Genomic DNA, 247,939 nt, shown 5'->3' with positions numbered 1-247,939 from the left:
CAGCGTCTTGCAAGCCAAGCCAGACGAAACAGCAGCTCTCATGGCATGCGCGACGGTCCGAAGATGTTGGTTAGGCATCTATACACGTGATCTACCTATTTACTATATATTTACTTACTAGCGTTACCTCTCTACTATATATACTAGAGGTTCCTTTCTCTATATAAAATATTAATATATTATATACTTCTCTCTATTTTATAAGTTATAAGCTTATTAATACTTTTAAGTATAACTTAGCTACTTATATTACTTCTCTCTACTAACTATATAGCGCTTAACTATATTATTATCTATACTTTTAACTATACTACTTTTTAAATATCTTTTACTTTCTATTAAATATAACTACTTTCTATAGTATTACTACTATTCTTAGTAAGAACTTTAAAAAGCTTAATAAATTTAATAACTATAATAAGTAGTTTAAAGCTTTTAAAAAGCTTACTTTTTTTAATAGTTATTTTAATATCTATAATAGTTAAGTTATCTCTTTTTTTAAGTCTAAACTTCTAATCTTTACTACTTCTAGACTTTAGTAATCTACTTATTTTTATTTTAATAGTAATATTATTTTATAAATTACTATATTATACTTACTAAATAATACTACTAACTAACTTACTATTTACTAGACTTAGCTAGAAAACTAGAAGAAGTTTAATAAGACTTTTTACTTTACTACTACTTTTCTCTATACTATAGTTAAGTTTTAAGTTTAGAAAGAACTTACTACTAATAAGTTTTTTAATTTATATAATACTTTTATTACTATTACTACTAATAATAAAGTATTTAATACTATTATACTTAATTATACTTTTATTAAGCTTAATTAAATTAAGATATAAAATCTAGCTAATATTTAACTTCTTCTTACTTAGTTTAAAAAACTTTATTATAATATTAGTACTATAAAAGGTATATTATTTTATACTTAGCTTATTAGTAAGATTAAAGCTTCTCTAACTAAATACTATAACTTATTTTTTAACTACTAGAAAATATTTTACTATAATATTAAGATTACTAATACTATATTTAAAAACTTTAAGTCTTTTCTTATTAATTTTTATAATAAGTATAAGAACTTTTAGAATAATACTAAAGATACTAAGCTTTATAAAACTAATAATAAAAGTATTAGAGCTAGAGATAATTAATAATTAGAGATAATTAAGTATATTATAATTTTTCTTTTTATTTTTCTACAAAAGAAAGTTAGAATAAAATCTCTAGTTATATACCTAAGAGCTAAGCAATTACGTACTTATAATTAATTAATTATAACTACTCTCTAACTTTAATATACTCTCTAAAGTAGTAAGAGTATTAATCTACTCTACTAAAACTAATTTTATTAAATCTACTATAATTAGTATACTCTAGTAAAGTCTAGGCTTAAGAATCTAGAGCGTAGTAGTAGGTTACAGCCTAACTAAGCGTTTAATTATACTTAATACTAATAGTAGTAAGCTTATACTTATTTAAATAAAGCCTAATAGCTTAGAAATTAACTCTATTAGTTTAGAAATTACCTTATAATAGCCTAGAATATAGCTAATAGCTATAAAAATCTAGGTATCTAACTAGTAAAAAATAATTCTAATAGTAAGATCTAAACTTCTAATCTCTTTTAGGTAAGGTTTATAGCATAATTAATAGCTTAATAAGCTACGCTAGCTTTCTACGTAAGTGCGCACTTAGGCTAGAATTAAAAACTTTATAATAATAAGTTTTCTAATTCTTCTATTCTCTACTATAATTATCTACTTTTATATTATTAAGACACTAAAGCTATTAAGCTAATAAGATACTTATTTAATTAACTCTTTTACTTAAGATTCTTAGCTCTTAAGCCTTAGCGCTCTTAAGCTTTACGCTTAATTCTCTACTCTACTTAATATACTACTTCTTTTACTTCTCTATTCTCTTTATTACTATAGTAAGTCTTTACTCTTATACTTAAATTAATAGCTAACTATTATAATTTAGTCTAATAACCTAACTTTTAACTCTAATAATAGCTATAAGCGTTAGCGCTCTAGCTTCTACTATAATAGCGTTTTGCGCTCTAATTATAATACCTCTAGTAGTAGTAATTATAATATATAAGCTAGTACTTAGTGTAATAGCGCTTAGCGTAATAGTGCTCTACTTAATAACGCTCTACGCGTAATCTCTATCTATCTTAATTAACTCTAGGCGTCTACTAATTAAGTTCTACCTTTCTCTTCTAGAATAATAGTAGCTAATAGTCTATTCTCTAGTAGTAGCTTTATATAAAGTAATTAGACTTTTAATACTTAACTATCTTAGAGCTTTATAAACTCTAATAATTAACTAGATTTAAGCTTTATAGTGTCTAGTAACTCTAGTAATAATCTTTATAAAAATTATAAGCGCTTAAGTTTATATATTAAGTATACTTATTTAGGTTATAAGAGCTCTTAGTTTAATAATAATAACTTTAATAATAATAATGTTTAAAAAACTATTAAGCTTATTTCTAAGAGTAGTATCTTTATTAAGAATAAGCCTTTCTAGACTTAGAGTTTAGGCTCTTAGTAATTTAACTATGTTAAGAACTAAAGCTTCTAAAATTAAGAGAAGTAAGTATCTCTAAGTAAGAACTATAGTTATAGTTACTCTTCTAAGAAGTTTAAGAGTAAAGCTTCTAAGCCTAAAACTTTTCTAGATTATTTATATTTAGTATACACTAGTTATTAGCGTAAGTAAGTTAGAGTAATACCTAACTATAACGCTTTTTAATATCTCTAGTATAAGCGCTATATCTATTAGTAGCTTCTTAATAATATTCTAGAGCCTAATTACTTTAAGCGCTCTTACTAAGTTATATAGTATTTATTCTATAACTCTTATAATTATTATAGAGCTAATTAAGACCTTTATAATTACTTTATAAGTATAGTAGATTACTATAGTACTTAAGTAAGTTTATAATTCTCTTCTTTAGCTCTTTTTAATTCTTTACTAACTTAATAATAGCGCTAGAGATCTAAGAATACTATTAAGTATTATAAGTAGCTCTATAAGAATCTCTACACTTATAAAAAGTAGAAGAAAGAAGCTAAAAGTAGCTCTAAGACTCTAGCTAAACTATTAGATAGAACTTCTAAGTTCTTAAGTAAGAAGAGCTTAAAGAGTACTCTACCTATAACTTCTTATAAGTCTAATTAATATAGTACTTATAGTAAGTTTATATTACTAAGTAAAAGAATATAAGAAATTAATATAGGTAGTAGCTTAATAGCTCTGCTTATAATTTCTACTTAGAGTTATCTACCTATAGCTTTTAATCTAATACTATAATACTTAGAATATTATTATTAGAGCTTAACCTAGTAGCTACTACTACTAACTTTCTAGCCTTAGCCTTCTTAATTTAGAAATTAGCTACTATAGAATTAGTAGTAGAATTAGTATAGTTATTATTAGTCTTAGTAGTATAACTACTAGTCTTAGTAGTATAATTATTAGTCTTAGCTATATAATAATTATTCTTAGTATTATAATTCTTAGCTACGTAGTTATTAGTCTAATAGCTCTATATCTAGTATTATAAGTAGTAGATTCTACTACTATACTTAGCGTCTACTAGAAGTAGCTAAGTATAATAAGGTAATAATATATACTAAGCTTAAGTAGATATAGCTTAAGATTTATATATAGGCTTAAGCTACTAAGACTACTTATCTATAAGCTTAGGTTAAGAATTTTAAAGATAGCTAGAATAGTAAGCTAGCTCTTAATAAAAATAACTATAAGAGTTATAATTAGAGAGATTACTACTATAGTAGTTAGTAAGTTAGTAGCTATATAGGTTAGTCTAGTAGAAAAGTTTAGTAATTTAGCTACTTTATACTTACGTTAATTATTAGTAATTACTTCTCTATAACTAGGCGCTATTTAGAGTAACTAAGATCTAGCTTAAGTATAATTAATCTTTATAGTAGTAGTCTAAATAAAGATCTTTCTACTCTATTTACTTCTTAAGAATTAAATATTATAAATCTTATAAGTTAAGTAGCTATTTAAACTTCTTAAACTATTATTAGGTAAGTAATTTAGTTAACCTATCTATAGATATAATTATAGTCTCTAAATACTTAACTTTAAATAATTCTTTAGCATATTTCTACTATAGCTATATATTCTAGATATTAATATACCTAAGCTAAGTGTTAATATACTTATTCTTTCTAATAACTAGCTTAATTATTTACTAATTATTATACTAGACTATCTAGAGTTCTCTAAGATTAAGCGCTAGCTTCTTAAGAAAGCGTCTAAGCGCTATAGCTTTCTTAGTTATATACTTAAAAGTAAGTAGCTCTACTTCTATAGTAGAAGTAGTAACTATACTCTACTTTATAGCTTTCTAGAAGATTACGCCTTTATATAGTATAGTAATATATCTATAAGATAATTAGTAAGTTTCTAGATTATTAGTAAAAAATACGTTTCTAGTAATTATTAGATTAGGCCTATTATAGTTACTATACTAGATTATATTAAAGTAGGTATAGTAGAGATATATAATTACTTACTCTATAGCTTTCTTATACTTATTACTTAGGTTTATAAGAAAGTATAAAAGCTTTAAGATAGTATATACTATATCTAGTTAGAGTATAATTACTATATAAAGTATAGAGCTAACTATTTTCTAGTATCTCTTAATCTTAGGCTTAGTTACTTTTTTAGTATTCTTAATTAGCTTCTCTAATAGTAAAGGCGTTAGAGAAAAAGATCTATTTCTAAGCTTAAACTTCTTAAGTATCTTATCTATATATATATTATAAATAAGTATAATTATTTTTAGATATTAGTCTCTAATTATATAAATACCTAGAAACTACTCTATGTCTCTCTAATCTTAGATCTTATACTTACTAGAGATCTTAGCTTATATAGCTATTACTTATTACTTTATATTCTTATAATAGAGTAATAGAATATTATTAATATAGAAGAGAATAAAAATCTTATATTTTTAATTAAAGAAGAGGTAGAGCTTTTCTTAAGAAGCTATTATACTAATAGCTCTTAGCGTTTCTAAGAACTTTTTATACTATAGTAGTAGAGAGTTTTATAATCTATAAAGCGCGTAGTTAAGCTATATATATATTTCTAGCTTCTTAAAGCTATCTAGTATCTTATAGATTACTAGGTTCTTTACTATAATCTTTACGTTAAGAAACACTTTTATAATATTAAACTATTTAATCTCTAGATTACTCTAGATAGTAATTACTATTATAGTGTAAAAGAACTTTATAGTAAGTATTACTATATAAGTAGAGTTAATTAAGTTCTTCTTCTAGAAATTACTATAAACTATAATTTAAGCTTTATATTTAAGAAGATAGCTATTCTAATTATACTTATAAGTCTATACCTATTTTAATAGAAGTAGCTAATCTTAGACTTATAACCTAGAAGTTTCTATCTAGATTCTTTTCTTACTTAGCTAATTAATCTCTCTCTTAGAGGTATCTTTAAAGAGTATACGCATTAAGTACTAAATTAGTTATTTCTATAATCTAGGCAGCTCTTAGAGATTATTATAGTGTTAGTAAGTAGCCTTTAGCTTATACTTACTAAGCGCAGTAGCTATAATAATAGAGTTTATAGTCTTATAGCTAGCTTAATTTTTCTAGTCTTCTTAAAGACTAGAAAAGTAAGTTTTATAAAAGTTAATCTAGGCTTACTTATTAACTAAGTCTATAATTACTATATTTACGCTACCTACGCTATTACTCTCTAATTAATTACTAGACTAAGTAGGCTATTTACTCTTACCTTTAGAGTATCTTAATAGTTAATAGATATTTATAGAAAAAGAGCGCTTAGGCTATTTACTTATAATTCTCTTACTATAGCGTATTCTAAAGAATTTAGCTATTAGCTAATTCTATAGCTATATTAATTATTAAGAAAAAGCTACTAATTTAGATAGCTTACCTCTTAGTCTCTTTAGCGCTTACTCTAATTAAGCTAGTCTTTTATCTATTTCTATAGAACTAGAGTCTATTATAATAAGCTTAATAGATAGAGTTAGATCTTCTAATCTATATATAGAAAGCTCTCTACCTCTAGACTCTAATAAATTAGCTCTCTTAGGCGTGTACACTACTCTTTAACTATTAGAAACTCTATAATTACTTTAATTATCTATCTCTAAAATTTTACGCTTAGACGTAAGTTCTAGAGTAGTAAGTCTAGTAGAAAGCTACTAATTATTAGAAATTTCTAATAGAACACTAGCCTTATATTCTATCTCTATTAAATTAATAAAGCTTTAATTATATTTAATAAGTAGGCTAATCTTATTACTTTAATTATAGCCTATATTATCTCTAAAATCTTACTTAGTAGTTAATAGCTCTACTATACTTACTATTTAATTAATAGAAAAAATATTAAACTTCTCTATAAAATTAATAAGCTTACTATTATTAAGTATTTTAACTTACTCTAGTACTTAATCTTTAGTTAGCTTCTCTTTATGTTTGCCTTAATAGAACTTCTACTTATTAAAGGTAATATTATAAGTTGTAATTACCTAATTAATTACTAGTACCTATATATAATATATATTAGAAGCTTAATAGCTAATAAGATATTCTATATAGCTATAAGGCTTAACTTTAAAGTCTTAATAGTGCTTTCTAGCTACGCAATTACTATTAAGTAGATACGCTTAATAGCTATAAGTATAAATTCTACTCTAATCTAGGTAAAGATTAGTAGCCTAGTACCTAATCTTAGATAGCTAATAATATTAGAAATACTTTCTAAACTATTTATATAATACCTAATCTAGAGATTAATAGCTATAGAGCTATAATAAACTTATTCTATAGAGTTAAGCTACTATATCTATAATTACTAGCTAGAGTCTAGCTAGAAGATTAGCGCTTATATATATCTTAATTAACTTAGTAATAAGCTCTTAGCTAGCTCTCTCTACTAAGCTATTAGGCTTATAGATATATAGTAGAGACGTTATAATTATAATTCTCTTCTCTTTAGTCTATTTCTTATATCTTAAGTACTCTCTCTAAAGTAATATTATAGTATTATTATTCTAATAGATTTTTATAATCTTCTACTAATAGCAGCGCTTAACTACAGCTATAAAGCTTATAATAACTTCTATTATAGAGTCTAGCGTCTTATTCTTTAGGTTATAATTATATAGCTTACCTAAATAATTTTTTTTAATAATTAGAGCCTATTTATTAAGCGCGTAGCTTATAGAGAAGTTAAATAGGTTCTATAATATTTTAAAGAATAGACGTAGTAATAGCTTATAAAGCTAATAAGAAATTCTCTAAGATATATAGATAGTAGTATAATTATTACATTTACTATACTATATATTTATAATCTCTATATTTTAGGCTACTTTAATAAGAGCCTTAAGAGCTTACTTATCTAAGTAGCTAGATCTTTAGTGCTAAAGATTAGCGTTACTAGTACGTAATTATAGAACTTATAAGTAGGTAATAGTATTTATAATAATAGAATTAGAAGAATAGATAAAAGAGTTATATTTAATAAATAAGAGGTTAAATCTACACTTAAGAGTTATAAGAATAATAAACGCCTTTAGCGTGCCTATTCTAATTATATAATTATAGCCTATATACTATATACTACTATTTCTAAGAAGCTTCTCTAAGATAATATTAGTATAAAAACTAGAGATAATCTTAACGCCTATAAGTATAAGATTAGCTTTTCTAAGTTCTTTAGAGGTACTAAGAATAAGATAAAGTATATAGTTACTAATACTAATTACTAGAAAAATCTAGCTACCTATCTTAACTATTTCTCTATTAGTCTTAATAAAGAAATTAGGCTTAATTAAAGCTTTATTATTAACTAAGTAAACTATAGCTCTACTATTAAGAATTATACTAGCTAAGAGCGCGTAAGGCTTAAATTCTGTACTAAAGATAGAAGGCCTAAACTTAGTAATTAGCTTCTTTAGGTAAATAATTATTAAGACTATATTACTTAGGTACTTAGAAGCTAGAGCGCTTATCTTCTAGCTAGATTACTTAACCTTCTTATATAAGCTACTCTACTTTCTTTTATAATAGTACTTCTAGATCTTTTACTTATCTTAAGTAGAGAGTTTTATTAGTAGAATACTTAGTAGCCTAAATCTAGTAATTATAGTCTATAATTAAAAATACAAGATAGGCTTCTACTTATACTTTATATTAGGTTTATAGAGGTAAGACTTAAGTAGTAAGCTTAACTACTTCTTACCTAACTTAGTAGAAGTAGAGAGTTAATCTATAACTATATTAAAGATTGTATTAGCTTTTCTCTTTTTAGTAGTAATTAATATCTTCTAGAGAATAACGCTAAATATCTTACTAAGATTGCTAAGGCTTAACGTATTCTTTCTAAGAGCTATAGTAAATAATTAATTATATTACTACTAGCGTGCCTACTTAGAGTTAAACTTTTTAATTATAGTAAGAAAGTTAGTAATTATAAAAGATTCTTTAACCTTTAAGAGCTTAAAGATCTTTACTTTCTAGTAAATTATTAGCTAGTTATTAAACTACTTCTTAGTAGTTTCTCTCTAAGTTTTCTTAAGATAAGTATAATACTTTACATAAACTATATATTATATAGTTTAATTAGTAGAAGTAAGTATAGTTTTAAGAGTTTTTATAAGAGACTAGACTATTCTTCTATTATTATTTATAGTTATAAGTAATAAGTACTTAGGCGTAATAGTGCGTATAATCTAGTTCTTAACATTATTAATCTTCTTACTCTTTCTTAACTATTACTTAGAATTATAGTTCTAGTAGGCTATAAGCGTAGCACTATTCTTAGTCTTATAGTTATAATTTTATAAGAGAGCATTATACTTAAGAGTAGCTTTATTATACTTATTCTTTTAATCTTTAGTTAGTTCTAAGTCTATAGAAAGAGAAGCTAGAGCTGTAGGCTCTAGAACTAGAAGATTAGAAAAGATAGGCTTCTAAGTATCTATATATATAATATCTAGAAGATTAGAATTAATCTTTTTCTAGATACTCTTCTTATTATAGTGTTATTTAAGAAGCGTAAACTAGATATTCTAGTTAGATTACTTCTTAAGAAGTATATCTATAGCTATAATAGCTATATTATAATTACTTATATCTATAGAGTTAGAGCGTAGAATTAATATAGAGATATAGAGAATAATAAAAAAGTAGATAGTAAGTAAGTAATTATACGCAAGAAGAGAAATTCTAATTATAGAATGTTTAGAGAAAGTAGAGTAGAAATAAGATTAATTAATTTATCTTCTAGTAAGCTTTAATACGTAGTAGAAATTAGTTCTATAATTAAGTAGCTAGGCTTATAACTATTAGAGCTAGAGATAATTAATAATTAGAGATAATTAAGTATATTATAATTCTTCTTCTTATTTTTCTATAAAAGAAAGTTAGAATAAAATCTCTAGTTATATACCTAAGAGCTAAGCGATTACGTGCCTGCAATTAACTAATTATAACTACTCTCTAACTTTAACAAAAAGTAATAATAGAAATAAGTCTATTACTAAGATCTTTTTTAGTAAGTATATTATATACTTTTATTATAAAAGTAATAGTTACTCTATTAATATATATAAATATATTAGTAAACTAAATATCTCTAAGTATACTTATAAAAACTATAGTAAGCTTAGTTATATAAAGAATAACTACTATATAAAGGCTTACGCTCTTAATAAAACTTCTAAAAACTTTACTATAACTTCTACTAACACTAATATTACTATTTCTAATTTTAACTTTAACTTTAGTATAGCTTATATTATTACTTCTACTAATAATATATACCTTTATAACTTTATAAACTATATATTTTTATTTCTCTCTATACTTTATACTACTAATATATTATAAAACTATAATTATAGTAATAGAATAGGCTTAAAAGAGGCTACCTAAAGTAGCTAGAACTATAGTTCTAGGTGTATATATATAGTTAATAGAATAATAATATCTTCTACTTTTATAGCTATTACTACTACTTTACTATCTAATCTCTAGATCTATAACTTTAGTATAGTATATTATATTATAAATAACTTTTTTCTCTTTACTTATCTTAATTCTATTACTAAAGCTATTAGTAGGTATAAAAAAGAATCTAAACTTACTATATATAGAAAGAGCACTATTAATATTATTATTACTAATTCTAATAGTAATTACTCTATTCTTAAGCTCTATAATATTTACTATATACTAGATATATATTATAACTTACTCTCTATCTCTATATTATTAATATCTAGATAAGATTTTAAAATTCTAATTAATAGATAAGATATACTTATCTATAGTAAGAGCGCTAACTATAATATTATACTTATATTTTTATATTTAAGCGCTAATATTTATATATTTTATATAAAATAATCTTTTATATTATCTACTACTACTATAGTAGTTAATTTTAATAACTCTATTTAGTTAAAGTATTACTATTTTAGATATCTAAGTCTAAATAGTATACACTATTTTCTTAAGATTAGTAATAGTATTAAAGTTACTAATAAGTAGATTTAGGCTAAGATAAATAATTTTTATTCTATCTATTATACTACTTAAGCACTTTATAAAATCTTTTATAGACTTACTTAATAATATTATAATACTTTTAGATAGCTTATTACTATTAATATATAAAGTCTTTACTTAATACTAAAGCTTAATAGTAAGTATTATACTCTTTACCTAATTAATAATACTACTTATTTTACTTAGATTAAACTATTTCTAACTAAGAACTAGATCTCTACACTTTTTATAAGCCTTTTTACTTATTTAGTAAATAAATATAGTTATCTAATAGTTTAAATATAATATAATAATAAGTTTATTATCTATAGTATCTAGACTTACTATATATCTAAGAGTATTACTATTACTAATTATTACTTAAAATATAGAATTATAATAGAATAGTAATATACTCTAATAAGTAAAAGCTTAAGACTCTAAAAAAAAAAAAAAAAAAAAAAAATAGAATACTAGTAGTAAAGTAGTTTTCTCTCTAGGTAAGATTGCGATAGTTAAGCTCTATAGTACTAGTAAGGTTAATAAAATACTTATAATATTAAGAAAACGTATATACTTATATATTACTAATATAATATTCTATCTAGTACTACTAAATATATAGCTCTTATTAGCTACTTATTCTACTATATTACTATATTAATAAATAGTCTAGAAGGTATATATATTAATATTAGATATATATAGGTTAAGGCTAGATATAATAACTAAAATTAATTTATATCTAGTCTAAAAGAAAAGAGTAGGTTTACTAGAGTTTATAACTTAGTTAATAGGTATAAGTTTAGAAATTAATATACTAACTTATTAGTGCGTAATATATAGATTTATATTTCTCTCTACTTTTAACTATATATAGACTAAATATTAATATATATACTTTTTCTCTTATCTTTTTATCTTAAATAGAATATAATACTCTTTTAATATAATAAGTAAAGTAAACGCTATAAAATATTATAATTTACTTTAGCTACTATTACTAAATATAATACTTTAGGTTAATATCTAATAGATATACTCTAAGATCTTACGTAATATATTAGTATAGTATTAGATAGTAGTAGCTTTACTATATATCTACTATTTACTTACTATTTATATTAGTAACTATAGTCTAGAAAGCTATAGCTCTTTACTTATAGAGATAGCGCTAGCGTAGTGTACGCTTAGTATAATTCTATATAGCTTAGAAAAACTAATAGAAATACTTATAGTATTCTTTAGTTAAATTATATAATATAATAATCTAACTAAATATTTTAACTTTACGCTACTATAGATAATAATAAGTAAAGATAACTTTATTTATATTAGAGTTATATACGCACTTAAAGAATATATCTACTTTAAATAAAAATTAGAGAAGAAAGTTATCTACTTATTCTTTAAAGAAGTAAATTATAGAGTAGTTATCTTCTTTAGCTTTAATAGTTTAAATATAGCACTACTATAGTATTAGTAGAGTTAGTTAACTATATAACTATACTAGTATACTTATATCTAGTTTTATCTTATAATACTAGTTAAACTTCTACTATAGTCTCTATAAACTATTATCTATTAGATTTACTATATACTTAGCTATATAAAAGTAGCGCGTAAAGTAATTAGTATTAGTAAATACTATATATAATTTACTAAGTATCTTTACTCTATACTCTTTAAGAAGTTTATAAAGTTATAATAATTATTAGAACTATACTAGATAATATATTAATAATAATTTAGTTATTAGCTAGAGCGTCTATACTATAGGTTATTAAGAGTATTATTACTATAATTATAATAGTAATAAGTTACTCTATATAAGTAGAAGATAGTTATTTAGAAAGTAGAAACGTATAGTTATAAATGCCTTTAGCTATAATAATAACTTAGAGGTAGATAGTAATATTAAGAGATATAATAAACTAGAAGATATAAGAGTATTTTATAGCTTTATTATTATTTAAATAAATTTTTTTTTTTTTTATAGATAATTAATACCTAACACCTTTAGTAAAATATTTACTAGTAGTTATAGAATACCTTACTATATAATCTTTTCTTACTACTATAAATATTCTTAATAATACTATATATACTAGACTTAATAGAAGCTTAAGCGCTAATAAGTTTAATAAAGTATAGAATATTAATATCTAATATAGCGTTAAGAATCTTAATCTTATAATAGTAAGTACTCTTTTAAGCCTCTATTATATAGCTATAGTATATATATTTACGTAAGAGATAATCTAGTCTATTAGTTTTCTCTTTTTAAATAGTAATATAGTAGTCTAGTATTTATCTTATATAAAGCTTTTTCTACTTAAGTAGTTTTTTCTAGATAATATAAAAACTATAATATATTAATAATAGAGTAGCTATACTTTATAAAATCTATCTATAAATTAGCTTTAGATATTATAGAATCTAGGTTCTTATTCTTAACTATAATATAGTAGAATATTATCTTCTTTTATAAATCTTTTATTATCTTAGAGTAGTAAAGGTTTCTAAGCTTAAGTACTAGATACTTATAGTACTTTATAGATAAGTAGTTAAATTAGTAAATATTAACTTAAGTCTCTAGGTAGTTATAGTATATATTAGATATAGTTCTACTAGCTCTATATATACTATATTAAATATACTTTACTAAATAAGCTTAGTTTATATAGCTAGTAGATATATATATATATAGTAAAGAAAGCTATTACTTAATCTCTAGTCTTTCTAGTAATATTAATAATATAAGTAAAGCTATTTATAGCTATTATAGTAAAGTGTTAATATAGAGTAGAGTAATAAAACGTAGTTAGTAACTCTATATAGTAATCTTATTATAAGTGTATTTTCTAAATACCTTATACTTGCTGTATATAACTATAGAATTTAATAAAACTCTCTCTCTAACGTTTACTATAGATATAGTGCTTTAATAATAATAATAACGTACTTATAGAGAGTAATAGTAATAGAGGCTTCTCTAGTAGACTTAGAGGTAGACTTAGAGGTAGTAATAGGTAAGCTATAGAGCTGTTAGGCTGTAGAATTATTAAAATATTCTTAATTCTAGAATTTAACGTAGAAATAAGCTTTCTAGAGTGTAGATACTAATAGTAATAATAGAAAGAGTAGAAAGCAGAGTAGAAGTTAGAGCGCAGTATAATATAGCCTTTCTCTTAGCTATAGAGCTAGGTAGGCAGAGGCGCTACGTAGGTAAACTCTAGGTCTAGAGTAATATTAAATTATAGTACTATACTACTATAAAATATAAAATAATATTCGCGTAGGTAAACTATAGTATAGAGAATAGTAGCCTAGAGGAAATTATAAAACACGTATATAGAGAATACTTCTTTTCTTCTTCTTTTTTTCTCTATCTAATAACTTTCTATCTTAAAAAACTTCTTATATTTCTAAGAACTCTATACACTAAGGTACTACTCTAACTAAACTTAATACTAACACTAATATTCTCTTAAAGATGTCTCTCTCTATAATAAATAATATTATAATTAGTACTTCTAATAACCTCTTTAAGAAGTATCTTGTTATTAAGTATATAATAGCTTTTACTATACTAATTATAGTAGTAAGTAACTATAAAAATAGTTTAAGTACTATTCTAAGTAAGACTCTTCTTCTTATTAAGAGCGTAATAACGTTTACTATTAGAAATATATAAGAGAACCTAGGTACTAGGTTTAACCTAGAAGTATAGAGTATACTAGAGATGCTTAATACTACTTTTAGAGTATTAGTTATTCTTCTTATACTAGGTAGGCTATTTATAAAGTAGAGACTAGACCTCTTACGCGCTAAATAGAGATTTATAGATATATAGTATATATAGCTCTAGTAAGTAGAAGCTAAGTTTTTTAGAGTGCTACTAGTAGCTCTAATAGTAGAAGAACGTAACTTTATTAAGGCTGCATTACATAGCGTATATAATAAGTAGAAAGTAGAGATTCTTTATTATCTTTATTAAGTATATAATTATTAGGCTAAAGTGTAGATAGCATGTCTTAAAGAAAACTATATTAGGTAGATATAGTATACTATTATAAATAATCTAAGCGTTATTATAAAGTTTAGACTATAGCTATAAGAGCTTAGAAGTTATTAGTATAGATAGAGAATAGATAGGTAGGTAGGTAAGCAAGAGTAAATATAGATAGTAAGTAGTAGTTACGTAATATAGCTAATGTAGCTAGCTTATAGATAATTATATATAAAATATAGGTTACTAGTATTTATATAGGTATTATATAGGTATTATATAGGTATTTTAGGTTAGTTTAGAGGCTTTATACTAGTAGTAGACTTGCTTAGTTTCTTTTTAGTGTTACGCAATTATATAAAGCTAGTGCTAGTGCTACTAGTTAATAGTCTAGATAGCTATTAGTAATATATAATAAATATAAAGTAGTTAGCCTATTATAATTACGTGCGTAGTAACTATTATATTAGTAGTAATAGTAGTAGTAGTGTAGGTGTAAGTGTTGTAAGTTACAAATCTAGGCTTACGTTAGAGATTTTTTAAGTTTACTTTTAGAGTCTAATATAGTAACGCGTTATTGCGTAATTACGTAATTATGTAATTACGTAATTACTTAATTTAAATAAGTACGCTATAGGCTCTATCTCTTAGGCCTAGAGAGGCTATTTATAGCTATACTAGAGTACTTATTATAATAGTTAATATACTAAAGGCGTTTAGTATATATTATATAACTTTGTAGATTAGCGCGTTAGTAACTATTTAGTTAACTAAAGTATATTAAATATAGTAATAGAGGCTCTTAAATAAAGTAATACTAATATAATTTTAATATATTATAGTATTACTATTAATATTTTACTAACTTTATAAGTATATAATTTTTTTATATCTTCTTAAAAAAGCTAATAGTTTTCTAGTTTAAGAAGACTACTATTATAGAGATTATAATAAATATATAGTAAATATATATAGCTATAGAATATTATTAATATAGATTTAGTATTAAGTTAAAATAAAAAACTAGTATTAGCTAGAAAATAAATATCTGCTAGTAGGCGCTTAAAAACACTATTATAGTATTAGATTTTAAAAGCTTTATATTATACTTTATTTAGAGCTTTTAGCTTATTTTAATTATATAACTATAGTATTTTAATAGTATATATATTAACGTAAAGATATAAGTAGTATAATAAAGTTATAAATATATATTTATAAAGTATTATATTATTAATATATTATAATAGTGTAAAATAAGTAATATATAAAGTAAGTAGCTAAGTATTATAAATTACGCATAACTATACTATAACTTAAAGTTAGCTTAGTAGTATAAAGTAGAAAGTTTATAGTATTAGTAAAAGTATTATATAGGCTATGTAGCAAGAGTAGAGAGTATAGTTTGCTTTAGCGCTGCGCTGCTTTACTGCAGGCTAGTATAAGGCTACTCTAGCTAGCACAGCGTGTCTTCGGCGACTTCGGGGGTTTGCGAGATTCTCGGAGAAGGCGCAGGCATCTGATCCCTCAAAGCTTTGCTAGTTCACCCCGGGCCGCAGCCGTTACACATGGCCTGACATATCGCACCAGCTAACATGTCCCTCTATCGGCGTCTTCGGCATGCTGAGTCGAGGCTCGGCCTGCTTACAGAACGGTCCCAGACCATCTGATGACTGACAACTGCGAGCCGCTAAAGTTCTTCCACCCAATAATCTCAAGTCATAACCACCCAACTGTTGCAGTGCAGGTCATTTGTGAGCAAACCCTTGCATAGTTTGATCCTTCTTTGAGCAGTCTGAGACATGTACTGCGGCGCAAACGTACCTGCATGCGCTCCAGACGGCGTGGCTTACACTGGTGCATCAGGCCACCCACTATTGGCCGATCAGCACGCCTGGTCACGGGAGAACGCGCGAGCGCGGCACATACGTGCGCAAGCGGCTTGGAGACGGATTGTTGCCATATTTCTGGGTCCAAAAGTTTTTTATCAGCAGCCTATAGCCGCGCAATGTGCCTTCATCTAAATTCAAGCTTTGCATCTATATCGTACACTTCGTAGGTCATCTACCTATCCAGCGATCCTCCATGCCCTTAGCGGCAACGCCTGTATGCGCATAACGGCAGGTTTGATGTAGCCCCAGAACGTCACTACACCAATCACAATACACAGAATATTCACAATATAGTATCCGTCACTCGTGACGTTGCAGACACCCCCGCCTGCCTGGCAGCGATGCTTCTCTGCCTCTACGGAGCAAGAGAAGGCCTGTGTGATAAGTGGCCCCTTCAAAAGATCTGCCTTGGGAACATCCGTAGGTGGTATGCAGGTTGCCGAAGTGAACATGTCGACGGCTTTGAGGACAAAGTAGCGTGGGAATGTACCGCCGAGGTTTGAGACGCTATAATGTTGTTAGTAATACGTAGAGAGAGAGAGCAGGGGAATGGAACTTACGTAGCGAGCAGCGTCATGTAGGTACCACCGATGAGCGGATCAGAGATCTTTGCGTGGAACGCGCTGACTGCGACGAACATGACCGTATTCATAAAGGTCGACAGCACATGCTCAGCGATGACCAGCATCAGGAAACCAGATGATGCTCCTCCAGCCGGGAAGATGGACACTACAAACTGCGCGAATCCAGCAGCCACCAGGCGGCCGATGAAGGACCAACACCAGATGTGCATCGGCGGGTAGGTCTGGCACCATTTTCCGATGTAGTAGCCCAGGAAGACCTCGACGGGAAAGTCTACGAGAATGACGAGAGACAGCTGCTCCTGCTTGAGGCCCTTGTCTAGGAGCTTCAGACTTGTGACAGCATCGTTGGCCTGGAACCCGATCTTGGCGATGAGGTGGATGATGATGAAGCTTTGAATGTTCTTCAACTTCAAGATGCCCCACATGGTACGGTAAACCTCGCTGATGCCATCGCCGTTCTTATCGCGGTCTTCGCGTTTCATGACTGCCAGTCCAAGAGTGACTATCAGGTATGCCCACCCCCAGAAGCTCAAGTAGCCATCAAGCTCCATGATGCCGGTGTCTGCAGGAGTGCTGCGGAACCACTTGTTCGCAAAGTCTTTGGAATTGAAGGCCAGGAAGACGGTGTAGGAAAGGAACTGGCCTGCGGTCAGGCCGACGGTTTGCGCAGTCGATGCGTATGCGAGGTTCTCCTTGGAGAGAAGGGTCAGCGCCCAGCCTATTCGCAATTAGCTTTGCGCATATCAGTTTTGGGAGTTGCAATGCCTTACCATCCACAGCGATGTCCTGAGTGGCGCAAAGGAATACAAGCGCAAACCACCACCATGTGAAAGTCCAAACCCCGCTGTCGGTCTCGCCCGCCTCCTTCATCATGCGGTTGATGTTCTTGCCCAGCCAGATCATGGAGAAGCCAGAGATGGTCTGAATGGGTAAGATCCAACTCTTCCGGCGTCCGACTTTTGGTGACCATACCGCGTCCACGATTGGACTCCATAGAAGTTTCAGCGAGTACGGGTAGGCTGCGAGCGAGAAGACACCAATGGCAGCGTAGGACACGTTGTGTTTGAGCAGGAATGGCACAGAGCCGTGTGCCAGGCCCATGGGTATGCCCTGCAGGAAGTACAGCAGCACGAGGAGGAGAAAATTGCTCTGGTCCTTCTTGGACAGCTCGAAGAAGCCTTTCGACGTCCCTTCGTCTTCTTGGCCCAGCTTGGGGACATCGTCATCGAGCGAAAAGTTGGAGTTGCCCATGAGGGATGCAGCCTGAGTCGATGGCGAATTGCTGTCAAAGGACGAATGCTTGCGCCGATGTTCCAACATGGCGCTGTTCATGGCCGTGGAATTTGCATTTCCGTTCTTCTTCTCCTGCAGTGAGTCGGTGGAGCTCTGCTCACGTAGTACAGAGCCGCGGTTCTTGGATCGCGAAGCGCGTTTGCTCATTTGGGTGCGTCGGTGGTGTGCGTCCGATGAGGAGGGGTTTTGGTGGTGGAGTTGGACAAGTGGGTAGGTAATAGGAGTCGCGCGGGTGATAGGTGGCTGAAGTCCGGGACTGAGATTGGCGAAGCGTAGGAAAGAAGACGCAGACTCTGGGTTGCGTCCGAAGTTTAGAAAGCGACTAGTGAATGACAAGAAACGTGTTAGCAGCCAGGTAACAGTATGCAGTAACGATGGCCACCGGCTTTGAATTACTGGGCGGATACGGAACCGTGTCCTCTAGTCTCGAGCTCGAGGGCGGAGCACTAGGCGGGTCGCGGGCTTCCATCCCACCTCCGGCCACCCCTGCTCGACGCTTAGTCACGTGTTAGCGCGCTCTACGCGTTTCGACCTGGACATCGATGCGCCTCCGTGATAATCCACTGCTTCACCATGGAGACTACCGAACAGCTCGACGAAGACATTAGCGATCTTCATACCCGACTAGCGACACTCCGTGCCCACCGTGCGAACCTATCCTCCGTCCTGCTGTCGCAACCCCACCTCGCAGCGCGCCTTCAAAGCACCAACACAAACAACAAACCCGCGAATGATGCCAATGATGTCATCACACGGCAGTCAAAACGTAACCTCGAGAACGTCTACCGCGCCTGCGCCGGCGTGACTGCATACAAAGTCAAAGATCCCGACCCGCATGCGCTGAATGACGGCAACATCCTCGGCGTCAGCATAGACGTAGCACTGGGAGGCAGATTTGTCGAGACGTACCATGTCTTGCTGAGCGTCAAACAAAAATACGACAAGAGAATCATGAAGATACACAAGCACACCGTTCCACCATGTATACCTCTGCAGCACCTGTCGGACAAGTGGCTACCTGCGAGCGGCAAAGACGAAGAGAACGACCCAGAGCAAGATCTCGTGCGATTCGGAAGACTGCTGAGGAAGGAACTCGTGAGCTGGCATCTGCGCGTCAACGCGGTGGAAGAACTACGGAAGGATGCTGGTCTGGCACAACCGAGACAGGATAGTGAAAACGACGGTTTCGCATCCACTGGAAAGATTCTGAACGCTTTTGTAAGCGACGACGAGGCCAGTTCGGATATCGAGCAAGACGATGCCGATTTTGGGAGCGCACGCATCCTAGACATCGAGGCCGATGCTGCGATTAGGCAGGTTACCGTTGTCTGGTCTGACAGACGGACAGCAGTCATGGCCATTACTAAAGACGGTAGGGTCGAGAGGGCTGTGTGTAGAACAAGAGATGGGGTGAGAGATGCCGTCTTGAGCAGAAAGGCCGTGGGGCCTCTAAATGGCTTAGTCCGGAGACTACGGGCATGAATAAGAGAGGTTCTCACTAGATATCATGGTCCCTACAAGTGTCTAGTGGTCTCGGATATGCTAAGCACGGCGTTGATTGTTGTTATGATACCCTTTGATAGCAAGTCGTTCATCTTCATCGTTTGCATCAACCCTTTCCCTATGAAGAATGATATACATGCGCATGTCCACTTCTGAAAGCGTGAACCCGCAACCTGATGCTGTCCTAACACTATGCTCTGGGTTCATGACGATTGTGCGGGCAAATAGTGGACGTTTCATTGACCTGGTTCTGTCGCGCTGTCATCTTGAAGTGGTGTGAAGATACTACAGTGCAGTGCTGAACGTGCACTGGCCATGCCACTTGAACGACTGGTCACACGAGCCATCTTTCCGCCTTTTGAACGACCACGCTTCTTTCTCATCGAATATCACCATCTCTACACACTCCACGCTCCAACTCACGCTTTCTATTCGCCGTCACTACATACTCATGTGCGTCGAGCACTCAGCCCTGCCATCCGTGGGGGATCGGATCGGCGGGCAGCGGCCTGGCCATCCTGCTTCCGAGGTTACAGTCGCAGCCATGATACATCGCGACGTGCGTACTGACCCCGGCAGCTCTAACTCGTTATCAAGACATGGGCCGTACTATCGCTATAGCGCTTCTCTGATCTGCAACAACCCCAGCAAAGCACCGCGTGTCTCTAATCACAAGTGCACGAACGTGGGTAAATCCTTCTGATTGCACGCGAAAATGTGTCGAGAAAGGGCTTCTTTGGAGCGCTTGACGCCTATCTCTTCGCAGATTGGCAAACTACAAGGTCGCTGCATCCAGGCCGGGTTTCCTTCTGTATCTGCTCATCCCTCGCGTATGCACCGCGGCTTAATGCGGCCACCCGTCCGTCCCGCATGCCATCCTTCCCGTCAAGCACCCTTTCCTCGTGCGGCTTCAGTCCCCGCTCCGTCTCTACGATACGCTGCGGTCAACTCACCGTCTATTTCTACCTGGCGCTATTGCACTTCTCACAGTATCTTTGCTCGGCCTAAGCGACTACAATGTCCGACGGCTTGACACACGCACGCGCACGCAAGAAGTGGAGACATAATATCACCCACGAGATACTCAAGTTGAGTTGATCATAGTCTCCTACAGCCTGAAGGTCGAGTCCTCCGTCCACACTGTCTGTAGTGCAGACACCTAATTTCCCGTCCCAGCTCAGGTGGTATCTACCGCATGCACCCTACTCGAGTACATCATCATATCTCCTGCGCTCGCTTTCCACCCGGCACTGGAAATATGCATTCATGTGCCAATGCATGGTTTCACCCGTGGGCTTCCCCAAGAAACTATGCTGTCTTAAATGAGGCGCGTAGGAAGCGGTAAGGGGTCGCAAAGCATCCTGATGCTATGTTGTATTTTGACGTTACACATCCATGACACGCCGAGACTGACCAACGAGCAGTACAGGAGTTTCACGCTACACACTCCCAGGGAGCGCTATCACAACAAGACCCTTGAAATCTCTTACCACCCGAGGACCTTCCAAATGTCCTTTCTGAGCGACTAACGAGCTGTAGTTCTGTTCCACATTATCCACTGGATGGGGATGGAGAAGTATCGCCAGTCAGTACTGTGGCTTTCGTTGGAGTCATACGTTCTATGCCCGATGGAGCTACGAAGTGTATTCCTGTACCGAGCGTCCGAGTTCACCTATCGCTCTTGTCTACGACCCGACTAGTCAGAGCTTCAAGCAGTTCGCCCTAGAGGCCTTTAACCGTCGTTCCCAGATCGTAGCCGTCTGTACCTGGTCGATCAAAGGCACACTCCATAAGTCTTCTAGATCTGGGGACTGACGTATCTTGTCAAATATGTATGCGCAAACAGCCTTATTGCCCATGCCGCGCTTGCATCATGGTAGGCGCGCGTGGATGAAGATATGTACCCTTGAGTCCTAGTCTTTACTAGGTCTCATGCCCTCCTTCTTTCTCCCACTGTCACATTCCTTTCAGAGAGCTTCCGTAGCATTCGCTAACTGTTCCTCCCCTACTCCTTGGTTGTTGCGTGGTCGAGTGACCCTCCTTTACGCTCTTTGACGCACACCTTCAGTCAACGCCCCTTCGACAAAGTTGATATCCAGTCATTCTTTCGAATATAAAAACGCGTTCTCTGGCCGTCTATTCACACCGCCAATACTCCTTTTCCTCAGTTTCTATACACATTTGAGCTTTCGGCACTCAACCGAAGCCGCGTTCGTACCTGCACTAGCCCGCGCCACAGCCACGTAGCACAACATAGCGCGCCACTAGCGACATCATAAGGATGCGCGCCGCCAACATGCTCGCGGGAGTAACATCGTTACTCTCCATCTCCACCATTGTACAAGCCAACGCGATCCCGCGTGGTACCAACGACACCATGACTACTAGTTCAAGCGCATCAGGCTACAAGAACGTTGCTTACTTTGTCAATTGGGTTAGTCGGCTGGCTCAAATGCGGAAGATCTACATCTGACATCGCTTGCAGGCTATTTATGGTCGCAACTTCAATCCTCAAGACCTTCCTGCACAAGAGCTCACCCATGTCCTCTATGCCTTTGCCGATGTTCGGGATACCGGCGAAGTCTTTTTGACAGATGCTTGGTCTGACGTTGACAAGCATTATGCGACTGACTCGTGGAACGATGTGGGTACCAACATGTATGGATGCGCCAAGCAGTTGTATCTTCAAAAGAAGAGCAACCCCAAGTTGAAGGTACTCCTATCGATCGGTGGCTGGACTTACTCTGCCCACTTCGCCCAGCCTGCGTCCACCCCCGAAGGTCGGGCCAAATTCGCGAGCAGCGCCGTTCAGATCTTACAGGATGTTGGTTTCGATGGCCTCGACATCGATTGGGAATATCCTACCAATGATGCACAGGCAGAAGACATGGTCCTACTTCTACAGGAGACTCGTCGCGCTCTTACCGAATACTCTAAGAACCATGCGCCTGGCCAGAAATTACTCCTCACGGTTGCTTCACCTGCAGGCCCTACCAATTACAACAAAATGAAGCTGAAGGCAATGGACCAGTATCTTGACTTCTGGAACTTGGTCAGTACTTTCGACTCATCAAGTCACACCGACTGCTAACACCAAGTGCTAGATGGCCTACGACTACGCCGGATCCTGGGACGCCAACGCCGGCCACCAGGCCAACGTGAACCCCTCCTCTTCCAATCCCACCAGTACCCCCTTTAGTACGAAGAAAGCAGTTGACGACTACATCGCCGCGGGTATTAACCCTAACAACATCGTCCTAGGCATGCCCCTTTACGGCCGCTCTTTCGAAAACACTGATGGGCCCGGGAAGCCCTTCTCAGGTATCGGCCCCGGTACCTGGGAAAATGGCGTTTTCGACTACAGCAAGCTTCCCGTTGCTGGCTGTCAAGAAAATTACGACGACAGCGTTATTGCTAGCTGGTGCTACGACCCCACCAAAAGGTTCATGGTTAGCTACGACACACCTCAAGTCATTGCCAAGAAGACCGCGTACATCCGAGAGAGAGGACTGGGTGGTGGTATGTGGTGGGAGAGCTCGAGTGACAAGAAAGGCGACCAGAGTTTGATCTCCACGGTACGTATTTTCGATTTCAGGCTTTCTATCTCGGTGTGGACTGGTGAAAGAGGAAATGGCTGACACGTCGATATAGTTTGTCAAGAATATTGGCGGCATCGGTGCTCTAGATCAAACCAAGAATCTACTCAGCTACCCGGTGAGCAAATATGAGAATCTACGCGCTGGCATGCCGAACAACTAGGCGCATACCTGCGTTGTCTCGTCGATCTTGAGACTGGATGGACGGACGTCTGCGCGTTGTCGGGAGACTGTCAGGCGCTAGGGGACGGCTTAGTGGGAACTGTATTTGTTTTTCTCGGTACTAGTTGCACTTTTTGGTTGGGTGTACACGCAAGGGTTTTCTGTACATATGACGGTCGTTTATTTACTCTTTTGCGCGATGTCTCACCGAACGGCGTCTGGGAGGTTGGAGAGGTGTGGGTTGTTACACAAGAGACCTTTTGTAATGGTCTATACATGTATACGCGTATGAAATCTTCCTTACTTGCCGATCTTTTGTAGTGTTGATCATAAGAAGCGCAAAGACGCGTTGTTTCTCGACGCTTGTTGCGGCGTCGCATGAATTAAATGCTGTCAAACAGTTTATGTGGTCAGAAGAGGTGTTGTACATTGGACAGCCTGGTTGAAGCAGACTTCTACTCGGGATCGAGTTGAGGTAATCCCGAAGTCGCATGAAAGCGATGACTTATTCCCATATATCTACATATTTACAATGTCTTGCTAGTCTCTTCTGCGACACTGAGATCTGCGACTTCGCTCTTTCCTGCATTGCCCATCCTCCGCTTCTTCAGTACGTTCTCGATAAAGGCCTCACCGGCTTTGTAACTTGAGCGTACGAGTGGGCCGGAGGCGCAGTATAGGAAACCCATGTCGAGGGCGCGCTGGCGCCAGAGTTCGAATTTGTCGGGTGTGACGTAGTCGTGGACGGCCATGTGGCGCTTGGTGGGGCGCATGTATTGGCCAAAGGTCACGACGTCGACGTTGTTTGCGCGGAGTTCTGTGCATACGTCAGTTTAGTCTCATGGTACATCAGGTTGTATGAACGTACCCCTCAACGCATGCCAGAGGTCCTCATCCGTCTCGCCCAAGCCCAGCATCATGCTGGTCTTGGTGATGAGCTCAGGGCGCGCCTCCTTGGCTGATCTCAACACATCCAGACTCTGCCTGAACTTGGCTCTCCTGTCGCGGACAAACGGTGTGAGGCGCTCGGTTGTTTCGATATTGTGCGCAAAGACATCGACACCACTCCGTGCGACTACCTTGGCCATCTCCAGATTGCCTCCGTAGTCTCCACCCAGCAGTTCAACAAGCTGCGTCGGGTTCTTTTGCTTGATCTTCATAATGGTTTCGGCAATGTGATGCGCTCCGGAATCCACGAGATCATCGCGATCAACCACGGTGATGACGACGTAGCCCAGCCCCCACCTCCGCAGCGCTTCAGCGGTGTTCTCTGGTTCGTGGGGATCCAGTGGTGGAGGTGCTTTGGACGTCTTTACGGCGCAGAATCGACAGCCTCGTGTACATGTGTCTCCCATGAGCATTATGGTCGCCGTTGCCGCACTCTTGGAACTTCCGCCCCAGCAGTCTGAGATATTGGGACATCTTGCTTCCTCACAAACCGTGGCTAGATTCAGCCCGCGCAAGTCTTTCTTGATCTGCTTGTAGTTTTGGTTTGCGTTTGAGGGTATCGGCGTCCTCAGCCACTCTGGAAGTCGTGTGATGGTCTTCTTGCGGCCTTCCGGGCCCACCTGCACCGTCTTGATCTCATATGCTTCGGCCGGGGAGAGGGGCGCCTCGGGGTTGACGAAATCGCCAAACGATGGACCGGCATTCAATGTATCGCTGAAGGACGTCGGTGGTCGTGACCGCTTTGTGGGGGCTTCTGGTACTGCGGTTTGCGGCGTGTCGGAGGTCGTGGCAAAAGTTCTAAGCGGCGTCCTTGAGCGAGGGACAGCTTTTAATGTGGAGGAAGAGAAGAGACATCGCGATCGTGGGATTGAGGCTGCCATGGTCGTATGTTCAAGTGGGCAAGAAGAGAGGAGGACAGTGAGTGAATGGATTGTTGGGTATATCTTGCGCGGCAGAGCCTTGAATACCCGCACCGCATTGAGTTGCGCATTCCGAGCGCCAAGCCCTGGAACATGCAAGAGCAGCCCACACGCCGACATCCCTGCAGGTGCACTTGCTCGCGCTGGTCGAGGGCATCTTCAACGTCGCCAATTCCAGACGGCCAGGCAAACACCATTGCGACCTCGCCCCGACCCGTCCACGTCTCCTCGCCCACCAATTCCAATTGCAAGGCCGCACTTGGACACGTTTGCACCCCCCGTCGCAAGAGGCCACGTTAGGCGGAGGAAGAGCGGGACCAGTTTATACACACACCGCGAGCTAGCACGCGGAGCTGCACCACGACACCATGGACAAGAAGCACGAGGACGCCGGCGGAGTCGCCCAGATCGACAAGACGTCCGTCTTCCAAGAAGGTAGGGCACCTCCCGCATGCGCCAGAGGTTGGCGGGGGACGCTGACGCTGTCCAGCACGAGTATTCAACCAGAGCCCCATCTCGCCCAGGAAATGTAGAGTGATCCTGACCAAGCTGGCGCTGCTGCTCTTCACCGGCGAGAGCTGGGGGCGCCAGGAAGCCACGACCCTCTTCTTTGGCATCTCCAAGCTGTTCCAGAACAAGGATGCCTCGCTCCGCCAGATGGTCTACCTGGTCATCAAGGAGCTCGCTGGCTCCGCCGACGATGTCATCATGGTCACTTCTTCTATCATGAAGGACACCTCCGTCGGCAGCGACGTCGTATACCGCCCCAACGCCATCCGCGCTCTCTGCCGTGTCATCGACGCCTCCACCGTCCAGGCCATCGAGCGTCTCGTCAAGACGTGCATAGTCGACAAGAACCCCTCAGTCTCCTCCGCCGCCCTCGTCTCCTCGTACCACCTCCTCCCAGTCGCAAAGGATGTCGTCCGAAGATGGCAGTCAGAAGCCGCCGAGGCCGCGTCAGGAAGCAAGTCGGGCGGTGGGTTCTTGGGAGGGTTTGGAGGGGGCTCACATACCACTCTCCAGGCCAGCACAAACTATATGACACAGTACCATGCCATTGGTCTCTTATACCAGATGCGCGCCGGTGACAGGATGAGCTTGGTTAAGATGGTGCAGCAGTACTCTGCTGCTGGTGTCGTCAAGAGCCCTGCTGCTACTGTCTTGCTGGTCAGATTAGCCGCTAAGCTCGCCGAGGAGGACCCAAACCTGCGAAAGGTGAGCTACATCATCTCCTCCGAAGGATATATACTAACAACTTTTACAGCCTATGATGCAACTCCTTGACGGCTGGTTGCGCCACAAGTCGGAGATGGTCAACTTCGAGGCTGCAAAGGCCATCTGCGACATGCGCGACGTTACCGATGCCGAGCTCGTACAAGCCGTCCATGTTCTCCAGCTCTTCCTCACATCCCCTCGCGCCGTCACCAAGTTTGCCGCCCTCCGTATTCTGTCGCAAATGGCTTCCTTCAAGCCCGACGCCGTTCGCTCATGCAACCAGGATATCGAATCGCTCATCACCAACTCGAACCGTAGCATCGCAACCTTCGCCATTACCACACTCCTCAAAACGGGGAACGAGTCTTCAGTTGACAGGTTGATGAAGCAGATCACTGGCTTCATGGCTGAGATCACCGACGAGTTCAAGGTCACCATTGTAGAAGCTGTCCGAACATTGGCACTGAAGTTCAAGGCGAAGCAGTCCGGCTTCCTTGCTTTCCTCAGCGGCATTCTGCGTGACGAAGGCGGCTACGAGTTCAAGCGATCCGTTGTCGAGGCTATTATGGACCTTATTCGCTTCGTACCTGAGGCCAAGGAAGATGCGCTTGCTACACTTTGCGAGTTCATCGAGGATTGTGAATTCACAAAGCTCGCCGTCAGGATTCTATTCGTACTTGGACGTGAAGGTCCTTCAACACCGCACCCCACCAAATACATCCGTTACATCTACAACCGCGTAGTCCTGGAGAATGCGATCGTTCGGGCTGCGGCGACCTCTGCTCTGTCCAAGTTCGGCGTCGGACAAAAGGACCCCGAAATCAAGAAGTCTGTCCACGTCCTCCTCACAAGGTGTCTGGACGATGTTGATGACGAGGTCCGTGATCGCGCTGCGCTCAGTCTTCGTTTGATGGACCAGGAGGACGACGACATGGCTGTTAACTTCATCCGTAACGACTCCATGTTCTCTCTTCCTGTTCTTGAGCATCAGCTGGCTATGTACGTCAGTTCAGATTCCCGCGACACCTTTGAGACAGCCTTCGACATCACCAAGATCCCCACAGTCTCGCGCGAGCAAGCAGATGCGGCAGACCTTACCAAGAAAACTGAAGGCGCCACCCCAACCCTCAAAGCACCCAGTGCAACCAAGGCACCCTCGAAAGCAGGTGCTGATGCCGCCGCAAACGCAGCATCGAACGCGCAGAAATATGCTACGGAACTACAAAAGATTCCAGAACTGGCTGCGCATGGCGGCGTCCTCAAGTCAAGCGATGTCGTCGAGCTCACAGAATCCGAGACCGAATACGTCGTCACTGCCATTAAGCACATCTTCAAGGATCACATTGTCATTCAATACGACATCAAGAACACTCTTGAGGACACGGTATTGATGGATGTCGAGATGGTTGTTACACCGGAAGACGATGGTGACGTGCAATTAGAAGAAGAGTTTGTCATCCCAGCGCCAAAGCTCGTCACCAACGAGCCTGGTACAGTCTACGTATCCTTCAAGCGCCTGGAGACCGAGTCGCAGTTTATCGCCGCCAGCTTTACCAACGTACTCAAGTTCACCAGCAAGGAAATCGACCCGAGCACAAACGAGCCAGAAGAAGGTGATGGGTATCCAGATGAGTACCAGGTTGAGGATCTGTACCTCACTGGTGCTGACTACGTTGTTCCCGCATATGCAGGCAGTTTTGATAATGTCTGGGAACAGTCGAATGGCGATTCGGCGACTGAAACACTGCAGTTGGGTAACATGAAGAGCATAACTGGTACGTCAACAAAGTTGCGAGCTATCACTAATGACGAACGAATGACTGACGCGTTACAGATGCAACCGAACAACTCACCAAAACTCTATCCCTCCAGCCTCTCGAAGGTACGGATGTCGCTTTGTCGACATCAACCCATACTCTCAAGCTTTACGGCAAGACTATCACAGGTGGCAAGGTTGCTGCTACGGTACGGATGGCCTTCAGTGCCAAGACTGGTGTGACCATGAAGATTGATGTAAGGAGCGAGGAAGAGGGTGTTGCAGCATTGGTGGTGGGTAGCGTGGCATAGGTGACAGGTGAACATTTGTTTAGTAGCGTGTCTTGAAAGCGTAAAAGGTCAACAGGCTTCTTAGTAGAACTCTTGGTATCCACAGCTCAATGATTATGACATATATGTTACAGATTGAGGATTGAACCACAAGGGCTCTGAGACACCGAATCTGTGCCACACGTTTCTACGAAGAAAGTGCATCGATGGCTTTGTTGACGATGCCCCGTATCTGTTTCCACCGTCTCACCACCGTCTCCCTCTGGCCTTCCGCAACCTCATCTCCCCCTTCGCCCAAGTCCAGCTGCTCTACCTCTTCCAGCGTATCCACTATCTCCCTCGAATACTTAGTCAACACATCCGCTAGGTACTTATTCAGCCTGGCCTGATCCCTTACTCCATCATCATCCCCCGACACAAACGCCGAATACCTCCTCGAATCTAGCACCAACAGCCGAAGCACAGCTTGCGTCCTATAGCACACAATCTCCTCTTTACCCGCACCGAATAACGTGTAGTCCCCATGAAAGCCATCCTCCTTCAGCGCATCCACCTGCTGCTTATCCAGCAAAGGCAGCAACAAGTGATCCAAAGGCAGCGTATCATGAACGTTTTCCTCAAGGATGAAACCGTACTCCACGAGCAGAAAGTCGCTTGTGTGAGACCCATACGTGACAAAGACTTCCTCGCCCGCAGAATACGATCGGTCGGCTGTCACAGAGTAACCGTGGCTGTTGTGTTCGGGATGGCATCCGTTGTCAGAGTGGTTGAAGTAGTCGATTAGCGGGCACATGCAGTAGCAGTCGTCTGCTGTTAGTTTTGCACGTCGTTTGGGTAGGCTGGGGTGGGCGTTGGGCAGGTCTGGATATTCCCAGTAAAAGGTTCGGGTGTTTACTATCAGCCAGGTGTATGTGTAGAGTGACTTTGTGATGGCGGGGGGAAGGTGCGGTGAGAGTGTTGACCAGTCTTTTTCTAGGTTGGAGCGCTGTTTGGTGAGGAGCGTTTTGCAGGCTGGTGGTAGGAGGGACTGGAGTGATACGGGGTAGTGAAATGGCATGGTTGATGCGAAGTCTTGTTGTGTGGGCCAGACGTCTTGCCAGAGTTGGTAGCCGTGTGGTTCCTGGCCGCTGTACCATAGGGAGAGGGAGGCGGCGAGTTTTCCATGGACGGTGGCGTTTTCGGGGAGTTTGAAGGCTTGGATTGAAGGGAGGGCCACATGGACGAGAGATTTGTTGGAGACGTGGACTAACTTGTCTCCTTTCTTGATGATTTAGTTGAGGGGTTTGAGTGAGGGTGGCTATGGTGGGTTGGACTGACTTTGATATCTTTTGCGGCTACGATGCCCATCCCTCTACCGCTGAAGCGTGCTGGGGCTATTCCATCGATTTCAACGCCGTTGGATGTGGCCCAGTCGACGAATTGGGTATGTTGTTCGCCGGGGTCTAGTGCTGCGGTCATGGCTGCGGTGGATGATGCTGATAGCCTAAAGGCCGAAAGTACTCCTTTGATCCTAAATCTCACATCTGTTAGAACTGTTGATATCTCATTGGTTGAGACAGTCAATCATCGTACCGAAGGTTCCTTCCAGAAGCGGATACACAGTATCTTGATTTGAAGTTGTTCTTTGTAGGGTCAGGATCCGAAGAATTTGGTGAGCTACCTTGAACGGAAGCCTATCCACTGCAAAGTAAAATCTCGTTTATTGAAAAAGCAATCGAAGATGTTGCAGCTGACAAGTCCGGAAGTTGGACAAAGAGTCATCTGCTAATACTTTGGCGTGGCTGGTGCATGTGGCGTATCGATAAGAATCGCGTCATGATATCGGCTCGAACCAGATGAGAACCATCAAACCTACGCTGTCCGCAACCCTCCCCAAAACGCGTAAATGGCGAGAAGAGTGCGAACATGTCGGCTTCAAAAGCTGGCGTCGGACTCAATCTTCCAAGCGTCATCATTCGCGCAATCAACACGCTGTTTTTCCGTCCTCAATCGCCCTCCGCCGAATTATGAGGGTCACATACCATTGACGCGTACGGAAAGGTTAGGGCTGGCAATCGGCTCGGGTCTTGGAAGTTTCCTGGACCCGCGAAGAGGAGGTAGACACGATCCAGAGTCTCAATTTCATGGTTCGCTGCTCACACAAGCCAGACCTCATTGCATCCTTTGGCGAAGCTACCGCGCAACCCTACTTCATCTACAAGCTCCGTGATCGCATGCTTCTAAATCCAACGGGCCGACGAATACTACGCGACCGACCACGCTTAACGTCTACCTCGCTCGACATTCCACGCCTCCGCAAGCTCCCTCCGAACACATTGGGCTATGCATACGCGGCATGGCTTGACCGCGAGGGCGTCTCGCCAGACACACGAGCGCCAGTACAGTACATAGATGACGAGGAGTGTGCATATGTCATGCAGCGGTATCGCGAATGCCACGACTTCTACCATGCCTTGGTTGGACTACCCGTCTTCCGTGAAGGCGAGGTCGCTCTCAAGGCATTCGAATTCGCCAATACCGGCCTACCTATGACTGGCTTGGCTGTTTTTAGCGCTTTCACCCTGAAGAAGGCTGAATGGAGACGTTTCTGGGACGTCTATGGGCCGTGGGCTACACGCAACGGCGCACAAAGTGACGATGTAATCAACATCTACTGGGAGGAAGAGCTGGAGACGGATATCGACGCGCTAAGAGCTAGATTCAGCATTGAGAAGCCGCCGGATCTGCGAGCTATGCGCAAGGCGGAACGTGAAGCGCGCAAGAAAGAAAAGGAGGCTAAAGAGACCATGGCACGGGCTGCCGTATGAGATTTCAACCATGTACATTATCGTGTAATAACCACCTAGCACATGTCTCGACCTTGGCCTGTCATCTGCGTAGGATAAGTCCCATGCAGGTTACTTGCTCAAACCAGCAGGCGACACAAGGATGCGGGGTCTCCACACGGGACGGCACCCGCCAGCCGAATCATCCACTCCAGACGACCATTTCCTATGAAAGCGCGACCCACCCGCACCATGCAGTTTGCTCGCTGACTACATCAATCTCCGATCTTGACTGCTGTCATGGCCGAAAAACGGAAGCATGGCGAATCTCCCGGATCTGACCAATCACGACTTCCACTTGACGAGGGCCGCCCGTCTACCAGCCCAGCGGGCAGTCTGACAGTCGTCGAGAATTACCCCAGAAAACGTATAGCGATAGCTGTGAGCAACACTACCCCTGATTACCGAGATTAGCTACTCATAGCTTGTAGTGCAACGTATGTAGATTTCGGAAGACACGCTGTGACGCCCAGAAGCCGGTTGGTCAGACAAAGTTGCATTCACATATGCTTTTGTTGACATTTGCAGTCTTGTGGTTTCTGTACTGAGCTCGGAATTGAGTGCACCTACCGAAAGCCAACAGTCGGCGACCGCACAAAACCAGTCGGCCCCCCGTCAGAGGCCTGGTCAAGCATTGAAAGACGACTGGCACAGGTTGAAGCCAAGCTAGAATCTACGAATCAATATGCGCCTGGTTCTACAGCACTCTCACCCAACACGTCTACTCATAGCGATATGCACCCTCCTCCAGAGTCCAGATCACGACACTCGAGCGCCAATCGAATGGCAATTGAAACGATCAACAACTCCACCATGTCTGTTCCATCAGTTGGTACACCAGTATCGTATGACTTTGCTTATCGACAGACAAGCACCGAAGGAAAAACTCCGAGGCCTAGCCTCACTACTTTTAACGCACCTTCTTACATCCATGTGGAGAGCTGGGACTACACAGCTGACTTTTACGATGATGAGATCTTAGCCGGTGAACAACTGGCAGATCAGTGTGACGCAGTCATCTCATGCCCAGTGGATCTATCCCGACGAACGTGCCGACGACTCCAACAATCTTTTGTGGAAAACTTCCTTCGGTGGACACCTATCTTCGATCAACGAACCTGCGTCAGTGCGCTTGAACAGGCAGACTCAAGTGGCTTTGAGCACCCTAGTGCATCAACATGCCTAGCATTTCTGATACTGGCCCTTGGTGCAATCTCTGAAGATAGGAATGAGAATACGAATAATCTCACTCCAGGGTTGGAGTACTTTGCACGTGGATGTCGCCTCCTCGAGCACCTATCGCTTCGCATCGGACTAGCTAGCCTTCAGTGTCGGATACTGCAAGCTTCGTACTTCAAGTTCGCTATCAGACCACTGCAGACATGGAACTCCATCACGCAGGCTGCGAGAGACTGCATGCACATCTTGAGCTCCAGAACTATGCAACGATACAGCCCATCGGACCAAGAAGCATTCAACCGAGCGTTCTGGGCTTGCTCCACCGTGCTGCACGAGTAAGTTGTCCAAGCGCGGCTTGCATCGTTAGCCTCGATAGCGAAAGACTTTACTAATGTAACATGTGCTTAGACTTGAGGCGACATGTAAAATGCATCCCATCGGACTACGCCACTTCCATGAATTGGTGCCGCTTCCCCAGTTCGAAGAAGAGGATTCAGGCTTCTACTTCTTTCTGGCGCAGATCAGCCTTAGGAAGTTCCTGACACAGACTCTTGAAGTTGTCGGTTACTGTAAGTGTCCTTGCAGAGTCAATTTTGCTACGTGCACTTACCATGCGACCGCCCCTTCCAGTCACAGGACAGGTCATCTTCGCACCCGTCGTCGTTGGCGAGCTACGTAAACAAGTGCGCGAATGGTATCATCATCTACCTTCTGCCGTTCGGTTTCCCTTGGATTCGACGCCGCTGTTTGACTCTAGGAAGTCTTTCCTAAGGATTCAGTACATGGCTCTACACGTAGTGCTTGGCTGGCCTTCAGTACTTAGGATACTCGAGAATAGCGAAGGGGAGGCCAGTGCTCAGGAAAACGAAACGATTGTAGTCACAAGGGAGCATGCGCGACACTGCATAAAGAGTTCAGCCTTGCTTCTAAGTGTAGCAGACGAGCAACTCATGGGAAGAAAGATGGGAACGCACTTTACACTATACCCGTATGATCATTGCGTTCAAACATCTCCATTTCTAACTAACTCTATCTAGAACATTTGCGTGCTTCGCAACCTTACTCATAGCGTACAACCATGCGGCTCTCGCTTTCATCGAAGAAACCAAGCAGGAGCAGCATATACGCAACGGATATGAATTACTGCGGCCATGGACGCATCTGCCTCTGGTTCGACGAGGGTTGGAAAGGGCACGCATTTTAATGCAGCAGAATGATCTTGCGCATATCTTCCACGCATATGCAGATGAATCACCTCAGCCTGCGTCTGGCGTTAGTCCACCAGTAGCAACGAGTAACGACTGGAGATCTCCACATCCAGGGTTCAGCATCAAACCATGATAGCCGCGCGGACCCTGAGATGGCATCTGAAGTTCCGTAGGAAGACCGATCGCAATGCGGCATGGTTCGATTTAGGGAATCCCACAGGCTTAAACCACGCCACAAAGACATCATGCCAATCGGAAGATATTTGTGACAAACGGTATACACGACCGGCCCGAGGTCTCGTTACGAGCGTCCGATACGAACCTGGTCTTGAGTTCTTTCGCTGTTACGCCAGGGCGCCCTGCGGACAGATCCGTGCGAATGGGATCCTTCCCACACGGAACAACAATCACAATCCGTAGATGCATCTCGATGCAGGACCGTTGATCCACATTTGAAAATCGGTCGGTCATCAGCAGCGTATACTTGGCATTCTTGGACTGCGCACTCATTCCGCGTTTACGAATACACGACGGAGAGGGCTTTTGTGTGGTGATGCGCACACAACCACCACTGGCACCAGCATAATAATTACACGCAGAGAACCCCACGACAGTCTACCAGAATGCAGAAGAAGTTGCGGCAATACCACCGAACACGGCCTGCATGCTATCTCAAGTCTATCGATCAGCATAACTGCCCGCCTGCGGAGCAGAGACCACAATGATCACCAGTGCTCAGACATCAGTCCCTAGGGTCTACGTAGTAAGACCGTGCTGAACACATAGATGTTCGAGCTGCGAAACATCCTGGCTGAACCCCAAGTGTTCGCCTGCCGGCAAACACGAGCCTGGCATCATAGCTCACCTTAAGATCACCTGAATATGCAGTTGGGGATCCTGCAAAGTGACCTGAGCCCGGCAAGATCCACATCAGTCCAAGCCATAACATCGTGCAGCTTCGCGATCTCTGGGGTAGATGCATCCTATCGAGTGCGTTGCGCTTATCAGTCACCAACCGACCGCTCAGGTGGCCGCTGCGGCTGTGATTTGAGTAAGGGCTGTCCTGCCTTGCACGACTGTTACCAGCATCAGCTATGAGGTGCGAGAAGCACTACATCCGCAGACCCGTCATTCATCTCGCCATCTTAATAGGATCTAATTCTCTGAATCAGCTTTGCATGCAGTGTCTTGTTTCATTCATTCTAAAACCAAACATTCTCAGTACAACACCACGCTAGTCCCAAAAGAGCAAGGTTCATCGCTAGTGTACAAACGAGCGTTGTCTCATTATACCTAGATATCAATCGTTGACCTTTTGTGTTATCCTTGTGCGACACATTTTGTGGCCCGCAATGGGACACAACAGACAACCCGAACTCTACGCAGCGGCGCTTGCAACTTATACTGCCGCTGCAGTCGCGCTTGTCTTTCGGTTGGTTGCACGCCGTCAGACCAGCCATCCGTTGGTATGGGAAGATGTTTTGGCCGCGATTGCGTTTGTATGTATACTCGACTTTCTATCGACACAAGACTTACAGTTGTGCAGTCTACCGGAAGTGCTTTCACTTTCATCAGTATATACAGTATGTACCATTCTGCGGTCTTAACAACTAAGCGCTGACGGTGACCAGAGATGCGATGGGGACTCGGAAGGCAACTACACGACATCGACATGGCAGAAGACGAGATTGTGTACCACTATTTCCTAGAACTATGGGTAGATATGTGGTTCTACACGTTTTCCGTCGGGCTATCCAAGTTTGTCATATTAGGCTTCTACTGGAGAACATTTGGTCTTTCCGTCATCCGACAGCCTATCAGGATCTTGTTCGTCTGCTCGGCATGCTGGATCGTTGTCAGAGTAAGCAAGCGATCTAAATCGACTTCTAACGGCGGTACGCTGATCTCACAAGGTTGTCCTCATCACGATGCAATGTCAGCCGATTCAGAAGTTCTGGCACAAAGAAATCCCAGGCAAGTGCACATTGCCGCCGATGATGTCGCTCTTTGCTGCGGCCATTCCTCATTTCATTCTTGAGGTCGCGATATTACTCTGTCCGCTCTATGAGATATCCAGACTGCATATCTCGACAGCACGCAAGGTTGCTGTAGCGGCAATGTTCGCGGCTGGTCTATTGTAAGTCGCACAAAACCAATGTATCGACATCTTACTAATAGAATCGAAGGGTCTGCGGCTCAGCACTCGGTACCATTGCTCACACGGTTGCCCTTGGAAGAAACCCCCATCCAGATCTCACATACGACGGCATCGACGACCAGATATGGGCAGTATGCGATGTGAACCTGGCATCCTTTGCAAGTCAGTCGTGTACGCTGGATCTTTTCCTCGAACCAAGTCGCTGACATTCATCGTCTAGCATCCCTCCCTCTCCTCCGACCCGCCCTGCGCTCCTGCGGCGGTATATTCACCAATCTCCGATCAAAGGGAAGACCCGTTGGTCCCAGTAATTACGGCAATCCAAACTCCGCACCGACCTTTGGTAGTGCTCCTAAGAGGGGATGTAGCCGGACATTGACGTCTACCTGTCCCGATACCGAGTCTACGATTGAGCTTTCTGCGGACTTTTGCACCCCGAGAGGTGAGAATCATGGTAGGGTAGCGGCCTCGCACAAGCATGGGAATGAGTGTGGGAGCGAGTATGGTATGCATCACATCGCAAATCTTGAGTTAGAAGATCGGCGTCTTGTGTAGACACGGAGTGAGATAGAAGTCGCACTTGGGTTTCCTTCAAACCATGAGTATGGACTGAGAGCGATAATCTCTTATACACGAAACCATCGATGAAGCTAACCGTACGATGTTCAAATCACGCTTGGAGATACTTGGTCCGTTCCAACATCTTCTCAAAGAGATATTGACCAGTATTCTCAGCCATTTGATGTAGTTTGCTTCGAGCACTAAGCTACAGCTCATGTGATCCAAAAATCCCTTTTCTTGTAAGAAAAAGAGCTTGAGAGCCATGGTACAAACATGTAAGTGATCACTGGAGGATCTTCAGCACCTGCCTCAGCCTCGAATGGTTGTAACCATAGACCGACTCGCTCCCAATTCCACCCTACTTTGTGTACTAGGAGGAACGCGAAAACTGTGTCCATGGGCTCATTGTACCGATCTTTCATTTCGTAAGCGCGAAATAAATATATAGCGTAGCAAGTTCTGATTTCAGTTGCTCCAGGACCGACATGCGACAGTTCAAGGCACTCGAATGGGATGTCGAGTCGCGCCATTTCGTACCAGCAGACGTCATGTCCACCTCGCACCACCGATGCATCGTGGCCATGTACTACGCGACCAAGATGCCTTCCAACAACGGGTCTCTTACGTAGCATGATCTTGAACGATGGTGCTGAGATGTGCATGCGCTGAGAATAGTGGTGCCGCTGGGTATGATTTGGCCTGGCCTTCTCAAAGTCTTTCAAGGACTGCAGAAGCCCATCCTGTTTCTCAAGTAGAATTGTCAGGTCTTCTGGGACCACCAGGGTGGTGTTCGGTGTTTTTCGTATAGGATACACTGCATCCGGATTGTGCAGCCATCCTGCCCAAGAATAACTTGGGAAGCCTAAACGACGATTGACTTTCTCATCCTGGATATCGTGGCGCCAACACAATCCAATGAGAAGCCCATTGAGATACCCGGATGTATCGAAAGGCAAAGGCATACCCCAGTATGATCTGATAGGTGGCTCTTGTTGTTCGAACTCGCCCAAGATGCCATCGAATGCATTGAGGATGTCAGCATCGTAGGTGAGGACTCTCTCAGTATACGACTCAATCAAATCGTAGATCGTCTCTCCGTTCACGTTTGGCTGCCACTTCTCTAACTCGGAATGATAACGTATCTGAGAATGCTGCAGGTCCTCGCTAATGATGCCTTCATCGCAATCGAACAGGACTTGTTTCTCGGTGAAGATGAGCCTCCGCCTTGAAAAGTAGCCTTCCTGAAGCGTCCAGCCACGTCTGAACCATCCTTCGGTGTAATAAATCAAGGCCCAAGGCCAGGGAGAGAATGTAACCAGATTGAGCTCGTTGTATCGACCTTTTATTTGCACGTTCTCCCGCGGTATTGAAACGCCTAACAGTCCTGAACTGGCATCCGCATTCCCGGCAGCTATTATCGTGATTTGTGCAGAGCGATAAATAAGGTGCATCTGGCGAATTTGGTGCTTGAAATCGTTTTCATCTTTCTGGAGAACGCAATATGCGTCGATCCAAAGATATCGAATGCCGAGACTTTGGGTTACTCGGATAGCATCCTCTACCGTTGAAGGGAGTCTTGTTGGAAGCATGTCTGTTTGCTGGTCCAGAGATTCGCCATTGCTTCTGCCCCACCGATAACTCAACGCGGCATACGGTATATCGCCAGAAGATCTGACGATTGCTCGTGTGTGACAATCGATCACCCTAAGCCGGCTTGGTCGGCTACTGAATGTTTCTTCCCGTTGATTGCAGGAAGTATGATGAGTCAAACAGTTCTGTAGGTGTTGTCTCGTAGCGCTGAAGTCAAGCCAGGTCGGAACTTCATTTACTCGTAGCGGAGACGGTTGAAACTCTGGAGTCTCGATCTCCGCGGACACGCCGAAAGGAACTATCAAGCCAGGATGGCTAGCAACCTGATACTCAGGCTTTCCGTCCTCAAGGTCATAGAATATATTGACATGCGACGATAGCTTCGTTACAGGCCCAGACTTCGTGTATACCCTCATCAGGCTTTTTCCGCGGTCAAGTTGGAGATAGCGTGGCTGTAGCGGATCGATTCGTGGTAATAAGTTGACCTTTGTCGCCGAAATAAACTCACAGAACTCGCAGCCAGACTGCGAGTCCCATGTCCAGATAGTAGTAGGGTCAGAACATCGTGTGACCCACACTTCATGTCCCTTTCTTAGCGGTATGCCTTCGTGATGGCCTTGCAAGATCGCAATAAGATCAACATCTGAACAATTGGTGCATAACATCTTGGCAGGGCCCGAACCATACAGGTTATGTCGTAAGGCATTTGAAAGAAGACGGGTACATAGTTTTAACTGAAGAGCTGTTGCCTAGAGCTATCTAAAAGTACGACCCCATTCGTTATCGAGCCCATGGTGTGCATGCAGGAAGCGGGGTCGTATCCTGCACGTTCGTCTCGTGTCACCACACGCGGCAGGAACCCACAAGCCTACGAAAGGACTCAACACAGCCATTGATTCCAATGCCGCAGAAAACGTAACGTTACATATTGAAATGGATAAACTATCCGTTTCCACCTCACACCTCATAATGAGTGAAAAGCCTAGTTCCCAGATTTGGTATCATCGAAAAGAAAAAACACACAACCACGCTCAAACGCCAAACCCATACAATAAAAGAAGATGATTGCATGTCGATAAGCGTTAAACACTTAGTACGCATTACCGCCCCAACCCGGTGTCTTCCCCTTGCCCTCATGTGGCGAGTAGTATTCGTCTTGCTCCATAACCGGACTGATGGTTATAGAGCCTGGCTGGTGCTGCGGCGGCCCATACCAGCCGTTCCCTCCCGCAGGCACATTACTGTAGTAACCTCCTCCTCCGTGTGCAGCCTCCTCGCCGCCGAGGTTGTTGAATGCTTGTGTGCGTGGGGTCATGGGTGACTTCATGCCGCCAATGGTACCGGGTGTACGGGGTAGTTGTTGGAGTTCCCACATGTGCTGCCATTGTTCGTCGGCAGTCATCTCGTTGTCGTAGGGCGATGAGGCCCACTTCTCCTTCTCGGCTTTCTTTTCGGCTCTGCGGGCGGCGTGCGCTTGTTTCTGGGCGGTGGTTGGGATGAGGGAGTAGGCTGATAGGGCGAAGAAGACGACGTAGATGGTGCTGTTGGGGTAGAGTTAGCGTTTTACTCGAGTGGTTACGGATGGTAGGGGACGTACAGCATGATAATGCTAACGGCGAAACTGCTCTTGGCTTGCATGCAGTAACTCTTGATGTGCTTGTCGTCCACGATATTGCAGTTCTTGGTGAGGTACCAGGGTGCGCCGTTGTTTACGTGCTCTGGGTCAATGGTGTCGGGCGCGGTTTGGATGTGGATGCCGTATGCCCACAGGGCCATGAGTGCGATGTGGAGGAGGAGCGAGAGGATTGGGAAGAAGACCTTGAGAAGCCATAAGGTTGTTTTGACGAGCCAGAAGAACATGCATACTACGCCAATTACGAGGTGGTATTGGGTATTGCTATGATTGTCAGTACACTATTCAGGTTTTGAAGTCGAGTGGAATGATAGCAAGGACATGGACTGCAGTGTTGGTTCGGTGTGTTACTTACAAACTACTCCATACTAGAGGTGTATCTACTGGCCGGTAATTCGCAGCCGCGTACAAAACGGTGCTTGGCTTCGAGTTGAAGCCGAACTCGCCTCCCACTCTCCACAGAATAGTGCGATAGAGGTTTGGCGATGCAATACCGAAGAGCGCAAGATTGGCCACGGTGAATGGCAGTTCAAAAATCATGAGAAAGTAGATGATTTTCGGCAGGCGCCATGTTCGCGAAATGAAAAAACCCATGACGGGCGTTCGAAGCCGTCACGCTCGACGGTGATGTGCGGTGGTGGGCGTTGCCGTATGCGTGATGCTGCGCTTTCAGCTGCGCTCGGACGAATCGCGATTGCGGGATAAGGCTGAAATGCGCCGTCCAGTCTTGTTGCGCAACTGTCGTTAACCGAAAGTCGATAGCTGGAGATGCTACCAAAAGCCTCCGATGGTCGCACACAGTCGTTGTTCGTGCTCGAGGTCCGGACGTACAAGAAAAGCATCAGCATCCAGCTCTCCGGGGCCTTTCACGCTCTTAACAGCCATGTAAGCCCCCATCTTAGCCGACGCCAGTGAGGGAGCTGAGGGGCGAAAGAGCCATCGCAGGCGCTGAGTGGCACGCGCATGCTGCGCGATCACACAGCTTGTGAGGTGTGACGGCGAATCAGACTTGCAGGTCGGCGCTGCAGGCGGGAGCTAGACGGCTTGTTCCTTGCGCCATCCCTGCTCTTGTACCGAGGAATGTGGGTTAATATCGACGAATCGGGTAATTCAATATAGAACTCCAAGCTAAGAGGTCGGATGAAGTGGAAGGCCTTATCGCGGGGTTGCACAACGCAAGCGATCGCTTGCTGTGCCGTACAGTGCCCGCGGGCAGGAAACGGCGTGTGGCGCGAATAACGTTGATGGCCATGGTTCCCAGACTGAGTTTTGAAATGTGGAGCTAGTCTAGTGGAGCAGTCCCTCGACTATCACGAGCCGTCTGGAATTTACCGTCTTTGTGGGCGCGTAAATTCGAGTTAATGGTGTGAGCGTCGTACATACAACAGCGCTTGCCGCAGCGACGGGATCATTGTCGAACGCAAAACCTAGTATTGATCGCCTTGAACTATCCAATGGTAAATTACCTTAACCTTTCCATTACCACCACTTCTCACACAGAACTCTCTCTGGAGCGACATTATCCTGCTCCTTGATAAACTTCACCATGTCGTCGGTCATGTCTGGGGGCCCGCAGACATAGAAGACGGTGGATTGGGCTTCCTTCCTGTTGCCAACTGCGCTAGAGAGGGCAATATCGTCAATGCGATGCGTCCAGGCACACACTGGCACTTCGGTAGCCGAGTCAATTTGCGGCAGCGTCAGAGACATGAGTGGATGTATCAAGTCACCTTCATTTGTGCCCATCTCGGACCCGTCCCACGTGCCTGTAAAGAATAGCTCGAGGCGGTCTTTGGTCACCTTGAATCTGGGTATGCGGAACAGGTCGAGCACGTCTTGCAGGAAGAGGACTTCGCTCGGGTCGGTTTCGCGCGAAGGGACTTTGGTAGAGTATAGGAAGCGTACTTCGAGGTTCGGGTAGTTCTGGTTTATGTAGGTCATCATTGACATCATAGGGCTGTGGGGTGTTAGCGGGCGAGGCGTGCGACTTGGTCACGGCAGAGCTGGACGCACTTAATTCCGACACCTCCAGCGATGAAGATGGCGCGCTTAATCTTTTTCATGTCCAGACACGGGGGAGGCCACACGAAGCTTCCGCCTACACGCACAGTGACCTCCTTGCCTAGTATCTCCTCCGCCGGCTGCCACAGCCATGCGGCCGGCGGGTTATTAGGGCTCTTCTGGACAGCTAGCTCGAAGTAGGGAACAAAATCGGGATCCGACCGCGGCAGGGCTTCGGAGGGCGACGAGGTAATGGTGAAGCCACCGGCCTTGTCTACATCGGGCACAAAGACATCAAGCCATTGGCCGGGGAGGAACTGACTTATCCATCAGCGCATGTCGCGAGCGAGATGGAGATCGTCATACGTTGAAGCCGTCCTTTTCCTTGATTTCGAATTTAAAGCGCTTGATCCGGTCGTTGACGGGCGTGACTTTGGCGACGGTGGCCGTGTGCAGGTCGTTCTCTCGCGGTTCCGTCGCGGTGCGCTCTTGGTGGCTTAGGATCGCTTTTGCTGAGCGAGCTTGTGGCATGCTGCTCAGCATGCTTCTCTGCGAGGAGAGTCGTCGCTGAAATGAGTGATGGGACAAGAGTCGACGGGCAGGAAGGCTCATAGCAAGAAGAAAGTATCTTACCACGAGGAAAATGTAAGTGGGGACACCAGGTAGAGGGGTCCAATGCGTTATGCAGGATGATCCACTGGGCGGGAGCTTGGACGACAGCCGTTAAGGCTAGCTGACTTCACCCTCACCACGGCATCGGCATCATCTCGGGCCTCCAAATATAGCCAAGTGGCATTGGCCATGAGCCTCCGAGAATGGGCTGACTGCCATCGTGTCGCACGCTGAGCTGTCGCGTTTGACATGTGCGAGTGCGTGGTGTACTAAGCAAGCTATGACGCGTGCGGGAGCCGCGGCTGTCACCGGAGAGCTGAACACCATAAGACAGCAATTGCTCTGCATCCTCCTTTGACACGAACTCATCTGCACGTGCACTGCCCAATACACGACCTATCGTCACTGACTCTACTGCTCAGCCGACAAACACCTCCAATATCTCCAACTCTTACCTGATTCAGGCACAATGTCCGTCGAGGAAGGCACCCATGCCTTGGCTGATGGCAAGCAGCTATATACGAAGACATTCAAGGTATGGTGGAGCCATAGCAATAAGATCGACATTAACGCAATGAGCAGACGGACGGTCCGGCCAAAGCCCGACTTGTGTTCATCCACGGATTCTCAGACGTAGGGCTCCCATGGACACAATACTGAATGCATGACTAACATTGCCCCTAGCACGGTGAGATCATCTAGCTACATGAATAACACCCTTCTTACACAGGTCAAGTCAACACGTACGGCGACTTCTTCCCCCATCTAGCGTCTAGAGGTATTGAAGTTTATACGTTCGACCAGAGGTGCGCACGTGCACTGCTTCCAATATTCACTACTGACAAGGCACAGAGGATGGGGCCGATCTGTAGCAAAACACGCCGAGCGAGGAGACACGGGCCCGACTACCCAGGTGCTGGACGACATTACCTCCTTCATCAAGACATTGATCCCGAGCCCTGTCCCGCTCTTCATGATGGGGCATTCCATGGGCGGCGGTGAGACGCTCTGCTATGCCGCACAGGGTCCGGAGGAGGTGCTCAAGCACATTCGCGGCTTCCTCTTGGAGTCGCCCTTTATCGACTTTGACCCCAAGTCCAAGCCATCACCCATCACGGTCTTCTTCGGTAGGGTCGCTGGAAAGCTCATGGCAAAGCGTCAGTTGACCAACAAACTGGATCCAAAACTCATCTCGCGAGACCCGGAGGTCTGCAAGCGATTCGACGAAGACGAGCTCTGCCATGATACCGGCACACTCGAGGGGCTCGCGGGATTACTCGATCGAACCAATGCTTTGTCCAGTGGGAAGATCATCATACCTGACAATGTTGGAGAGGGTGGCGTGACGAGGATCTGGATTGCTCACGGCGAGCAGGACGGCATCACCAGCTACCATGCCTCGAAACGCCTGTTCGATGCCTTGCAAGTCAAGGACAAGGAGTTCAGATCGTACGCCGGACACTTTCATCGCTGTAAGTATATGTCTGACCCAGTCCATGGTATTGGCACTAACCTTGTCAGTACACGACGAGCCTAGTCCTGATAAAGATGTGTTCCGGGACGACGTCGTAAACTGGGTACTGGCTCGCGTGACGGACCCTGTGGGTGACGATAGTGCGAAGCCAAGGCTATGAATCTGTGTAGAAGCTCTCTAGAATAGGAAACAAGCGCGCTGGCAACGTAATCACGATAGGATTATCTTTAGGTGTACATTGCTTGGCCCAACTCGTACGTACACGCGCGGCTCCCGAGGCGCAAGGCGGAGGATCTCCAGGCCCATGTCCCTGCAGGAAATTGACGACGGCACGGGAGTGATGCATGAAGGTTGCAATGACATAGTGTGCGGTTGTTAAATTTGGCAACATTCGTGATCGGTAGCAGTAGAGGTCATCGCAATTGATTAGACTATCCTTTTTTGCACCTGTGGCAGGTAGAGCATGAGATTGCTTGCAGATTGGAAACATACACCGGCATTGTGTTCTCCTGGTTCTGCTAGGTATTAGAAGTGCGATGGTGTGCATCTTGCCTGAGTGGGACGGATGGTGGCGCCCCCACAATTGCCGTGTGTTGACGCAAAAGGCGCCATGAGAGGCCAGGCTCGAGGGCCGATAGCAACCGCGAAAGAGGCTCCAAATTGTCTTGGAAGTGTTCGCAGCGAGTGGCATTGAGGCATCCCGCAGTACTGAGAGGCGCAACGGCTGCCACCACATCCCATGTTACTGCGCACCGCCTGCAGCAATGGACATGGCCTGCGTGTCCAGTTTAGCCAGCGTGCACGCGTCTCACTCCACGACTCCTCTACGCAACCCTCGGTGCGACGACACGTCCTATCACGTCACGCCTACAAACCTCCTACCTGCCGCCCCAAATTGCGCGTCCTGTGCACGCAGACGACGACCAAAGGTGCCCAGTACCTCGCCATCCCGTCGCATACAGCGCCTCTCCGCAACTGGTCGACGACCGTCCACCGCAAACCACTCTTTTCCCCTTCCACCATGACGGGCGCCACGCAGAAAAGAGGCCACGCCGGTCATCACCACCATAACCACGACAACACCTTCCTCTTGTCCAAGAACAAGAATGACGCCGGCGTGCGCATTACCAAGATTGGCCTCTACGTCAACCTGGGCATGGCTGTCAGCAAAGGCTTCGGAGGCTATGTCTTCAATAGTCAGGGTGAGATGGCCCGACGCGTTGATACGAACGTCTACTAACGCCTGCCAGCACTCATTGCCGACGCCATCCATAGTCTTACCGACCTCGTGAGCGACATCATGACACTGGCAACCGTGGGTTGGTCCCTCAAGCCCCCTACAGACCGCTTCCCCAGCGGGTATGGAAAGGTGGAGAGTCTGGGCTCGCTCGGTGTCAGTGGCATATTGCTCGCAGGCGGTTTCTTCATGGGCTGGACCGCGCTGCTGGCCCTCTGCAAGCAATTCTTCCCCGAAGCCGCCGAGGTAGCGGAGCAATGGGGGCTTATACCACACCACCACCACCACGGCATCGACGACCTGGGCCCCAACATCAATGCTATATGGCTTGCTGCTGGCTCAATTGTCATCAAGGAATGGCTCTACAGAGCGAGTAAGGACACCCATAATAACGTAGCAAGTGCCCGCTGACAATCACTCCAGCCCTCAAGATCGCCAAAGAGCGCAAATCGACGGTCCTCGCCTCCAACGCCTACCACCACCGCGTCGACTCCCTTACTGCCTTCGTCGCTCTCCTCCTCATCGCCGGCTCCAACGTCCTCAACAATGCAAAGTGGCTAGACCCTATCGGTGGGCTTGTCATCTCGCTCATGGTTGTCCAAGCTGGTTGGGGAAACACCAAGCAAGCGCTACTCGAATTGGCAGACGTCGGCGTAGACCAGGAGATGAAGGACAATGTGCGGAAAGCAGCGACTGACGCTGTCAAGAATGTCACTACCGCATCAGAGCCCGTCAATGTGCGAGCGATTCAGGGCGTCAAAGCTGGCCAGAACTACCTCATGGATATCGAAATTGGCGTCTCTGGCACCTGGACTGTCGACCAGACACGCGACGTCGAGAACGCAATCCGGGACCGCGTCGGTGTCAATGTGCGCGGCGTGAAAAAGGTGCGCGTGCGCTTTGTAACCAACTCGGCGCAAGCACCAGACTTTCTCGACGAGTTCATCCCTGGCGACTCTACTGCGGCGGCGAGCCAAAAATCTGAGGCAGAACATGACCACGACCATGACCACGACCACGATCACGATCACGAAACTACCGATGGCAACGCAAGGCGAAGGAAATGATTGGTGTACACCTATAGACAAGCATAGCTGGGCGTTCTGGAGTTGGGGCAATGCAACTACCCGGCGGCATATGCGAGACATCGGACACTTGTATATATTCTGAATATCCATCACCTGAATTCAACCCCGGCCCACGCTCTAGACTCGTACTTCCCCACGCTAACGAAATTCCCTAGATGGCATCGGCGTTTGGCCGAGATGCAACTCCAAAAAGTCACAGCTGTACTCACGATGTCTCGGCACGAATTTATCCGCCATCCAATAATCCCGCGCCAAAGTACTGGCGCTTCTGCAGGCACCGCCGGCAAAATTGCCTGTGATGTAGCGCGTCCGTCAATGTGGGTCTTGCGTAAGTGTGCCGTAGCCGTATCGTGGATGTGAGGCAGGGACCTCTAACACTACGAGATATGGTTTGCTTATTTTAGCCATGTCTCGTCAACATAACACCTTAACATTATCCTCACAGCTCGAAACGGCACTGACATACTTCGACCATGGCTGATCAGTTCTTGGGCTTCGATTTGAGCACTCAGCAACTCAAAGGTGCGAATACCCCGCTAGAGCTACCCCACCATCTGGTCTTCCAGCTTGGACTCCAGGGCTGACGCTGCCGTGCTCTAGGTATCATCGTCGGTTCCGATCTCAAACTTATCCACGAAGCCAAAGTCGATTTCGATGCCGATCTCTCCAAATATGGCATTGAGAAGGGTGTCCTCACAAACCCTGCTGAGGGCGAGGTTTTCGCGCCCGTCGCCCTGTGGCTCGAAGCCATTGATCTTGTCCTGCAGCGACTGAAGGAGCAAGGTGCCGACTTCTCCAAGATCCAGGGTATCTCGGGTGCGGGCATGCAACATGGTACCGTGTTCTGGAGCAAAGATGCAGAGACACTACTTGGCAGTATGGATGCTGGCAAGACACTGCTCGAGCAGCTGGAAGGCGGTGCAAAGGGCGAGAGGAAGGGTGCCTTCAGCCACCCTTTCAGCCCAAACTGGCAGGACGCAAGTACACAGAAGCAGTGCGAAGCTTTTGATGCGACACTGCAAGAACCGAGGAACCTGGCCCTAGCTACTGGAAGCAGCGCCCATCATGTAAGTTTCCCGCACTCTCGAAGACTTTGTCCATGCTAACACCATAAAGCGCTTCAGTGGCCCTCAGATCCTTCGCTTCCACGACAAGTACCCCGAAGCCTACAAAGCGACCGCTCGCATCTCTCTCGTATCCTCTTTCCTCGCTTCCGTCTTTCTCGGTAAAGTCGCCCCCATCGATATCGGAGACGTATGCGGAGCCAACCTGTGGGACATAAAGAATGGTCGCTGGCATGAGGATCTTCTTGCGCTCGCAGCTGGAGGGAGTGACGGCGTCGAGGACCTCAAGAAGAAGCTCGGAGGTGTTCCGGAAGACGGTGGCTCAAGCTTCGGTACCGTCTCGCCATACTTCAGCAAGCGTTATGGGTTCCCATCGTCGGCTCAGGTCATTGCGTTCACCGGTGACAACCCATCGACCATCCTCGCCCTTCCTCTACGCGCGTCCGACGCCATCGTCTCGCTAGGGACCTCAACAACATTCCTTATGTCTACACCCCAGTATAGGCCCGACCCAGCATACCACTTCATGAACCACCCCACCACAGCAGGCCTCTATATGTTCATGCTCTGCTACAAGAATGGTGGTCTAGCACGCGAGCACATCCGCGACGCCATCAACAAAGCCTCAGGCTCATCCGACAAGTCCTGGGACAAGTTCAATGAGACAGCCCTCACAACTCCTGCGCTTGGCCAAGCCCAACCCTCCGACCCTATGCGTCTAGGTCTCTTCTTCCCCCGACCAGAAATCGTACCAAACGTCAAGGCAGGAACATGGCGATTTCTTTCCAAAGATAATCAGCTCTCGCCCATAGCACCAGAAGCTGCCCAAGGCAAGACTGAGGACAAATCTTGGCCCGTTCCTCAAGCCGACGCCCGTGCAATCCTCGAATCCCAGTTCCTGTCCTTGAGATTGCGCTCTCAGTCCCTTGTCGAACCCCAAGGCTCTCTCCCCGCGCAACCTCGCAGAATCTACATGGTTGGCGGTGGTGCCGTGAACCCCGCCATCGCCGAACTTGCCGGCCAAGTTCTTGGTGGCTCTGACGGTGTATACAAGCTTGAAATTGGAGGGAATGCTTGCGCTCTCGGAGCCGCGTACAAAGCTGCCTGGGGCGTACAACGTTCGTCTCCACAGGAGAAGTTTGAGGATTTCCTTGAGGCGCGATGGAATGAGGAGGGCTTTGTCAAGAAGATCTGTGAGGGCTACAGGAAGGGTGTCTTTGAACAGTATGGCGATGCACTCAAGGCTTTCGATGAGGTAGAGAAGGTAGCTCTTAGGGAGAAGGGTGAGGCCGAGAAAACAGATGCTACCAAAGAGGCTATGGGGCTGCAGGGTCTGGATAGCCAAAGGTAAGATGACGGTAGTGTGAAATATTCTGGAATGTCACTTGATTGTTTGGGCACAGATCTCTCACAAGCGAGTATCTTGGTTAATCGACCATTGGTTAACACAGTTGTGTTTTTCGTTTGACGGACATGTGACCGCGCGCCAACGCGCCGGAAGGGTCACGCGACACTTCCAAGGTTGACGTAACCTCCAACACTCCAGCTCCACATTATCAAACTTATCACATTTGAATCTTCTCCACCTGTTGCCAACACCACGGTCATTTGCGCATACCGCTTCACGCGTTGAAACATGTCCGAAGGTACCGAGAACCATATTGTATGCGTTGGTGCCGTCTACATCGACACCATATTGACGTATGTTCCAACGCTCTGCAACAAACCCAAGAACCAAAAGCTTACTAAATTTCGAGTGTTCAGAGTCCCACACTTCCCCATAGAAGATGAGAAACTACGCGCCAAAGCTCTCACGCGGAGAAGAGGAGGAAATACGGCAAATAGTCTAGAAGTGTTATCGCAGCTGCAACAACACGACCCTGAAGGAACACGTCTCAACCCCAAAACCCTGCATCTGCTGGCTGTGCTCCCTGAGGAGCAATCTGCGGCTTCTCAATTCATATCTACATCGCTTCCTGGGGTAAACATATCCGAGGTGAGCCTCTTCCGCAAACACCACCAAGAAGCCGCATCGAGCTACATCATCCAAAGCGAAGAAAACCGTTCCCGCACAATCGTCAGCATCAACCAGCTCCCCGAGATGCAAGCCGAAGAATTTATCCACCAAGTCCGCAGATTCAGTACGGAACAAGGACATACGTGGAAGAAAGCGTGGTTCCATTTCGAAGGCCGCGTCCCAGAGATCACACTGCAGTGTGTCCGCTTCCTGCGCGAAACGTTCCCTCATTTCAAGATTAGCGTCGAGTGCGAGAAGCCTGAGCGGACGGGTATGGCTGAGGTGGCGCAGTACGCAGATGTAGTGTTTTACTCGAAATTGTGGGCCGTGAAGAATGGGTATGAAGATGCGAGAAGCTTTCTTGAAGCCAGACGGAGTGAAACGAGAGATGGGGCTCTACTGTGTTGCACATGGGGTTCTGGAGGTGCTACGGCGGTTGAAAAGGGGGACGAGGAGGTTTGGGCGGATGTCGAGGCGTGGCAGGTAGATGGGGAGGAGGCGGCAAAGGTTGTGGATACAATTGGGGCTGGGGATACCTTTATTGCGGGGATGCTTTTTGCGGTTAATGAGCATGGGGAGTGGGGGTTGCAAAGGAAACTAGAGTTTGCGAATGAGTTGGCTGGGCGGAAGGTTGGGCAGGAGGGGTTTGGGGGTCTGGGGAGGAAGATGTGGTAGCTGGTCGGAGTTACTGCGCTACTTGCTTTGCGATTGCTCTGGCCTATAAGGACTAGACACCTGGGTTTGCAAAAAGTAAACCTACATACAGCAATGGACGCTTGACAACGAGTGTTTGCAAGCGTCCGTGCTTCTAGTGTTTCGTGTTCGCAGAAAGCGCCTTGCAGAAGTATTTCGATTCGCTCGAGACAGATCATGACGCTTCCAAATCATGGGCCGGAAAGATGCGTTCGAGACCTGATCTTCAATTCATTTTCAACCATTGGTCAGATGCGGCGGACTAGATCGACGACGCGGACGGGAAAGGGTCTCCCGGAGCAACTTCCGACCATCCATCGCACGCGTACACCTCGAAGAACTGGAATCATTGACGCGCTACCCCGCATGCTCTCGAGCCATCCCGCTCAGACTGCAGCATGGAGAAGAGCAGATGTCGGCGAGGCGGAAGCTAGATGCAGTTGCGGGGTGACCACGGGGACTGTGTTGGTGCCTTAAGAAGGCCGCCGTCCATGTAGCAGCATGCGGCGAAGCAAGGAGTACCTACACACATAACCAGCAATTCATCAGCATGAGTGGAACTAAGATCGAAACATGCCCTATGGGGTACCACCGAATTCAAAATATCCACAATGGCAAAGTACCGAGCGGCACCGTCAAAGCTGGTGGGCAAGACAAGAAGGCTACTGGTGAATACATCAAATGGGATGCGTCAGGTGTTGAGAACATTCCAGACGATGAGCAAGAGAAGATCAAGGAGGTTTCTGCTCAGTTCAATCGTTTCCAGATGATGAACTTCAATGAGCATATGCATTGTTTGAGAGGCACGCATTTGAAGACTCAGGGTGTAAGTATTTCGTGAGGCTTCTTGGGATAAACTTTACTGATAACATGGGTAGTGCGTTATGGGCAAATTCACGGTGCACGACAATCTACCTAAACATCTCGCCCAAGGAATGTTCGCAAAGCCCGGTACCTACGATGTAATCATGCGGTACTCGTCTCTAACGCCCAAGATCTTGCCAGACAACCTGGCAGCGCCACGCGGCATTGGCATGAAGGTCTTTGGTATCGAGGGCGAGAAGCTCTGGGGAGAAGACAAGAAGACGCAAGACTGGACTTTCAACAACTACCCGGTATTGGAGCTGCGTGATCCCCAAACCACATACGATATCGCAGACGCACTGGAGCGAAACTGGAACGACTTGCCTACCTTTGCAGACGAGCAGAGCAAACGCGTTGATGCCGACGTAGCAACACTCGGTGGACAACTGCCGAAACAACACATGGTTGCCATGCCCGAGTACTCACAATCAGCCTACCGCCACGGAGCTTACGTAGCCAAATACGGCGTCTTCCCCAACAGCAAGTTCCAAAAGGACCTTGAGAACACCGAAGTCAAAGACTCAGACCCCATCAATATCCTCTCGCAGACCCTCCGCACACACCACCTCAACAACACTATAACCTACAGCTTCTGCGCACAACTCTTGCAGGACCTCACCGAACAGCCCGTCGACGACATTGGCATCGAATGGGACCCCAAGAAATATCCGTTTGAACAAATCGCTACCATTGAGTTCCCGCCGCAGGACTCGTGGCTACCTGAGTTTAGGACGTGGTGGGATGATCGCATCACGGTGAACAGCTGGCATGGGTTGAAGGAGCATCAACCGCTTGGGAGTACCAACCGAATGCGCAGAGTGGTTTACGCCGAAAGTCGGAAGTTGAGGCTGAAGGTTAATGGGTACAAGGAAGAAGACTATGTGGAGCCCGCGGGGCTTAGTGATATTCCTGGAAAGGGTGTAGAAGCACCGCAGCTGGACTTGAAGTATCAGAGTGCTGTTACCACTGCCGAGGTCGCATGATTGATAAATGCGGGGTAGCTAGACGTAGGTTCTGGAACGGAAGTGCTTTTCTTAGATGTACTTGTGTAAGGTTCCGGATGTATGCGCGTCCGCTTGGTGACGTCTGTCTTATGCGTGAATGAGTCTGAAGTATCATCTAAACTAATGCATCTAGTAATAAGTGCAGTTGGAATACATGCAGCTTACAGGTAGGAAGTGACAAGGCAGGTGCGACTTCCGCAAGTGGCGGCTCCCCGCACATGCGCATGCTAAGTACCTGCAGCTAACTCACTGGGCCAACAGCAACAACAACAACGATTAGTTCACTCTACAAGAATACATGAACCATATTTCGCTTCGTGCTTGCGAGACTGTGAGTGAGCTACAGCTGTCAAATATGCGAATCCCTTCCTTATCTTTACTGACATGTGGAGCAGTCTATATCTCGACTCTAACCACAGCTGCAAGCATCGTCACCATCTTCCCTCATATCAGAATGTCGTCTAGCGAAAGAATGGTGAGTGCTTCAAAGTGGAAGAAGAGTTATCTGGTGCTACAATGCTGTCACTGAACAAGACATACTAACGTGACAAAGGCGTATCCCTACGGCAAGCCATACTCAACGCCCTCGAATGGTACACAACATGACGAGAACAAACTATGGATGCAGATACAATATGAAGCATATAAAGATGGCATCGACCTAACAGTATTACCTTTTGCCAAAGAAGCTATTGCGAGCATCGCTTTGCTAGCGAGTAGCATGGTGAATGTGAAGGAATTTGACTTCTCAACCTCGAAGAGAGTCGATACGCATACACAGTAAGCTCAAATGCTACACAACACAATAACAAAGACGCACGTATGTGTGCCTATGTACTGACAAATCTCATAGCCCCATCCCAGACTGGTTCCGAGCCCTCGAATTGAACGCTGCAGGCCGCGCAACGCCGTCTTGGAACGTATCATCCCACCTCAAATTCATGAGTGAACACCACGTCGCTCATTCTGTACTCTGCGTCTCCACACCCCAGGCTAACGCCTTCTTGACTGAACGAGACGAAGAGCTGAGAAAGAAGAAGACAGTTGCCCTTGCGCGTTTACTCAACTCCTTCACAGCGGAACTTTGCAGGATCTATCCAGAGAAATTTAGTTGGTTGGCCATTATGCCGCTACCCCATGTGGAAGAATCGATCACGGAGTTGAAGCGCGTGTTTGGAATGGTGGGGAAACAGCCAGTGGGTGTTGGTGTGCTAACAAACCACGAGGGCATGTACCCGGGGGACGAGACTTTCGATCCATTGTGGAAGTTTCTACAAGAGAAATCCGGAAAAATGGGAGGCGATGGGAGGGAGGTAGTCTTTGTGCACCCAACGGAGCCCACCATCAAGCTCGACGATGGCCGATTGATAAATTCTCGACCATGTGAGTTCTCTTTTCCCAAACTCAGGCTCACAAACGACCAAGAGCTAGAGCGAGCTGACAACATGCCACAGCACCCCTTCGCTCCGGTCTCGGAGAATTCTACTTCGAAACTGCGCGCGCCATCTCCAGTCTAACAGCCTCATCCACATTCCTAAAGTTCCCGTCCCTCCATTTCCGCATCTCCCACGGCGCAGGCGCTTTCCCCGATATCTCCGAGCGTTTCCTTCTCGGCTTCCCCAACATCTCGACTGCAGCAAGGGAAGCCTACAAAACGCGCTTTTGGTACGATAGTGCAGGACCAGTGTGGCCCAATCAGGTCAAAGGGCTGACGGAAGGAATGGGAATTCCAATTAGTCAGATGGTGTTTGGCACGGATTATCCGTATGGCATCGGGTTTTGGGATGTGGATGCTAATATTGATGGGTTGGCATGGGCGGGAGAATTAAGGTTTGAGGAGAAGGAGAAGGTGTTTTGGGGGAATGCGAAGGAGTTGTGGAGAGGGAAGATTGCCGTGTTGGATGCTATGGAAGAGTAGAGTGATGACAGTCTTCCCCTTTCTATATTCTGCCTCGATAACCAAATAGTGACTGTTTTGTGCTCCAATGAACGTATCAAATGTGGAGCTTGGTCGAGACTGCCTCGACTGGTGTGCGCCTTCCACAACGTCTGTTTGGCAACGACGAAGTCGTCACTGCCGTTCTCAGGTATGTCTGACACATCTCAACCCCGCTTCGTTCTTTCTGCCTTCTCATACCCTCTCACCCTTCTCGCATTCATCATGGCGGCCTCAGAGTACGAGACGGTTGCTAACGTTGCTTAGGATGTTATGAGTGTTGATCTATCCGCCACCCAGCTGCTTCGCTCAATGTACCACAACTCTTCGGTCATCCTCGAAGCTCTCGACTACTTCTCTGTGCAATTCGCACCTTCTCTCCATGGAATTCTTCGGTCACGTACTCCACCTACACCTCAGCAGCTGCAGTTATGCACCCTTCCCGAAATTGCGCGACAGTGTTGAAGCTCACCAGTACATCGTTGCTATCAATCGCATGGTTTCGGCGTACGTTCTCAATCTTCGCGCATCCATGGGAGAAGACCCTTGAATTCGGACATGGTGCTTGCACAAAAATCAAGAACGATTCCACGCCAACCAAGAAAAAAACTGAACAGGCCTGCAGCCTACATGAACTTAAAACCCTACAAGATAGATGACTTGGTGTTAATGTAGGCTCTAGACCTGTTCAGTTTTTTCCTTGTATGAGGTGATTCGTTGATTGCGGTAATAAACTCCATCCAATTGATATAGAGTTGTAGACCATGCCGGTTAGCTGCGGCGATTTAGTGCGACAGACGACCTTCGACCCCGCCGATGACATCCGCCACCATTCACGACAACAACAGCACCGACAACACGACATAAGATTATCACGAAGCGCCCAGGCGGGAATCGCGCGACATGATTGCCCACCAAAAGCAACATGCTTGTTGCAGATGCGGAAATCAGGACGACGGATCTCGCGCCCCACGAGTATAAGGTGCACCGAGTCGTGCAGGAGGCTAGAAAAATTGTTCAGCCTCAAGCATGGACAGCTATAGGTAAATATGCCTGACGTTCCACAACGACTCACACTAACCGATGGTTTAACAGAGAATCCTGATGCGTGTTACAAGTCTTCTGGGCGAGGCCCCGGACGCGATCGCCCGGCGCTTGCCGATGGGCCGGGGCACTCCACCAACTCCATATTGCCAGCAGAGGCAAACATCAAGAGAAAGTCAAGATGAGACGACATGGCATTCCTCAGCCCATGATTAGGCAGTCCGTCCGTCCGTCTAGTCCGTCAGCCAGAGCCAGATCACCATGACTTCAGCCATTCGCATTGTTCGGTAATCGTCCACGGGATGACGTTGATGACAAAACCTCAAACCATCGGGCGATTTCCAACCAACGCACAGCCGCGGAGTGCATGAGCATAGACGTCGTCCGAGCCTCAGAAGTAGCAAAACGTCTACTGCCGCCGGATGATTGGCGAGACTGCCTTACATAAGGCTGGGAGGAAGAGTTTTGCTCCACCATGTACTAGCGCGAATTGCGTGATCGCACGTCTTCACCCCCAGCTATCGCACCTTGCGGAGATGGTTACAAAGCGATCCCGATGGCGGCGCCCAATATATACTCCAGGCCGTGGTCGCTCTCCCTCTTCCCACCTCCAGACTCAAACGATTGATAATAGTAGTTTCTCCTGGGAAACCTCCATTTAGACACCAACCCACAAAGACATACTCCTTCTGGCTTCTCCGCACGTGCCTGCCATACCCCAAACTTCCGCCACACGATCTTGAAGATGTCGTCACCATTGTTCGCAAAGGTTGACACCTACAAGCAGCCTACACTCCGCGAGGAATCTGGCTATGCTTCAGCCGAATCCAGTCAGGAGAGCCTACCTGAGATCTACTTCACGAAGCCTCATTTGAAGTTTATCAACGCGCAGCTCCAGAAGCTTGAGCCTCAAGGTACGTGATGGCACTTTATTCCTGAAAGTTTCTTAAACTAACTTGGAGTAGACATCCTCCGATGGTGCATCACATCTCTGCCTGGACTATTCCAGACCACAGCCTTTGGTCTTACTGGCCTGGTCACAGTAGACATGCTCTCGAAGCTCGATGGACCTTTGAAGCACAACATCGACTTGATCTTCCTCGACACTCTCTACCACTTTGACGAAACCTATGCCCTTGTTGACCGGGTAAGGAGGCGATACGGAACACCGGTACACGTCTACAAGCCTGCTGGCTGCGACAACGTCAACGACTTTACTGCCAAGCACGGTGACAAGCTGTGGGACACCAACGACGAACTTTACGACTACGTTGCCAAGGTGGAGCCTGCTGAGCGTGCCTACTCTGAACTTCAGGTCAAGGCTGTCTTGACTGGTCGCCGACGTAGCCAAGGTGGCAAGCGTGGAGATCTGGACATCATCGAGGTCGACGAGGCCGGGCTCATCAAGATCAACCCTCTCGCCAACTGGAACTTTGCCCAGGTCAAGGAATACGTCGACGCCAACGACGTCCCATACAACGACCTTCTCAACCAGGGTTACAAGAGTGTCGGTGACTGGCACTCTACACAGCCAGTAGCTGCTGGAGAGGACGAGCGAGCAGGACGCTGGAAGGGCAAGAACAAGTCCGAGTGCGGCATCCACAACCCCAAGTCGCGATATGCTCAGTTCCTCCAAGAGCAGGCGATGAAGCAGCAAAACGAGGACCTAGCCAACAAGCTGCAACAAGTCTCTTTAAACGTTTAGGGTGATGTAGGATATCTTGGTTCCTACTTGTTGTACCGCATTAGCATGGGCGTTTGGGTTATTTATGGGACATGGCATAGCATGGGGTTTGGGTCACGAAAGAATGGGGTTTGCGGCAGTCGCATCCGATTATGTATATACGGGGCCGAGATACCACCGACGCAGGAGCCAATGAAGCTCCCGCATGAATCAAACGAATTTCCAGCATTGCGCTAGACCTGTCATATACGTGAGGTGTTCCTGAAAATCGCTAAAGCGCAACACAAACTGCAGGACAAGTTGCTCCTTCTCCGCTCCGCTCACGTCACTGTGGTCGCGTCGCCCAACGAAAAGCCGGGTGAGACAGGCTCTAACTATCGCGTGCAATTGCGCAATCGCTTCCAAGATCTGCCGACCCATACAACAACCCGCTTTGTGCCCTAGTCTCTGCAAGCAGAGAAAATCCAGAGAAGCCTATGGTCAACAATCGGGGACATGGCGCCTGAAGTGTCCGTAGAACCCGGGGAATAAAAAGCCCTTTCCACCCGTCCCGCCTTGTAGTCCTTAGTCGCGCATCTTTCTGTCTGAGTGACCCAAAACCTCCTTCGCGAAGCCAGTCTTGTATAGTCAGGAACGACATCAAGTCTTCGCCGAACTACCTGACCAGATCCACCACCGGATTCTATATTCCTCACATATTCTTTAGACATGGCGAACGCACCCCATGGTGAGTTGATCAACAGAGTCGCTGGAGTTGGTCACGAATGCTGACGGAGGGGACAACAGGCGGCGTCCTCAAGGACCTGATCGCACGCGATGCGCCCCGACGCAAGGAACTGTTCGAAGAAGCTGAGAAGCTTCCGGCTATTGTTCTGTCCGAGAGGCAGCTCTGCGACTTGGAGCTCATCCTGAACGGAGGTTTTTCACCTCTGGAGGGTAAGTCGTCATCCCGCAGCGCTAGGCGAGGGGCAGCGAAGGCGCCCCTCGTGTTTGCGATGTTTGCAGCAGCACGGCCCCTGACAGCATGATGCAGGTTTCATGAACCAGAAGGACTACGACGGCGTAGTGTCCGACAACCGTCTCGCCGACGGCAACCTCTTCTCCATTCCCATCACACTCGACATCTCGAAACAGACCATCGATGAGGTCGGCGTCAAGCAAGGCGCCCGCATCGCCCTGCGCGACTTCCGCGACGACCGCAACCTGGCCATCATCACCGTCGACGATGTCTACCAGCCGGACAAGGAGAAGGAGGCCCGCGAGGTCTTCGACAAGGACAACGACGTAGCACACCCCGCCATCAAGTACCTCTACGAGACGGTCAAGGAGTACTACGTCGGCGGCAAGCTCGAGGCCATCGACCGCCTGGAGCACTACGACTATGTCGGCCTCCGATACACCCCCGCGGAGCTGCGTCTGCACTTCGACAAGCTTGGCTGGTCCAAGGTCGTCGCTTTCCAGACGAGGAACCCCATGCACCGCGCTCACCGTGAGCTCACCGTCCGCGCTGCCCGCGCTCGCCAGGCCAACGTCCTCATCCACCCCGTCGTTGGCCTGACCAAGCCCGGTGACATTGACCACTTCACCCGTGTCCGTGTCTACCAGGCGCTGATGCCCCGCTACCCCAACGGCATGGCTGTCCTTGCTCTTCTGCCTCTGGCTATGCGCATGGCTGGTCCCCGCGAGGCCATCTGGCACGCCATCATCCGCAAGAACCATGGTGCCACCCACTTCATTGTCGGCCGTGACCACGCTGGCCCAGGCAAGAACTCCAAGGGTGTCGACTTCTACGGTCCATACGACGCCCAGGACGCCGTCGAGAAGTACAGGGACGAGCTCGGCATCGAGGTTGTTCCCTTCCTCCAGATGACCTACCTTCCCGACTCGGACGAGTACAAGCCCAAGAACGAGGTTGAGCAGGGCATCAAGACCCTCGACATCTCCGGAACTGGTACGTCAATTGCATTTCCTTCATTTAGGGTTTGGAAACTAACATTGTGAACAGAGCTCCGCAAGCGCCTCCGAACCGGCCAGGAGATCCCCGAATGGTTCTCGTACCCCGAAGTCGTTCGCGTCCTCCGCGAATCCCACCCTCCCCGCAGCCAACAGGGTTTCACTGTCTTCCTGACAGGTTACCAGAACTCCGGCAAGGACGCCATCGCGCGCGCTCTCAACGTCACCCTCAACCAGCAGGGTGGTCGCTCCGTCTCGCTCCTTCTCGGTGACACCATCCGCAGTGAGCTCTCCAGCGAGCTGGGCTTCAGCCGATCCGACCGTGACAAGAACATTGCCCGCATCTCCTTTGTAGCCGCCGAGCTCACCAAGGCTGGTGCAGCAGCCATCGTTGCGCCCATTGCTCCTTTCGAGGACTCAAGAAAGGCAGCCCGCCAAACGGTAGAGCGATACGGATCCTTCTACCTGATCCACGTTTCTACCCCGCTCGAGCATGCGGAGAAGACCGACAAGCGGGGTGTATACGCCAAGGCGCGCGCCGGTGAGATCAAGGGTTTCACTGGTGTCGACGACCCATACGAGGTGCCCGCCAACGCTGACCTGACTGTCGACCTGTCGACTACCAACGTCAGGACGGCCGTTCACCAGATTGTCCTGCTCTTGGAGAGCCAGGGTCTTCTGACACAGTTGTAGACATGAGAAAAAGCGTTTCGAAATGTTTTTGGATTTTAACGATTATGATTTGATGGATATGGAATCGACCTGGCTTAATGGTGCCGGGTTTTGAGATGCGCAGTATAGACGATGGGTTACCTAGACACAAGGTTTAGACCATGGGTTATGAATGGCAACTTTGTTGCTTTCCTGATTTCAAATACATGGCGTGTCACCGTGAAGGCTGTTTGATGTCGATGTGATGACACCATGTCGTACGTACGAAACAAACGCGACATGACGTGTAGTTGATTCCAGAGTGATCAAGCCTTTTCGCCTAGGTGTATGTTGCTAGCGACGTCTCGCTCCCGACTCTGTCTTGTCCTTCTTTCCTTCTCAAACAAACCACCCAGCAGCGACAGCCAACCCCCCAATCACAGCAGCAAACTGCGCATCTACTCAGGCAGATTAGCATATATCCCCGGGCCGTCAATCCTCTCAATCCTCTCAATCAACATCAACACACCTTTCGTAGGCGCCGCAGCACCTTCCGTCGGACTCGCACTCGGACTCTCAGCCACTCTCTCAGAGATGCTACTCGCAGCAGACGACAACGCCGAAGAAAAGGCCTCGGATGCAATTGACGACGCGACTGATTGAGCAGCTGAGGTAGCTTCTGCAGGTGCTTGGGTTGAGGTGTTTAGCGTGTTTCCTGAAGCGGTTGTCTCGGCGTCGGAGATTGGCATTATTTGCTGGGTAGAAGAAGACGATGTTGGACAGTTCAGGCCTTGGAATAAACAACAGCCTTTGTATGCGGCGGTGTACGTAGTGCGAGAGATTGTAGTTGGAATTGAAGATAAAGTACCATGCCATCACTCACTTGTACATGTACATGTATGCAATCTTCTACATGCATCCAAATCGATAATATTGCATGACTTCACCTTATCACATTCTTTCCCCGTCGCCTCCACGTACAGTCAAACAGCACAACCCATCTACATGGCCTCAGCCTCCTATCCCAAATCGTCAGGAATACAAGCTACAATCAACTTCCTCTTCAAGAGTACAATCAATCCTGGACGATAATCTCATTGCAGCGACATGTCACGGTAGTGGGCTGAGAGGAACCGTAGAAGGTGCGGGTACACAGACCACATGCGTTGATGCAGGTCCACAAATTGCCCTCTTTTTGGTCATGTGCCGAGTCCTTCGCATGTGTGTTATTCTGGGTGGGTGACTAGATGGCGCGAGGTGGTGTACGCAACGTCAAGCACCATCGCACGTGAGGTGCATCGCAAGGCAAATTGTAGGCTGAGAAAGCAGGCGGTGGCATGTCGGCGATGGGAGCTGTATGCAGCGTTGGGGGTGGCCTGTTGATAGCTGTCGTCGCTGGCTATCGTTAGCTATTTGCCGTTCCGCCCACACGCTCCGCCCGTACCGCGCTGAGCTGTCAAGGGCTCCACATCACAACAGTGCAGCGCGACAACCCTCCGACGATGCCTGTTCAACGCACGGCCAGATGCAGGCGTGGGTCTCATATTGCCGCTTCAGGGTCGCTCTCAGGATAGCGTCTTTTATCGTACCTCTGTGAGTGATGTGCCATAATACATGATTCATAGGACTAATTGTGCCCTTGTAATTAATACCCACAAAACTCAACACCCCCACAACTCAACATTACAACATCGCTAGAAGAACATGTACAAAAGATGATCTCTTTTCAGAGAAGCTCGATGGACTCTTGGGTTATTCAGTCCCGAGATTCCATTATTACCTGAAAGCATGCTGGGAGTTCTGATTTCTACATTGTGGTGGATGGAGTGGGAAGCCCAAGAGATTCTGATGACGCTCGCCGCCTTTATCTAAGGATCGCCAGTAACCAATAGGCTTTTGATGATTATATGCGGCAATGAAAAGAAACGGAATAGCTTCGGTTTTGCTGTGGACGTTTAAGGAAAGATTGCAAAGGTGATTGAACACGACTATGCTGCTGACGTGGACGTAAGAAGTACCCCTGCTTTACAACAATGGCGCCTGGTTAAGAGGCGTATATGAAGGTATTTATTGTCTGTATTCGCACAAAGACAACGGCCTGAACTCTACTCCCTTCTCTACTCTTGAACGGATCGTCATGATGGAAGCGAAGCAAGACATTGACCTTGGTTAGCTCTACGTGTCGTATACCTTAGATGAAACTAATCTTCCATTAGGGTTGTTCAACTCCAAAGACCACAATGGTTTTGTCTGGCCAGTCAGATACAGTCACGACTACATGCCAACAAATGAAGCGTCCATGCCACCTTTTGTCGACCTGTCCTGCTTCCCTGATCTGAAGGCTGAGACTATCAGTGTTGAGCCAGTCATCAACGCAGTTCAGATTGAAACTGGATACTTGATCAAGGAGTGTGAAAGACTTAGCATGAACAGCATTCCTGTCTTTCCTGTACATGCAAAACTTCCATGGTATTCTTCGATTCACCATGTAAGACAGAACATACACTGGCCAATGGCTGTAGAAGCAACACGAGTGCTGCTACAGCATTTTGCTTCCGACCAAACTGCGACAAGTATATTGAAGAATGGAGGCAAATCGTACTCTGAGATAGCCGCTAAGGAGCTGCCGATGTTACATGATAACTGGACTCGGTTCTGTGCTTATCTGTGGCCGGCTGCAAGCGAGGAGCGACTGAAACTCATCGCTGAGACTATTGTCTACATCTTCATCTTTGATGGTAAGCGGAATCTTACAAGAAATATTACTACTCTAATCACTTCTGGTACAGATGTATGGGAGATGAGTGACGAAAGTACAGTGAGTCGTTCCAAACTGTTGAGGCTCCACATATTTAACAGCTGAATGGCAGATCCAAACATTTCAGAACGAATTCGTATCACGACTAAAGGCTCAAATGCCTTACGGAGACGATGAACCAGTCTCGATCTTGCAGAAGGCCATGCATGCTACTATCCAAGGCCTTCATGATCAAGATGGCATCATCGGTGACGGAGGAGCCGAGGTAGTTGCAAGATTGATGGATTTCATCAATCACCCCCCGCCCCCCACCGAATTCCACAGTCTGAGAGAATTTCTGGACTATAGGATAATCGACGCAGCTGTCCCGTAAGTACGGATCAATAGTCTACACATTACGAAGGAAACTAATCATAAGTTCCAGTTACGTCATAGCGTGCACGAAGTTCTCTCTTTGTTCAACTGTCGACATTTCCAGCCCCAGAATTGCCAAATTTCTCAGGCTATTTGCGGACCATGTATCGATTTCAAACGACCTTGGTTCTTTCGATAAAGAGAAAAGAGCCTACGTAGAGAGAAAGGTGCACTACCTTGTGAACACAGTGGAAGAAGTTCGGAAGACTTATTCCCTTCCCAACGACGAAGCCGCGAAATTCGTCACGTTGGCTATCCAGGTGGAAGTGGAAAGAGAAATGGCAAGAGAACTTTCACAACTCAATGTCGATAGCAGCGTTCCTGAACCTGAGAAGGAATTCGCAAATGCGTTGGTATTCACAGTCAGTGGAAGTGTTTTGAGCTCAGTTGTCATGTCTCGATATGGTGGTAGATATATTGGCGGTTGAGGAGTTAACCGAACTTGTACGAATCTTCTACATCCATCCAAATCCATACTATTGCATCACCCATCTCATCCCATCCTATCCCTATCCCCTCCAAATACAGTCCAGAAACCATGTCCATGACGCCCTGTTCCACCCATCAAACCACTCAAACAGCACAACCCATCTGCATGGCCTCAGCCTCTCGTCCCAAATCGTCAAGAACAAAAGCCACAATCACCTTTCCAAGAGTACAATCGCTCTTGGACGACGATCTCATCGCAGCAAGATGTCACGGCAGTGGGTTGGGAGGAACCATAGAGGTACGAGTACGAAGGCACATGCTTTGATGCAGGGCTGTTCAGTGGCTTGGGAGTGTCTTTGGAGCTAAGGGCGTGTCGAGGAACGTGGATGGTGGCGCGGTTGTAGATCGGGGTAATGATGCGAGCTTGGAAGTGATGACGTTCTAGGGGTCGGTCCGCGGAGGCTGGTGCGCGTGGGAGGCTGGGACGTTGCTTTTCTTGTGGGCTGCGGGCTCGGGTATTTGAGAATCGGAGAGATGGGGTATAGTAAGCCTTTTCTTTTCTTTCGATGAAATTCATGTAATGTGACATTTGTCTTCTGCTCTACGTAGATTGTAGAGTACGCTGTGGCGTTGTTGGTGCGGACGGTGCGACACCTACCTCCAACACCCGATTCTTATCATGTCCAACCATAATTCTACATGAACGCATTCAACGCCGCACCTCCTACACCGAACAAAGCAGCATATTTTACTTCTGCAAAAGGTCAGCTTTCTGATCTACCTAATAGTATCGCCTCCCGCAATCTCTAAACCACGACAAAGACCAGAAGCCAGGGTCACGTACCGTGAGCATTCGCCGCACCCGTGCTAGTCGCTTGAGCCGATGCATCAGATGGCGAAGACGCAGATACAATGGTTGCAGCTGAAGAGTAGACTGTGGGATTGATGCCACCGAGGCTCGTGACACCTGGGGGGACTTCTTGCGTCGCGGCTAGAACGCTGAAGAAGGCGATGAATATGTATAGTGGTGTTTTGAACATGATTGAAATTGTTTAGGCTGACAGAGAGGTGCGATGCAGGAACGACAATGATGACTTGGTTGGCTGCAGGTACGGTCTTGAAGAGATGGAGCGATTGATCATGCGACTTGTTACTGAATCGGGCCCATGTCAGTACTGTATGTATGTACTGGCGTTTACCATGACGACTGCCACGTATGACGCAGACGTCTCAGTCCAGCGACAACTTAGACTTTCCATGGACGATGCTTCTTCTCCTTTGCAACCTTCATACTCCGGATGATGCGGTTAGCGACCTTCTTAGTGCGGGATAGCGCGGAACTAAGGCCATTCCAAGGTGTAAATGACGTGGTCAAGACGGAACTCGGGCCTTGGAAACGGACCCTTTTCAACACAAGTATACAGGCCTTTCAATTTAGTGCGAAGAATATCACATATTCGTTGTACAAGTGCAGCTAAGCCATTAGTTGTGATTTGGACGCGATGTTGTGATATCGCTTGTTTCTAGGAGGTGACACAATCTGATTAGGGAGTTGAAGTAGTTGATTTAGTACTTAGGTTGTCGAACTGTCTTTCTCTACGTACTAAAACCTATCATAGGGCATCAGCATCCTCTCATAATCCCACTAACAACCCATTCCTACACTTCGAGTCGATCATCTTCCCCATCCCCATCCCCAGCGCCCTCTAAGAGGATTCGTAATCCCACTTCCTTGCGCAGCTTTTGCCTGAACCTTCACTGGCTGTGCTTGCTGCGTTTGGGATGACTTCATTGCGGCATCCGTCTCGGATACTTTTGCAGCTGCAGCTGATGCAGGCGCTAAGCCGGTCTTCGTGGCACCCAGTGGGGGTAGTTGCTGTTGCTTCTGTTGGCTTCCATTCCCAGGGCTAGCGCCCTTCTCTCGCCCGAAAAGTTCTGATATCCTTGACGTGGGACTGCGCCGTGGCTTTAGTGAGTCTCTACGAGTGAGCGCCGGGGGTTTGGGATCAGTCTGTTGCGTCGCTGGTGACAGACCTGCGTTGGCATTTGAAGGGGCTAGGGCAGCTGCCTTCCGCGGTGCCTTCTTGGGCAAAGCATACGGATCACTGGAGCTGGACTCATACATTCCGTATGAGGTCACTCGGCGCGGCATTGCTGGCTTAGCATCTCTTGGTTCTGGTCGTGGGCTTGACTGGGTTTGTTGTTTTGAGATCTGGTCTGCGCGCTGGGTTGTACCCAATGAACCTTTCGGTGGTTGTATTCCGGCAGGAGAATTCCCCCTGTCGTAAGCTGGGACTGGCGATGTTGTCCCACGCGACCCTTGTGATGTGGCCGACATAGGTCCGTCTCCCCCTCTCCTTGAGGCTCCAAATTCTGGTAACGCCGCTCTGGAGATTGGCGTACCTGTTCTAGTCGCAGTAGATGACCGTCGACCTGGTTGTACCGCGACAGGCGAGGCCGCACCTCTGGACTCTTGCCGCGGGGTTGACCTTGAGCTGCTTTCCTTTGTTGATCTGGCTTGAATGTCTGGCAAAGCTTCTGGGGAGACTGCTGTACCCCTTCTAGGAGCGGCAGACCCTCGCCGGATGCTGGCTTGTCGAGATATTGAGGGGATCGTTGCCGATCGTGTCGGTGCTCTGGAGACCGTTGGTACTTCTGTGAGGATTGGCGCTGCTCTGTCTTCTCCGACGGCTGATGACTTCCGTCGCGTGTTCGTCCTCTTGACTGACGACGATGGCCTTCGCGTGGCGGTTGTTGAATCTTTTCGTGCAGATTGTGAGGCTGTTGCGGAATCAGGCACTCGTCCTGAGGTTGCACGACGAGTGTTTGCTCGTGCGATTTGCGCTTCTTCTGGGTCTGCACCTGAAAGTCTTCGATCACCTTCATCTCCGGGGGATGTTCTTGGGATGGTCTTTGAGCGCGAGAGGTCAACCGTGCTGTTGATCCAGGCATTGTCATCTTCGAAGGGCCCGCTTGAGTTATCGATGCGTCGGCGGGTGGGTATTTCTTCATCATGTGCACCCTTGGCGTCGGCAGGCGCAGGATCTTCTTCCATAACCACTTCAGTCCGCCTTTGTTCTTCGGTTCGTGCTGTTGGCTCTTGCTCTTGCTCTTGTCCCCTTGGCACTTGAGCACCAGACAGTTCCGGAAACCTGCTCGGCGAATGATCTGACTCTCCTTCGTCTGACGGGCCTTCTTTCTGGGGAACTGGAGAAAACTTTTGCCGCGTCTCAGGCGACTGAGCTCCTTCTTTGGGCGTTGCTTCTGCTTTCGAGGTTGGGCTTCCCATTCCAGTCCGTCTGCGTACGTCTCTCCGGACGGGTTCCTGGAAGTCTTCTTCAAGGCGTTCTTGATTCGTTCGAGAAGTCTCGTCCTCAGTCTCCAGCTTATTCTGGAACGTAGGTGCTCTGGAACTGACTGCAACATCTTTCTGGATGTAGAGAGCTCCTTGAGGTTGCGATTGGCGGCGGGAGGGGCCTGACGAGACGCGACGGAAGTATTGCGCACGCGGTTCGTCCTGAGGCGAATTCTCGGGTATTGAGGCTGACTGTGGGATGGAGTAACTGTTTCTTCGAGATGGTGAAGGCTGGAGCTGCGAACCGTTGTCAATGCGGTCTGGAAGGATCGGACTGACTGGGTAGTAGTCGCCCTTGTTAGCGTAGACGGAGGGTTGTCTTGTTCGAGTGTCGGCCCTTCGGATAGGAGGGGCACTGGAGTCTCGACGATAGGTAGCCTGTCTGGTCTGGTTCGGATAGCTGTTTTGCCTTTTTTGCGTTCCCCCTGGGGCTTCTGGCGACCCAGGTGCCGCGTCCAGAAATGGCTGCACTTCTGATGGGTCTAGGGCAGGCTGGCTTGATTGACGGGATTTGATTCCCTCTAACTCAGAAGACTCCTCTTCTGGCTTGGCCCCGAGATTAAGCCATCCTCTCTTCTTGGGCGGACTCTCAGCTTTCACCTTTGGTGATGGAGTTTGAGTGTCCGGCTTCGTCCATGAGGGAGTCTCCCGTAGGGGATATGCAGGCGCTGGCGGATATTGCTGCTCAGGTGGGTAGTTCGCGCCTTGCTTCGGCTTCTTCGTCTGGCTTTTAGTTTGCGCTCCGACTTCTATGCTCTCAAGGATGGTCTGTGGAGGAGACGCTGTGATACCAGGGGCCGCACTGCTGCGTCGACGATCGGTTGTGCGAGGCTCTGTGGGCGCTACTCTCAATCTTCCCTGTACCTGCGGGGTCTCATCCAGCACAGCTTCGGCGCTGGAGTGTACTGAAGGCTCTGGTCCTCGGGCGGATGGCGTGAACCCTTGAGCAGCGCTACTTCGTCTTCGATTCGATTCGAGAGGTATTGTTGACGCCCGTGGTACATCGACTGAGGGTTCAGGTGAAGCCTGTGTCCTCACTCTTTCGAGAGGGACAGTCTTTGATGGCAGGCCTTCAGGGTCGATATATACCAAAGGCTCCAGTGCTGGAGAGGATCGCATGGTAAGTGCTCTATCGAGTTGGTCAGGAGCAGCACTGCTTTGTTTGCGCTCTACGTCGCGAGCTATTGTTACAGCCCGTGGTATGTTCGCTGAATACCCGGGTGAAGTCTGTGTGGCACGTCTCTCAACGGGGGGCATCGTGCCAGTCGGGCTTCGAGCTTTGACATGTTCCAAGGGCTCTACTGTCCGAGAGACTTGAGTAGTCGGTGCTCTCTCAATTTGACTAGTCATATCCTCAGTGCTGTTGGAGTTCGTCGGCGCAATAGCGTTGGGCTCAGGTTCTTCCCCAAGTGGCTCGTCAGCGATGCGTTGATATACGCGGAGCGCAAAAGAGTTCGGATTCGATAATACATTAGCAGTCGGTGCTCTCTGGATTCGACTACTCGTTGCCTCAATGACGTTGACATTGGTCGACGCGATAGCGCTTTGACTTTCAGCCTCAGAGTCCTCTTCAAGCGGTTCTTCGGCAATCCGTTGATATACGTCAAGTGCGAGTAATTCGGGATCGAATGTAACATTCGCAGTGGATGCTCTTTCGAACTGACCAGCCGGTTCTTCGAGATTGTTGACACCAACTGAAGTAGCGCTTTGGCTCTCGGGCTCAAGTTCTTCTTCAGATGGCTCCTCGGCCATTCGCTGATACATATGGAGCGCGAAAGGTTCCGAGTCAGCCTCGAAAGCGGTCGTGGGCGATCTCCCAACCTGATCAGTGTCCTCATCGCGGCCAGGGACGTGGATTGATGCGGGAACCTCCTGCCTCTCAAGTTCTGTTCGTTCATCAAGCGGCGCTTCAACATCTTGCTCGGCACTTCGGATAATCAGAGATCCAGTACGAGTACGAAGCGGAAGACTGGAAGACAAGGTTCTGTCGGCTATGGTGAGCCGCTCATTGGGCATCGTTTCCCTCCGAATGGTTCTTTGCCGCTCGAAAGAGCGCTGTGTAACTTCTGCGTCTACCGAAGGCTCGGATGCGGCATCATCTGCTTCTCTCGACGGATCCACAGGACTTTTAGATATAGCAAGAATGCTCGCCATGCGCGTAGGCTGGGATGAGATAGAACGCGACAAGATCGCCGGCTCAAGGACGTCCTCTGTGTCCGATGGAGGCTCATGCGAAGGCGCACGATAAATCTCGGCCTCACGGATAGTTACCTTACGCGTTGGCTGACGTGAAACCCGGCGAGATGACATGGGCTGTGCAAGCGTATCCTATTCAGCAGGCGACAGATCGGGAGATGTGACTAGCTCATCTGTCGGAGCAGTGCCTGTCCGACGAACTTCGAGCGCAGTCTGACGTGTATCAGAGTATGCATATAGCTGATCAGGCAACTCGTCCATGGCAAGAGACAGGACTGGAGAGGTTTCGAGGCTTGGAGAGTCATTTGGCTGAGCAGTTGTCGGTACTGAGCTTCTTCGACGGACCTCCACCGTAGACTGGCGTGAATCAAGAGGCGGGAACGTCTGATCATTTACGTCATCCGCAGCGAGAGACAGGACGGGAGAGATTTCGGGCCTTGGAGAGTCGTTCCGCAGTACAACTGATGGTATCGTGCTTGTTCGACGGGACCCCTGTGTAGGCTGTCGCGATGCCACACGAATGATAAGGGGCATCCTAGATGAGATCTCTGCCGCAGGTGAGGGGGTGCGTATAGTCGAAGGCTGCCGCTGAATAGCCGGTGTCACTGTGCTTGTACGTTCAACTCTTTGCGTAGGCTGACGTGATGTTGCACGTAGAAGAACTGGCTGCCTAATCGATTCGTCTGCAACAGGTGATGACGTTGGTACAATGGAGTCCAGTCGCCGGGCAGTCGGTGATGTCGTATTTGTTCTATGGACGGGTAGCGTGGGTTGACGAGAAGCCATACGCAAGAGAGCCGGTTGCTCAAGCGAGGGCTCTGCCACAGGCAACGTGGTGGCTAACATCGACTCTTGCCGCTGAATAGTGGGTGATGTCGTATCTCTTCTATGGACGGGTAGCGTAGGCTGACGAGAAGTCACACGCAAGAGAGCCGGTTGCTCAAGCGAGGGCTCTGCCACAGGCAACGTGGTCGCTGAAATCGACTCTTGCCGTTGAACAGTCGGTGACATCGTACTTGTTCGACGAGCCATTAGCGTACCCTGCCGAGAGGCCACACGCGAGAGGGCCGGCTGCTCAAGCGAGGTCTCTGCCACAGGCAAAGAGGTGGTTAACATCGATTCTTGCCGTCCAATATTCGGCGACATCGTACTTGTTCGACGAACCATTAGCGTATCCTGCCGAGAAGCTGCACGCGAGAAGACGGGCTCTTCTTCCAAATCATCCATAGCAGGTGGTGATGTGGGCCTGGCTGAGTTTTGCCGCTGGACGCTACCTGTTGCAGTACTTGTTCGACGAATCCCTGGCGTGCCCTGTTGCGTGGACGCTCGCGAGATGAGAGGTTGTGCTTCCAAGTCATACGAAACAGATGGAGAAGTGGGTCTGATAGAGTCCTGGCGCTGGACGCTACCTGTTGCGGTACTTGTTCGACGCATCCCTAAAGTGCCCTGTTGTGTAGGCGCACGTGAGATGATTGGCTGTGCTTCCAAGTCATATGCAGCAGACGGAGAAGCGGATCCGATAGAATCTTGCCGCCTGTTGTTGGCTTTTGCACTGCTTGTGCGGCGGGTCTCCAGTGTAGGCTGGCGAAAAGTCGCACGCGAAATCACAGGTTGTGCTTCTGAATCATCCGCACTAGGTGGTGAAGCGGGCCTAACAGAGTCTTGTCGCTGAATCCTGGCTGTTGCTGTACTGGTACGGCGCCTTGCAAGCGTTGGCTGGCGTGAAGCTAGACTCAAGAGAATGGGTTGTTCAGATGCGTTATCAGCGACAGATAGTGGGCTTGAAGGACCTTGTCGTAACTGAGATGGCGACATGGTAGCTGTCCGGCGAGTACTAAGCGTAGGGGAGAACGAAGCTGTGCGTGATAAAACGGGCGATTCCGGCAAATCTTCCACTACGGAAGAATAACTGGAAGGTATCGAGACAGCTATTGAGCCAGGTATGAACGATTCTTGTCGTTGCGCAAGAGGTGGCGCTGTACTTGTTCGGCGAATTCGCTGCACAGGAGGCTGGAACTCAGGTTCTTCTTCAATGACCGGTGATGCAGTGTAGTGGTCGCTGTAAGTATCAGACGTGGCTTCGCCGTATCCTTGGCTCACTTCACTCTGAAGTTGCACCTCGATTTGAGGATCGTCCATCGTATCATACTGCAGGTTATCCTGCGCTTCATATGCCAACTCAACATGCTGATCAGGCTCCATAACGTCACTGCTCTCATCAGTGGGCGCATGTTCAGCAGCTGGCAATGTCTGCAAGACGGCGGTGATCGAAGCAACAGCAGCCGGAAGCTCGTCTCTCGCCACTCGAAGCACCTCCTAGATCTCTTCAGGCGAAACGTCTTCAGCCTTGTATGGCTCTTGACCAGCAGATGGAGGCTCTTTCGGTTGACTGAGGATCCGAGTGAGTGCGCGACTGAGCCGAAGCTCGTCGACACTCTTATCGACAACGCTTTGAACTTCGTCTTCGACGGTGTTGGCGGCGTTGGAACTGGGCCAGGTTGGCCTGCTCGAGATGCCAGTGGACGCTTTACTGAGAACACGCTGCACCGTTGCGGTGACCAGATCGTCCTCCCGGTGATCCGAAATATCAGCCCCGAGGTCTTCGATGTCAACAGTCTTGTTGCCCTGCCATGTGGATGCGCGTGAGAAGCCAGAGGGCACCTTGCTGAGAACACTTTGCACTATCTTGGCCACCAGATCATCATTATGCAGACCCGTAACGTCAGCTCCGGGCTCTTCATAGTCGAAAGATCTGCTACCGTGCCACGTAGATGCTCGCGAGAGGCCACTGTTGGTCTTTTCGAGCGTAGGCTGCGTAAGCTCGCCGAACGGCTCGTCTTCGTCGTCGTGCTGACCAGTCTGAGTAGTATCGAAGTCAGTAGACGTATCCTCCTGCTATTCGGATTCGCGCGAGACGCTGGTAGGAGCCTTGCTGAGTCCACGCTCTACACTTTCAACGGCTTCGTCTACCGGTGCATCATCATCCTTTTGCCATGTAGAGTTGCGCGAGAGACCAATAAGAGCCTTGCTGAGTACACGTTGCACGGGCTCGACGAAGGAACTGTCTGCTGGATCGTCCCCTATACCATGCCAAGTAGTATTGCGCAGGAGACCAGTAAGAGGCTTGCTGAGTACACGTCGCGTTGCGTCGACAGAAGCGTCCCTGATCCACGTAGAGGCCTGCAAGATACCGGGAGGAGATATGCTCAACACACGCTGCACTGGCTCGATGTCGGGGTCTTCGACGGCCTCCTCGTCTTCTGCATGCCATGTAGAGCTGCGTGAGAGGCCGGTAGGAATCTTGCTGAGCACGCGTTGCACGCGCTGCACCGAGTCGACAATGGCATCTGCTTGCGAAGTAGACGTGCGCGAGAAGTCTGCAGGGGTTGGGCTCAGTACACGCTGCACAAGTCCGAGACTGCGATTATCGGCTGCTTCTTTCTCTTCCTCGTTTCCTTCATCTTCTCCATGCCGTGTAGCGCTGCGTGAGAGACCGGTGGGGATCTTACTGAGCACACGTTGCACACGTTGCACACGTTGCACCGAGTCAATCATAGCATCCTTCTGCGAAGTAGACGTGCGTGAGAGACCGGTAGGATTTTTGCTTGATCTGCGCTGTGCCGGGTTGAAATCGAGGTCGTCAGCAGCCTTTCCCTGGCTCTGCTCATGCCACGTAGAGCTGCGTGAGATGCCAGAAGGCGCTTTGCTGAAATCGAGGTCATCAGCAGTCTCTTCTCCCAGATTCTGCTCATGCCATGTAGAGCTGCGTGAGATGCCAGTAGGCGCTTTGCTGAGCATACGCTGTACTGAGTCGATGAGAGCGTCTCTCTGTAATGTGGATGTACGCGAGAGACCTGTGGGAGCTTTGCTGAGTACACGGTGTGCATGCGGTGCATCCGAATCAGTCACCGACTCAACCTCTGGTTGGTCTCGAAATTTGACGTCGAGATCTCCAGCGATGGAATCCAGTTCGTCCATAAGCTGTTCTCGGGCCTCCGAGAGTTCGGTCAAGTGTCTACGCGTTTGCTGTAGCCAGCTGTCTTCGGTAAGCGGCTCGTCCTCCGTAGCCCTGTTCTCTGCTGTTCCGATGGAGAAATCCGTGTGACGTGAGGCAGAACCCATGGGTGTGGTCTCATAAGGGGCGTTGTGGAACATGTCATCATCGGTCGCGGTGGGCCTTCGGTCAAGATCGAAGCCAAGATCGTCAGCTGCAGATTTGACAAGGTCGACAAGATCGGGTATCGACTGCACTTCTTCACGCAGGCTCGATTGAGGATCGTTGAGGTTCGGCTTGACTTGGCCTGTAGCCCCAACGTTGAGTTTCTCTGCCGCTTTGGGTGGGAGATATGGGCAGGGTGGAAGCCAATCATCGTCTCGTCGACAGGATTCATGTGCTGAACGGCAGGATGTCCGGCAGCGATTCCTGTCACATCCGTTGGTATTGCACCGCTGAACAAGGTCTCCAGACACCCTTCGCAGCTGGTCGAGACTGGGTTGGGTGTTCTTGATGTTGCTGATGACATTCTGAAGTGTGTTTGCATGCTCTTCTAGAATATTGTCGATGATGTGACCCAACTCATCAGCGAATCTATCTCCGCATCTGTCATGCGACATGCTTTCAGAGTGACACCGACGACGCCTCTGCCGGCGGCAACAGTCATCTGTGGAGATTTTTGATGAAGGGGTTGTAGAGGTCAACGATTCTGATGAAGCTCGTCTGCGTGTCCGCCGCTTCGTAGACAGTAGCTCTTCAAGCACTGGTACTCGCGTCGAACATTGCCGACATATTTTCTCTTGTGCATGCTCGCGGTGCTCGGTTTTGCCCATGTACGAGAAGTGTCCGCACGCTCGCTTAGTCCAATTGCCAGGGTCTCGTAACGGTCGGCTTGTCTTGTTGATGCCATACGACTTAATTCGTGCGCCTGGGAAGCCGAAATCTTGTGTGACGCGACGTCCGTACCCTTGGCGGTTGTCGACATCGTCCGGGACTTTAGTCTCGCCATACTGCTCCTCGACACCAATGTTGGCAGTTGGTATCGAGCCTGAGATACAGCTTTGTCGGGAGACACTCATGTCGCTTGCACCGTCGTGGCCGAGATTCCTTGCCACGATCTCCTCAGCTCGTCTACGCACACCAATGGACTTCCCAGACTGGTTGCGAGAATTTCCAATATCCGTACTCTGGGTCCACTCCGCGACGCGATCGACGGGTTCCTTTGCTGAAGTACCACTCTCCATCAAAGAAGCAGTGTGTGATCCACTGCGCCTGAGCCGTTTGGGTGAAATCCCGTTGTCTTCCTCGAAAGTCCTTCGAAGATCGCGACCAGACTTCGCACGTCTACCTTCTTGTTGCGACGGAGGGTTCGGATTGTTGGCTTGCTTGGTCTCAGCAGCTGGTATTGAATTGCGGGTAGCGAGACGCCTCACAATCTTGTCGGAAGGATCTATGTGATCAACTGGATTGGCCCCACCAGTGTCAGGAAGCGGCGCCTTGGAGATAGCGTCGCTCGCAAAGCTGTCCTGTCCAGCCTGTTGACCGAGACTTGGAAGCTTTGCACCGTCGGATTTACCTGCAAAGATGTTGGTAGACTTCCGCCGACCAATGGATTCTCGCTCTATGTCGGAAAAGTACTGCTCCTCTCCCTGATCAGATGGTACGGCCGGGGGCGTTGCTTTCTGTGTCGTGATGATGGGAGCACACTCGTCGGCTTCGCCTTGTTTGTAGGAGATCACAGACTGCACAGATTCGCGAGTATCGTAAAATTCCGTGAGAGAAGACAACAGCAGCCCAGTATCGAGGGCTTGCTCGTCAGTAGTAGAAGACAACTTCGGGTTGGGAGCATGGGCAGGAGATTCGAGAGAGGAACTAGGGGGGTAGGTTTGGGGTGCGAGCGCCTTCGCGGCACTGGTACCAGGAACTGAAGGTGGGGGACGGGACGCTGACGGACGTTGAAAGGCTTCCGTCTCGAAGAAGTCCTTGGCAGAGCGAACTGACTTGGGGACCTGTGGCTGTCTTGATGGCGGGTATGTTGTCTGGGTGCCGTGTCGACCCGGTTCTTGGGCCAGAGATTGTTGTTTGGAGTCTGTGACACCCACCGCAGGTGACCGTGAACCGATATTGGAGCCAGCTTGGGAAGGCGGTACAGGTGCTGTTGTCACTGCCTCGGGTTCCCGGTACGGATGCTGGACCTTGTCCAAGACTCGGCCATATGGGTTCCTGCCTTGCAAATAGGCAGGCGATTTGCGTCCGGAAGGAGGCGGTTGAGGTTCGCTCGATGCTTGTGGGAGGGGCAAAGCTGAGGGACTACTAGACTTGCGTCTGGATGTGGTCGGGTATGGTTGCTTCGCCTCTCCGGCTCCCGGTATCGTAGCAGGAGCTTCGAACCGACCCTGTCTAGTTCTTATGTTTGATGGTTGATTGCTCTGCTCGCGTAGTCCCGCATTGGTAGCTCGGGACACAGAACTTGACGTGGGTTGGTCGAAGCCTCGGGGCATGAGACGCTAAACTTTTGGATAATGCGTTGCAGACGTGAGAAGGGTGATGTTGTAGACGCGTGATAACTGTTGATTGTGTGTAAGGAAAACTGCGATCGCTGTGGTGAAGTAAGACAAGCTGTAACGAAGTAAGACAGAGTAAGACTGGGTGCTAACGAAGTAAGACAAACTGATAGAAGGGTAACAATAAAAGTAGTGTAGCTCGTAGGGTTGCTGGTGGGCTAAGGTACGGTCGGTCCGGATTGCAGAGGAATGTGGTCAAGAGGAGCGAGACTGCAAGATGTTTGGAATGTTTTGGTCACCTCAGGGAGCTCCTTCTATTCTTTGACCACGGAAAGCACGCATGCTCTGTGCTTGCTACTATACATACCGCGCATGCCGTACTCAAGGAACGCTATTTACACATTTACTTCAATGCAGCCTGCAGGCTCTCGAGGACCTGGGTCTTGTCAGCGCTTCTTGCTAAGATGGGTTGGCGGTGCGTACCTCAAGCTCGATCTTGGCCTCAGCAATGTCAGCCTCACTGCCGTTTCCGCTGGCAATCTTCTGTGCCTCGCCGATCTGGTTCCTGACAGCCTATCTCCTTGTCAGTCTTTATTCCCCATCTCCGTGCATCCGCTCGTACCTCGGCGCTGAAGTCCTCCAATGGGTAGCCCTCGACGGCGTTGATGCTGAGGACGGAGTTGGGCTGCACAACAGCAAATCCACCAGACAGGAAGAATTGCTTGCTGCCGCCCTGCTCCTCGATGATCTCGACTAGGCCGGGCTTCAGCTGCTCGATGGAGGCAACGTGGTTGGCCAGAACACCCATGTCACCGGTCTCCGCGGGGAGGTTGACCTGGACGCTGTAAAACATCTCATGTCAGTATTCGCGATTTCGCTTTGCGGGATCGGCCGGGGTCTCGAGCGACGTACACATCCTGGGACTTGTAGATAGACTGTTGACCACCAGTTAGCCTCTCAATTCAGATGCCAATTGCAACCTGGGATATGCCCCCGCATGTTGCGACAGCTGGTATGGCGTACCTGATGCGGGAGAGCTAGGGAGAGCTTGATCTTGTCATTGGCGACTTCGGCGTACCCTCTGCGCTGGATGGGGCGGGCAATGGCAGCGGGCCTCGCGCGGAGGGCAGCTCGGGCGATGCGGAGAGAGCTCATGATGGACGGGGTGGTGGGGAAGATGTGGTCGGAGAATGTTCAATGTCGGTGTTCTGCGAGTTCTGCGCTCCCTCAGGTCACGGGGTTAGCCGACGCTAGCGCATCACCCACATCTTGACCATCTGAACTGGGTATCACAACACTGCACGAGAGCGCTTATTCTTCGCTCAACTACGTATCCAAGGCATTCAATGAGCTGTCTTCTACAACCTATCGGGAAACAAGCTGCATTTCATTAGCGTCAACCTAAAGTTCTGATCCTAACTGCCCAGGTGGTGTTGGGAACCTTCATGCACCAGGCGTCAAAGGTCAACTAAAGATTCGCATTTTGTTGCATTCCTCAAAATTACGTGGGAATAATATGGTGTCTGTATTGAACTACTCCGGGGTATCTTATGCCAAAACGCCTGTTCCAAGATTGTGAACTCATGCGGCCCATATCATTGCTGACGGGCCAACTTATGCTTTCTCTGCCCAAATGTAGCAAAACATCAATCATCGTACAACTGCTGCGGTGCGGCCATGCTCATCCGCAACTGCCGCTCCCTCTGCTTCGCCTGCAACTCTAGCGTCTCTACGGCATAGCTTAGCCTATCCTTCTTCGCTTTCAAGGTCTTCATCCTCATTTCTTGTTGCGCGCTGATAGTCTTGCCTCCGCTTCGCTGTGCGGTCCTGCTTGCCGGTCTGGGACCTGAGCTGCCATTGTTGTCGCGTCCGAGTCTGCCGTCATTCAGGTCGCATTTCGCTATCAAGGATTGCTCGCGACGCTCCAGCTTGTCAAGGTAGTTCTCTACGCGCTTGAGAAGGTTATCGACCTCGGGGCGGATTTCTGAAAGGAGTGCGGATTGCGCGGTTTGGAGGTCAGATTCGGAGATGAGCTCGAAATGCTGTTCCAGAGTCAACACGATGAAGATGATCATGTTCTCAACGTGTACACACCCGTGTCGTCTGTAGTACTTTGGCCAGACGGGGGAAGTCGCTCACGCCTTGGTCCAGTATGTTGATAGATGAATCAAGTAATTGCATACTACTGCGTAGCGAGCCTACGCATCCTTCTAGCGCCATGATCGTAAACGGTTCCGCAATCGTAAGTGTGGTCAGTGGGATGTTGCTTCCTCTTAGTACGGTGGCATGAGGGATCCGTGCGCAGACGCCAAGCATCTCCAGGGCTGTTCTTCGAGCGGAGCTCAACCCATCACCGCATCCCTCGCCGCAACCGTCAAATCAGTCCATTGCCCCTCCAACACACGTCACAATGCCTCTTCTCGGAAGGAAGTTCCCGGCGCAAATCGGTACGGCACCCTGCACGCGCAGATAGTGGAAAGTCGAGCTTGAAAAGATTGCTAACGAGGTACTACAGCCAAGCCCATGTGGCCTTTCTACGTCTCCGGTACGTTGCGCGACTTAGATTTGGGCAGAGAATACTTGGAGGAGCCCAATTGATGGATCGGAAGGAGATGGAATTGCCTGGGAGCCGAGGGTTCGCTGTGTGAGACAGGATTAACAAGACTCTACAGGCCTCGTCATCCTCTACGGTGTCAACTCTGCCGCCAACGCCATGGCCCAGTGTACGTAATCCTCATCCCAGAGACCAAGCCATCCAGCTCGATATGTTCCCAGGCTGACCAGCACAGCCGACGAGTACAAGAACGACCCGCGCAACCCGGCCCTCAAGAACCAGGCGCCAAACCACTAAGCCGAATATTTCGCGATACGGGGAGCGGTCTTTGAGCATACGAGTGCAATCAGAGGCAGTGTATAATAGCCGCGGAGGAGGAGGATCATTCAAGGTCTCCGACTGAGATGGCTGTATAGACTTGGCAGAATCAACCCATCACGAACATATCATCTCTCTTGTTCTATGGCTCTGGTCATGAGAGTGCGTGTCAACTGAATTGCAGGCAACTTTCCACGCAGAGATCGCTACCACGTTGCCAGGGAGCGTACTTCGGCTCAATCCAAGAGGATCCGAGATACGGTGGGGTTTAATCCCATCTACCAGGCGGTTTTCGCATGCAGATCACCTGCTGCTAGACTATGTTTGACCTACAGACTGTTCCAAATTCCCTTCGAACCTGTTTGTCACTACATGTTGATGGTGTACGCTGTCAAGATGGTATTCGGATGTTTCCGGTATCGAATGTTTCTGACATAGCTGAGCAGCTCTACAAAGGAGATTATATAACTGTACTCGCTATGAGAGGCGGGATGTGATGCTATATCAGACCATGGGCACATGCTACGCGGTGCTTCATACAGTAAGTATAGCGGGTTCGGTTAGCAGGCATCACCTCATACCAGGGAAAAACTGAACAGGTCTGCAGACTACATTGACCCAAAACCTTGCAAAGGAGGTGACCCAAAGTCAACGTAGGCTCCAGGCTGTTCAGTTTTTCCCTAGGTTAGCGTGGGCATAACTATATAGTCCGAAGAGTTCTGCAGATGTGATGTCACAGCGAGAGAGTCGGGAGATGGTGTTGGGACTGATGCTTTCCTTTGTTCCGAATAAAAAAGCATCTCGCCGAGCGCTATTGTGTTGTTGTTGAAAGGGCTTGTACGGATATGCGGAACACTCTTCATGGGGTGGTTTCTGGCTTTGAACGATGAAACTGTTATACGCAAGTGGTGTTTGCCTAGTCTGAATCATGATGTGTTTGCCGTACCCGACCTTCGTCACGAGACAGTTTCGGGCCGCAGTCTTTCCAGAACATCGGCTACGACGAAATTTCATTCTAGCAGCGGGACGGCGTCTGCAGGAGGTTCTTGGTCAAAGTCAAATATAGCGCAATCGGTTCGCGAACTGCGCGAGATGCATAAAGGGGCAGATCTGTGGCTCAGTCGCATGATGCGGCAGTCAGGCGACGGCATTTGAAACGGGCAGTGGCATCTCGACAGTGACACCCTGGACATGTGCGGACACGCACGACGCAAACGGCGGTGCGATGGGTCGCGATGCCTCCGAGCGGCTCAGGGATGTGATTTGCGGTCCGCATGCTTGATACACGGCGGCGGGCAGCGGGCAGCAGTCCACGGTGAAAGAGCTCGCTAGCGCGCCAAGCACAGTGGCCGAATACAAGGCAGGTGGCTCTCTGCGTCTTGCCATCAGCGTTCCTTTGATACAGCACCACGATCACAGTGTGCTTGTTCCACCAGCCTCTTGTGCTGTCCCGTGCCCTGCAGCTGCCTCTCTGTGTCGTTTTTGCTAGAGTCGCAAACCTCGCCCGCCCGCCAGCCCGCACCTACGCTCGCCGGCATCGTTGATCGTTGGGCTCATTCACGCCCTACAGTAAGTCCTGCCCAGCTCGTCAGTCGGCTCCGCCCTCTGCCCCCCGTGCCCTATTTATCTCTCACCACGACGCACCTGCTCGCTGGCCTTTCCTTTACCTGTCGGTCAACACGCTCGACTGCCTCCCTTAGCGTTTCTCGGCTGCCCGCTCCGCTTACTCACCGCCTTGTTGGCTAAAGCCTCATACTGACCGGTCCACCGCAGCAGGCTGATCCTCAAAACACCACCGCGCCCCCATCGTCACAACACTCGACCCACCCCCCTCAACACCTCCCTCCACCACAGGCCAACCTCCTCAAGGTTGCACCTCTGCAAGCATGACGACAATGGTACGCCCCGACCCCGCTTGCCGTCACCACGGCGGCCAAGCACCTCTCCGCAGGACCTCAGGCTGACAGTAGCAGGACCTCCGCGTCGGCAACAAGTACAGAATCGGCCGCAAGATTGGTAGCGGCAGTTTCGGTGACATCTACCTCGGTACGTAGCCGCCGCCCGTCGCCCAACGCCCCAGCACCGCTGACGTCTACAGGTACCAACATCATCTCTGGTGAGGAGATCGCCATCAAGCTCGAGAGCGTCAAGGCGAAGCACCCCCAGCTCGAATATGAGGCCCGCGTCTACAAGTCGCTCGCTGGCGGTGTCGGCATCCCCTTTGTCCGCTGGTTCGGAACCGAGTGCGACTACAACGCCATGGTCTTGGACCTGCTCGGCCCTTCCCTCGAGGACCTCTTCAACTTCTGCAACCGCAAGTTCTCCCTGAAGACTGTCCTGCTCCTCGCCGATCAGCTCATCTCCCGCATTGAGTACATCCACGCCAAGTCCTTCATCCACCGCGACATCAAGCCCGACAACTTCCTTATGGGCATTGGCAAGCGCGGCAACCAGGTCAATGTCATCGACTTTGGTCTGGCCAAGAAGTACCGCGATCCCAAGACGCACTTCCACATCCCGTACAGAGAGAACAAGAACTTGACTGGTACCGCCCGCTACGCCTCCATCAACACTCACTTGGGTGTCGGTACGTATCTCGCACACCATCCAGCTTGCTAAACTAATGTCAACAGAACAATCCCGCCGTGACGACATGGAGTCTTTGGGCTATGTCATGCTTTACTTCTGCCGTGGATCCCTTCCCTGGCAGGGTCTTAAGGCGGCCACCAAGAAGCAGAAATACGACCGCATCATGGAGAAGAAGATGACGACTCCCACCGAGGTCCTCTGCCGTGGCTTCCCCAACGAGTTCGCCATCTACCTCAACTACACCCGCTCCCTCCGCTTCGATGACAAGCCCGATTACTCGTACCTCCGCAAGATTTTCCGCGACCTCTTCGTCCGTGAAGGCTTCCAGTACGACTACGTGTTCGACTGGACCGTCTACAAGTACCAGAAGAACGCCCAAGCCATCGCCCAGGCTGCCAACCAGGGCCAGGGCGAGGAAGACGACAAGGGTCGCGGACGCCACGTCACCACCACCGCCGCTGCCAACGCGGGCACGGCAGCTGGCACCAAGCGCGGTCCGGTCAACGCGCGCCAGGAGGGCACCGGAATGTGAGTTCGATATATCTGATCCTCGTAAGGGACCCTCTCCTTTGCGTTTGGTGTTGAGAACGCTTAGCGCGGGGGGCGCCAGATCCAGATTTTACTAACCTTCTTCCTTCTTTCAGGCAGCTTCGTTCGGCCAACAAGCGTGGCGGGGACCAGTATGCATCTGGTTACTGATTTGATGCGGCTTTCGATTCGTCATCTCAACTCTTGCGTGACCGCTTCTTCTGACGCGGCTCCGCACACACAACGAATGGGAAATGCGGCATTGCCGTCCTGGCAACATATTGGACGGCGTCGCTCCTTGATCAGTTCATGGGATCCATTCGTCAGACACCTCGTACGGACCTAGGAAGACATTCCACTGTCTTGCGTTTCTCATGGCCATGCGTCTCTGACGACTATCTCACATCTCTGGAAGCTCGACCCACACGGTATCTCCATTTGGCATCACAGTTCGGCTTGTAAACACATCTCAACTCCTTCCGGATTACAGCCAACCGATTATCTTGGTCGTCTTGCACAGCTAGTGCTACTGGGCAGCTCTCCAGCTGATGACTGATCTTTGTTTGACTTTACGGCTTTCACCTCGCATTAATTATCCCCTGCCCCCTCGTCCTTTCATGTGGTTCTTAGTACTTTCCTTGAGTTTCCCCCCTTCGGATATGTCTGCCAGCTTGTGGGGAGGTAAAGCTTAACAAGGGGACGATTTTAAATTGTATCTGGCGAAGAGTGTATGTGACTGAAGCTTGGCTGGTAGACTCGAAGGGTTGCAATGGGGTTGGCGGCTAGTAGCCCGCGTGATTGACGGATCTCTATCAAGGAGGCTGCTTCCAGGGACGGGAAAGGAACATCTAGCTCGCCACGACCATTGCGCTTGGAGATGGGGAAAGGGGACGTGTGGTGCGAGTGATGGTGCTTTTAGTTTTGTTTGCTTTGGAATTATATGCTTTTCTCGCACCGCTGATTGAATGTCTTGTGTGATGCCCGTGACTGGTATACTCCTTGTAACTTGGCTTACTTGATAGGCCAGTAAAGGACTACGGGTGGAGACTCAAGCTAGACTTTGAGCTCTCACGAGAATATGATGCAGCTTTCTTCTTTTATACTCAGTGAATGAACGGATACGTGACTATTGTCTTTTCAAGTAATGCACGTTCTGCGAAATGTGGCTTCAGAGAGTGACTTTGACTGCTTTACGTAGTGTACGCGTGCGTGTCATGCGGCCAGTACGATGTACCATCTTGGATTTCGTATGGCGCTTCCCTGAAAAAGAACAAGCAATCAGGCCACTTCCGCACTTGAGTCCGTCAAGGCTTATGTGCTATGCGTACGATGTTGTGGATGTAGTAGCCCGTGATGACGTGCCTCGTAACCCTGCCGAGGTAAAACGCGAAATCGTTCTTCACAGTATTGTCAGCAACCCATGCACAGGTACGCGACTACACCACCTCGCTGCATCATCTCTCATCACGCAAGCAGCATCAAAGCATAACATCTCATTGCTGTGTTCTTTAGATCGCGTTTATATGGTCTGACTCGTCAATATACAACACGAGACTTCGTTCTGTCGCCCGAACCGAGGCCTGTCGCGTCTTGCGGGGAAAGCTTACTATTCATCTTCCACTTAGTACACTCCGTCTCGAAAGTCTGAAGTTTCCACACCCATCTCACCGTCCACCTACCTAAAACAGAGTGGTGATAGGAGAATCTTCGCGACATTGTAATCGGAGATCTGCTCTACCGCCTCAAAGGACAGCGTGAAAGAGCCAAGAAAATAACTATCATGACTTCTTCATCGGATTACTCGGATATCAAGTTCGAGATCAAGGGCAAAATCGGTATCATCAAGGTAACACTCAAAGACTCCATCATCAATCCGCGTGGCTCACTCCCGAATCCGTCCGGACGATCTTGCCAATTCACCCATGGGTAAACATCACAGTATGCGTCCGCTAACACATCCTTCAGTTCAACCGACCTAAGGCCCTCAACTCTTTTGGCGGAAACCTCATTCCCGACATCATCGCCGGACTACGCGTTCTCAATGAGCACCCAGACACCATCTTCACCGTTCTAACAGGCGAGGGACGCTTCTTCTCTGCCGGCGCTGACGTCAAGGGGATCGCCGGAGGAGGCAGCGAAGCCTTCAAGAACGATGCTGAGAAGAAGCTGAGTTACATGTCAAGGTTCAGCTATGGTATGTCCACCTCTTGATCTTGCCTACGCCGCAACTTTACCTTCATGTTGAAATGTGATGGCACTTCTGAATTGTAGTACTAACTCTGACATGGGCACAGCAACGGAGCTTCTACGTTCGATGATCGAGTAAGTCTACATACACCCATGGATTCTCACACAGCGAAACTGACACCCCACAGCCACCGCAAAGTCCTCATCCTCGCGCTCAACGGCCCCGCCGTCGGCGGCGGCGCAGCCTGGTTCCCAGGCATCGCCGACATCGTCCTCGCCTCCTCAGCCGCATGGCTACAATGCCCCTTCTCCGCCCTCGGTCTCGTCCCCGAAAACGGCTCCGCCCTCTCCTTCGCGCAATCCATCGGCATCCACCGCGCAAATGACTTCCTCATGTTTGGCCGCAAGCTCTCCGCGCAAGAGCTGCTCGATGCCGGTCTGTACAATTACGTGTGGGATGCTACTGGCGACGAGTTCCATGCCAAAGTTGTGGCGTTCTTGGAGGAACAGCTTAAAGTGAATGATGGCAAGAGTATGATTGAGATGAAGAGGTTGCAGAATGCGCCGATCAGGGATGCGAGGTTGGTGGCTGTGGTTAATGCTGTGGATGCGCTGGCGGAGCGATTTGTTGAGGGGGCGCCCATGGAGAGGTTTGAGATTAAGAGGAGGGAGATGGAGGAGAAGAGTAAGGCGAGGTCGAAGATTTGATGGGAAGGTTTAGACGGGAAAGCTTCTCGTCCTCCAAGGATATCTGTATTCTATCACGCCATCCTCGTCAAGAATATGAAGATGCGTGTCGTTTCCTCGGGATCTACAACCAGTGATATCCACGCGACACGATAAGCTGACTCTTTTACGAACAATAGATCCAATACAATCGCCGTCGTCGACTTCTGATTTCGTATTCCAGTCTAAGAAGCCCTAGTGAGGAACCACAACAATTTCTGTACACAAGCTTCAAATCCTAAGTATAGGAATTGTGCAAGACCTTTATGCATTCGAAACATCAAACGGATAGCCCAAAGCACTGTACATACATTCTCGATCAAGATCCCTGTACCACACCCTCAGCCCAATCCCTCAACCCACCCATCCACCTAAGCATACTCCACCGTATTCCTCAACGTCCCAATCTCGGGACTAAGCGTAACCTCGACCACATCCCCCGGTTTCAAAAACTGCGGCTCCTTCATCGCATACCCCACACCCGCACACGTCCCCGTCATGAAAACCGTGCCCTTCTTCAGCGTAGTCCCCTGACTACAATAACTCACCAACGTCGGAATCTTGAAGCACAAATCATCGATCCCAGAACTCTGTCTCAGATCCCCGTTGACCACCGTCTTGAGATGCAATTTCGACGGATCAGGAATCACGCGTGTGGAGACGAGTTGAGGGCCTAACGGCGCGTACGTGTCGAAGCCTTTGGAGAAGTTCCATTGTGGGACTGTGCCGGCGAGGAGGGGATCGCGTTGGAGTTTGCGGGAGGACACGTCGTTGCCGGAGGTGTAGCCGCCGATGTAGTTGAAGGCGTCGGCTTCGGAGACGTTTTTGGCGTCTTGCGAAATTATGAAGCATAGTTCGCCTTCGTAGTCGGCTTGGTTGTCTTGGGCGAGTTTGGGGATGACGATGGGGGCGTTGTGGTCGTTTAGGCAGGTGTTGGCTTTGATGAAGGTTGAGGGGTAAGGAGGGAGGGTGCGGCCGCCTTCTTGGACTGGACGTGGGGAGGTCAATGGTTTGAGAAGAGGGTATGGGGTGTGTGAGAGGTACTTACTGTGTTTGATGAAGTTTAGACCTATGCACCGGATGATGGGTACTTCGTCTGTCGTTACAGGGCCAAGTAGCTTCTTGACGGTGACTTCCTCATCGGTGACCTTGGTAGCGGGGTCAAAGATGTCGTTATTCTTGACATCAATTACCTTGGCCTTTAGTCCCGTCTCTTCTGTTGTCGTACCGACATCGAATTCAGGCGAGGGGAGGATTGGTTGACCCCGCAGCTCACGCCCATCTGTGGCGATGAAGCGGATAAGTCTGTCCCAGTTTGGTGGCATTTTTTACAGTAGATATGAGTTGATGGTGGAAATGTTACTCTTGCTACAAGCAGTGTTCTATGTATTTGAAGGGCCAGGATCTGAGTCTATGGTGGATATATGTTCTACCGGGCCTGCCTGGCGCGATGCCGGAAAGATCCATGGATGTGGGGAGGTTCGGAAATGTCGAGCGGGATGCTAGTGCGGGGCATGCTTTGCGTGAACTTTGTTCAGGAACGCGCGGATTAGGTCTTTTTCGGGGCTTTTTATGAGACCGTAGTAAATGATGGCTTTCAGTAGTCTCCACAGGCTTCGCTAAGTTTGAGAGTAGATGTTCGTGGTATACAGGCAGATGGTGACACGGAACAACTCTTTAACGGGTTCGTGATGCACTTACAAGACTAGGACAACCACTCCCATACAGTCATAATCTATAAAAGGCATTGCTGCTTAGATGAGGGGAATTAAATATATTATACAGCTACTAGCCCTCAAAGACGCCATGTTGAAGATCAACACCAAAGTCCTTTGCCATGACACGCATGTGCGCTTCGATATCATCCTCCATACCTCCGCCGACACCGACCAATTGCTTGAGCTTACTCCAGAGGAACACCGCATCGCTAAGTGTAAGCACGAACCGGAAGCGCAGATGCTGGATCCAGTTCTTCCATCTCTGGCTCACACTGAGATCTTTAGATTCGATCAAAGCCCTACTAGCCCATAGTCCAGTGATCTTGATGCGGTTTACAGGTGAACCGAGGAATTGGTTGTTGCCTTGAACGATACGTAAATTACGTCCGATGAAGAGGAGTTCACGGGGGAACTTTGCGTCGTCGCCGAGAATGAGCTTAATGGCGTCGCGGCCTTTGGCTTGCATTTCAAAGGCTCGCTCCGCTTGGTCTTTTCCTTTCATTTCAGATTTGAGGACACCTGCTACGCTCTTATCGCCACCTTCGTACGGACGCATGAGGGTTGCTGATGCGAATATGTCAGCGTGCTTTACGCCCCAGCTAGTGACGATCTCCTCGATCTTGGCGTTGTCAAAAGCAAGAAGCGACTTCCAGAATTCCGCGTACTGGAGACGGAACTTGGGATCCATGCGGATATACAGGCCGTGGTCGATAAGGACGACTTCTGGCTGTCCACTGGGCAGGCGGCGAACGAATATGTTTCCTGGATGGGGATCGCAGTGAACCGCACCCCAGAGAAACATTTGCGCTGAGAAGAGATCGACGATAGTGTTCATGGTGGTCTTCAGGGAGACGCCGAGGCCGCCTTTTCCGTCGTTACCTCTCCACGAACTACGGTCTGGCTTGAAGAATTCGTGTTGTGTAGCGTCCTCCGGCGCATGTGTATCGATCTTAGCGTCTCGCGGGATTGGTGGTAGCTGGTTACCACCTGCACCGGGGCTGCCTCTGCGCCATCCACCCTTCCAGTTGTTTGTGATGCCCTCCTTGTCCCATAAGCGTACACCTTCGATCCATTCCGCAGTCATGACACGCTTACTTGAAAGCTCGCGGTACACTGCAGGAATGTAGACCCGACCGTTGAGTCGCGGTTCCCCGGCCACAAGTCCCTTCATCTCTACCGCGTTGTCTGCCTCGTTCTCGAAATCTGTTTCCAGCATTAGGCGCTCCGAGATGTATGGAACCAGCGTGTAAACAGGGATCCCGAACCACCAGGTATACACTTTGGAAACGACCTTGAAAGCCCATAGGTCCCATCCCACCTGCTGCGCAATCTCCCTCTTCTGAATCTTGATGGCCACCTCCCTCCCATCTGCCAATCTTGCCCAGTGTACTTGCGCAACACTCGCGCTAGCCCTTGCAGTCTTCTCCATTATACCCCGGCCGTCCTGTCCTTCCCGAGTGAAGCTGACACCGAAGACGTCCTCGACGCTTTTGCCAAAGTCCTCTCGTATGACTTGCTCGACTTCCCACCATTCGTTCTGCGGCGCGTCGTCGAACATTTGCTGGAACATCTTCTGGAACTGTGGTGGCAATATCGCGCTCTGCATAGCAATCGCCTGGCCAATCTTCAAGTATAGTCCGCCGTTGTATCGCAGCAGATCAAATATCCTTTGTGCATTCCGCGCATGCAATTCCTCAATGCTGTTCGCAAGCGGAGGATGCGCACGGAAGTTGATCTTGTAGTCTATGCCTATCAAAAGGCCGGTCTTGAATGTGCGCAAACTGCGTGTGATGGACGAGGCGTAGAATTGCCGGTCAGCTAGCCACCCAGCACCGAGCAGTGCAGAGATGACAGCAAGGCGGCGCACCCATTTCCGGCGGGTAAGCGGAGGCTTGACTTTACGTTGTCGTGGTTTCGGTAGGTCTGCGGGGTTCGGAGGGCGTAGAGGCTCCCATTGCTGTGTTTGAAGGCGGCGCGCGAGTGGTGCCTGGCAGAGTCGCGTGGGGGACAAGGTTGACGTCAGCAATCGTGATGTCGCATGTTGCGCAGGTGCTCTTCGAAGAGCGGACAAGCCATGTATCATGGCTGTCGGAAACAGGGTGAAGACAGCACGGGAAATGTGTAGTATGACATGAGGAGCACGTTGTGAGATTGCATTATCTGTCGCGCTTTGTCGGACTTAAAGTCATGACGGCATTTTCAACGCCGCCAATTGCCCGCCTACAACCGTTATTTCGTCCGTGCACCATCTAGAGGTGTCAGCCTGATGCTCCGGTCTAACCCGAACTTCTGCTTTATCGTAGCTCTATCCACTCGTTCTTTGTAATCTTTGAGAGTTTCGTTATCTAGCCACAACTTTTGACTTTGTGAAGCTGCGGGGGATGGGAAAGGATAGGACGTTGTCCGCGAATATTTGCCTCTCCTTATCCTATCTCAAGATGGTGTAGTTCTGCTTCATCTCCCGTCAACAGGAGGCTACCTCGTCCTCGAGAGAGCTATAGAGCTTTCTGATCGAATACATGGAGAGGCGATTGCTCTGATTGCGTTGACACCACTTCAGCCCTTGCTGATGCAAGTAGAGCTTTGTCGTGATATCGATATGCCAGGGAAGGAGTGGGAACGCGAGAGAGCACCTAGATACCCTTCGGAGTCACTCATGATTGTTCGTCCTGCGGCACTTGACTCTTCTCCACAGCCTTAAGATCAACGTCCCACCTCTTTGCCAGATCCTCAACTACGCCCATCCACTTCTTCACTACAGGATGCTGGTCCGAGACCTCCCTGAATGTAGGGTCGTCGTCATTTCCTACAACACCCCACTTCCATATGCCCTCTTCATCTACCCATTGGCGGCCTAGCAGCTCCTCGATGGCGAGCTCTTTACGCGCAGAATCATAGACTTGTGACACTTCCTTGTGAACTTGCTCATCATGACCCCTCCAGGCCGCGACAAAGCCTTGTAGAACTCCTAGAATGTAGCCGACGCGTAGGCCTAGGTTGGCACCGAGAGAGTAGCCTTCATCGAATCCTTCTTGCACGTATTGGCCTTTGCTGTTTGCCAGACCCTCTCGGTATGCATCTGTGTCGAGTGCTCGTTGACGCGACGGGAGGTCGGATAGTATTTCGTGAGCGCGTACATGAGGGACGTTCGCTGAGAGGGTGGGTGAAGCGGGCGCTGAACCGTAGATGTCGTCGAGTGCGTTTTCGTGCGGAGGCGTGGGTGGAGCGTGTCCAGCAGCGAGCTGAGTCGGGTCCAAGGTAGGTGACATGTCCTCGAATGCGTTCATGGTGGGCGTATTTCCTCTCCGCAAAAGACTGCGCCGAACGTGAATCTAGTCATGTTGCGAAAGGTACTTGGTGGGGTGGAGGGTGAGGATCTGGTGGGACTAGCGCTGTCTTCGGCGGACGCGGAGGATTGAGCCTGTTCGAGTGGGAGCACCAGCTTCCTACCTGTATGCACCCTCAGCAATGCTCTCGAGCATAAAGTCTGAGTACAGAATGCCCCGCTAGAATCAGTCCGGCAGGAAAGTCTTGGATAACTTCACAAACGCTATCTCCGTCGCCACGGACGAATGTTGGGACGCACGGTCAAGCTGGCAGGACTACATTCGTCGGTAACAGATACTATATCAACGATAGCCATCGCGGCTGTTCACGCTTTCTCTTTAGCATTGCATCTTCTTGTAAAACTATCTACTTCATTCATTCCAGTTCTCGTCATCATGGTCGCTCTTGATATTGTTCGCGCTCACAACGCATCGCTAAAAACTCTACCTCCGAATCTAGTCGCAGTATTCGTTGGAGGCACGAGTGGGATAGGCTTCTTCACTGCTCGCGAATTCGTCCGCACGACCACATCCCCACATGTCTACTTGATCGGCCGCAACGCGACAGAAGCCAGCAAGATTATGGATGAGCTCAACTCGATCAACAGCTCATCCCAGGTTAGCTTCATCCAAAAGGACATCTCGCTCTTGAAGAATGTGGACGAGGCATGTAGTGAGATCAAAAGCAAGGAGGAGCAAGTCAATGTGCTGTTTATGACGTGCGGATACCTCACGATGAAAGGAAGAGACGAGACAGCCGAGGGTCTGGACAGGAAGATGGCTGTGCAATACTACGCACGAATGCGATTCATCTCTCAACTTACACCGCTCCTCAACAAGGCCTCTGAGACTGGCAACCTGTCTCGCGTGGTCGCTGTCCTGGACCCGCAGGCTGGTTTGAGACTCGGGGGCCTTGACTATTCCGACCTCTCCCTCAGACATAGCTTCAGTCTCAAGAACGTCCTGCTCCATGCAAGCTCTATGACGTCTCTCTCCATGGCTCACTTGGCAAATCAGAATCCAAAAACAGCATACATCCACGAATACCCATCTGGTGTCGAGACAGGCGTAACGCGAGAACTCTTCGGCCGCTTCAACGACACTGTCATGGCTACGCTGGGTGGACTATTTCGACGCTTTCTCTTCGTTCCACAAGAGGAAAGCGGCGAAAGACATTTGTTCGCTGCCACGGCGCCGCGCTACGCCCCCAAAGCGGATAGCGCCAAGACAGACGTTATTGGAAGTGATGGTGTGAAAAGCAGTGGAAGCTATCTGCTGAACTGGAACGGGGACATCCTGGCAGATACCAAGAAAGCGCAGAAGCTGAGGGAGGAGGGCGGGCTGGACAAGGTCTGGGGGCATACACAAGAGGTTATGGACAAGATCGAGGAGAGTGGAAGGTTTTGACTTGAGCGGCAATCTGTTATTAGAGTTTGATCGCTGGGCTTGACGTAGGATGGAGCGGGCCGGGAGAGCAATCCATGGGACCAGGACGACTGAGTCGCGCTACGGGTGTGGGGCATATCGATAGGCGCACGTCTTCAAGGCTGCGTGATGCTGAGGCAATGTTGCTTGCCATGCACGAGGCGCAGTTTGTTGGCGTTGGTGAAGTTTCTGCTCTATCTGGAATCAGCCAATATCAGACCTTGTTGTGTTTGTTGGAAAAAGAGAGCACGATGACGCCAGATGTGGGCGCATATAGGGCTGCTGTCTTTCTGCGACGCGACATCGTGGGTGTCCCCAGGAGGGTTGTGTCGGATCGGAATGGCATTCATGCGCTCCTTGCCTACCAGAAACACCTGGCTTCTGCGCCCTCAGCGCGGCACTGGGCCCTCGAGATGAGCAAGCTAGCGTGAACCCCTATTCATGTGCGTGACGATCACCAGGGCCCGGGTCCCCAGCTGCATGTCGCCGGCGGACGATAACGATTACACAACACGAAGCTATCGCGTGCCGAATAATGACTGGCGCGCGTGCAAATTGGGCGCTGTCGCCCGTGGTTGTCTGGTTAGGCCAGCTGTTTCGCATTGATCTTTCGGGCGTGCCACCCCCGTCGGCGTCACCATCGTCGTTTCCCGCTGTGCATCCAACCTCGAGAAGCCGCGGCCAATGGCAGGCGCCGTCCAGCCTTCTCCTTCCCGAGACGCGTCACGCCGTGTTGACGTTGGTGTAGTCGTTGTGGCGGTCTGTTCTCCATTCGCCCTCCAGGGCTATCTGCATGCTCTCGTCCTCCTCAACTGCACTCTGTCGCAACGTTGCTACCGCGCATTCCTTTTTGTGCAGAATCCGGGGGTGCCATTGCGCGTATCGTTCCTGCAGTAGTGCCTCGGGCCTTAAGGTTAGTCAGAGGCTCTAACCAGACCCTGGGCCCCCGACCCGCACGCGCCATTTGGATGCGCGTTTGACCAAGTGCTGACCTTGGGATACAGCCGGCTGCTCCTCCTCCAATTTCACTTGCCCTCGCACTAGGACGCCAGACGCTTCCGAATTGCTGTGCCGTGCGCAGGACAGCCCAGCCCAGCAAGACCCAGCAGGACTGCTTACCCACTACGCTGCAGTCCTCGATTGCTAAGATTACACGCGCGCGAAGTGTGAGCCACTGATATTAAGAGCCCTCTGCTGCCCACCATGGCCACCACCACTGACGACCGGTCCCCTAATCCACCTAATACCGACGCCTACAAAGACGGCTCACCTGACCCCTCTGTCCGCCCCTCTGCAGCCCAGTCCCAGTCCCAGTCTTCCGCCGACCAAACAGGACCGCGCCGTTCCAGCTTCAACTTCTTGCGCCGAACCAGCGGAAAAAGCTCCTCTGAAATCCGCGGCAGCAGCACCAATCGAAGCGTCTCCGGCGGCAAGATGAGCAGGAAGCAAAAGGCCCTCGCCCAGGAGGAGGCTCTCCGCAGGCAGCGCGAAGCTACCATGCTGCCTAAGCAGCCGCCGCGCCTGCCTTCCCACTCGGCCCTTCCCCAGCTCGCGACTTTCGGAGGTGAGGACACGCGCCCAGACTCCATTGCCATTGTCTCCAACAAGGCCGGCACCTACAACCCCACTGCCCACAACTTCAGCCGCCCCTCGACCGACACCTACAGGATGGCTCCCGCTCAACCCAGCCCCGCTGTGGCGCCGCCCGTGCCAGGCTCCTCGCCTTCGACCTACATGGATTACGATCCCTACCCGAGGACCGAGAGCATGACCAACCGCGGTCGCTACAGCTACGCCAGCAGCCAGATCAGCACCGTCAATAGCCCCCGTCGCGTGAGGAGGAGGAAGGACCCCACGCCTTTCAAGTATGTTCTGCTGCATCGCCATAGTCACTGAGCTAACCAGTACCTAGCATCCTTGTCATTGGCACCAAAGGCTGCGGCAAATCTTCTTTCATCGAGTTTCTCCGCACTGCGCTCGCGCTCCCGGTTCGAAAGCGCCCAAACACTCCCTCGCCGCCTGCTACCGCCGTAGGTGGTGGAGACTCGCCGTTCACTTCCGAATTCCTCGAGACCGAAGTTGATGGCGAGAGAGTCGGCGTCACGCTCTGGGACTCCGAGGGCCTCGAGAAGAACATTGTCGACTTCCAGCTGCCCATCATCACCTCGTTCCTCGAGTCCAAGTTCGAAGACACTTTCAGCGAGGAGCAGAAGGTCGTGCGCGCGCCAGGTGTTAAGGATACACACATCCACTGTGTCTTCCTCGTTTTGGATCCGATTCGTCTCGACCAGAACATAGCCGAGGCTCGCAAGAAGTCCAACATTGTCAATGCTGGCAGCGCCATCTTCGGTGGTCTAGACGATCGTCTCGATCTCAACATACTTCGCGAGCTGCAAACCAGGACCACCGTCATCCCAGTCATCAGCAAGGCAGACACAATCACCGGCGCGCACATGCGCTATCTGAAGAAGACTGTCTGGGATACCATCAAGCGCGCAAAGTTGGACCCCTTGGAGGCTTTGAACCTGGACCTTGGCGACGATGACGAAGACCCCGACCGACTTGACGAGCGCGACGAGGACGAATACGAGCAGTCGTCTGAGGGCGAAGGCAAATCAGAAGTTCTGAACAAAATCCTCGAGCGATCTTCTTCGGAAGCTGCGCGCTCCATGGCTTCCTCCAGCTCTTCGACCAGGTCGCACTCTCCTCCCACGTCGCCCCCAAGCGCCAGGAAAGGCCACAGCCGTAAGCCGTCCGCCATGTCCGCCTCGATCCACAGCGAGAGTGCAGAGACTCCGTTCCTGCCTCTCAGCATCATCTCGCCCGATCCTTACGACCCCGAGGTTGTTGGTCGCAGATTCCCATGGGGCTTTGCCGATCCTTACAACCCAGAGCACTGTGACTTCGTCAAACTCAGGGAGAGTGTATTCAGCGATTGGCGCTCTGAGCTACGCGAGGCTTCCCGTGAGCAATGGTACGAAGGCTGGAGAACCACTCGACTGGAAAAGGGCAGACGACGGGTCGTTACATCGGATGGACCTGCCTCCAGGCAGCTCTCTGTTCCTGCGACCAATGGCCGGGCAGCCAGCGCTGGCAGCCGCGAGTATCGCCCATATCGCCCTAGCAACGATTTCTAGGTATCTCGACCCTCAGAACCCAGGCATCCTGCCATACCCGCGGCATCATCGAGTTGGATCCACGACAAGCAACATCGCTGCACAACGCGATCATTCAATCTCTACCCCACGAAGCATCTTCTGAACCTTCGTCATCCATCACAACTCACACCGTACATGTTCACACTTGGAGGTCTCATACGCCTTTTCCTATATCAGTCTGCATCTGGAAGCTTGTGTTTTCATCTGATTTTAAAATTGCGCATACCCTTTTTCTTATTGTTTAGTATATTCTAGATTCATGCCGTTCCGACAAAGTTCATTCCGTTTCACAAAGGATCCGGGTGGTCGATACGTTATTCACGCTGAGCGTAGCCTTTGATAGTATTTGGAGCAATGCGGGAACAGCTTCAATGTGTATTTAGCAAGCGATCGAGGGATCGGTGGAGGGATTGTAGCATGCTGATCGTACGTCTTCGGGAGTAGTAAAAAAACTGTATTTTATGAATCATCCGTTGCTTTTGCTTGTTGACCGTGATCATCCAAGCTAGTATTGCTCGATCCATACTCGCAAGAAACAAGCCCGGTGGAGAAATAAGCTAGGATCAAGGTACAAATTGTGAAAACCAGTACGAAGCCCAGGATCAGTGTCGATAATTTTCGTTGTGTCTTATCCCGAGATACCAGTTGGCGGGCCGGACTCGATGTCTCATTGACCAATCGCCATCTCGTACCTCGCATCGTGCATGTCTTGCGCGCAGCGACCATCGTCCGGCTCTCAACGCTCGTCATTAACGACGAGACCTTCTACATCTGCAATGGCTCCCGGTATCGCGCCTTGAGCGATTTATAAATACAAGGCATGCACCATGCTGTCTTTTCTGCTCTGGCAGCATTCGTTCTCGTCAGCACCGCGTTCACGCTCTTCTTTCGGCTGCCTCAGGATACCGATATGACTTACTCACGGAGCTATGCATCGCTACTCTTTGCTTCCATAGCTACTACAGCGGTAGCTCAGAATGCAACAAAGGTAGATTTGGGGTGGTACGCACCTAAGAAGAGCTGGGTTAATGATCTTGATCAAGTATTAAACGGGACGGGCACCAATGGGTTCGTGTTCAACAGCTCGCAGCTGCCTGTCGGTGTGGAATATGGGACGTACAACTGGTGCAATATGCCTCATGTCCGGAAGAATGAGTATGTCAAGGTAGATGACGACTTTGAGCTGGCGTACGTGGAGGTGTAAGTTGTACTACAATCCCAGTCAATCTAGAGCAGCAACTTACATTCTGCTTAGTATTCATCGCCATCACAAGCGCACACCATATGCCTCGAATACCTTCCCCAAAGAGTCATACCCCTGGGATTGTTCTGACCAAGGTCTCTTCTACTACGGCGAGCCTCTCAATCCCGCTGGCAACACGTCGGCGTCAACATACTGGAGCGTCTATACCAATCCCATCAATCCTTTCGCCGTGAGTGGTTTCAACGGGTCGTGCCAATTCCCTCAAATCACTCGCGAGGGGCTCGACGACTCTCTACAGCATGGCAAGGACCTCTTCGGCGTATACCACGACCTGCTCGGTTTCCTCCCCGACAACATCAACGAAAAGACAATCTGGCGCGTCTCCAACAACGTCATCACCAGCCAAGTTGCCGGCATGCTAATCGAAGGCATGTACAGCCCCAAAGAAAACGTGCCCCTACACGTCCAACCCTCCACCATCGACTCCCTCGCCCCATCCTATTCCTGCCCAGCCGCCTCCTCCCTTTACAGTTCCTACGGCGTTGGCAGCACAGCTACAAACTGGACGCGACATCTCACCGCTACAGCACCTCTCTTCGCCTCTCTCGACGCCATAAGTGGCGTGCCCAGTGATTCATCGGAATGGCACACCTGGTTCGACCACTACTACGACAATCTTTCCGCCCGCCAATGTCACGCCAAAGCCCTACCTTGCAACATCACCAACCCCGCTCTCTGCGTCTCCCAGAACCAGGCCGACACCGTGTATCGCTTGGGGCAGTATGAGTACTCGTTCATTTACCGTGACTCTCCGCTTTCCCTACAAGCAGCTGCTGCTTCCTACGGCGTCTACATGGCAGAGTTGGTACAAAACATGCGTTCCGCACTCGCGGGTCAGAGTCCAGTTCTGTACAGACACAACGTTGCGCACGATGGGTCGTTGGCGCGCTTACTCAGTTTCCTGCAGATCGAACAGATGGTCTGGGTAGGCATGGGTTCGGAAGTCGTGTTTGAGGTTTATCAGAGGAAAGGGTATGAGACTACTGGTGGTACTAGTGGGCGTGAGAAGGCGTATCTACGTATTCTCTGGGGAGGACAGGTGATGAGGAGTTCAAATCCTAGTCTGGGTAATAAGGATGGGGAGGTTGATATGATTGATCTGGAAGTGTTTTTGGGGTATGTGGATGGTTTGGTGGGGAGGCGGGCGAGTATGGTTGTTGGGAACTGTGCGGAGGAGTAGGATTGATGGATGATTTTCTGCACGTATACGAGATTATCCGGGTCTTGGATAAAAAACGAAGCAGTGATAACCGGTTTTGTTGTTGAGTCTCTCGTTGATACGGGTTAGGCCTCATGTTCGCACATCTAGTAACTCCAATCGAAGGACTAGACGTGACGAATTCTCTTCTCAAGGCTAAGCTAGGCTTACTAAACGTGAAGGAAGCCGTGTAGGAGTCGTAAGCGAAGGATTTGTTAAGATGCAACATGCATGTAAGCATGCTGTCAGCTCGAAACCCGCCAATAGAACGTGAGGTATTTGTCTAGCGAACGGGGGCAAGGATCTCGTTACTTCTCGAACTTCTGATGAGGTACTTGGTTTGTTGAATGCAGCGATTTGGAATATACGCACTAGGGGTGATTCTGTTTATTCAGCAAAGCAGCATGTTGGTGTTCTGCGGGATGTATATATATAGGGTCGACAAGTCGCTTTGCTGCAAACAGTCTGTATTGTTGCTGACTTTGATCAACGATACTTTAGGTACATCTGGACAAGTACTGCATCGAGGGAGAACTCATAGGTTCATCAATCATGCCACTTTCGACGAATGCCGAGGTGCTGGAGACGAGCAATGGTCTTGTGAGCACTCTTCGCGGCATGGCCGGTGGCGCGCCGCACAGTTTTAGACCAGGTACGTAATTCTTCCTTATTCCTTACCTTCTCCTTGCTTAACCCTTTCTGGGTCCCCGTTCCAAACGTAACCTTTAGCTGACACATACAACCAGCGCACGCAAAAGGACATCTCCTTACCGGAACGTTCACTCCCAGTACCACGGTATCGGACCTCACTACAGCCCCGCACTTCAACACGGCCTCCACACCAATAACCGTTCGCTTCTCTTCCTCCACCGGGTTTCCCAAGATCGCAGACACGGACTCCAATGCCAATCCCCGCGGCATTGCCATTCGCTTTCACCTACCGCCCAAGGAAGACGGGCGAAGGCAACACACAGATATCGTTGCGCACTCAACGCCATACTTCCCCACACGTACCGGCGCCGAGTTTCTAGAGTTCCTCAAAGCGGCAACGGGGCAGAATGCGGGAGAAGCAGTACCTGAGTTCCTTGGCCGCCATCCCGAGACAGCGAGATTTCTACAGGCTGCGAAGCCTAGTCCAGAGAGCTTTGCGACGGAGAAGTTCTTTGGTGTGAATGCGTTCAAGCTTGTCAAAGAGGACAAGGTTACTGTGGTGAGGTACAGGATTGTGCCCATCACCGGAGAAAAACATCTCGACTCCGAGGCACTGAAGGAAAAGTCTGAATCCTACCTGTTCGACGAGTTGAAGCCGCGTTTGCAGTCTGGACCGATTGGCTTCAAGCTCTTGGCTCAAGTCGCCGAGGAAGGGGATGTGACGGATGATGCGACGGAAATATGGCCTGAGGCGAGGAGGATTGTAGAGCTAGGCGAGATACAGATTGAGAAGACGATGGACGACGCGGAGAGCGCGAAGCAGCAGAAGAGCATCATCTTCGATCCTATTCCGCGGATTGATGGGTTACAACCGAGTGACGATCCGTTGTTGGAGGTGCGCGCTAGTATTTATCTCATTTCGGGAAAGCAAAGGAGATCTGCGGAGGAGCCGGCTAAGGCGGAGGATGCGCTTGCTACTGATGCTGCGGTGGCTGCTACGTGAGGAGGTTCTTGAGGGCTGGATAGGCGGAAGGTAGACAGGCATGCGTGAAATAAAACAACTGGAATACACTCCTTCCTGCGCATGGAATCAATCTTTTTTGTGGTTGAACGACATGTTGTTTGGATCAATGTACCCGAAGACCTCGATTGCTGACGTTTACTTCGGCGACCTGAGTCCATTTGGTTATGTGAAAGCGTCCAATGGAGATTGAAATGGAGTCACGTTCCAGTAGGAGTAGTAGTGCCTTACTGTTCTTGGACCCTCAATCTGGCGCAGGGCTGATATGTAAGGGTGCAGCCATAGCCGCAGCAACAACGGCGAAGTCGTGCATCTGTTTTTGTGCCGAAGGTTAACCTAGAACTGAGTGAGTACCGTGCACAGACCCATAGCCAAATAACCGGGACCCTCTAAGAGGGCTGTCCTTCCAGCTGCTACTGGGATGGCAGGGTTTATTGGGAACTTAGTCGAATCCGGCGACACTCAGGGTAACCCTAACAATGCTACTGCCATTTTGAGCAACATCGCAAATCTATTTGCCATACAGCAGCGAGCCTCTCGCCGCATGAACTTTGACTGTTAATCTGGGCAAGTCTGGGATACATCGGATGAGTCTGAATAGTCGGCGCCCTTCGTCGTTGAATATCGGGATGATCCGTCTCACCGGCAGGGTCGCGGTGGCCGAATTGTGTCTCGTTTGCTGATCAAGCGATGATCTAAGACCGCTCTTTGTTCTCTTATCTTTCCAAGAAGAGGCTTGACTACTGTGCTGCATATTTCCAGTCAGCTTCGAGGGTGAAATGCTATTCGCCGGGTAATGGTTAGTGGTGGGTGAAGGAGTTTTGTGATAGGGCATCGTAGGCGAGAATGACCTTCCATCCTAGAGAAAGAGCCACCGCTCTCAGCCTAGTGGAAAATGCTATGTGACCAGACGACTACGTGAGAGGTTGGTGCTGTGTGATGTGTTCCCTAATTGGTTTGCTCAGTAAGCACTCTTTGCGTGTTGAACATCATCATGCTGGAACTGGTGATCGATAGTCCTAACCAACATCTGAATAGTATTGAGCTAGATCTCTGCTACCAGTCAGTTGGAAAGGGTCTTTGCGAGACTGCACATTGCCGATGCCGTAGCATCCGAGGCTGTGCCGTAGCCGTGAGGTGATCCGATGCATCTGAATCTTACATGTCCAGCCTGCGCATACCGTACGCATCTAGCTAGTTGAAATCGAAGGCTCTTTGTTGTGGGGCAGAGGGTGCAGGCGCGACCGCAGTTTTGGAGGACGAGGACGTGCAGTGGGAAAGACTGCCGAATGAGATGAAAGTGGAGCTGCGGGGAAGATGACGGGCTGGCTTGGCACGTCCCACGTCGAGGCCTCGACGGCGTGCCTCCCAGATCGCAGACCTCTATTGGTATTATTTTTCTGCTATCGATTCTCTGGCCTCAGCTTTGTGGACTGCAAACAGCCTGCACGCCACCATACAGGGTTCTATTCTCACGAAAGCCACTACACAGCATTTGTTACCAAAAGCAGCGATGGCTTACGGCGACCATGCTCTCCGCAAAGCTCGAGACAGTAGTAAGCTATATACCAGCCTACTTGAATGTAGGAAAGGATTGAATTGTGTATTATCTTAATCCACTTCACGCTATTATTGACCATTCCTGTACCTCTTGTGCACACCCTGTGGAGCAGATTTACCACGCTGCTGCCGTGCACAAAACTTCATTCGCCGGGAGACCGACTTACGAACCGACATAGTGGCTCAAGTTCATTTCTTGCATCTTTCCTTTCCTCTTGCGGACCCTGTACGACGTTGTGCGTAAGGGTTTCGTTGCGTTCGTAAGCGCGTTGTACACCAAATCTACGAAGCAATCTACATTCTTACAGGCGGAGAGTCCGTCCTCCTAGCTGGGAAGTCAATATTATTTGTCTCGATCACGTTATCCTGCGTTGTCAGTCGATCCGCTTCCAGATTCGAAGGTCTTTCATCCCGTTCATACCGGTTATCCTCCACACTCGACCACGGCCACCCTTGTTGGCCCTTATATCGACTATACTGGCTGTTTGCGCATGGCTCCTCGCTTAAACTGTGCATCTCGTCGGCGAAGTCGTTCGTCGTCATTGCAGGGCCGATACTGTGGCGCTCTCCGGGATATTTCACAAGTACTGCGGCGGTCGGCGGGATCAAATAACTACCAAACACGATTAGTCGCACTCGAGTGAATCCGGGAAATACTTTCAGTATCACTCACACGCTAGAAACGCACCAGATTAAGCCAACCTTGGCGCACACTTCCTTCTCTGCAAAGCACAACACGCTGTCTCGACGACTTCCAGACATGCCTACGCCACTATCACCCCACAAAGACTTTGCGCTTGTCATCGCCACGAGAGCGGCGTCCGGACTTTCCGTCATAGGCTCAACAATCATCATCACTACTTTCGTGTGTTTTCCCTTCTTCAGAAAACGTACGTTGACTTGCTTCGATGCGTTACAAGAGCTGATATAGCGCAGCAATTAACCGTCTGGTATTCTTCGCGACATTCGGGAACATCTTGACGAACATCGCGACTTTGATGTCGATTGCAGTCTTACCAAAGGATTCTGAACCCCCGTCCGGTCTCTGCGAGTTCCAGGGTCTCATGATCCAATGGTTCTTGATCACAGATGCGCTCTTCTGTTTATCGATGGCTACGAATGTATTCCTGGTGTTTTTCTATGGATACGATGCCCAGCAACTTCGCCATTTGGAGAAGTGGTATGTCGCGTGTAGTTATGGGATCCCAGCTTTACCAGTCCTCGTCTACTTCATCTTGGGTAGAACGGGAAACGAGATTATCGGATCAGCAACTCTTTGGTGCTGGGTATCGTCTGACGTCGAGTGGATGCGGATTGCGTTTTTCTACGCTCCTACCTGGTAAGTCCAATCCTCGTCAAGCCAAGCGCACGACTAATCGCGCCAGGATTGTTATCACTACTACTATCAGCATCTACATCATCACCGGTTATCGGATCTGGAGGAAGCGGGCCGAACTACGCTCCGTTTCTCGAAGCTCGCACCAACATATAGCCAGAAACTCCTTCACTGCTGCTACCGAGAACACTACCCCGCATCCTTTTGTGGGTGCAAACAATATCGTGGTGACGACACAGATTAAATGCGACGTTCAGCCAGAGGACGCCATCTCACGCTGTGTCTCTCCCGAGCCGGATCAAAGCTCCATCAATTCGTTTTCGAGCACCCGCTTGCTTTCCACGAGCAAACACGACGATACGGCGACGGAAGCACTACCAGCCTCGGATGCAGCTCGTACGTCCAGGATACAGATCGAGGATGTTGAAGCGCAGCGACATCCACACAATGGTACGAGAGGTCGGAACGGGTACAGGGCGACCGTCATTGCGACAAGCCCTGCAGAAACCTCGGCAACCCCGGCTACATTATTGACAACGCGTCCTGTCGCCAAGCGGACCGCAGAAGGTCATGCTGCAGCCATGGCATACTTCCAAGTCGCCTTCCTCATGTTCGTAGCCTTGCTTGTCGTCTGGCTACCCAGCAGCATCAACCGCATGTACCAATTCACGCACAGAAACCGCTCGAGCTTCGCTCTCAACATCATCTCCGCGATCGTCTTGCCTCTTCAAGGAGCCTGGAACGCAACAATCTACATATTCACAACCCGCTCCGAGTGTAGAAGAGCTTGGGGTACGGTCAAATACAAGCTGACTGGCAGCCCATTACAACATCATCTGCGACGAGATGCCTATCGCAAGGAAACTATGACGAGCTCTCGCGACACGCAGGACTCTGGCGCCGAGATTGCGCTAGATGATTTCCACAAGCACGACGTCCATGTACGTCACGCTGAGGTGTCGAATGGCCAAGCCACTGAAGAAGGCAAAGCTCGGCTTCATCCAGAGCCGTGGTGATGCGTCAATGTTTCTCCACGTCGTCGTACTACTGTGGCGTTTCAACAGTGCTACGTGGCTCGAGTCAGCTCACCGTGTTTCGAGCCATCGTGCTCTGACCTTTTGTATCATCATTTCTTATTTTTATCAATGGTTCTCTATTCTTGGGTTGCGTGCAGCTTACTGTCATTCCCGGTGTTTCTAAATTTCGGCGGATCATGAGTTTTGGAATTTGAGTCTTCCGTCAGTCGTTATCATGATACCCTAAGATTTGTGTACGGCGTTATACTAGATCTGGGGCGATCTATTGGGCTCAGGGCACACAGAAGAGGACGGTACAGCCTCAATGGCTCTGGGGAACTTGATTGTACTTGTGTTGCAGTGAGGAGAACGAAGTATGTGCTTTGTTGAAAGTCCCAATATCATTACATATTACGTGAAAGTAATCGATAAATTCGTGAAATCACCGCCTCGCACTCATCATTCCATGATAACATCGCCATCCTGCGCAACTTCATCCGTACCCCTACTCCTCGGCACGAGGATACTCCTCAAAATACAAAGCTGACCGTTATCCGGACAGATCTTCTCCCTGTTCAACTGCTTATCCACAGGTCCAGTCGGTCCACCCGAGAACTTAGCCTGACCAAACAGCTTGACTTGTCTCGGATCACTCTCGGGATACTCCTCATCGCCCCATCTGCCCTTGAAGTTCAACCACGCCGTCGGCGCCTGACCATCATAAGCCGAGAAAGCCGAGTTCCCAGCGTCGAATTTGTAGAAGTTTGCGGATAGGAGAGGATCCCACATCACACCTCGGTCTGTGTAGTCTTCCAAGACGCCGCCGGGAAGATTGAGGTTGGGGATGGTGTGATCGTGGGTTCCGGAGATGGCGTAGTTGGCATGCGAGCCTTTGGAGGAGTATGCGATGGGTCTGTCGCCGGTCTTCTCGACGGTTCCGTAGCGGAAGGCTTGGCCGTTTGCGTGTTGAGAGTACCAGATTGCCTCGGGAGAACCGTTTGCGAAACGTACCATGACGTGTTCCCAATCGCCTACGTGGTTGCCTTGTCGGCGTGTTAGGACTGAACAGTTTCATAGTATGGATGGGAGAAGGCTGTACCAAAGTTCAGTTTGCTCCATCCTAGTACCTCACCGCCGTAGTTGTAGGCGTAGAAGTACATGTAGAAAGCATCAACGTTGCCGTTGCCCTTGTCGTTCACGATAATGGCCGCTGTGGTAGCTCCTTCGGTCTTGCCCTGCGCGTTGGGTTTTGTGCCCTTGATCCATGTGGGATCTTTGGTCACGTCGTCGTTGGATGTGAGCCAGACGTCGCTGCCCATCTGATCGAGGTTGGAAGTAGTTAGGGGCTTTGAAGGACCAGAAACCTCGTTGAACTCCACTCGCGGAGTCGTATGGTTCAGGAAGGCTTGTATATCGGTGGGATAGTAGGCATCCTGCGAGTGAAGGTAGACGATGGGCGCTAAAGAGCAGTTAGTCGAATTCGATGTACAATTACAGACAGCGAAGCAAGATCGTGTATCACTGCTTACCATATCTGAGTACATACTCGGGAACGCCATTTGGCGCCTGCCTTTCGTCGAGTGCGAGCGGCGCGCAGCTGACCAAAGATACGGCCATGGTAGCCAGCGCAACAAGTGGTCTGAAAGCCATCGTGTCGTCTTGAGATATATAACGAAGGCAGTGGTTGTGAAGGGGATCTGTGTCAGTTTGCGCACAAGAGAAACTCAGCTGCTGAATCACTGCTTCTCTTATACAAACGCCTACGCCCAGCTGACTACCGAGTCACCCCCTTCACAACCGCATCAGACGAACGGTTTACCCACCCATTCTCCTCCACCAAACCCCATGCGCTAGCGACATTCCGTCTATGCATGGCAGACATACTCGTACTAATTCGCCTGTGTCCCCGAGCAATAATCAGCTGCCCACGCCAATAGTCGGGGAGGCCGGCACACGTGCGAACACATTTGATGGGTGACCAAAAGCAAGCGTTCGGTTCGGTTGGAATTGACAGCGGGTGTGGCTTGGATGATTGGTTCTCGAGCGCTAGGGCCCTGATAGCGAGCCGGATGTGGCGATCCGCGCCAGAGGGATGTGCCGACATTGATAGGGTGAAGGCTAAAGTGATCCACGTCTGAAACATGGTGATGTTGAGTATGCACATGCGATAACTTGCACTGGCAGAACTGATGCAGGGGCTGTGAGAGGGCTTTGGGTAAAATTGCCGGTCGCGCTTGGCAAGACTACGCAGGCGTAGGTGTTGTACAGCTCCATGGATCATATCCTACAGCCAGTTGCTAGAATACAAAGGTTCGCGCAAACTTGCGATCCATCTCCTCATACTCCTCCTTGAGCATTTTGCTTCTGAGCTTGTTGAGCCGAAGAATGACGCCCTCTTCTTCACCCTCTAGGTTCTCCACGCCCTCATCCAGGGCCTTGGTGCCCTTGACCTTCCACACCAGCCCCTTCAGACCTCCGCTCTTCGCCTGATCCCGCTTCTCACGGGCCTCAGCAGCCAAGTAAGTCATGATCTTCCCCCACGATTCGAGACCGACCTCCTCGCACTTTTCGCACTTCTTGCGGAGGTCGTCGTTGGCGCGTATGGGTTCGAGCGATTGCGCGAGCTTGGAGGTAGAGACACCATCGCGCACCCATGAGAGGCCCTGTTGGCGTTGACTAGATGAGTCGCCGGCTGTCGCAAAAAGAATCTCGCCAATATAGTTCTTCAGGGCGGCTTCTTCGCAGCGGTCGCTTTCTTTGCGGAGGAGTGGTTCGTCGCCGGAAGGTGGCACCTCTGGATAGTCGGGTTCACGCAGCAAGCTGAACAGAGTACCGACGAGAGAAGAATCTTTTTGTGCCTGCACCACAGGGATATGCGCCTCTTGGGCTTCGATACGAGCACGGAGCAGCGAGACGAAGATTGGGAGTGCGGACGATACTCTTCGTTGTTCCGCTAGAAAAGTAGCCAGGTTTGTCGCCGCGTAGAGAATGTTTGGTGTTACTGCTTCCTTGGGTGCCGTAGACGACAGAATGGCACTGTCTCGGTCGATGACTGTCGAGGGCTCGGGCGTGGGTAGGCCTGCAATGGCAATGTCAAGTGCCCATCTATACATTTCCTCCGCCGAGTCGGGGAGTTTTCTGAAGTTGAGCCAGTCGGCATAGCTCAACGCAGCTGACAGCCGTTGATATGTTGTAAACCCCTTAGAGGTGATGACCTTGAGGTAGAACGTCTCTGGTGCTTCCGCCGCGGGAAAGCGATGCTCCTCATCTGGTGGCTCGGGCATGCCGGGAAGAACAGCTTTCGGTCGTGGATTCGAGGGCGATTGAATGAATTCTGGCGCCCACACGTTTCTCCTCCACTTGTCCGTCACCCATCCATCTAACCTCTCTGCAGCATTACCCATGCCCATCAAGACTTCGTAGTACCCTTGTCGCCACTCCTCGCTTTTGGCCGTCAGATCGAAGCCTGCCTTGCCTACACCGGGCACTAAGATCCCCCCCTCTTCCTGTTCAGACAGACCTGCGCCATCCTTGTTCGGGTGTTCCAATCGGTTCAGCGCATATTCCAGCTCTGAGTAGACGCGCGCCCAGTTGGGGAAACCCTCTTCTTCGTTATTTTCGGGCACCTGCCACCACTTTCCTCGCCGGAACCTGAATCTCGTAATCAGACTCCACTCATGCGGCGACGGAAACGCCCGCTCTTGCTGCTCGCTCAATATGCCTAGACTTGCGATACTGACGCACGATGAGAGGAGGAAGATGAGGATGCTGTATCGCACACTCAGTTTCGCCGTCTCCTTTATGAATTTCTTGTGGTTGGCGCTAATGGAGAACAGACGTTGTAGTTGGCCGTTGGAGAGGTGCTGGCCCGAGGGATATAGGAACGGTAGCTGTGGCCGGGGCGAGCCCTGGTGCGCGACGAGGAATTGGCGGGGATGTTTGTTCGAGAACTGGCGTGGACATGGGCGGTCAGAGGTACGCGATGTCGGAGGCCTCAGCGAGCCGTGTGGGAGCTTTGCTCGATGCGCCGGGGGCCGCATGATGCTTTGCGACTGCAATTCTGTCGCTTGGGGGGTGCATCGATGCCGTAGTTCACGCGCCAAGACAATCTTGCGCGACCGCCCGGCAGAAAAAGTTCAGGATCTCCATTCTCGTTTCGCGACGCTCCTACAGATCTACACCATTTTTGCGCGCCCACCATGTCCAAATCTAAAATTGACACCCCCGAGAAGAAGCGCAAGCGCGACGCCGAGGCAGCAGAGGATGCGCCGAAGAAGTCCAAAAAATCCAAGAAGACAGACAATGTCCAAGATGCGCCTGCAGTCGAAGCGACCGAGGTGAAGAAGGAAAAGAAAGACAAGAAGGATAAGAAGGATAAGAAGTCTAAGAAGTCCAAGGACAATGTCGACACGTCGGCCGTCGAGGATGCCTTAGAAGACGCAAAGAAGGAGAAGAAGGAAAAGAAATCGAAAAAGTCCAAGAAGTCCAAGGATGCGGATGTCTCTGAGGATGCGCAAGAGGCTGATCTTATCGATGAGATGAAGAACTCAGAGAACTTCATCAGCGTTAACGATGACGAACCAATGCCCGATGCCACCGAGGACGCGCCTGCGAAGAAGGAAAAGAAATCCAAGAAAGAGAAGAAGGACAAGAAGTCGAAGAAGAGCAAAGCCGCTGCCGCATCTGAGGACACACCTATGGAAGACGCAGCTGAGGAACAGAACGGCGTAGCTGAGGATACCCCAGCAGAGACAAACGGTGCAGACTCTGACTCCAAGGCTGCTAAGAAGGAAAAGAAGAAAGACAAGAAGGAGAAGAAGGAGAAAAAAGAGAAGAAGGCAAAGAAGGCGGCAGAAACAGAGACGAATGGCGAAACCTCTACTGAAGAGCCCAAGGCCGAGACCAACGGTGAAGCCTCTACAGAAGACGCAGATGTAGACGTTGAGGGTGGCGCCGAAGTCGAGGTAGAGGGAGAGGAAGCTCAAGCCGCAGTCGAGGCTAACAAGGGCCGTTTCATCGTCTTCGTCGGTACGTCCTATGTAAATTCCGATCTATCATACCCATCTAACGTACAATTCCAGGCAACCTTCCTTACAGTGCTACGAAGGAGCAAATCGAGAAGCATTTCGAAAAGATCAAGCCCACCGACATCCGTCTCCGTACATACAAGGGCACTGAGAAGTTCATGGGCACCTGCTTCATCGAATTCGACCGCTACGACCGTATGGTGACGTGCTTGAAGAAGTACCACCACTCCCTCTTCGCCGACCCCAAGAAGAAGGAGGGAAGGAAGATCAACGTGGAGCTGAGGTAAGATTTCAATAATCTGGCTTGTCTACGCGCATCGCTAGCCCCCATCCATCTGGATCCCATTTCAAGTACAAGACGAGAACACATACTAACACCACCCAACAGCGCAGGAGGCGGCGGCAACAGCGAAGCCCGCAAGTCCAAAATCTCCGCCAAGAACGAGAAGCTCCACGACGAGCGTGCCCGCGACCGCGTCAAGAAGACGGAACTCGAAATGAAGCAGAGCGAGCGCAAGGCGAAGAAGGAGGCCAAGTCGGGCAAGAAGGACGGTGATGACGCCGAGGCTGGAGAGGAGGCTGCTGCAGCAGACGAACCCTCTGAGGCCGCTACGTTTGGCATGAACCCTGCGCGTTTGGCTATGATGCAGGGTCCTGAGCGACCGCAGCATAGGTCGAGATATTGAGGACTGGATCTACAGTGAGGATGGGGATAATGTACGAGGCGATTTGCTGCGATTTGTCCGTTGGTTATATGAGTGGACTTGAACGTGATTTGGGGTTCACCATCTAGCCTTATCTCAGAATAACACAGCTTTAGAGCTTTAACGTCATCGAAGTTAGAAGTTTGCAGTTTGTGTGTCTGCTCTCTCTTTTGCCAAAATATGTTCATTGTTATGGATGCAGCTCTATCGCTGGGTAAGATAGTAGTCTAAGGAGTGACTCAAGAATCGAAATGGCTCGTGAATTTACGCGCTTAAAGCATAGTCCTTGCAAGGAGTGTACCGCAGTTGGAGCTTGCGTCGCAATCAGTCAAGTTCATCGGTTCTGCTAGCTGCAGTGCTAGTTTCCTTCATGCGCGAAAGATCAAGGCTTAGTAGCCGTCGCCATAACCGCCCTTGGACGTTGTGCAAATCGTGGTGGTGCCAGTGGTGATGTACGTGGTTGGCTTCTTTGCAGTCTCCGTGACGACAGACCCGGTGGTCTTTGAGCTTGTGATGGTCTCCTTAGCAGTGGAGACGCTGGTCTTGTAGGAAGTTCCGGTGGAGCTGTATGCGTGTTAGCCAGGAGATCACCACGAGCAATCGCGGTCGTATACTTACACAACTGGCACGGTCTCAACCTTGGTAGCAGACTTGACTTCGCTCTCTACCTTGGTGTTGTAGATGGTAGTCACAGTCGAGTAGGTCTTGGTGGTCAGATAGGTAGTGAGTTGCGTGACCGTCTTGGTGCTGGTGCCGGTAGTGGTGTATGGGTAAGGTGCTGTGACGGTCGAGAGCTTCTCAGTAACAGTGGTGACGGGAATGACCACAGTCTTGGTAGACAGGTAGGTGGTCTTGCCCTCCCCGACGCTGGAGCTGACGTATGTGGCTGAGAGAAGTCAATCCAAGATCACGGGAAGCTACACGTAAACACTTACACGGAGTGCAGATTGTTGTCTCTTTGGGAGGAGGCGCAGACGAAGTCTTTGGAGGGGGCACGTATGCGCTGGAAGAAGACTTGGGAGGCACGGCGGAGTAACCGGGGAAAGCAGCAGCGAGAGAAGCTGAAGCAGCGAGCGCGAAGAGATTCTTGAAGAGCATCTTGAGCTAAAGATTTGAGTGATCGAGGGTGAAAGTAAGGCAACTGACGACAGATTTCGACTTGTAGCGAAAGAGTATCAACTAGACTGTTGCAGACTGTGAAAGCTGATGATACTTTCAAAGCGCGCCTATAGGGTTATTTTATACTCGAGCCTAGCTTCTCAACATACAAATAACCGACGCATCGTTGTCATCTTGTGCGGAGAAACGAGGCAGAGTCGTTCTCTGGTGGCCCGGATGATCGACGAAGCGATCCGTAGTACCTTGCACATCTCGCACGATGGCTTAGAAGAAGATACACCGCGGGCCTAGTACAGCAGGTAGAGTATCAAATGACAAAAATAGGTCAAGCATGTCGATGCGGGTCCAGATCAAGTCGTCCCATGGAAGCATGCATGCATGTAGTTGCCACGCTACCAGTATCCACGAGTGCACCAGTCTAATGACTAATGAAGGGAATGCATCTAGTACGTGTACGCAAGCCATGAAAAGCGATGAGTGGGGGAGTAGACTATGAGCCAACCGGATCTTCTGGTGTGGAGAAGAGAATTGGAAGTGCACTTGGCAAGTGTCTTTCTCTCATGGACTTGATGATGACCGAGCAACGTAAATCGTCGGTACCAACGACCCGAATAGCTGACGAGCATCTTTATGACTTGGAAGTACGAAATGATGTTCAGCTGTGTATCAAGGACCTGTACATCGAAGCACGTGTCGAATCAACGTGCTGTACGTCACGCACGTTTGTCCACCGGGTACCCTGGTGGTTCCAAGCAAGAGTCCCAGGAACCCGGAAACATCTGAGGTGGCAAAAAGCCGGGGAAGCGTAAGCTGAGTGTGTTGGTCGGGAACTAATAGTTAGTCGTCGGGTGTACCTGACGGTGATCACTGCATACTGCAGCTTGATATCGAATCTTCTTCTCGCCCGGTTTTAGTGAGGGGAAAGATGGGCAATACGAGGGAGGTGCGGCTGGAGCAATCAGCAGCTCTTACTTGAAGGCGTCATTCGCAATATGCGCGTCTGATCGAGCACTTTGGCATGGCGAAAGCTTGTTTGTACATGACAGGGCATTGATGCGGTGGGTGAAGAGGGGTTCAGCCATTGTGGGGAATCTGGGCGCACGGCCCGAGACCCACCGACGCCGGCTTGCATCGCAACTTTTCTGTGACGGGCGGACGAAGATGTTTGCCCGGCCATTGCCTTCTCACGCCACGCCTTTGGCTAATAACACACTCGCTCCGGGTATTTCCACGACGCCGCCTCGACTGTACGACTCTCGGCAAGCCCAAGTTCCCCTCCTCTGTCAGCAGAGACACGCTCGGGGGTCCGCAACGTCCGCAACGAATTCGGCATGCAACGCTAGTCCTGCAGTCACCCGACCGATTACCCCAGAATACTTGCAGTACGGCTCGAGAGGTTTATGGAAGCTGCTTAGAAGATTCCGATCTTGCGAATGATGTCCCGTCCAACGGCAGCGCCGGTCAACCCCCCTCCACGGCCGGCTGAAAGCACATACGAAGGAACGCCCATTACGTCTTCACGATCATTACGCCAGCTTTCGATATACTTCCTCGGAAGTGCCTGCTTACTGGCCTCGACCGCAATAACGCGCAAGGCCGTATGGAGGCGGCAGCTCCGTGTCATGCCAAAGTTTTACGAAGCGAACACGAACCCGCACGAATACTTCAGTCCCTTCTCAGATGCCTGCCAGGCTTTGAACCTGGCCACGATGAACTGCGCCAGTGTTGGCATCATGGCGCTGGGTGGCGCAATGTGGACCTTTGATATTGCCAATCTGAAAGAAGCTCGCGCAGTTCTACGAGGCCGCCTGAACTACGATCGGATATACCAGTCCGAGGATGATGTACCCAATACCATCAGCGAGATGATAGCAGCATCCGGCCAGATGCGAATAATAGAGGAGGACGAGAAGGACGGTTCTGACAAGAACCAATAACGACCGTTGACGTGTACAAGTACGACTGTAAGATTAGTGTATACAACAGGAAGGCTGAGTGCCCAGTAGCTGCGCACGGTAGCACAAGCACGGCGCGCTCGGAGTGCCTCATCGGAGCGACATTTGCAATCGAGGCACATCATTCTGCGCCCACTGGTACAACCCCGCCTCTATGTCAAGTCGAGACCCTCAACACTGTCGACGTGTCGTAGATTATGTAGGCTACCTGATGCTAATGCACCATGTGCAGAACGCCTCATCAGAATGTTGAGAACGACGGCGTTGTCCTCCGATCGATTGCATCAGAGGCACGCGGTTGACAATTCTGGGGGAAGCCTCGAGCATCGAACTAGTTCGCTATGCGTTCCGGTACGTTCCAAAGTTAGTTGGAACGGCTACGCGGAAGGGTCCCACAACATAAGCTGAGTGCAATGTCTATGATCGGCGTCTCACCGCGACAATGTCCAGTCTCAATCATGTCTCAGCCAAAAACGGGTTGTGATGGGCAGCTACAACACGGTGTTGGGACACATACTATCTAGATGCAGCATGGTGTGACATCACGTTGATGTTCAGAGCCGCACTAGTGGTTAGAATGCTTCTGCCAATGGCATCTCTTCTAGACTAGATGGAACCAGCAATGTAGCTGCAAACAAAGATACAAGTGCAAATATCTAGGGACGTCCCAATGCGGCATATACAGCCAGCGACTTAATCATACTCACCTTCACGACATACGTCGTAAGCTCGAAATGAGGAATAGTACAATAGTACTCTATGCAAGGCGTTTTTACTGTACATACGCAGCATAAGCTTACAAAGCCCACTTTTCACTGCGCTTCATAGCCTTGGCACTAAACATGCTTCGCCTCGAAGTTGGTCCCCGAAATCGGTCTTATGTCACGAACTGGACATATACCGTTCAGCATGTCACACTGCAGTATATCCACGTCGAGGAACCCGGGAGCTCAGCAAACTTCCACATCCGGTGGCCATCTTGCAAATCCTCGTTTACTTTGGCGTTCTCTCCACCCCTACTTCGCGCCATCCTCTACCTTCACACCTTTCTGCCCATCCCTATTCGCCCTCCAAACTCCCTCCCCACCTTCAAACCTCTCTAGCTTCCATATCTCGGCTTTGTCCTTTGTCTCTTCCAATGCCTCCTCACCCGCTCTCCACGCTGCCTGTCGATGTGGTGCCGAAACCGCAATAACAATACTCTCTTCCCCAATCGGGCATTCGCCCAACTTGTGAATGATGGCGATCTTGGTGCATGCGTGTGTTGTGAGGATAGAAGTAGCGATCTTGAACAGGGTTGAGATGGCAAGAGGGGCGTAGGAAGTGTAGGCTAAGGACGAAACTGGCTCGTTGTTGAATGAGTCGCGCGTTGTGCCTATGAATAAGACTGTTGCACCTGCTGATGGGGATCGGACGAATTTGGTTGCTGACAGCGAGTCGAGGTCGTGCGGGGTGAGTTCGACATGGATGGTGTCCGTGGTCTTGGTAACAGGGTCCGAGGGAATGTCTGCATTGTAGGACTGAGGTTCTGTAGTTGCCATGCTGATGAGGACGCGAAAGTTCTATATTTGGCTGCTGTACGATAAGCTGTTGTCCAAGAAATAGTGTGTACACGGATCAGAGCAAGCCCTGGAGGGGTCAGAATAGATAATTCCCGCCGTTTGTTGGTTTACTTTCGCACCGTAAATACATTTTCGGATAGAGCACCTACTTTGATGCAATCGTAAGGGTAGCGGGTTCGAAGAAACCTCTAGTCCTTTGAAGTTTGAGCAATTTCCCTTCTCTTGAGATCGTGTTGGTGAAATGTCGAAGATGCCGTCATAGCAGCGCGGGACAATGCTTTAGCGCCGATCAACGACGTGCACCTCACACGTGGAGCGTTAACTCCGGCCCCGCCCCTACCATAGCTCTAGTTCGCGTCGAGCCACTGACCCTGACCAAGTCCAAGCCAAGTAGTACTCGAGAACACCTCGCTGCCTGACACCTGACTGCCTTATTTCTCCGACCAAACATTCGCGCGACGTACACGACCGACACCCGGACCCTTCGACCAGCGCTAGCATCACTCGCTACATTACTTGCTTCGACGCGCCGTGCCAACCGACTACTCTTCAACCAAACGCCCCCGACGCATACACAGTACCGACCAACTTCTACAATCGAACGTCGATCCGCTCAACGCACATGTACATGGCGAGGGATGGTCTACAACACCGCATAACACGTAACCCAAGATGAGTGGGGACTGGGGGTATGGAGCCGTATTCAAGATATTCCTATGGGGCTACCTCGTCGGAGGGCTGACGCTCCTACCTGCTGTACTCGTAGCCGCATGGTTCTTGGGAACCCGAGCCACAGAACAAGACAGCCACAACATCAACACTGCAGGTGACGGGGCAACTCCAGAACAGCGCAGGAAATCGGACACATCCGCAAACGGGAAGAACGACGACAACGTACAAGTCGGGGTGGGAATAGATGACGAGATACTGGAGAAGCTGAAGGGAAGGACCCACGAGCCAGATGCCTGCGCTGGATACTTTGCGGTGTGCCGGGAGTATGTGCCAGGCGGCGTCAACGGCAAACCTCCGGATCGAACGACGCCGGCCGGTGCTGTGGTGGCTGTGGAGAGCCCGAGCGTGTACCAGTCTATGTACAGGAGCATCTTTGACAGGAACAAGAACGCGAGTCCCACGATAGAAGCATCAAACGCGAAGAACAAGAAGGCCCGGAACGTCTTCTACGTTGTCCTGCGGTAAGTCTATACATCTCGAGTACATGAAGTCAAACTAAGTCCAGACCAGTCTCGGCCACCTTATGCTATACGACAACGAAGACCAGCTCGAAGTACGCCATGTCATATCACTCGCACATTACAAAGTAGACATATATGGGGGCGGAGAACGCATACCGGAGGGCGAGCTTTGGATCAAGAGGAACTGTATGCTAAGACTCAAGCTCCCGTCATGTTATCCTAGTGCTTACAGATACAGGCATTCGACTGGTTCAACAGGTGGACAGCAACAGCAATGTCGAAGCGAAAGGCTTCTATCTCTTCTCAGACAATTGCTCTGAGAAAGAGGACTTCTACCACGCAATGTTGCACGCCCAAGAGAACCAGAAAGACCCCACCGATACAGGCTCGCCGTCCGCTCCGCTCAAGTTCGATACACCTGATCTTGTCAAGCTAGTCCAGCAACTGCATGCTTCGGAGGAGAACCTACATACCCGCTGGATCAATGCGCTGATTGGCAGGGTGTTTCTCGCTCTATACAAGACCTCGCAAATCAAAGACTTCATCGCGAGTAAGATCAACAAGAAAATATCCCGCGTGCCTAAGCCTGCCATCATCAGCAGCGTGCAGCTACGCAAGGTCGACATGGGCACCTCGCCGCCCTTCATCACGAACCCCAAGCTCAAAGAGCTGACTGTCGATGGCGATCTCGTTGTAGAGGCGGATGTCAGCTACAAGGGAAGCTTCCGCATCGAGATATCAGCTACCGTACGAATCGACCTGGGCACTCGATTCAAAGCCCGCGAGGTGACACTTGTGTTGGCTGCCGTGTTGAAGAGGCTTGATGGACATATTCTCATCAGAGTCAAGCCCCCACCTAGCAATAGACTCTGGATGACCTTTGAGACGCCCCCGAAGATGGAGTTCTCGCTCGAGCCAATCGTCAGTTCGCGTCAGATCACATATGGCGTTGTGCTGCGGGCCATCGAGAATCGCATTCGGGAAGTAGTGAACGAAACATTGGTGTTGCCCAACTGGGATGACATGCCGTTTACCGACACTATCGCGCAGGTCATAAGAGGTGGAATATGGGAGGATAGCGCAAAGGACGATGAGGAAGATGCAGACAAGATCAAGCAAGACGAAGCCACACTGGAGAGTGCGATCTCGGACGCCGAGAAGCTTGACGAAAAGGCTGATGCGGCAAGTGCGCACTTCTCCATCGCCTCGAGCGTTGATTCAGAAGAAGTTGGTACTGGTGTTTCTACGTCGACAGACCACAAGTCATCCTCGGCGTCAATAAGACCCCGCGCAATGCGGTCGTCATCATCCGTGGCTCAAGTGAAGATTGACTCGTCGAATGCTTCTGCTGAGATGTCGAACGACCGCACCATGACGCCTACAAGTGTCAAGTCGCTTCCTGTCGCATCGCCGATGCAGTCGCCAATGCGGCCTGGCAACGCACGCCAAATGACGGAATCATCAGACAGCTCGTCGGAAGACACTTCTGCTGCCTCGGTCTACGCAGCGAGCATTGCCTCCGCACCCGTCCCGAACACGGATCACTCACGCACCAAGTCGAGGGAGCTATCTGCACAGGAAATTGCCGCTGCCGCCGCTGCTGCAGCAGGAGCAAGCAACATGGCGACAAAGAAACAGACCATCAACCAATCCCTCAACTCTGCCACAGCAGCAGCCAGGAACTGGCTCGCAGCAAAGCAGAACGCAAAGCCCAACACCAGTACCACCAACAGACCACCAACATCCGAGGGCCCGAGCATAGATCACGACTCATCGTCATCGTCATCTCTGGACCCTCGCCCGCAACTCCACTCCAATCCTTCCATCACGAAATCCCACTCGGAACCCATGGGCAGAGGCCAACCCCTCCCTCCCCCAGGCACACCTCTACCGCACCCCAAAACCGAAAAACGACAAACGTGGGCCATTCCCGCCGCAGCCTCGTCCACATTTGCGAATCTCACGAAACGCAAACCCGTCGTGCCTGGTCCCAGCTCCCCCGCCGTCTCCAGCAAACACTCAGTCGAGGATCTCATCGACAGCCCGAAAACAGCACTAGGCACAGCCTCCCTCTTGCCCGCCGCACACTTCCCAGATCAAGACGCAAGAACAGGAGGTGGCGGAGATGACGACGACGGGGAAGATGTGTTTCGGGAGATGCGGCGGAGGAAAAGCAGTGCTGGCAGTGCTGGTACTGCGCATACTGCGAGTGAGCTCGCGACGCCGCCGCCGCCGTTGCCCAAACGCAGGCAGAGACAGCCGAGTTTGAATCTGAGTGCGCATACGAGGCGGGCGAGTCAGAATCAGAACTTGCCGCAGCTTGGTGGGGAGGGCGAGGGGTTGCTGGTTGTGGAGGCGCCTGTCGTGGAGGGGAGTACGGGGAGGGACGATGGGGGGAGTAGGGAGAGGGGTGTTACGTGAGGAGGGTAGTGTTGAGGTAGTTCATGAATGTCATTCTCGGCACGAAGGCAAAGTCATGCAATGACCCCAACTGCAAGTATGCTAATAGTTTGTGTAATATCTCTTTTGGCCTATCTGTCTGACGACCTTTTCTTGGGGGTATAAATCTTCATCTCAGGATCTCGTTGTCCTCATCCCATTTTCGCGTTTGAAAAGTCCATCTCGGGATGCTGCTTCTTGAACTGCTCCAGGATATCCGCCTTCTTCTGCTCGTCGCTCGTCGGCTTCCCTAGCTCCTTCTGCTTCTGGTCAAACATCATCTTCTCCACCATGCCGCGTGTCTCTCCGTCGAGGTCGCCCAGCTTGCTGTTCTCGGGCTGGATCTTGGAGGTGTCGATCTTGGGCGCTGTGGTGACGACGTGGGCCCACCACTCCATCTGATTAACTTTGTCGAGGTGGATGGAGATCTCTTTCTGGGACCCGACGGAGGTCAGTGTCCAGGTGGAGTCGTCGACGCGTATGGCATGAGGCAGCTCGCCCTGGACAAAGCGTTAGTACATGCTTCTGCTGGGCGGAACAAGCAAGGACGAACGTCGATGAAAGGCTCCTGGCCCTTGATGCCGGCCTTGAGCGCGTTGCGGGTAATCTTGACGTCCAGGTCCTTGCCCTTGTACTTGCCATCAATGGTGATGGCAATGTCGAGGTCCTTGATGGTCTGGTCCCACTTGTAGGGCAGGGCTGCCTGCTCGGCCTGCTCCTTTGCGCGGGCGTCGGCGTCGGCCTTCTCGCGCTCTTCGGGTGGGGGTGAGGCAGACATGGCGGCGTGTTTGGCGGCGTGGTGGGAAAAGTTTCAGTGTTTGGGAGGGGAGCGTGGGCGGGACACGATGACGCTCCTCCGCCGATCCATCGTTCGCAGCAAGCCCGACGCAAGCGCAAGCTCCACCATGCGCCCTGCTTCACTCCTCCTACCCCGGTCCACTCCAATAACGGACATGCTCCTCGGATTGCAATCTACGGGCCACCCTCTCCTCTATTGATAACGCGACGTCTCCTATCCTTCACCCGCGCCGTAATGCTCTCCTAGCACCGCCCGAGCCATTGCGACACCCGGCCACGACACCCGCACCCACCGCCAGCACGACGGCTACACGGCACCACCGAGCCCGCGGCCCAACCGGGCAGCCACCTGTGAACTCATGGCCAGCTCCTTCGAGAAGAGTGTCAAGGGCGGCACCAAGATCAAGGTAGCTATGCGCCCTCGCTCCTTCCGGCTGCTCCCCATGCGCCATCACGCAGGACTAACACACGATACAGCTCGCCGCGCCCAAATCCAAGTATGTCGAGCACATCCTCGTCGCGACGCATGCCGGCGAGGCAGGCGTGGCTGAGATCTTCCGCGCCCTCACGAACCGACTACGCGACTCGACATGGACCATCGTATTCAAGAGCTTAATCATCGTACATCTCATGATAAGAGAGGGCGAGCCCGAGGTCACGCTCAAATACCTGGCGCAGAACCCACACAGAAAGCTGGCCATCAACCATTTTACAGAGGGTACGTCTTGAGATTCACTTCCGGGCCGCCCAGCCAGGGTGATGTGGCTACAACACGGGCATGAATTGGGCAGCAACCGCGTCGCCCAATGCCCTGTATCTTGAGACGGATGTCATTTGGACTGCAACAGAGGGCATACACCAGGCGCTAACATTGCGTGCAATAGTACAGACCCAGGGCCACAACATCCGGACCTATTCCGAATACCTGCTGCGACGTGCGATCGAATATGGCGCCACCAAGGTCGACTACGTGCGCGGCGGCGAGGGGCGGCTTAAGCGGCTGACCGTGGAAAAAGGCCTTCTTCGTGAAGCCGAGAGTGTGCAGGACCAGATCAGATCACTGCTCAAGTGCCAGCCCTTCGACGACGAACCAGAAAACGAGATTACCATGACAGCGTTCCGATTGCTCACGATGGATTTATTGGTACTCTTCCATGTTATGAACGAGGGCACCATCAACATACTCGGTGAGTCCAACATGTCTTCTTGGTTTACAGGGTATTGATAAAGTAGAGCACTATTTCGAGCTGTCAAAGCCAGACGCAACGCGCGCGCTGGCAGTATACCGCACATTCGTCAAGCAGACCGAAGCTGTCGTCCAATACCTTAGTCTTGCAAGAGCGCACGAACACTCGACAAGACTGGAAATCCCCAAGATCAAGCATGCTCCTACCAGTCTGGCAGCATCCCTGGAAGAATATCTCAACGACAAGGACTTCGAGATCAACCGACGACAGTACATCGCCGAGAAGGAGGCGAAGAAGAACGGGGGCAAGCCCACCAATGGCGCTAGCAAACCCTTGGATACGAAGCCTTCCACGGCGAATGCACCCTCAAACAATACGAGCAGTCAGCAGCCAGCAGCAGCCTCGAAACCCTCCTCCAGCGCACCCTTGATTGACCTCTTTGCATCACTCGAGGACAACCAACAGACCATGGCCACGCAGCCCATGATGCAGCAGTATCCCCAACAAACAGGCTTCCAGGTTCCACAACAGACGGGATTTCCTCAACAGCAGCAACAGCCCTTTGCTATGCAGAATGGCCAGAGCACCAATCCATTCCAGATGCAGCAGCCACAGGCGCCGCAGATGCAGGCACCCCCGCTCCAGTCACAATTCACAGGCGCAGGCTTTGGAGGCTACTCGCCTCAACCGTTCGGCGTACAGAATACCATGCCTTCAATACCACAGAATGGTATGCCTGATTATTCACAACAGCAGCAAATGCAGATTCCTACAATTGCCGAACCCTTACAACCACAACAAACGTCAACAAACCCGTTCCGACAGTCAATGCTGCCCAGTGCCGAACCCAAGATGCTCACTAGCCCTACCAGCACAGGATCGCTCAACCGGTCATCCACGAACCCATTCGCAAAACAAAGTACCGGTTTCTCGCAGTCACAATCACCCATCAATTCTCCACCTTACTCCATGTCACCCATCCAAGAATCACCATTTGCTCCGATGCAGCAGCAGCCTTTACAGCCGACTCCAACCGGCACAAATCCATTTGCACGGCAGCCCTCGCCGCAGAGTGCCGCATCCCCACAGGGTGGCCTGACAGTGAACGCTACAGGCAGTACCAATCCTTTCCGACAGAGCGCTTTTGTCAACCAGCAAACGGGCCAGGGTTGGCAGAATACAGGTAGCCAAGGGACGATGGGCGGAATGAGCCTGGATCAGGTACCTACAACGAGTGTCTTTCCACGGCCTGGACAGCAACAGCAGCAAAACTTTCTTGGCTAGGGTCAAGACATGATGGTGGGTCAACGGTAGACTGCGACTGTAAGAAGCTCAAAGAGCAATTCATGCACTCGTAAACGGGCATTTTCATTAGGGATGGCGTTTCTATATCGCTCGCCGCTGTAGTCATTACGTACTCGGTTGGACATAATCATGTTGCACTGCGCAAGGCTAGTTGTGTATATCGGTTTCTTGGAAGGGGCGTCGGGAGCCCGCTCAATGTCGGATGTCCAAGGGCAGATTGGGTTGTTTTGTGATAGATCATGTACCGACGATGTTGTCGTTTGTTGATGAGCTGGGCTGAGGCCAGGAGGGGAAGCCCCTCGCTAATGCATTATAATTACTGTCGCACACCCCGCGTTGTTCTTCCACTGTGCAGAGCGTTGAGCCTTGACTCTGACTTTTGTGTTGGCAATTCTACCTGTGAGGTCGCGTCGAGTGGGGCTAAATAGTAGCCACTGCCTCTTAGGTAAATGCAGGGGTAATACAAGCCACGTGCCGACGCGTTCCGTAGATTTAGCGCGACGGGCACAACCTGCCTATCAAGCCTCACAGTCGGCACAACACGATCCACAATCTCACTCACTCGACGCCGCTTGATATCTACCACAGATGACCACAGTTTCTGCCATCTCTATCTGGACCCGCCTCCCATGACCTTATTGAAAGAGCGGAAATTTGTCGACTGGCGCCGGCAAGCCCGCATCAGCGTTATCAACAATGAAACCTGACGGGTCTCTGGATGCTCCCTTCACTCTGGATGACGACCCGCCTAGTTATGTTCCTGCGCCTACAGTGCGACGGCGCCATCGCCAAACGCTTGACCAAGATGGGCTTGAGGAGATCTCCGACGCGCAGCAAGCTGCAGCTGCATGGAAGGAGGTCGCCGCACGGAGACAAACGAAACAAAGACACGGAAAAAACATGAGCAATGACACGTCTGGAGGAGATAGTAGTACGAAGGACAGCAATCTCACAAACAAACCGCGAGACCGGACGTCGTCATCCACGAAGTCTGTTGAGATTGTTGATCTTTCAATCGATGAAGACGAAGCGCCAGTATCCGGACAAGCAACACAATCAGGTACAAGCGCTAGGGTGAATCAACGTCCAATTCAGGGACCACAGGGTTTCGTTCCTTTGCCTACTACGCGTCACGAAGCTGTGCTTCCTGAGCGAGCTAAGCCTGCTGAGTCTCCCAAAAGAACGAGTCGGATATTCTCTCTCCCCATGGAATCTCTAGCAACTCCGGCGTATAGCTCACATCATCCGCCTCAATCGTCGGTTGCACGAACAGCGGGGCCATTCTCGGGGCCTCCAGAGCCCTCGACAACGCCGACTCATCACTCACACTTTGTGCCTAGCTCATCAGTGGTGCAAGTGACAGAACCAAGTGCGGAGCTTTCCAGGGAATCTTCAGCAAACCCAGTCTATCAACCACGCTACCTGCCTCGATCATCAGTCACACAAGGAGCGGGACCAAGTGCGGAAGTCCCCAAGGTCACGCCGCTGAACCGCTCGCCGTCAGCCGCATCAACACCAAGGACAGAACCGAGTGTTACCACTCAAGCGATACTGATAGATGAGGATATTTCCCCTCAACCTACCTACCATGCGACATCGGCCCTCGGAGCCTCAACTGACCGTACCGCACCCGTCTTGGACAATACCGTAGACCCATCGGCGCAGCCGGCCAGTGATGTCTCTGAGAACCCACAAGAACAAGCCCCTGCCAGTCGCAGAGATGTAGTTCCCGAGTCGGACGACGCAACACCGGACGATGATAGCGGCAGCATGACTATCCCCTTGCCTAATAAGTCGCCTGAGCCAAACCTTTCAGCCATACAAAGACTGCCGCAGAAACAGAAAGCCATCAAGTCAGTGAGACGAAGAGATGATGTGACCTCGGGTCCTCCACAGCTGCCTGTCAGACCACCGCGTCAGTTTGCGGCTGATCACCCGGACATAGCAAAACTATTTTACAAGCCTCTCGACCTGGGCTCGAGTAAGTCGAGGTCCGGGTCGCCTGTGGTAACACGTCGTAGCCAAAGCAAAACTCCAACGATAGATACTAGTATCATTGCTGATAGCGCGCCCGCGCAGACGGAGGAAGAATCCGTCAGGGATGCCAGTCCTGTGGAACGCAGCACAACGCCGACACAATCGCCGCCACCGCCACCTCACGATGAGGCAGGCGAACCTGCACCGGGGCGTGCCATTAGCTCGACACCTTTACTGTCCCGTTCTGCTACCCCTACTGCCCTGCGCCCTGTCGAGGCATCAGCAGAGCCGATCCGGCCCTCTGAGGCGCCATTGCCAGTCCCCGAAATTATGATTCCAGATGTACCAGCTCCGGCAACAATCGTCAGTACTCATCCAACCATCCAACCCGAACACCTTCGGGTGCCTGTCGAGAACGATGGTGGTAGGACAAGCAAGAAGCTCTCACTGCAAGCGGATGTGCTCGTCACTACACGCTCAGCTGTAGAAGCGTGTTTGAAACGTCATGTGGCGGCACGACACGAATTACATGCGTACCTGATGGAGACGAAGATGCGGAATCAGAGAACATTTCAAGAACAAGACCTACGCGCCCGGTCCCGTAAGCAGAGGCGTCTACAACAGCCTATCCTGCCCGAAAAGTACATCCAGAAGACGTCCCCCTTTGAGAACATGCGTGCTATACAAGTGCCGTTCGACAAAGCCAACGCCAAGCGCCTCGTGGATATGAGTCAGGAAACATTTATCAAGGCCAAACCCAAGGATACAGTGATCAAGTCAGGCTTAGCCGTGCCCACTACAAAGTACAAGAGTGATGCGCCAAAGATTCCTCCTTTCAAAGAGTATGTCAGTCTGAGGAACAACGTTCTTAAAGACAATGAGTCAAAATTACTCGCAACACCCTATTTCCAGGACGAAGACTACCGTGGTCGCGAGGTTCTGCTGGACACGCTTCCTTATATGTACGAGATGACGCATGACGAGAAGGGGCCGCTAGACTTCCGCAAGGAACAGTGCCGGTTCTACGATAAAGCCATCGAAGCATTCCTGTCTGAGATAGGCATCACGTGGAACGATATCCTGTTTTGGTTATTGGCCCCGGATCAAGACATTATGCGAATCAATGACTCTCTAAATGGAAGCAAGCAGTTTGAAGCACAGCTCCTCGAGAGATCACGATATCACCTTGAGGAGTTTGAGAGAGACGGTGAGCCGAAGAAGGCTATTCTGTTTGACCGGAACAACAAGAAGTGGGAAGAGTTCGTCGCACAGCTTGAAGAGCCGATCCCGAGTGCTCTGAGACTTGCGGCAACAGCTTCTGCAGCGGTATTCAAAGAATGTGAATTCAGCATCTGGTACCTGGCTCAACAGTCCAAAGCTGTACAGAGTCTCATACGGAAGAAGTCTGCACATGAGCAGTCTTCCAAGCACTCAACGTACAAAAAGATCATGTGCAGAGCATGCCATCAGTAAGTACCAATGCGTGAATTTTGATGCCGAAATCCTAACCTTCTTGACAGACACGATTGCCTTCTTCATGGCGAGATTAGACAAGTACCCGAGGATTCCTGGAAGACGGACTCGGAAGACGAAGAACGCGCTACACAGGCGACTGATGATACCAGTCGTCGAGGCTCCAACAACAAAACTCCGCGCCGTGTGTCGAACTTTAGCAGAGACGACACCGACGATGAGAACGAACCCGGCGATCCCTTGCCCGCACATTTCGACTCCGACTCCGACATTGAGAAGGTCATAAACTATAAGCTCCCTGCAAACCCAAGCGCTTTCGAGTCTTGCTCAGAGACGGAGATGATTACTCCCAAAGGTGCGAAACCGCCACCTGGTAAGTTTAATAGCACTTGGTGGCTGAACCAGGATACAACGCAACATTGGGAGAAGAGGAAGCCTTTTTTCCCATGCAAGCACGAAGGCAGCTGCGAGAACGCGAAATGCCGGTGCTTCAGAGAAGGCATCAATTGTGAGAAAACATGCAAGTGCTCTCACTCTTGCAATCGACGTTATCCTGGTTGCAGTTGTGCAACAGCGTCAGGGAAGCGCGTGTGTCTTACACAGACATGTCTCTGCGTCAAGTTCAACCGAGAGTGCGATGCAGACCTTTGTGGCTCTTGCGGAGCATCTGAAGTCCTTGACCCGGTGAATCGTTATAACGATGAAGTGGTTCAACGCACCTGCTGTAATGTTGCAATACAGAGGGGTGTTCCTCGGAAAACATTGCTCGGTCATTCGGAAGTACATGGCTTTGGACTCTATATGGGCGAGGACATCAAGAGTGGCGAGTATATTGGTGAATATACTGGCGAGGCCATCTCGGTTAAGGAAGGCGATCGCCGAGTGACGATATACGACTACCAGAAGACGATGTATCTGTTCCGTCTGAATTCGAGTGAGTTCCTATTTTGCTCTCACGCGGATCAGATTGCTAACACCAAAATGTAGAGCAGGAAGTTGATGCGACATACATGGGTAATAAACTACGCTTCATCAACAATGCCGACGACAAGTACACAAACTGCGGCCCCAAGAACTTGCTGTGCAACACAGTCTTTCGCATCGCGCTCTTCGCCACCAGAGACATCAAGGCAGGTACTGAGTTGTTCTTCAACTACAACTATCCCAAGGAGAAGACAGAGCAATTCAAACAGCCGAATGCCAAGATCGTCGCGGTCAAACAGACCAAGCAAAAAACGAAGAAAAGGGAGTCACTCACCAGTCTGAGCCAACCCATCGAGGACCGCTCACGTATCCTTGCCGCCACAGCAAAAGCCAGAGAGGCAAAAGCCGCGAAGCGGAAAGAGGCCATGCTGCAAGAGGGCGGCGTGGAGCCAGCCACAAGAAGGCGCTCTGGAACACTTCAAGCACGAAAGGCAGCTACGAGCAAACCCGGACGCAAGGCAGTGCGAAAGTCCAAGCGCGGAGGGCTCAATAGAAACGAGTCCACAGGTTCAGATACGGGCATGGATGTAGAGGCAAGCGACCCCGAAATCCCCGAAATCCCCCCTGTCATTGAGTCGCAGAGCACTCAGACTAGTCTGTACGTCCAGGACACGGAGGCGGAAGACGACGAGTTCATCTTGCCAGATACTCAAGAAGACGAAGAGCAAGATGTGGCTGAGCCGGCCTCCGAGGATGATGAACCGCCCGGTCGATCTACGAGGTCTCGTCGTGGGCCGGGTCGACCGCGTAGGAGGGCGTCGGATGTGGCGCCGGTGGTTGTGGTCAAGCAGGCGGTTAAGCAGGCGGTCAAGCAGAAGAAGTCGAAGTTGGGTGGTGCACGACCAGGTGCTGGTAGAAAGAGAAAACGACCCATTATTGCTAACAGCGATGATGAGTGAGACCTCTGCGCCAGTAGCTGAGATTGTACATTGGTAGAAGGATCAGAGGGACGATGTGAGTGGGATGTCTGGTTGGTGTTCATTTTTGTGTTTAATACCCCATTGTATATTGCTTCAAGCAAGATATTATTACAGAAGACTTGTACGTGCCTGTGAAGTTAGCAGTCGAGATGCGCAAGACGCGTCGGCACCCTCAACGATGGAATTTGCATAACCTACTTACAAACCCCTGCCACTTCACGAGCAGCTGCAACGCAAACTTCCAGCATCACAAGAGACTCGTAAAATCCCCGCAACACCAAAGCCACCCCCTCTCCCACCCCCTACCAAACCACTGCCCTAATCCATCGCTGCCAGCCCAACCCAACGGCCGCACCAATCTCCGGGACGCGACCCGCGCAAAAGCTGCAAGCCAGTACCGGGCGGCATGCTTACCCATCTAGTGTGCAACCAACCACACCCAGCGATCTGCAACAGCGGGGGAAAGCAAACGACATTCGTTCGAGACCGAGACTATCGAATCGAACGCTTAGGTAGCGGGAAAGAGGGGGAATAAGCACCGGAGACTGGAGGTGTCATCCAGACGTGGGATTGATGCACAGGCGTGATAGGTAAGTAAGCTCAGCGGGAACAAGCAAAAACGTTGGTTTTGATCGATATTTCTACGATGGATACGTGTGCCTGCACAACTGTTGAGATTGCGATTGCACTGTGCGCACATCCTCCTATCTATGGTAATTTGGCATTCAGCATACTCGGTTTACCAAACGCCCCAAGCTGTGCGTGCGTTGCGCCTCTTCCGGTGCGGATCGCTGCACCCACGCACGAGATGTGCTACAGGTATGTCTGTAGACAGCCGATGCGTTTAAGGTTTAGAGTGGGGCGGGGAAGGCCTGGCTAGAGTAGTAGTTGAGATTGGGGAGATGCGACAGGAACGCGTGGAAACGGCGAGATGTCATGGGTGAGATGGATCTTTGTAAGACTTGGTATGCAGCGGAGATGCTGTGATTGGAAATGTGTGTGTGTGTGTGTGTGGTGTCGCACCTGATTAAGCCCGGTGTAAAGAAGAGGCGGGTAAAGACATAAATGAACATCACGTGGAAGCTCCACCATCCATCTTCAGGGCTGGGCAATGTCTTGAACCTGATACATCGCAAGACGCGTCTTCACACATAGCCCAGCCCATGATTTCCCATCCACAGGCAGCGCTACGCACATACATCTCCGTCGACCTACGTCAACAAAACGTCTTTCTTTTTTACCCACCCCCCTTAGCTCCGATGCGCATCTGAAGCCGAACATGGGAAGCAACGAAAATACCCGAGACACAGACGCGGGCCAAGCTTGCACCAGAAAGGGAACGCACCTGCTACATTTAGCCTCTTTGCTCCGCAACCGGTGCTCCACCCACTCGTTGCTGCACTAGCCACACGCTCGGCCAACCTTCGCGCCCACGCCGCGGATTCAAGCTGTGGTGGTGTGTGTGGTGTGTAGTTCGGCACGCGTTTTTCTGCTGCGTCAGTGAGAGGAGCAGTACATACATACAAGGAGGATGCAATACTACTATCCACGTATGAAATGAAAGAAGCAAGACGGCGGAACAAAAGCCCACGGAGACGTTCATCTCCGGCGTCGCGCATGCCGCAACGAGGTCTGGATCCACCCCGTGTGATTGGATGCTGATGTCATTGTACGCGGCTGGAGCGTGCACCCACTTTCACATGTCAGACGACGACGCTTCACGCATCAGCAGGACCCAGGTAGGTGCTGCAACACGGACAACGGCCCCACTGTCCAACTCGCGCAAATGATGGCGCGCTTCACTTGCCCTTCAGCTGGCGGTGCGTAACAAAAGCTTGGAGCAAACGTGGGTAGCAAGCCATTCTGCCAAACCTCACCTTGTCTGATCTCCTGAGGCGTCTAGACTCGCTCGTCACTTTTGTCTGAATTGTTCCGCGGAATAATTAACTGCAGTAACCAAGGGGGTTTGTGTTGTTGGAATTGGGTATTCTTTCTTGCCGGTATCCGCAGTGTTGCATGCAGCTGGATCTGTTCATCATCCATTCTCAGCCTTACTCCTCATTTCTCACCTGACGTCTTCCCGACTCCGCTTTCCATCACCACCCACCCACCAACCAACCAGCTGGGCACGCTGCCGGCACATCAACACATCCACTTTCAACCACACGTCTCGGTCTTTCTCGACGCACTTCACATCTCCCCGGCCAAATGGATTGTATAGAGGCCATGGGTGCGCGACGTGCCATGTCGCTCATGTTCACCGTTCCGGAGCGCTTCGTCGGCTTCGCGCACATGGACCAGAAGACTTTCTTCGAACTCTCCGACTGGATCCTCGCAAATGTCGCATCAACTATTACTACCGACATAAGTGTGGAAGAGTCGCTGTTCATATTCTTGGATATCGTGGCACAGGGGAACAGCTTCAGTACCGTGGCCTATGGATGGGATCATGACCTAGAGCTTACACAAGGGTATGTTGTCGAGCGAAAACTGTTTGCGTTGTATCGAGGTAGAGACTGACTGTTGCGCGTAGCATATTCCTCAACGTCCTCAACGCCCTCACGGTCCTGCGCGAGAGTAGGGAGATTGCCGATTCATGCCCGCCCTTCACACAAACCCGTAAGCGATGGGAAGTCGCTCGGAGATGGAACCAGAAGCGGGCGCGTATGGGCACCGGCGGTGTCGTCCGCATCGGCTACGACGAAATGTTGCGCGACGGCCTCGAGGTTGACCAAGAGTGTCTGAAAGAGGCGCTGATGGCGATGAACAACTTCATCCACGAGAACGCCGACCACGACGAATCATGATGGCGCACAAAATTGGTAGTTTCCTGCATTTGTTCCGGTGTTGGTTTGGCGTTTGGGTAACGACTTGGTAACGCATTGCATCGGTTGGGAGGGTTGAGCTTGGTGTTGACAGTCTTCTTTCGTTCTCGTTTCGTATGTACATATGTACGCTCTTTTGCAGGTCGAATTCGATCTCGACTGGCCGTTCGGTGCCGCTCAAGTTGCCTTTCTCAGATATGTCGTGTGTCGTGACGTCTTTCATATCGCCCGCTCAACCCAAGGCTACGGCCTCCACCGTGCCTTTGCCCAGCACACTCAGTCTCCCCCTCTTGATTCCCAATGCGTCTTCAATCCTCGCATCGGGCTCTCCTTTGCTCCGTCTCATCATCGCCAACGTTATGACACCAGCATCCACATACGTTCTTCCCTGGAACCCTCTCCTACCAACGTCTCGCAACTCGTCTTCCGCCTGGTCTGCTATCCGTTGTCTCGCCTCCAGTACCCGGAGGACAGGGTTATTGCGCGGGTCGGGGAACGCAGACTGCGGTGGCGATTGCATCATCGTATCGGAGGGAAGATTCGGCGAGGTATTGCGGCGAGGGTCGAATTGCGAGGCAGACGAAGGCGAAAAATGAGGGTTCGGTTGAACAGCACCAAGACTGCTCAGGCGCGATGCAAAGGCAGGGTCGCGGGCATCTTGTAAAACAGCTAAACTAGAAATCAGTGTCGTGTCCCCATGTGCTGACAGCGTGTGAACACATACCCTCGGTCTTCTCTCCAGTAGCCTGCACCTCGGGATGGACAGTCGGTCCCTTTATAGGATCCTGTGCGGGTGCGGAAGGCGCGGGAGCCCGTGTTGTAGTATTCGTAGGGGCTCTGGTAGGGTATTTACGAGCAGCAGAGCCAGCCGCCTTTGCGCCTTTGGAAGCCGAAGAGCCCATTATCTCTGTTGGCAATACGTCGAGTGTGGGGTAGTTGCAGAATGTTGAGATGTGTGGTGATAACGGGGGGGCAGATAAGATGCACGTATGGGACTTTGTGAAGCTTGGACCACTCTGATGATGTAGTGGAGATCTCCCGCGTCATGAAAAGGGTTTACTACTTTGGGCGATGCTTGCGAAGGCTACAACGAATCGTAATTTTGTTTTCGAACACATCGTGACATGCTTAATCTACCAAGGGCTATTTTAGCCTATAGGAGCTTTTCGTCGGCACGGTAGTGTCCTGCGACCAGGAATGCCAACTCCAACGCCTGCTTCTCGTTCAACCTGGGATCGCAGTATGTGGTGTAGTTCAGGCTTAGATCCTCGTCCACAAGTCCTTCACTTCCGCCAGTGCATTCCGTAACTGCATCGCCGGTGAGTTCCAGATGCATGCCACCGAGGAAGGACCCGTGCTGCTTGTGAATCTTGAGCGCCGATGAGAGCTCAGAGAAGATGCTGTTGAAAGAGCGGGTCTTGATGCCAGTAGGCGTGCTGCGCGTGTTGCTATCGACACGTTAGTGGATGATAGATTGCATATCAAGACGACTTACCCGTGCATGGGATCGCACTGCCACACTACAACGTGTCCGCTGCTCTTGACAGCTTCAATGTGCGCTCCAAGCATCGACTCAACCTTGTCCGCACCATATCGCGTGATCAATGTAATCTTGCCAATCTCCTTGTTCGGGTTGACGATGTCGAGTAGCTCTACCAGTTCGTCGTTCTTCATGGAAGGACCAACCTTGATACCAATAGGGTTCTCAATACCGCGGAAGTACTCAACGTGGCCTCCGTCGATTTGACGAGTTCGGTCTCCGATCCAGATGAAATGAGCAGAGGTATTGTACCAGCCCCTGCCGTCATTTGAGGCCTGGGAAGGCTTGTAGCCTGAAGGGTGCTTGAGTCTCCTTGTCAAGCTCTGCTCGTACTCCAGAACGAGACCTTCGTGGCTGGTGAACAGGTCTACAGTCTGCAGCTGACCTGATGTGTCCGCCCCAATAGTCTTCATGAAGCGCAACGAGTCAGAGATGCTGTGGACGATTTTCGAGTACTTGGTTTGTAGTTCCTCGTCCCGAACGTGACCCAATTCCCAGTCCAGAGGATTGTGCAGATCAGCAATACCACTTGCTAGCTGTCCACGGATGTAGTTCAGTGTCGTCGCCGAATGGAAGTAGGCACTGACCAGCCTCTCAGGGTCAACTCTTCGAGCGTCAGGATCGTATCCATTGAGGATATCGCCACGGAAGCTAGGGACTTCCTTGCCGTTCAGCATCTCTGTCGGGCTTGATCTGGGCTTAGCATACTGTCCGGCTATGCGGCCAATGCGAATGACGGGCTTGTTTGAACCCCAAATCAAAACCAAACTCATTTGCAGCAGAAGCTTGATCTTTGCATCGATCGGGTTGTCCGCGCAGTAGGAGAACAACTCGGCGCAGTCACCTCCTTGCAACAGGAACGACTTTCCAAGTGCAGCATCGCGGAGACTGGCCTTGAGACGCGCGATCTCTGTTGGTGTAACGATTGGCGGCAGACTCGATAGCTTGGTCAGCGCAGAGGATACTGCTGCTTGGTCTTCATATGTGACGACTTGCTTGATGGGCTTTGACCTCCAGGCTGTAATCGTTAGTACAGCAGCTTGAGCGTCCATGATCCCTCTTACAAGCTGGCGACCATTCTTGAGAGCTGGCATCTGTCTCAGCTTCTTGCTTTGGCCTCTCCGGCAGTTGTGTTGAGTTTGCGCTCATCGTCGATGAAGTTGGTTGTGTTTGTGTTTGGCCACTAGTTGCTGCCATGAATTGGGAAACGTAGTCGGTTAATTTTGCGTGCCCTTCGTTGTCCATAGTGTGTTCTCTTTCAGTTGATGTACCTAAGTACGCTTCTTGTGCTAGTTTGAGACTGTCTAGTTGCGACACGGAAGATCACCTTTGAGTCACTTGTTAATATGGCAGTTCGGCAAGGGTTCGCCTGCAAGGAGACGTGAGCAAAGGACGCAAACACATGACTCAAGGTACAAAATCTGCAACGAAAAGCGGACTGCGTGCGCAATACTTCATGACGTAACACAGCAAACTTACCCTGAGTATGCTAATAGACGTGCAGCGAGTATGTCGCCGCTTCTGTGTTGGTATTCGTAGGTAAGATTTACTGATGCGAGGTTTTGTGCCAGAATGTAGGAATTGACAGCGTGCATAACTCGATAAATTCGACCAATGGCGGCCACTCTCTTTTCCCATTGGCCACATTTCCATAATCCTTAGCTACCCCACAACCCTCAGCTCTCCAATCCTCTGTCGTCATCGTCTCTCCATCTTCCATCGCGTGTACAAGCCCTCTATATCCCCTCTGCGCTCTGTCAGCTTTCAAAGCCACATCAATTTACTCGCGACATCCACAATGGCCGAGCCCCAGCCCTCCACCGTCCAAGAAGGCGCCGCCGACCCGCACGCACCCACGAGCACAGCCGATGACCGCAAAGCCGCCGCCGCCCTCTCCACCCTCGACGCGCCCCAAGAAGGCGAGAATGGGCCGAAGAAAGAAGTCGATGGCAAGGCACTAGACAAGGCGATGAAGGGACTGAATGTAAAGGACAAGAAGGAGGGCGAGAAGAAGAATGTTAAGATCGAGGCAGCCGATGTTAACCTGCTGGTACGTTCACCTTGGAATAAACGCGCAGAGAGATGGATGCGCAGACATACTGGAATCATTGGGCATAGACTGACTTTTGGACAACAGGTCTCCGAACTCGAACTTACAAAGCCAAAGGCTACGGAGCTGTTGCGCGCGCACGATGGTAATGCGGTGAAAGCTATGACAGCATTTGTCATGACGGCACCCTGAGCGATTGTATGGAAAGCATGATCATGCAAACACACAGAGCCGTCGCTATTGTTTGGGGCTGCACATACTGAGGCATCGAAGGGGATGCGAGTATGGGACGAAATCCGGCCAGGCACTCGCATCCTCCGGGCTTATGCCATCTGCTTGGACGATGTACAGCAACGGACAATCTACCCCCTGCCGCAACACTACTGGGCAACGCTAGATTGACGACTTTGGGAATAAGCGTTCAAGAACAGAAATAAATGGGATTATCACCGACAAGGCTTCCGTAGCATGAAAGACAAGACGCTCACGAGAAGGTTTCGCATCTAAAGACAAATGAGATGACCATTTCTACTGGAATCTAAACCTCCTCTACAAAGATAGATTCTCCTTAGCGATTATGCGCCAGAAATCGACCACAAACTCTCCGCCCTCTTGCAACAGAGGAGCAAACGCTTCATGCTTCCCGATGGTCGACACTTCACAGGCTATGTATTCCACCACCAGCTTCCTGAGATCCTCGATGGATCCATCGGGCTTCCTGTCCTCGCCGTTATCATATGCGTATCTGGCCAATTCGACCACGTCCCCGACTCGTCGATCGTAGAGCTTGAACTTGAGGAGGGTTTGGTGGAGCTTGTGTAGAGCTAGGCGTTTGAGAGGGTCGATGAGACGCATACAGGCAAAGGTATAGAGACGTGCGTGCGCTAAGAAGATAGGCGTGAAATCTTGTTCTGGCGCGGAATTCCCTGTGGGCAGGAAGCGCTCAAGCATTGCCGTCTTTGGCTCGCTGTATGTGAGGTATGCGCGCCCGTGGAAGTTCTGGCGCAGAGCATTTGTCGCTTGGTTGGAATTTACGCTTGCTTCTCTCAGCAATCTGGCCCTTCTTGCTTGAGACTTGGTCAACCCCCTATAGGGATCCGAGACCATCTCCTCGTATGCTAGTGGTTCTGGACCTGGCAGTGGTGGTAGAGGGTCTTCGACATCGTTGGTGGCCTCTTTCGTCTCGTTGATCTTCACAATTCCCTCATCCAAGGTCCAAGATGGTGCAGTGTAATCGCAACGATATGAGTACTCAACGAATCGCGCAAAGTCATCCGGTTGCAAGTCCGGATACTCTACGGACCCTTCTTGCGACTGCATCATGCCATTGTTCACAAGTGCATGAAAATGTGATGAGATCGCGGCGACCGCTTTAGAGTGCACAACGAACTCTTTCTTCTCTTTGCCAATGTAGAAGGTGAACAGCTTCGATTGGATGAGACTATACACTGTCAGTAACCACGTAAAGTGACTGGTATTACCTACTTACTCCTCAAAGGAACATGACTCTGATGGATCACCCATCTTCGCACTTTCCGAATAACTCTGAAGTGCCTAGCTACCTAGGTAGGTACATGTGGGAGGCATTGTGCTATACACCTTTTGAGAGATTACGCGCCATCTATGCGGGGTCGTACAGTGCATACCAATACATGCAAAATGCGCCTGGTGTCGTACAAAATTATCTTTCTGCCTGTGGCGTCCAGACACGTCTTCTGAACATGCAGCTTTCTGCACTGTGCCGCAAACGTCAAACATATACCCAAGTACTGTCACACACACTAAGCGAGAACGGAATCATGCTTTCGGTCAAGTTCAAGATACCATGGTGATCGTGTCTGAATAATAGTGTAATATAATCACCACTTAAGGTTGTTCTTGCCCCAAAGGTCGCGAAGCGCGAGTATGTTTGGAAGGGCGCTTCGACAGACGCGCCATACCCCTTACCGCTGTAGGGATTGGAGAAAGCCGCATTATCTTACAGGCACCCAGGAAGCGCACATAAGGATAGTGAGCATGAGCAGCGCGTGTAGGGCTAGCACTTGACGGGCGATTCCAAGGTTACTGCAAACCTACAAGCGTAAGCGAGCTCTGGGGCAACCGCAACCGCGTCCCGTCCGTTGCTTTTCCCATCTCAAAACAGGGTTCCACCACGCTGCGTCATCCGCGATCTTAGCAAGGTGATCGCGCGGGACGTTGCACATGGGGTTCCATGCTCGCCGCCGACGTTCTGGACGAATCGCGCGCTCCAAACCGCGATGATGTGCACCATGTACGTCACCGATCCGTGAATATGGTAGACGCTCCATACCTCACTACTCGTTGTTGAAGTCAACGTCCGGCAGCCAGATACACTAACGGCCGTCTACCAACTATCCATCTACCTAGGTATCCTGTTTCTCTGCTTGCGCTACTAGCGCATACAAGTCGTCAACACGGCGCCTCAAGTCCCCTCTCGTCGCGCGCTCGCTGGCATTGCGCTCATCTCTGTATTGTCGGCCGTCGAGAAGCAGCGCAAGAAGAAGGTGAAAGGCAAAGAAGACCAGCACGAGTTCAATACGACCGAAGATATGTCTGGTGAACTACAAACGATACCTGCGCGCCACGGCGTTGCAACTTTTGTGCCCAGAGGCCGGACAATCAAGGTCATCAACACTTACGGAAAGCAGGTAGTCAGTATGTGGGCGTTTAGTCTGGGACCTCCGCCTGACGATGGAGACGGCGAAGAGGGTGAAGGAAAGGAACTGGACGACGAACAACTCAAGAAGGAAGCAGAGCAGATGAAGAAGGCTGTTGAGGAAGAGGGAGAGAAAGCTACAGAGGCGACAAAAGGAGAAGATGACGAGGCGAAGGAGCCGAAGAAGGAGGCAGATGGTAACGACAATGGAAAGGAAACGCAATCTACAGAAGAAAAGGCCGACGAATCAAAGCAAGGAGCTGCTGAGGACCCGCCCGAGCAGGCTCCCGATACACCCAACAACGAGAAGACGACCGAAAGCACAGATTCATCGTCAAAGCAGCCCAACAAGCGCACATGGGCGTCATACCTCCCTTCTATCCCGTACCGCAGCAAAGGTGGAGCGAGCAAGCAGGAAGCAGAGCAGAAACCTAGTCCCGAACAGGAGAAGAAGCAGAATGAGGAGAACACCAAGAAGTGGTCTTCATACTTGCCGACTGGAAAGAGCTTTTCTAGCTACGTACCGAATGTCGACGTGCCTGACTCGAAATCCGTCGTGAGCGCGTTCAAGTCGAGCCATAACCGCGATCCGAACAAGAGCTATGCGGAGCAGTTGTACGATTTCTCGAAGACACCTGTGGGGGCTGGTACTATTGCCGGTAAGTCTATGAGCAAGATGCTACGTTATAAGAATCCGTGCTAACACCGTGTAGCTGCAACTGGATCAGGGTACGCGTCCTCAGCTTACGCTGTATACTCCGCCTACGCTTCGACGAATCCCTCGAACTACGAGCAACCTCCCATGGAGTACCTCTCTCTTCCCCACACGCGCGCTGCCTCGCACAAACTCGTACCCGAAGTCGATGACGAGCTATTGACCAACTTGCGCAACCCGATCGTTACCCTCGTCGAAGACACCTCGCCTGGTGCGCACGATACACTGACGGCGGCGTGCGACGCGAACCAATACGCTGCTCTCGGTGTCGATAAGCCAGCGGAACATGGCAGCTGTGCCGAGAACCTCGTCCTCGCACTCAAGGAGATCAACGAGACGGCAGGACTGAAAGGCCCAAAAGCAGTTGGCGCAGATATTTCCGTCAACATCGCACCGACACCCCTTCATCTCTTCATGAATGCGCCTCTGCAATCTGAAGGTACATCTCACAGCGACGGCGCAGGCACAAAGGGCGTGACACTCAGCGTCGATGAGCCCAAGGGCAAGAAACGCTGCCACGTCCGCTTCCGCGCTGAGCGAGACGTAGTCATAGTGTTCAGCGCCTGCCCCATGGACGTAGGCAAGCAGAACGGCGGGCGATGCATGGCAGCCAACTTCATGGTCGAAGACGTCCAAGAAGGCGAAGACCTCGCCTCATCCGTCGCATCTGGCAAAGCGAAGAAAGCACCAAAGAAGCTGAACCAGAAGGACAAGGCAGATGACACGAAATCTAAGCCTAAAGAAGCGCAACAACCTAAGAAGGACGACACGGCGGAGAAGAAGGAAGCACCAAAGAAGCCGGAGTTGAAGAAAACGGAGTCGACTAAACAGGCACCTAAGAAAGATGGTGATGCGGCGGATAAGAAGAATGCTCCTGCGCAGAAGGATGAGAAGCCAGATGGCTCTACGACATCTGAAGAGCCGAAAGCGAAGAAGAAGCCTAAGAAGCTTCAGGTGCGTAGCCAGGGGGCGTAGACACTAACACAGTCTTCTTGGAACTGGTTGCGATTAGGCGCAGGTCGTAGTTATTGCCGTGGTTCAATTTGCCGGTTTGAGCATTGAAATTAGGATTTTGTACAACAGCTCTGGGTACTTCTGCCTTGGTTTATGTAAACAAGTAATGTCTATGATACTTCTTGACCTTGGCGTGTACGTGTGGGTCTGCCAGTGTTGTGGTGAAGTTTTGCGTCATTGGAATTGAAAGGAAGTACATCCAACATGGGAGCAGGGAGAATGAATGATCAAATTGCGCCATGGCGAGCTGAAGGATGAAGGAAGTCATGAGGAAAGAAGATGAATTCGGGATACCGAGAAAACACATCAGCGAGGGTATGTATGCTACATCCACCAATTTCCCACTCAGACCTTCACATACACACCTATCAACTACTCAATCAAACTCTTCTCCACCCACCTAACCCCCATTCCCCCAACTTACTCCCCTTTCCAAGCCGTAGCCTCAGCCCCCCTCCCCCTAACATAAACCGTCTCCATCCCCCTCGCCCTCGGCACAGCCGTAGGCTGCGCAACAGGCTCCCTCTTCCCCCACGAGATATACGTCGGCGGCTCAGGCTTCGGCCACGAGATACTCTGCCAAGGGAACTCCAGCCCAATACTGTTCTGCGGCGCTGGCACGGCTTCTCGCTCTGCTACAGCTACAGCGGGGGCAGGGGCGGCAGTAGGTTCAGGCGCGCGCTTCTTCTCTTTGCCCCAGATGACGGTGTAGGTTGGGGGGTTGAGGCCGACGCTGTTGGGTTGGGTTGGTGCGGGTGCAGCGGGGATTTCTACGGGGCCGTCGTCGTCTTCGTTTTCCGCGGGGAGTTCAGGTGAAGATGTAGGTGCAGCATCGTCTTCTTGGCGCTTTTTGCCCCAGATTACGGTTACGGTGGGCGGGTTCAGTCCGATGCTGTTTGCTTGGGTTGGTTGGGAGGGAGGCGGAAAGTCGTCTTCTGGGTATTCTGGGTCTTCTGGGAAGGGCTCCTCGGGAAATGGATCTTCTGGGTCGGAGGGGTAGGGCTCTTCTTCCGAGGGAGGGGCTGTTGGTTCGGGCTCGTCGTAGTCCCAGGTTACGCTGTAGTTGGGTGGACCTACGGTGATGTCTGCTGAACGTGTGGAGGTGGAAGTAGAGGGAGGACTTGGGGTTGTGGAAGGGGGAGTAGGACTGGGCGTCGGTGTTGGGGTGGGCTTTGGAGTGGCAGATGGTGTTGGTGTAGGCGTGGGCTTGGGTGCATATGTAGGCTTAGGCGTTGTTGTAGCTGCTGAAGAAGACTTGGATGATGACTTGGAGGTAGACTTTGACGTGCTCTTTGAAGTGCTCTTCGAAGTGCTCTTCTTCGTGCTAGTCTTTGTCATCATAGTCTTACTCGTCTTAGATTTCTTAGTAGTCGTAGAAGTTGGCTTTGCGTTTCTCTTATTCAAGTCCCAGCTCACGCTGAATTTAGGCGGAGAGAGGCTGATGATAGCGCTCTTGGTTATTGAGGGGACTGGAGCTGGGGAAGGTGTTGGCTTAGCAGTCGTCGACGGCTTCGGCGTCGAAGTTGGCTTCTTAGTAGACGTCATAGTGGACTTTGCGGTAGACTTCATCGTCGTTGGCTTCGGTGGCCATGGGTTCCATGGAGGGTAGCCGGGTTTCTTGGTAGATGAAATCTTACTCGATGAAGCAGACTTGGTAGAAGAAGACACTGAAGGTTTGTAACTAGTGACGGAAGCGGAGCTAGTCATACTGGAGTTCGACCAGATAGGGGGAAGAGATACGATGGAGGAATACTTCGAAGTTGGCTTTGGCGTTGGCGTTGGTTCCGGTGTAGGTGTCGATTCTGGCGTTGGCGTTGAGGACGCGCCTGGACCATCTCCGTCCCAGGTGATACTGTAAGATGGTTTTCCGATGCTGAACTGATCGCTAGACTTAGGTGGGGGGTAATCAGGCTCCTCAGGCTCTTCCGGTTCAGGAGTTGGCTCGGGCCCATCAGTAGCCCAGCTCACCCAGAAGGATGGTTTGCCAATGCTGAACTGATCCGTCGGCTTAGAAGGAGGAGGGTAGTCGGGTTCTTGGGGAGCAGGTGTGGGCGCAGGCCCGGTCGTCTCCCAGCTGATCCAGCCGGACGGTGTACCAATACTGAATTGATCAGTAGGCTTGGCTGGAGGCGGGTACTCAGGTTCTTCGGGAGCATCTGTGGGAGCTGGGCCGGTGGTTTCCCAGCTGATCCAGCCCGATGGTGTTCCAAGGCTAATCTCATCAGTTGGCTTGGATGGGACAACGGGCTCTTGTGGCTCTTCGGTGGGTTCTGAGTTGCCAGTGTCCCAAGAGACACTCTGTTTGGGTGGAAGAACGCCAATCTGGCGATGTTGTAAGCCAGCAGGTGCTGCGCGAATGCTATAAGAAGGTTAGTGACAGCTTGCCAGCTTAGTAGACATGACTAACCTGATGGCAAGGCCTAGCAGTGCCAGCACAGTATTCCTTGCAGGAGCCATGTTCAATCAGCAGAGTCTCACGAAGGATTGATTGACAGGTTATAAGGACATCTCAGCATCAACTCAATCTTCGCGAATGTACGGCAGAGTTATAGACTTCGCTCGGCTCACCATTCTGGCCGGCCTGACCGCACAAGCGACGATACAGTCTGTAAATGAAAGATACGAGCCTAGACACCATCGTGCCGTACGGAACATCGCTTGCACGTGTGCGATACTCCAGACGTTGCATTAGCGATGCTTGATAGTCGTGGTTCCGGGCTCTAGGTCGTGCTTTCGATCTCGCAGCGCAATATATCCAGATAGCCGTCGGGTACAGCTGTGGCATGACCTGGAAAGGCCTAAAAATAGCGATAGATCGTACTCTATAGAGCGTTGATTTGGCGAAACGTGGGACCGTCGGCAGAATTAAAGTGCACGTTGTTTGGCTAATTGCTGGATATTTGATGTGATCGTGACATGCATGCGAACAACCGAGAAGTCCGGGGTCGCTAACGCAATGCCCTTGCAGCTTCATATAAGACGGATCCAGCTCTACATCGCCCAACGTATTCAAAACGTTATCTGTACACCGTACTCGCCTGGTCTGGAGGCGGACATGCTTGGCGCTTTTTTGTCCAGACTAAAATGGCAGGCGAGGATTTCAACACTCGCATTGGGAAAGGTGAAAGCTGGTAGCGACTTACTCCAGGGTACCATACAGTCCATCTACGCTCCAGATCATCTATGTTTAGACAAGACGAGATCAGTCTTGTAGATACTCGTACTGATAACGTTCTTGGCAGATTTTAGCCAGTGTGGCATCTGCTTGAAGCCAACCATACTTTCCTGCCGGTAGCCGACGTAGTCTTGATAGATGCATGCCTGGCTGATGAAGAACCCAATGCAGGCACCAGCTGATATTTTGTGTTTTGGCGAGGTGTCCAAATGCTCGCACAATTCGTGTTGCATGCACGTGGTATGTAACGTCAAAGTTTTACCCATCCGCCGGGGGATCCAACAGCTTGTCCAGAGGCCATTTGCGTATTGCCCTTATGCTGAGTGGGGAGACGTGACCCGCTTCATACATCTCAAGACCAGCCCAACCTATCATTGCAGCATTGTCGGTGCAGAACTTGGGCGGTGGAAAATGCAACTCAACATCCGGATAACCATGGGCGCAAAGCGTCTTCGCAAGTCTTACAGCCGTTAGCATCCCAGTCGACGAAACTATGTGTTCTCGCTACTGCAGGCAGACTTACATGTGCCGGAGAAACGAGTTGGCAGCCACGCCACCAGCCATGACAACCGCAGGCACGGCTAGAGTATCTTCTTGAGTCTGCAAGCCTAGAACTACTCGGGAAGCGACATGCTCAAAAGCTGCGCGCATGGTCTCGCGTGCAAGGTCCATGCGCTCTTCAAGGCTAACGTCTGCCGCCGTTCGCTCGACTTTGTTGAATTTTCTAGTGACCGGATCCATACCAAATCGAACGATGCGCTCAACCATTGTCGTAATACCTGAAAAGCTCAGCTCAAGACTGTTAATCTTGACACCTCCACCTGATTTAGTCAGGGGCCGATTGAGTGCCCAGCCCCATTTTGTCGCGCTCTTCTGCATGGCGTCTTCATGATTCAACGGAACTTCGTACCAATTGTATAGGTGTCCATGAGCATCCAAGTATGTCTTGGCTGAATAAGTTGGTGGCTTCGTTACATGGGTTGATGCGTCGCCAGATATTGACTTGCGGGAGCGATCGGGCAACGAAAATGCCTCGAGGAGCGCTCCATACATGGTGCTCTTTGATGTTTCTAGTAACTCTGTAGGCAGCACTACACGAGCGATCTTGTCCAAGCACTCTCCCACAGCAATGTCATTTGTAGAACCCAGCACGCGGTGGTCCGTCAAAGACGCCGAGTGTATGAGCAGTGTATGACCACCTGAGGCGAGGACGGATAGAAACGGAAACTTTGGCGCGGTTTGTATCGACGTCGAATCGTAGATGGCGCTGTGTTCAGGCTCGATGTGGGCTTCGAGGGCGTTGACCATACGTGGCGTAAGCGCATGAGCCTGCATGTGGTGAACTCCGACGAGAGGTTTCTAGTATCGCTATCAGCAGCAAGTCCGTAGAGAGAAGCTCGCGCAGTACCTGCCATGCTACAGCAAGTCCCTTGGCGGTATCAAGACCCGTGAAGAGATTGCTGCGCATGCCTGGCCCACGAGTGACAGACACAAAATCAGGTAGCCTTCGTGTCGCGAGATCGACTGTGCTTGCTTGCGCATCTTCCAGAGAAGTCTCTCCATCGCGCATCGGCAGAGAGCGCATAGCTTCATGGAGAAGCATGGCCAGGTTCTCTTGGTGCGACAGAAGGGACACCAGCGGGTGAACGCCCTGATAGACGGCATTGTCCGATGTCACTTTCTTGTGGAAGTGTAACTGCGCTGTCGTCCGGCCGTGCCGCGTCTCTTTTTCCACTATGGCGACCGAGGTATCATCGCAAGACGTCTCGATGGCCAGCGTCATCAGACAGCGGCGAGGCCTCCATTGCGGGGGCGGGAGGATTCGCGATCGGGCGACGGCTTGGAGCGTTCTGCATCGAGGTCGCATGCCTCGCAGGTCGGCAAGTGCTTGGTGTGGGCGAGACGTGGTGTTGATGCACAATTCTGCATTACCGGCGGAAGGGTTCCGAGCGGCCTGGGCCCTGTGACGTACTGGCTAGCACCCGAAGCTTCGAGCCTCACATGCCAACACGCCCATTTGACATCACCTGAGTCGTCTCCCCTAATCATCTCGACGATGCGACTTACACCCGACGCCTCTCCCCCCCATGGCTGACGTAGACAAGAAGACGGATGGCCCCGAGCCATATTCCTCTACGGGCTTCGACTTCACCCTATTGCCAGACTACGCGAACGACTTCGTCGAAGAAGACCATTTTATCGAATTCGAGAAAGCCCTCGCTGCGCCTGAGAATTCACCATCCACCGAAGACCTCACGGCTCTGCCGCCCGATCGAACCTTCATCTCCGCCCAAAACGACTGGCGGCCCGTCCACCAGCGCGTCAAGCGGCGCAAGAAGAGCAAGGCGCCCCCGCGACGCGGCAAGGACGAGACGCGCGAAGGCTTCGTCTATGTGCTACTCAAGTGGCCGCTGCTCCTGGTCGTGCTGGGGTGGCTGTTCTTCCTCAGCATCGCCTACGTCTTTACTCGCCTGTACATATACCTATACGAGCACTGGATCACATGGCGAGGCACACGGCAGAGACTACGTCAGCGGCTGCAGGATGCGCGATCCTACCAAGAGTGGATTGAGGGCGCAAAGGAACTCGACGCATACCTGGGCAACGAGTCGTGGAAGGAGAAGGCCGACTATGCCTACTACGACAGCAAGACGATTGCAAGAGTACACCAGCAGATGGTCAAACTGCGGGAAAAGGCCGAAGCAGAAGAGAAGAGCGGGCCAGGATCAAAAGCCTCACAAGGCCAACACACGGCTGTCGAGGACCTTCGTGCGCTCCTAGAAGGTAAGCGCCCCGTCTTTCCCACGCCGCAGAACACATCTAACGTCGCATTTAGCCTCCATGAAGAACAACTTCGTCGGCTTCGAGAACCCCCGACTGTACAGCGAGACGTACTACGGAACCAAAGACCTCGTCCAGAAATTCGTCGACGAAGCCGAGACGTCGCTCACTTTCCTCCTGCAAACCACACAGCTCGATGCAGAGAACAAGCGCGCCCTGTTCAAACACCTCGGCAGCAACTTTGGTCGCACTGCGCTATGTCTGTCTGGAGGAGCGACATTTGCATACTACCACTTCGGTGTGGCCAAGGCTCTCATGGATGCCGAATTGCTGCCTGAAGTCATCACTGGTACATCTGGTGGAGCTCTCGTGGCTGCACTGCTTTGCACGAGGACCGACGACGAACTCAAGAAACTGCTCGTACCCGCTCTGGCTCATCGCATCACGGCTTGCCACGAAGGCATTCTTACATGGTCAAAGAGATGGTACAAGACTGGAGCGAGATTCGACAGCGTCGATTGGGCAAAGAAGTGCGCCTGGATGACTCGTGGCAGTCTGACGTTCAAGGAAGCATATCAAAGGACTGGACGTATACTAAACGTCTCCTGTGTGCCCTCCGACCCCCACTCTCCGACCATCTTAGCCAACTACATCACGGCTCCTGACTGTGTTGTCTGGTCAGCAGTTTTGGCATCTGCGGCCGTCCCTGGAATTCTCAACCCAGTGGTACTCATGAAAAAGAACAAGAACGGCACTCTTTCACCCTACTCTTTTGGACACAAGTGGAAGGATGGAAGTCTCCGGACGGACATTCCACTGAAAGCGCTGAACCTCCACTTCAACGTCCGATTTTCAATCGTCAGCCAGGTCAACCCTCATATCAATATCTTCTTCTTCTCATCCCGAGGCTCGGTTGGTCGACCTGTCACTCATCGCCGTGGACGCGGATGGCGAGGTGGTTTCCTTGGTTCCGCCACAGAGCAGGTACGTCAACCACACAACGGACTCTCAATACGCATGCTAATCATTTGATTCAGTATCTCAAGCTCGATCTCAACAAATGGCTAAAGGTGCTTCGCCATCTCGAGCTTCTACCGCGACCACTAGGCCAGGACTGGAGTGAACTCTGGCTGCAACGCTTCAGTGGAACCATTACCATCTGGCCCAAGTCCATACCTTCAGACTTTTTGTATATACTCACGGACCCAACCCCAGAGCGACTAGCACGCATGATACATGTTGGCCAACAGTCGGCTTTCCCCAAGCTGAAGTTCATCGCGAATCGTGCCAAGTTGGAATATGCCATTCAAGAAGGAAGACGGAGATTCAGACCTCGTGGGGCACGCGATGACGATATTGTCAACACTCTCAGCGAAGAAGACCTTCGTAGCTTGCTCAAGCGCACTGGAAGCGATGGCCCTGACGGTGAGGCTCTATACCCAGCTTCAGAATCAGAGTCCTCCTCCACTGCAGGACCATCGCGGCCTAGCTCGCCCGTGAATCTCCCTCTTGGTCTTACATTCGCGCGTAAGAAGAAGAACGCGCCAGCTGATCTAGCAAACACTGCTGAGAAGCCAGACGCCCCCGACAGTCCATCGTTGGGAAAACGATTGAGCGGATGGTGGTCCGCTATGTCGCCGCAAGCCACAACACACTCCACAGCCCTCAGAGCTCGTCCCCGTGATTCGCCATTCAGTCACGATCGTCCTAATTCGATGTTCGAGTTCCGACCAAGCGGCGACATTATAGATGTTCCTACGGGAAGAAAGCAGAGTAGGGTTTTCGACGATTCGGATGATGCCGAGGGAAGCCAAGATGTATCAAGGCGCAGACAGCAGCACAAAGGAGGCATGTTTGGAGGCGCCGATGCTGGTATGAAAGACGCTGAGGATCATGGCGAGGCAGCAGATTTCGGTGATGACGAGGGAGACCGAGACGAAGTGCAAAATGTTGGAGTGGGTCTTGGTCTCGAGGGGCAGGGTTTATAGATTGCCTTCCTTCACCTTATACCTAGATTAGAATGTAAAAATATTAATGGCAAAGTTATTTATCTTCAGCTTATGACACACTTCTGTTAAGACGGCGAAAGCCGTATAGAACGTAGAAAGTGTGTATAAAGGCATGATCTAGCATCATCAATCATCTTGTCTCATAATGATCTTTCTATCTTTTCTTAAGACTTATATCTCGCACATGTCCGGATGCTCTCGCGATGACGCTAGCGCTTACGCACGTGATCGTCGCGTTTGGCAGGCTTGGCATGTCGTCATCGAGAACACGCTCTGAACGCGCGATCACACGGCAGCCTGCGCCCTTCAGAAATAAACTCGACGACCACTTCCACCCCTCCAAACAGATGGACAACGCCCCCAGAAGAGCGCCATGGGTGTCACTGGCCTCTGGACCGTTCTGCAGCCCTGCGCGCGGCCGATCAAGATCGAAACGCTGAACAAGAAGCGCCTCGCCGTCGATGCCTCCATCTGGATATACCAGTTCCTCAAGGCCGTGCGCGACAAGGAAGGAAACGCTTTACGGAACAGCCATATTGTCGGTTTCTTTCGCCGAGTATGCAAGCTTCTCTTCATCGGCATCAAGCCCGTCTTCGTCTTCGATGGCGGCGCACCGGCGTTGAAGCGACAAACCATCAACAACCGCAAGTCGCGACGTGAAGGTAGACGAGAAGATGCGGTCCGGACAGCTGGAAAGTTGCTGGCTATACAAATGCAGAGGGCTGCTGAGGAAGAAGAGAAGAGGCGGAAGGAAGCTGCCAAGCATCCAAGAGAGGAGCCACCGCAACAGGAGGAAGAGATACCCGATAATCTGGTCTATGCGGAGGAACTTCTGCAGACGCCCCAAGAGCGAACAGAGAATCGAACCTTTAAGAAGAAGGATCAGTATCACCTTCCAGACCTCGGCAAGTCCATGTCTGAAATGGGGGCTGCGAATGATCCCAGAGTCATGTCGCTCGAAGAGCTGGAGGAGTACGCACGCCAGTTTGACAGAGGCGAAGATATCAACGTCTATGACTTCTCCAAGATTGACTTCGATGGTCATTTCTTCCAGAGCCTGCCTCCGGCTGATAGGTACAATATCTTGAACGCAGCCAGGCTACGAAGTCGACTCAGGATGGGACACTCGAAAGAACAGCTTGATGCAATGTTTCCAGACAGGATGGCTTTCTCCAAGTTCCAAATCGAGCGTGTGCGCGAACGTAACGAACTTACGCAGCGATTGATGAACCTCAACGGGATGAACGACGATGCATTTGGCGCAGGCGGATTCAATCGCGTTGCGGGCGAGAGAGATAGGGAGTATGTCCTTGTCAAGAACGACGGAGTGGAAGGTGGCTGGGCCCTCGGAGTCGTGCTGAACAAGGAAGAGGGCAAAGCTCACAAGCCGATTAACGTGGATCTACCAGAGCGTCCTGCTGAAGAAGAACAAGAATGGGAGGACGATGAAGACTTCGAGGACGTTCCCATCGAGGGCCTGAACAGGCTGCCAAAGCCCAAGGGGGGCTTGAGCGCCCAAGAGAAGGAGGGCCGTGAGTTCATCGCGAACGAGCTTGCGACACGACGCAGAAACCTTTACAAGTCGAGGAAAGAGAAGCCAGTACAGTCTAAACCACAAAGGGCTACCCCAGTCAACCAGGATCCAGACTCGTTGTTCCTTGCGGATGATAACGAAGAAGAGGAAGACTGGGAGAACGTTCCGATGAACGGTGCGAACGATGTGGATGATGCAGCAGATGACGTTGAGAACGAGCAGTTACAGCAAGCCATTGCCTTGTCAATGCAGCCCGAGAAGCAAGCGCTTGCTGAAGAATCTGACGACGATCCAGTGCGTGAAGTTTTTGAACAGAAGCGTGCCGCCGAAGCGAATCCTTTCGCTGGGACGAAAGGTTCTGGAATGGCTATCGCAAGGCTTGCCAATAAACGCAGTAACAAGCTTGCTCCAAAAGGCCCTTTTGAAGGAAGCGACAGCGAAGAGGACATGGACTTGCAGGCTGCACTAGCGGAGTCTCGGAAGTCCAAACGTCCAGTTAAGCCAAGGAAATCGTCATTTACACACCAGGATCCAACACCAGCACCCGCTGTCAAGTCTGCGCCAAAGCCGAAGAACGCTGCCGGTTTTGATGGGCCGCTACCCTTCGAAAGACTCAACCTAGGCAATTCTCTTTTAGGCAAGAAGAAAATGGACAAGCTCGAAGAAGACAACGCAGGCGGTTTCGAAAAGGACTATGGGCAAGATAAGAAGGATGCCGCGCCACTTCCACCGTGGTTCAGCGGCCAAAGAGATATCGCAAAAGAAGTGAATGCTCAACGGCAAGAAGAGAAGGAACAGTGGGAAGAAGCGCGTCAGGAGGAGAAGTCCAGATTCCATTTCCAGCAGCTCCCAACCCTCCGAAAGCCAGAGATCAAAGAGGTTATCGATTTGGATGCGCCCGCTAGCCAGAATCAGGAGCAAGTGATTGCAATCGATTCAGACGACGAGGCTGATGCACAGATGGAAGACGTTCCAATTGAGGATCCCAAATTGAGGATGGGCGATCTCGCTGACAAAGTCAAAGCGGAGCCTCCTAAACCGCTTTCTCCGCAGCAGAAGTCGCCTCCCCGTCAAGATCCTAGTCTGGTGAAGAAGACTCCATTTGCGGATGATTCCGATGATGAGCCAGTGGATTGGTCTGAGAGCGAGCCTGAAGACGAGAGACATGTACAGCAGAAGTCGACCACTGACGGGAAGTCAGAGCTAACAGTTGTGCACCCTCTAAGGTCTCCGTCCGAAGAATCTGAAGAGTTTGAGGATGTACCCATGCAAACAGAGACAGCCGATTTGACTGAACCTACTAAGTCGGCATCGCCAGAGTTTGAAGACGTGCCTATGCAAGGCGAGCCTGTTGCAACAGCAGCTGTACAACCAAAGTCACCATCGCCAGTGTTTGAAGATGTTCCCATTCGCCAGGAACGACCACGTCGACCACCAAGGGAACTATCGCCTTTACAAGGTCCAGACGATCTGACAAAGCCTATCGTCCCTCACAGTGGCGTAGCAGATGACAGCGCACCTCTAGAAATGCCTGAAGGTAACGACTCGGATCAGTACTCTGATCCTGAGGACGAAGAACTCTTCGCATCTCTAGCGAAAGAAGCAGAAGAGCATGCGCGATTCGCTCAAGAACTGTCCAACAACACTGCAGCCAGGGTGAATTTCGATGACGAGCTCAAACAGCTTCGCGCACAGCAAAAGAAAGACCGTAGAGATGCGGATGAAGTCACCCAGACCATGATATCCGAGTGTCAGCACTTGTTAACTTTGTTCGGACTGCCGTACATCACAGCGCCTATGGAAGCCGAAGCGCAATGCGCTGAACTGGTCACACTTGGCCTTGTGGACGGCATCGTGACCGACGACTCTGATACCTTCCTCTTCGGCGGTACGCGTGTCTACAAGAACATGTTCAATGCAGCCAAATTTGTCGAATGCTACCTCGCCCAAGACCTCACCAATGAATTCAGCCTCACACGGGAGAAGATGATTGCAATTGCCCAATTGCTTGGCAGCGACTACACAACAGGCATTCCAGGCATCGGGCCCGTAACCGCGCTAGAAATCCTCTCCGAGTTTCAAGACCTAGAGTCTTTCCGAACCTGGTGGGATGGCGTCCAAAGTGGGACTATCAAGAAAGAAGAAGACGCAAAGAAACCGTTCCGAAAACGGTTCCGCAAGAACCAGGCTACCAAACTCTTCCTACCACCAGGCTTCCCAGATCCTCGTGTAGCGGAAGCTTATCTTCATCCCGAGGTTGACAGTGACCCTGAGCCGTTCCAATGGGGCGTCCCCGATCTGGCTGCTTTGCGTTCTTTCTTGAGTTCTCAGATTGGATGGAGTCCTGAGAGGACGGATGAGGTGCTTGTCCCTGTTATCAAGGATATGAATCGCAGGGAGAAGGAGGGCACGCAGGCGAATATTACTCGGTTCTTTGAGGGGGGTGTCGGGGCTGGTGCTTTTGCGCCGAGAGTAAGAAATGCAGAGAGCGGGCCGAGTGGGAAAAAGAAGGGTACTGGGGCGGCTGGAAAGAGATTGGGTGCTGCGTTGAATCGATTGGCGGGGAAGGATGGAGAGGCAGGAGATGGAGTGGCGACTGCAGGTGGAGAGGCAGAAGCTGCGCATGAGACGACTACTGGTGGAACAGGCAGGAAGAAGAGGAAGGCTGCAAGTAAGCCTGTGTCGTTGGCTGAAAAGGAGGATGGAGATGCGACTGCCAGTGTTGAGGAAGAGGAAGAAGATGAGCTTTACAAGGAGCCCACGGCGAAGAAACCAAGGAAGACGCGGAAGGGGAAAGCAGCCAAGTAACTGGGAACAATCTCGATATCATCTATCATTACATCTACCAAACCCATATCTTACACAATATAACGTCCCTTCCAAAGTCCTCATAACTTTACACTCCCGCCCTCGATCTTCTTCAAGTCCTCCATCGTAAACCTCTTATAAGTCCCGTCCCTCAACCAATACAACGTATCCCCCTTCTCCTCTACAAACCTCGGATCAATCCCCTCCTTCTGCAACTCAACCTTCTGTTGCTTATTAGTCCCCGTCAACTGCATCTCCCTGGTAACTCTGATCCAAACAGGCACCGCAAACGCCGGCAATTCCCTCTTAACATGCTGCGCCAGCTCCGCAAGCAACCTCTCCCCCACCTCACCAACCCCCTGCTCAAACACAACCGCCGCACACCCCGCGCGCCCATCATGTCCCGGAACACTAACACCGTATACATTCGCCTCGGCAACACTGTCGTGTTTGCCCACAGCCTCCGATACCTCAGCCGTAGACACATTCTCCGCTTTCCAACGAAACGTATCGCCAATGCGATCGACGAACCAAAACCTGCCTTCCGCGTCCCAGCGCATGAGATCGCCAGACCGGAAATACGCATCCCCTTTCGCCTTGACATCGCGAATAATCTTCGAGTTGGTCGCCTTCTCATTGCCGTAGTAGCCTTGGAACCCGTCTTTGATATTGTCTGCATCCAGTTTACCGAGTAACTCGCCGGGCTCGTTGTAGTCGCTGATGTGGCACAGACCGGTTTTGGGGTCGCGGAGGGGCTCCGGGGGATCAGCGTTGGGATCCATACGCACGAGGGTGAGTTTGCGCGTCATGAGGAAATTGGCGAGGAGGCCGTTGCGGGCGATTGCGCCGCTGGAAAAGGAGTTTGAAGAGCAGTTGAAGAGGCCGCCGGGGGCTTCGGTTGCGGCGTAGAATTCGTAGATGGTGCTGATGCCGAAGCGTTCCTTGAAGGGCTCCCAGACGTCTGGGCGCAGGCCGTTGCCAAAGGCGGCGCGGAGGTGGTGTTGTCGGTCGAGGGGCGAGGGCGGCGCGGAGAGCAGGTAGCGACATGTTTCGCCGACGTAGTGCAGGATTGTGGCGTGTGAGGAGCGGATCTCGGGCCAGAAGGTCTTGTGGGAGAATTTCTTGGATAGGTGGATTGTACTGCCCGCGCGTAGGACGGCGCAGGCGCCCAGGACGGAGGCGGAGCTGTGGTAGAGGGGCATGGAGGTGTAGACGATGTCGTTCTTTAGTGACATCCAGCTTGCGGCGAACTTTGCGCCGCCGCCGCATTTGCCCCAGGACATTACGGCGGGTTTGGGCAGGCCCGTCGTGCCGGACGTGTAGATGAGCATGGCCATGCTGCTGCGCTTTTGGTCGGAGCGAGCCGAGTCGGGGAGGCGCGTCGGCGGGTGCGTGAGGATGGTCGAGGTCAGGGCGTCGTCGAAGAAGATGATTTCGAGGTTTCGCTGCGCAGTCAGAGGCTCAGAGACGGCGCCTGCTTCGACGGCGGCTTGGGGAGTCTGTGTCTGGTTCTTGACTGATTGTGGGACGTCGGACGGTTCCTGCTCAAACGTGTATTTGACCTTGTCTGCGTGGTGGACGCGAGTGAGGCCATGCTCCTTCAGCGCGTCTTCGCTGAACTTGTCCCTGCTCTCCTGGTCCACCAGCACCAGGCGCGCGGTGCTCGTCTTGACCGTATGAACCAGCGGCTTGCCGGAGAGGTTGTAGTTGATAAAGGCGGGCTTCGCGCCAATGCTCCAGAGGCCAAACCAGACCCAGATGAAGACGTCCGAGTTGACAAAGTCCATTGCGACAATCTCATCCTTGTCCACGCCCTTGCTCTTCAGCCAGTTCCCGTACCGCAGCACCACGTCGTAAGCCTGCGCATACGTCCATGTCTTGCCCTGGAAGATGATCCACGCATGGTCTGCGCGCGAAGAGGAGTGGGCATGCGCCTCGAGTTCGTAGAAGAGGTTCAGCGTGTCGCGTCGTTCCTGCTGCGCACCGACGATGCTGCTGCCGATGAAGGAGGACAAGAGGGGCCAGTCGTAGGTGAAGCCATGGCGGCCATTAAGATACGCGAGACCAGCTGCGGCGGCGGGCAGCGCAAAGGGAAGAACTGGCAGGTGAATGTGTCAGCGAGCTGCGCCGTGTGGTTACAGGCTGACGCGAGATTACCTGACATAACCGGTAGCCAATAGATTTGGAGCCACAACGAAACGTATAAAAAATGCTACAATCGCGCAATATCCAATATTCGCATAGACAACAGATGAGACTTGATCAGATACAATCCACTCATCAACTTTCCGCGACACCCCGTTGTCGCCAGCTAGTGACGTTTGACCACACAGCTAGCGGCAGTGGGCACCATGGGAGCTGTGGAGCCGAGGCATTTAGGGGCACCCCAGTCGTCTCTCGAGTAAGCCTTCCCACCTACCCTCCTCTATCCTGAAGTGGCTGCATTCCCCTCATCGCCCAGACATGGCCAACCTCTTGCGTTGCCCATAGAAAGCCACATGCTGCTCAACGTCGGTGGCATGTGAAGTATAGTAAACTATCGGCAAGACGATGGCTGCACGTCACGTCTGGAAACTTTGACACGCACAAAGAAGACATGTCAGTATGATAGTCAAACAATCTCAAGCAGGAATTCCGCTTGCGGCAGCCACCGCAGCTGTTTGCTTCAGGTGGCCTTTGTCCAGTACTCAGCCATCATGACAAAGACGCCTACAGACTACTGCACACCCAAACGCCGTCCGGCATCATGGCAAGAGACGTATCGGCTTTCCACTTGATCAGGTTCAAGAGTCGTCTGAAGCATAGACGTCTTGGTATGTTTGCTACCTGCATGAACGAAATGTCACCTGCTAATGCGCTCAAGTGTACAAACATTGTCACAGACCAAGACAGGCGCTTCCAGTAGTATAATGGCTTCCGCAAGTCACAACTTTGAGATGGCCCTATCCCCAGATCTCATGGATATCTCAGCTTTCGAAAACGTCCCTCCAGTTAGCGAGGAGGAGCCGACACAGCGAGAGATCAACGACAGACGATTAGCTCAAGCGATCCGCTACCTGGATAACGAAGGAGGCGATGACACTGATAGCACTTACATAAATCACGTTGAGAGGATCGACGAGGATCTCCTCCAGCGACTTCCTCCGCAAGAGCGCAACTTCGACGACCAGCTGTATGAGCGCGCGCAAGCTATGATTCGTCAAGCGCGGCTCGAATATGAGGAAGAGGTTGCGCGAGAAGATTCATCGTCTTCGTTAGGCGGGGATTCCCCTAGGTCGATGATGATAGAAGACGTACCAGACTCCTACACGCCTTCTGCAGCGCAAGCTCTTTATCGAAGAGGCGATACACCGGACGAACCTCAGCCCATGCCCCGCAAACAAGTGCCTGCGGCAGAAACAAAGGTACGGCGCGAGGAACGGTTCAAGTACAGTGGCCCGAACAACGAACAGGAAAAGTGGCACAAAAACTATCCAGCCTCGCTGCCGTTTCCAGAGACTTTCCAGATGGCGCATTGGGAGAGTCTCAAGATTGACTTTGATCTTTCTGAGTCTGGCAAGAAAATGAAGGCAGAGGGCAAGATTGTCGAGACCAACATACCTTTCGATCGCCCTGAATTGGAGCAGTACAAGAACCTCCCGGTATACGAGTCTGGGTCACGCTTCAAGCTTCCGATACCCAGTGCCGAAGTTCAAGAGGAGATCAGCAAATTGGGAACTCCTGGAAGCCTGGAAGAGGTTGTGGAAGAAATGAACCAAAATGATGATAAAGTGCGCGCCGGCAACTATAAATATGCGCCACGAGTCTTCCTGGACAAATTCTCCGCAGGAACTCAAGGTGAGCAATGTAGTTTTCTTTTGGATGTGTCTCGCTAACATTAACCTAGTAGATCCTACAACGATCCGCGATGCTGTCAACACGACACCTGTCAAGTCTCGTACCGGTGCTATTAGCCGCAGTATTGATCAGCCACGCCTAGAAGACGAGGATGCGCATGCTATAGGGGACAAAGCTCGTGCGGCACAGTCGGCAGCTCGCATAGCTCGTGAAAAGGTCCGTAAGGCAGAAGAAGCTCTCAACGCAGCAAAGCAGGCGAACCTGGAAATACCTACACGAGCCCCACAGACTACGTCACCTGTCGCTAGGAAGCTCAATCGAGAGCGCGCGACATCCCTCGAGCGTAGCCCGAGACGCCAAAGCGGTGTCAGTACTGCAGCTCCCAGTCCTGCATCGCCGACTAAGACTAGTATGCATCCACAGGTAGTCATTCCGAAAAGGCGAAATGATCGTCAGACAAAGTCTACCCAGGCTTCACCTCCCAAGACGCAGCCTACCCCAGGTCAGACCAACGTCGCTACCCCCAAGACTTCCACCAAGAAACAGCCCAAGCGTAAACGCAGTCTCAGCGAACTAAACTACACCCCCGAGACCAAGCGTTCCAAATCCATCGTCTCTTCCTCACGGAAAAGTAGCAGAACCAAGACGCAAAAGTCTCAAGGTAAAGCCGTTCACTTCCAACCCGATGGATCTGACGACTCCGACGAGCTTTCTGACGACGACCTCGCGAAGGATGTTCAGGAACTCACCACTGTTGTCACGTCCACCAAGACCAAGCCTGCTAAAAAGACTACCAAAACCACAGCAGTTACGAAGAAGATGAGCAAAGCGGCTGCAGCAGGTAAAGCGGCGCGCAAAGCGAAGGCAGGGAAAGAGGTTGTTCTTGACGACGAGCGTGTGATTCAGATGGCGAAGGAGCGGAGGTCGAAGTCGCCGGGGAGGGTTCTGAAGGGGAGTACGAGGAGTGGGGCGAAGTATTTGAAGGGGTGAGGTGGTGATACTTGGGTTAGTTGTATTGGTGGTTTAGGGCTGGGATGATGAGTTTGATAGAGTTTATTTTGTAATCATTCAATACCAAATTGTTTCTCCCTGCTCTCGAGACAACTCTTTGGGAACTTCGCATTGTTGCGAGGTAGCTTCGTCTGAGTTGTCATCCCCGCAGATGCAGCTCCGAACGATAAGCGGGGCATCACGCTAGGACAAAGACAAGTCCGGCAGCGCACGAAGAAAGAACCGCCTTCCGCCAGCGGTGCCCATGCAGCGCCGATGCAATGGTGAGTAGTCCCAAGTACCCCAGATCTTCAAGCTTGGCAGCCTTCTCATACGATCTAGAACGAATCTGGTGCCTTCCATCCGATTGCATGTGAGTCCTGTCGCAACAAGAAGTCAAAGGTCTTCGCCATCAACCAGCACTGCAACGCATCAACTAACAGACTACAGTGCGATCGCGAATTACCGATTTGCTCGCAATGTGTATCGGCAGGGACTTCGTGTCGGTATCCGCCGCTTAACAAAAGGTGTGAAGAGAGTGGTTTCTTGGAAGCGAAGCTAAGGTTGTAATAGGGGCATCCCATCGGGTTATATATCCTTCGTCGAACAGCGATTGCTCGAGACCGAGATTGTCGTGTTGGAGCTCCTTTCCACGATCTACAATTCTCAGGTACCGATTGAGATGCAACGTCTCTCTGACACAGATCGCCGTGTACTAGCAGAGAATGTGCAGAAGCAGGCCAAGTCGAACAGGATAGAAGAATGGAAGAGCTTTCCCCTCAACACGGACGAGGAACGTCTGTCTTGGTGGTCAAGAAGACAAGATCTTATAAGGAAAGGCATTGAAGCAGGCAGTAGTCACGCATCTCAGGAGAGCCCTGCGCAGACGGAACCGTGGGTCATGGAGTCGAGTCCTGTGGTGGCACAACACTATGAGGATGTGCGGTCATCAGTTGTGGACGGATCAAACCTCCCGTTTGCGCAGCAGCCTCGGTTGGCGCAAGCTGCGTGGCAGTTAGCACCAGATGTACTCGGTGTTCCAGAACCCGCGCCAGGTCTTCTTCATCAAGACCAAGACATGACGGCTATGTCGCCGCGAGGAAATTTAGGAAACGAAGCGTATTCGACAGGCGATGGCAGACCAGAGCCTGTTGCACCTTCGGTGGGCACGTCGCTTGACTCGCGTCCTCCAACTACAGAACAATGGCGTAAATATTTTTAAGATTGTACGAATCTTTGGGATCCTACGTGTATTTTTCCCATGTTGAAACGTGTTATGAAAACAGCATGTAGCAAGTAAAGCACACATTGACAGTGAATTTGCAACGCGAATTGCAGGCCGAGAAACTGACTCGCGTGGCACTAACGCCATGAGGCTGCCAGGGTTCATAGCTTGCCAAGCGTCATCTTCGTTGCGTCTGTCAGCTCAACCACCAGCCTCTTCTATTTCCATCAGCCACCCACAACTGCAGTGTATGACCGTCGCCGCGGCGATATCGATCCCAGTACAACTAAAGCTTGATATCCAAGCTTCATGTGTAGTGCATCCTCGGATAGATGATGGCCGAAGCCAATGCGAGGTCCAACAAGCGACAGGCTCTTCATGATGAGTCGGAATCTAACACAGCGGTGCCCGATGTCGGGGCGGTAAGGAAACGTAGAGCATTTCTTCAGACAATGGGCCAGCAGCTTCGGGAATTCGGAAACGAAGGAACAAGCCCTCAGGATCACAGTCGCAGTACATTCGGCACCAGCCCCGGCAGCAACCTCAGGCCTCCGTCCAGCGCAGGAAACATTGCCGCGAACCAGGCGTCCGTGCGTCATGTCGATACCCCAGAGAGTGATGCTGCACCCGGAGAAGATGATCAGCTACCCGCAGGTGCTGCAAAGAGTGCTTCAAGATGGCTTTGGAAAACAGACGAAGTACGCCCGCTTGCACCAGAGAGCGTCACATCAGCTATCGCATTTGATGACCTTCTCGAATGGAGTCAGTCTTACTTCGACCATTGGCATCCTGCCTTTCCGTTTCTTCATGCGCCCTCTTTACTGGATTATTTTCGTCAAATCGTGTCGAGAGGCGTTCGCATCGCATCTCAATCTACAGCAAACGAACTCCAACACATCATACTTCGCTCCATCATGTCAATCTCCATCCACGACCGGCGACAGATGAATCTTACACACAAGCTAGTGCCTACGACACTCGTATTCCATTCCGTCAACGACGCCATCAGGAGCGTCCAGTTGGTGCTGACTGAAGAGAGCTCGATCCTCTCTTTGCAGGCTCTTGTTAGCGTACAGTTGTTTTTAATTACGATGCACAGGTACAACGCGGCGTCGCGTCTGGAAGGTTTGGCCGTTCGAATGGCCTTCCAGTTGAGTCTGCATCGCTGTCCGTTACAGTTATCAATTCCAAGCAAAGAAGCTGAGCTGAGGAAGCGGCTTTTCTGGTCTGTAATATGCATCGATAGATATATATGCATCCGGCTTGGTACGCCGCTCGGCATAAGGTCAGACGAGGCAAATGTCTGCTACCCACACACAGAGCGACACCTACGGGAGCCTGAGGAAGCTGGTATGTTTGTAGCAGATTGGGTTTCAAGGGTTCTCGGCTAACTCGCCTCAAGATCGCACCCGTGATGACCGACTAGATTTATTGGACTTTCTAGCTCGCCACGCCGACATCCGTGGATCCATCATGCAAACGCGACACCAATCTATGCTGCATGGTAGCGCCGATGATGTCGATCAAGCCCTGGAAGTGGAGGCAGAGCATACTAAGTGGTGGAATATGGTCGATGAACACTTGTCTAATGACGAGCAGACGCAAACCATATCCAAAGCACATCAAGTCACACTCATCGTCCTTCGCTTCGAGTCAGTGCTTGCTCTCCATCGTTCTGTGTTAGCAACGTCTAAGAAGAATGCTGCATACAACGCTGCGCTCCAACGCTGCATATCGGCCTCGCGCTCCATCATAAATACACTACACAAAGCCCTCCGGGGTTTCGGGGCGTTCGATGGCTCACCCGGTCAACATGGTTACGAAAGAACTCCTCTGCTTTGGCCATCATTTACCTGGGCAGTGTGGATGAGTACGTTTATAATCCTGTCTGCTGCTGCGGACGGACAGGTTACGCGCGACATCGCATTCAGGCTCTCAGACCGAAGCATTCAGATTCTCAAGCACCTGGCGTTGAGGGGTACGAGTTGGCCAGACGCATGCATAGTCGCTATTCAAAACCTTGTCACACGACTCGATAAGCCATGTGGCCGCGACCTTACGAACACGTCTGGAGACAGCTCGCGGCCGGCAACTCATGCTGCTCGCAATCCTTCCACTGGCATGGATAACTGGCAAGCTCAGAGACAAGTAACAGCGAACCGTTCGGGAAATCACGTGGCCCCAAGACACAATCCAGCGACAGGCACAGTGACGCCAACAGGACAGCTCCAGAGACTCACCGATCAGCCCCATGCAGTACCATATTCCGCAAACTTCACAACCCAAGCGACAGAGTCAACCCTATCTAACGCCAACGCACAACCTGCCGATATGCAAAATGTCAACAGCCTAACATTCGACTATCTCGCCGGAGCAGGGAACTTTCTTGGTATTGCACAGCAATATTCAGACAACCCCTTACCCAACGAAGAGATCATGCATCTCTTCAACGGCGAAGACATCAATTACTGGTTCGGGAACGACCCCGCGATGACTGAAAATCCACTTTATCATGAACAAAGCTTTCATTGAGCGTCAAGATGAATACTAATAATACCAATTACATACAATCAACCCGATTTTGGCGGTGTGACCTTGCCCAGCGAGGCTGACTTGAACGCAGCATGAATCTCCTGCTCTGCGCCGTCTTGTAATGGCAAAAGTCCACTTCGCACTGTCGCGTGCTCCAAGATACCCCTCGCCACCAGACCATGTTTGAGTGCAACAGTCCCCTCCATATGCGAGCCACGATGGTAAACGTTCCTGGTGACTGGGAGCAGTCTGTCATGAACAGCTCTTGCACGAGGGTAGTCTCTCGCCTTGCCGGCTTCAATCATCTCAAGCAGCGGTTCGGGCGCGATGTTGCCGTACCCAACAAGCATGCCGTCGACGTCGAAGCATGTGTGTAGCAAGTACTCATCATGACATGTGAGGATAGTAAGGTCGGGGTTTTGCTTCTTGATAATGGGAATCTCGACGTCCCAACGGCGCATGTTGCGGACGCCGTTCTTCATAGCGATGACACCGGGCTGTGCGGCAATCTCGAGTAGCGTGTCCAGGTTGTAGGTAGCCTTGGTGTTGTCGGGATATTGGAACAGGATGAGAGGAAGTCCGGACTTCTCGTACACAGTCTTGTATCTGTCCTGGGGCGCTCCCGGCTGATATCCGAAGCGTAGCCAGCCATGGCTGGGGTACAGAAGACCCGCTTGCGCACCAGCAGCCTTGGCGCGTTGAGCTTCGAGCGCAGCCACCTCAGTGCCCTCTGTGGTGATACCAGCAATGATGGGGATCTTGTTGTCCACAGACTTAACAAAGGCCTTGATGACTTCTACTTGCTCTTCCTGGGTGAGGAAAGTGCCCTCGCCAGCGTGTCCCAGCACGACCAGACCCTTCACGCCTGGAATGCTGCCGAGCCAGGAGCCAAGACGCTGGATGGCTGCGTAGTCGACCGAGCCATCCTTGTTGAATGGAGTGACCGGCGCAGGGACGAGACCTGCGAGGTCGATCTGGGGAGCTTGCTTGACCTCAGGCATGGAACCCATTGTGGTGAGAGAAGTAGTGGGGTTTGGATAGGGAGTAAGAGTTGATTGTAGGAGAGTGGACGAGTTTGATTTGCGTTGGATGGTGCTGAATCTTGGATCGAAAGCTTGCGTTATATGTACTTCGCCCATCCATTACATGGAAATGCCGAGCGGCAAACGTTGGACGATCTCACTGCAGCATACGACTTCGTGCTAGGTCTCGAGCGCATGTTTGGCAGGCGGACTTGAGAGAGTCCGCCAAAACGCCATGATGAATCGCTCCGGTTTGCTCTTTGGAGTCTCGATGGAGTCATGCGAGTAACGGGGACTTGCAATGTTCCGACGTAGTGCCACTGGCATGAGCCGATGTGCCGCTCAGGCGTACCGGACATGTCTTTGTCCGCGCTAGCGTCTTCCAGCCGCAAGCCGCTCTCCACCCAGGACCAGCCGACGATTCTCATGGCCAATTACCTAGTCTTTAACTTGACTCGTAGCGGACGCCGCGGGACGCTCTGGACATTGTCATGTTCCCCATGTTTTCTCCGCGCCGCAACGAAGAAGTTGGGGTCTGGGGAAAGTCCGGGGTCAAGCTTGCTCATGGACTTTCTGGGGAACGTTCGTCCAGCTGGGGTATATAGAAGGCGCTTCTCTTAGGAGGGTTGGCCTTTCGTGCTGTTCTTCAGGATACTTCAGAGTCCTGCACATGACCGAGTCATCAATCCTGCGCTTCTGAAGATTGCCAAACATGGCCAACGCAAACACCGACCGTTACGAAGATACCGAGAAGAATGTCCCACTGCAAATCGACGATGTCGCAACATCCGAAAAAGACCTCGAGGCGCAAGCTGCGCTCGATGGCGCCGACTACACTGGTGCGATTGCCAAGACAGACCCAGCAGAGATCGCCCTGGTACGCAAGCTGGACATGCGAGTGATGCCAGCGCTCTTTTGCATGTACTTTCTGTACGTCACTCTAAGTCCTCGAACTTCATATTGCTAACAATTGTGCTACCAGCAACAAGCTCGACCAGAATGCGATAGCAAACGCGCGCCTCAACGATCTCGAAGACGACCTTGGTCTAGTCGGAAACCAATACAACACCTGCATATCCATTCTTTACGTTGGCTATCTCTTTGCGCAGATACCCAGTAACATGCTCATGTCGTCCAAGAAAGTGCGGCCTTCGCTCTACATGGCTCTGTGCTGCTCCGTCTGGGGCTGTGTAGCAGCTCTCACAGCTCTAGTCAAAAACTACACTGGACTGGTACTCGTACGTTTCTTCCTCGGGTTCGTCGAAGCCCCGTTCTATCCAGGCGCTCTATACATCCTGAGCATGTTCTACACGCGCAAGGAAATCGCCACAAGAGTATCTATCCTGTATGCCGGAAACATCTTCGCCGTCTCTTTCGCCGGACTCATTGCCGCGGCTACTTTCGCGACGCTGGACGACAAACATGGAATGCACGGATGGCAGTGGCTTTTCATCATCGAAGGCATCGTCACAGTCGGCGTGTCGATCGTCTGTGTATTCCTACTACCGGATGAGCCGCTGACAACAAAGTGGCTTACACCTGAACAACGTCAACTGGCGCACGATCGCATCCAGCGGGACACCGTTGGACTTGAGCCAAGCAAAGGGGTCAAAGCGGGTTTCATGCAAGCTCTGCGCGACCCAAGACTTTATCTTCTGGTCTTTATGCAGAATATGCATTTGAGCGCTACGTCTTTCAACCAGGTATGTCGCAATCAGCCAGTCTTCGGATAACTCTCGTGTTACAGCTACTAACAGAACACAGTTCTTCCCTACTGTAGTCAGGTCTCTGGGTTTCAGTACAACTATCACGTTGGTCTTGACTGCTCCGCCGTCGCTCGTCGCCGGCGTCGTCGGCATATGCATCGGCATCTCGTCTGGCAAGTTCAACGATAGAACATGGCACATCACTGTCATGATGGGAATCGCAGTCGTTGGATTCGCTATCAGTGCTATCACGCTCAACACCGCTGCGCGCTACATCTCTTGCTTCCTCTTCGCTTCCGGTTCGTCTTCCCCTCCATCATCCTCGTCCTTCTCGACACTTCTACTGTGGGAAACCTACTGACGGATCATTCTCTAGGCGTTTATTCGGTCAACTCAGTGATTTTAGGCTGGGTGTCAGGGACACTGGGCCAAACCACGGAGAAGAAGGCTGTGTCACTGTCCATCGTCAATGTGGTTTCCATGGCTAGCTTTATCTACACGCCTTACCTGTATCCCGCGAGCGACGGACCCAAGTATGTAATTGCTATGAGTAGCAATGCGGCGTTTGCCGGGGCATGTATTGCATCGGCCTGGGCGTTGAGGGCATGGCTCCAGGTGACGAACCGGCGGCTGAAGAGGGATGGCGTCAACGTTTTCTACGCATATTGAGCAGGCTTTGAGTCTGACCGAACAATTCATATAGCATTCATGATTATGTGGCAAAAGTATGAAATGAAAGTTCAACGCAGCAGATAATTACGAAAAGGGTATCACCAACGCCAATCATTAGAGCACCGAACAAAACATAAAACACCCCTCTACACCTCCACGATATCCGCATCCCTCTCCAACTCCTCACTCGCATGCTCCCTCCAAAGATGATCCATCAGCGCCTCGATACCCCTACACACGGTATCCGACTTCCTGAACCTCGCGCAAAGCACACACGCAAAGCCCCCACCTTCTCTATGGCTCTTGACAATAAAGCGGTTCTTGATGCGAAAAGTTCGCGGTGCCGTAGTGCAATGACCGCGTTCGTCTTTCTTCTTGTAGCCGTCGACGACGAGCTCCCAGGCTTTTCCGGGTTGGATGGAGACGTGCGTGCGGCAGAAGGGACACTTGTGGTCGCCGGTGGGTCGGTAGGCGTCGGCAAGGTGGAGACGGGGGTTGTGTTGGAGGTCCTTTGCGTAGATGCAGAAGAGTCTTGTGCTGTATCGTGAAGATGGAGGCTGAGGCTGAGGCTGAGGCTGAGGTGGGGGAGGGGGTGGAGGTATAGGCGTGGGCTTTGGTTTGGGCTTCACGATTGGTATCGGTTTGATCAAGACCTCTTTTGACTCGCACGAGGAGCTGGAGCTGCTGTCCATGCGCTTCTTGTGCCGCAGTGGTCTTGAGGGCGGTCGCGGATGGTCGGGTAGTGGAAACGCGCCAGGTACCCTTGAAGGTGCGTCGGGTTGTCGAGGTAATAGCGGTGATGGGAGTGGTGGCAGCATGCGTTCGTACTGCATGTTCAACGAAGCGATGGAAGCTGCACGCGCTGTACGAGCCGTCTGAATCAGACGTACAAGGTGCGAGTGCGAAGATGACGGCGCCATATACGTGCTTAGTAGCAGATCCTGCTGGATATTGATGACTGTCTGCTGAAGCTTTATAATCTGAGACTGGAGCTGGGTGTGCGTTGTAACTGTTCGACATCAGTACCTGGTGGCTTGAACTTGATTGAGTACATACCATCGCCACGTGCAAACGGCTCGCCCAGCTTCCGATACCCACGTTCGTACTCGGCTCGGATCTGGGAAGAAGAGGTGCATATGAGCTCTTCTTCGCTGTCACTGTAGTCGCCTTTCCTCTTCTCTGAGCCAAACATGGAGTCGCGACGACGCCTATGCCACAGCCCCTGAATATGATACTCATCTTCCTCGTCGTCACTATCTTTCTTACCAGATCTATGTTTGAGCTTGCGGTATAGATCACTGGCAGAACCGAAAGATTCCGTCAAAGTCCGCACGAGGGAAACCACGACTACAAAGTCTTGGAGTAACCCTTTGGCCTAGGCAAGTTCGATCAGCACTTTGTCAAGGCATGCGATGACTATCATATAACGTACTGTCTCTACGGCTTTTTCTGCTTCTTCTTTCATGATGCTAGGCTATGGAATATACAATGGATAATGGATGAGGGGAGCGAAAGGTGACAGTGGAATGCATATTCAAACCTTGCGCTACAAGAACTCACCAGCCAAACAGTCATTCTGACAATGGATCACCTCGCTGCAGTTTGCTCAGCTGAAGTTTGTGTTCGCATTTGATGCATCATGAGTACCTTTTTTGTTTTGGGGCTGGGGTGGTCTCATGACCGCGCCAGTTCACGTGCCGTTCAACACCAGATGACTTACCCGGGCTTTCTACAAAATACAAACCGAGGTCATCGACAGAACCTGTTACATACTGATATCTTCGATATTCGGTGTTTACTAGGCGTTGCAAGATCGCGCCCAAGCTCTCAAGACTTCTTCATGTTTGGCTGCGTTGGGTGGTTATCATTACTCGTGAGTTGCGGATGCGGCACATGTTCGTTGTCGCGTGCGCGTCACGTCTTAGACATTCGCGTCTCGTAAAGTGACCATGATATCACTCGTCCACATATACATTTGCTTGTGATCTTTCTGGTGTGGCTTTTGACAAAGATGCAAGGACTCGCTCGTTCGCAATCGTACTCGACCAGCTTGGCTAGCGATGTTCCACGTGGGTCCTACCTAGGTCCGGTCATATGTTGGATGAGCCCACTTTGGATGAAGGAGGTTTCGGAATGCCAATCGCGCCCAGTATGCGGTCCAGCAGCCCTGGCTCGTGGCGTAGCATGTTCCACTCGTCTTGATGCTTGACCATCATCGTGCCTCCTAACGTTGTACCGTTCAGAGCGACGAAGCCGATCTCACTGCCGTCATCGCGGTGAAGCATCGTGCCCTCGGCGCGTCTAGGCAGAATGACCATGCCTGCAGTCGTCATGGCAAGGTTATAGCTCATGGGTAGATCGCCGTCGTCGGTGGGGTGCAGAGCGAAGTCGTTCGGATTCGCGGAAATGAAGGCGTCGACTGCGGCTTTCGCGGCGTCGTACAGACGATTGTAGATATCGAGTAACTGAGTACCTGATGGCTCAGAGTCGAATGGGTAGGCAAAGTGCGTAAACGGCAGAGAAGGGTGTTGCAGAAACGCAGGATGTTGTTCTTGGATGCATATTAGCTACGGCAAAGGGCAGAGTTGTCAGACGCCTACCAGTTGCCTTGGCTGCCGGGCTCGTCAAGATCAGATCTATGAGCAGGCCCCAGTCGCTAGCATTGTTGCTATCGCGCATTCCTTCTACAGGTAGGAACTGCAAGTGTCGGTGGGGCTGAGAGGCGCCGCTGTGGTCGCCGGAGTTGAAGAAGGCGAGGAGACGCTTCTCGTCGCCGCCCGAGTCTGCCTGCCATGCCTTCAAGACGGCGTAGGTCGCCTCCAGATCGTCCTGTTCGAGCACGTGTGTTTGCTTCTTGTTGGGTTTCGTCGCCAGGATGAAGTGCTCGGATATTATGGGGTACTTGTTGAGGACGAGGAAGTGGGTTGGGTTGGCGGCTGGTATGTCGGCCAGGTGGAGGGCGGGTGGGGGGTTCTCGAACGGGTCGATCTTCTGTTTGGGCGTCGCATTCTGGAGCTTCGGAATGGGTTTCTTGGCGAGCGAGGGGCAGTATCGTAATTGGAACTGCTGGCGTGTGAGCCTGGTGGTGTTGGTGGTGGCAGGGCCGGCATACTCACGGGAATGCCTGCAGATGAGCGGATGATGGCTAGCTCCGTGGGCGAGAACAGCAGATCCGACGATGCCTTTGCAGCCTCAAACTTCCGCTTCGTGATGCTCGGAAGAGCTTCAGATAGCCCGAGAATCATCTTCATTCGTTGTCGCGTATCGATGACAGGTGGGGTGCGTGGGCAGTTCAACCGATGGAGCTTCCACCGCGAGCTAGCGCCAAAGCCTAGAATTGTTTTCACACCTCAGGACATCTGCTTCACTATCGTCATCACGTTTGTCACACTGGATCTGCTACGACATGCCACATTCAATTCAAGGGATATTATATCGTCAAGAACCCGCTCAAAAGACCTCCCGAAACGACGTCATGCCACCGCCATGCTTTGCAGCTTCCCCATCTAGGCCATGGAGGCTTCTTACGCCCCCAAGATGCTACTAAGACGAACATATCCGCCAACATTACCATCAACATAACAATAGAACAAGGTAGTACAGACAGGGAGTACGACTCCGGAAGTAACAGAACAAAGATGCTGCCACGCGGCAATCTTCCGCGCATTTGCAGAAGACAGGTGCCCCTACAGCATCCCTCGGTGCCTCAACAGCAACAGTAGCGCTGTGCAGTCGGAGAATGTTTCAATGGTCGCAGTTTGTATCTTCAAATTCAACAGCACTTGACACCAGTCAAGTGTACTGGGGGATGAGGGTGTGTCGAAGCCGTCGCTCGACATGCCCATGTTTATGTCCGATCACTTGCGACCATGGTTGCGCTCCAACCATTTCCTCTTGCACGTCGCGTTGCCGAAATGATACGATCCGCCATTGTCGGCGATAAACTCTGCGACCTTCTTCCAAGCGACTTTGAGGATCTTTTGCTCAAAGCTTAGCGAGTACGGGTTCTGGAGGTTGCTCTCGATACGATCAAACTCTTGCTGAACGGTCTCATTCAGGAGCTGTAGCTGTCGATGTGTCAGTCTACTATGACGAGTAAAATCCAAACAGTCGACTTACATCGATCATTGTCCAGACAGGCTTCCGGACGCGATCCTTTCTCGCCTTGGTCAAGGATCGGTAGCGGCCCCTCAGAGTGGACTCTGCAGGCTTCTCACCGACCATCTTCGACTTGATCTCCTTATACGTCTCTCCTCTCTTCTTTCCATCGATCAGTAGCTGATCGTTGTGCTCTCGCTGGGCTTGGGCACCAGCACTGCGTGGAACGTGGAACCTGTCCTGGATACGGCTGTGAAGACCGGCATCCGGGCATGAAGTACTCCAGGGCGTCACAGGATACTGCGATGTGTTTGCTTCGTCTGTCGACGATATGCTAGTATTACTGGTTGGGTGACTGGAGCGCACAACGTCGCGGGTCCTGAACGCTAGATTGGAGTTGTTATACGCGAAGTTCTCACCGTACCACGGAGAATGGCCAGCGCTACTAGTCTGAGATCGCGAATAATCTGATCCAGAGTTGTAGTCCTCCCCGAAAGAGGCAATCGGTCTTTGGTCCTTTCGAATAGGATAGCCGGATGGCGCTGTGACCTTGGCCATGTCCTCGTCCATCCTCGGGAGTCCTGAGTATCCAGTGTCGCCATCTACATCGTGTACAAGGAAAGACCTGCAGGGAGGTGAAAGGATGGCGGCGTTGGTGGTAGTCGCTGAAGGTACGCTCCAATTTCCGCATGGCGAAGATTGGTCTAGCATAGACTCTGGACTGTATGTGTTGTCGAGATCATCGCTGCGGTAACTCTTTGGCGACAGTGATATGCTCTTGTCCAGGACAGAGCTGTTGGCGGTCATCCCACGAGGCAGCCCATGGAGCTCCGAGGACGGCCAGGGTATTGGGTCGCTAAAGCTCTTCGCGATACTGTTTTGTGTGATGGGCGTAGGGTTGTATGTCAGGACCTGATTCCGGCGGAATTGCGGGTCCGGAATTGGTACGACGTAAGGCTGCGTCTGTTGGATAGCATGGTGCCAGTCGAACGGGGGTGTAGGGACTCCGCTCCAGTGCTGGCCAGATGAGTACGCGAGGTTGTTGGAGCTCGGCGTGGCAGGTGCTGCGCCTGTCGACTTGGTGTCCTCCTGCTCGAGCCTCTGCAGTGCATACGGCTGGGTCTGCACATAGTGACTTGCCTTCACAGTTGTCAGTTTCGGTGCCGCGACAGCATAGGCGTCACTTACCATCATTGAATCCGGCATTCCAGTATAGTCGGGGAAGTCGCGAAATTGATCCGCTGAGGTAGGTTCCGGGACGTAGACCAGGCGGGGTTGAAGCTGAGCAAGAGATTGAGGAAGAAGATACTTGCAATCCTGGGGGACTTCTTGAGCGACAGCCATGACTGCTCTCGCGGCATCCGCCTCTTATGGGTACCCCAAGAGACGCTAATCTTACAATAGTATTGCAAGTCGGCGTGAATGCGCGATTACGCGAGGCCAAAACGGGCGGGATACCACCGCTGTGAAGTGGGCGTGACTGAAGATTGCGGGGTGCTGTCGAGATGTCGAGGCACACGGACACGTTCAGTATTCACAGGAATCACACTCTATCATTCGCTCGACGGACCTGACCGCTTCACGAGATTAGGCGGTGGGGTTGCGGAGTTCGAGCGAGTACAGAGCTCTGCCAAGGTAGGTAGACAACAACGCTAAATCTTGCAATTTCCAGACTTGGTATTGTGAATGGTCGGCCACAGAAGTGGAGGAGACGAGGCTGGCCCTGCTATCTATATGATGCAACAGTGAGCCCACGCAAGGTACCTAATCGATACACATCATCAGTACGCTAGGCCAGAGCGGTTACGTGAAGAGAGGTAGCCTCACCAGAATGTGCCACGAGATCAGAGGAACCAGGAGGAGCCCAAAGATGGAGGCAATGATCGTATGGACACGCAAACACACTAAGGTCTCTATCGGCGCCCTCTGGCTGGTGGAACGAGTCTTGTGGACAGCGGGGATGGAAAACGCACACGGTGAACTGACGATCCGGATCGTACACCAACAAGACAAAGTGTAAGGATGAAGCCGAAGCCAAATGATGAAACAGGCCCAATCACATATGTTGGGTATGTAGAGGTGAGGGACGATCCGCACAATTATAGTCCAAGACAGCCTCAGAACCTTGACTGAAGCGATGAGACTCACGTTTGAAATACGCCACACCCATGTCTTGCTATACTATGGTACGCGGAGTTAGAGGCCTAAGCTTTCGGGTAGACCCGCCATTTCTTTCAATCAGCAAAGTCTTCCGGAATCCGCGCGGAAGGGTAACGGGTTGTCCGTATAGGCTAGACCGCACTCCCTTCGTGCAGACTCATTAGGGTGCGAAAAGATTGTCAGAAGCAAGCATAACTCTCATCAAGCAACAGCACTGCCATCCCGCTACTCCGTGATGTTCAACGTGGCTAGCTCAGAGAAGGCAAATACCATTTGCCTGACGGCTGTGTCGGTCTACGCTCCCCCCGCATGGCGGTTGGCAGACCTATAACGACGAGCTGTCAAGCGTCGAGCTGAAGAAAGATTGCTCGTTTAGTGCTAGCTGAGCTGGCGGAAAAAGTTCTACATCGTCTTGTTTGGCTGGCGTGCAGAAGCGAACGGTTATCTGCATGGCATGGCTTGGCAACAAGCCGTTGTGTCTGGCGCACCAGTAGCAGACCAGCTGAGATGTCATGGCGTGCAGAGACGCAGGTACGTATGCAATCTGATGCGACGATGTTCGCTGGGTTGGCAGGAGCCTCGCGTGTACTACATGTGTCGTCGATCATGACGCTCACGTCACACATGCGCTTCGCAATCAGCCCTGGAGTACTCCGGACATCGCAACAATCTGTTCCCACGACAGGGAAAAGGCTAAATCTGCTGAATTCCCCGGTATCGGCTTGTCGCTGGTGAAGGCGGGGAAGCCTGTAAGTCGTTTCTATCAATACCGACTCAATACCGGCTAGACACTGCACATGCTTCGATATACTCACTAATGTGGCTAGTAATAACCCATGCATACAACGATCCACCTCCGAGCTCGCTTGTAATCCCCACGCCACCGGAAGGCCGCAGTCCAGCGACCGCCTGGTACCGGTGCCCGACCGCAATAGCGTGGATCTGGTCAGGCATGCGCATCGCGTGTGCGGTAAATCCTTTCCGGTGGCGCATGATGCTGCCTTGACAGGTCGCGGAGACTTAATCTTGCATACGATTGCATATGTCCGGGGAAGCCTGTACCCGTCTCCGGTGGCTACACTACCACGCTTCGCCGTGAGTGGTACGAAACGGCGACCGTGCAGCGTGCATGCCGCGTGCGAGGACATGATGGTTGAAGTTACGATATGTAGGGTTGTGCGGGACGATTAGGACGTTCGAGCAGAGACACAAGTCTGAGAAATTGAGCAAGAGGTGAAAAGTCTGACATGTTGGAAGACATTTGCACTGACGCGCAGGATTGTCTAGACGCACGTACTGCGTAATCCGCCTTTCACCCGCGCGCCATTTCCAAACAATCCCCCACGCACTGGGATACCTATCAGCCTCCCGAAATCTTCTCGGTCAGATCTTCGCTTTTGCATCAGCCGGCGGCAACAGCTGAACATCCTTCCACGGCAATCCCAAGTACTCCCACATGTAATGGAACCTATATGGCATACCCGTTAGCGCGTCCCACAGCTCTCGAGTGTTCGTTCGCCATGTTTCAACCGTTCGCAGCTCATTCTGTATCCGTTACGGCATCTCCCCCGTAGCGGGCGCCTTACTGAACATGAATGTACTAGTAAAGGTCCAACCTCGTCGACCCACAACGGAAGAAACGAGCATGCTAAGCGAAAGGCAGGGCCGGAGATACTGATGAGAGAGCACGTACCTATCACTGCCAAAGAATGGTTCTTCTTCCCCTTTCGAGTTGCGCACAAGGAACCATGGGCAGCCAAAGGCACCCCGGTCGAGGGCTTCCTTGGTGTTATCGTTCAGCTGCTGCTTGTATGGCGGGCTGTTTGCTTTCGCCATGACTTCCCGGGCTTCGTCTTCCTTTAGACGCTGCTTTAGAACTTCCACAAGTACCTCCGGTTTACTGACATCCTTGCCGTTTTCCCACATTGCATGGAAGATGTCACGGAAGATAGCGACAAAATTCTCTCCATGTGCTTCCTTCACGTAGCATAACGCCCGCTGTGGTAGCAATGAGAGAATCGGAAAGAAAGATGGTGTCTGCAGATTGGGAACGCCAAAGTGGTGTTTCGCTCGCGCGCCATCATACTGGCTGTAGTTCGCCTTTGCTGGCAGGGTCCACGGCGGCTTGTTGCCTGCGCTGCAGTGTCAGGACTGATTTGGCATAGCGAGTACCGGATTTCCAGGCACTCCACATGGGAGGGGATGAGGGAGTGTTACCGCTGCCGACATTGATACCCCCTAGAAAGACGGGCACTACACTGTATGAAGTCAGTGATCATACTTGCTCTTGGCGAGAGCGCAGTCTCGTTGGTAGGGTTTCAGAGAAGGGAATTCGTCTCGAGCTTTGAGTAATGAAACAACGGGTACTAACTCGATTTCTACGTTGTGCGCTTCGAGAGTCTGCTTGTTCCTCTCCAGGTGCAGTAAAGCGTAGTATGAGTATGGAGATACTAGTCCATAATTAGCATGTGATGTCGATCAAGCAGACAGTAAGTACGCACCGCAATCTAGATAGCACGTAATTTTGCCTGCCATATTCGCAATACGTCCAAACGTACGAGATGAGAAATCAAGGCCGTACTTGTAAAGACGCTGACCATGTATTATGCGCGTCGTCGTTGGATCGGCGCACTGCCCAGGTGTCTTGGCTACCGAGGTTAGCATGGCCGGACTCTATCACTAATCGCGACCACACCTCCGCCTTTCAGACCGCGAATGATGCGGATACCCCGGATTCTCGCCGCACAGCTTATGTGTACCGCAGATGCAGCGCCATACGCATTGACCGAGGTTCTAGATTGAATGCTGATTGCAATGTCAAGTCTGCATGCGTTCCGTAGGCGCCTCTTGCTGTTAGCAGCAAGCAACAATTCCCCCGGCGCGACGTGACCTTCAACCCTACGCAATACGCTCTCTCCGCCATGCCAACGTCCAACAAACAAGTCGCACTCGTCGTCGGCGCTTCACGAGGCATCGGTCGACAAATCGCCATCGACCTAGCAAAAGACGGCTACGCAGGTGCACATAGCAACCACCTCCTCCGTCCAAGAGCCAAAGCACTGACAACAACGCAGTCGTCGTAGCCGCAAAATCCACCTCCGACGCCTCCAAATGCTCTCCTTTCCCACCCGACCCAAACTCGCCGGCGTCCACCATCTCCACCGTGACCCGCGAGATCCACGAGTCCGGCGGCGAAGCCACGGCCATAAGCGTTGATACACGAGACTATACCAGTATAGAGCGCATGGTAGCCGAGATAATAGCCAAGTACGGTCGTCTGGATGTACTTGTGTATAATAGTGGCGCGATATGGTGGGCAAGCGTAGCCAAGACCCCGATGAAGCGGTTCCAGCTCATGCAGCGCGTGAACGTCGAGGGTCTGTATGGCGTCGTACAAGCCTGTCTTCCGCACTTTGAGCAGCGCGATGGGGCCTGGAAGGGCAGGATTATCATTGTTAGTCCGCCGATCTACTCGCGCTTCTTCCGCGGGAAGACGGCGTATGCCATGGGCAAGGTGGGTATGTCTGTTCTTACAAAGGCGCTAGCCATGGACTTCCAGCGCGAAGGAAAGAGTGAGATGGCGATTACGAGCATTTGGCCTGCGACGGCGGTGCAGAGTGCTGCGACGCAGAATATGGCCCAGGAAGATGCCAAGGATCTTAGGACTGCCAATGTTTTCTCTGATGCGGTGTTGCAGATGATCAAGGCGCCCGTGGAAGAGGTGAATGGGGAGTTATTGCTTGATGAGGATTTCTTGCGGATGAAGGGGGTTAGTGATTTTGAGAAGTATAATTTGGTGGAGGGGAGTAGTCCGAGGAGGATTATGCCTGCGGAGTTTCCGGATTTGAGAGTCAAGGAGCAGGATGATGAGGGGAGGAGGGTTGATAGTACGAAGCTTAGGGCTTCGAAACTTTGACTAAAGTCGTGATGCTATCTACCTGCTAGGGGGTTACTACACTCCCATACTTTTTGTGATAGCCAGTGTTCATGACACGACATGACAAAGTACGGAAGATCTGTATGCTCGAATCCGTTGCTAGCGACGGCGAGGAATAGCATGCGCGTTCCAGCCGTCATCGAAACCCTCGTCGTAACCCTCGATCTTTCCTGCAGAGTACTCTTCATCCAGCCCATCCCTCATTCTGCGCTCGGTTCTCTCCACTCCTCTATCATATTCTTCCTTCAGGCGAGTGTCTTCACCTGCCTGCCTTGCGGTCCAACCGGCCTTCCAACCCTTCATGTACTCAACCAAGACCGCAGCTCGTTTCCCCTCAGCCAGTCCTTCAGCATGCCCGATACCATATCCTCTAGAACTTCCGGCAGTATCACCAAGTTCCTTTCCTTCAACCAGCCCTTCAGCTTTACCGACGGCGTGTCCTTCTTGATAGCCCTTGGAGTGTCCTTTGTTGAAACCAATGCGCTCGCTTTCAGCCTTAGACACAATCTCCGAGATTGTATCACCTTTAACCTCGACTGCAGCCTTGCCTGCAATCCATCCACCATTCCATTCTCTCGCATGTCTATCTTTGATGAGATGGGTTGCTGCTACCTTGCCCATCTTGTATCCTCGCTCGTATTCCGTTGTTTGCTGGCCGTTTTCAACTCGAAGAGCACGCTCACATTTTGCGTAAGCGCTATGCCAGCCAGGATCGTATGTACCACCCGCCATATCATAGCCATTGTAGAAGGCTTCATACGTCTGTTCACTTAAGCGAAGTTGCCAGATGTCATGGGATTCAACAGAGTCCGATCTGCCGTCCTCGTATGCTCTCTGGTAGGCTTCGTCGGTTTCTTCTCGCAATCCTTCTGCGTAACCTCCTCTTTTGCCCTTGCTATGCCCTTCTTTATAAGCTTTCATCCTTGCCATCTCCATCATTGACTTCTTGTGGGAGTCCCACTCCCGTTGTTGCAAGATCCAGTTACGCCTGCTAGCCTCAGTCTCGATGGCAGGCCTCAACTGGTCGACTTTCTCAGTTAACCATACTTCCATGGTGGACTTAAGCTCTGAACCGCTGAGCTCTTGGCCCTTTTGGAGACGCCAGGCTTGTTGTTCCGTCTCGAATTTCTTGCGATCTGCTGTCAGGACCGCCAAGCTCTGCTCTTGACGTCTTGCTCGTTGGTTCAGAAGGTTTTCCAGGCCTTGTGCTTTCTTTAAGCTCTCCTCATGCTCTTTTCGGTATGACTCTCGCTCTGCCCTGATTTGCTTACCCAGGTCGACCACCCTAATGTTTGGCTCACAGTACTGTTTCGTCCATTTGTCGATTGCGGATTGCGGAGTGCTCTTGCGCGCGGACAAGTTCCTCATATCCTGATTGGCCTTCTCGACCTTGGTACCGATCGCGGCGACAGCATCAAGCAGGTCTTGAATGTTCTTCGATTTCGCCCGATCATGCTTGACCCTTGTCTCTGCGACCTTTAAATCTTCTTCGCGCTTCTTCAACTCGGCTAGCTTGTCCTCTGCTTCTTTTGTCCGCTTTTCGCTTTCTTTCTTGCGTGCTTCGATGACACTGTTGTTTACCAGCGCTTGCAGATACTTCGAATGTTCTTCGGCCACGTCATCTGCAGCTTTCTTTTGATCTTCTGCCTGCTTTGTCTCTGCGTCCACTATCCCTCTCTCCAAGCCTTGGATGTGCGACTCAGCCCAATCCACCCACTTGTGGCACACTGTAGCCAGATTTGAAGGTTCATCTGTTTGCGGTCGATGTGGCCGGGGAGGCTCGTCTTTCCGCAATGTTTCCGGTGGATCAGAGAGCGTTTCGAGGAGAACGACTGTACCATCTGCAAAACTTAGCGCGTTAAAAGGTGACGGGAGTGCAGGCTTACTTTGTTCGATAGTTATCCTCGGCCCATGGCTATGACCTTCAGCGCTTGCAATAGCTGCAGCTCTGAGTTTGGCAGGTTCTTGAGATCCACTGCAGCCCACAGCAGCGGCTGTGATGAGTCCAGGCATTCTTCCCTCTCAGTCGCGGCCGCGTGACTAGTATCGCGATGGACGAAAAAGAGAGGCAAATACGCTCACTCTAGCGTGCGGCTAGGTGATGAGATCACCTAAATAGAGTGCTGTACGAGGTGAGGAGACGGACGAGTCAGTTTTGGACGCGAAAAGGTGAGACTCAGCGACGCAACAGAAGAGGAAGGTGCAATGCTTGGCGCGCAATAAAGCGCGCAAGGAACGCGTCGAATGCGGACCAACAGGGTCGTGCAGGCTAAGAGAAGCTACAGAGCGTCTTCCAAAGAGCAAAGTCATTCGTCGTCTCTAATCCGTGGTGACATGCGCACTTCATAGGCACTCACCTTGGTAACGAATATGTGCCAATGTGCACGTGACTTGCCCGATACATCGCGATTACACCGGTACTGACGGTGCAGATGTCCGCCCAATGGTGTACGCACCAAGCTTTTGGTGACTAGAAAGAATGACAGTACATTTGAGAAGCTCCTTTCTGCCGATGACACACGCGAATGAAACTACATTAGGGAGAACTTTGACAAGAAAATGGTCACTACATTCGGAGAAAGAAGCGAACCACAACAAGAGACGTGACTAAAGACGAAAAGATGAGAATCTCAGAAACAGAAAACTCGAGGTTTATGCATTAGCTCACCCATCTCTCCAGTTCATTCAATCCATTAGACACTCAACCCCGATATTACTCCATCATGACGTACGGAGACTGCCTACCCTACCACCAAGTCCTCCTTCCATCATCCTTCAATCCAGCCCTATGCCAATGCCCGATAAACACCATGCTTGCTTGGAAGAGATTAAATCGCAAAACAAAAAAGAAGACAGTTCTACTAGTACAGGGAGCGGTCGTAGATGCAAGAATCAGCCATAGAGGGCTGGGGACGCTCGATTGAGATCTTGTAGAAGGGTATAAACGCAGGGGACCTGGTATGTAATGCTCGCTGTAACATGTATGCCGAAACGATATATGCGTGTGCGGGATTCGAGGAGGTGTGAAGACGTTCTGCAACACCGCGGTTCGAAAACAGTATGGTTGCAAAGCTCAAGCGCCTTTAGGATATTTCTGACGACGAGGTTAGAGGGCGTGTGGTATCTATCCTTCTAATAGAGGCGTCCTCGGCTGGCCTGGCTTGCTCTGCTGGGCGACGTCCGGCTCCTCTCATCTTCCTCGGGAACGTCACTCAGTCTCGTAGGATGGTGATGTCTCATGCCTACCCACTCGTCACCGTAGCCATCACCACTGTAGTCGGGTGCACCGCCAGCGGTAGGGTGACCCTGGCGTGACGATCCCGCGCTCGAACTCGTGGCGTAGGCACCTGAAGACGTGGCAGTCGTGCCGTAGTGTTGCAGATGCTCAAGCTCGCGTCGACGTGCATCTTCTACATCATACTCATCCGATACTGGAGACTGAAGCGATCGAAACGGGATGCGGCGACCTGAATCATCGCGGATGAAGTTGCCTCTCTCGTCCAGGGCGTACTCGATGTCGCCTTCAGACTCCTCCGCCTGAGACGTGACGTATGACTGTTCGTCCTCTGGTAGACCAGACTCAGACTCTTGATGTAGATATGAACCTGGCTGCTGGTAGAACGCCTCAGGCTGAGACATGGCCGGTTGTGCAGGGGCTTGCTGTGCCTGAGACGTGTAATATGGATACTGTAATGGAGCAGGGGCTAGTGACTCGTCCGCGACTGAAGAGCCACCAGGTCGAGAGGAGGCGGCGGATGCTGCACCTGATGGGACGTAGGTTCCTTGAGCCACGTGTGCGGGGGGTTCGGGCTCGCGGTGCGCATGGCGAGCGCCTTCCGTGAAGGGATCGGTGTCAGTTGGAGACTGACCTTCCTCATACGAGTAGTGCTGTTCTATACCCGAGCCACTGCTCTGAGCACCGGCGTATGTGTCGTCCCCATGTCCCCTCCCTTGACGCCCCATGTTCTGCGCCATTGGTACCACCTGCACTCCGCCGACCAACGTAGGCTGCCCTTCTCTGAGTGAGAACGTGCGATCACGTTCCTCTTGCTCCCGTCTTCCAAGCTCCTCCCATGCTCGGCGTGCTTCCTCTTTCGAGATTTGAAGCTCACGCTTCATCTCCGACACCGCTCGTTCGGCGTTCTTCTTCTCGGTGGCCATGCGTTCCATGTTTGCCTCAGCCTCAAGTCGAGCCTCCTGCTCCGTGTTGATTTGTTCCGTCAGTTGAGCCTCACGCTCTTGAGCTCGTTCCTGATCCTGGCGATGCTCGTAGAACCATCTCTGGAACTTGCGCTCGGAAGATGCGCGTAGGCGCTGCAGCTCAACAACAGCATGGAAAAGGTTGGCACCAGCTGCAGACAGGTCGGTGATCTGGCGCGACATTTGCTGAGCCAGCGGCTCCCTGCGAACTTCATCGGTATTCTGCTCAAGCCGCCGTATCCAGTAAGAGGTAAGACCTTCCCAATGCGAGGATAGTGTTTCCCAGCGCTCAAACGCATGTGGAAAGTTTGAAGTGGTGGACTCGCGAACCTGTCCGGAGGACGAGCCTGGCGGAGGTGGTGGGCGTGCTGCAGCGGTGGAAGGGCCTGCTTGCGATGAAGCGGCCGTGGCACCAGACGGTCGCCTCGCATGCCCTGAGCCAGCTGGCCGTCTGCCTTGTTCCGCCGTCGTTGGTAGGCCTAGATTTGCCTGAGCGGGTCGAGACTGCTGCTGCTGTGCTTGCGAAGCTGCCCGGGGTCTGGATTGCGATGCGCCGGTAGTGGTCTCCTGCGCTTCGCTCATGGTGTTTTGTGATGGGATCGGCCTCTCTGGCTGACGAGGCACTCCACCCGATGATGTCGGGTATTGTACATACTGGTCGCCAGATCTCAGAGCTGTCGATTGGGGCTGCCTTTGGGTCCCGGGCTCCGTTGTTGGTGCTCCAGCTACACCAGAAACAGCTTGAGCTCTTCTTTCTGCGCTAGCTCTCCTGCGCTCCTCTTCAGCGGCCTTCCTTTGTTCCTCCACTTCAGCCCGTTGCCGTCTGGCGTTCATGATCTGCGTTGGCGTGCGTATGTTGGACCTGTCAACGGGCACAGGACCGCCTGTTGTGCGCGCGCCGCCATTGGCAGCGCGGCCACTTGTTAGATCGGACATGAGGGCGTTCTCTTCGACCAGATCCGGGGTGAAGGGATGTGGAAGTCGGAGTCCCTCTTCCAGCACAAAACGTATTGCCGAGGCAGTACGTTGACTGACGCGAAGGGCGGGGTGAGGCTCGGCGTAGGAGGTCGAGCGAGGGCGAGGTGTCTCGAAGCGAACGCGCTGCTGCTGTTGGCTCGGATCGACAGATCTCGCGCGCTCGAAGTTGGGCGTGCGGCGAAGACTGTTTGCGACGCTGCCGGTCGAGCTCGATGCTCTCGAGCGATTGTGCTGCGTGCGATAGAAGGCTTCGGCTTGCTCCTGGCGTAGCTGGAGGGAGGTTCGGTATTCGAACAGTGGCGCTGGGCCGTGGCGGTCGTGGTCTCGTGAAGATGGTTGTTGGGAGGGTAATATGTTGGCGAGCTCAGATGGGTCGCTGGACGTCACCGCGAAGTCAGGGACTCTCACTCAGGCCCAATTGCCCTTGCGCCGTCGAGGGGCACCCGCCGGGTTGGAGAAGATACCCAGCGGCTGGTTCTCTTGGGATTGGGTAAGCAACGCGCGATGGCTTGCTTATATCGAGAGGCACGAAAGCTTGCTGGAGAGGGTAATGTTAGAGACAGAGACTGCGGGAGGGCTAGCAGAGGAGCCATTGCTGCGGTGCGCCCTAGCAATTCCGCGCGCGAGGTAGGGTGGTTGGGAGGAGGTGAAGGGCTGGGAGGTGGCTGGGACGCTTCGTGAAATCAACTTACAGCTCTCACCGACAGTCCATGAAACAGCCAATGTACGTGTCTGGATGCGCGATTGGTGACTATGTATGCGCTGCGCTGCGCTGTGCTGTCGTCGTCGTGGTGCTGGTGGTTGTCCAATGCCTCGAGTTCTGCTGGCAGTGCCGAAACAGACGTCACCGGACGAAAAGCTGGCCCTCAGCCCCAGCGCTCGGAAGCGCGGCGCCTGCTGCAACGCGCGGGTGGGTAGAAAAGAGTGACGGAAGAGACAGAAGGTCTCGTTTGGATATGCATTGAAGTCGCGCGGCTGAGCAATCGCGGACGTGTGGTAGCGCTTTGAGCGCGAGCGGAGCTTCACCCGGGAAGCAAATACGCCAAACGCTGATATTTGCTGATGTGGAGTCGCACTGACCGACGTGCAGCGAGATGCATGCAAGCGACTGGACTGGGACGAGGATAGCGGACGTCGAGTTGGTGACGGCTACGATCGATTGCCAGCGTGCCAGCTCATCGTGCTTGTTCTGCTAAACCTGGCATGGGGCCAAGGTACAGCGCGAGCCGGAAAGCGGAAAGCCCATAGCCGTCATGACCGGCCGAACGAAGCAAGGCATTAGAAGCCAGCAGTCCAAGATTACAAAGAAGTCATGTAGTTGATAGCTAGAGATTTATTTGGCTCACGGCCTCTCTCATGCTCGCGGTCGCGGTTACCTCATCGCACCTGCCCACCCGCATGCGCCTGCCAATCAGCCGAGTTGTGAGGAAGGAGCGGCCCGTCTCCAGCGGGTCAAATCGTTACAGCATCTGGCCACGAGCGTCGTGCCTCTTCAACCTAACAACAAGCCGCCTTTGCCAAAGGCCCGCATCGTAACGACCAGCTGATGATGAAGTCGTTCGGTGTCTTGTACAGCCAACAAACATTCCATTATGTCCACCCCTGGAACCCGCATACACGACATGCAACTCCCAGCCTCGCCTATGCGTTAGACCCATGATCCTGCAGCAACGGAAGAACAAGGAAACATACTGCAGACGCAACGTTCACTAGACCCACAGAACAGCTGTCATCGTCAGACGTCGCCCGTCCCATTTGCGATGAAAAGAGGACGGCACACTTTGCGCACACCGCCTCACAACCTGAATCGCAAGCACATCGGACCGAGGCAGCAATCGGAGAGCTGTAGCACTTGCAAAGACGCCGTGATGTCAGCAACGACGGAGAAGCATCGACACAGCCAGGTTGTGGGATGTGTTTATTCGTGTAGATCCTAGGAAAGGGCGAGACTCTGGAGTGAGACCTAGCTACAAGGTTATTCCCAAATACCCTTTCCCAAGGCTTCCAAGCGCCAAAAGCTCCGCAGGCGCGTCGTGGTATCGTAGTTCATCCTCCGCTCCGTCATTGCCCAAGTCCGAATTGTCAATCGTTTGTCGTTCGTCATCCGCCGTCACCCGTCCGCCATTCATCTGTCGGTTCCTATGAAAGTTAAGCAAGGGTCTTTGGGTAGGACACATTCGCTGCTGCCAGCAAGTGCCATCCATGTCTCCTCACTCCCTTTGGTCAGCTGCATGATAAAGATAATGTCGAAACACCAAAAGCAAGCAGGACGCTGAGCAAAACCGGACCAAATTCATGAAGCAGCGCCAGAACCAGAACCAGACAACCAATCCCAAGATCTTCTTACCTTGTGCTTGAAGCTACCGTTCTTGACGGCTGTCGCAGCTTTTACCGAGGATTCGTCGATGTCTGCGGGCAGGATTTGGTCGAAGCTGCTATCATTGGAAACGATAGAGTCTTCGGAGGTCGCGCTGTCGACAAGTACCAGACTCGCGCCTGTCGGAGAGGTTTCGCCAGAAAACGTGTTTCCGTCTGCGGCAGGGCTTCCGGTCGTCGCAAGAGTGACAGGTGTCTCGCTATCAGTCACTGGGACATGAGGGAGACTTGCCGAAGACACGGTCTCTTGCGGTTGCAAATGGGAGGTGACAGCACTGCCTGGTGACCATGGTGACTGCGCTGAGAAGTAGCCGTCTTCTTTGGCTGCGCCATCCAAGGCCTCGCCTAGGTCCTTCATCTGGAGAGACTCCTTTGTCAGCGGTATCGGGTCACCACGATCATCAAACACTCCAGTCCAGTTAGGCCATTGGATCAGGCAACGGTTGTTGACGGCCTTGCCCTCTCTGTTGTATGGATTGCGGGAAGTCTTTGGGGCTCGTAGGCCACTATCCACGCAATCTTTACCGCAGGTCAACAACGCGATACGAGAGAGCTCTTGTTCGAACGGAAGGTAGTCGACGACGAAGCCGTTGAGTTTGAGGCACCTAATAAACAAGTCAGTCTCATACCACTGGTTGCTGAGTTGCGCCACGTATACATCTGGGATGTATCTCGGTATTTGGGGCTTCGTTTGGCTCATGACCACCAGGATTCTCGAGATCATTCCACTTACCATAACGGGAACGGTTTGGCCTCTTCCAATCCAGCCGCAATACGTCCCTTGCGCATGCTGAAGTCATCGAGATACTCGCCGGTGCCGAAAGAGTAGTGTAATACTCCCTTTCCGTCTATGCCCCTGCAGTGTGTTAGCGACAGTACTTTATGGAACTCCGGATGCGCTCCTGTGCATGGGGACTCACTTGTACTCTTTTTCTTTTGAGTCTATCTTCGGAACGGTCAAGCCACGGACTTCCTCAGCCTTGTGCCAATGCTCTTTTCGCACGATCGGAGGCGCAGCCATGTCGAGATCTAGGACGCGCATGCCAGTCTTGGACGTATTGCGGAATACAGCCTCCCAGTAGATGGACTGAAGTGAGTCATGCATATGAAAGAGTCGCAGCTCCTCGAGCTCAGTCTGCTGGACAAGCGGCTTCATCTCCGCCGGGCTGATGTATGACTTGTACTCGTTCTCGCCGTCTTGCTGAAGGCGGACAGGTTGACCAAGGTCGAGGACAAGCTTTGTAAGCGAGGTGGACAACTTTGTCCAGGTGACAGCCATGAAGGGTAGAGCGGAGATCCATCTAGGTCTCATTAGCCAATAGGCACGTTGTAGTAAGAGATATACATACGTCAACTCTTTAAGCGCAGGCATCTGTTCTACCAGCTTCGCTATATGCTCGCCTGCGTCGCGCCACTCCTGCTCACGCTTGGTGAGCCACTGCGGCTGTCATTGCGTTAGCTTTATCGTCCTTATTATCACAGAGCCTTGCGCTTACCTCAATTGTGCAATGCGATTGCTCCTCCAGTATACTGGTTCGATCGGTGTCCTTCTTTGCCAGAGCCGACTTCCACTCGCCGACGACGTAGAGCTTTGTGACTGGGGTAACACGATCATAGACGTTGATGAGATAGTCGTCTACCTGCTCATTCACGTGCTTGAGGGAAGAAGTAACGTCGCCATTCTCGTCGCGACCGACATTGAGTACGTAGCAGGAGTCGTCAGCGCGGTCAGCCGCGAGCGTTGTCTCGAGGACGTAGGGACCAAGGTTGTCCTTGAGTTCGGCCATGGTCACGATGCGCGAATGCGTTGTTTGGGTTGTTGTTGTAGGTGTAAGTGGTCGTATACAGGTGCGTGGAGGATTTTGTTACGACCGGTCTCGAGATTGTTGCGGTCCAAGTCGAAGGTGACGCGAGATTGGGGTCGAGCAGCCCTGATAGGGCTGATAAGAGTGTTTGCTATATAGATAGGAAGGCGCTCACGGTGAAGGTGCGACACAAACGATGACGTGAATGCGTCTTCGTCCGTTTGCAGGACGTGCTCAGTGGTCGCCGCAGCATGGTTGGAGCACGTGAATAGAACATGGTGAAATTGGGAATGCTGGTCGTTTGATTGGCCGGAATGCGACACTGCGCGACCATGGGAAGGTGCCCAAGTCAAGAGTGGGAAATTGCGGTGGGTGACCGAGCGCAACTTCTGGAGGAGAATGAGACGGCGCTTTATAAACGCAAGTGAATGACTTAATGACAAATGCACATGCGCACCATGCGACGACACATGATCAGATATCGGTGTCACGTGGATATGATGATGCGTTCTTGGAGGAGCGAGAGCAAACAAAAGTGGCATAGAGATGGACATCGCGACTTCGTTACCGAATTTTGAGGGGACAGATCTTGGGGGCTACCGCTTGAGAAGTATTCTTAAGATTGGACAACGTATGCGTAGCGAAAAGTTTGACACAGTGTAAATTAAGAACTCTCACCTTTCTCAGGTCATTTTGTCCGTGCTAGCAACGAATTGGACCGCGATTGAGGCATACCTGCTGTAGTGATCAGAGTATCTCGAATGATAAGATGTCTACAGCTCACTTACTATCAGTCGCTGTGCGATAGTGAAGAATGCGTCAGATTACTCAATGACAAGCTTTCAACTATAACGCATTGTCTAGATCTAGTAAAATATCGCTGCGAAAAGCTTCAGTATCATATCTTTCTGATGTCGCAGAACGGGAGCAAGTCTCTTAGACAGCTAGTCTATCATCACCCGTCCTCATAATCGACATACTATCATGTGCACGTATTTTAGATTATCAAGAACGGTCGGTTTATACATTTTGGCGCCTGGAAGTTACTATACACGTCTTCATTCCTTTTGCTTTAATTATCCACACTCTTGAGCTTTTTTACAAGAGAGAGTAGCCGCCGGAATCACTTGAGTCAGAGAAACAAAAGGTGCCCACTATTGCCGTACCGTAGTACGTGTATCTTGGGATAGTATCCTCGAAGCAGTTGATAACGCGCGTTAGATCTGTTCAGTATCGAGGTACTTGTGGAAGGAAGCGTCTATCATGGGACACCTCAGCTCGATTCACAACACCACTTCCCTTTGTCCTCTTCTCCCATTTGCACTGATCGTACATCTACCAAGCCAGAGGAATAAAGTTCAGCAGACCTGAGTCGCTCAGTACACTGTAAGTCCAAGCACAAGTTTAGCTGCATGCAACGACGACGCATCGTATACCTTAACAAGTTAGTTTGGCTCTTCCACAACAAATCTTGGTGCCTGAATTCACCCTCCAATGAACATATACAATGGCTGCCGGACAAGAACGCCGAGCTTCGTCAGGGAAATCGGATCGAGATTCGACTTGCTTTTTGCTCATCCATGTGGAGGGGCGTAACCAGGGTTCGGGCTGACATTTGATATTGCTTTTTTGCCCGATCTATCAGCAACGTGGTGGCTTGTACGAAGTGATAATCCGCTTACCCTGGCCGACCCACGTGCTTGGTCTTAGTATACCCGCGCGGTACGGTACGGGTACACAGTTTCAGCCCGCTTGTGCTGCTCCTTGTACACAGCGGAAGCAACGCGACCAGTAGCATGGTCTACCCGAACATAGCAGTGACCTCCGCGCAGCAACACGACCCCGTACCGACATCTATTGCCTGCACACAATGCAAGCAGGCAAATGAGCCGCTTCCAGCACGGGGGCCATGCCGAAATGTGGCATTATTGCCCAGGTGTGACGTGCGACGTCTAAGCCTCGATGCCTCTATAACGCATGCGCATTTGCGAGACCGCCTAGCTAGATGCTACAAGTTGACTCAATATGTCGGTTGTATTTCAGCGCATGTTGAATGCTGTGGGAATTTCGTAGCATGGGCCGTATCTTCGGCCCCGGATGTGCAACGCGACCGCATTGGGTCGGCAATCGGATAGAGCTCAGGCGGCACGAATCGAGATTTGGATTCCAGGATTCTGCAGGTGGACAGTAAGCTTACGCAAAAGTCGGTGACGGAGGCCCTAAGCTATAGATCGACAATGTGTGTTTCTCGCTATACGCTCCTTGTCAGAGTAAGGAAAAGAAATAGTGTGTACCAGACCTTTCACCGCGGGTCGAAGCAGACCGCTCTTCGGAGCTTTTACCACGAATTTGTGGGCAATAGTGCGATTGGTTCGGAATTTGACAGTGATATCTACCGTTGTTGATGCCCAATGTTAGCCACATAGATCAGAGCGAGGCGCTAGATACCCCACAGTAACGTAGCCACGATCCGAAGCTATGACTGTGGGAACGTCATGTTTTCCTCGATACACTCCCCATCGTGTCATTTCTCGACCCGGGTCTCGTCCCGTGTGAAGCAATGCTTTTTCGAATCGAAGTTCCTCCATGCGACAGGGAAGGATTGCCGAATTGCTAGGTATCCATGGATGCTTTTGGCAGCCGTTGGACGACCGTAGTAAGGCGAGATTGGCGTGCGTTAGCGCGCACTGCAGAATAGTACAGCGTGCTATTGGAGTGGAGACGCCGATATTCCAAATATCTATACCTACCCTGTATGTGCCACATGGAGACCAAATGTATGAGCCTGCTTGACGATTAGACGTAGAGGTACTTAAATAGTTCTCAGCTGTGTGGGTATCTAGTGATAACCCACGACTATCTACGCATCTTCGCATTTGAGAAACGACCATTAGTCTGCGATTGAAGCAAGTATCCCAAGATGCTGCGGTTCTTGAATCGAACAAAACATGACATCGTCATCTGCGGACCGCCAGCTATGGTTTCGCTTCATGTACGCGTCGTATCGAGCATCGTTGCAACGAGGTCAGGCTAGACTCGTAGGGCGCTGAACGGAGACCCGAGTCAAAAGCAAAGGAAGGCATGCAGCCCCTCTGTAGCATGGAACACCGCGGAACCTTGAACTGTGGTCGCGCAGCTTCAGGGCTGCATGGTTTAGGCAGTCGTTGACATGTGGACGGCGAAAGAACCTGAATACCTAGGCTTGCATCAGGACAAGAAGGAAACTTCACTCGTGGCAATTCCGACGAAAGAGAATGTACATATGTTGACAATGCCATTGCATTTTCATGCCTCCAGGGCTCCTGACGTGGGGCGCCTCATTCAGCGGGGCGGCGTTCACACTTCTCCACATGGGCTACCACCGAAGGTGCCCAGTCTAGTAAATTATCCGTCTCGAGCCGCGCGTGCCACCAGCCGCGACGAGATCAGAGTAGGATGCTGCAGTCGCTAAAAAAGCAAAGAAGACCTCGGGATGGTTGCATACACAAGGGTGGATGTGCGGTAGATGGGATGAGGTCTGACATGTGGGTCCTAAGACGAGATCGGAAACACCCCCCACGCTAATCTAAGCGCCCATTCTAGTAGTACCACCGGCAACGCGACCAAACTCCTGACTGTTTGATGGAGGATACGACAACTCATGACACTCATATGTTGACTGCGCCGTCGGCGTGATCATCCCGCTGTAGCGGGAGTGGCTGTTGCCAAGAGAGTGGCATGGAATGACCCAATTTCCGGGTTAGTTGTGCATGCATAGGTTATGATTTCATGGTTTGTAGCGTTATGCGCCCCTTACTGGTGAGAACAAGTTGTGCAACGAGCCCATCGTCCTACCTATCTATGAGAGTGTGGGCATGCCGAACAAATCCGACGACGTTGGATGACCAAGCAGCTGCATTCGAGACCACGATGCTGGATCTCTCTTGGTTCTTGCTGGATCGTGCAATTTCCCATATCTGACATCGCAGTTCGTTACACGTTGATAGGTAAAACAGGCGTCCAAGGTCGCCAAGAGAAGGGGTAGGAGCGGTAGGAGCTGAGTGCGATTGAAACGCATAGCTGAACGCTCACATCCGTGTCGTGCAGAGCTTACAAAAGCAACATGATCGCGATTTCCGACAGACAGTACGTGGAGTGGAAAAAGTATGAGAGTTGGACTGTTTAATAAATTACTACTTCAGGAGGTATTACATGCTGGACAATGTGTACTGCAGCGGGTTGGCTGCAAGTGAGATCGAGGCGTTTATTGCGCAATTCCAATCATGGGTTTGTAAGAGGAAGCGCGTGCTCGTTGTTTCCGGCTCGCGACAAAGCGCTGGTGGCAACATTGGCGTTGCTTGGAGTATGTGATGTATTCGGGGTATGGATACAGCGTGGTAGCACCACAGTGCCAGTTTCGTCAAATCCGGCCGGTGTGCTGTCTAGCGTTTGTTGCCTAGCGATATCGAATGACGATCGGATCGAATGGCGGCACCATCTGAGGGTCAAGGCCGTGAAGCGAAGATCTTTGACAAGTGTGCTGGAAGTAGAGATAGTGTGGGCTCATGCCGAAACGGAGCCTTCTGCAACTCAGACACTACGTGAAGAGCGACCATCTCTTATACCAACGTTAATTTTATAATCTTCTTCGTCGTCCGAGTCCATTGAGTGGTCGACAGGAAAACTTCTTAACCCATTCTCTAGCATCCGGAATGTTTCTGTGTAGGCCTTGGAAGGGACAGCGTCCGGTTGGATGAGGAGCGAAGCAACGTCCATCTTGATCGATCTGGGATAAGGAAGGTCGTTGGGATCTTTGACGAACCAACTGCGGTCTTGTGTAGTGTCGTGCTTCCGGACATGATGCGTTGCGAGATCCGAAAACCTTTCGTCTAGGATCTTGCGTAGCACACGCTCGACTTGCTCGTCCGTAGGCCCTTGTATGTTCTGTTTCTGCTCCAGGACCAGAATACGTTCGTGCATCTTCCGAAAACACAACTCTGTTCTACGCATGAACTCGTGGCTACCACTGATAAGCTTCAATGCTTGACTAGGATGCGGAGTGCGCTATGCTTACTACCATGCTGCAATCTGGTCGAAAGACTGATTGATCTTCTGCACCTGGAAGGTAAACGACATGTTTGATCTTGATTAGGATTGAAAAGTAAGGAGTAAACTGAGAGACTGGGTTGTGGAGGCTCCGCGAAAGTTGGCATTCAAGTGTAAGGACTTGAGACTGGAGAGACATGTATATGAAAAGAACCAAATGTGTACGGCAAGGAAGCGAACTCTGATATACATGTATGACCCTTGCAGGCGTGAATCACAGGGATACGTTTCAGGTGGGACCAACACGCCGCTTCTGATATGCAGTCAGGTGGGTAGCGCGGCAGGGTCCTCGGATGGCGGGAGACTTTGATGGGCCGGTCGGCCAGTGGGGGATGTAAGGTGGACGCCCAATCAGGGTCACGCAAGTATGCGGCTGTCTAAGTCTCGCGAATGGAGTGTTTTGGGGTCAGATACATATACCTAGGTGCTTGTCGGATTACATGCAAGACGCTGACCGAAAGAGAGACCGCGGAGAAGATCGTTCAAAAGGACGTTGTAAGCTGTTCGGGCGAAGGAAAATTCCAAAGTACCTACCTATGGAAGAATGGTGACTGCCTCTACGGCATACACAGTCGAGGTGGCAGGGGCGTGCCATGGACACCGCCCCCATCGCCATGATCGACAATGCTAGCGACAAAGGTACGGGGTCAGCGTTGAGTGGCTCGCGTGTCTAGGCGTGCAAGGTGTCCGAATATTGTTGTCGACCCATTCGATCACAGGTTGCGGCCACTTACCGCAAAGCAAAGGCGAGCTCGCGGGAACGGGTTTCTTTCCCAGCGGCGGTGCATGCAATGCAAGCCATCGAGTCAATCCGGTTATGGCCGTGCCCCTAGGCCAAGGCTGTCGCATCCGGTTTTCTTTTCTCCCACAGCTTCTCGTTGTTCTACCTGCGTAACGCCTGCCGATTGGTATCTTCAGCGACACTGGGAGAAGCTGCCGGTCGAGCTGCGTCATCCGATGTTTGTGGATGCTAGCAAGGCTGTCAAATTGTGTTTGCTGGTGCCAGCTGGTTTGCACGTGCGTCATGATGCCGCTAGACTCAAAGCCGCTAGACCCGCTCTTGCGTATTAGGTAGCGGGCCTCGGGAACGACTTTCGATTTCAGGGCCACTCTCGTCATCGGTCAACATCCTGCAAGCGAAGCGACCGGGCACGTTAATCCCGATAAACACCAGTTCCCCCTAGAACACTGCCGATTCCTAGCTCGGAAAGCTCAGAGTCAGTATTGTCAGGTGAGGTTAGAGTTGCGTACAGCGCAGAGCCAGCGCATCGCATCTGGCCTCTGACAAACAATCGGCGATGGCATTCACCATTTGGTACACGCGCTGCGCCGCCTCGTTACCTTTATTGACAACGTATTTGCCTAGTCAGTTGCTAAAGCAGGGTTATACCATGGCGAGCCACTCAAAATGACTCCGGCATGTACTGACCATCTCAAGTACCGACAAGGCATCTTCCTGAAATTTTCATTCAATCCATTCAACAGCTTTCTCTAGAATTTGTTAATTCTACCTAGAGAAAAATGCCAAACTTTGTTCATATCTGAACATGGCTACTGTAACAATATCTGTGAGTAGTTGTGGCCCTGGATGATCGCTGTCCGAAAGTTGGCGGTATGTATCCGTTGCAAAATGTCAGCATACATCCTGTGTGTATGCATTTACTTCATGCATCTCAGCACAACGTATACACACAGACGACGATCCGCTAACAATTGACAACGCTGAAGGGTAAGCTGCGCTTGTTGCAGCCTGCATGGATGCATATCGAAGCCTGGTTCATCGCTTACCCAAAGATTACGCACACACTCACTGAGGCCTTACGATCCTGTTTAGAGCTATCGCACCTCGACTTCGACATCTTTATCGACCGCAGGACTTTGTTAATGTGGACTTCTCTCGCTTACGATAACTGGAAACGGATCGACAAGGTCGAGGTGTCGACAGACTAGCCCACCAGGACACCTCAGCCACTTCTACAGGGCTCTCATCCGTGCGCGTCGATCGCCCGTCACGACGTCCAATACCCCAGTGCATTCTTCGGAAATATAACGGTCTGCCTTCGCATACGGTAGCGTGGCACCGCTGATGGCCCTCAAGCATCAGCGGATTACATGGCGCCATTGCTGAGCTGATAAGTCGAACGATTCTCAAACTGACAGGGCTTAAAACTCCCGACTGCAGGTATCTTAGCGCTTTGTGACCCGCCGCTTGACATCGGTAGTTGGGTTTAATCCCAGTTCACGGATCCTGTCACTTGCCTTGAGCTAATGCAGCCTCCCGAGCACTTTGCTTGGAGTATACGACGCACTGAGCTTTCAAAACGGCACTCGAGTTCGGTATATAATATCAGTATTTGATAGTTTCCTCACTTATGGATAAGCAGACTTTGGCCAGAGTGTAGGTATATGTGCTTGAGTTGGATAATTCCTCAGCATTAAGAAAGCTGGGTTGCATAACGATACCAGATGACTTCTTTTTCTACGGCCTCAAGATCGAGGATTTCTTGATCCAGACCATATGCATGCTTCACCAGTTTTGGACAAGATAATCACATCGACGATGAGATACGGACGCTTCAGACAGTCCGCCGCTTCCGCCAGAACTAGAACACGACTCTTTTAGCAACTCATTTGATCACATTATATGCATACATCAGGTGGATCATTTTGTCGTCAACGCTGCAGAAGTTTCAGCAAGTACTGCGACCCGGGTCTCGAGCCGAATTTCCTACTCCAGAAATGATCTCATTTCCCGAGCTGTCGTTGCCCTGGCTTAGCGAAAAGCAGGGCGAACGACTGCGCCGTACCAAGAGCCGGGTCGCTTGACACAAACAGCAAGCGCTGGAATACCGCGGCAAGCCCGCGATGCGTTTAATCCGCTTATATCAGCTATTCAGCTGCCTTTAATGCTTTCGAGGGATTCGAAACGACCGCCGGTTCCATATTCCCGGCACCTAATGCTACTCCCGTATGGTCTTTATTGTCGCGATTACTAGATCCTGCATCTTAAGCGGGAGCGAATATAGACGTTCCCACATCGACTCCACCCCAGCGAGGGCCTTCGTGGTGGGTCCAGCGCCCTCAAAGCTTTGTCAACACTGCGTGCTGCGTTGATCCGGTGACTGACTCGTGGGAATTGACTAACGGATACCTGCCCTATCAAGACTTTGAATTGCCAGAAGAAGATACTTCGACCGTGTACGCGGAAAGGACATACGACTACAAGCTGCACAGCTCTCGGTGGAGCCGACAGCCCCATCCTTGCTCGTGCAATGATACGGTGAATACTGCGTCCATCGCGTCGGAACCTAGCATGGCGAGTCGCTTTCAATGATGTTTTGTTGATGCGAAGGATTATAAAAATGACCTTCCCAGGCATTGCCCCACAAGCCTTCTCGGATGATTAATAAGGAGTTTCGTTCGATTCCTACGAAAAGTATCTCGGCCTAAAGGAAACCGAGGCACAGTAATTTTGATCTTGAATGCATTTATCGGTAACACGCGATGATAAAGAAAAGAAGTGGTGCAAGCAAGAATGTGTAAGAAGACCAATCTTACAATGTTACGACGACACGTCATCCACACAACTATCCATAGACCATGGCACTATGACCGAATCAGGCCGTTGTGCCCGAGAGCCTACTTGAATAATTCTATCGCATCCAAAATCACGTTTGGGGCCAGGAACCCTTCTCCCGAACTCCCACTCGCACAGTTGATCTTGATGGTATTGCTCCCGCTGACCAACGTGCCAGCTGGAATGGCATAATTGTAGACTTCACCAAACCCTCGGTAGGCGCCGCGAGTCAAGCCACGCGAATCGATCTTCGTTGGTGCCGCAGGGACGGCAGCATTAAAGCTGTTGACTGTCACCGAGGGACGGCAGCCGGCGAAAGAGAGCGTAGTACCGATGCGAAGGGTCGCTGCTGCAGTCGAGGTGCTCGAGAACTTGATCGTAAGGGGATTGGTGTCCTTGACTATGGCCATGGGAACACTGTCAAGAGTGCTGGAACCAACTGTATACGTCAAGGGCCCCCAGGATGCCATGCGCGAGTCTGTGGGGTGCATGCGCAGTTGCTTGTCTGCGTTTCGGAAGCCCTTTGGCTGACCATCCCACTCGCCAATGCGCCAAATGGAGGTCTTGGTTTCGGTGTCGGCGGCAATGTTGGCGGTAGTTGCTTTTCCAGCTGAGACTGTGACGCTAGCTGCCTTGACCTTGAATTCGCCTTGATATAAGACCTGCGCGTAGTTTCCAGGCTTCATTGCTGGCGAAGTGAACTTGCCACTACTATCGGCGTACGCCCAGTACTGGGCTGCATCGTTGTACCAATGCAATACCCGTTGGAAACTGGAGCCTACGCCTGTCGCCGTGCCGGTGACTGTTCCCCTGGCGGATGGCGCCACATAGCCCGTTATACCAAGGTCCTTGAAGAACGTTGTATCCATATTGGAGCCACCTTCTGGTACACCAGAGCGACTGAACGCTAGAGCGTAGGGGCCGTGCAGACCCTGGCGGAACTGCTCTGTTTGAACATGGCCACTGTTCATGTAGAAGGTCAATGACGTGTATTCTCCTCCGTTATTAGTGTTGATATCGCGGTGGAAGGGGCCACCAGAGGAGCCTTCATAAGAATATGAGTTCATAAGGAAGCAGGCGTGGACTGCGTCGGCACCGTCTCGGTAGACGCAGTGCTGAGTTGTGTCAGTAAAAGCTCAATGAAGCATGCTGACTATGGTACCCACCGTAGTGTCGTCGATGAAGCGCTCACTTGAGTAGAATTTACTCCTCGTCTGACCAGCGACCACGAAGACGTCTGACCCCTCAACAGTCGACGTCGAACCAACGGTCGTCGATACCACGCCGAATGGGTACTCAAGTGGCAGAGCACTACTCTTGAGACGCGCGATGAATCGCAGTTCGCCAATGCTAGGCTCGGCGGTGGTGTATGTCGCCATATAAATCGTCGCTTCGCCAGCCTTAGCAACAAGGTAATGCGTCAAGGTACTAGTCGTGCAAGTAACCTTGACATATTGGCCTGTCGGACTCCGTTAGATTCTGTCGTCGAAGGATTGAGGATACAACGAACTGCTTATCGTCTCATACTTGACAGTTGCACTACCCAGTCCAGAAGAAATATGCGATCCCTTGGACGACGACTGCAACTCCTCTCCACGATATTTGATCGATGTAACGTCGCAGCTCTTCGCATTGACGGTAAAAACAAGGGCGTTCGTCGAGCCAGCGTCCACAACAATGTTGTCACCGCTTTTAGTAGCGCCGAATGCCGCCAGGACCGAGGAAGAATATGTGGCCGCAGCCAACAATGCGCTCTTCAGTAACATGTCAAGAAACATAGCTGACGAGAATATAGATGGGGTGAATCTGAAGTGACTTGTCCGGCTTCGATATTGAACGGCGGCTCTATCCCTTACCTATAGGCTTCTCTTCCATACCAGTAGCAGGAGCTTACTACATTGCGCGAACACTCTCGGCGCCAAATGCACCGAAATATCAACAATTTCCACCCAGGACATCCACTAGCCAGATGCTTTCCACGACTGTTACCCAAGCGCAGCCACCTTTACAGTCATCTGACATCTTGCTTCACTAAGTTACGAAGTCGGGAGGGCGGGAGGAATGCTGATTACAGATAGTATTCGAGCTTAGGTACATGTACCTCGGTATGAAAGTGTTCGTTCATCCGGATCGAAAATGTCGTGCGGTGGTGTTGATCTAAGAGCTAAAAGTGCCGTGAGGGGGGAGTCCGGGGTAAGATGCGCCTTTAGTGGCGGAAGATCTTGGCCTGTGAGACAAGCACTATGGAACAACTTGGCGCAGCTGCGAGAAGTACCCTGCTAGCTACATTGTAAGAAACGTCAGAAATACCGGCTAGAAGCGTGGAAAAGAGGTTTCATATTAAGACGGAAATGTTATAAGAGGAGAGTGTCGCAGCAAATTGACCGCAAATTGGAAGGGCTAAGACTCTACTGGATAACGTTTGCGGAGAGCCTAGCCCCCACAGGAGACGAGGCACTCGGGAATAACAGAAAAGAAGGAAGAAGTATTACTAACTGCGATTCTGTCTGTCGAAAGCAGCCATACGAACCGGTCGATCCACCATCGCTCAATCATCGCCGCCTGAGCACTCATTCCTATACAACGGGTCAACTTCCACTTGTCGGCACCAGAGCGCCCAAGGTCTGGTCAAAGTGCCTGAAAGTGACTCCCAGGCATCATGGCATTCCCTGTCGCTCAGATACTTTAGATTGCCGCCCTCAACCTTCGCATGTCCCGACTTGATTTTGCCACCGGCTTCAACGTCGATCTTGCCCTCGAGTGCATAGCCCGTGTGCGCATTCAGAACCGTCATAGCGGTAGTTTGCGCCTTGGCTGCCTCTTTCGTATATATTGCTTGGTAGACAGCTTTCTCGATGCCATGTGCGACGGTTGTGAAGCCATGGCCTTGTAGCAGGACGACAGCGTGATCGGGTTCCATCTTTGGCTCTGCAGATGAACCACCGAGCTGCGAGGGTAGAGCGGAGCGTACTTTGGAGTAGATGAAGCCGGTCGAAGTGGCTGGTTTGAACGCAGCTGCAAGAGAGGCGCCGAGCGTGCTGTCGCGAACGAGCAGGTCGTGTTTCGAACCGGAGGGGTAGCTGCTCGAGGCATCCCAGACTGGCACATTGGTACCTGCAGTGACATTATTAGCAACAAGCTAGACATGATGACCTAGGATACATACCCAAGAAGCCAGCCATGTGTATTGTGTTCTTTAAAGGCACACCGCTAACGCAGTACGGCAGAACATCGCGAGCATGGCTATGCACCACACTGTTGATGGCCGGAAACCTCTTGTATATCTCGCTGTGGATGTGTCGCTCTAGATAACCAGGCTTCGCGTCCTTCTCGACCGCTTCGGCGCCATCGACGTTGTATTCGACCAGATCGTCCTGCGAGCTGACCAGCGCTGGCGGCATATTGCAAGGCATCCAGAACGTCGCGGGATTGTCGGGCGACCGGACAGAGATATGGCCATAAGCATCGAAGATGCCTAAAGCGATGGAAGCGCGAAGTCAGTGTGTGTTTCACGTGCACTCCGGACCCCAGAACTTACCATTGTGGTCGAGGATGTGACAGGCAGTAACTAGGCCTTTGAAAAGGTACTCAAGACCGACCTTCTCCCGTTTTGGAAAGTATCCGGCAGACATATCGCAAAGATGTAGATATTGTGTACGGCATCGTGGAGGGCGGAACGCATATGTGGTGTAGTGTTACTGTTCTTGCTCCAAGCGCTCGATGACGTGCGGGCGCGCGCGTGGGGATGCACCGTTTCTTGGCAACGACCAGCCTCCGACCGATCAGCCATACTCAGCATTCACAAACATGGTTCATCCATCGCGCATTAGCTACTAACTTCGAGATACGCTACCAAAGATCTGACGAGATGCTCAAGCCTTGGAATTGGAAGATCGAAACGGTCGTTGATCGACCCCGTTGATGTGCGCCAGGTCGCGGCCACCACACGTCCCATGGCCGAGCTGACATAGTATCATCCGAAGAGTGCTTGATGCGACTCTTCGTCCAGATAAGGAGAGATCCCAGAGGGTAGCACTGTCTACCTTCTGCACTCCGAGCCGAGCAAGAAAAACCCTGGCTACCAATACTCACGATGTCACTTGCCTGAAAGGATTGATCGAGGTGCACTTTCTCTACAAAAGACTAGCTTACCCTTACTCACGTCCTTCGTGAAGGCCGCCATATACTCATGAGCCGCTTCCCTATGACATGAGCATCATATCTTTCCGTATTCATCCTACCTGGTTTCGCAACTTCTGCACTTCCTGCTGCTAACACGATCAACATTAACAACCCGACCTTTATCAATACCCTTCGCTCGCAAAATAGCGGTTATCAACCCTTTCTAGGCCTACGACCAACATGCGCGAGACTGTAGCGTATCCGGGGGTTCGATTCTGGTTATACAAGTTGGAAGGCAAGCTCATCTGCACGCATCACATGCCGGACCAGCCACCACGGCAATTTACGGTATCGAAAGATGACTACGAGCAGGTAGAAGAGATGGAAGAAGGAGATCACCCACAGGAGATAGTAGACCTAGGAGGAAAGCGGAGGGTATTCTCAGCAAGCTTCGGGGAAGAAGTGTCCATCGTCCTGATGAACCTCCGAGGAACGCTGGACATGGAGTATTATTACGACAGCCGGGATTTCCAAAAAGTCATATTCAAGGGGTTTGGCCCTTGGCCGCCCGCAAATGCCATAACGCAACCAGTCATTCAAGACACTCAACATACGAACACGTCTGTTGGCGACAACGGAGCTGCTCTGAATTCAGATTCTCAAGGTCCGGCCCCGCCAAAAGTACCCAAAGAGGCACAAAAAACACAAAAGACACGAAGGACACAAAAGACATTGCCAGAAGCCCGAGGAGCCTCATCCAAGACACAAGTCGCTCCGCCAGATGAACAGCAGGACCTGCTAGATACGGAAGAATCGCCGACGGACACACCCGTAACTCCGCCAGACATAATCGAGTCCGTATCAGACTCACAAAAGCCTTTGCTAGACATAGACGCATTCGACGAGTCTTGGATCTATTACTTGAAAAAGAACTTCTCGTAACCGTCGCCTCGAAGACAAACACAACCACTGAGAGCTGTCCCAGGCTCTGAGCCAGTCGGTCGTAGCGCAAGCATCAGAAGCTTGCGGATCCTTCGACCTGGTCAAGTAAGCACCTACATTCGCGATACTCGGGGGGTACGAATTGAAGCCATTCTTGCCAATTGCGATTGATAGTGGAGACTACAATACATTAATTGTCTGCATGCTCGTCCAGCCAACCAGGTGCCGGATCAACCTCCCCTCCTACGAAGTGATATACAGTTCGTTTGTTTTGTGTACTGCCAATGTGTCTATGCGATATGCAAACGCCGTGTTTCACCACGAGCGCGCAAGATAGATAGTTCGATGTGCCGGAGGTGTCTGTCCAGAGATTGGGGGCTGCTCTTTCGTCCGTTTCCGTTTTTCCAAACCGGAACCCAAGGGAGTTCTCGACCCGCGTCCTACGATGGTCTTGAATATCCATACCTCGAACGCCTGTTACGGTCGTTGTAGTACCCCGGCGGTATTGTATTTCCTTAGCTTCCTGAGCCGTTCTTGACTCTAATTCCACGCCTCCGTATGTGTCGACAGCAGATCCTAACCGCTACCCATGTTTGCCGCGGCTTCCTGAGTTCGCTGTTTGTGTCGTTGTATTCTCCTCATCAGCCCATGTCCACATCGCCGTCTGCCTCCCCCATGCCATCCACAAGATCGCTTTCGCCACTTTCGCCGCTTGTTTCCTCGCTATCGCTGTCTTCGTCCACAATCTTGCCTTCCACCTCACACTTTCGCGCAAAGCAGCTGCCACTCTTTTCGTCCTTGCCACCAACTCCTATCCCAATGTATAATCCTTTCTTCACCTCCTCGATGATCTTGTCAAGATCGACTGTACACTCGCCGTCGTTCTCGTAGATGATCTTCTTGGCTCGGCTGTTGGCTGCCGCTTTCGTGGAGTGCACAGATGTGATGTGCGTGGTACCGACGTTGTTCTGGAAGCTATCGGCCGTGGGGTAGCAGGTATCGGTCACGATGTAGATTCTGTAGGGACCGGAGTGGGAGGAATTGACCATGTTGGCCATGGGTGGGTTGGGTTGTTCGATGCTTTGCTGGATGTAGGAATCGCCGTCGTGAACGTTGTTGTTGTTATCGTTGTCGTACGACCGTTGAGTGGGTGTAGGTCCATCTTTGCTGCGCGCGCAGTTGGCACACATGTGGTTGCCATCGGCCATGTGGGCGCTGTGCGAGTCAGGCGCCATTGCAGACGACAAGACGCCTGGTAGCAGAATAGGAACGCGGCGCAACAATGATCGCAGTACAATTAAAAGACAAGGGAGTGAAATTCAAGCCGCGAAAAGAAAACAAAAACCAGAGGAGGAGACGAACAGTCTCTCCCCAGAAAGAAACGCAGACACCAAAGTCGAGGGATGGAAAAGAGGGTTTCACGATGTCGTGAACATGGGAATCTGGCGCAAGTGAGAGGGGTATCTGGAAAAACGCGATGCGCGGCTAGACCGCATTGTTAATTTATAACCCTCACTGGTATGTCGTTTGTGTGTGAGTGTCTCGCTCCGCGGAGGCCAGTACGGCGAGGAGGAAGGCTTCTTTTTTAGCTCAACGCAAGTGGCGAACATTCCCACAAAGAGCGACATGAAGCTCGCGACACTTCCTCTGGTTTGCCACCAAGGCAAGCAGGGAAGAACTTGGGGGTCTTACGCGTATTACTGCCGAACCCTAGCCACAGCACTTCATGCCCAAAAGTCATGTTCCAGAAAATTCCTTTTTTTCTCCAAAGGTGATCTGTCGGCGAATTAGTAGTCAAAATGTCGTTGATCTGTGTCAAATAGGGTGTTGGTTCTGGTGGTCAGGCGGAGATCATGGACAGATTACATGACTTGTAGTAACTTTGCCCGAGCTGCTGCGTGACACATGCCCGACTTCGCCGCCGGGTGCAAGGAGTGGGGTTTCCTAACATTGCGAGGCCCGAAAAAAAGAAGAAGCTCCTGGCATGTGCAAGTAATACCTAGAAGCGATCGGCCACACGTTAGATCTAGAGCGTCCCCAGTTTGACCCTTGCTGCTAACGTATTCCAGCCCACTGTGGTCCCCTGTGGTCCCTGGACTTAAGACTGCGGCAAAAGGTTCCGATGACGAATCACAAGTCTTGGACATAATCCTAGTGCGATGGAGCATATTCCGGGATCAGATGCTAGTTTGTGAAGTTGCTCAAGGATACCCGCTCCCTGCATCTTGCACCGCGCCATCCGATCGCGGGAGAGCTGTCTAGCGGTTCATCCGGTAGATCGGATGAGATGAATTAGCCTGAGGCTGAGGGTCCTCGAGCCCGGGACGACAAGGCTTAGTCTGCAACTCATTGTCACTAGCTTATCGTGTCGTTGCCGAGCCGCAAGAGTTACTGCAAACTGACAAGGACCTGTGGAGGTCTAGTGCCTCGCACTTTTTCTCGTGCTTGCCAACGTTCTCCTGTCTTCCACACTTATACGCAGTGGTCATGATTGCCTTTATGCATATAGCACAACTCAGTTCCGGAGACAAATACGACGTGAGATGTCAGATTTTCGCAAAACACATTATATGTAATCATACAAGATCCAAGGCAAATGCAATCCACTTTCCATCTGCCGTTACGTGTGTTTGTCGTGTAAGACCGAGCGCCACCAGCTCCGTACGCTGCTAAATGTATCCGTCCCTATGGTACAAAAGAGAGAAATGAGACCATGAAAATACCATGGGAAGAAGGAAAAAGGATTTACTCATCCTTTTGCGTTGCAGATTGAGCCTCACTTGCTGGCTGAGCATCGTCCTGATGCTGCTCAATGCTCTTCTCCTTCTGCTGATCTTCCACGACCTCGACAGTAGGTGGTGCCTCGCTGGCTTCGGGAGCATTGGCCTGCTCTTGTGTCTCAGGGTTACGGCCTTCGGCGTCTGGGTGGGGAGGTGCGACACCGTTTTCTTCAGCGTCACCATGCGAGTCTACAAGGCCCTCGTAGATCTCGTGGCCTTCGCCATCGACGATACGGGTTCGGGTCTCGTAACGCGTCTTAAAGCTGACCTTTCCAGCAAGTGCTGATACCTCATCGTCATTGAGAATGCGGCCGTTCTCGTCGCGGTACTCGATACGCTCTTCCTTGGAAACAACAGGTAGATCCTTGGGGGCCTCCTGAGGTGGCGGGGAAACTACCGCTTGCTCAGACATCACGTTCTCTTCCTTCGCTTCTTTTGGTTGCTCTGGCTGTTCCTTGGGCTGTTCTTGCTTGACTTCAGGGACGACTTCTGGTGCGACTGGAGCTGGAGGAGCAGGTGCTGCTGATGAAGGCACGGCGATGGATGCTACAGGCTCAGAGTGCATGACGTTGTATGCTTCGTACTACAACTTGTCAGCTGAAATTGGCCAGTCGTGATGCGAAGAGAACTTACAGAGTTTAGGAAGTTGTTGCAATCCCAGTCCCAAGTGTCGAACAGCTTAACGCTCTTGCAAGCATCCTTGGTCCATGCGTTGCCGTATGCTAGGGGAGAGTATACAGTGAAGACTGTGATAGCGACAGCGAGAAAACCGACAGCCGCTGCTTGGCCGATCGCGGGGTATTGCCTCAAACCAAAGACACTGAAGCGGTAGCTCACGAAGTCAAAAATCTGGCAAAGTGCAAGGATGGCAAAGTACAGAGCGGGCAGGTAGTGGTGCAAGAACAGCTGGCGCGCCATCAGGTAGAATGGGAAGTAGTGGAAAGCCCAACCCAGAATGCTCATACCAACTTCGTAGTCGAAACGTTTGAAGGTGACGTTATTGTAATCACGGTAGCCGCGCTGCCAACGGAGAATGGCGAAGCCTTTGATAGCGATGTAGAGAGCGATGAGCGCGCTCGAGCTCCACCAGATCACCGGGTTACCCAGGAGATAGATCTGACGATTATGCTTGCCCCAGAAGTTGATACCGCGGCGTAGAATGGGCCACGATGGAGGGCGCGAATCCCAGGCGTGCGATTCAGTAAGGCCAGCGTTGGTCTTCCACATGACCTTCTGCAACTCCCAAAACTTGCCGAAGAATCCGGGGTTGCGGTAGTTGACCTTTTCGACCTCTCCGTCTACCATCAAGGGGTGAACATTGCCCTCGATGTACCAGATGCTGTTGGGCAATGTGCCTTGCCGAGCGCAAGTGACCTCTTGTTGCTCGAAACCCCAGTCAGGGAGCTTCACCTTGTGTGAGAATAGCGCACAACCAGTCATGACATGAACAAGCCTGAACTTGGTCTGGATAGTTCGAACGCGCTTCTTTGCCACGGCTCCATCAGACTTGCTCTTGACAATCTCAATGCGGAACAGATCGTTCGCATCACCCTCAAAGCCTTCGTAACCGTAGGCAGAAACCTCGTTTTGCCAGTCGGCCTCGGTAACAGGAGCACGAACATCGTGCGAGTGGAGGCGTCTGTCAGTGGTGATATGGTAGAGGCGAATGACACCGCCATCTTCAATGTAAGTAGGGCCAACGTTGTCCCAAGCTTTAGGGCTTGTGAGGTTTGGGCCAGCGTAGTCTTCCGGCATGATTGGCAGAGTTTGGTTTTCCATGATCCAGATGTTGTTTTCGTCCTTGTGGGGGTAGAGGGTAATCTGTTGCTGCTTGCTACCGGTGGGGTACATGTGGCTGTGGGAATGGAGATATCCGCCTTGAGTGTTCCAGTGGCGTAGGGAGACACGGCTTCCATACGCGACGTCGGCGGGAACAGCTTGCATGCCCTTAGAGTTCAGTGTCGCCTGGAACTCGGAAGACATGAAGCCGTCACCCTCACCAGGGTTGACCAGGCAGATGAAGTGGATTCCGAACATGGCCATGTAGAACGAGACGGGAATGACGATCAGGCAAAACATGCGTGCGAAGAAGTGCTTGAACCACAGGCGTGGCGTGACGTTCTTGGTATCTCCGAGAAGAACCCAGAGTTGTACCAGTGTCAAGCTACCAACCCAGGCGATGGTGAAGAGGCCGACCCATTTGACACTGACTGTTGCGCCGAGCCCGACACCGGTAGCAGCCAACCAAAACCACCAAGATGGCTGGAAGGCCTTGGACGGTCCTTGTTCGTGCTGGTTCATGAAGCTTGTCCAGGCGAGTGCGGTGACGGCGGTGAAGATGATGAGCGGCGAGTCGAGGAGGATGAGGCGGGACTGGGTGACGAGCGCATTGTCTACAAGAAGTCAGTATGCATTACACCTCCCAAGAAGTGTCTCTTACCAAAGATGACAAGTCCAGCGCCCAGGGCCGCAGTGGTAGTACGGCAACCCGCGGCCTTGAGGGTGAGGAACATGGTCGGGATCGTCAACACTCCGCAGATAGCGGGCAGCATGCGCATGGTGACATATGGGACCTTGGGCTCCAGATAGTCTTTGCCAATGTCTTTGAAGTCGAAGTTTCCGTCAAATCCACCCAACCATCCTGCCAGTGTGATGAGGAGCTTCGCGAGTGGAGGGTGGACGTCCATGAAGAATCTGCCCTTGATGTATTTCGATGCGAATCCACCGAAACTGGAATCAGTCAGCCAACATGTCTGTTGAGTTTGTTGTATAGTGACCACACTTACTGAACTTCATCGAAGACAACACTGGTAGGCTGTGAAATCCGGAACAGTCGAACACCGGCCGCAATGAAGGTCAAAACGGCCAGCAGTGACCAGTCCGAGCCAGGGAGGTTGAAGATATCATGGTCCTGCACTCCCTCGGAAGTGTAGCCTTGGACCTTCTGTTGCTGTGTGTTGGGCTGCTTTCGGCCGTTCGGGGCTGGGGAGCGCGACTTGGAACGCGACTTGGATCTACGAGCCTTGGGCTTCTCGCCCAGGTAGGCGTTGGGTGCCGAGAGGCTCGCCATGACGGCGGGATGTGAAGATGTGTCGCGGCTCGATCAGCTGGCGAGTGGAGCGCTGTACCAAAAGGTGGGAACGTTGCGGAGTTCCAGAGTCTACGTTGAAGGCGCTCACGGCCTTGACGTCGTTGCAAAGAGAGTTAAAGAGAGTTGGAAAAGAGTCTCATCAAGGTGAGGGGGGAAGAGATGGAGGTCTCTGTGGTATGCGCAATGGTTCAGGCTAGGGGGAGAGAGTCCCGCGAGGAGCAGTGGTTGCGTACCGATTAATCCTAGTTGCAAGCTGTTCCTTACGACGGCCCTTTCCCAACTGGGAGAGCTGAAAATAGGTCCAGGTACATAGGGCTAGAATTCACTCCACCCAATTATCTACCAGTTTGGAGAAATCAGATGAATCCTCCAGCGGCAGTGGTCTGACCTCCGACAGCCGTTTGCAAGCCGAGGCGTCTTGAGTATTACGCCGAGTGCTTCATTTCGAAAGCTGTGGCTTGGTTGTGGCGCAACTGTGGCTGGGGTCCGGCGCGGAACATCTTGTTGCCTACCCTGGAACTTTGCGATCTCCCGTATATCGACGCCCAGTCGCAGCTACCAACAACCACGTCCACATTCACACCACGCGATCTACGCGCAAGTCACTCGGAAGTAGGTAATCGCGACGGGAATCTGGTCACCGGCGTTTGAATTTCTTCCCTGTTCTTGCCCCGCGCAATCTACGAGTGCCTCACCTGCTTTTCGCGACTCATATACAGGACTGCCGACGACATCACTCGAAGCCGAGACGTACACCGACCACACGCGCCATGGCGAACCCCAACGGCAATGGCGTCGCCTCGGGATCTGTCGAGCTCGACGTGAAGCCGCCGTCGAACCTGGTCATCCCCCCGCCCAACGTGCGCGAAACGATTGCGAAGACGGCCGACTTCGTTGCCCGCCGAGGCGAATCACACTTCAACGGACTGAAGCAGCGTGTCACTACCGATCCTTCGGCAGCGAACAACCGCAACTTCGTCTTCGTCATGGAAGAGGATCCCTACAACGCCTACTTCCTGTGGTATCTCCAGCAACTGAAGGAGGGTCACGGACGGTCAGTTGGAAGTGCCAAGCAAGTCGTTGACAACAAGCCCAAGGGCCCCCCAGAACCGCCCAGGTTCCGCTTCTCTGCGCGCATGCCAAACATCAGCGCAAAGGACTTGGAGGTGCTGAAGCTCACGGCTCTATACACGGCCCGCGTGGGTGAGAACTGGCTGAAGGATCTGCGCAACCGTGAGTCTGGCAACTTCCAGTTTGACTTTCTCCGACCAAACCACAGCTTCTTCCAGTTCTTCCGATCGCTTGTTGAGCAGTACAAGATCCTACTTGAGGAAGAGGCGACAGTCGAGGCGCGTATCCAGGAGCTACAACAGAACATCAAGAACCGGTTCCATGTGCTAGATCGTGCCAAGGGACGTGCGGAGTACGTCAAGTACGTGACCGCCCAAAAAGAGAAAGAGGAAAAGAAGGTCGAGGCTGAGAAGCAAGAGTATGCGACTGTGGACTGGCACGACTTCACTGTCATTGCGACTGTGCTCTTTGACGAGGCTGACGATGCAGCGGACCTGCCTCCACCGGCACAACTGAACGATTTGCAGTCGCAGTCGCTCGAGCAAAAGGCAGCCGTCTCACTTTCTACAAGGCGTCTCGAGGAGGCCATGCCCGACGAGATGACTTACTACAACGTCACACAGCAGCAGGTACCCCCATCTCAGATGCCGCCAAACTACGCTCCCGCAGCGCCGCCCGTGCAGCCACCGTACGGTGTGCCGTCATACGCGCCTCCGCCTATGCCTGACTACCGAACGCCGGCACAGATATCGCGCGAAGAAGAGCAAGCTCGGCTAGCAAGAGAGCGCCAAGCGGAGAGCGAGCAGCGCGCACGCGCTCAGGCTGCTGCCAGAGGAGCACCTGGTCGCATTGTCACAGACTACGTTCCCCGTGCTGCCGCAAAGAAGGCAAACGTTCAAATGGCCGTGTGCCCTAACTGCAAGCAGCAAGTTCCCGCGAACGAGATGGATGAGCACATCAGAAGTAAGCCGACCCCATTCCTGTCCCTCAAAAGATCATCGCTAACACTGTATTCTAGTCGAACTGCTTGATCCGCGCTGGAAAGAACAGCGCGACAAGGCCGAAGCCCGATACTCTACAACCATCAACACCGCCGACGTCGCGAACAACCTCAAACGCTTTGCTAGTCAACGTGAGGATATCTACGATGGAGCTACTGGATTGCCGATATCTGCAGAGGAAGAAGCTCGGAGGAAGAAGGCTGCACTGTCGTACGATGGTCAGCTTGATCCTGCCAAAAATACTGCTCGTGTAGAGCAGATGCGAGACGTGAACGTCCAGGAGCAACTCCGCAAGATCCAAGAGAAGCACCGCCAAAAGTAGGGTTGCGAGTAGGTCTTGCTTTTTTTCTCCAGACATCACACAGTCGCTTGAGATGATGATGGCTTTATTTGCATTGGGAGGCGTTTATGCGAAGTCACTTGGGTATACCACTTTCATGGAGACCCGGAGCCACAAGGCTTCCATTGATTCCAGTAGTTCTGGGACACTAGTTACTTGTAAAATATTAGTACGTCAGGCATAATGAAAAATGTGCGTTCAGCGCTCAATCTCCTGTTCGATGCAGACTATTGTGGCGATGCAGCGTGGGGTAGGCTGCGGCAATCTGTATGCTCGGACTTTCGTAGCTTTCCTCCGACCTGCCCAATACCAATGACCTAACCAGCGACTTTTATTCCCAAGTGCACCACTACCCTCCACGTCCCTCTGTACAACCCGCGACCATGTCATTAGCACAGGCAACGAAAGGCGACATGGCCTACCAAGTGCGCTCACTCGTACGTATCCTCCTTGCGGTTTTCCAGGACATCCGTTGCAGCCTACACTCATGGTATCGCCGCCCTAGTGTCGCAACCCACACACCTACTCTGTAACTCTGCGTTTGAGATGCACAGGCTTTCAACGCGCTTATTTCTCATGGACCGTGGAAGAACACTAGCTAACCTCCGCACGTAGTATCGCTCCCTGCTGCGCCAAAGCGGGCAATTCGCCGCCTACAATTTCCGCGAGTATGCCAAACGGAGAACGCGCGATGCGTTCCGAGACAGCAAGAACATAACCGAGGAGCGGACAATACAGGAGTTGGTGCAGAAGGGCTTGAATGAATTGCAGATGCTAAAGGTGAGATATATACCCTGTGGTTCGGCAATGGAAGTGGAGGTTCGCAGCGCGTGGCAGAAAAGTGGTAGAGGCGGACGAGCCGCGATCTCGAGAGCCATCGGGCGACGTATGCGCTTGGGCGTGCCGCTGCAAGAAGCTCGGAACATGAAGTCGAGGTTGGATGCACAGGACTGAATGCTGACTCATTCCGCAGAGGCAAACGGTGATCAGCCAATTCTACCAGATCGACCGATTGGTCGTCGAAGGTGGAAGAGAGGGCAAGCAAAAAGGGGATAGAAGTGACATTGTCAGAGTGAAGGACCAGGGCTGGGATTGAGTGCCTCGCTCAAGAGAGCGGGTATGGACGACGAGACGAAATGATCTTGTAACACTATGGCGTACATTGCATGGAGAGGCGAGAGCCTGTACGACAACGGAGGAGCTGCGTCTACGTCAACAGCGATGATACGTTGAGAATGATGTACTGTATTATATTGAGCCTGCTCAACTCTTTGAAATGGAGTTCAGACTGAAGATAGGTCACCTCGTTGCACGTATCGGCAGTACCCATGACTGTATGAGATCTCTGAATTGCCTCCAATGCCTGAAAGCATACATTCACCATCGATAATAGTCGGTCCGATATGGATCAATCTCTCTGGCGAGGCTCAGGCCCATAGTAATTCCAATCACGCGTCGCTGGATTCACAGTTCCGTTGATGCTTTTCTTCCCGCGTGGCATCGTTTGAAATACGGAAGTTGTAAGTGGTTCCCTACTGCGCTCCCTCGCAAAACCAGCGGATGGCGACCAGAATTGGTCTTGGCCAAGTAAGAAAGTATGGTGTGATTAGAACTACCATGTATCTGGTACGACGATCGATACAAGAAGACCAAAAAGGAGGCCTGTTACTTGCGTTTCAAGCCATAGGCCGGTGCTCAGCCCCGGAGTCGCGAACGCACTCGAAGGGGTATAGCGGCGCACGGTTGCGCCTGCCTTCTGCAAAGCGACGCGCCTCCCCTTCACGCATCGCGACTTCCCGTTGCATTGCGCCGACATCAATACCCACTTTCACCGCCTGCCCTAAAGCCCATCGAGGGCATCGCATGTTACTATGGCTCCGGTACGTCATTCCAACTCCTTGTTTGAGCATGCGTCCTTGAGCAGCGTCTGCGACATCAATTCCCAGCCTCTGCACGCGCGCGACGCAACACCGCTATTTCTATCACGTGCGTCGCATTTTTGATATTCCATCGACTATCATCGACGCGCCATTATCTCTTGGAAGACTGAGCGATAAGAGAGTAGTCTCTAGATTCGCTTGCTTTAACGAGTGGTGATGAGGAGCTCTTTAGTACCTGCACCTCCCGCGCAACGATGCAGCCATGGCATCGCATCTTGTCCGGACAACGTCCAAACGTGCACATATCTCTTCTAGACTCAAGCTGACATGATTTAACTAGTTTCGGAACAGGGATCGGTCCAACAGGTCAGGACGCGGCCAGATAGAGCACAATGTACTGGAAGGATTGCCCATTAGTCAGTATCGGGAAGCCGAAATCACGATTGAACCAAACTCGGCCGACAACAAACCTTTGGACAAGGATGCTTGGCCCGAGCTGCCCATGCCTCGAGATTCTCACATGTTGCCTGAGCATTCTCAGCAATTGCTGCGAGCAGCACGCTCCGGGAAGTTGTACAAACCACCGGCCCCTCCAGAAGACGACAACGAGATGAAAGATGAGGAAGAAGAGACTAAAGAGATCCGTACCGGCTTCACTATCAAGAAGTACGTCAAAGTTGCACGGCATCTAGAAGTTTCGGAACCAGAGTATCTCGCGAAGAGAAGGAAAGGTCTCCCATCACCATACGTGAATGGTCAGGTTGCGCAACCTGCGTTGCGGGAAACCAAGGTTAAGAAACTTGATGCAGATGGCAACGTGGCTGTTTACAAGGTACTTGTACCAGAAGGACAGGCTGTAGAAGGCGAAGTCCAGCCTGAAGATGCTGCAATTGAAGTTGCGCCAGCTACTGCGGCACCGGGAACAATCGTCGAGGGAGTCGGTGTTGTGAATGCGGAAGGTGTCGTCGTAGCTAACGACATCCTACAACAAACGCCACCTCGGCGGAGGCCGCCACCTCCTAAGAAGAAGGTCAAGCGTGGGGGCCCAGGCAGAGGCAAGAAGAAGGTCGTCTTTGTCGAAGGAGCAGAGCAAGGGACGCCAGCATCAACTGCCGGCGGTGACATGCTGGGTGTACCAGGCGTCAAACAAGAGGACGGATCGGTAGCTCCGTCAGATGGAGGTGATACGCCAATGGCAGACGCCGGTGGTGAGGAAGAAGAGGGGTCTGGCGAGGAGGGCTCGGAAGATGAAGATCAAGACATGGAGCATACCTCCAACCCAGCGACCCCTCAGGCGTCCTCTGTAGTCCCACCCAGTGCTCCAGCAACCGAAGCCCCCAATTTTGCGGACGCTACATTGACAGAGAGCACCGCGCTAGCAAGCCATCCGCCGCCGGCTTCCAACGAGCCCTCTCAAGATATCGCAACGATCGAGAGGACCGCAATCGAAACCGCTCCAATCGACACGTCGCTGCAGACGCCAAAACGTGACCAGTCCAGCTCACCTGATCTACCGCTTTCTGCCGTCTCCCATAGTCGCCAGAATTCCATGAACCAGATCTCGACTTCTACTACTACCACAGAAGCCATCGTTCCCGAGGAGGCTCCAAGCGAGGTTCCAGTCCCAGCTCCATCAGTGGAAGTGGAAGTGGACGCGGCACCAGCGCCTGTGGTCGTCCCGGAGCCCCAGCCTCAGCCTGAGCCTGTAGTTGAGGCCGAACCCAAACTTGAGGCTGAGCCTGTGCAACCTCAATCAGCTGCTCCTTCTGCACCAACTTCGGAACCAGACCTCATGGGAAGTCTGGAGAGGCAGCTTGAGGAACACGACAAGGACATGGCAGAGTCGTAGAATGGCAAAGCTCAATCCTCCCTCCCTCTACGAGCTTGTTACACATGCTGTATATTGGAATGGACGAATCGCGCACCTTTTGACGCAGCCGTCGGTCATTGTCGCCACATGCGAGGAGTTTGAAATGTACGCATTCTGCGTTAGAAGAAGGATTTCGTTTGGCGTTGTGCACATCATTGTATTATTATCAACGAACGTATCAATTTCCAGCTTACTCACATCAATACACGCACTTTAAACCCGCGGCTCCTCTTATCGGCCTCGTACAGTCTTGCGCTGCTGTCGGCGGTATCGGCGTCGGAATCAACTACGCTACCCCACAACCCAACGCACGCTCATACGTCATTCTCGACTTTCCCCGTCGGGAACCGCATTTGTCAGAACAACACTAATCCAGCATGGGTATCACGACGGTACATGCTAACGCGACAAAGGCAGGTCGTTTACCGAGCTATCTACCGTAAGACTGGACGTATATATCAGCGACCAACTACAGATCATTTGCAGTTCAGCCACCCATTCTTGTAAACGTCGCGAGAGCATTGAAGCAGAATATGCCTTCCATAAGTGAGATTGTCAAGGCACATCGGCCAGACTTGGCTTCATATGAAGAGCTCTGTGAGTGATCATTGTAATCTATTGTTTCATGGCTAATGAAGCCGTAGACAAGTGGTTCCACACGCACCCGGAGCTGTCCTTCCAGGAAGCCAAGACAGCCGAAGCGATTGTCAAACATCTCGAGACCTTCAAAGCTTTCACAATTCATTCTTCCATCGGCGGCCACGGCGTCGCTGCCACATTCTCCAATGGCCCCGGAAAGACACTTCTCTTACGTGCTGACATTGACGCGCTACCCGTGGAAGAGAAGACAGGCCTGAACTATGCCAGTACAGCGCGTATGAAGGATGTGGACGATGTTGAGAAGCCCGTGATGCATGCCTGCGGCCATGATATGCATATTACCGCGCTGCTTGCGGCGGCGGAAACTCTGGTCAAATGTAAAGAGGCATGGAGCGGGGAGTTGATCTTGGTGTTCCAGCCAGCGGAAGAAAGAGCAGGTGGTGCGCAGAACATGGTGGATGATGGCCTGTACAACAAAGTCAAAGAGCCGGACGTTGTGGTGGGCGCACATGTCATGCCGGAAAGAGCTGGTGTTATTGGTACGAAGCATGGTTTAATCGCCAGCTCGGCTGATCGATTCCAGTAAATCCGCCCTTCTTCTTGACTCCTCATTCAAACTAATCCCTATAGACTTCGCATCGAAGGTCGACAAGCCCACGCATCTACTCCCCATCGCGGCATCGACCCCATCCTACAAGCCGCATCCACGATCATGCGTCTCCAATCCATCGTCGCGCGAGAAGTAGACCCCCTAGACTTCGCCGTGGTAACAGTCTCCGCCTTCCACGCAGGCGACGCCGAAAACATTATCCCCTCGGAAGCCAACCTGAAGATCGACGTCCGCGCAGCTCTACCCCAAACCCGCGAACGCGTCCTCGCAAGCGTAAAACGCATCATCGCCGCCGAGGCCGAAGCATCCAACAATCCAAACACTCCTACCCTGACACCAACAACGCAGTTCCCCTTGCTCTTCAACGACGCTGACGTTACCAACGCGCTTGAGCAGTCCTTCTCAGCGCACTTCCAGCCTGGAAAGCATTCGTATCAATCGGACATTGCGCGTCTACAGGGCTCGGAAGACTTTGGCATTCTCGCTACTGCGATTGGCAAGCCGAGTTGCTTTTTCCTGTATGGAGGGACGGATCCCGCGGTTTGGGATAAGGCGGAGAAGGAGGGGAGGTTGAGTGAGGACGTTCCTGGAAATCATAGTCCCTTCTTTGCGCCAGTTGTGCAGCCTACGTTGACAGTGGGCATGGAGGGGTATGTTGTTGCTGCTTTGACTTTCTTGAAGAAGGGCGAGTAGTTGGCCGTTTGATTTCTAAGTTTATTTTGCTATGGGGGTCTGCAAGAGCTGCAGGTATGCGGCGTGGTATATTCTTTAGCGGCTAGTAATACTTGCTGCCTATACCCCGCATCCGCTCGCTGTTTCTACATCCAAAAATGCTGAAGGTTACGTTTTCATCTTCCGTTACAACTTGAGACGCAATATCCCTATCATCTGTTCTCCAGCCGATAAGACCTAAGGAATTGGTCACAGTTTTACCTTGGGCTTCTCTGACATGTGTTAAACCTCAAGTTAGTACGTGTTCGGACTAGCGCGGCCTGCGTTCGGAAGCATGGAAGGCGCGGACGACGTCAGTCACTGCTTCAAGCACGAACCTCTGGACACTCGAAGACAGCAAATTCGACTGGTCTGCATTACTCCCGCGTCTTCTGGCGATATCAAATGCCAGCTCAGAAATGCCTACCTCGAAGACGACAGAACACCCGACTATCGAGCGGTTTCGTATGAATGGGGACCAAGCTCACCGCTTCGGCGCATCTACATCGACGGTCAGCCTTTGAAAGTGCGTCAAAACTTGTACGCATTCCTCGAAACTTTCAGGACAAGACTCTTCAAGTTCCAAAGTAACGGTCTATACGAGGCCGAGACACAATGGTTATGGATCGATCAGATCTGCATCAATCAAACGGTGATTACCGAACGCAACCATCAGGTGAGGCTGATGTCCGAGATCTATAGTCGGGCCGCCTACGTTTACGTGTGGCTCGGGCCATGTCATTCCGAGGTTGAAGCGGCAATGACGGTGTTGAAGTCCGGTCTGAGACGGTACTACGAAGATAGAACCACGCTGTCGCCTACGAAAGGACCAAGGCGGCGTAGGATCTCTGGAACCGAGGAGCAATGCCATCCCACCAAGAATTCTTGCTTGGAGCCAGAGTCGAATAGCTTGCCGGCCGCAGCACTCAGATGCTTCTTCCTCAATACGTACTGGAAAAGACTTTGGATTGTACAAGAAATCATGCTAGCCCGATATATCCGGATCATGTGCGGAGAGACTATACTTTCATGGGAAGAGCTGAGGCGATTCTGTCTTTCAAGTGCATCTCCACTGCTGGTGCAGGTTCGGTACTGTATACCGCAACAGGTGATATGGCTGGTCGAACACGCGCTCTCGGCAAAGAAGTACACTTACACGAGTCTGCTTGCGACCTTCAGTAAAAGCGATTGCCACGACCCAAAAGACAAAGTATATGGGTTGCAAGGTCTAGTCGCGCCCCACTCGAGAGTCGTAATCAACTACGCTAGAAGCATCCAATGGGTATTTTTAGATGCTGTGGGCTTGCTGTATGGACGCGAAGGTCAGGCAACTGAAGTCAAGATTGGAGGCGGTCTTGAAAAGATTGACTACAGTGACCCGGCAGAGACCATGCTCCAAGCTTCCTCTATCTTGCACGCACAGATGGAGGTAAGCACCCGACTTCCACTGATGACTGCGCTTGTGGAACTGGGTAATCAGATGGGATTCCCGTTGAAGCGGATGTATGCGACTTGCATAGGCGGAGCCATCCAAAAACGAACAAAGTCTCTATGGTCCCAGCTCATCAAATACTACCTCCAAGAATGCATACCGGCGCTCTGCATACGAAGACAATTTGTATATGACGAGAAAGAGTTCCATGATAGGACTTACGATCCGACTGGGTTGATCAGAGACTTGTGGGAAGCATACGAAGAGTTGGAATATGTCCACACTCGTTTCCTCCATTGGATCAAATGTGATAACCATCCCGAGCAATACGTACGTTAACGACGACGACGAGATTAATCCAGGAGACTAAACAGGTCGCAGATATACGACCGCATGTATGAGGATCATCGCGAGTGGAAAACTGTGAGTACATATCTGCGCAGTGGCTGGGAAGCCTCAAAGGTACATAGGCTAACTTATTGTATTAGCGTCAAGCTACTGAATATCTGAATCGTCGTGTTGACGCTGTGGTAGAACCTATTCGTTTTTTTAGTGAGCGTCATACCACATATAGGACCGATATAGAGATTGCTTTGGAGAAGGTTGCCTTCAAGATAGTCGCAACCACTTACAACGCGACTCTGGTGTAGGAGCAGCGCAACAAGCCGCAGAATCTGTCAGCCCTTTGGTCATAGCAAACGAGCCTTTGCGATCAAAGTTCGCGTTCGTTCCTCAAGTAGCCTCGCACAGTAAAGCAGCGGGCCACTTGACGTACGCCTCTTAGCTCTCATGACCTCTTGGATCCAACACACTACAATATAATAAGTCAAACTTGCTTTACCTTTACATACGACTATAGAACAATAAGAATTAGTTTACTTTCGCGATCTGTTAGATATTATAAGTCTTAATTAGAGTTAATTAATAGGCTTACTCTTCTAGTAAAGTTGCTCTTTTTCTTATTTGCTAAAGTAGTAATATAAAAATATATTAGCTATTATCTATTTCTAGAGTTAGGTTCTAGTATACTATTTTTTATATTCTATATTTTATATTTTGTATTCTATTCTCTATTTTTTATTTTCTATTTCTTATTCTCTATTTTCTATTTTCTAGTTTCTACTTTCTAGGCTATAAGAAATATTATAATACTAGACTATAAATATAATACTCTAGATAATATATACTTCTATACTACTATTAGTATATACTATATTATCTTTATTTAATATTTACTAAAGCACACTATAGTAGAGTAATAAAGTAGTCTACTTTTATATTTATAAGTAGTGTTTATTATCTTTAAAAATACTCTTCTAATCTACTAAAGTACTTTAGATTCTTATAAGCTAGAGAATTAATATAGCTTATAGATAAGTAAACTTTAAGTAGCTCTTAATAGAGTTATAGTATATAGAAAGTTTAGTAAGATTATATTATAACGCTTAACTAATACGCTACTAGAGGTTAAGATTTAGAAATAAGATAGCTTTTTTAGTAGTACTTAGAATAACTATAGCGCTAGCTAGTAATAAAAAGTTTAGATTTAATATACTACTAGTTATAGGTATTACTTTAGCTATCTTTGTAGTCTTTATATTACTTCTTATTTATATTATATAGAAGAGCTATTATTATATAAAGATTTTAAATAAAATTTACTATAAAGCTATTAAGCCTAGTTAGAGCTTACTACTAAAGTAGTATATATACATAGGTGCCTAGAATATAAAAAAGAAGCTATCTTATCTAACTACTAGAAGTAGCTATTATAATCTATTATAATAGAAATACTAGAATTAAGTATATTTATAATAGAATAAAGAAACTTATAAGAAAGTTTTATCTTTATACTTCTATCTCTATAATAGAGAGATTATTACCTTTCTAGTATACTTTTATAAGCTTACTATAAGTATCTACTTAGTAGAGAATATCTTTAAATTCTTTATAATAATAAATAAGTTAGTATACTTTAGACGCTCTATTACTCTTTATAACTTCTAAAGACTATATAAAAGTTTCTAGAGATTATATCTTTTACTACTATATAAAATCTAAGATTTTACGCGTAGGTAAGATTTAACTCTAGTATCTTACTCTATAGTATAGTTCTTAGGTTATAATAATAAAAGCTATAAGAGAGATAATTAAACTTTAGATTATAGAATCTTTAGACTTCTAGCTCTAGAGCTCTAGCTATAATATTAGATTAAGTAATCTCTCTATTTTCTACCTAATATACTTTATAGTATTAATAATTTAGTAGATACCTAGAAGATAGCTTTAATATATTATATTAGTAGGTGCTAATAGTATTAAATAGCTAGATAGCTTATTAGAGATTAGAAATATCTTCTATATATTCTTATCTATAACTATTATCTTCTAATAAGGCGTTAGTAGTAGCTTCTTAAGAGCTAATTAAATCTTTTCTTAGAAGACTATAGAATATAGCTAGAGTAGACTAAGATTAGTAGCTTACTAATAGCTAACCTTTATCTATAATTTCTTCTCTAGAATAATTAGAGATAGAAGATAAGAGAATAAGAAAGTTAATAAAGTTAGTAGAAAAGCTATCTTTAGTAAATTACACTCTAAAAAATAGCTTTAAGAGATTATATTTACTAATAGTATATTAGCGTTACTATATAAGAAGATTATAAAAATAAGTAATACTACTTATATTAACTAATTCTGCAAGACTAGGTAACTATACTATAAGATACTTATATTTACTATCTTTATAAAGTAGATACTTTACTCTTTATATATTATATAGTATAGAGGTTTTTATTATAGCTTCTTTATTCTCTTACTTTTAACTACTTACTACTACTTCTTACCTCTCTATAGTATTATTATAAGATAAGTAGTAAAGCTATTATACTATAACTAAAGTCTATCTTACTATTATAGTAACACTATATTATATACTACTAATATAGTAGATCTTCTATTTATAACTTAGAAGATAAGGTATTTTTAGATATAATACTAATAATATAGCGCTAGAGTAGTAATACTTTTATATATATTAGTGTATATACCTTCTAACTATAGTTTAGGTCTTAGATAAAGCTATATATAATTATATAGGTAGTAAGATATTAATATATTATAGCGTATTTACCTTATAGATTCTATATCTAGGTATTTAGTGCTATAAGAGCTAATAAAGTTAATAGTAGAATATCTATTAGCCTCGCTACAATAGCTTAGTATTATCTTAGCTATTAGATATTTATATAGATAAGAGCGCTAGCTATATAACTACTATATATAAAGTTATAAAAGCTAATAGATTTAGTAGTATAAGAATCTAAGCTTTATAATAATAGCTTAGAGTTATTCTAGTAGTAAGAAACTTATACAATATAATATATATAGCTCTCTATTATAGTGTTTTATAGTATAATAACTAATAAGTTATAAGTCTAAAGTTGCTATATAGACTCTAGACTTAGAGAAAGCTACTTATAATTATTTTAGTAGTAGAAACTTTATGCGCTTTATTATAATTACTAACAAACGCTATACTAAATAGTACTAGAGCTAATAATATAGTACTCTAGAGTATACCTTACTATAATATTAGTAGTACTTAAATAGAATAATTATACAAAGATATATATCTACTAAATAACTATCTAGATAAGCTATAACACTACTACTACTAGAGCTTATAAAGCCTATTAATAGCTCTATCTTTATATAATATACGCTAACGCTACTCTAAGATACCTAAGTATACTAAGTAGATTTCTATAGTTATAGTATAAAAGGTTACTACTAGCTTAGACTATGTTTTATTTATCTTTATATTCTATTATTACTATAGACAACTCTATTAACAAGATAGTAATAGTACTAGAGAAATCTATTTAGAATATTAAATTCTATAAGTAACGTAGATAAGATAGTAGTATATATAGTAACTTTAAGGTAAGTAAATAGGCGCTTCTATCTAGTTATAACTAACACTAATTCTAGATTACTAGAAACTAGTTTCTAGAGTATAAGATTACTTAGTAGCTTTTAGACGTAAATAATACTACTTAAGAATAGTCTATAATAATTAACTAACTTATTAGCTCTATTAATAAGGTTTTTATAGAATCTACTTAAACTTTCTCTTACTTATAACTATAAGTATATAGCTCTCTAGCTATATTATAGATCTTTTTAATTAAATCTACGTTTTAAGCTTAGGTAGTATAATTAATAGTAATCTTAGACGTGTTAGTTATCTTCTATTAAGTTCTATAGTATTCTATAGAAACTAAGAAACTATTTCTTAGGCTAATTAAACTATATAATAGTATAAGTAAGCTTATAGATTCTAATATATAGCGCTCTAAGTCTAGTTTTAATATAGATATTAATCTATTAATAGTTACTATAGATATACATAATACTATAGACTCTACTCTAGAGTATAATAGATAGGCTAAAGGTTGCACTAGAATAGAAAGTAAGAGCTATTTGCTAACTTCTTAATTATCTATAACTATATAAAATAGTAGTAAAAAGTTTTCTAGAAGAATTAACTATAAGAAACTTATATTAGAAGTTACTACTACTAGTAAAAAGTATAAGCTATTTACTAAAACCTATATAGATAACGTGTTAGATATATAAGAGACTCTAAAGTCTCTAACGTTACCTAAGAGCTTTATATCTACTAGCAACATTCTAAGTATAGAGCCTAGCTTAGCTAAGGTAGTATTATCTAATTTAGAAGATAGAATAAACTATCTACTATAAGTTTCTACTTCTACTCTATCTTTAAATGTATAAAAGTTATTATATATAGTAATAATTACCTAGTATAGTAGTACTATAACTAAACCTATTAATATTAATAAGCTTCTAGATAGTAGTAATAATATAGAAATAGTAGAGTAAGTAGTAGATAAAGATTAAAATCTAATACTTTACGTCTTCTAATAGAATAATAAGTAAGCTACTATAGATATCTATAAATAGATAATACTAAATAATCTATAGTTTTATAGTAGTTAGAGATAATTTCTTAGACGTAATTACTTATTATAGTTATAACTAGACTTCTATAATTAGAAGAGCACTATTAATAAGATAGTTAATAAGCTTAAAAACTGCTAGCTTAATATATAAGATTAATAGATTACTATATAGAATAGTAATATAATCTATAGAGGCTCTTTCTTTACTAGCTTCTATAATTAAATCTATAAGACTTTAAAGATCTAGATATAGATAGAATTCTACTTATCTAACTTATACTTATTAGTAGAGTAATAAAGTTACTAACTAGGTATAATTTTAGTGTAACTTAAATATAAAGAGAATAGTAAGCTTTTAGTTTTATTTATAGAGGCACTAAAGAACTTTATTAAAGTATTAGAATAGCTTATAGATAGAGACGTAACTATAAGCACTATATTAGATAGTAATAATAAGAATAATTAAGATTAGTCTCTAAGTATAGAATAAGTTAGATTATTAAAGTATATCTTTAGTTACTAGAATAGCTAAATATATAGCTAATATTACTTAGTCTTCTTATTATAGATAATACGTAGTTCTTTCTTTATAATTATATATATTTACAGAAACTAACTATATATAAATACTAAATAATTCTACTACCTACTTTTCTAGAAATACTTTAATATTCTTTAATATTATAAATAAATCTAAGACGCTATAAGCTTACCTTATCTTTCTTAATTAAGAGTAACTATAGTATTCTTTCTTTAGCTTTTTTATTATTATTATATACTAAAGATAGAGATAAATAGCTCTAAGACTAAGTAAGCTATAGAACTAAGTAGAATCTATATATTATATACCTATAAGTAATAAAGGTAGTAGAGTTTATCTATTAAAGCTTTAATATTAAGCTTAAGATTAGAGTTCTTAGTTCTATACTTATTAAGCGTAGCGTATATAGTATAACACTTTTTCTACTATTATATAAGCTTATAATTAAGTTTAGATATCTAAGCCTTAAGTTCTATATAATAAATTAACTCTATATATAGTCTACTACGTATCTAGTTATAATTCTAAATCTTCTACTCTAGAATCTATAATAGTTAAAGATATAAATCTAGCTAGAGTAGAGGCGTAGTATAGTTAATACTATTAATTAGTATCTATACTAATAGTAGAGTATAGAGATATTCTATAACTTAATTAGCTATATTATAACGTAATAGATATAAAGTAGGCTAAGTAACTTTAACTTAGTCTATTATTCTAACGTATTATAAGTAGTAATAATAGTAGTAATATAAATAAAAATAAGAATAATAGATAAGAGTATAAGAGTGTACTTTATTATAGATTTTATCTACTAACCTAGGTACTAATATAGAGCTTAATTTCTATCTTTAGATACTAACTAACTATAGTTTATATTACTAGTTATCTATAGACTTAATATAGTATTAGTTTATATATATTAACCTCTTATACTAGTTTTAATAATAACTAGACTCTAAATTCTACGCTTATAAATCTATACAATAAACGCAACGCTACTATAGGTATTTAATAGTAGATATAACTAGTATAGTCTTAAAGATAATTAAAAAAGTATTTTAATAGTACCTAAGACCTTAGGTATCTATAAGTATAGCACTATTACAGCGCCTTATAGTACTAATAAAGTTAGTACTTCTAAAATAAGTAATATAGAGTAAGACGCGCTACTCTTTAAACTACTAAGAAATCTATAAAAGCTTCTAGAATATAGTAGTTTAGTAAGAGAATCTAGTGTAAGAGAAGTATATATAATTAATATATATTTACTAAAGATAACTTATTATAATTAGAGAGCTAGCTAAGAACTCTAGCTATTAGTAGCGCGAAATACTAAAGAGACTATCTAAATATCTATATATTACTACTATCTAGTAGACTTTTAAAACTAATAATTTAGTTTTCTTTTAGCTTAAATACTCTAGATATATACTAGAAGAAGTTCTTAGTGTATATATAAGCCTTAAGAAATTGTATATTAGAGTAATTACTAGTATAGTAAGTTAGCTAGTAGCGCAGATTCTTTTACTAATAGTTTAGATCTTTCTTATAGTATAATATATAGTAAAGATTAGTATAGTATATAACTCTATTATAATTACTTCTATATAATTTTATAATAATAGAAAGCCTATTCTTTTTAACTTTAATAACTTTTTATATATAACTATAGATTATACTCTAAATAAAGACCTAGAGTACCTAGAGTTAGTAGTACTTAAATATATAAATAGCGCGCTAAAAAAGAAGCTATAAAATCTTAAGAAAGTATAATATCTATAAGACTCTAATAAAACCTTTAGTCTTAATAATAGAGAAAAATAGAGTAGCTATAAATTACTTATAGACTTTCTTAATAATATATTTAATATATATATCTTTACTATTATAAAGCTAGAAAAGTCTATAAGTAATATTTACTATATATAATTATAGCACTAACTAAATTAGCACTAATATATTAAGCGTAAGTTAGTTTATAGAATTCTAATTCTATTTCTAGAGTTAGTGCTACTTAAGTATTTCGCTCTTTAGCGTACTATAGCGTTTAAGTAGTAGAGTAGTGTAGAGATAGCTTAGCGTATTAGAAGACTACGTGTAATTATAGATTAATATACTTAGATAGAGTAGATTCTAAGCGCTAACACTACGTATATACTACTAAGCCTTTAAGTAAGAAGTATATATAACTCTAAGTATTATATACTAGATAGTGCTAGATCTATATCTATTAGAGTTGTATATTTAAATTATCTACTAAAGCTATTTATTAATTTTATTATACTCTAATATTAATATTATATTATCTCTAAAGGCTTCTTAAGCATCTTCTTAAAATAATTAGAATAGTATATTTAGTTTTAACTTAATAATAAGTTTTTTCTTTTCTTCTCTAGATACTAGATATAATACTATATACGTAAGTATAAATCTAGATCTCTTTACTACTTAACTTTTATTTCTCTCTAAAATCTATTTTCTATAGCTAAATTACTATCTAGACTAATCTATATCTTAAATTCTAGTTATATATATACTTTCTTATAAACCTCTATCTAGTTATAGTAGTGTTAAAGAGATAACTTATAGAAGTATCTTTAACGTAATCTATAGTAATCTTAATAAAGTTATTATATCTATCTAGTAACTTAAAAATAATTACTAAAAGAGAGTTTAGAATCTTAATATATAAGCTATTAATTATAATAGATTCTATAGATACTTATAAAGGCGTAGTAAGATTATATAAGCTTCTAAAGTAGTAGATAGCTTATAAAAGAATATAGATACTATTAGAGGTTAGGTAGAGTAGGTAGTTACTTTTCTAAACGCTAAGAAAGACCTAGTAGAACTACTAGGCGCTAAGAAGCTAAAACATAAGATCTAGAAGAATAGCAAGGTTCTAGATAAAAATAGACATAGTAATCTAAATACAGGTTCTACTCTATAAATCTATAATATATTAATATTAATTTAGTTTTCTATAGTATAGAAATAATATATATATATAGTAAGAATAATTAATCTATTATATACCTAAATTTAAAATGTCTTCTTACTACTTTCTATAAGTTTACTAGATAAATTCTATTATCTAATTAATATTAAGAAAGTCTATATGTAATAGGCTTAGGCTTTACCTAAGCCTTAGCTTAGTATATAGAGTAAGGCTTACTATAAGCTCTCTCTCTAAGAAATATAATATCTTTACTAACGCTTATTATAGCTATACTTTAAGGCTAGTCTATAATATTTATATTTCTTCTTTTTGCACGCTATACCTAAGTATTATAATAGTAGAACCTAGTATATAGAATACCTAAGAGTCTCTAGAGATCTCTTTTCTTACGTTGCTTTATTAGCTTTCTAAGTAGATAGTAGCTATCTATAAAGTATAGGCCTAAGACTACGTTATAATAGCAATATTGCGCTTCTAGAATAAGAAACTACGTAACCTTATTACCTTAATACGCTCTGCGCCTAGCTCTATAATATTACTACCTATTACTATAACTATAACCTTATTAGTACCTACGCTATTCTTCTTAGCGGCTATAGTACTACTACCTCTAAGTTCTCTTACTACTATAGTAGCTCTTGCTTTCTGCTATAAGGCTTTACCTCTAGAAGAGCTATTTACTAGTAATAGAATATACTTTTATTTATAGCGTATTATAATAGAATATAAATTAAATATAGACTAGAAGTTTATTAGAGATATAAAGGCCTAGTTTATTTATATTTAGTAGTTTCTCTTAATTATAGTGTAGCGCAAAGTTACTCTATTCTATAAGCTTAGTAAATAGAACTATTAGAACTTTATTACCTTTTTAGAGTATCTTAAGTTTTGTTATAGTAACTAGTACTTCTAGAAGCGCGCCTAGGTGTAGTTAAATTACTTATAATAAAGTAAAAAGCAGAGCTTTACTAACTTTTTTATTTACTTTAGCTAGCTTCTTATGCAGGTAGGTAGGCTTAGCTAGAGTAGTAACTAGAAGCTTACTAAGCTACGCTAGGCGCTTAATAAGCGTATATAGGCAGTTACTCTTAACTAAGGTATTTAGTATTTAGATTTTAATAGCGCTATCTAGAAGTATAAGGCTATTATAGTAGATATTAAGACTACTAAGGTAAAGAGTTTATATTATAACTTTACGCTCTTAGCGCTCTTAGCTTATAACTACAATAGTAATATCTAGATAGTAAATATAGGCGCTGTAAAAACTTCTAGTGCCTTTTTAGAGCGTAGCGCAGGTAGCGCCTATACTAACTAGATTCTCTAGAATATTTTTAACGCTAGGCGCGCTTTAGAGGCCTACACTTACTATAGTAAGTAGAGGTATCTTTACTAAAGCTATACTAACGCAACTATACTATAGGTAGTAGAGTTTAGATATACTATAATAGAAGAAAGATATAGTGTTTTAAAAAACTAGTAGCTTCTAGTCTAAGTCTAGACTAAAGGTAAGTAAGCGCTAACTTAGTAGAGAAGTCTATAAGTAACTTTCTTACTAATAACATTTGCAAGATCTAGTAGTCTATAGATAAGAGCCTATTTCTTATTCTACTACTACTAGATAGCGTTAAAGTAGTGTAGGCTCTAGTAGACTTAGAGTATAAGTGCTATAGCGCTATTAGTAAGGTAGTAGCCTTATAGCTATAAGCTAATTATATTATAATTTCTTCTTAAACTCTTTACTAGGCTACAGAGTTCTTAGAGAAGACTAATATTTCTAGACTTATAGCTATAACGTATAATCTAGATAGTTAGACGTTATAGCTAGTAGCCTATATTATTCTAGAACTTACCTATAATATTATTTTAGAAAAACTATAGATACGCTATAAAGGTATTATTCTTAATATACTCTAGAGTAAACTTTGCGTTAGAGTAGTAGAAGATATAATTATAAAAAAAACTACTACGCGCCTATTTCTTCTAGAGCTTAGACCTATAGTAGTATCTATAGTATCTACGTTTATATAGAACGTAGAGAATAATAGAGACATAGCGTAAGCGTTATAGGTAATAAACTTTTATAAACTTACTCTTGCTATTAACACGCTGCGCTTTATTATACTTACCTCTATACTATTTAAAGAGTCTATTATAATAGAGCTCTCTAGCGAGCTAGTAGACTTTTAGAACCTTTTTAATAAATCTAAAGCTTTAGAGTTACTTTCTTATAGAGGCGCTATAGACTATTATATTAAGTTAGCTAGGCAGCCTAATAAGAGCTTACCTACGTTTTCTTAGAGCTCTCTTTACTCTATATTACGTAATTAACTATTAGAGCTATAGTAGTAGCTTATAGAGCTTATAGATAAGAGCTAGATTTATACTAGCTTCTCTACTATAGGCGCACTAGTACTTCTAGTTAAGAAGATATTAGGTAGATAGCGCCTTTGTGTAGATTACTACTTATTAAATAAGATTATCTAGTCTAACTACTACCTACTTCTACTAATTAAGAAAACTCTATATATAATATTATAAGCGTAGTAGTTTATAAAGGTTAATATATAAGCTGCGTTCTATAAGCTCTACATAGCTAAAGAGAACAAGTATCTAATAGCGTTCTATACCTATTTTAGTCTCTTTAAGTAGCTTATCTACTTATTTAGGCTAACTAGCGCTTCTACTACCTTTTAATAATATATTAATAGTGCGCTCTCTAAGACTCTAGAGTAATACTTAACTATATATTTAGATAATATACTAATATTTATAGGTAGATTACGTACTAATTATATAGTAAAGACACGCTAAGTGCTTTTACTACTTTAAGCTGCTAGTCTAAATTTAGACCTAGAGAAGAGCGTGTTTATAATAAAGAAGGTACGCTACCTTAGCTATATAGTTTAGGCAGAGAAGGTAATCTATCTAGACTTTAATAAACTAAAAGTAGTCTAGAATTAGAAGCCTTTATGTACTATAATAGGTGTTTAGAGTTTTCTAGAGTTTATAAACTTTTACTAAAACTTTATTAAGAGATTCTCTAAAGTAGTAGCGCCTTTGTATTACCTTACTAGTTAAAATATTTTATTTAAGTAGAGTTCTACTAAGCATAAGGCGTTTAAGTACCTTAAGGTATACTTTATTATAGAGCTAATATTAGTCTAGTAGAACCTATTCTAGAATACTATAGTTAAATGCAACTACTTAGAAGTAGCTCTTAGTAAGTGCCTATTATAGTATATTAATAGTGTTTTTTACTTTATAGCGTACTACTCTACTACTCTAATAGTAGAGTAGTAGAACTACACTATTTATAATAAGAAGCTTCTTATAGTAGTATAGTACCTAAAGGCCTAAAGTAGTAAGCTATAAAGTGTTTTTTATCTATTTATAGTATTTATAAACTATAAGAACTTAGAGTACTTTATAGGCTTACGCAAACTTAGTAAGCGCTAAAGTAGATAGGTAGAGTTACTATCTTAGTTCTGCTATAGCTTTAAGTTTAGGCCTAAGCGCCTCTACGCGTAGTCTAACGCGCTAAGCTAATACCTATAGAATTAGCTCTAGAAGAGCTCTAATAAGATAGTAGTTATGCGCTCTATTAATATTATAGCGCTTATATTATTAGAATATACTAGTAATATATATTAGTCTAAAGAGCGTCTTCTCTTTATAGACATGTATATATAATAGTTATAGAATAAGGCTATTATATAGAACTATAGTTACGCACCTAGACTATAGGCTATACTAAATAGGTTCTAGAAGTTCTCTACTAAGGCGCGTACTAACTAGTAGGTTAGTAACTATATAGTAAGTGCGCATAGCGTACTTCTTTAGCGTAGTGTTATATAGCTACTATTATAGAAGCTCTTAACTACTATAGTTATCTAGCGTATATATAAAGAGAGTCTAGTAGAGTACTCTAGAAAGAATACTATATTCTAGCTACTACGCTATAACTATTATTAGAATAGTATATTAGCTAATATAGCGCAATATATCTATAACTACTACTACTATAGTATATATATCTTAAGAAAGAAATATTAGAGTCTTCTATAGCTAATACTAGTTACTATATAATATTAGACGCAGATCTTTATAGATTTTATAACTAAGCTTTTTTAGAAGTCTTCTAACTTGCTATAGTACCTATTAGTAATAATAGACTAACTATCTAAGTATATATAGTTAGAGGCTATAACGTTAATAGCTATAGAGTATTGCGCGCGTATTTTTTGTAATACCTAGTAGCGTTTTTATAGTTTTCTAACTACTATTATTATAGACTAGAGTTCTAACTAGTTAGGTAGCTTTTAGAAGACCTTTTACTAGCTTATAGGTATTAACTAGCTTTTATCTACTACGTATTACCTCTAGACTAATAGTAGAATAGAGCACGTAAACTAGAAAGTTTAGGTAGTACTTTGTATAATAGTAAACTTTAAGTAGACTAACTAGCCTACTTATCTCTCTACGTGTTAATTAGCGCTAAATAATAGAGACTTCTTAGTTATAGGTATAAGCCTAAACCTACTTCTAAATAGCTATATAGTAGACCTATTATAGAAGATACTAATTTCTAGTAAGATAGATACTTCTCTAAGTAGCTTAGCTATAAAGTTTCTAGAATACTTACGCAGTAGAGCTAAGTTAGTGTAGGTAGCTATTGCGTTTTAGTAGTAGCGCTAGTAGAAAGTAACTAATTATAGCTAATATTTTATAGAACGTTTCTAACCTAGTAATAAGGTTTAGTTCTTAATACGTAATATTAAGATAAATAGGCTAAGCAGTAAACTTAACTAGCTATAGGTTAAGTATATAGTAGTTACTGTGCCTATACTACTTATAGTTATATTAGACTTCTCTAGCAATCTTTATAAAACTATCTATATAGATTTAGTAGAAAAGGCTACTAAAGACCTACTCTCTAGCTAGGTATAGACTAATTTCTAGCTAGAGCCTACCTTAGAATTAGAAGAGACTAATTTAGCGCTATAGAAATTTAGAGTAGAGAAAATTCTATAAGCTAAGAGCGCGCAGAGTTATAGTAAACGTTAAGTACTAGTAAAATAGGTTAGCTACGCTAACCTATTATAGTACTCTCTAGAGAATTTTCTAGATATAGTAGCGCTAGTATAGTTTAAAGCAAAGTATAGAAATATATAATATTATAATAGCGTAATATAAGTTTAAAGAGAAAAGCTTTCTTTATTACTAGTACTATAAGAGCGCTAGACTTTACTTATAATAGAGAATAGAGAGGCAAACTAAGGTTTACACTAGAAACTAGTATAAGAATAAAATAGTACTAGACTAAATTCTAGAGTTATAATCTAAGATTGCGCTATATTCTATAAGTAAAAACCTTGCAGCTCTACCTACTAAGAATCTAGCTCTAACTAAGTTTTCTAATACTACTATAATAGGCCTAGCTAGTTGCGTTAGCAGCGTCTCTCTAAAGAAAACAGCAAATAAGACCTAGACCTAGAGTAACTATAATAGCTACTACGCGTACTATTATAGAGGTAGCGTATAGAAGAACTAGAATAGCTATAGTAACGTTTATAGTAACTTTAGCGCAAGCTATAGTATCTACTAGAACTACTACTACTATAGTAGTCTTAGAAATAGTTATAGCGTAGTAGAGTATATAAGTAGAAGTAGTAATATAAAGAGCGCAAATAGCAATAGCTATAGAACCTAGATAAGAATAGAGAGGTAGCCTCTAGAAGGCGCTACTAGCTAGTAGTACTAGTAGTCTAGTAAAGTTTAAGTTAGTAAGCAAAGCTAGAAGTTTACTATAATAGCACTTACTATAATATTAGAGAGATTAGTAATAGTATTACTCTAGGCCCGCTAAACTACTAATATTTACGCTATTATCTTGCTTATATTACGCGCAATAGTGTTAACTAAGACTATAGCGTTACTACTATAACTATAAGAAGGTATTAATAGAGCTAGCTAGACTTCTATACTACTACTACCTTAGTTATTATAATACTTAGTAGCGTAAAAAAGTACTAGAGTTATAATAAGGCTCTAGGCTTAAACTATCTTAAGAAGCTTAAAGAACGCTCTAGCTAAGTAGTTAAAGGTAGACGTAAAGATAGCTCTCTAGCTTTTTCTTAGCTTTGCGCTAGCGCTAATTATACTAGCTATTATAATATAAGAGTTATTATTATTAATACTATAATATACTAGTTTAAACTAGCAACAGAGAAGAACTTAAAGCTCTTTATTAGTAGTAAGAAGGTTATTAATACGCTTATAGTGTAGCTTCTTACGTAAGTAGGTTTAATAAGTAATTTCTAAATAGTGTATTAGTAGTGCTATAATAGTAAACTTCTAGACCTAAAACTTACTTCTACTATATAGGCAGCGCTAAATAGTCTTATAATTCTTAGTAAACTTAATATAAAAAAGATATAGTATATTAAGATCTATCTCTACTAGAACAAGATTCTTCTTATTACTATTACTATCTACTTTAAACCTATTAATAGCCTATTTCTTACGCATAATTCTGCTATTAGCTCTATAGCCTAGTATAGAGTTACTAAGAGAATTACCTAAAGAGCGCCTAGAAGGCTACCTACCTAAGGCTAAGCTATAGCTGCTATTAAGTGCTGTTAAGTACGCTATAGTAATAGTGCAGCGCTAATATAGAGTATAATTAGAGTAGTAAAGGTATAGGTAGAGTAGCGTAGTAGAGATTATATAGGTATATTATAGTAACGTGCATATAGTAGCGTATTATTATATATAGCCTAGAAAGATTTCTATATAAGCCTACTTAGCTAATAGTATCTTAGTAATATAGGCGCGCTAGCTATGCACTCTACTACTACAACCTATATATATAACTACTACAGCGCGCGCGCTATAAGTTATAGAGTTTTCTAGTACTAGCTATAGTAGTGTTATTACGCACTTATTCTGCTCTTAAGGTATTTACGTAGAAACCTATTATAGAGACTATTTTTTACATTCTATTATTACTACTTTTAAGCTATAAAAGTTGTGTAGTATCTTACCTCTACTATTATAGTTAAGAATACTTAGCTTTGTTCTTAAGTATTAGTTCTGTATAGAGTATTTTTTAGCTTATAATAGAAAATTATATAGAATTTTATAAGTACTATAGAGAGTATATAATAGGCTTAGGCTTTGCCTAAGCCTTAGCTTAGTATATAGAGTAAGGCTTACTACAAGCTCTTTCTCTAAGAAATATAATATCTTTACTAACACTTGTTATAGCTATACTTTAAGGCTAGTCTATAACACTATATAACTTAAGTACTTATATATAAACCTACTTAAGAGCTATATAGACTACTATACTATATATACACTACTTTTATATAACTATAAGCTACGCTATTATTAATATAGCTATATTCTAGAGAATCTTATTTTTTATAACTTTATAGTAAAAGAAGATAGGTAAATTTATAGTACTAGAAGAGAATATAGATATCTAGTTTATATAGAAGTTCTATATTACTACTAGGCTATTATAGTATTACTAGAGTAAGTAGATTACTATACTATCTATAGTTATTAGAATCTACTTCTAAGAGTTGCTTTACTACTAAGTGTACCTAATTTATAGAATATCTATAGCGTAACTAATTATAGAGAGTAATACTATTAGCTAGTTATTTATTAGTATTTATTAAATCTATTACTCTATATAGTTTATAATTTTAAAGTTTACGCGCTAATCTTATATAACATAGACGCTTACGTTATTATATTTATAGTACTCTAGTCTCTTATATTACTACGCTGCCTTAACTAAATATAGATTAGTAAACTAAAAACTATTTATAGAAAGTCTAAGCTTCTCTAGAGCTATTAAAGATTATATCTATACTTTCTATATTAAGCTTAAGATTTTGCTACGTCTTAACTATAGTTACTTATACGTCTCTTTATTATAATAGCTCTACGTTACTCTTTAAGATAGAAGATATATAGTAAGTACCTAAACTATAAATATAAGTAGTTACTTAACACTAACTAAGTTTTAAAGTAATATTATCTAATTCTTTCTATAACTTTATCTATACTTTATCTAAGTAATTATTAATAATACTTATTACTATAGACTTAGCTAAGAATATATTAATAGATAAGAATACACTAAGAGCTAGTAGATCTCTATAATTTTCTTTTAGCGCTATAATAATAGAACTAGCTACTATAGATATAAAATAATTTTCTATATTAATAGAAGATAATTAGTATAAAGAGATAAGAAGTTTCTCTATAGTTCTAAGCTCTACTATATCTATACCTACGCCTATAGAAAGATCTAGTAATATTCTTTTAATTAAATCTAAACTATAACGTCTATCTAAACTATAATAACTAGGCCTACCTCTACTACTACTATACTATTATATCTTCTAAAAACGTTAAGAAGTCTTATTCTAATAAGTCTTAAAGAACTACATTATATCTATAGATACTACTAATAAAATTACTCTATATTCTATAATTATAGAGAAGATTAAGGTAGACTGTATATATATTCTAACTACTAAAGAAAAGAACTTAAGATATATACTTATAACTATTAGGTTATAGAGTAGAAAGTACTAGAGTAGTATTTACTAAGAGGTCTATTATAGTAGCTTTAAGTTTAGACTAATTATAGATTATAATTAGCTTTACACTATTAAAGATATTAAGTAGATAATCTTCTTCTAGGCTAATTACTAGTACGTTCTATCTTATAGAGAGATTGCTTATAAGTTATATTTACTACTTAGTGTACTCTTATTATAGATCTTACGTTTTGTAGAATAAATTTAATATATATACTAAGGTACCTAGGTAGAAATCTAAAAATATATCTAGATACTAACTAAAGTAGATATTATACTAAATACGCTACCTAGGTAAGATATAAGTGTTTTTAGATATAAATATAATCTTCTAAGTCTATGTATTTACTCTAGGTAAGCTATACTAGCACTTTATATAGTAATTAAAATTATACTTACTTAGGTCTACGCGCTATTAGTTATAATAATACACTATATAGCGTTTATCTATAATAGATATATAGTAGAGCTATATCTCTATTTCTATATTCTATACTCTATTATCTATAACTCTTCTAGCGTTACTTTACTAATAGTATTCTAACTCTAGAGTCTATTTAGTCTAGATACTATACAGCTTTCTATTCTATAAGAAATACTATAGTGTAGTTTTTAATTCTTTTATAAACTAATTAGCTGTATAAGACTACGTACTATATAGTATACTATTACTCTTCTTAAGACACTTACTAGGCTTTCTATTCTATAGAGTACGCTAGTATTAGATATATATATCTTTTATAGAATAATTTACTATATAAGTCTATATTCTATATAGTATACTATATTCTTATATAAGATATCTACTAGGCTTTTTATTCTATAAGAGATACTAAGTATTAAAGTATATATCTCTTATAGATTAATTTACTATACTATACTACGTTCTATATAGTAAACTATTTCTCTTTTTAAGCTATCTACTAGACTCTCTATTCTATATAAAATACTATAGCGTATAGTATTCTAATTTATATCTTATAATACCTACTAGACTTTCTATTCTATATAGAATACTATAGTGTATAGTATTCTAATTTACGTTTTATAATATCTACTAGACTCTCTATTCTATATAGAATACTATAGTGTATAGTATTCTAGTCTATATCTTATAATATCTACTAGGCTTTTAATTCTATATAGAAAACTACAGCGTAGATCTTATAACATCTACTAGGCTCTCTATTCTATATAGAATACTATAGTGTATAGTATTCTAGTTCTATACTTTTTATTCTATAAGAGATACAGCGTCTAAGATTATATAATAGAATAGTTAGATTCTTTAGCTATTATATAGTAGAATAAGAGTAGAAGCGCACTATATTATATCTATAATCTTCTTCTTCTACTCTATAGTATCTAATAACTTAGTAATTTACTTATTCTTAAGCTAGTTCTTAACTAATAGATTCTTAATAATGCTGCTTAGATCTACTACTTAGACTTCTAACTAGGTAGCTTACTCTTTAAGTTTTATAAACACTAAGAGTATCTTTTTTTTTTATAGCGTATAATAGCTTTATAGACCTAAAGGTTAATATAACTTTAAATATACTTCTCTTCTACTATTACTATAGTAATCTACTTTTATATTATCTAAGTTAATAGATTCTATAAATAGGTTATAAGTATATTATAGCTCTTACACTAAGTAGACTACTTATTATATTAGAAGCTATTTTATAGAATAAAGAATATATATTAGTATATATCTAATAAAATATATCTAATATATTAGAGCGTAATATTATTATTTTTAGTAACTAAGACTTTTAAGTAACTTTAAGAATAAAATAGTCTATTAGTAAGTATACTTAACTTTTATACTACGCTTTAGCGCTAGCCTTTATATAATAAAATATTTCTATTAATAGTCTATATATCTAAGAGATTTTAAAGCTTACTTACTAGCACTTTAATAATATTTAATTCTAGATAGCTAGTACCTTTTAGACTTATTAGGCTAGAAATTACTACTATAAAAGTTAATCTTATATAGATATAATTTTATAGCTATTCTTATATATAGCTTAAAGTCTAAACTTCTATTATATAGGTGTTAGAGGGTATAAAGATATATTACTATAAGAACGTAAGGTAATTAGTATAGGTAAGAAAGCATGTAGGTAATAGTTTTAGTAGAAAAGAGTTCTATTATAGAGAGATTCTATTGTCTAAAGTATTATACAAGAGTCTAATACTAAAAAGTATAAGTAAAAGATAAGATTGTAGATAATAAGATAATTCTAAAGAGCTCTTGTTAAAAGACGTTCTCTCTCTAGGTAATTCTTAGGTTGTTAAAGATTTAATTTATATAAGGACACCTTATGCACTAGTATACTATAAACTATATCTATTAAGTTAGAGTATATACTAAATTTCTTAGTATCTTATCTATAACTAGTATATTATCTACTTCTACTTTCTACTTACTCTTAATAAAGTAAAATATATTAAGAGTAGATATTAATAATATAATTCTTTAGTTTAATAGTTATATACTTATTATTAGGCGCGTAAAGAAGTACTTAATCTTACTAGAATAGAAGTAAAAAATAGTAAGAATTTATTTTTAATCTATATTACTTAGAGCGCATAGAAACTCTTCTACTATATTAATCTAATCTAGAGCTAGTTTTAGTGTTAACTTTTAGAATAAGCGTAGTATATTAATATACCTTAGGTCTTAAGAATCTATACTATAGTAAGCTATTAAACGCGCGTAGTTTACTTATTATATATAAAAAGTAGATATTATACTATATATAGATAGGCTATAATTCTAATACTATTTAATATAAAGAGAACCTTATTATAGATAGTAAATAAATTTACTTCTAGTCTACTATATAGGCTGTCTATAAAAGTAGATATATTAGTGCTAGCTATTTATAGTTTACGCGTAAAACCTTAGTAGTATTAAATAAGAAAAATAATTATTATTATCTAACCTTTCTTATTTTTAGCAACCTAGGCTACTATAAATAGATATAATTTCTATAATCTAAGGCTAAGGCTATAGATTTGTAGAATAGATAAGTAGATAAACTATCTAGGTATTACTCTCTATAGCTACTTTGTATTAACCTAAATTTATATAATCTCTTCTACTAGTCTAGACTATATATTACGTAAAATAACTACTTATAATATTAGACTAGAGCTAATATTATAATATATAAGCTATATAAACTAGATTAACTTTTGTAATAAATATATTAAAGCTATAGTAATAATATAAGCTAGTATATAGGTATCTAGAACCTTAATATAAAGCTAGATTAAGACTAAGATAGTAATTATAAGAATTAAATACGTTTTATAGAATAATTTATAGATTCTACACTAGATATAGAGTATAGAAGTAGCTAGTAAAGTATCTATAATAATAAGAAGCTACGTAAGTATTAGCTTTACTTACACGTTAAGATAAGAATAATATACTAAGAGTTCTACTAGACTAATAGCTAATTATAGTTATAGACACTAGATAGTTATATAGATTAGCTCTTTAATAGTAGTAATACGCCTAACCTATTAATATAATAACTAGTGCTTAGTATAGTTTAGCTAAATAATTCTATCTAGTAGAATATTAGACCTACTACTAAGGTAAAGTATTACTAGGTTTATAATACAAAGCTTTGCTAGACGTATAGATAGTTTATTCTAACTTTAAATTATAAGAGCTAACTCTATAATATTTATAATAATAAGTAGTAGAATAATTAATACTATAATAATAGTAATATTAGAGCTACTATTTACTCTATAAGTAATAATAGTATATATAATCTATTTTGTAAAAGTTAGAAAGATACGCTTATAAGCGTATATAATAAGAAATTACAAAAGCTTCTAGTTTAGTAGAAGCTTTATTACTAATTTGTATATAATTATATAAATAGTAATAACTTATATAGTTACTTTAATTACTTTGTTAAAGAGGTTCTAACTTAGAATATAACCTTAGAAGGCTATATATTATAGCTAATATATACTTTACTAAAGTAAGTAAATAGATTTAAGACTTTATATTTATTATATATAAGATCTAGAAATAGTAATTATATATTAGTTTTTAGTGTTACTAACACTTCTCTATAATAGTAGGTCTAAGCTCTAGAGTGTAAGCTTTATATTTACTACTAGCTAGTTACGTATTAGTAAGGTTATTTTAGTATTAGTAAGATTAGCTACTAAGTAGGCTACTAGTGCGTATTTTAAGCTATCTGCGCTTTATTATAGTATTATAAGAACTATTACCTAGAACTATACTATAATTATATAATAGATATTCTAACGCCTTATCTAGGTAATAATTATAGTAATTAGTATAGAGTAGACCTTAAATACTATATCTAGATCTTTTTAGTGTCTTATCTTATTATTACTATAGATTATAATGCTACGCGCTCTACTCTAAAACCTTTCTTAATTCTTTAATACTTATTATATAAGCCTCTTTAAGAAAGTAGCTAAACTTTACTATATTAATAATAGAGTCTAAATATTAATTATTATAGAGAAGCCTAGTATTATACTACTTATCTTTACTACTAATAAAAAAGAATATAATTAGCTACCTTTTATAGAAAACTATATACGTTTCTTATTCTTTAACTATTAGATATACTTATTATTATTAGGTTAAGAGACAGAGTCTCTTTATTAAATGTCTAACTTACTATTAGAGTATTATTAAGAGTATCTTATAAGAATATATATAGATTATATATATATCTTTTTTCTCTCTACTCTTACTCTACGTATATAGTAATATTAGTAATAGTAAAGTATAGAATATAGTAGCGTAACTAGTCTAAGATGCTCTACTATATAATTAGTAGCTAGTAGATTTATAGTCTTTTCTAATAACTTTATCTTACTCTATATCTAGTTAAAAATCTATATTAAGTCTACTACTAAAGAATATTATACTACTATTAAAAATAAGAAGAGATTTAGAGTAGCTTATATATTAAAGACTATATCTATTAATAAAGTAGTAATATTATATATAATATAGATATATTCTTTTATAATAATATCTAAATAAAAGAAGTTTAGTAGATAATAACTTTCTCTATTTTCTCTACTCTTAAAATAATTACGTAGTAGAAAGTATATATTATAATATATTCTTATAGTTTTTAGTAGTACTTAGAATTCTTTATAAATAAGACCTTAACACTATATTAAAATATTAATAGTTATAGAGTATTAAAGTAAAGTTTACGCGTAATTCTCTATAAAATATATTAGTGTAAGAAGAGTGCGCGTTCTAGTTATAACTTTTATCTTTAGCTAGAGTAGCTATAAGCCTTCTTAGAAGTAACTTTAGTATCTACTATTATTAGCCTTAGACTTAGGTATAGCTTTACGTAGTATTAGAGTCTTCTTAGAGATAACTTTAGTATTAGTACTATTATTAGCTTTAGACTTAGGCGTAGCTACTATTCTTATTAGTTTTTATCTTACGCTTATAAGATATTACTAGTGTTAGCTATAGCCTTACGCTTACGTAGTATTAGAGTCTTCTTAGAAGTAACCTTAGTATTAGTGCTAGGCTTTATACTACGCTAAACTATTAGTATAATAAAAGATAAAAAAAAGAGTAGAGAGAAAAGCTCTAGATCTAGCGTCTACTTCTAGCTACTAGAAACTATATAGTTCTACTACCTACTATTTTAAGCTACTATTTAAAATAGTAGATAGTAGAACTATATAGTCTTTAGTAGCTAGAAGTAAGCGCTAGATCTAGAGTTTATATAGTAAGATAGTAAATAGTAATATAGCTAGATAGTAGTACTCTAAACTTCTACTAGTAATTAAAGCACTATAGCCTTACGCTTACAAAGTATTACTAGTTTCTTAGATATAACTAGCGTTTACTAAGATACTATTATTAGTCTTAGATTTAGGCGTAATATTATAGTATTATAGTATTAAGGCAATATTAGACTAGAAGAAGTCTAATCTAAATAGTAATATAGTTTATTAAGCTAGAAAAGTTAGTATATTTATAATATAATACTAATAAAGAGCTTAACGCTTTATATACCTTAGGCTTTTTAAGAATACTATTCTTATCTTTATCTCTACTTAAGTAGAGTTATAAGTTATAAATATTTATATTATAGTAAGAAGTTACTAGACTTTCTAAAAGATAAGTAAAGTATTAAAGTTAAAGTCTATAAGCGCGTCGCGAGGTAGAACTCTAATAATTTTCTAGTTCTTATTATATGCTTAAGGTAATACTCTATAGTAAAAGGCCTATTCTTTTTTATTAATAGGCTACGCGTATATAACTATTTACGTTATAGTAAGCTATTAATATTAGTATAACCTACTATAGTGTTAAGTAAAAGAAAAACTTATAAGAATAGAGTTTTTTATAGCTTTTGTTCTTATATAGCTATAATTTCTCTAGGTATAATAAGTAAGCGTATTATTACTATTATTAGTAGTAGTAGTAGTAGAAAAGTAGTTTTTATTAGTAGTAGCTGTATAGAAAGAGTTTTGTTAGTGTAGAGCCTATACTTAAGCTATTAAGAGCTACTACTTAACTAACACTAGTTATAGTTCTAGATAATATAGTTAAATTATAAATAATAGATATTAAGATATAAAAGCTAATAAAATAGTTATATTAAAAAAGGTAGACGTAGAGAGAGAAGAGTGCGCAAGATAGATTTATTTATTTTACTTATTATAATATTCTATTACATTAAATTAAATCTTTACTAGAAGAAAGTTAATTACTCTATTCTAGGCTTTCTAGAGCTTTAAAGTAGTTTATTTTATCTTTCTTTCTTACTATAACTATTCTTTCTAAATTATTTACTTTTAACTTACGTTTACTTTATTTATATAATATTAGAGCTTAGGCTTTACTAGTAGTCTATAGAACTATAGTACTTAGTTAATAGAATAGAGAAGATAATATAGTTCTAGCTATATACTATAAAAGATTTTCTTTTTACTTTTTATTTATAATAAATATTATTCTATAGATTTAAAGAACTTTAAAAAAATTGTTAGAGTTCTATTAGAGAATATTCTTCTTTAGAATTAAGATAAGTTTAGAGTTAGCTATAGTCTAAGCTTAATATATTACTTTTATTATCTAAGATCTTACTTCTTTAAGACTTATGTTTATTTTCTAACTATACTTCTAAGAGAAACTAATATAAATTTTAAACTTTTCTTAATTATAAGACTTTTCTTTAAAATAACTAGCTATAAGTACGTCTATATTATTATTATTACTACTACCTATATCTAGCTCTTCTATAGTTCTAGAGTCTATAAGAGTAGGTAGAAATTAGAGCTTTTTTAACTCTAATTTACAAAGCTATAATTTGCGTTCTAGATCTACTATCTTATCTTGTAAATTTAGTTTTTTAGTTTCTTTACTTTAGAGTTTACTTTTTCTGCGTTAAGAATTATAGTTTATATTATCTAATTAGCGTTATAGTTTTACTTTCTTACTTTCTAAGCTTTTAAGTTTATTATTTCTACGTTAAGAGTCTTAGTTAGTATTATTTAATTAGTGTTATAGTTCTACTTTTTTACTTTCTAAGCTTTTAAGTTTATTATTTCTACGTTAAGAGTCTTAGTTAGTATTATTTAATTAGCGTTATAGATTTATAATTTAGGCTATTAGATACTTAGTATCTCTATATTATACTAAATTATTATTAAGTTACTAATATTCTATTCTATAACGTTATAATTAGTTTTTATAATCTATATTCTTAGATTCTAGACGTTTAGTTCTTGCGTTATACTTATAAGTAATTTAGATTTAAGCCTTATACTATATAGAGACGTTATAATACTTCTATTTAAGTTTTATATAATATAACTATAGCTTAATAAGCTATATATCTATATCTAATCTAGCTAGAATATTAATATCTATAACGTCTTAACCTGCAAAGAAATTTTTTACTAGCCTAAAGTTATTCTTCTAGAAATAGATTAGTAGAAATCTATAAACTAATAGAAGTGTATATCTAGAGGTCTAACGCAATAAATATATAGAAGAATAGATTATAACACACTAGTCTTAGATCTAATATCTTATATAGTAAATTACTATATAGTTATAAAAGAAATAAAATTCTTTTTTCTTTAGTAAAGTTACGCTTAAAAGAGCGCCTACTCTAGTAATTAATACTAAGATATAATAGTTCTAGAGAAAGCCTAGATCTATTAAGAGTTTTATCTAATAGTATTACTATTATAACTCTTCTAATATAATTCTTAGAGAAGTAAGAGTATATTAGATTTACTTTCTTTAAGTATTCTAAGGTAAGCTAAGAATAATTATATTACTTCTCTAAAGTAATAGACTAAGTATACTAGATCTAGAAGCCTTTAGCTAAGGTAAGTCTTACTAAATATTACTATACTACTAGATTAGAGCCTTTTACATATAGTTTAGACTCTTTTATTTCTTTCTTTAGTATATATATAGTTAACCTATTAAAGTAGTAACTATAAAACGTTTATAACTCTATATAGGCTACTATTATTACGTTATACTTACTAAGTGTAATATTAATCTTAATATCTTAAGTCTTGTTAACCTACACTATATTCTTAGAAGAAGTAAAAAAGAGGCCTATAAGGCTTAAGTAGATTATACGTTTTATCTATTTACTTAGAAGTTATCTAAGTACTTTATAAAGAGGCTCTAAGTACTTAAGTATTTTAAAGAAAGTTTATAAGAATAGAATTACTTTAGAAAAGATATAAATACTCTTTAATAAAGCTTATCTAGTGCTACTATTTATTAAGAAAGAAAATATCTATCTATAGTCTATAAAGTTAATAACTAAGCCTCTGTTAATTTCTAAGTGCTAAGAAGCTAGAAGTTTAAAGTACTTTATAGTAGCAGCGTTAATAACTATAGAAGGTAATTCTATATTACTATAGCGTAATATCTTTGTCTAAGATCTTACTATATATTTTAGATAGAGTATTATTTTCTATATCTATTAGATAGTTCTATATATAATTAGAAGAGTACGTACTTTATTATACTTTAGTACTAAGAGTCTATAAAGCACTTTAAGTTATAATTAAGTCTATAGTTCTAGTATATTAATTAATGTATTAAAGCTAGTAGTAATTAAAGTCTACTTAAAGAGTTATTATAGGTTTTTAGACTTAGACTTCTCTAGGCGTAACTACTATTTTTATTTAGCTTCTTAGTTATACTCTTAGTAATATAGTCTTATCTTATAAAATATCTTACTATCTAAAGGCTTTTATTTATTAGAATAGAACTTAATAATCTAAACTAGTATTAGCTTAGAGGTATCTACTATAGTATTAATAAAAGAATATTTTTATTTTAGTTTACTAACTATAGAAGAATAGTCTTACTATCTACTATTTATTATTCTTATTAAGAAAGTGTTATACTACCTTAATATAATATAAGCTAGAAAGATATTACACACTATTAAGTTATAGAGTAGAAGTATTCTAGAGCTATTAAAGGCTTTATATATCTACTATTAATATACTATATATAGATAGTGCTACTACTAGCTTACTATTCTTAATAACTATATTAATTATATTCTTCTCTTATAACTATACGTAGCTAACTTAACTATATATTCTTTCTAAGCGTACTATATTCTTATAGAAGAGGTTTTAATATTTATTTAGTATAGATCTACTTCTAAACTTTAAAGCGCAGAGTAGTAAGTAAGTAATTTTATAGTAATATACTAACTTTTCTATAGTAAAGTCTTTATCTTATAGTACTATAATAATATATACTTAAGTATTCTAAGCTTAAGCTAAAGTTATTAAAACTCTATAGTTAGATACGTATTATAAGCCTATAATAGATATAACTATAACTAGCGTTTGTTTATAAGACTCTAAAAAACGTAACTCTAAATTCTAGAATTAGCTAGATAGTAGTGCTTACGTAGTAGTATAAAGTCTTTAATTAACTAGTAATTACTAACTATTCTAAAATATAACTTCTTTTCTCTAGATTACTTTTAAAACTTTATCTAGTAGTAATATTATTAGTTACTATAAGCCTTAACTTAGACTACTACTCTCTAAAGCGTATACTACTACTAAGAATAGCTATAAGCTATCTTTTATAACTTTTATAAAGTAAAGATCTAAAATAATTCTTCTAGATAGACTTTTTAGAAGTAGTCTAGTAGTACCTATACATAAAAAAGTGTATCTATAGTTATTACCTTAGTAGAGTAGATATACGCTACTTATTATTATTAACTATAGTATATAAAATTTACACTTATAGCTCTTAAACCTAAATACTACTAGAATTATAGTACCTATAATATCTTAGTCTCTACTAGATATTTATAATATAAACGCAATATTATATAGCTAAGTATTTACTCTATTCTTTAGTATTATCTACTACTTTATTAGTAATCTTAGAAAGCTAAAGGTAGTTATAAACTAGCTAGCTAATCTTACTAGCGTAGTAGTAGAATAAGATCTACTAATAGTGCTCTATATCTTATTAGTTATAGAGATAAGGTTAAATATATTTAATAATAGAATTATAGCTAATAAAGCTACTTTCTATCTTAAATAGGCCTTATAAATAAAGAATAGTATCTTAGAAAACTAGTATAGAAATCTAAATATTAGTAAAATTAAAGTTCTTAAGCTATAGTTATTTAAAATAACTCTAGCGCGTACTAAAGTATTAAAGAGATACTTACTAGCTATAGCTAAAGCGTCTATAAACAAACGCGCTAGTAATTTTATCTAGTTTAGCTATAATTACTTCTAAACTCTTATAAAGTAGTTATTACGTTATATTAGTACTAATATTACTAGACTCTTCTAATTTACTAGTGCTTTACGCCTATAAGGCTTTATAATAGATTTTTTAAAAGATTATCTCTCTAACTTTCTAAACTAGATACTTTTATAGGCCTAGCTTTAGTATTTTACTATACCTTTTATTACTTTAGCTTTACTACTTACTAGCTACTCTCTATATATATATAGTAAGATACACGCCTACTTAACTTAGATATTAATTAATAAGTATAGATTTCGCGTCTAATTATCTTTTTAATACCTTATACTCTACGCTATATAAAGCTACTATTACTACCTATATAATATATACTAAAATCTAGTAAAAGTTTCTATTAGTAGTACTCTATAAGTTTTGCACTATCTTTAAAGTATACTATAGTAGTACCTTCTCTATAAGTAAGCTTTATTATATAGCTTTATAAATAAACTATTCTTACTTTATAAAGCTTAAGAGCTACTAGTTATATTTCTTATATTTTTTATATATACTAGAGAAAGTACTTAGATATAGCTACGTCTTATATAATATATATATTTAGATTTTTAGAAATTACTATTACTTAGAGATATATACTTATAAGCTTATAGAGTACGTTCTATATAGAGTAATCTAGAAAGACTATAAGTTTTAGTTTATACCTTCTATAGTAGGTATTTATATACTAAGTATAGATAGAAGTAGTGTTAGAGGCGTAGTACCTCTAGTCTTTCTTTAATATCTAGACCTTACTCTTTTACTACTAGATTATATAATTAAAGATTATTTTAATTTTGTATATAGTATATTAGCTAGTAAGAATCTATAGATATCTTAAGATATATTACTAACGTTTTATAAGTAGTTTTATTATTATTAGTATATTTCTATTATAATAGAGCGCTATAAAGTCTATATAGTAATTTAAATAAGTAGTAGTAAAGATCTTTAGAAAGTAAAAGGCTCTTCTATTAAGAGCTTTTTAGCTTATTATTATATATATTAAAGATAGCTAATATAGTTTTATAGCTGTTTAAGACACGTTTAAAAAGACTTTTAATTTCTCTCTATAGATGTTTAATCTATTACGTAATAATACTAAAGTAGCTATTACTACTACTACTATCTAGAATTTACTTCTATAGTTATTTACTAACTATAATAGTAGAAAGCGCTATATAGATATTAGTAAGTATATAAATATATTATTAGAAGCTTTACTTAATATTAGTAGAGTATAATATTATCTACGCTAAGAAAGTATAGAATAATATTACTATTAGTAATACGTAAGTAATTACTATCTATAAGAATCTACTAGTACTAAATAAGTTTAGAGTATACTATATATTAGCTACGCTATAGTTCTTTAAACTCTAAGTAGTGCGCAGCCTAGGTACCTACTAAGATAGAGAATTATAGTATAATAATCTAGTAAGTATAGCGTAGTAGAAGAGTTGTTTTCTTTAGCTAAATAAAGAGAATTCTAATTTTACTCTTTCTCTTAGAACTAGCACTATAGTAGTTTCTGTAAATATAGAGCTTACTAAGTTATAGTTCTATACGTAATTATTTAAGAGCTTTATATATAATCTTAATAGAGAAGATACTTAGAAGCGCTTCTATAACTCTTTAGATCTAAATATACGCTCTAGATACTACTATTTAAATATAAGATTTATTAGTCTAGAGTTTAGCTTAGATAATGCGCTTTAAATACTAATACTTAAGACTATAACTCTAAAGAAGATTTATAAGAATCTAGTAACTCTAGCCTCTATTATAAATATAATTATAGCTTCTATATTTTACTTTAAACTAGATATAATTTCTATATATAGTAGAAAGAATTATCTTTATTAAGAGTATATCTACTATTATCTTAACCTATCTATTAATAGTCTTTGCTACCTATATAGTTAGCTTCTTAATATATTTTTATAGTTTCTTATCTATAGTAGTTCTATATAATGCGTTTAATATATACCTAAAGGCCTACTACTATTTAAGAAGTAAGTTATATTCTAAGTAAAGAGTATAGATAAGCTTATTATATTCTCTTTAGAAGGTATTACTAGTTTACTAAAACTACTAAGTAGCTTTCTAATAACTTTAACAAAGTTAAGTAAAGAGTAAAGCCTAGTTAAACTATTTAGTATAATTAACTATAAGGTATTAGAAAAGCTACTACCTATAATCTCTATAAAACGTATAAGTATAGCTCTTTTAGCTCTACGTATAATTAACTTAAAAAGATCTTACGTTAAGACTAGATTTATCTAGAGAGTTATAGAGAAAAAGAATTCTAGTCTTATATATAGGTATTATTTATTATTAAGTATAAGATAGTAAATTATATATATATATTTACTCTAGTATAAATAAAGTATAATAGAATAGCTTAAATAGGTTTATAAGTATCTAACTACTACTTATAAGCTTTAGCCTCTACGTATTTAACTACTACTTATAAGCTCTAGAGCTAGAGCTAGATAGTATAGGCTTAAAAGAAGCTAAAGGCTTATAGCTAGCCTTTTTATCTATAATAACTATACGCTCTTAGTGTAGAGTTATAGAAGTAGAAGTTAGGTAGTATAAGCTTAAAAGAGGCCTAAAAGCTTATATATTAAAGTTAAGTAGTATAGACTTTAAAAAGGCCTAGAGGCTTATATATTAAAGTTAGATAGTATAGACTTAAAAGAGGTCTAGAGACTTATATATTAAAGTTAGATAGTATAGGCTTAAAAGAGGCCTAGAGGCTTATATATTAAAGTTAGATAGTATAGGCTTAAAAGAGGCCTAGAGACTTATATATTAAAGTTAAGTAGTATAGACTTAAAAGAGGCCTAGAGGCTTATATATTAAAGTTAGATAGTATAGACTTAAAAGAGGCCTAAGAGCTTACATATTAAAGTTAGATAATATAGACTTAAAAGAGGCCTAAAGGCTTATAGCTAGTGTTATTAATAATAACTATCTAGAAGTTATATTCTTAGTGTAGAGTTATAAAAGTAGAAGATACCTCTATAGTAGTAACTAGCTATAGAGAAAGTTAGTGCTTTATACTAAGAATTTACTAGCGCTAGTATTATATTATATTATACGCTATTATTATTACTACACCTAGGTAACTATATTATCTAGTAATGTAAGATTCTTCTACTCTTCTAATAAGTAGTACTTACTAACTAGTTCTAGTAATATAACTAACTATAGTAATAATAATAGTTTCTATACTTTTAACTTTTATATAATAACGCCTATACACTACTACTAGATACGTAAGTATTTTTTACGTAATATATCTACTTTCTACACTTTATATTATTATTATATAATAGAGAATATTCTAGTAAGATCTAGCTATAACTTAAGACCTCTATAAGCTTAACTAGCTATATGTTAGAGTACTATATAACCTATAAGTAAGATAATATAAGTAGAGGTACTCCTCTAAAAAGAGTTATACTCTACTTTAAAGTTAAATATAAGCTTAAGAAACGCGTAATTAATAAAAGTTACTTTACTTAAATTAGCTATAAGCTAAAGAATAACTACTACTCTTATTTAATAGCTACTAACTACTTCTCTAAGATATATATTATTCTTAATATACACTATAATATAAATCTAACTATTAATAATTATATAATTTTATACAAAGTATATTTAGTGTCTAAGAAGAATAGTAAATTATATATAACTCTATAAGTAAATATTAGCTAGCTAATTAAGTAATAAAGTAAATTTAAATAACTTAATAGTAAGATATATAACCTTACTTAAGAATAATATAAAAGAGTTAGCTAAAGAACTTACTAAACTTAATCTAATAAATTAGATAGCGTTCTTATATTATATATAGAATATATCTCTTCTATATCTATATCTTAAGTGTTAAGATTAAGAGGTAAGTCTCTTAATTATAAACTTATAGGTATATATAGCTTCTAGTCTAGATAGACTTATACTATAGCGCACTAAATATAATCTTCTTTTACTTAATATTAAGAATTTTAGTAATAGTTATAATATATTATTACTTAAATTACGTATATATTAGATATAAAAATAATAGATAAAGTAATATCTATAGAGATACGTTTCTATAATATAATATATAAATAGTAACTATAGATATAAGTTTAGTAGTAGTAAAGAGAATAGTTTACTAGTATTATATACCTAGGTATAAGTGTAGAGCGTAGCTAGAGGCATAAACTAATATAGAGCTACGTAGTTAGTAGTACGTATATAAGCTACACGTAAATAGTAATTATCTAAATATAAGAATAACTTCTATAATTAATAATATCTCTACTATTATATCTTAGGCACTATTTAACTTAGAATAGTTACTAAAGTAGCTTTAGATATCTAGTAGTTACTAGGTTTTAGCCTTAGAGAGAAGTAAATAGTTATTACCTAGGTCTTTACTTCTTCTACTAGTTAGATAGTAGTATTAACGCTACTAAGGTAGACTTCTACTTATAGAGCTTCTAGCTATTATATAAAGAGAGAAGCTTATACCTATTTCTTTCTCTAACTATAGTTATCTATATTATCTTTCTTTCTATAAACTTACTACTTCTACTTCTATAATTTCTCTAATTATATCTATTAACTTAGTCTAAAAAATACGCTTTTCTAGAAAAATACACTTTTCTAGAAAGTACTCTAGCTTTTTGCTATAGAATTATAACTATAGAGAATATATACCTCTAACGCTTATATAGATAAAAGTTAACACTTCTAATACTTCTAAGATATTCTACTAGAATAGATATTACAAAAGTAATATTATTACTATTTACACTAATAGAAGTCTTATAGATAGTCTAATAATATACACCTTTAATAGTAGTAAAGAGAGTATTAAATATATTATAGCTTAGATCTATACTAGGTAAAGTATCTAAGAAATAGGTTTCTATTCTTAGCTACGTAAGATAATATATCTACTTAGTAATTACTTTTAGCTTATTAATTCTAAATTATTTAAAAGATACGCTCTATTTATAGTCTAGAACACTATCTTCTACTTTAACTATAATTATAGGCTTAATTTTAGCTATAAGAATATTATTAAATTTAAATATACTAGTAACTATATTATCTAATCTTAGATATCTATAATAGTATTACTTTATAAACTACTAAATAAACTATAGAATATAGTATTTATCTATATAATAGATAGAGCTACTCTAAAACTAGTGTATTAGAGCTTCTAAAATACTTTTAAGAAGCTTTATTTCTATTATAATAAAGCGTATTAACGCTAAGCTATTACTTTAGCTTATTAACTTTCTAAGTAACTATAGTGTGTAAAAGCTATAATATTATAGTAGCTACTTAGTTAATTAGTATATTAGCTATATTAGAGAGATATATCTAATTCTATATATTTAGATCTTTAGAGTACTAATTCTATAGACTATTAGCTTTTATTCTAAAACGTATTATAATATTACTAATCTTAGTAAGTAAAGAGTTATAACTAAGCTTATACAAAAATTATATAGATTACTTTACTTAAGCTATATCTATAAGTTATTTAAGAAATCTATTATAAAGTTTATTTTTATAATATTCTAGATAAGAGTATATTTTAAGATCTATCGCGTTAACTAAGAGCTTAATATTTTCTACTATTATAAATATACTATTAAAAAGCTATCTACTCTTAGCTATATCTTCTTAAGGCGCTATATAAAAGTTATAGCTAAGCTAACGTAGTAGAAGGTTAAGTAATAAGCGCATATACTAGTAGGCGTAACCTAAGAATCTATTCTCTAGATCTAATTTAGAAGATATTAGAAATAATTAATTTAAAAGTGCTATAGTCTAATAAAATTTACATTTATTAAAAGTATCTAATTTGTAGATAGCGCGCTAGAGATTAAAGAGGTTAATTACACGCTTAGAGTTATTAAGCTATTTCTTCTTAGTTTCTAGTAGTAGTAAATAATAGGTAGAAAAAACTATAATAAGAATATTAACTAGTCTTAAGAGATCTTTAAGCTAGACTAGTAGAGTTAGTAAGTCTTATTACGTAGCTTTACTATAACTAGATTTTCTATTTACTTAAGCCTAGCTTTACGTTTAAGTATATATTTCTAAACTATTTTATATTTTAAAGGTAGACTACTTTTAAATTATAACTTATTAGTAGAGTAGGTAAGTTTACACTACGCTTACTACCTAGCTTATTATTAAAGTCTAATAGACGTTTAAATAAATTCTTATTAATAAGACCTATAGTAAAACTATTAAATATAATATAATATAAATAGTATATCTCTAGAATAGAGTATAGTAATTAGTAATTAGAGCGCTTATAGATAGAGGCTTTATAATATATTTACTAACTAGTTATAACTCTAGAAAGTCTAATCTCTACTCTCTTTTCTTTCTATTCTAACGCAATTTAGCTCTAATATAGTAACTTAAGTAACTTTACTAATAACCTTAGAGAAACTTATACTTTATATTATAATCTAGTAGAATATTCTCTTTTCTAATAAAAGATAATCTTAAGTAGTATAACTACTTAACTAGGTACTTAGCTTTTAAAGAGATAGCTATAATAGCTAATACTTTCTAGCTAAGATAGTAAAGTTAATTAAAAAGTTCTATAATACTAGAGTCTATAGAAACTCTAAAGCGCTATTTATAAGATAACCTAAACTCTAAGAGTAGCGTAATTAGCTAATATAGGCTACTATAAGTATACTATACGCACTAGTGTAGTAGAACGCCTTAGTATTATTCTTAGATCTACTTGCAATTATAATTATTTATAAGTAACTTCTACTACTCTCTATTATAGCTAATAATACTTAGTAGTAACTACTTATACTAGTCTATACTTTCTTATCTTATATATTTTTCTAGACTTTATATATCTTCTATAATCTATAAGCTAATAGTGTAGTAACTAGAATACTTTATACTATATAATAAATCTACTAGAGTACTTTTATATAAAGTTCTATTATAATAAGAATAATGTCTAGAGGCTTAATAATTTTATTATATATATAAGAATATATAAGCGCGTTATATTACTATAGCTAATCTAGTGTTTCTAGTTTAGCTATCTATATCTAAAGACTATAGAATATATAATCTTCTTCTTAGCTAATCTTTAAGTCTTAATAAGTATCTTAAAAAGCTTTATAGAGTCTCTCTAGAGATAGAGTAATATAGAAGCTAGAGTTATTATTAATATTAGTAGAGGTAGTATAGTAAGAGCTTCTCTACGCGAATAAGGCAAAAGATAGCTAATAATCTTAGACTATTAGCTTATCTTAGAACTCTATATAGAAGGTATAAGCTATTATAGAATTTATTAAGGTGTACTCTATTATTTATATATTATTTAACTAGCGCTACTTACTAGAAAGTAGTAGTAAAGCTATACTTAAGAATACTAGTAATACTATAGCTTTTCTATTTAAAAAAGAGAGTATTAAAGCGCTTATTATAACTTACTTTCTAGGTCTTAAATAGAACTCTTATAAGATAGTTCTTATAGATAAAAGTATAGAAGGTTTTCTTACTCTATATATATATCTAGAATAGAGTAAGTATATTTATAGTGTATATCTATAATACCTACTACTTAGTAACTACTATTACAACTCTAGCCTCTATATAGAATATAATATATCTATTAATAACGCTACGTATAGCCTTTTCTATATAATTTTTCTACTTAAGTAACTTTCTAATATTTTTCTAGCTATTAAACACTTCTCTTCTAAAGAAATATAGTTAGTGTACGTCTCTTCTTCTCTTAAAACATAGAGAAGACTTTAGAATACTCTCTATACTATTAATCTCTTATAGTAGATAAAGAAGTGTCTAAATATAGTAACTAAATTTCTTATTATATATAGTAGTAAGAATATATAAGTACCTATTACTAGCTTAAAGAAGTTTATTAATATTATATAAGAATAGAGTATATAGGTAGATCTTTATAAGGTACTTTCTATAGCTTATAGATTTAACTATAATATTCTACTTTTATCTACTATTATAGCGTCTTTTTAGTATCTAATAAAGAATCTTAGTATAGTAGCGTAGTCTAGATTATATTCTAATAGATTACTATTAATAATAATAGAGCTTTACAGACTCTAATTCTATAGTTCTTAGAGTTATAATACTTCTTATTTAAGTATATTATACTAAGTTATAAAAGCTTCTATAAATATACTTCTATCTATATAGTTTTACTATATTAATATAATTTCTATAGTATCTATATAATTACTCTTATTCTATCTTACTACTAGGCTATATTAGTATATATCTAAAAAGAAGTACTCTTTTACTTACTTTTTTTCTCTATCTTACTCTAACGTACCTTAGTAACTAGCTTATCTACTTACTCTAGAGAGAGTATATATATCTTAAGCTACTTATTAAAGTATTTCTAACCTATAACTTATATACTCTTAAAAGCTTTAACTTACTTAGATAAGAGTATAATAAACTTAATTTTAAAGATCTCTATATTTATTCTCTAGAGGTTATATATTTATAAAGGCTAGTTATAAAGTTAAGAGTAAGAGTAGATTATAGCTTATTATCTATTAAGAATTTTTTGCTAAGTTAGACGTAAACTATATTCTTAAGCGTATTAGAAAGAGAGGTTACTTATAATTATAATCTTAGCAGCGTAAGAGGTAGTATTAACTTTTCTAAAATTACGTAATACCTATACTTACTTAATCTATAAACTAATTAGTATATACTAATTTATATTTCTACTAATAAGCTATATAAAGAAGGTAGTAGAGACAAAAATAGTAACTTATTCTTAGTTCTAATTACTAATATACGTTATAAGAAGTAGATAAATAGATAGTATTAAAATAGTATTATATTAAATATAGTCTATATTACGCTTATTTACTTCTTATACAAAACATAACCTTATTTAGTTCTTACTATTTACGCTATCTAAATAAACTTATAATACTTTTATAATTATTATTAGTATTATTACTATTACTATAACTCTTAATAAGTCTTATAGTAAGCTTAACTATATCTCTATATTAGCTCTATAGGCTATATTTACGTACTAGTTACGCTTCTATTCTTCTAAACTAATTAGATAATACTAATAATACTAATACTAATACTAATATTAGAAGTTAGAGCTAACTATAGCTAGTTATATAGATTACTATTTAAGAGTAAGTAAATTACGTATTATTACTTTAATTAAAGCTTAATTTCTAGGTATATAATATAAAGTAGCGTATATTATATAGAGATATAATTTCTAGTGCCTAGATATTCTACTATATTAATGTAATGTGTTAAGAGCTTCTATCTTTCTACTAAGTAAATATTATAGTAGTAATCTAGTTAGAGCTTAGCTTTTAGATATATAATAATAAGTAGTACTCTACACTATATTAGAATATAAGTTCTAGTGCCTAGACGCTCTACTATATTAATATAATATATTAAGAGCTTCTATCTTTCTACTAAGTAAATATTATAGTAGTAATCTAGTTAGAGCTTAGCTTTTAGGTATATAATAATAAGTAGTACCTTATACTATATTAGAATATAAGTTCTAGTGCGTAGACGCTTTACTATACTAATATAATAAGTTTAGAGCTTTGCTTTTACCTATAGCGTACTAATACTTAAATTACCTAGCTAGCTAGAGTTAGAGTTCTATCTAAAACTCTATTTATATCTTAGCTACGTTAGCCTTATAGCGTTCTATTATAGCCTATATATTATCTTTAATTTACCTTATAAATACGCCTCTATTACTATACTATAGCTACTTAACTTTAAGATTATTAGTATATATATAGAGTAATAAGTTTTAAACTTACTTAGTATACTATTAATCTAGATAAACTAGTAGTTAGGTAATAAAGAGATAGTCTTATAAGTAAGAGAGAAATTATTTAAAAGTATATTTATAACCTAGAAGTAGGTTTATAATAGTTAGAAAGTAGAAAGAGTTTACACTACTATAAATACTCTATATTCTAGGTAAGAAGTTCTTATAGAAAGAGTTATCTAGAGCTAAAGAGATAAGAATACTCTATAGAATGTAAATAAAGTATTTATATTATAGGTAGATAGAACCTATATAAAGCTTCTATAACCTAGCTTTTATAAAAGTATAGACTTCTTCTAGCTTAATTTCTAACTCTAGTAGTCTAGAGCTTTTACTATTATAGCTCTTCTTTATACACTAGAATAAGGCGTAGCCTTACTCTAGCTTAATAATCTTAGAAAATCTATAGAAAGAGTAGAACTTAAAGTAGGTCTTAATAAAAAACTAATTAACCTCTAAAGAGAAGCTTATACTAATATAAGTATATAAGATATAGATATATATATTTATATTTAGAGTTCTTATAGATTAAAGCGTATTTAAATAAAGGTTATAATTAATTTTATTACGTACTTTGTCTCTATATACTCTTATCTACTAAGGTATAGCCTTTATAATAGCCTTAAAAAGAGTCTATTAGCTAACTAGTACTCTACTATATAACTAAGCTTAGTGCGCTATACCTAATACTAAATTAATCTAAGATAATATTACTACCTCTTTATTATTAAGATATATACTATAATATAAAAAGTATATTATATATACTATATAAAAGAGAAAGTATAGACACTAAGATATATTATATTAGAATATAGTAGCTATAACTAGGCTTAGAATATAGCTAGATTATCTATTTTTAATATATTCTTATCTTTAGCTATATCTATTAGATATAGCTTCTTACTAGATAGAGTAGATCTTCTTATAAGCTATATAGTACTAAATAGCTTACGCTATACGCTAACTAAAAACGTTATACTTTACTTCTAGAATACTCTTCTTAGTAAGCTAGCTATTTATCTAATTATACGCTTCTATAAGTATATTATTAGAAATAAAAAGCTACGTTAGCTCTAGATTAAATTCTAGTAGCTTATCTACTTTAATAGTAGTAAGTTACTACTAATAAGTTAGATAATATTTATATATTAGCGTAAGATTAATACTCTACGTAAAACTTTACCTATTATAGCTTATTTAATTTAGCGTAAGCTTATACTTTATACGTTTTAGCGTTTTTTTTAAAATTAAATAGTAATATTACTTAAGTAGAGGTAAACGTAAACCTAATATTAGTTTAGGTCTTTAGGTTTCTAGGTGTGTATATAGAATTAGTAAGCCTACCTAGATAGAGTTAACTTTCTTAGTACTATAGTAGGCTACGCTCTATAACTAAATTAGTATTAATTAGCTAATATTCTTTATAATTAGTCTATACTTTAACGTATTCTCTCTATATATTATTAACGTGCCTCTTTATAGAAATAGATACCTCTTAATATTTAGATAAGGCGCGTTTAGTGTATAGCTAAAATTAATATATACTAAATATAGATAAAATATAAATAGTAGCGTCTTAAAATTAAATATACTTTTCTCTAGTTATAGATTAATACGCCTCTTTACTATACTATATTCTAAAATAAAAAAGTAGTGCTAGACTACTTAGCTATCTTTTCTCTTCTTATTATATTTTAGCTTCTTATTACGTTTTAGCTTCTTATTACGTTTTAGCTTCTTATTACTTTTTCTACTATATCTCTCTATATTACTTTTTTAGCTCTTACCTAAGAGATTAAGAGTTAATATTATAGAAGGTAAAAAGTTATAGATTATATACTATAGTGTTTAGCTAACTTTTTATAAAGAGTCTAATAAAAACTATTATCTATATTATTTATTATAATACTAAGTGTAGCGTATAGAAAGATTTAAAAGTAATAAGTTAATTACGCTATAAACTTATTATCTTTATAATATATTATATATATCTATATCTCTTAGATATTATAAATAGAGTTAAATATATATATAGTAGTTATAGATCTAGTAGCTATAGAAGCTAAGATAGTAATAGTGCCTTAACTTATATCTATACTATTAGTAGTAATATTAGGTATAGATAGTATATCTAATAATTTTAATTTAGCTATATATTATTAATAACCTTAGATCTTTATATATAAAGAATATATATA

The 247,939-nt window shown here is 46.7% G+C and overlaps 73 protein-coding genes across 73 annotated transcripts; 37 read left to right on the top strand and 36 right to left on the bottom strand.

Moving 5' to 3' along the window:
• Nucleotides 1-16,696: 16,696 nt before the first annotated feature.
• Nucleotides 16,697-18,544, bottom strand: J4E92_002571 (uncharacterized protein; the record flags this gene model as incomplete). The annotated part of the gene is made up of 3 exons (XM_051493974.1): nucleotides 16,697-17,027; nucleotides 17,081-17,822; nucleotides 17,875-18,544. The coding sequence occupies 3 exons, from the start codon at nucleotides 18,542-18,544 to the stop codon at nucleotides 16,697-16,699; spliced, it is 1,743 nt and encodes a 580-aa protein (XP_051355653.1).
• Nucleotides 18,545-18,970: 426 nt separating this feature from the next.
• On the top strand, nucleotides 18,971-19,879 carry J4E92_002570 (uncharacterized protein; the record flags this gene model as incomplete). The annotated part of the gene is made up of 1 exon (XM_051493973.1): nucleotides 18,971-19,879. The coding sequence occupies one exon, from the start codon at nucleotides 18,971-18,973 to the stop codon at nucleotides 19,877-19,879; it is 909 nt and encodes a 302-aa protein (XP_051355652.1).
• Nucleotides 19,880-22,196: 2,317 nt separating this feature from the next.
• On the top strand, nucleotides 22,197-23,659 carry CHIB1 (Endochitinase B1; the record flags this gene model as incomplete). Its single annotated transcript, XM_051493972.1, has 4 exons — nucleotides 22,197-22,334; nucleotides 22,386-22,952; nucleotides 23,005-23,475; nucleotides 23,552-23,659. 4 exons carry the CDS (start codon nucleotides 22,197-22,199, stop codon nucleotides 23,657-23,659), a joined length of 1,284 nt encoding a protein of 427 aa, XP_051355651.1.
• Nucleotides 23,660-24,185: 526 nt separating this feature from the next.
• On the bottom strand, nucleotides 24,186-25,487 carry J4E92_002568 (uncharacterized protein; the record flags this gene model as incomplete). The annotated part of the gene is made up of 2 exons (XM_051493971.1): nucleotides 24,186-24,475; nucleotides 24,527-25,487. The coding sequence occupies 2 exons, from the start codon at nucleotides 25,485-25,487 to the stop codon at nucleotides 24,186-24,188; spliced, it is 1,251 nt and encodes a 416-aa protein (XP_051355650.1).
• Nucleotides 25,488-25,894: 407 nt separating this feature from the next.
• Nucleotides 25,895-28,808, top strand: J4E92_002567 (uncharacterized protein; the record flags this gene model as incomplete). The annotated part of the gene is made up of 4 exons (XM_051493970.1): nucleotides 25,895-25,961; nucleotides 26,017-26,741; nucleotides 26,791-28,516; nucleotides 28,576-28,808. 4 exons carry the CDS (start codon nucleotides 25,895-25,897, stop codon nucleotides 28,806-28,808), a joined length of 2,751 nt encoding a protein of 916 aa, XP_051355649.1.
• A 166-nt stretch (nucleotides 28,809-28,974) lies between these two features.
• On the bottom strand, nucleotides 28,975-30,245 carry J4E92_002566 (uncharacterized protein; the record flags this gene model as incomplete). Its single annotated transcript, XM_051493969.1, has 2 exons — nucleotides 28,975-30,048; nucleotides 30,105-30,245. 2 exons carry the CDS (start codon nucleotides 30,243-30,245, stop codon nucleotides 28,975-28,977), a joined length of 1,215 nt encoding a protein of 404 aa, XP_051355648.1.
• A 427-nt stretch (nucleotides 30,246-30,672) lies between these two features.
• COQ4 (Ubiquinone biosynthesis protein) lies at nucleotides 30,673-31,594 on the top strand (the record flags this gene model as incomplete). Its single annotated transcript, XM_051493968.1, has 2 exons — nucleotides 30,673-30,883; nucleotides 30,936-31,594. 2 exons carry the CDS (start codon nucleotides 30,673-30,675, stop codon nucleotides 31,592-31,594), a joined length of 870 nt encoding a protein of 289 aa, XP_051355647.1.
• Nucleotides 31,595-39,398: 7,804 nt separating this feature from the next.
• J4E92_002564 (uncharacterized protein) lies at nucleotides 39,399-40,535 on the bottom strand (the record flags this gene model as incomplete). The annotated part of the gene is made up of 3 exons (XM_051493967.1): nucleotides 39,399-39,849; nucleotides 39,906-40,205; nucleotides 40,297-40,535. 3 exons carry the CDS (start codon nucleotides 40,533-40,535, stop codon nucleotides 39,399-39,401), a joined length of 990 nt encoding a protein of 329 aa, XP_051355646.1.
• An 885-nt stretch (nucleotides 40,536-41,420) lies between these two features.
• Nucleotides 41,421-42,485, bottom strand: J4E92_002563 (uncharacterized protein; the record flags this gene model as incomplete). Its single annotated transcript, XM_051493966.1, has 3 exons — nucleotides 41,421-41,898; nucleotides 41,955-42,259; nucleotides 42,309-42,485. 3 exons carry the CDS (start codon nucleotides 42,483-42,485, stop codon nucleotides 41,421-41,423), a joined length of 960 nt encoding a protein of 319 aa, XP_051355645.1.
• A 538-nt stretch (nucleotides 42,486-43,023) lies between these two features.
• On the top strand, nucleotides 43,024-44,188 carry J4E92_002562 (uncharacterized protein; the record flags this gene model as incomplete). Its single annotated transcript, XM_051493965.1, has 5 exons — nucleotides 43,024-43,089; nucleotides 43,137-43,143; nucleotides 43,285-43,360; nucleotides 43,407-44,026; nucleotides 44,076-44,188. 5 exons carry the CDS (start codon nucleotides 43,024-43,026, stop codon nucleotides 44,186-44,188), a joined length of 882 nt encoding a protein of 293 aa, XP_051355644.1.
• Nucleotides 44,189-45,049: 861 nt separating this feature from the next.
• On the top strand, nucleotides 45,050-46,332 carry J4E92_002561 (uncharacterized protein; the record flags this gene model as incomplete). The annotated part of the gene is made up of 3 exons (XM_051493964.1): nucleotides 45,050-45,230; nucleotides 45,279-45,638; nucleotides 45,689-46,332. The coding sequence occupies 3 exons, from the start codon at nucleotides 45,050-45,052 to the stop codon at nucleotides 46,330-46,332; spliced, it is 1,185 nt and encodes a 394-aa protein (XP_051355643.1).
• Nucleotides 46,333-46,826: 494 nt separating this feature from the next.
• Nucleotides 46,827-48,768, top strand: J4E92_002560 (uncharacterized protein; the record flags this gene model as incomplete). Its single annotated transcript, XM_051493963.1, has 3 exons — nucleotides 46,827-46,875; nucleotides 46,954-47,420; nucleotides 47,470-48,768. The coding sequence occupies 3 exons, from the start codon at nucleotides 46,827-46,829 to the stop codon at nucleotides 48,766-48,768; spliced, it is 1,815 nt and encodes a 604-aa protein (XP_051355642.1).
• Nucleotides 48,769-49,053: 285 nt separating this feature from the next.
• J4E92_002559 (uncharacterized protein) lies at nucleotides 49,054-50,109 on the top strand (the record flags this gene model as incomplete). Its single annotated transcript, XM_051493962.1, has 1 exon — nucleotides 49,054-50,109. The coding sequence occupies one exon, from the start codon at nucleotides 49,054-49,056 to the stop codon at nucleotides 50,107-50,109; it is 1,056 nt and encodes a 351-aa protein (XP_051355641.1).
• A 568-nt stretch (nucleotides 50,110-50,677) lies between these two features.
• J4E92_002558 (uncharacterized protein) lies at nucleotides 50,678-51,974 on the top strand (the record flags this gene model as incomplete). Its single annotated transcript, XM_051493961.1, has 2 exons — nucleotides 50,678-50,953; nucleotides 51,006-51,974. 2 exons carry the CDS (start codon nucleotides 50,678-50,680, stop codon nucleotides 51,972-51,974), a joined length of 1,245 nt encoding a protein of 414 aa, XP_051355640.1.
• Nucleotides 51,975-53,119: 1,145 nt separating this feature from the next.
• J4E92_002557 (uncharacterized protein) lies at nucleotides 53,120-53,913 on the top strand (the record flags this gene model as incomplete). The annotated part of the gene is made up of 2 exons (XM_051493960.1): nucleotides 53,120-53,378; nucleotides 53,450-53,913. 2 exons carry the CDS (start codon nucleotides 53,120-53,122, stop codon nucleotides 53,911-53,913), a joined length of 723 nt encoding a protein of 240 aa, XP_051355639.1.
• A 1,807-nt stretch (nucleotides 53,914-55,720) lies between these two features.
• J4E92_002556 (uncharacterized protein) lies at nucleotides 55,721-56,680 on the top strand (the record flags this gene model as incomplete). Its single annotated transcript, XM_051493959.1, has 2 exons — nucleotides 55,721-55,889; nucleotides 55,938-56,680. 2 exons carry the CDS (start codon nucleotides 55,721-55,723, stop codon nucleotides 56,678-56,680), a joined length of 912 nt encoding a protein of 303 aa, XP_051355638.1.
• Nucleotides 56,681-57,367: 687 nt separating this feature from the next.
• MET3 (Sulfate adenylyltransferase) lies at nucleotides 57,368-59,305 on the top strand (the record flags this gene model as incomplete). Its single annotated transcript, XM_051493958.1, has 4 exons — nucleotides 57,368-57,386; nucleotides 57,446-57,595; nucleotides 57,693-58,610; nucleotides 58,665-59,305. 4 exons carry the CDS (start codon nucleotides 57,368-57,370, stop codon nucleotides 59,303-59,305), a joined length of 1,728 nt encoding a protein of 575 aa, XP_051355637.1.
• Nucleotides 59,306-64,539: 5,234 nt separating this feature from the next.
• Nucleotides 64,540-68,373, bottom strand: J4E92_002554 (uncharacterized protein; the record flags this gene model as incomplete). The annotated part of the gene is made up of 3 exons (XM_051493957.1): nucleotides 64,540-65,055; nucleotides 65,268-66,128; nucleotides 66,172-68,373. The coding sequence occupies 3 exons, from the start codon at nucleotides 68,371-68,373 to the stop codon at nucleotides 64,540-64,542; spliced, it is 3,579 nt and encodes a 1,192-aa protein (XP_051355636.1).
• A 2,358-nt stretch (nucleotides 68,374-70,731) lies between these two features.
• J4E92_002553 (uncharacterized protein) lies at nucleotides 70,732-76,068 on the bottom strand (the record flags this gene model as incomplete). The annotated part of the gene is made up of 6 exons (XM_051493956.1): nucleotides 70,732-71,274; nucleotides 71,332-74,805; nucleotides 75,397-75,486; nucleotides 75,536-75,755; nucleotides 75,826-75,848; nucleotides 75,937-76,068. The coding sequence occupies 6 exons, from the start codon at nucleotides 76,066-76,068 to the stop codon at nucleotides 70,732-70,734; spliced, it is 4,482 nt and encodes a 1,493-aa protein (XP_051355635.1).
• Nucleotides 76,069-76,559: 491 nt separating this feature from the next.
• On the bottom strand, nucleotides 76,560-77,133 carry J4E92_002552 (uncharacterized protein; the record flags this gene model as incomplete). The annotated part of the gene is made up of 2 exons (XM_051493955.1): nucleotides 76,560-76,955; nucleotides 77,008-77,133. 2 exons carry the CDS (start codon nucleotides 77,131-77,133, stop codon nucleotides 76,560-76,562), a joined length of 522 nt encoding a protein of 173 aa, XP_051355634.1.
• A 2,538-nt stretch (nucleotides 77,134-79,671) lies between these two features.
• On the top strand, nucleotides 79,672-80,906 carry HHP1 (casein kinase I; the record flags this gene model as incomplete). The annotated part of the gene is made up of 4 exons (XM_051493954.1): nucleotides 79,672-79,683; nucleotides 79,759-79,831; nucleotides 79,884-80,372; nucleotides 80,419-80,906. 4 exons carry the CDS (start codon nucleotides 79,672-79,674, stop codon nucleotides 80,904-80,906), a joined length of 1,062 nt encoding a protein of 353 aa, XP_051355633.1.
• A 1,776-nt stretch (nucleotides 80,907-82,682) lies between these two features.
• Nucleotides 82,683-83,797, top strand: J4E92_002550 (uncharacterized protein; the record flags this gene model as incomplete). Its single annotated transcript, XM_051493953.1, has 4 exons — nucleotides 82,683-82,748; nucleotides 82,868-83,096; nucleotides 83,197-83,224; nucleotides 83,278-83,797. 4 exons carry the CDS (start codon nucleotides 82,683-82,685, stop codon nucleotides 83,795-83,797), a joined length of 843 nt encoding a protein of 280 aa, XP_051355632.1.
• A 389-nt stretch (nucleotides 83,798-84,186) lies between these two features.
• On the bottom strand, nucleotides 84,187-85,140 carry J4E92_002549 (uncharacterized protein; the record flags this gene model as incomplete). Its single annotated transcript, XM_051493952.1, has 2 exons — nucleotides 84,187-84,803; nucleotides 84,864-85,140. 2 exons carry the CDS (start codon nucleotides 85,138-85,140, stop codon nucleotides 84,187-84,189), a joined length of 894 nt encoding a protein of 297 aa, XP_051355631.1.
• Nucleotides 85,141-85,603: 463 nt separating this feature from the next.
• J4E92_002548 (uncharacterized protein) lies at nucleotides 85,604-87,616 on the bottom strand (the record flags this gene model as incomplete). Its single annotated transcript, XM_051493951.1, has 1 exon — nucleotides 85,604-87,616. One exon carries the CDS (start codon nucleotides 87,614-87,616, stop codon nucleotides 85,604-85,606), a length of 2,013 nt encoding a protein of 670 aa, XP_051355630.1.
• Nucleotides 87,617-88,187: 571 nt separating this feature from the next.
• Nucleotides 88,188-88,820, bottom strand: YAE1 (Essential protein Yae1, N terminal; the record flags this gene model as incomplete). Its single annotated transcript, XM_051493950.1, has 1 exon — nucleotides 88,188-88,820. The coding sequence occupies one exon, from the start codon at nucleotides 88,818-88,820 to the stop codon at nucleotides 88,188-88,190; it is 633 nt and encodes a 210-aa protein (XP_051355629.1).
• Nucleotides 88,821-89,255: 435 nt separating this feature from the next.
• J4E92_002546 (uncharacterized protein) lies at nucleotides 89,256-90,266 on the top strand (the record flags this gene model as incomplete). The annotated part of the gene is made up of 1 exon (XM_051493949.1): nucleotides 89,256-90,266. The coding sequence occupies one exon, from the start codon at nucleotides 89,256-89,258 to the stop codon at nucleotides 90,264-90,266; it is 1,011 nt and encodes a 336-aa protein (XP_051355628.1).
• Nucleotides 90,267-91,487: 1,221 nt separating this feature from the next.
• Nucleotides 91,488-93,421, top strand: J4E92_002545 (uncharacterized protein; the record flags this gene model as incomplete). Its single annotated transcript, XM_051493948.1, has 2 exons — nucleotides 91,488-92,149; nucleotides 92,197-93,421. The coding sequence occupies 2 exons, from the start codon at nucleotides 91,488-91,490 to the stop codon at nucleotides 93,419-93,421; spliced, it is 1,887 nt and encodes a 628-aa protein (XP_051355627.1).
• A 1,153-nt stretch (nucleotides 93,422-94,574) lies between these two features.
• J4E92_002544 (uncharacterized protein) lies at nucleotides 94,575-95,886 on the top strand (the record flags this gene model as incomplete). The annotated part of the gene is made up of 2 exons (XM_051493947.1): nucleotides 94,575-94,642; nucleotides 94,698-95,886. 2 exons carry the CDS (start codon nucleotides 94,575-94,577, stop codon nucleotides 95,884-95,886), a joined length of 1,257 nt encoding a protein of 418 aa, XP_051355626.1.
• Nucleotides 95,887-96,456: 570 nt separating this feature from the next.
• Nucleotides 96,457-97,558, top strand: J4E92_002543 (uncharacterized protein; the record flags this gene model as incomplete). The annotated part of the gene is made up of 2 exons (XM_051493946.1): nucleotides 96,457-96,556; nucleotides 96,651-97,558. 2 exons carry the CDS (start codon nucleotides 96,457-96,459, stop codon nucleotides 97,556-97,558), a joined length of 1,008 nt encoding a protein of 335 aa, XP_051355625.1.
• Nucleotides 97,559-101,947: 4,389 nt separating this feature from the next.
• J4E92_002542 (uncharacterized protein) lies at nucleotides 101,948-103,105 on the bottom strand (the record flags this gene model as incomplete). The annotated part of the gene is made up of 3 exons (XM_051493945.1): nucleotides 101,948-102,531; nucleotides 102,588-102,947; nucleotides 103,018-103,105. The coding sequence occupies 3 exons, from the start codon at nucleotides 103,103-103,105 to the stop codon at nucleotides 101,948-101,950; spliced, it is 1,032 nt and encodes a 343-aa protein (XP_051355624.1).
• Nucleotides 103,106-103,785: 680 nt separating this feature from the next.
• J4E92_002541 (uncharacterized protein) lies at nucleotides 103,786-105,528 on the bottom strand (the record flags this gene model as incomplete). The annotated part of the gene is made up of 1 exon (XM_051493944.1): nucleotides 103,786-105,528. The coding sequence occupies one exon, from the start codon at nucleotides 105,526-105,528 to the stop codon at nucleotides 103,786-103,788; it is 1,743 nt and encodes a 580-aa protein (XP_051355623.1).
• Nucleotides 105,529-105,687: 159 nt separating this feature from the next.
• Nucleotides 105,688-107,201, top strand: J4E92_002540 (uncharacterized protein; the record flags this gene model as incomplete). The annotated part of the gene is made up of 3 exons (XM_051493943.1): nucleotides 105,688-106,516; nucleotides 106,570-106,798; nucleotides 106,904-107,201. The coding sequence occupies 3 exons, from the start codon at nucleotides 105,688-105,690 to the stop codon at nucleotides 107,199-107,201; spliced, it is 1,356 nt and encodes a 451-aa protein (XP_051355622.1).
• Nucleotides 107,202-107,608: 407 nt separating this feature from the next.
• J4E92_002539 (uncharacterized protein) lies at nucleotides 107,609-108,317 on the bottom strand (the record flags this gene model as incomplete). Its single annotated transcript, XM_051493942.1, has 3 exons — nucleotides 107,609-107,783; nucleotides 107,838-108,105; nucleotides 108,155-108,317. The coding sequence occupies 3 exons, from the start codon at nucleotides 108,315-108,317 to the stop codon at nucleotides 107,609-107,611; spliced, it is 606 nt and encodes a 201-aa protein (XP_051355621.1).
• Nucleotides 108,318-109,774: 1,457 nt separating this feature from the next.
• On the top strand, nucleotides 109,775-110,275 carry J4E92_002538 (uncharacterized protein; the record flags this gene model as incomplete). The annotated part of the gene is made up of 1 exon (XM_051493941.1): nucleotides 109,775-110,275. The coding sequence occupies one exon, from the start codon at nucleotides 109,775-109,777 to the stop codon at nucleotides 110,273-110,275; it is 501 nt and encodes a 166-aa protein (XP_051355620.1).
• A 1,034-nt stretch (nucleotides 110,276-111,309) lies between these two features.
• Nucleotides 111,310-111,834, bottom strand: J4E92_002537 (uncharacterized protein; the record flags this gene model as incomplete). Its single annotated transcript, XM_051493940.1, has 1 exon — nucleotides 111,310-111,834. One exon carries the CDS (start codon nucleotides 111,832-111,834, stop codon nucleotides 111,310-111,312), a length of 525 nt encoding a protein of 174 aa, XP_051355619.1.
• Nucleotides 111,835-112,527: 693 nt separating this feature from the next.
• J4E92_002536 (uncharacterized protein) lies at nucleotides 112,528-115,469 on the top strand (the record flags this gene model as incomplete). The annotated part of the gene is made up of 3 exons (XM_051493939.1): nucleotides 112,528-113,048; nucleotides 113,098-113,234; nucleotides 113,287-115,469. 3 exons carry the CDS (start codon nucleotides 112,528-112,530, stop codon nucleotides 115,467-115,469), a joined length of 2,841 nt encoding a protein of 946 aa, XP_051355618.1.
• A 170-nt stretch (nucleotides 115,470-115,639) lies between these two features.
• Nucleotides 115,640-116,265, bottom strand: J4E92_002535 (uncharacterized protein; the record flags this gene model as incomplete). The annotated part of the gene is made up of 2 exons (XM_051493938.1): nucleotides 115,640-115,987; nucleotides 116,041-116,265. 2 exons carry the CDS (start codon nucleotides 116,263-116,265, stop codon nucleotides 115,640-115,642), a joined length of 573 nt encoding a protein of 190 aa, XP_051355617.1.
• A 379-nt stretch (nucleotides 116,266-116,644) lies between these two features.
• J4E92_002534 (uncharacterized protein) lies at nucleotides 116,645-118,756 on the top strand (the record flags this gene model as incomplete). Its single annotated transcript, XM_051493937.1, has 4 exons — nucleotides 116,645-116,692; nucleotides 116,763-117,003; nucleotides 117,170-117,472; nucleotides 117,519-118,756. 4 exons carry the CDS (start codon nucleotides 116,645-116,647, stop codon nucleotides 118,754-118,756), a joined length of 1,830 nt encoding a protein of 609 aa, XP_051355616.1.
• Nucleotides 118,757-119,473: 717 nt separating this feature from the next.
• On the top strand, nucleotides 119,474-124,110 carry J4E92_002533 (uncharacterized protein; the record flags this gene model as incomplete). Its single annotated transcript, XM_051493936.1, has 4 exons — nucleotides 119,474-122,223; nucleotides 122,275-122,600; nucleotides 123,009-123,161; nucleotides 123,215-124,110. The coding sequence occupies 4 exons, from the start codon at nucleotides 119,474-119,476 to the stop codon at nucleotides 124,108-124,110; spliced, it is 4,125 nt and encodes a 1,374-aa protein (XP_051355615.1).
• Nucleotides 124,111-126,339: 2,229 nt separating this feature from the next.
• On the top strand, nucleotides 126,340-126,938 carry J4E92_002532 (uncharacterized protein; the record flags this gene model as incomplete). The annotated part of the gene is made up of 2 exons (XM_051493935.1): nucleotides 126,340-126,602; nucleotides 126,665-126,938. 2 exons carry the CDS (start codon nucleotides 126,340-126,342, stop codon nucleotides 126,936-126,938), a joined length of 537 nt encoding a protein of 178 aa, XP_051355614.1.
• Nucleotides 126,939-127,188: 250 nt separating this feature from the next.
• J4E92_002531 (uncharacterized protein) lies at nucleotides 127,189-127,858 on the bottom strand (the record flags this gene model as incomplete). Its single annotated transcript, XM_051493934.1, has 2 exons — nucleotides 127,189-127,625; nucleotides 127,681-127,858. 2 exons carry the CDS (start codon nucleotides 127,856-127,858, stop codon nucleotides 127,189-127,191), a joined length of 615 nt encoding a protein of 204 aa, XP_051355613.1.
• A 251-nt stretch (nucleotides 127,859-128,109) lies between these two features.
• Nucleotides 128,110-129,645, bottom strand: ARO8 (Aromatic/aminoadipate aminotransferase 1; the record flags this gene model as incomplete). The annotated part of the gene is made up of 3 exons (XM_051493933.1): nucleotides 128,110-128,404; nucleotides 128,452-129,514; nucleotides 129,561-129,645. 3 exons carry the CDS (start codon nucleotides 129,643-129,645, stop codon nucleotides 128,110-128,112), a joined length of 1,443 nt encoding a protein of 480 aa, XP_051355612.1.
• A 649-nt stretch (nucleotides 129,646-130,294) lies between these two features.
• On the top strand, nucleotides 130,295-130,738 carry J4E92_002529 (uncharacterized protein; the record flags this gene model as incomplete). Its single annotated transcript, XM_051493932.1, has 2 exons — nucleotides 130,295-130,546; nucleotides 130,634-130,738. The coding sequence occupies 2 exons, from the start codon at nucleotides 130,295-130,297 to the stop codon at nucleotides 130,736-130,738; spliced, it is 357 nt and encodes a 118-aa protein (XP_051355611.1).
• A 357-nt stretch (nucleotides 130,739-131,095) lies between these two features.
• Nucleotides 131,096-132,070, bottom strand: J4E92_002528 (uncharacterized protein; the record flags this gene model as incomplete). Its single annotated transcript, XM_051493931.1, has 2 exons — nucleotides 131,096-131,987; nucleotides 132,036-132,070. The coding sequence occupies 2 exons, from the start codon at nucleotides 132,068-132,070 to the stop codon at nucleotides 131,096-131,098; spliced, it is 927 nt and encodes a 308-aa protein (XP_051355610.1).
• A 688-nt stretch (nucleotides 132,071-132,758) lies between these two features.
• J4E92_002527 (uncharacterized protein) lies at nucleotides 132,759-134,913 on the top strand (the record flags this gene model as incomplete). The annotated part of the gene is made up of 3 exons (XM_051493930.1): nucleotides 132,759-132,818; nucleotides 132,964-133,882; nucleotides 133,937-134,913. 3 exons carry the CDS (start codon nucleotides 132,759-132,761, stop codon nucleotides 134,911-134,913), a joined length of 1,956 nt encoding a protein of 651 aa, XP_051355609.1.
• A 459-nt stretch (nucleotides 134,914-135,372) lies between these two features.
• Nucleotides 135,373-137,409, bottom strand: J4E92_002526 (uncharacterized protein; the record flags this gene model as incomplete). Its single annotated transcript, XM_051493929.1, has 2 exons — nucleotides 135,373-137,311; nucleotides 137,360-137,409. 2 exons carry the CDS (start codon nucleotides 137,407-137,409, stop codon nucleotides 135,373-135,375), a joined length of 1,989 nt encoding a protein of 662 aa, XP_051355608.1.
• A 1,237-nt stretch (nucleotides 137,410-138,646) lies between these two features.
• On the bottom strand, nucleotides 138,647-139,697 carry J4E92_002525 (uncharacterized protein; the record flags this gene model as incomplete). The annotated part of the gene is made up of 2 exons (XM_051493928.1): nucleotides 138,647-139,486; nucleotides 139,536-139,697. 2 exons carry the CDS (start codon nucleotides 139,695-139,697, stop codon nucleotides 138,647-138,649), a joined length of 1,002 nt encoding a protein of 333 aa, XP_051355607.1.
• A 517-nt stretch (nucleotides 139,698-140,214) lies between these two features.
• On the top strand, nucleotides 140,215-142,896 carry J4E92_002524 (uncharacterized protein; the record flags this gene model as incomplete). Its single annotated transcript, XM_051493927.1, has 3 exons — nucleotides 140,215-140,911; nucleotides 140,964-141,892; nucleotides 141,946-142,896. 3 exons carry the CDS (start codon nucleotides 140,215-140,217, stop codon nucleotides 142,894-142,896), a joined length of 2,577 nt encoding a protein of 858 aa, XP_051355606.1.
• A 394-nt stretch (nucleotides 142,897-143,290) lies between these two features.
• J4E92_002523 (uncharacterized protein) lies at nucleotides 143,291-147,259 on the top strand (the record flags this gene model as incomplete). Its single annotated transcript, XM_051493926.1, has 1 exon — nucleotides 143,291-147,259. One exon carries the CDS (start codon nucleotides 143,291-143,293, stop codon nucleotides 147,257-147,259), a length of 3,969 nt encoding a protein of 1,322 aa, XP_051355605.1.
• An 80-nt stretch (nucleotides 147,260-147,339) lies between these two features.
• J4E92_002522 (uncharacterized protein) lies at nucleotides 147,340-149,423 on the bottom strand (the record flags this gene model as incomplete). The annotated part of the gene is made up of 2 exons (XM_051493925.1): nucleotides 147,340-149,357; nucleotides 149,417-149,423. The coding sequence occupies 2 exons, from the start codon at nucleotides 149,421-149,423 to the stop codon at nucleotides 147,340-147,342; spliced, it is 2,025 nt and encodes a 674-aa protein (XP_051355604.1).
• A 745-nt stretch (nucleotides 149,424-150,168) lies between these two features.
• J4E92_002521 (uncharacterized protein) lies at nucleotides 150,169-152,086 on the top strand (the record flags this gene model as incomplete). The annotated part of the gene is made up of 2 exons (XM_051493924.1): nucleotides 150,169-151,096; nucleotides 151,146-152,086. The coding sequence occupies 2 exons, from the start codon at nucleotides 150,169-150,171 to the stop codon at nucleotides 152,084-152,086; spliced, it is 1,869 nt and encodes a 622-aa protein (XP_051355603.1).
• Nucleotides 152,087-152,362: 276 nt separating this feature from the next.
• Nucleotides 152,363-153,308, top strand: J4E92_002520 (uncharacterized protein; the record flags this gene model as incomplete). The annotated part of the gene is made up of 2 exons (XM_051493923.1): nucleotides 152,363-152,370; nucleotides 152,660-153,308. 2 exons carry the CDS (start codon nucleotides 152,363-152,365, stop codon nucleotides 153,306-153,308), a joined length of 657 nt encoding a protein of 218 aa, XP_051355602.1.
• Nucleotides 153,309-155,881: 2,573 nt separating this feature from the next.
• On the bottom strand, nucleotides 155,882-156,853 carry J4E92_002519 (uncharacterized protein; the record flags this gene model as incomplete). The annotated part of the gene is made up of 1 exon (XM_051493922.1): nucleotides 155,882-156,853. The coding sequence occupies one exon, from the start codon at nucleotides 156,851-156,853 to the stop codon at nucleotides 155,882-155,884; it is 972 nt and encodes a 323-aa protein (XP_051355601.1).
• Nucleotides 156,854-157,577: 724 nt separating this feature from the next.
• On the top strand, nucleotides 157,578-159,240 carry J4E92_002518 (uncharacterized protein; the record flags this gene model as incomplete). The annotated part of the gene is made up of 4 exons (XM_051493921.1): nucleotides 157,578-157,795; nucleotides 157,848-158,568; nucleotides 158,630-158,870; nucleotides 158,948-159,240. 4 exons carry the CDS (start codon nucleotides 157,578-157,580, stop codon nucleotides 159,238-159,240), a joined length of 1,473 nt encoding a protein of 490 aa, XP_051355600.1.
• A 149-nt stretch (nucleotides 159,241-159,389) lies between these two features.
• J4E92_002517 (uncharacterized protein) lies at nucleotides 159,390-160,076 on the bottom strand (the record flags this gene model as incomplete). The annotated part of the gene is made up of 2 exons (XM_051493920.1): nucleotides 159,390-159,957; nucleotides 160,072-160,076. The coding sequence occupies 2 exons, from the start codon at nucleotides 160,074-160,076 to the stop codon at nucleotides 159,390-159,392; spliced, it is 573 nt and encodes a 190-aa protein (XP_051355599.1).
• A 140-nt stretch (nucleotides 160,077-160,216) lies between these two features.
• Nucleotides 160,217-160,708, bottom strand: J4E92_002516 (uncharacterized protein; the record flags this gene model as incomplete). Its single annotated transcript, XM_051493919.1, has 2 exons — nucleotides 160,217-160,618; nucleotides 160,676-160,708. The coding sequence occupies 2 exons, from the start codon at nucleotides 160,706-160,708 to the stop codon at nucleotides 160,217-160,219; spliced, it is 435 nt and encodes a 144-aa protein (XP_051355598.1).
• Nucleotides 160,709-161,333: 625 nt separating this feature from the next.
• Nucleotides 161,334-162,488, bottom strand: J4E92_002515 (uncharacterized protein; the record flags this gene model as incomplete). Its single annotated transcript, XM_051493918.1, has 3 exons — nucleotides 161,334-161,716; nucleotides 161,844-162,306; nucleotides 162,360-162,488. 3 exons carry the CDS (start codon nucleotides 162,486-162,488, stop codon nucleotides 161,334-161,336), a joined length of 975 nt encoding a protein of 324 aa, XP_051355597.1.
• A 612-nt stretch (nucleotides 162,489-163,100) lies between these two features.
• Nucleotides 163,101-164,547, bottom strand: J4E92_002514 (uncharacterized protein; the record flags this gene model as incomplete). Its single annotated transcript, XM_051493917.1, has 3 exons — nucleotides 163,101-163,310; nucleotides 163,363-164,481; nucleotides 164,530-164,547. The coding sequence occupies 3 exons, from the start codon at nucleotides 164,545-164,547 to the stop codon at nucleotides 163,101-163,103; spliced, it is 1,347 nt and encodes a 448-aa protein (XP_051355596.1).
• Nucleotides 164,548-166,884: 2,337 nt separating this feature from the next.
• On the bottom strand, nucleotides 166,885-167,427 carry J4E92_002513 (uncharacterized protein; the record flags this gene model as incomplete). The annotated part of the gene is made up of 2 exons (XM_051493916.1): nucleotides 166,885-166,969; nucleotides 167,195-167,427. 2 exons carry the CDS (start codon nucleotides 167,425-167,427, stop codon nucleotides 166,885-166,887), a joined length of 318 nt encoding a protein of 105 aa, XP_051355595.1.
• Nucleotides 167,428-168,422: 995 nt separating this feature from the next.
• On the top strand, nucleotides 168,423-169,417 carry J4E92_002512 (uncharacterized protein; the record flags this gene model as incomplete). Its single annotated transcript, XM_051493915.1, has 2 exons — nucleotides 168,423-168,519; nucleotides 168,576-169,417. 2 exons carry the CDS (start codon nucleotides 168,423-168,425, stop codon nucleotides 169,415-169,417), a joined length of 939 nt encoding a protein of 312 aa, XP_051355594.1.
• A 120-nt stretch (nucleotides 169,418-169,537) lies between these two features.
• J4E92_002511 (uncharacterized protein) lies at nucleotides 169,538-171,451 on the bottom strand (the record flags this gene model as incomplete). The annotated part of the gene is made up of 1 exon (XM_051493914.1): nucleotides 169,538-171,451. One exon carries the CDS (start codon nucleotides 171,449-171,451, stop codon nucleotides 169,538-169,540), a length of 1,914 nt encoding a protein of 637 aa, XP_051355593.1.
• Nucleotides 171,452-172,570: 1,119 nt separating this feature from the next.
• J4E92_002510 (uncharacterized protein) lies at nucleotides 172,571-175,209 on the bottom strand (the record flags this gene model as incomplete). Its single annotated transcript, XM_051493913.1, has 2 exons — nucleotides 172,571-174,992; nucleotides 175,178-175,209. 2 exons carry the CDS (start codon nucleotides 175,207-175,209, stop codon nucleotides 172,571-172,573), a joined length of 2,454 nt encoding a protein of 817 aa, XP_051355592.1.
• Nucleotides 175,210-176,909: 1,700 nt separating this feature from the next.
• Nucleotides 176,910-178,779, bottom strand: J4E92_002509 (uncharacterized protein; the record flags this gene model as incomplete). Its single annotated transcript, XM_051493912.1, has 5 exons — nucleotides 176,910-177,597; nucleotides 177,726-177,848; nucleotides 177,913-178,293; nucleotides 178,342-178,436; nucleotides 178,489-178,779. The coding sequence occupies 5 exons, from the start codon at nucleotides 178,777-178,779 to the stop codon at nucleotides 176,910-176,912; spliced, it is 1,578 nt and encodes a 525-aa protein (XP_051355591.1).
• Nucleotides 178,780-183,366: 4,587 nt separating this feature from the next.
• On the bottom strand, nucleotides 183,367-183,912 carry J4E92_002508 (uncharacterized protein; the record flags this gene model as incomplete). Its single annotated transcript, XM_051493911.1, has 2 exons — nucleotides 183,367-183,796; nucleotides 183,854-183,912. The coding sequence occupies 2 exons, from the start codon at nucleotides 183,910-183,912 to the stop codon at nucleotides 183,367-183,369; spliced, it is 489 nt and encodes a 162-aa protein (XP_051355590.1).
• Nucleotides 183,913-187,521: 3,609 nt separating this feature from the next.
• On the bottom strand, nucleotides 187,522-188,838 carry J4E92_002507 (uncharacterized protein; the record flags this gene model as incomplete). Its single annotated transcript, XM_051493910.1, has 2 exons — nucleotides 187,522-188,574; nucleotides 188,626-188,838. The coding sequence occupies 2 exons, from the start codon at nucleotides 188,836-188,838 to the stop codon at nucleotides 187,522-187,524; spliced, it is 1,266 nt and encodes a 421-aa protein (XP_051355589.1).
• A 1,169-nt stretch (nucleotides 188,839-190,007) lies between these two features.
• On the bottom strand, nucleotides 190,008-191,091 carry J4E92_002506 (uncharacterized protein; the record flags this gene model as incomplete). Its single annotated transcript, XM_051493909.1, has 3 exons — nucleotides 190,008-190,573; nucleotides 190,626-190,934; nucleotides 190,998-191,091. 3 exons carry the CDS (start codon nucleotides 191,089-191,091, stop codon nucleotides 190,008-190,010), a joined length of 969 nt encoding a protein of 322 aa, XP_051355588.1.
• An 808-nt stretch (nucleotides 191,092-191,899) lies between these two features.
• On the top strand, nucleotides 191,900-192,523 carry J4E92_002505 (uncharacterized protein; the record flags this gene model as incomplete). Its single annotated transcript, XM_051493908.1, has 1 exon — nucleotides 191,900-192,523. The coding sequence occupies one exon, from the start codon at nucleotides 191,900-191,902 to the stop codon at nucleotides 192,521-192,523; it is 624 nt and encodes a 207-aa protein (XP_051355587.1).
• A 641-nt stretch (nucleotides 192,524-193,164) lies between these two features.
• On the bottom strand, nucleotides 193,165-193,731 carry J4E92_002504 (uncharacterized protein; the record flags this gene model as incomplete). The annotated part of the gene is made up of 1 exon (XM_051493907.1): nucleotides 193,165-193,731. The coding sequence occupies one exon, from the start codon at nucleotides 193,729-193,731 to the stop codon at nucleotides 193,165-193,167; it is 567 nt and encodes a 188-aa protein (XP_051355586.1).
• Nucleotides 193,732-195,268: 1,537 nt separating this feature from the next.
• Nucleotides 195,269-198,373, bottom strand: J4E92_002503 (uncharacterized protein; the record flags this gene model as incomplete). The annotated part of the gene is made up of 4 exons (XM_051493906.1): nucleotides 195,269-195,886; nucleotides 195,937-197,696; nucleotides 197,744-198,033; nucleotides 198,090-198,373. 4 exons carry the CDS (start codon nucleotides 198,371-198,373, stop codon nucleotides 195,269-195,271), a joined length of 2,952 nt encoding a protein of 983 aa, XP_051355585.1.
• Nucleotides 198,374-199,164: 791 nt separating this feature from the next.
• Nucleotides 199,165-200,788, top strand: J4E92_002502 (uncharacterized protein; the record flags this gene model as incomplete). Its single annotated transcript, XM_051493905.1, has 2 exons — nucleotides 199,165-200,428; nucleotides 200,484-200,788. 2 exons carry the CDS (start codon nucleotides 199,165-199,167, stop codon nucleotides 200,786-200,788), a joined length of 1,569 nt encoding a protein of 522 aa, XP_051355584.1.
• A 401-nt stretch (nucleotides 200,789-201,189) lies between these two features.
• J4E92_002501 (uncharacterized protein) lies at nucleotides 201,190-201,902 on the top strand (the record flags this gene model as incomplete). Its single annotated transcript, XM_051493904.1, has 3 exons — nucleotides 201,190-201,243; nucleotides 201,422-201,586; nucleotides 201,780-201,902. The coding sequence occupies 3 exons, from the start codon at nucleotides 201,190-201,192 to the stop codon at nucleotides 201,900-201,902; spliced, it is 342 nt and encodes a 113-aa protein (XP_051355583.1).
• A 775-nt stretch (nucleotides 201,903-202,677) lies between these two features.
• Nucleotides 202,678-204,535, top strand: J4E92_002500 (uncharacterized protein; the record flags this gene model as incomplete). Its single annotated transcript, XM_051493903.1, has 2 exons — nucleotides 202,678-202,686; nucleotides 203,027-204,535. The coding sequence occupies 2 exons, from the start codon at nucleotides 202,678-202,680 to the stop codon at nucleotides 204,533-204,535; spliced, it is 1,518 nt and encodes a 505-aa protein (XP_051355582.1).
• Nucleotides 204,536-205,089: 554 nt separating this feature from the next.
• J4E92_002499 (uncharacterized protein) lies at nucleotides 205,090-206,459 on the top strand (the record flags this gene model as incomplete). The annotated part of the gene is made up of 3 exons (XM_051493902.1): nucleotides 205,090-205,153; nucleotides 205,201-205,738; nucleotides 205,787-206,459. The coding sequence occupies 3 exons, from the start codon at nucleotides 205,090-205,092 to the stop codon at nucleotides 206,457-206,459; spliced, it is 1,275 nt and encodes a 424-aa protein (XP_051355581.1).
• Between the last annotated feature and the right edge of the window lie 41,480 nt (nucleotides 206,460-247,939).

The sequence above is a fragment of the Alternaria infectoria genome (assembly GCF_024043175.1).
Source record: "Alternaria infectoria strain BMP 0036 chromosome Unknown scaffold_3, whole genome shotgun sequence".
NCBI classification, from domain to species: domain Eukaryota; kingdom Fungi; phylum Ascomycota; class Dothideomycetes; order Pleosporales; family Pleosporaceae; genus Alternaria; species Alternaria infectoria.
This window is presented reverse-complemented; position numbering and strand designations above follow the sequence as displayed.